A 288,358-nucleotide genomic window follows, 5' to 3' on the forward strand; every position below is an offset into this window, starting at 1 on the left:
AGTTACATGCAAGTTTTCCGGTTTATTATTACCTGCAGAATTTCGTTAAAGAGAGATCCACTTGTTTTGTCTGTATACATTTTTGTTTTTAACGTTTCCCAGTGAGATGTTGATATTGTTAGAAAGCCGGTAAGATCACATAGTCCTCTTACGAGAGCAACATAATCAGCATCACACAAAGGGAACCACGGAACAAGTTCTTATAACAGGCCGACACATTTTTGGGGGGAATGTCTTAAAAACATAGGGACTGTTTCTATTACGGAATGGATCACTTTGCAGCAGAGTGCCTTGTTTTCATGTCCAGTCGTGCAGTTGTCCATGGCCCTAAAGGGAATAGAGAGATAAAACCAGAAACTGCAACTGCTCCCAGGAACGGAGAGGAGATTAAAGAACCTTTGGTAAAAGACAATTCTTCTCTCTTTGTGGTGGCTAGGATTCTGGCGGATATCAACCAGCAAACCCCCAACAATTTTGCCGATCAGGCAAAAATAAAGGAGGAAAGCCTAGCGCCACCGAATATAACGAAAGATGATGGAAACTCTGCCACACCTACCACCATCTCCGACCCTACGCTCAAACAAAGAGGCAAACGATTGAGAGGTCGAATTGAGCACGAATCACCCCAGAAAAAGCACAAATGCCATTATTCAGGGTGTGAAAAAGTTTATGGGAAATCATCCCACCTCAAAGCTCACCTAAGGACACATACAGGTCAGTGTCACTGGAACGAAATGTACATTCATTGCTATAAAGAAAATAAAATGCACTGTGGTTTTGCCAAAATACTTTAAAGAACCGTTTTCTTTTTTTCCCCAATTCTACTGCAGAATTTCCTTTATATTATATATATATATATATATTTTTTTTTAAATCAAGTTAGCTATAGCACATTGATGCCGATGTGTCAGTTTGGGCGATTACATGGATTCTTGTGATAATTTTCAGACTCATAGATTGGACAATTTGACAAATTAAGATGTTTCTTAAAGTTGAACAAAACTTTGTTCTAGCAAAATACTCTTAATGTGATATGGGGGTGGGTGTCACAAATACTACCACGCCCAATCAAAGCACCCAGCCTTTGTCGGAAACTAGTTCTCCCCTTCCCCCTTTGGCTTGATATTCATCTCCACTTTCAGGGTGTATTACCCCAACTGCAGTGCAAAGGCAGAAACAAACTTGTTTTGTTTGCGCACATAAACTAAATGCAAGAAACCTGCAGAGCACTGCCAACCTTTGGTCTGTATGACCATGGACAAACTTAACTGACCCAATGTTATTGGTCACTTTTTGTTGTTCAAAAGTGCATACCGGACATACATCAGCATGCTGTAAGTTGTTAAATCTGACAAGTTGTTGTACCGTCACGATGCATCAACTGAAAGCAGGGATATCCACATACCAACATCAAAACGTTCCCGATACATTGTGGATGTTCAAATTGAAACATTAACACCTAAAAGTACAAGTTTGTTGGTAACAGTTTTCCTGTCTGCTTGAAAGTCTTTGTTGTGAAATTTCACACCCCCATTAGACAGTCTGCCAACTGATCTGGCCAGTAACAGACTCAGCTAGTTCAGCGCAGACGTGAGGGAGAGAAAGATCCAATGCATAGTTCACGTCAGTATATATTGAAGTATAAACTCAACTGCATTTTCTCTAGTTACAGTAATAGCCTACATTCCAGTGCGGTGACATTGGTCAGGTCCACACGTATTCTTATACCCAATCAAATTCTTAGTCTTCAAGCTTGTTAAGGTTATATGTAAATACATTTCAAAACGTGAATATGTTTTGTAACGTTTCATATATTTGCTGTGATACTACACTTTAAAAAGTACATACACTACATAGGATCATTTGAAAAGATGAAAGAAAATAAATATAAACTAAAGGTTCCATGTAAAGCAAATAGTTCCAGATTAAATCATAGTACACATTATGTAAATGTGTGCTATGGCTACTGCAAGGACACAACTACTGAAATTGAGGGAATAATAGACACACACGTAGAAAGGCACTGTGTGATGCTATATCAGAGTTTGGGAGTATAATAAGTCTCTTAGTATTATCTGAAGGACACTTGATCAGTTACATTAACTACATACACGTTTTTATGTTACAGAAAACTGCAATGACAGTCCCTGAGTGTAAGACACTCACAGCCTTTGTGTCTGAGGGTCACAAATGTCTTTATAAATCCCTTTTAAATGACTGCATTCTGAATTATCACGCTCAGATTGAAGACATCTGGCAGGGATCATCACATTTAAAGGTTCCCCATTATTTTATGAATGTATTTTCCTTTTGGAATGTGAAGAATGCCTTGATTTATTGCTTGTCTCTGAGTCTTTCCCATATGTCTTTTTATTGGGGCATTTTACAGTCTCTTGCTCACGATTGGTTTGTCTCATGAGTGTTCCTGCTTGTTTGGGTAATCAGAGAATGTGGGTCAACTGAGTTCAGCTGCCCTTCTTCAGCCAACCTGCAGTGTCCCAGAGTGCCTTTCCCCCGCACTCAGCACGCTTCCTTTCAGCCCCAACTAGCTGAGCAGAGAGTGAACGGATCATTTTAGCCAACACCACCTTTGTACAGAAATTGATGGGGGAACGCAGTCTTTCAGAACAGAGGGCCAGAAAGCAGGAGTCCTTATTTGACTTTTGAAATCCCCTAACTCCACCCTCTTTAAAGATTTATGGTATATAATTTGTGAGGGTACAACAGGAACAGCGAATGAAACAACATTTTTGTCAGTTTGGCAGAACATACATATAGAAACACTGTTTCTGTTTAAGCACTAATTAAATATAAGCTTTGACGTGAAAACAAATGGCATGTAAAAGGCGTTAACTTTTTTGACTCTTATCTAGAACATGTCAAGCAGTGAGTTCAGACTATACATCTTTAGTGGAGTGTTTTTTTCATTGCAGTTAGAGGGAGATGTTAGGCTTCTGTGGACAGTAGTCTTTACCTGATTGTGTCTTTCTATTTGCTTTGCCCTCACTGATGATCACATTTGGTTACCCAAGGTATTCTGCTTTACCTTACCACTAAACTGGTGTATTTAATTCTACTGATAACTCCTCATTGTCAAAGTCAACTAGCATACTCGTTAGGCTGTCTAATTTATCTTATTGGCTGACCCGTGATGTTGCCCTGTGGACTGTATTTCTGCATGTTAGTTTAATAATGCTGTCAGAGGTTCAAGCTGACCAGTCTATGCTCAAAATCTAATCTGTTAGCTGTACAACTTCATAATGGGATCCTTACAGTTACAACAGGAAATGATATGCCTTCCATGTACCTAACCTATAAACTATGTTGGGGGAAAGGGGTCATACAGTTGGCTGTGTAGGATGAAACAGAAGGCATTGGAAAGCATGTCTCCTGTGGTATTATAAAAAAGAGTAAAAGTAGGGTAAATGAGGTGGAGCATATATAAAGGATATGTGAAAACACATGAAGATGTACTGTTGCTGATCTCCTGGAATGGAGAGGTGGGGTTTCCCTACAATGGCATATGCCATGGAAAATGAAACCACAATAATGTACAGGATTCTTAACTTTCTTAACTAGTGGTTAGTAGTGTTACCTGGAACCAAGAAGTGTTCTTAGAAGAAGTAGTGATTCCACAATGTCATACAGAGTCCTTTAAACAACTTATTCTAATAAGGAGATTTTGAGGCATAAAATATTTGCTTGGTATTACTGGATTTGACTTATTAGGATTCCTCCATGAGGAAGAAACCTATTGTAATTGTGAGTTTTATTATTAGGGGCCAAGCAGCGTTAGCAACGACGCATGTATTAATGTGCTGTTGCATAGCGAGTATCGTGCCGTGGTGTACTAGCAGCACATGTACATGTAAGCGAATCAAGACTTGCATGTACAGTAAGTAATGCCACAGTAAATAATGTATTTAAACTAGTGGTGGACATAGATTAATCTAGATTAATCTCACTGTAATCTTGGCGTTAATCTAGATTAAAATGGCTCATTTGAATTCCGCCAAAGGCATTCAGAATATGTGTGCTACCCAAATAATGACTAAAAGTACGTCTTTGAGAACGGGTTTCTCAAGCCAGGTGGCGCATTAGACCAGGGGCTCATCTCCTGTTTCCAAAATGCATCACAAACTGCTTGAGAAATCAATGATGTTGGTGTGTGGAATTCTACTATGATAATTGGTGAAGAAAATTATGTTTAATAAGATGTACTTGTGTTTATTAACTGTTTATTAGATTAGTTCGCTTGGCTGATAGAGCTGTGCTGACGGGCTTGCCTCGGTTGCACTCAAACATAGTAGTTTGACGACGACTCTTCCCCTGCGCTGCATCAGTGCCTGGCCCGGCATCTTTCGCATTAGCTAAGGGATGCTTTGCGTTTAGGTGGTATTTGAGACTGGAAGAACTTCTACAGTAAACTAATTCCGACAGTGCAATTCGGCTAGGTATACATCCGCGCTAAAATATCAAGGTGAAAGTCATCATAGCTTGCGTAGTATAAACCCAGCTCCCAACCCAACTTTGAGAATAGATTAACGGCAATATTTTTTTTTTGCCCAATAAGAGTCTCACGTTAACGCAGCACGTTAACACAGATAATGGCCCGCCACTAATTTAAACTCAAGCTTGTGTGGTGCGTCGCTGTCTTCAATGCCACAGCCTAAACTTTATGTCAAAAGAAACATTCTTATTTCTGGCGCTTTCAAACAATCCCCTCAGTGACGTTTGGCTAGTAACAGCAGCTAGCTTGCTCGTAGCAAACTTCTTTTGAATTAGCCATTTCCCCCTAAATTAATGTCAAACTTGTTTATGTTTTTGGGGGCATATTTTCAGTTAGCAGATGGTACTGTTTGAATCGCGATTCCATCTGAAATACTGCCGGTGACAACGTTGTTACAGTAGCTTGTTTCAAAGGGGGTTTGTTTGTTTCAAAGGGGGTTCTTGAGTAGGCTAAATGCTTGAAAATATCACTAGATGGGAAAAACTTAAGGGGAAGGACCCACTTGCAAGCGAGCACACCCTACAATTTCCCCAGACATTGTACCCTCTCCAGTTTTTATTCTAGTACTATTGGAGTTAATGGCAGCCCCTAAAACCATACGGTAACTTTTTGTGAAGTTTGGCACACTCATTAAGGACAGTCCCTTCTTTTTTCACACCAAGTTTCATGTATCCCATTATGCCACTTTAGCGCCACCAATTTGGACTTGTGTGTAAATAAATTATTTCATGTAAAATATGGATTTTTATTTAAAGATATATAATTTGCATGCATAATAGGTCTACCCAAACCAGCGGACAAAAAATTCAACCCGCGGCAACACTTCAAAAGTAGCGCAATTCCGCGGGACAACCGTGGACCTGGCAACACTGGTGTGTAGTACTGCTACTGTCTTCAATGCCACAGCTATGGCTAAACTTTGTCAAACAGGGTTTGTACAAGGTGCATTAAGTGCTTGAAGTACTTGAATTTGAACTGGAAATTTAAGTCCTGAGAAACCCTTGAAAACAGTCATATTAATGACGAGGTACTTAAGTGCTTGAATTATTTAAAGACAATATATATGAATTTACAAAGTAATTTTGAAGTGATCATTAAAAAATATATATATATTTTCGCTCAAAATTACGCCTCAGGCCATCACCCTCCTGCTAATTTAAATAAAGCACGATCCGTTTTTTCTGGCATTCTTTGGTTTGCGTTATAGCATTTTATGTTATAAATTAATTTGAGTGTTTTTCAACCACGATAAGAGCCAAAGAAAAAAACAATTAGGTTCTGAAGAAGTGCTGTCTGAAGCGGCATTCTTTGTACAAACATCAGACTCAAACACCGAGAGAAAAAACGCTTCTTCTCAGCCAGTGCGTGCCAGTATCGTATTAATTAGGCCTACTTGAGGACTAAACTGAAAATTGTCAAAATTTAACCGCGGGAACATATTTTATTATGGGGTGCTGGGGGGTGGGGGGGGTGGGGGTGGACTGGGAGTAAAAATAGGCCCTGGACTTTGATCCAGACCGGCCTACCAGAACTGGCCGTATACGCCTCCACAGCTGCCCTGCTAATGCATGCATGTTATGTGTTTGATTTGATGCTAGTTTGGGAGTTCGATCCATAATGCGAGACACATTTTTGGGCCTCTATTTTAGCGCAAAATAGTTTATGTAAAATAAACATAGCCATTTTTCAATTGGTAAGACCTTGTCTAGTGAAGGTTGTGTCTTTTTTTCTCTTAATTTTTGTCTTAAGTCATATCTTTTTAAATTCTTGTGCTGTCAAGGGATGCTGCAGCACCCTCAGCACCCCTAGTTCCCGCAGCCATGGTCTTTAATGAGTTTCAAAGTCTTAAATTAAGGTGAAAATTTGGAAGAAAACTGGATTTGTGTCAGATCCGCAACATGTGCGTCTGGTCTTAAAGAGACAGACGTCTAATAAACCCATTGCTGTCCGTCTCATTAATGTTAATCAAAGTAAAAGAGAAAATCACTGCTATTGATTGAATAACGTATGTAACTTTAATTAAGCAATAAGGTACGAGGCAGTACTTTATCGCCAATAAAGTACGTGTTCAAGGGTGTTGTTAGTCCCGACGCTCAGCGGAGGGCCGGCAAACCCTTGAACACGTACTTTATTGGCGATAAAGTACTGCCTCTCGTACCTTATTGCTTTTATAGTACGGTTGCCAGCGAAATTATAAATAGTAAATAAATAGTAAGCTGCCTTTCAGCACAAAATAGTTATAGACAACAAACATTGTGTATCGCATTTCAGTAGCCGAGAGAAAATAGTCCCTGTAAACAGTGGCTGTTGCTATGCAACGGACAAACAGCACTGTGAACTTCACATTTATTAGCCTAGCTAGCACTAGATCTCGCACCATCTCATTCATTCAATGCTCATTTTATAAAAGCTGCCTTTAAAATAACGACGAAAATGGGACACTTTCAATAAAATAATATTTAATTTAAACAGTAGGCCTACTGTAAACATTCTAAATCAATCATAAATGTTTCGTAGGCACTGAGTATATGGTAGTTAGCTAGCCTACATACGCTGTAAACAAGTTACGAGTGACTTGGGACTCGATAGACTAACATTAGGCTGTTGTTAAGGTTAGCTTATGTTGATTTGGATAGATCCATTAATTGTGCATCCGTGGAAAACATCCTTTTAAGAAGCCAGGACCAGGTCATGTACTGTACAGTAATTGCGTGGCTACGAAGCTAAAATTAAATGAGTGGATATCAAGTTAGCAACTAATGGCTAGACTTGAGCTTCCGTCCGTTTCAGTAGTTAGACTAGCTAGTTAGCACTGATAGCACGGGACAATCCAATATTATTGCTCAAAAATTAACCGAATGTTGCTAGTCTAGCTTGCTAACCAATAAACAGCTGCACACCAGTTCTAGTAGACAGTCTTTTTCTTCGGCAACCTTTTAGTTATTTTGAGTGCGCACTAATATGGAACGCTCCCCTTTTAAGGTAAATGTAAAAAGGCGTACAGTACTTTATGCTCAATAAAGCACACCCCGTGACTCACTCTCAACCAATCAGAATGCTTGATTTCAACCACCCGTATTATAATAAGGATTAATTTAAAGTAAATAATGTATATGTTTGATAAATGAGATGTCTGATAGTAGTCCTTGAAAACCCCCAAAATAGCGCTTGAAAAGTCGTTGAAAGTACTGGAATTTCATTATACAGTATCTGTACGAACTCTGGTTAAAAGAAACTAATTTCCAGCGCTTTCAAACAATCAGTGAAGTGTGGCTAGCAACAGCAGCTAGTTCGCCTCTAGCAAACTTATTTTGAATTAGCCATGTCCCCCTAAATTAATGTCAATTTTCATTTACGTTTTGGGGGGCATATTTTCAGTTGCAGACGGTATTGTTTGAATCGCAATTCCATCTGAAATACTGCCAGTGCCAACATTGTTACAGTAGCTTGTTTCAAAGGGGGTTCGCTTGTTTTAAAGGGGGTTTGCTTGTTTTAAAGGGGGTTCGCTTGTTTTAAAGGGGGTTCGCTTGTTTCAAATGGGGTTCTTAATGAATTATGCAATATGATTAGGCTAAATGCTTGAAAATGTCACTAGAAGGGAAAACAGACCCACCTGCAACAGCACAAACAAGCACACCCTACAATTTCCCCATAAATTGTACCCTCTCTAGTTATTATTATTCTAGTTCCATGGGAGTCAACGGCAGCCCCTAGAACCATACTGTAACGTTTTGTGAAATTTGGCACACTCATTAAGGACAGTCCCTTCTATACTTCCACCAAGTTTCATATCTCCCATTAGACCACTCTAGCGCCACGTCAAAGTTGGACTTGTGTTTACACACGCACCATTTGAACTGTATGACTAATTTTCAAACATGAGGTATCATTGGATTCCCTGGATCAAGACGAGTTCAACACATCCTATGACGTCAATTTCCGGTTATATAGATCTTTCTGACATTTTTGGTTTTATCAAAAGCCTTTGAAAGCTTACTCCTCCAATTTTTTTTCCAATCTTCGCCAGAACTGGCACACATCATCGTCAGAGCAATCCTCACTTAGGTATTAATTTTATATTTGATTTTCAAAACCGTTTGTCCGGTACTGCCAATCAAATTTGGCAACAAAGACAGCAAACAGGAAGTTGGGTCATATCTCAGCAAATCAAATACACTACAACATGTTACCATGTACAAAGGCAACTTTATATCTCCTAAAATGATTGATATAAAGCAAATTGCATTTATTGATAACGCTAAAATAACGCTTTACACATCCGCGGTCAAAAACTGATACTCTCATTCAATCACAAGTTTATATGAAGACTTTTGAGAATGTTTAGTACACAAATCTGAGAAAAAGTTAAAATGAAAAGTAGATTTTTGATGAATATTTGAAACATGCATGTTTGGCTAATTGCTAAGGAAATGTCTCTCTCTGCTCCTCAGCGCGCGCTTCCACATTCTCACACACTCGGCCTTTCCCTTGACACATGCGCGAGCTTGGCGAGATGCACACACAACATTTCAGGAGCTTGTGGGCTGACCAAGCCCCCACTCACTCCTTGGTCTTTAATAAAGGCCCATGTGGGTCTTGATGGTTTTGCATTTCCGATTTTGTATATAATGGTAAAAAGTTCTCAAAATCCTGAAACATTGATAGTATAGGCCTAGAGTAACTACCACACCACAAATGGCCTACCATAACCCATAGGTGGCACTACAGGCCACGCCCTGATGCACAAAGATAAAAGGCTTTCTGGAATTGATAAGCTCACCAAGCCCCCTCCCTTCACTCCTTGGCTTGAAATAAAAGCCCTTGTGGATCTTGATGGTATTGCATTTCAGATTTGGTCTCCCATTGGTAATTCCGCAGCATGGATTTTTCTATACAGTTACAATTTGTGAAGAATACATTTTTCAATTGTTCGCAATGTTTGGAGGAATCCGCCATTGCTGCTTGCAGCTATATTTTTTACCTTGATTCTAATCTAACATCCCTACTGGTGATGTGGTGTGGTGATGATGTCCTATTCTAGTGTGAGGTGTCTTACTGCACTTCTCAGTTGATCTTCATTACTCTGCTTGGCTCTCTCTTTTTTAAAGGAACAACATGAACCTTCTGTGCCCCCCATGGCTGGGCCTCACAAAAGGCCTTCATGTCAGTGCACAAGGAACAAAACACCACAAATCACCAGGAGGAATGGGGACAATATTCCTCTCATACAAAAGCCCCAGTGACATATTTTACAGTTGGCTTCATTTTTTGTCTAGGCCCTATCCTTTGTGCTTCACTGGGGTATCTCTGGTATTCTGTTGTGGTCATAGAGGGCCCCTAAATCCTTAAACCGACCACCACCTGGCAACAGGCTGTTCTTTCATAGCTTAATTGGCATTTCAAATGTACTCAATTACACACACATACTTGTAATTTTTTGGAAGAATAATTCTTTATTGAGACATTTTACCACGTTAAATTATCCCAAATGCAGCACGCATACCTTCCAGTGGTTACGTTTTGGGCTTATTACACAGCAATAACAGGATAAGTGGAATGTGCCTGGCCAGGCAGGGATGAGGTGGCGGGAGGTTGAAAGGAGGAGGGTCTGTTGCTGTCCCTCCTCCACCCGGACCATGGCTCTGAGACTGACTGGTTCCCTGTCTATTTCTGTTTGATATGATCATTATTCTGAACTATCTGTTGTCATAATTTCTTCAACATTTTTCAAATAGGTTAAAATAAATATTGAAGTCTCTCATTGTTGTCTTTCAAAATTGTAAATGAAGGCTTTGACTCCGTCACTGTTGTTATGGTTACTTATTTCTGATACTTTGTACAGGCTCCTGTGTAGCCAGTGGAATAAAACGGTGAAAAGACAGTTTTGCTGCAATGACGCAGTAGGTGTCAAGCCTGGCCCTGCCCATCTACGTACTTCCGCTCAATTTGGATTTTGCTTCAGTACTAGGTCTGGTCATTCGGTACGTAAGTCAGATTTTTCAGGCTGATTTTCTACCGGCGAATCAGCGAACAGAGGGAGTGGCTGAGAACGATGACCTTGATGTCATGCTCCAGTTTGTGTTGTAGTTACGTAATGGCGGCGAAGAAAGATGCGAGCGAAGCCATTTGGTCCGTTGTGGCAACACTGCCGAATATCTATAAACTAAAGCCGGAGCAAGAACAAGGCCGAATCCCAATACTCCCCCTTACTCCTTCCCCCTTCCCCTTAGTTTTGAGTGTTCCCGTGAGAGCTAGTGGTGTCTCAATACTCTTTTGGAGCTATGGGTAGGGATAACGGTGCGTTCACACTGCAGTGGGGCGGGGCATTGGCTTTCAATTCATTTTCAATGAAAACCAGGCGTTGATGCTCGCGTAGGGCATTGTGGGAAGGCGAGCGGGGCGTCGACGCTCGCGTAGGGCATTGTGGGAAGGCGAGCGGGCTGTCGAAAGTTGAATTTGTTCAACATTATGTAAATGAGGAGCGTAAAAACGCTAGCCTTGGCCCATCGGGTTGGTTTCTTGTTATGTAGCAACTGTTGGTCATAGTAAACATTTCTAGGTTTGACAATTTCAAGATGGAAGAGCAACTCATCGTATGTGTGTCTACACACTCAGTCTTGTTTTATACGCCTCTGTACTATTAAAGAGACGTTAACAAAAAATGTATACCTGGCGCAGGGTTGCCGAGGTTGTCGGTGTCCCTGGTGTGTTAAATTCAGTCTTGTCACTTTAGCTAGCTACAGTACGTAACCTAGCTCTAACTTTCTTCTGTGCTAGCTGCATACTGTACTAGTCTAGCTACAGTAGTCTAGTTTACCCGGCACACAATTGACATTCAACGTTGAAATGCTGGTTGGCAGTCACTCGCTAGTCATACAGTACATGCGTAGTGGCCATAACCTAGCGAATGTTACTGGAATTTTTTTTGAAGTGCTGTACAGTACTGTAAATACATGAACCCAAGTCTGCACACTTGTCCATGACACCGTCTTACACAAACTACAACAGTGACCATAGAGAACTACAACTTTGTATTAACTTTTCTAACACGCCCCCGAGCGTTGTGCACTGTGGGAAGGCCAGCGGTGCAGAGCGTTAAAAAACGCTGCAGTGTGAACGCACCGTAAGATGAAGGGGTATACACATAGACATTATAAAGAATAGACGCTGCATGGAACGCTACTGCCTACTGGTGCTGACTAGACGTGGGGCTGCCATCTTGGAAAGGTCCGATCGCTTCACTCAGTTTAATCTGTTTGGTTGGGGCAATGAGCTGTCAGCGCATTTAATTAATCATACTGCACTGAATACCCGCACTGAATACTGATTTGTTTTTTTTCTGCAAAGGTCATACATGTAGCTATGATACAGGCCACATGTTTCGGCGTATTTTAATATTCATAGTGGGCCTTTCCTTTCAACCCTTTTCTGCCGGACCATTCAAATATGGGCATTAAAATGCCCATGGTTCCCACCTTAATGTCTTTGCCGTACAACCACCGATTTTATTTCTGAAAACTGCCAGATACTCATGATAACTTAAGCTCAAAGTACATATCATTGGTTAAGGGGTTACTGGGAGGGGCAAATAAATGTATCGTCAGTAAAGGCAGCCATTGTTTTCCGAGGCGGAGCCAGAGCGGAGACATTTACATTTATGCATTTAGCAGACGCTTTTATCCAAAGCGACTTCCATGAGAGAGCTTTACAAAAAAGCAAAGGTCACTGATCATAACAATGAGGTCGTCCCAAATACTGCAAGAAGCCAAAACATGAAGCATACATTGTGAAAAACCAAAGGGAAGACCCATAAGAGCATGCAGTTATACAAGTTACAAATTAAAACAACATGAACAACGAAAAGTGCACGACTGCACCTGTAAAAGAACAATCAACAGTAAAATATTTCACAGCAAGTTCAAGAGTTAACTTCGTTATAACTAACCTACAAGAGCAACAAGTCTCTCAATAACAGTCATTGTGATCCTGGAGGAAACTAACATCAGGTCCTATCAAGCAAGCATTCTTAAGTGCCGTTGTACTCCCAGGACAAGTGCATCTTGAGCCTTTTCTTGAAGGTGGGGAGACAGTCAGTGTCCCTGATGGAGGTGGGGAGCTGGTGTGGTAGAAATTTTGGTCATATGCATAGATGTATAAAATCTATAATGTGTATGAAATCTATAATCTTCTATGTTCATTGGAAAGAAACAGGAAGGGAACATAATTGAGTTGAGTTCAAAGAAATGTAAGGTGCTGATGGCTCTGTGGGCAGCTTGCCCTGGGGATGGGTGAAGCATATATGGCCTTCTGTCCCCTGGTCAATGTAAGGGGTCAATGAGGCAGTTGTTCTGAACTTTGGTTAGAAGGACTGTCCTGTTTCATTGTTTGTGTTAATTAAAAGTATTGTTTGAAGATGACCACACCAAGGACAGTTGACCATTTGGCTGGCCAACCCCTGTGGCTTTATTATCTACTGCTCTATAGAGAGCTGTGACATCAAAAAACTTTGGGACACTTGGTATGGAGATGTATTGTTTCAAGCTGTCACTAAGTTGTTAGCCAATCACAGTGTTTGCTACATTGATTGATTGACCTTATAGAATGCCATTTGATCTAAAGTTGATATAAGGCAGTGCATGTGTGATAGTTCTCTATCACTCTTGCGAACGATTTGTGACTAGCGCACCCTTCGTAATGACTGATCAGCAAAGCTTTGTTTAATCATATGTAATTGTATTGTCTAAATAAATTGTATGGAAACCGCCATCTTCGACTTATTCAAATCTACACAGTCCAGCTAGAATTTTCTACCACACTGGTTCCACCATTGGGGGGCCAGGCAGGAGAAGAGCTTGTGTTGGGACCGAGCGGTCTTGAACGGTGGGACCACCAGGCGGTTGTCGGAAGAAGACAGTAGGTGATGGGTGGGGGTGTAAGGCTGCAGGAGAGACTTGATGTAGTCGGGTGCAGTCCCGTTCACTGCTCGGTACCAGGGTCTTGAATCTGATGCGGGCCGTGATCGGTAGCCAGTGGAGAGAGATGAAGAGCGGGGTAACATGGGAGCGTCTGGGTAGATTGTAGACCAGACGGGCCCCTGCGTTCGGAATCCTCTGAAAAGGGCGGGTTGCACATGCTGGGAGACCAGCGGGCAGCGAGTTGTAGTAGTTTAACTTGGAGAGGACCAGTGCTTGGACTAGCAGCTGGGTGGAGTGCTCAGACAGGTATCTCCTGATCTTCCGGATGTTGTAGAGGGTGAATCTACACGACCAGGAGACTGCAGCAATGTGGGCCGTGAGGGAGAGCACGTCATCCATGGTAACCCCAAGGTTCCTGGCAGAGGATGAAGGGGTCACCGTCGCAGATCCCAGGGTGATTGACATATCGTGGGAGATGGAGGGTTTAGCAGAGAGGATGAGAAGTTCTGTTTTGGCGAGGTTCAGCTGGAGGTGGTGCTCGGTCATCCAGGCGGAGATGTCTGTGAGGCAGGCCTCAATCCTAGCTGAGATCCCCGGATCAGTCGGGGGGGACAACAGGTACAGCTGCTTGTCGTCAGCGTAGCAGTGGTAGGAGAAGCCATGGGAGGTGATGATTGGTCTAAGTGAGGTGGTGTACAGAGATAAGAGGAGGGGTCCAAGAACGGAGCCCTGTGGGACACCGGTGGAGAGCTGGCGAGGGCCTGACAGTTTGCCTCCCCAGGAGACCTGGTAGGATCTTTCCGACAGGTAGGATGAGATCCACTGGAGTGCAGTGCCAGTGATGCCCATCTCAGAAAGTGTGGAGAGCGGGATCTGGTGGTTAACCGCATCAAACGCTGCAGAAAGGTCCAGCAGAATGATGACGGATGACCTGGAAGCCGCTCTGGCAGACTGGAGGGCAGTGGTGACTGAAAGGAGGACAGTCTCTGTGGAGTGGCCAGTCTTGAAGCCCGATTGGTTGGGGTCAAGCAGGTTGTTCTGAGAGAGATAGTTTGACAGTTGGTTAGATACAGCATGTTCAATTGTTTCTGAACAGAAGGTTAACAATGATACCGGTCTGTAGTTCTGGAGGACGGCAGGGTTAAGGGAGGGTTTTTTGAGTAGAAGGGTAACTCTGGCCTGTTTCAAGGCAGAGGGAAAGGTGCCGTAGGTAAGAGAGGAGTTTAGGACATAGAGAAGAAAAGTTATGATGGAGGGGGAGATGGTTTGAAAGAGAGGGGAGGGGATAGGATCAAGGGGACAGGAGGTGATAGTCAGTGATACAGTTACGTGTCAGAATGAGGTCTAGCTGTTTGCCTGCCTTGTGGGTCGCCGGTGTGCTCAGCAGCGCTAGGTCGAAGGAATTCAGGAGAGACAAGAAGTCGACGGCCTGCGTTCCTTGGAGGTGGATGTTGAAGTCCCCAAGGACTATCAGGGGGGTTCCATCATCCGGGAGGACGCTGTGGAGCATGTCCAGCTCCTCCACAAAGTCGGCTAGCAGTCCTGGTGGGCGATAAAAAACAATTAAGCATGCTTTGATAGGATCAGTTAGCATCACATAATGGTGTTCAAATGATTTGGCAGTAACAGAGTGGTGTGGATGTGTATTTAATATGTGGGGAAAGAAGTAAACCTGTCCTACCACCCCGCCCGGTTTAGCGGGGTGAGTGAGTGAAGGAGTGGTTGACGGAGAGAGCAGCTGGAGTTGCAGTGTTCTCTGGGCGGATCCATGTCTCTGTCAGTGCAAGGGCATGAAGAGAAGCATGAGATGCAAACGCCGGGATGAATTCTGCCTTGTTCACAGCAGACTGGCAGTTCCAGAGCCCTAAAGAAAGAGAGAGGGCTGGTGGAGAAGATCTGGATAGGTAGTGAAGGTTAGAAGTAGACCGTATATTTTGCGACATATCTACGTCTACGGGTAGTGTAATGAACAGGAATGCTCAGGAAACACATGCTTGCTATGAAAATGTTCTAGGTAGGATATAAATAGGCTGATACTTATCAGAAGAAGTAATCCCGGCCCCGTCGGCCTTCCTCGGTGGACTCCCGCAGGTATACTCCCAGTCAATCTCTAGCTAGCTACTTAATGGCCTGGATAGCTGCTGTCTCTCAGCTCTACTCAGACACAAGATTTAGCAGAAACACAACAAAAACTACAAGCTTACTTAGTCAGGAGACAGTCACGATGCACATTCAGTAAAACACTATCCGCTCTGAATCTGAATACAGAAGTCAGGGCAATTTAGCTACTTTCTACAATGACCCTAATTATGTAAACAAAGCCAGGGTCTCACGCGGCGGTGATCACCCTAACCATGCGTTCACACTGCAGCAACGCAAATTGCTTGCCATCGCTTCCCACAGTTCACCACGCTGGGGAGCGTTTCAAACAGGTTATGTAGAATGTAGTTCTCTAAAATCACTGTTGTAGTTGTCATGGCCAGGTGTGCAAACTTGGGTTTACGTACTCGCAACATCGATCAAAGTACAATTTATATACAAAATACAAAACTGTTTCATAAACATACACGTTGACATTATATTACCCAAAGTCTCTGCTAGTCTGTCGATACGACCAGGGAGTTCCAGCCGGGCTACTACTGTACAGTAACTAGCTAGAACAAAATTACGTAATGTGACGAGAGACTGAATTTACAGTCAAGTACAGAAAACTCACCAGGAGCACCGACAACCCAGCTAACACATTTACGTTGCCCTTACGTTGCCGCAACGTCACGCGATGACCAAACATACGTTGCGGGACCGTGCATCTGCGGGGCGCCAGTAGGTTGCGCGAATGTAATCTTGTGACGTTGCCAGTCCGTAACCGCGACGTCGTGGCAACGTTATTTTCCGACGTTGCCAGTCCGTAACCGCAACCTCCTAGCAACGTCATTTTCCGACGTTGCCAGTCGGTAACCGCGACCTCCTAGCAACGTCATTTTCCGACGTTGCCAGTCGGTAACCGCGACCTCCAAGCAATGTCATTTTCCGACGTTGCCAGTCTGTAACCGCTACCTCCTAGCAACGTTGTTTTGTGACGTTGCCAGTCCGTAACCGCGACCTCCTAGCAACGTAATTTTGTGACGTTGCCAGTCCGTAACTGCAACGTCAATTAAGAAACCTATATTTCTCAATTCTACTGCTTATATTGGGCTGGTTCATATGCAGACCTCATATGCCCAAAATGCTACTTTTTCTTGTATAATAGGCTACATGGTAGCCAACTTTAGGAGGACTATGTTTGTGTGATGTGTAGCCTAACTCAAGCATAAACAAGGCAGCATTTCCATGTAACATTCAGTCATTTTATTTCAAACAAAGTGCCAAACAGTGAATTAAAATCTTCTGCCAGTCTCCACTACAGGTCCTGTCTGTTGACCCTGACAATGAAGCACAGTGACGCCATAGCGCTAGCTACTTTGGGGGAGGGAAATGCCGGTTTCCCCCATGTTTCCACTAGTAACTAGAATGGTCATAACTTTTAATCAAAATATGATATTTCTAATCTGTCTTCTGTTCTACATTGCCCACAGATTTGTGGATATTCCACCTACTTAAAGGGGTTAAAAATTAAGTTGTCTGATGAGGTATGGTGGATGGAGAAGTTTTTGTAAAAAATATCTGCCTAAAATCACCTTGATTAAATATGATTTGCCTTAAGTAATCATATTTATTCACATCATAAAAATCCCCTGGTTCTCCTCTTCAATATGGTTTATAATACGGGTGGATGAAATCAAGCATTCTGATTGGTTGAGAGGGAATTCCGGGGTGTGCATTATTGAGCGATAAAGTATTGTACGCCTTTTTACATTTACCTTAAAAGGGAAGCGTTCCATATTAGTGCGTACTCAAAATAACTAAAAGGTTGCCGAAGAAAAAGACTGTCTACAAGTACTGGTGTTCAGCAGTTTATTGGTTAGCAAGCTAGACTAGCAACATTCGGTTAATTTTTGAGCAATAATATTGCACTGTCCTGTGATATCAGTGATAACTAGCTGGTTTAGCTACTGAAACGTTGGAAGCTCAGATCTAGCCATTAGTTGCTACTGTAACTACTAGTAGATATCCACTTATTTAATTTTAGCTTTGTAGCCACACAATTACATGACCTGATCGTTTCCCACGGATGCACAATTAATGGAGATATCCAAATCAACATAAGCTAACCTTAACAACAGCCTAATGTTTGTCTATCGAGTCCCAAATCACTCGTAACTAGTTTACAGCATATGTAAGATAACTAGCTAGCATCCAGTGCCTACGAAAAATGTATGATTTATTTAGAATGTTAAGGCCTAATGTTTAAATTAAATATTTAGTTTTCCTCCGTCAGGAGGACCCTATTGTAATTGTTGGTATTCTTATTATTATTATTCTTGTAATTTATCTCATGAACACATTGGTAAAAGGTTTTGAAATTTGGCATATTGATACAACATGCCACAACTACGGCCCAAACACAGACTGGCCCAGACTGGACAATAGGGGGCGCCACAGGCCACGCCCAAATGTCCACTTTTCAGAGTGATTGCATTTCCACCCCATTGCTCCAATTCTTCTGAAACTTGGTATGCATGCCTCATTTTTCATGAGGAACAAAAAAGCCTCAAGGACCCATAAGGTCCACTGTGATGGATTTTCCCTGTACAGTGATCATTTGGGAAAACCTTCAAAATATATCTCCTCCTACAAAAAAGGTCAAATTGACTTGAGATTTTGTACAGATATGTATCATTGACATATTAAAAAATGTTACTTAAGACAGTTGAATCAAATACAGAATGTCTGAAAGGGGTGTATTTATGTAAATGTCCACATTGCCTCAATAAGTTTGTGTCACTAAATCGAATGTAATTTTGAATGATGGTTTTTCAAACCCAATAGGCTTTAAGATGACACCATCCTGAAGTACCCTGCAAAGTTTCACCTTGATATGTAAAAATATGACTGAATTACAGCTGTTTGAGCTTGGACCAAATCTGACAATGCTTGCCATTGGAGAAACATCTTATTTTATTATCCAGTTGATGGCTGAACATGGCAAGAGTCCAGATCTGGTAATGGCTCAATTGGCTAAGATGCTGTGCTGATAAACAAAGGATTGTAGTTTCAAAACCAGTCAGAGGCAAAAAAATGTTGGGGGGACAGAACGGTTTCTAGTGTTCCGGTCAATCCTCCGGTTGTAAAACATAGCAATGAGTGTTTATTTGAGCCCATAACAACACTCCGATCATCTGTTAAGCGAGACTGTGTAAACCACTGCAAAACAAGCCAGGTTTACAACAGTAGCAAGTTACTTGGAGTCTACGTATGGTAGTGTCAGATTTAGAACCGAATTAGCTCGAATGAAGTAAATTGATTATCAGACATCTCTCTGAAGTACCATAAACAATTTCACCTTGGTATGTCAAAATATGATTGAATTAGAGCTGTTTCAACATTGGCTGAATCTAACAACGCTTACCACAGGAGAAACAGCTTACTTTTTTGTACAGTAACTGAACATGACAATATTCAACACTGAGAATAGCTCATCGAGCTGGAATGGTGACCTGCAAAGTATAAGGTCGTAGGTTTGAATCCAGCCACACTGTTTGAGTCTGTCTTAAATTAGAATATATGTTTAGTTAAACAGGAGGACATCGTTCTGAAGTACCATGCACAATTTCACCTTGATATGTCAAAAGATCATTGAATTACAGCTGTTTAAACTTGGGCCGAATCAAACAATCCGTGCTACAGAAGAAACACCTTTCTTTTTGTATACATAAACTGACCACATATACTCATCCTTGCGGGTAGCTCAATTGGTTGAAGCAGTGTCCTATGAAGTGTAAAGTCACGGGTTCGAACCCAGGCACAGTTTTTTGGCCTGTCATAATTTTGATTATCTGTTTCGTTAAACAGGATGACATCATTCTGAAATACCATGCACAATTTCATGCAATTTCACCTTGAAATGTCAACCGTTTCTTAACCTTTGTCCCAAAGCTGACCAAAAACCAATACTCATATCACGCAGTCGGAGCACAGCTAGATAATCAGCGTCAGCACCCTTGGGTACCCAGCATACAGTGCGACATGTCAAAAAACGCAAAGACTTGTGGAAAATAGTTTGGTTACAAAAGCCGTGCCAGGGATTTGAGGAGTCATATTCAACATATTCGCAAGGAGTTGAAAATTAGCTCTTCCCTAGCCCGGTTGCCCTCATGACTATTGTTCGTTGTGCATTGACTGAGAGTCTGGAAAGAGATCAACTCAAGAAGAGTTTTAATATCCTTTGGAAAGTTAGTATTCAGCCCTTACTAATCATGAAAACTCAGCAGTTGGTGTGTAGCAGAGAGGCTAGAGACACTAACTTGTAACCTTACAGTCTTGAGTAAAAATCCCCATTCAGCCTATTGTTGTTGGCCAAACATGTAGGATTGCTCTCTTGTTGTCCAAGTCTCGATCTTCTACTGTGTACATGTTTATAATATTTTGCCATTTTGCGGAGGAACCTGCATTGCTGCTTGCAGCTATATTATTTGTTTTATTTCTACAATAGCATTCTTGTGTCAGTTGTGTCATCTAAGTCAGTGTTATGGAATATGACTTATCAAGTCTCAGTTCATAGCCGGGTGTACACCGGCCGGTGCAGTAAACATAGGGCTAGGCTGGCTAGCTAGCTACAATTTCAGTACAGTAATATCAAAGATTCTTGCTCCTAATTTCTCAACGTTGGTAAGATTCTATTCTCGAAATGCAACAAATAGTACTCTAATGTTAAGTATTACTTGTATAAAGTAATCCCTTGAGCCCTATTTAAGAGTTTAACTTCTTCTTTATTCTGCTGCTACGCAACTGGGAATTGGACCTTTCCAAGATGGCGGCCGCGTTTCTCGCGCCCAGCAGCCAATGCGGCGTCTACTCTATGTCTATGGGTATACACCATAGACATATATAAACACTAGATGTCTCGTCCACGTTGCCGGACAACGGAGTAGAACAGATTTTTAAACAGTTTGGTTTGTTATCAACGTCAGAGATGTCATTCTGCCACTTCATAAGTATGCAGTGGCATAACGACATCTCTGACGTTGTTAACAAACCAAACCGTTTAAAAATCAGTGGAAAATTGAACAAGTTATGGTCATTTAAAAAGTACATGTAGCACCAACCCAATGTTATGGGTGAGTGAGTTGACTACAGCAAGATGGCCGCCATGTGCAGATGTTCTAGACTCTAATCTTTATATATATATATATATATATATATATATATATATGGTATACACCCCTTAAAACCAAGTAAAATCGGGAGCTTACTTGAAACCTAGGGCTATGTGAATACTGCACAACCGGCAACAATGGCGGCCAAATCATAAAGAGAGTTCGATAAATGTAATATTTTCGTCTTAATTAATTGATGAAACAATTATGACAGTCTTGGTTTTTGGTATACACAGGCATGTACATATATATTTGCAACCATTTTCCTAGTTGAAACGTTTCTAAAAATTGCTAGTTTGGTACGCTAATGTTACACTGCTGATTTGCACAACAGTCCCGCATTTCTCTGATTAGCATGTCTACAGTTTAAAGTAAACTCCATTAGCAGCAAATTTCGTTTGATATCAGTGCATAACACTACTTGCTTTGGAGATATCGATACAGGACGTACCCGTAACCAAGTGGCGTCCCATTTCTTAGGGATATGTAGCCCTTACCCCTCAGTTTCGAGGGGCAAGGGCTAGGGGTAAATTAAGGGGAAGGGGTAAGGGGGAGTATTGGGATTCGGCCCAAGTTTTGCTGAGTTTTGATGATGTTGTGGCCCTCCTCCCCACAGGGTTTGGTAACAGTTTAATTTTCCAGCTACGGCAGCTAGCTCTGTTACAGTAGTGGTGAAGGAATTGGCTAAGGCAAACGCTAGCGATTGGTTATGGCAGATCAGAGTGGCTCTGGGCAGATCCAATAGTTTCAAACTTCAACAGGGTACCCGCCTACAAGGAAGTCAACGCTTGTCAATGGAGGGAGGCCAGATTCTGTACAAATGAAATGTACGAGAGTCTGGAACGGACACCTAGCTAGTCCGTTATTACCCGATAATGGACACCCCTGCAGCCAATCAGAATCGAGTATTCACCCAGACCATGGTATAATCAGTAGTAACTCACTTCTTCTGTATGTGGCTGTGATTAAGAAACCAATCATAAATAGGTATTTGTGCAGCCTGCATTGAAAGACCTTTGTAAGGCTGTGGGTTTGCTAAGATGATTTCAATGGACCACAGAGCTCATGTATTCTTTAGTTACCTTTGGAGAAGTCTTATAAAAGCCACTCTTGTAAGTGTTTCCCTCAGCCCCGCCCTCTGTTCTCAAGCCTGCTAAAATGCAGGGAATAACAACCAGGCTGAGGGTTTGCGTGTTCTGAGGTCTATCCCCAGCCACTGTCAGCAGTCCGGTGTCGATTACCCCACGCAGGAAGAGAAGGATCTAGAACTGCTATGGCTTGGCATACTTCACCTCTCCACCACAAAAGCCACCACCCGCATCTCTCACGCAATGCCAGAGATTTGGAGCTCAGGGAAGATGGGGCCAGGAGTGGGAACGTACTGTACAGCAGCATAGTTGGGGTGGGGGCAGATGTAAGGATATTCTTGCTGCTGTCAATGCCCTGCATGGATGTAGGTCATTCATTTAGCTGCATCTGCAGGCCATCTGATAAGTGTGTTCAGAGTGGTGACAGTCCTACAGAAAGAGAGAAAGCGTCAGCCTGAACCCGAACTGCATCCAGCCATGGGTTGAAATAATGAGGACTGGCTAACAGATGTGTGTAACTCTAGGCAGATATGGCCTCCTGTCTCTAGCAGGTCTGTTATTCACTGTGGTGTGTAAGGTGTGTTAATCTCTGCCTTGTGATAAATCAGACTGGGGTAGATCTTGGCAGCATGTGTGCTGTAGGGCGAGAGATGAACAGCAGCAGTCAACGCCCTGGGGGAGGGGACCAAGGCCTTTTCACATCAAGACGAGAAGAGATTCCAGTCTATGAGGATGACCCAAGATGTTTCTAAGATAGCTCGCCGCCTTCAATGGTTGCTATCTTACCCAAATGTAGCTATGGCCTTGTGATTCCGCTGTGTGTCGGGGTGAGGGATTTTGGCTTGATACTGAGCCGAGGGGAGATCTCTTCATGTGAGATGGCAGTGTACAGCCTCTGTGACTTGAGTCATGGATGATAGGGTATCTCTGCCCCCACCTACCAGTGCCAATCTGTCTGTAGACGTAAACATCCTCTAATGGCTGCAGCTGTTTCTTTACCCTTAGTTAACCGAGGTTAAAAAGATTTGTCTGGGCTAACACACGACTGCTGGCCATTTTACCTAACCCCAAAGGTTGAGCCACTATCTAATTGAGGCAATAATGATGAGATGGTCAATGTATTTCAACCCCCCTCCCCCCACCCAGAGACAAGGGGATGTAATAATGTATGTCGGAGTATGTGCGGATCCCATGGTTGCTGTATGTCAATAGCCCTGCACAGCGGGTGGGGGTGAGTTACGGTTAGCTTGCATGGTTCTTATTTGAACGGCATTACAATGTGAAGGTGCTCCTGATGACTAGTGATGCTGCTACCATTGTGCGCAGCCTGACAACTATTGGCCCACAAGGTGTAACATGTCATTCAGGGGCTAGGAAGGTTCTCTATGTAAAGACAGTAAGTGAGAATGCTTTGTACTGCCCCTTGTTTGAAAACTTTCACTCAGCCCCAACCAGTCTTGATGACAAAAGTCTGACTCAGATATGACTCTGAAATTCTGGAACCATTTGTATCTAACACCAAATGATAATAAGTCAGACTCTGAAAGGGGCTGTGTGATGAAAGCCTTTTCAAACAGGGTGGTTTTCTCAGTGTTGCTGCACTTCCTCCATATCTTATGCTAAGATGTGCATCAGCATGCACAGTTATTTTCAACTCCATGATATATTTCAAAGCAAACAAGTAATTTTTCTTAGATCACACACATAATGCAAAGGGTGAGTACGCCAGCGGTGATGACATGGAGGAAACCCTGCTCTAGTGGGCATAGTGAAAAGGGTCTAGACTGCAGTCATTTTATTATAGCCCTGTGTGGAGGCCCGCAGTTGACTGGCTGGCCTCAGGCCACAGTCTGCCGTTAACACACACAGTGAATTACAGCCCTCTGGTGAGTTCTACCATTGCAGTTTGTGGTGCCCCTCTAATGTTTCCCAGGTCTGTCCCTGAGTCAGTCCTGAGCCAGAGGTACTCTAGCTCTGATGAGCTATGATACATGTCTCAGAACATTCAACCTGACCCACCCTCTTTCATCTCATGATGTCTCAAGTTCCTCCTTATAGTGTGAAAAGACATACGGCTTGTAAATGTTTGGAGTTTGCAGTTAGTCTATAACAATGTTACAGTAGTTAGTTGCTTCTGATACTTTCAGAGCACATTTCTGTCAAAGACCTCTAAATAAGGATACAATTCAAGTGACTTGATTGTGAACTTGAGTTTCATCATGACCATCCTTAGCTTGCATTTTCACATGTCAAGAATAAAGAAAGTGAGAGAAAGAACAAATGAGAAGGAGAAAATGAAAATAAAAAAAGAGAGGAGAGAAGAAATAGTTTGTGAAGACTTTTCTCTAATACCCAATTGCTCTGAAAGTGCCAAGTCAATGAAAGACTTGTTAAGATTGGTTCAAGGCAAGTTCAAGACTATATCAATGTACACATATGTAAGGTGTCTGTTACACTCAAGTTGAGTATCACAGAAGACTGGACAATGAATACAGAAAATCAAGAGAGTATATGGCATCACAATATGGGATGATACAAAGTGATTAACATAGCCTTTGCAGGCACTGAAAAAGGACAGTCACTACGTTTCCATTCCACTGTATGCCAGATAGCTTTTGGTTAGGTCTTTAGATAGGGCTCGCAGAAATTACCTTGTCCTTCCTTCTATTTTCCTCATTCAAAGTTAAAATGGCATTATACACTTTGGAAATATTGTGATCTCTGACTTGCCTTAGTGACACATGCCTTTCATAGTCACACCTTACAAAGACCCAACTTATGGCTATGCAGGTATAATAAAACTGAACTAGAGAGGGTACAATTTCTGGGGAAATTGTACCCTCTTGCTTGCAAGAGGGAAATTGCTTGCATGCGTCGGTTGCAGGTGGGTCCGTTTTCCCTTCTAGTGATATGTTCAAGCATTTAGCAGGGCTCTCAAGTGTCACGCATTGAGCGTGACAGTCACTCATTTCGGTCTTTTGTCACGCACTCCTGCCACACATTGTATTTCTCACGCAGAAAAACTATTAAGATATTTAATATGCCGCAGCGCCCAACCAAAATTTCTCTTGCCGCGCCTCTCTCACTATGGAACTGGCAGGAATCAAGCACGTCTGCCTTGTAGTTCTTCGTCGAGCCTGCCACTTATCACCCAATCAAAAAACGTCTACACAATAGCTAATCAGAAAATAGCACTATTGTATCTGGGTAAGATTTAACGCAACAACTAATGGAAAAAAAGCATATCCTGGAATTGTTCACGTGATTCTGCTAAAACAGGTGCGTTCGACTTCATGCAGCGCCGGCGTCGCCTGCAGCCCGGCTGACTTGAAGCAGCCAATGGCATTCTCAGCTTCAAGGGAGCCGACTGCAGCCGGCTGTTGGCGCCGCATGAAGTCGAACGCACCTATTGTCTCCCGAAAGTTTTGTTCACCTACAGAGCAAACCACTGGAGCTCGAGCATCACTTTGAGCACAAAGTCATGATCTCCTGTTTTAATGTTACAACTAATTCACAACTAGTTTGACACAAACAACGACAACTTAGAAAATGTTTCCCAGATAATTAACATCAGTTTTTCATGAGTGTATGTAACTTAACCAACAGTTTTACAGCCTGTTCACTGACACCTGCTCAGAACAAGTAGTCTCTGCAGTGGCAATTTAGACCCTTTTTACGGTGCGTTCACACTGCAGACTTTTTTACCGCTCTGCACCGCTGGCCTTCCCACAATGATCCACGCTCGGGGGCGTGTTAAAAAAGTTAATACAGAGTTGTAGTTCTCTAAGGTCACTGTTGTACTTTGTGTAAAATGGTGTCATGGACAAGTGCGCAGACTTGGGTTCATGTATTTACAATAGCGATCATTATTGATATAAAGGTGCTCCTGTCTTGATCAAAATACAGCTTTTACACCATGGCAAGGAATCAGATACGCTGACTAGATGTTGCATGATCGTGTCAACTAGGCTGGAGTACTGTACAGCACTTCAAACATTTTTCCAGTAACATTCGCTAGGTTATGGCCACTACACATTTACTGTATGGCTAGCGAGTGACTGCCAACCAGCATTTCAATGTTGAATGTCAATCGTGTGCCGGGTAAACTAGACTACTGTAGCTAGATTAGTAGTATGCGGCTAGCACAGAAGAAAGTTAGAGCTAAGTTACGTACTGTAGCTAGCTAAAGTGACGAGACTGATTTTAACACACCAGGGATATCGACAACCTCGGCAACCCTGCGCCAGTTTTGCATTTTTTGTTAACGTCTAATCGTACAGAGGCGTATAAAGCAAGACTGAGTGCGTAGACACACATACGATGAGTTGCTTCTCCATCTTGAACTTGTCAAACCTAGAAATGTTTACCATGACAAACAGTTGCTACGTTACAAGAAACAAGAAACCAACCCAATTGGCCAACGCTAGCGTTTTCACGCTCCTCATTTACATAAAGTTGAGAAAATCCAACTTTCGCCGCCCCGCTCGCCTTCCCATAATACCCTACGCGAGCGGCGACGCCCCGCTCGCCTTCCCACAATGCCATGGGATTTATTTACAGGCATGCAAACTCCTCTCCTTTTGAAACCAAAATGGGTAACCTACGTGATTCATGGCCGTGGCCAACACAGCATTTTACCCGTACTTCCCTTTGCAACTTTACAACTGGCTCTGAAACCAATGCTATAGAAAAAAATGTCTTTGTGGTAAAAGAACATTACATTGTTTACAAGAGCACTGATTCTACATAGATCTAGCCTCTTAATTTTGCTCTCAAAGTGCACCAGATTCATGTATTTAACTTTAAATAAATTTAATAAATTTGCGACCCCGGACCACCCTAGAGGGTCGGGGGATTCGCTGCGTCCTTCTCACCTTTTTCACCCCTGACCTGTTTGCATGCCTGTTATTAGCAAGGGGGTTTTGCACTTTTGCAAAGCACTGTATTCATGTCATATTCTCATTCGGGGCTGAGCATCCCTAAAGGTCTGATCCTAGAATCGCCCCTGAATCTGGGCCTAGTCATATTTTCGTTATCACACAATGACTGACATTGTCACATTATAAACATATTTTTCCAAATAGGCTGAATAATTTTATCAGCACTAAATACATACAAGTGTTTTGCATTGTCAATGGTCATCTATAAAATCATGTCGTACTTTAACATTATATCCTGGCCATGGATGCATTAATCATTGCTGGCTTTCAAAGATGTCAGGTAAAAAGCTATTTATTTATTTATTTATTTAGACTCCCGGGGGGGATGTCACTCTTGCCTGTCTTCAAAACTTGAGAGCCCTGATTTAGCCTACTCATTGCATAATTCATTTAGCCTGGTCCTAACCATACCCTTGTACATTTCATTTTTACAGAGGGTCTGGGATCTCTGGGGGTCTGTGGTGGACGAGGTCCGCCCGGAGTTCCTTAAGGCTCTGGATGTTGTAGGGCTGTCTTGGTTGACACGACTCTGCAACATCGCGTGGACATCCTCTTGGTGGTTCCCCTCTTTAAAAAGGGGGACCGGAGGGTGTGCTCCAACTTTAGGGGGATCACACTCCTCAGCCTCCCTGGGAAAGTCTATTCAGGGGTCCTGGAGAGGAGGGTCCGCCGGATTGTCGAACCTCGGATCCAGGAGGAGCAATGTGGTTTTCGTCCTGGCCGTGGAACAGTGGACCAGCTCTATACCCTCCGCGGAGTCCTGGAGGGTACATGGGAGTTCGCCCAACCAGTCTACACATGTTTTGTGGATTTGGAAAAGGCGTTCAACCGTGTCCCTTGGGGGCTCATGTGGGGGGTGCTCCGAGAGTACGGGGTACCGGATTCCCTGATCTGGGCGGTCCGGTCCCTGTACGACCGGTGCCAGAGTTTGGTCCGCATTGCCGGTACTAAGTCGAACTTGTTTCCGGTGAGGGTTGGACTCCGCCAGGGCTGCCCTATGTCACCGATTCTGTTCATTACCTATATGGACAGGATTTCTAGGCGCAGCCAGGGTGTTGAGGGGGTCCGGTTTGGTGACCTCAGGATCGGGTCGCTGCTTTTTGCAGATGATGTGGTCCTGTTGGCTTCATCGGGCCGTGACCTTCAGCTCTCACTGGAGCGGTTCGCAACCGAATGTGAAGCGGCTGGGATGCGAATCAGCACCTCCAAATCTGAGGCCATGGTTATCGACCGAAAAAGGGTGGAGTGCCATCTCCGGGTCGGGGAGGAGATCCTGAACCAAGTGGAGGAGTTCAAGTATCTCGGGGTCTTGTTCACGAGTGAGGGAAGAATGGAGCGCGAGGTTGACAGGCGGATCGGTGCGGCGTCCGCAGTGATGCGGGCTCTGCATCGGTCCGTCGTGGTGAAGAAGGAGCTGAGTCGAGAGGCGAAGCTCTCTATTTACCAGTCGATCTACGTTCCTACCCTCACCTATGGTCACGAACTATGGGTAGTGACCGAAAGAACGAGATCGCGAATACAAGCGGCCGAAATGAGCTTTCTCCGCAGGGTGTCCGGGCTCTCCCTTAGAGATAGGGTGAGAAGCTCGGTCATCCGGGAGGGGCTCAGAGTAGAACCGCTGCTCCTCCGCGTCGAGAGGAGCCAGCTGAGGTGGCTCGGGCATCTGATTAGGATGCCTCCTGGACGCCTCCCTGGTGAGGTGTTCCGGGCACGTCCCACTGGGAAGAGGCCCCGGGGAAGACCCAGGACACGCTGGAGGGACTATGTCACTCGGCTGGCCTGGGAACGCCTCGGGGTCCCCCAGGAAGAGGTGGTGGAAGTGGCCGGGGAGAGGGAAGCCTGGGCCTCCCTGCTTAGGTCGTTGCCCCCGCGACCCGATCCCCGGACAAGCGGGAGATGACGATGACGACGACGTCTTGGATCTCTCGATTGACAAATGTTAACTTCCTTGAAGGCGGGTCCTCTGTTGAAGTTTAAAACTATTGGATCCGCCCAGAGCCACTCTGATTTGCCATAACCAATCGCAAGCGTTCGCCTTAGACAACTCCTTCACCACTATTGTAACGGAGCTAGCTGCCGTAGCTGGAAAATCTAACTTTTCCCGAACCCCGTGGGGAGGAGGGCCACAACAGCATGGCCACCAACAAAACTCAGCAAGGAATGTTCTTGCTCCGGCTTTAACCTATATTCGGCAGCGTTGCCACAACCGCAGAATAGTTTCGCTCGCATCTTTCTCCGCCGCTATTACTGAACTACTCAAACAAGTGCACGACATTAACGTCATCGTTCTCAGCCACTCCCTCTGTTCCCTGATTGGACCTACAAAAAATGTGTTTCTGGAAACCGACTTCAGAGCCGAGCTCCCAGACCTAGTACAGAAGCAAAATCCAAATTGAGCGGAAGTACGTAGGAGGGTAGAGCCAGGCTATAATTAATTAAGAACACCCTTTAAAAAAAGCCAACCGCCTTTGAAACAAGCAAACTCAAATCAAATCAAATTTATTTGTATAGCCCTTTTTACATGCATGTCAGAGAGGGCTTCACATACGCCCATAGAACCCCCTTTGGAACATGCTACTGTAACAACATGTGCGTTCTACATGACCCGATGCGGGGCTGCAGGCGGCTGAGTTGAAACAGTGAATTCTGGTTAAACTTTTTGTCCGACTTGAGACTGCGCCATCAAAGTACCGTGAGATCGATTCCAGAACTGCCGGATGTGTAGCCGAGCGCATTTTCTCAAGAGCAACTGCACAGGTTCAAGTGACGACACAGCTATTTCATGATTGGCCAGACTCACACACAACAACTTTGATGCGTGTTTTGTAATATTCGGACACTTTCAGTTTCGCCAATGCTCAAATCCGGACCAAACAGTTGAACTGAATTAAAAATGTATGGAAGAAAAGGTTTTACTCTGCCTCTTCACTAACGGAAAGACTATGTTTAATTATAAATAGAGTAAAGTAAGCAAACAGAGCTTAATTGGCCGTGACTGACGTCAACGCAGCAAACCACGAGAAGCTGAAATGTCCGACTTCACAGAGCCGTTTTCAACTCCTCCCAGACTGCAAGCGGCCACTCTCGCCGGTCATTTCATGCAGCCGCAGTCCATGTCGAACGGACCTATTGTTGTCACTGGCAGTATTTCAGATGGAATTGCCATTCAAACAGTACCGTCTGTTAACTGAAAATATGCCCCCCAAAACGTAAATACGTTTGACATTAATTTAGGGGGACGTGTAGCCTGGCTTCCAGCCCAACTTAACCCCGCCCACAACAAAAAGTTGGTCGGGAAGTTGGGTCTGGAGGGGCTCGTATTGGGGACAAACTCTATATAACCAGGAGCTGGGCGGACCAATGAAATTACCAGGGCGGGCTTTTTACGATGATGGACAGATGATCAACAGTCACGTAATGAACAATGTCACGAAAGAGCGCTTGGGTTGAATTTGTTTTCAACAAACCACATATTACGTTGCTATGATTGGTTGTAGGTTATCCAATTGAGCGAAGAGGCATTTGTTTTACGATTTCGGTTGAAACACGCCCCATAGTCACAGCCCAACGGAGAGTTATCAGACTCATATTCTGACTAGAATACTGAGTATGACAACGTCAGGCAAGGGGACATGCCTAATTCAAAAGAAGTTTGCTAGAGGCAAGCTAGCTGCTGTTGCTAGCCACACTTTACTGATTGTTTGAAAGCGCCGGAAATTAGAACGTTTCTTTTGACATTATAAAGTTTAGCCAAAGCTGTGGCATTGAAGACAGTAGCCTACTACTACACACTGCCAGTGGGCAAGCTGAGTCTAGGCTAACGTCAAAACAAGACCCAGTCTCAATCAAATTCCAAGTTTTACACAAATCACAAAAATATGCTGACCTGCTGGCTGTCTTCGCAATCGCCATATCTGTAAAACACTGCTCTCCATTTTGATAGAATTTGGTAGAATTGACCCTGGTACGAAATTAAGAAAATATTAATTAGACGCAGATCAACAACACTGTTGTTGCTGCCGCAATCGTCAATGGAGGCTGACGGGGCTCTCACGTAGCAAACAAATCAAAGTGTTTAGAGCAACCAACATTAAAATCGCACCACCTGCCTGTCTTCACAATAGTCATATCGTCATAACATTTCCCTTTTCCTTTTTCTGTTTTTTTCGTGTAAAATTGAACTATAAAATTACGAAAATACTATGATGCTTTCTAGCATGGCTGCCGTCTAAAAGACTAGGCGGTCTCACGGGGACCCGCACTCGCTCAAATTACATAGACTTTCACGACCTAAATAAAAAATTTGAGATGGCTGTTCCAATCAAAATCGCTTTCTCAACAAAGTCCAATGGTTGGACATTTTTGGGACTGGTATTTTTCACTCATAATCCAAGCTCCAACTTGCATGCTATACCGTCTCTATCACGTTGTATCCATGCATCGTTGCTAACGTGTGTTGACGTGGTGACGTAGCTAGCACAGAGTTACCCCTTCGTCGACTAAAGGCACTTTTCGCCACAAAAACGTAACCTCCTAAACTGCACAACGGAACTTAAATCACAATACCAGCAACTCATCGCCAGCAAGACGAAACTTTTGACACCTACGTTGTCTATGTTGTCCAAATATTGCCGGATCCTTAGGGGGGAAAAATAAACTAGAATATAGCTGCAAGCAGCGATGCGGGTTCCTCCGCAAAATGGCAAAATATTATAAAAATGTACATATTTTGACATGCCAACGTGAAATTGTTGATGGTACAATCAAGAATAATCCTCATTGGCAAAAGGTTTATGGCATAGCCCTTGTTCATCCCCTTGCAAACATTATTGTATACTGGTCGACTCTCATTTTCCATTAAACCACACAACATGCACTCTCAGGGTGACCAACAAGATTATTTTAACTAACAAACAACAATATTACAAACATCTAACTGAACAAACGCAACAACTGAAATCCCTTGCATAACTGTTGTTACCAAACTATTTTCCACAAGTCTTGGTGTTTTTTGACATGCCGCACTGCATGCTGGGTACCCAAGAGCACTGACGATCTAGCTGTGCTCCGACTGCGTGATATGACGAGATGCTAGTGACGCGCTAAGGTTTCTGAGTGTCCTGAAATGGAACGCGTTTTTCTGCCTTGAAGTTGCATGCGCATCATCATCAAGACTTCATGTATATGTCAAGATAACATCCAAGCTAACAATTTCGCCAAATCTGACTGCAGCTTTGTATACCATATGTACTGTGTTATGGTTGTTTGAGTTAAACAATTTGCTTAATGAAATGGCCGTTAAATGTCAAATCCAACTATAAATGTATAAAAGAGAGAGATTTGAAATACAACCTTTGCCGAAACTGACATGCACCAACTCAGAGAACTGAGTTTCAACATCCATGTACACATTTAGTCTCTATTTTTTACTCTACTCTTATGGCATAACTATGTTTAACTTAATGTCTGCACCTCTGTCAACAACTGTCTCTGGAGTGGGGGTTGGGGCTTCACAGGGTGTCTACAGGTGTAAAAAAGTAAAATGTAAGACTTTTTAAGACCTTTTAATACCATTTTCCAATTGAAATTAAAGACCAAATTTACGATGGAAATACAAATCAAAAGTGGAAATATACAGTAATCTTCCCAAACACTGATGTGTGTTCAAAATGAACAGTATGGTAAAATGACAACAATCTGTTTAGTTTAAGAACATCGACTAAATGTGTGTAATGCGAAAGGATAACACAAAAATTTTATTGCTGTCCAAATTCTTTTTATCACACAACGGTGGAGCAGAAACTAGCAATTCCATGAATTCCATGGAAACAAAGGCAAATGTGTGAGATGAACTGATGTGGAGCACAAATCATCTAGTGCTAGTTTTTCCTTTTTCATCAATGTCCTCAAAAAAGTGTGGGGTGACTGTCTGTCTCTGGAGGGCTGGCAGGCAGGGGCAAGCAGGGCCTGCAGGCAGGCAGTCAGGGCAGGCCAGCTGGATGAAGCTGTCCTGGGGTCAGGGCTGAAGAGAAGCTGTCCAGCTAGAGGGGGGTAGTCCAGCAAGGGATCTGTTTTTCTCTCAGCATTCTCTGTTGAACTCTGTTGAGCAGGCCCCTGCATGACCCTCAAGGCCTGTAAAAGTGAAGAAAGAATCCATGTCAGTTGTGAAAAATTAAGAAATTCAAAAAAAAATAAAGCTTTTTACATCTACACTTGACAAAAAATACAGTTTTGACTGTGAAATGCAGTGGCTATACTTGAACTTGAATCCAAATGTGTTGACCTGATGGAGTCCCGACCATGCAAAGTCACTCCAAACATTTGGCTCGATTCCAAGCTCTGGCAAGAGTATTTAGCTCTAAACTGGTCAATATACACATCTGACCAAAAACCAGCTCGACCTTTGCCTGTAAACAGTGATTCTGACTGTCGGAGACCTTTAAATAGGCTGACCGAGTGAAACTAGCCTGGCTAACGTAGGTCGCTTTCTCAGGAAAATGACAAATGAAATAGGCTTGTTTTGAAAGATCCTATATACTGGCTATCTTCAGTAGACTCTTGTCTACAAAAAGCAGCCCTCCCTGACGTTTTAGGACTAGAATTTAGTGAATTACGATATTGTTTACAAACTGCCAGTGAGTGAGCAAGCCGGGCCTGTCACTGAATCAAAGTCAAAACAATGGACCCCCGGGACGCAGTCTCACTCCACTTGCAAGTGTTCCACAAATCACAAAAATAATCGGAGCATCTGGCTACAAGCACAATTCCTACATCTCCTAAAGGCTTCCCTCCTCAAGGTTTGGTAACAAACACATTTTTGACCAAAATATGGCTGCCGCCTAAGCCTATGCGGTCTCCCTGGCGCATAGGCTTACTACAAAGACTTTCACGAGCCAAATCAAAATTCTGAGCCAACAGGTCTGTGGGGAATCGCTTGTTCTCCTAAACGCTGCCCTTCTCTACTTTTCTGATGAATTTGCCGAGATGCTATAATTCACTAATTACACAGAGCGAAAAACTAGTTACTTTTCGAGTTCGGTTTTCCGTCACTTCAAACTCACGATTTAAAGGTCTCAAAGTGCTCAAACCTTCACCATCATTCAAGAGTAGTGTACTTTCACGAACCCAATCATTGATTCTAGCTTAAAATGTGTAAAAATAGGACTTACCGAACGTGGCTGCCTCCAACACGGCTTTCAGGTGATTCCAGTTGAAAACAACAATGGCCGCCCCCCAAAAAATTATATTCGTAACGGCGAGCTGCGATTGGAAGCAAAATGAGGGTGAGGGTGGGGCTTGTTCAGCACACCATTTCCAGAAAGGATGTGTGTGCGTCTCGCCAAGCTCGCGCGTGTCAGTAGGTTGACCACCTGTTCCTCTTTGCGCTGTATAGCACAGCATTTTCAATATGCGACGTGCGGAACAAGGGGTGAAAATGCTGTGCGACACAACGCAAAGCGGGACAGGTGGTCACCCTAGTGACAAGGGGCAGGATGAGTCTGTGAGAATTTGGAGCGCGCGCACTGTGGAGCAATTCAATTGAATTCAATCATATATTGACATACCAAGGTGAAATTGTTTATGGTACTAGAGATTGATGTCGTCTTGAACCCTATTAGGTTTGAAATACAATCAGTCAAAATTCTGTTAGATTTATTGACACAAAGATATTGAGGCAATGTGTACATTTACATAAATACACCCCTTTCAGCCATTTTGTATGGCATTTCTTATTCAATTTGACCCTTTATAAAAACATGTATTCTACACATCTGGAACAAATTTCAAGTTGATTGGATCTATGGTTCATGAGGAGAATGGTTCTGAAGGTTGTACCAAATTTGGACGGTACAAGAAAATTCATATGACTGACAATATGGGTCCTTGAGGCTTTTTTGTTCCCCGTGAGAAATAAGGCATGTATACCAATTTTCAGGCATTTGTGAGTAATGGGGCGCTGGGGAAATCACGTAGACTTTGGGCGTGTTTTATAGCGCCACCTATGGGCGCACATGGGCCACTAGCCGTCTGGGAGTAATGAGTGACCTGTTGTATCATTGGGCCAAATTGGAAAAATTACTCTTGGTCTTTACTATAAATGTTTCAGGATTTGGAGAACTTTTTACTATTGCATACAAAATCAGAAAAGCAATACCATCAAGCCACAAGGGCCTTTATTTCAAGCCAAGAAGTGAAGGGAGCGGGCTTGTTGAGCCTGTCCATTCCAGAAAACCTTGTATCTTTGTGCTTTAGGGCGTGGCCTGTAGCGCCACCTATGGGTAATGGTGGGCCTTTTGTGGTGTGGTAATTATTCTTGGCCTATACCAGGGGTGTCCAAACTTTTTTCAAAGAGGGCCAGATTTAATAATGTGAAGATGCTCGGGGGCCAATTGTTCCTTCGGACATTTTTTAACCATAAAAGTTACGTGCAAATAATACACAATTTTCATTGTCACAATTTTTTTATGGCAATGTAACCAAATATAAGCCACTCAGTCAGGCGTGAACAACTGTAAAAACACAATTCTGCTTTTCATTCATATCTGGAGTCAGATAACATTGAACAAACTCCATGAAATACCTTTACCTTTCATTTTAAACAGGAGTAATAAGTAATGCTGTCTGTTGTCTGTTAAAACATGTAAAAGACAGCAAAATTCAGAAGATTATTCAGAAAGTAATAGATTGTGTCACATTTATAGGTACATAACACCAAAAGTTATAGCCAAATCTTATTCAAGAGTTTAATAAAATAAGTGCCATAAGTCCAAGTGCATATATTAACTGTGCTTTTGGATTTTCACTGTTAATAGTGACAGATGTTACTCTTGAAAAACACATCATTTCAGATTGACCAAGAAACAGATAATTTGCTGACACTAATGAGAAGGGTGATACTGAGATCTGGATTTCAGTAAACAGGCCAGGTCGGGTTTGACGGCACTGGTTGAGATGCGTAAAATGTCACGTAAGTGGGAGTCACTTAGTTTTGACCTAAATCGGCTCTTGTTTAAATTCATGGCAGAGAATGTCTGCTCACACAAATATGTGGAGCCGAATAAGCTCAGCATTTTCTTCGCATGTGTTCGCATTTCTGGAAACCTGCCTTTATCCAGCTGCCGGTAAAAGTCAACAAGAGAAAGCTGCTGGTGTCTGCCGCGCCACTCGTCGTCACACTGCAGCTCAATGAGCTCCAGCTGCAGCTGTGGAGGAGCATCATCAGGGTCCACGGAGAGGGGAGACGTTCATAAATTCTTGCTTCTTCTCGGGGCAAATGTTCTCCACCATTTTCATGACACAGTCTTTGATAAACTTACCCTCTGTAAAAGGTTTGTCATGTTTAGCTATTAACATGGCCACTTCGTAGCTTGCTTTGGTAATGTTTTCATTTGAATCATTGGCCCGCGTGAAGAATCGCTGTTGTGAAGCCAGAGCAGCTTTGAGTTGTTTAACTTTTTCAGCACGGTCACTCGCTGTTAGCTTGTCAAATGCGTTAGCATGTTTTGTCTGGTAGTGTCTCTTTACATTGAATTCCTTTAACAAGGCAACCGTCTCTTGACAAATTAGGCAAACACAATTGCCTCGAGTGTCAGTGAAGAAATATTGTAATTCCCATTTCTCCTGAAAGCGGCGGCCCTCACTGTCAATGTTCCTCTTTTTACTTGCCATGGTAGAAATGATCGGAGAACGGTTCGCGGCAACGTGTGTTTGAAAGTCGGTTGGACAAGTGTGTGTGCAACAGTAAAGCTGTACTAACGATCACACTGTTGCCTTGTTCTCGCGCGACGAACATTTGATCGATGCCAAAGTAAAAGTCCAATACCCTATCCTAGCGGTTGAAGGAGGAATTGCATTTGAAAGTTTTATTATTTATTTAACAGTGCTGGCGGGCCATAGATAACACATTAGAAGACCGAAGCTGCGGGCCACATGAAATCTGATGGACTTTGGACACCCCTGGCCTATACTATCAATGTTTCAGGATTTAAAAAAACTTTTTACCATAGCATGCAATATCAGAAATGCAATACCAACAAGATCCACATGGGCTTTGGTTAAAGTGTGGTTGCTACTCTTGGCCTTTACTATCAATGTTTCAGATTTTGGAGACCTTTTTACCATTGCATACAAAACCGGAAATGCAATGACACCAAGGTCCTCAAAGGCCTATGCAGACATTCAAGGAAAGAGTGGGGGCTTGGTCAGCCCGCGCGTGTGTCAAGGGAAGGCTGAAGGCCTATATATGCTTCTGCGTTTTTCGAAAAATGGACGCATGGGAACGCCCTTTTCTCCGTGGAACACCCCCTACGAGCTCTCCGTCAGCCCTCGGAGAGCCTCGGAGAGCTTGACGTGCACCTCCTGAACGTCATAGCTACAGAGAGCTACGGAAACCCCCTTGGCTGTGATTGGTCAGTAGTAAGAACCGCTTGTGTCAGGGGCGGTGGCGGGGTTGCCATGATAGCAGGATGAACAGAATCCTTTGACTGCCATTGCTTTTTAAGTTTTTACAATTCATATTTCAGCTAAACAGTACATTTAAATCAGCATCTGAATTAAAATGTGACGACAAATGGGCGGTGTAGTTGCTGCAAATGTGCGCTTGATGAATTGGACCGGGGGACTGTCCCCAATGACTGTGCCAAATTTCACAACTTTTGACCAAGGGCTTCTAAGGCCTGCCATAGGACCCCATGGCGGAAGAATAATAATAAATATAGCTGCAAGCAACGATGCGGGTTCCTCCGCAAAATACTATAAACATGTACACTGTAGAAGATCGAGAGTTGGACAAAAAAAGAGCAAAACTATTTCATGTTTGGCCAACAACAGGCTGAATGGGGATTTGAACTCATGAGCATAAGGTTACAAGTCAGTCTCAATCCTCTCTGCTACACACCAACTATTGAGATTGTATGAAAAGAACAGGCAGAGTATTAGCTTTGGTCAGCTTTGGGACAAAGGTTAAGAAATGGTTGACATTTCAAGGTGAAATTGCATGAAATTGTGCATGGTATTTCAAATTGATGTCATCCTGTTTAACTAAACAGATCATCAAAATGATGACAGGCCAAAAGATAAAGGCTGGATTCCAACCTACTACCTTATACCTTACAGGTTACCATCCCAGCCCATTGAGCTATTCTCACCTACAACCCTCTGTTTATCAGCACAACATCTCAGCCAATTGAGCCATTGCCAGATCTAGACCCTTGCCATGTTCAGTCTTCAACTGGATAATAAAATAAGATGCTTCTCCAATGGAAAGCATTGTCAGATTTGGTCCAAGCTCAAACAGCTGTAATTCATATTTTTACATATCAAGGTGAAACTTTGCAGGGTACTTCAGGATGGTGTCATCTTAAAGCCTATTGGGTTTGAAAAACCATCATTCAAAATTACATTCGATTTAGTGACACAAACTTATCAAGGCAATCTGGACATTTACATAAATACACCCTTTTCAGACATTTTGTATTTGATTCAACTGTCTTAAATATGTCAATGATACATATCTGTACAAGATTTCAAGTAAATTTGACCTTTTTTGTAGGAGGAGATCTATTTTGAAGGTTTTCCCAAATTATCGCTGTACAGGAAAATCCATCATAGTGGACCTTATGGGTCCTTGAGGCTTTTTTGTTCTTCATAAAAAATGAGGCATGCATACCAAGTTTCAGAAGAATTGGAGCAATGGGGTGGAAATGCAACCACTCTGAAAAGTGGACTTTTGGGCGTGGCCTGTGACGGCCCCTATGGTCTGATGTGGGCCAGTCTGTGTTTGGGCTGTATTTGTGGCATGTTGTATCAATATGCTAAATTTCAAAACTTTTTACCAATATGTTTATGAGATAAATTACAAGAATAATAAAAATAAATATAACTGCAAGCAGCAATGAGGTGGCCAAGCAGTCAAATGACCCATAAAACACATTAGAAATCCTCAGAACAGGGTTCCGAGTGCATGGAGCAAGTTTGGTGTGAATCCATCAAAGATTTGCTGAGATACGACCCAACTTCCTGTTTGCTGGCTTAATGGCACATTTTGACTGCCTGTACCGGGCAAACGGTTCTGAAAATCAAAAAATCATGTGAAGCCCTTTGTGAGGCTTGGTCTGTAGATACTCTCTCACTCATGAGACAAAGGAATCACTTAATAAAAGCAAACAAATCAACAGTTATTGGCCAAAACACATTTTTGCTTCCTGCGGCCACGCCCAGTGATCACATGACACCAAATTAATTGGACAGCCTCAGAAGAGGGTTCCGAGTCATCATATTAAGTTTGGTGTTGATTTGTCAAAGATTATCTGAGATATTACCCAACTTCCTGTTTGGTTGCTTTGTTGATGTGTGCCAATTCTGGGGAAGATTTGAAAAAAATAGAAGTAGTTGAAGCGAAAAAACAAACCCTTAAAATTCAAAATGGTGGAAAATCTATATAACCGGAAATTGACGCCATGGTGTGCATTGATCTCGGCTTGATCCACGGAATTCAACGGTATCTCATTTTTGAAAATGGGTCATACGGTTCAAAAGTTGCGTGTGTAAACATAATTCCAACTTTGACCCATTGGTGGCGCTAGAGTGCCCAAGTATGGGACATGAAACTTTTTGAATTGGACCAAGGGACTGTCCCCAATGAGTGTGCCAAATATCAAAACTTTCGACCATGCGCTTATGGGGGCTGCCCTAGACACCCAGTCCAAAGAATAATAATAATAATAATACTAACAATAACAATAGGTGCCTCGCAGCTTCGCCCCTAATAATAAGAAAAGGTAGAATCACTTATGTGGCTTCGCCGCTTTGCGGCTTGGCCACCAATAATAATAAGAAAAGGTAGAATCACTTATATGGCTTCGCCGCTTCGCGGCTTGGCCACCAATAATAATAAGAAAAGGTAGAATCACTATGTGGCTTCGCCGCTTCGCGGCTTGGCCACCAATAATGACAATAAAGAGAAACAGAAAAACAATAGTGAGAATGCTTAACAGCATTCTCACAACTAGAAAAGTCTGTTCCTGCGAAACAGCAGTGAGAATGCTGAAAACCTGAATGGGGATGGCTGATCATGCTAAAAAAGCAGAAAATTGTGAAATTCTTTAGAAAGTTATAAGCTGAAGCTTCAAAGCGATCGAAAAGGTATTTTAAATAGGGGCTGGACGAAGGCATAAAACTACAGGAAAGAGAAGAAAAATGCAAAACAAAGTGAAAAAAAACTGAATGAAGAGAAACAATGCATAAAAATGTGAACATTTAGCTAAAAAATATTTTCTGGAGTTTCAAAAGGCCTGAAATGTATGTTAAAAAGGGGGACATTTCAGAAAGATGAGCTGCAGGAAAATGTGAAAACCTAGCAGAAAACCAGTTGCTTAAATCTGGGTTGAACGAATTTGAAGGTAAGAGGACAACACTGGAATGACTTGAACTTGCTGGAAAACGTAGCAACCGTTGGTCATTGGCAACAGACTGGCAACATTTTTTAATAGAATCTAGGTTTCAGGTTCAAGACGGAGGAGAAACTTATAATGGGTGAACATGCGTGCGAATAACAGAAATGTGCCTAGCATCCATACCTCAAACAAGTTAACCTAGACGCAAAACTACGAGTCCAATCCAAAAAATAAGGATATTTTCCGAGACCCAAGACTCAGCCGAAACCATTGATATCCTTTATGTGTCTGTGCGGTCAGAAATACAACTCTTTTGGCAGTTTCCAAAACGTTACTCAATTCTGCTTTCATGGTGCGTGTCTGTTTGGTTGCCACGGCAATGGAGCAGCTGTACTCGCTAACGAGCTGGGCAGAGAATGACACATTTACTTAGCATCCACACTTCAAACAAGTTAACCTAGACGCAAAACTATATGTCCAATCCAAAAAATGAGAATATTTTCCGAGACCCAAGACTCTCCTCAAACCAGACATGTCCTTTATATGTCTGTGCGGTCAGAAATACGACTCTACCGGCAGTTCAAAAACACGTCTACTTTCGAAATTCTCTGACGAATTTTACCCACCTCTCCATTGAAGTTTGTGAGAGAATTTGAAAGGCTGCTCTCGCTTCAATAATCAAAGCTGAAAATCTGTCAATGTGAGCTCTTTAGTAGTTACATCGGCTGAAAGAGGACAAGTTTTCCTACATTTTAAGGTATAACTTGTTTCTGTTAGTTAAACTATATGAACATCAGAGGAATTTGTTTGACAATTTAGTTGAATATCAGAAAAAGAGTGTGCCACTCTGTTGGCTGCTCAATCATAAAAATCAAGGGGCTAAATTTTTAATTTGCACAAAAACCTTGATTCTTTAAAAAGTATAAAAGTGAGAAATACCAGAAGTCATAGCCATCATCTTCTGAAGGAGCTGAACGTTTTGATACCAAAATTGTAGGAATCGGTGAAAGTATGCAGGACTCGTTAAAGGCCAAAAAACGGCGGAAGAGCTGAGAAGTTGAAAAGCAATTAACAGCATTCTCACAATAAATATATATGTGAGATAACAAGCACACCCCAATAATACTACCAATTACGATAGGTGCCTCGCAGCTTCGCTGCTTGACCCCTAATAAGAAAAGGTAGAAACACTTAAGTGTTAACTAACCAATAATACCAACAAATATAGCTGCAAGCAGCGATGTGGGTTCCTCCGCAAAATAATAATAAACATGTACACTGTAGAAGATTGAGAGTTGGACAACAAAAGAGAAAAACTACTTAATGTTTGGCCAACAACAGGCTGAATGGGGATTTGAACTCATGAGCATAAGTTTACAAGTCAGTCTCTCTATCCTCTCTGCTAAACATTTACATTTAAATTTAGTCATTTAGCAGACGCTCTTATCCAGAGCGAATTACAGTAACTACAGGGCCATTCCCCCCGAGGCAAGTAGGGTGAAGTGCCTTGACCAAGGACACAACATCATTTGGCACAGCCGGGAATCAATCTGGCAACCTTCAGATTACTAGCCCGATTCCCTAACCGCTCAGCCACCTGACTCCCACACACCACCTGTTGAGATTTTATGAATAGAAAGGACAGAGTATTAGCTTTGGTCAGCTTTGGGACAAAAGTTAAGAAACGGTTGACATTTCAAGGTGAAATTGCATGAAATTGTGCATGGTATTTCAGAATGATGTCATCCTGTTTAACTAAACAGATAATCAAAATGATGACAGGCCAAAAGATAATGGCTGGATTCCAACCTACTACCTTATACTTTACAGGTCACCATCCAAGCCCATTGAGCTATTCTCAGTGTTGAATAGTGTCATGTTCTGTAACTGTAGTAAAAAGTAAGCTGTTTTTCCTGTGGTAAGCGTTGTTAGATTCAGCCAAAGTTGCTTGTACATTTCCTATGAAAATGGGACAACGGGATGACTGGGTTGCTGCTGTAAAGAATAACTTAGTTATAGTTTAAAAAAAAGGTTGTTTGGAGTGCCCTAACGTGCATGGAAGGGAATTTCAAATCATGCCTAGCATCAGTGGGGATGTGTCCTGGCTTAGGTTACTGAAATGAATTTGTGCAACGGACAACGGATCCACCTGAACAATCAGTTTACTTCATTAGAGATAACCATTACCGTTATCTCTACCATGCGTAGACTATAAGTAGCTAGCTACTGTGGTGAACCTGGCTTGTCTCGCTAAACAGATGATTGGAGTGTTGTGATGGGCTCAAATAAACACGCATTGCTATGTTTTACAACCAGAGGATTTATCGGAAGACTAGAAACCGTTTTGTCAGAATAAAAAATTAAAAACTATGCCTCTGACTGGTTTTGAACCTACAACCCTTTGCATCTCAGCCAATTGAGCCATTCCCAGGCATGGAATACACAAAGTTCCATAACTGGATAATAAAAAAAGCTGTTTCTCCAATGGCGAGCATTGTCAGATTTGGTACAAGTTCAAAGAGCTGTAATTCAGTCATATTTTGACATATCAAGGTAAAACTTTGCATGGTACTTCAGAGGCATGTCACCTTAAAGCCTATTAGGTTTGAATCATCCTTCAAAAATACATTTGATTTAGTGACACAAACATATTGAGGCAATGCGTATATTAACATAAATACACCCCTTTCAACCATTTTGTCATTGATTCAATTGCCTTAAGTAATATTTCTAAATACGTTAATGATACATATGTATACCAAATTTCAAGTCATTTAGACCTTTGGTTCAAGAGAAGAGGAATTTTGAAGGTTTTCCAAAATTATCACTGTACAGGAAAATCCATCATGGCGGACCTTATGGGTCCTTGAGGCTTTTTTGAGGCATGCACACTAAGTTTCAGAAGAATTGGAGCAATGGGGTGGAGGAACCCTAACAATAGGTTCCTTCCTACCAGAGGAACCCTAATTACAATAGGGTCCTACTGACGGAAGAACCCTAATAAGAATACCAACAATAACAATAGGTTCCCTCCTACCGGAGGATCCCTAATAATAAGAATACCAACAATAACAAAAGGTTCCCTCCTACCGGATGAACCCTAATAATAACTAGAGAGGGTACAGTTTCTGTGGAAATTGTAAGGTGTGCTTGCTTGCGTTGGTTGCAGGGGTCCGTATTTGAATTACATTTTACAACTGATATTTCTATATATTTTATATAAAAATGCATAACCTACTTATTTATAAAGATTACATATATTTAAAAGCATATTTTTTCTGCTCATTTACAACTCAAAATACTTAGAGTGAAGAGTAGAATGAAATACTGCCCTACAAAGCCAAAAGACCGTAACTCGCCGAAGTGTAGAACTGAGAAAAACGACTTCAAAGTTTTTGCACTTTCAAAGTAGTTGTCCTGCCAAATGCATTTTAGGTAGGACACTGGAAATCTAGCAGTTTGATGTTTTAGTGATTACACATTATCTAAACTAGACATTTTTGAAATTGTTGATCTTAAACTGCACTTTTGACCCATATTTTGAAGTTACAGTAGTATACCATAGTCTATCGTAAGTGGTCATGCCAAGGCGAAATACAGTAACTTCCATTTCTTCGCTCACTTAGTCGCTTATCACGATATAAACTCTGTATTTTATAAGCCAATGTAACATACACGTGGATACCTGTCACAAGACTCACAAGACAAGAGTGTTTTTGATTTAACTGCCAGGGTAAGATACTTACAAACGACTCATGTTTGGGATGTTTGGTGTTGAATGCCAGCGAGTAGGCTAAGCTAATGCTAGATGTGTTTATTGTTGCTAGGTTATGTATTAGTTCAATTGAAACCGTAACTCCATTTGAACGTTTTGGAGTGCCGCAAAACAAAGGCAAAGAACCGTAACTGATGTTACGGAAAACCTGAATGGGGATAGCTGACCATGATAAAAAAGCTGAAAATTGTGAAAAAAAAAAAAAAGTTATGAGCTGAAGCTTCAAAGCCCTCCAGCCCCTATTTTAAAAAGTATTTTAAATAGGGGCTGGAGCTGGACGAAGGCATAAAACTACAGAAAAGAAAATTGCATAACAAAAAGTGAAAACAATCAGACAGAAGAGAAACAATGCATAATAATGTGTGTATTTAGCAGGAAATGATTTGCAGGAGTTTTAAAAGGCCTGAAATGTATGTTAGAAAGGACCTGCAGCAAGATGAAGGCAGAAAAGTACAGAAAAGAGAAAACATAAAAAAATACTGGCAGTTGGAAAATACTGCTGTGAAAGGTATTTTTGAAAGGACCTGGGGCCTATTCCATAAAGGCCGCTCAAAAAAGCTAGACTTAAAGTCGTAAACCAGACTTGAATAAGTTTAATTAGTCAAGCCGGGCTTAAGCGGTTCCATAAAGGCCAATTTCAGCTCACGCAGTCCTACTAATTAAAGTCAGATTTACGTAGTCAAGCTAATTGCGCGTGCACCCTATTTTTTAACAGCCCGAGAGGTAAAACATGGATCATACAATCCACCACGGCAAAAGCAATGCACACGGCCACATGACTTCTTCCAGAAAGAACGTCCCCTTTAAATCATGTACAATGACTCATCCACCGCTTCAATCAAAGTAAAATGACATGCCATGATTAACGTCGTGAACGTAGACCTTCGTTGATTAAAAAATACCCTCTAAACTAATCTAAATTGACTTTTGTTTATTTTTTGACATTGTTTAAAATAAATATCCTACTATTGATTAAAACATTATGCAGTAGCCTAGTGCTAACTTTTTAACATGGGTTTTGTATCGGGGAAATGGGGGGCGGATTTAGGTTGTAGGCTACTGTTAACAATTATATTGCTATGATAATTATACTCGGATAATTTAGATTGAGATGTAGGCCTATGCCTGATGCCTAAACATTTGAAATCACAAACTAACATCCATACATTTAACGGCTATGGTGCGTAGCCTATCAAAGCATTGTTCATCATTGTTTAATGCATTAGGCTAAATGTTGAAGCCTATGAAGGCTATTTACGTTGATTTTCTATCAATGTTGAACTGATGAGAATAACAAAATGAGAATATACATGGTAAATCATCGTCTTCCCGTTGGGTCAGTGTTACAGGGACGTCTGGTTAAGCACCAAGTTACGCTAAGCCTGACAGTTAGTCTGACCCTGACCAGACTAGTTTCGTAGCCTAAAGCCCAATTTATACTTAGGGCGCAGACACTTTTGAAAAGGTCGCCTACCAGGAGAAATTTCTACTGGCGCTGATGTCGTCACATTGTGTCGCGCAAGTGTGATTGGCTAGATAGACGGCACGCGTCGTTGACTTCATTGTTTTGAATTTTCAGTGAACGCTGTTTATGATGGAAGGAATAGAGAAGAGATTGGCGGAGCAAGTTAGAACATATCCACACCTTTATAATGCCTCTCAAAATTAGCTACAGTCATTTTCTCCGATCGATCACTTAGGGTAAAGCATAAACAATGTAACCATAGCTACGAATGTAACAGTAAAACGATTCCGTTTACGTTACGCCAACCTTGAGCACAGTCGACTGTTTCCCGAAGTATAAATGCAGCAGCCTGAGCGACACTTTTCTTTTTTTTGTCGGCGACCATTTCAAAAGTGTCGGCGACATAAGTATAAACTAGGCTTAAGTTGCCATAGTAAATGAGTTTGAACTACGTTGAGCTAGCTTTATGGAACCGAATGAACAAGAAATGAGTCCGACTAACTGACATAAGTCTGGCTTATTCAATAAACTGGCTTTATGGAACAGGCCTCTGGACCAAGATGAAGGCAGAAAACAGAAGAAAAGAAGAAGAAAAATGCAAAACAAAAAGGGAAACATTTCAGAAAGATAAGCAGCAGGAACATGTGAAAATTTAGCAGAAAACCAGTTGCTGAAGTCTGGGTTGAACGAATTTGAAGGTAAAAGGACAACACTGGAATGACTTGAACTTGCTGGGAAAACATAGCAACCGTTGGTCATTGGCAACAGACTGGCAACATTTCTAACCTAGAATCTAGGTATCAGGTTCAAGACGGAGGAGAAACGAATCATGCGTGCCTGCACACCCAGTCCTGTTCAGACACTTAATTTAAGATGACATCAAAATAATAATTCATAGTGCAGAGTTGCCGATGTTCTTGGTGAGTTTTTATACGTAAATAACAAGATCATGCTACATCTAACCAGCGGATCATTTCTTGCAAGTGTGTCAAAGTATTAACACAGTAGGCTTGAATAATAACCGAAGGCGTGAAGCTGGAAAGAGGATGCAATGGAAGATTTCCTACATAAGTAGATCTGTTACTTCAAATTGAAAACGGAGAAGATATTTAGAGTAAAGACAAGTTACTTTACATCTGTGTTCAGTATTGTCAATTAAAAGTAAAAACCTTCCAGTTACGAAGCGTTTGTTCGTAGGATTAACGCCAGCTGCAGCAAACACTTACCCCAGCCCCGGTTTGGCTGTTTGTGACGGTGTTACGTCCCAACTGGTTCCCAATTTAACTAGTTCCCCAGCTGTGCGTGCACCTATCAGTCTGCCTCTATCACCGGATTTGTCACAAATTCACAAACATATTACTGGCGATTTTCAAGTTGGATCTCATATTTGCTGTGGCAAAAATAAAAGTAGGCCTATGGGCTACGTGCGCACTACATTAGACTACCATTCGCGACAAAATAAATGGAGAAAAAAATAAAACATTTGCAGACTCGCATGAAGTGGGATTCGATCGCACTAGAGCAAAAAGACGTGAACACGAAAGTGCGTTGATTTACACCGCGAGCTATACCAGCTCTGTAAGGTTAGCCAACTGGTTACGTATTTGTTAACTACGTTGGCCTTCAGGTAACATTTTGATTTGGCTTCTTCTAAATCAACTGGTTCCCATAGACACTACCCGAATGTAGGCTACTAATCACGTATTTGGGGTTGTTTGGAGGCTATAGCCATATTTACCACGACTTCAAAGCTCATTTTGACACCACATATAAAAAATTCATACTAAGAACATCGCTGCTAACCCAGACAATACGATCAAAATACACGTAACACAACATGGAAACATTTGTTTCCTATGCGATATGTGTAGCCTATGGCTGAGTGTTTCTTCACTGTATCTTTTGAAATCAATTCATTTCATAATTGTATATTCTGAACAAATGTAGTGAGCACTACATTACAGCCATTCACACCATAATAAATGGAAGCTAAGAAAATTAAAGATTTGAGTGGGATTTGATCCCATGAGCAAAAGCAGATGCGTTGCTATTATCCGTTGCATTACACTGCGAGTCACTGAGGCACATGAAAGTACTTGTCACTAATTTATTAAGTACGTTGGCCTTCAGGCAACATGTTGTTTTGATTCTTCTGAATCAACTAGTTAACGTAGACACTACCCGAATGTAGGCTACTCATCACGTATTTGGAGTTGTGTCTAGGCAATAGCCATATTAACCACGATATCACAGACTCTTATGACACCACATATTGCAAAGTAATACTTAAATCAACGCTGCATGATATAGAAACGTGGGCACAGACATGATCCTACTTCTGATAAACATGGCAAGGTAACCCTAACAGGTAACCAGCTGTTTTGGATGAACACCAAGCCAATAACCCCAAAAGATATGTGGTGTAATTAAGAGTCTGTGATATCGTGGTTAATATGACTATTGCGAAAAAACCCTTACCTGTTATAAAATCAGCGCAAAAAACACGGACTCGCGGGGCTTATTGCTTTTCTAAAACTGTTACTACAAATATTTGATATGGTTTCGTAAATAAAAACAATTAGAAACAAAATAGTTTAATAATAAACCGTTATTCTTCCGCCACTACAAAGTAGGCTATAGTTCCTACATAAATCGTTGCCAAGCAACAGCCAGATGGACACCTTTGCAGTGTTTTTTTTATTTGAAATATTCGATGCGCAGTAATATGGAATGTTAAAGAATGTTATGAGGACAACCTGTAAGGTTGAATGCTTAACAGCATTCTCACAATAAATATATATGTGAGATAACAATGGTTTGTGCTCGCCGAAGGCAAGCACACCCCAATAATATCAACGTATCAATGATACAAGAAACATAATTAATAGATAGACATATTTCTCTCCTGGACCAAAGGTTATGTGTCCCTTTGATTAATATTGCAAGGTGTAGATCAAACATTGTTTATTATATTCAGAACATTTTAAACAGTAGAAATAATAGAGTAATCATTGTCTTTAATTGTTGTTAACTGATCAGTGGTTTAAGGACAGACCTCTTCATTTGCTCGTGGCCTATGGCTAAGAAAACAACAGGAATGTTATCTGTCTTGAGATGCTGGTATCTGTTCATGGAACAGGTCATTGTTGTAGATTCTTGGATCTACTGCTGCTCACGTCAAACACTAATATCATCTCCAAAATTCACCAGATTCTTTCAGATTCCCAACCCCTTTTCATCTCTGGGCAAACTCAAATTCATAGGACAAACATTCACAAGAAGGATCGAGAGAGGGAGAAAGAGGGAAAGAGAACCAAGGATAAGCATTATATTTACCGACCCAGTGGCTCCAAAGAGAACAGTTGTATAACATGAGTACCTGTGACATAATCTCATCTTCCCAAAGGGGAGAAACGAGTGCTAGTGCTTAGGGAAGCAGGCATGATGTAACTCACTCTCCGGCTAACTGGGTCACTGTGTTTGTTAGAGGAAAGTGTCCTAATTATTCCCCCACCCCACTCCATCCCTGCTCTCGCCCGCTCTCAGAAAGACAGGCCACGCGCCACCCTGCAGCTAGATATACCGACCATCCAATCAGAGTGTCCGGCGTTACAGATGCCACGTTGCTGTGGCGGGATGGCTCTGGAACTGAAATCAAAGCGATTCAGGGAGTGGCTGACAAGATTCACTCTTTCATGGAGATGTGGACTGAATGATGCTGAATGCTAGAGTGTGTGATACTATCCCACTGTTGAGGGGCAGCGTCTACCTTTGTCTACCCTTGAGAACAAAGTGTTCTTTTTCCAAGCCTCCCTGTTGCTTCCTCTGATTGGATGGATGGCACTAACCAGAGACCCCTTGCCTGGTGTTATGAATGTGTTGTGTCCTCATGCTCTGCAATTGAATGTTAGGGCTTTCATTAAATTTCTTAAGAAAACAACACACGCTGTTATGTGGTAGGGGTGGGGCAAAATTATTCTCCTACTTCAGATCAGTGCAATTCTAACTGTAGTCAGTCCTCAGTGGACTGCTGTTGGTTTCCTGAAGCTTCTACTATGTCTGCACAGTTCCGGTCCGAGCACATTCGGCGCCCTATGCAAGAAGTATGAACAGCGCCCCCCTCCCCGGGAGTGCCCCCCCCCCCCCCCTCCCCGGGAGCGCCCCCCAACTGCAACACGGACATGTGACTTGGCTCCCTCTGCTGGTGGTGCGGGATGGTTAATTAATGGATGAACTACGGAATTTGCTGCCCCCCTCTTGATGCCGCCCTAGGCGGCTGCCTATGTCACCTATGCCTAGGACTGGCCCTGTGTCTGCATTACTGTTGTGGAGTTGCAGAGACTGAGTTTCTCAGCTCTAGTGCACAGTGAAATATTGATGTTGTTGGATCTTTTACACTGCAGCTTGCAGAGCACAGCTCTACATTTCAGCCCATAACTCACTTTGTAGTGTCCTGTCCAGCCACCCCAAGCTGTTTCTCTTCTTAATAAGACACCAAATCAGACACTGCTAAGAAAAGGCCTACATAGTAGATGGGCACCACAAGTGCCGGTAAAACTGATCTTCCCTCTGTAGCTTTAGGAACTACAAGCTAATCTTAGATTTAGGCCGAATCCCAATACTCTGTCTTACCCCTAGCCCTTATGTCTCGAAACTGAGGGGTAAGGGCTACATAACCCTAGGAGATGAGGCACCACTTGAAAAAACAATATTACATTTATGGGACTCCCTGGATGATCTGTCCACCATTGTTGCAGGTAGTGCAGTATTTACATACCCCTAGGTTTCAAGTAAGCTCCCGAGCTTACTTGGTTTTAGGGGGTGTATACCTGTTCGTGTTAGCCCTACCTCTCAATCAAAAAGAGTATTGGGACACCACTTACTCCCACGGGAACGCGCAAAACTAAGGGCCAGGGGTAAGGGGTAGGGGTAAGACAGAATATTGGGATTCGGCCTATATCAGTCTTTTTGTATATGCTCGGAGGAGGTTCAATCCAGGATGTTTAAAAAAAGGTTAAAAAAGCATGCCCTTTTTTGTTTTTATATGTGCATTGTATCTGTGTGTGTGAAAAACGGCATGAGAATGTCTTTTTCTTTGTGTATTTGTTCTACTGTGAGAAGGGAACAGGGCATGGGAGGGTGTGCGTTTCATGTGAAACTGCTATATAGGGTGAGAGTTTTTTTAAAATGAGTTTGCAGGCATGTGTGAGATATGCGTACGTGTGTCAATGCCCATGTGTGCACGTAGCGTGTATGCACCCCGTCCTGGAAGGAAGGGAGGAGAGGTGGGCTGGGTGCTGTTGGGCTCAGATGAGTCTGTCTGGGGATGAGGTGAGATGCCTGAGCCCAAGATGCAGACTGGAGCTGTCTAGACTTGCCATGTCTGGAGTCTGTCTGCTTTGGTAACCAGGAGGAAAGGGAACCCCCCCTACTGATCGCAGAGTTGCTGTTTTGTTTATATAGTACTGGCATCAGGTACTAAGAATCTTTGAAGTTACCCACAGGTAAACCACAAAGAAAAGGCAGCAGTTTGGCAGACTTTGCCCACATGTGCAACAGTACTCCGTCATCCCATTTACTGTATAAGCTTCTAGCTCTCCTTTCCGTTTATTGTATTTTTCCGACATTCTCTGTTAGGCAGATATGATCCTATCCCAAAAGGAACATTATAAAAGCCATACTTCCTGCAGCATCAGTAAACAGCACTGCTGTAGAGTCACAACGTTGGTAAAATTAGAATGCTGGGTTAACTATTGTCAGGCAGAAAATTACTTAGACAGAACTAAAGGGACTACTGTATTAGCTGTATTGGCCATTGAATGCAGTATACTGGATTTAGACTCGATCCATATGAAAATCTTAGGAAACCACACCAAGATATATAGGACCATCTGGCTTTTGATACATTTGTGTCAAAGCCTACTTTAACTTCCCATGGAGGAGGAAGGGTATAATTTCCTAAGCGTAGAGTCACAAATAGTTACATGTTGGAACATGGGCAGGGGAACTATTCTGAAAACTATTAGCATCTGGAGTGTAGCTAATTAAACTGTGTCTGGTTCCTAACTTCAAAATCAGTGTTCTGGACAAAACCCCCAAAAAGATTCAGTTGAGGCCCTTTGTGTCACTTTCCCAACACATAATTTGTGTTTGTGTGGTGTTGATGTGTGTGACAGATTCCTCAGACAAAATGTCTTCCATTTAATTACATCTGAAAAAAGGCACATTGTACAAGCCATCATTTTGATCGTACGGTAGCTTAGTTTGATGATGGTGAGCAAAGATAAGGAAGACGGATGGTTTTGAGCTAGTGACATGGCTAATTTCTCCCACAATGTGAATTGAAGCGTTCATTTTACAGATTAAGTTATTGGACTTTATGTATACATTTCCTGCATTCTGGTGCATTTACCACAACTATTTACCATAGTTGTTATACATACTGAGGGGCTGGACATTAAAATATTTTGAAAACTAAACTTCCCAATAAGCAATGGGACATCTTCAACTACCTGTCACCTTTCAGCACTCACCTCAGCAACAGAGCTGTCTCCACTGCCCCTGCATGCTGCCCCTGCCTCTGACTCACTCTCAACCACCTATATTAGGAGACATGGAGATGCATTGAGCATTCATTCATATTGATAATTGAAATAAGCTAATGTAGATCATTCATATGAAGATTTCTGAGATGTAAATCATGTTATCAGCATATCAAATTCACAATAGGTTTAGCCAATAAATAAAAACTTGCGGACTATCTAACTAAATAGTATGCTATATCCCCGGAACAACAGGCCTCCAGACCTGGCGCCATACAATTGTTAGCGACACACGATTTTTTTACGGATAGCCTAATGTAGGCAATTCAGCTCATTATAATTTACGCTAAGAAAAAAATACAAGTTTTGAGACTGCTTAACGATCCGATTGTTAATCAAGCACGGAGGCAGACGTTGTAAATATTCTAGCCCAGTGGTTCTCAAACTATGGTATTGTGTACCACTGATGGTACGTGTGCCCCCTTCTAGTGGTACGCGGAGGTATCTTAGAAATATTTAAATACCTTAACCATGATATAGATGAAATGTAATTTTAAGTTAAGTTTTGCTTTCCTTATAATATTTTAGTTTCGAAACAAAAATAAATGTTGGCCCGTGCAACTACCTGACGGTTCTCGGGTAGTGGCTCATGCAAACATCCACGATAATTACTGCGCGAACTGTGTAGCTCAATAGGGCAGGGCTTCAGACTGTGACCAAATGGTTGCATTTTGCGACCAGTTTTAAGACAGTGCAAGCATTGTTTACAAGCACTTAAGCAGGTGCGACCTATATGGAGCTAAATCAGGGCCAAATGTTTTGTTAATTCAAAAAAAAAAAGAGTTTTGGTCGAAAACTTGAAAAATAAAACCATGTAAAAATTTCGATTGAATTCTGGAATTATTGTTAAGAAGTAATTAATTCATTTTTCACTTTCATATTTTCACATAGTTTCACATTTCATGTTTTCATTTTAAGGTTTAAGGTTTTTTTTTTCAGTTTCAGTTTTGGCCCCGATTTTGCGTAGGGGACGTGGCTTCAACTCAGAGGCGGGAATTATGAGTGACAGCCTAACAAAGAGGCAGAAGACTCGGCAGTCGGCATGGCGTCCGCTCTCTTCCATAGCTGGCAAGAACCTGGCCTGTATAGACTACATCTTATTATATTATTTCCTGTGTGTGTGTGCCTATATTTTGTTCTTATTTATATTTATAAGAATGCTGTTTGGTGTTGGTGGCAAATAATAATTATTGGCTGTTATTTAAAGGTGGTTGAGGTGAAAATTTCCCCTCAAATACATTTGAAGCTTCGTTATCGTGAATCTCCGTAAAATCAGAGTCTGAATGATGACATATAATGGATAGAGTTAAAAGGTGTGTTCGACTTCATGCAGCGCCAGCGGTGCCACCTTTAATCTGAGAATGCCATTGGCTGCGTAAAGTCAGCCGGGCTGCAGGCGGCTGCAGACGACGCTGGCGCTGCATGAAGTCTAACGCACCTAATGAAGTTCTGCGTGTGATAGAGCATTTTCTGTTGATAGAAATGAATGGGAGGAATTTGAGTATAAACAGCACACAAAACAGAGATTTGGCGTTTAAGGCACGCAAAATAGATGTGTAAACCCGTGTCATAGATATGCAGAAGTATGAGACAGGGTTGGTGGAGCGGACGCCATGCCGACTGTTGATTCTTCTGCCTCTTTGTTAGGCTGTCACTCATGCAGTGAACGGGACTGCACCCGACTACATCAAGTCTCTCCTGCAGCCTTACACCCCCACTGCCACCTACGGTCTTCTTCAGACAACCGCTTGGTGGTCCCACCGCTCAAGACCGCCCAGTCCCAACACAAGCTCTTCTCCTGCCTGGCCCCCCAGTGGTGGAATCAACTCCCCACCTCCATCAGAGTCACAGACTGTCTCTCCACCATCAAGAGAAGGCTCAAGACACACTTGTTTCGGGAGCACAACGGTACTTAGGAATGGTTTGCTCAACCCAATGCTAGTTTCCTTAAGGATCTGAATGACTTGCTTAGACTGTTGCTCTTATTGGTTAGTGGTAGCTGATTTAAACTGTTGTATTCTATTTTAGTTAATCCTATTTTTATTGCTTTCCTACAGGTACACTTGCACTTAGAGATTCATGTTGTTTAATTGTAACTTGCTTAACTACATGCTCTTATGGTTTCTTCCCTTTAGCACTTAATTTTTGGTTGTTCACAGTATGTACTTCTTGTTTTTCGCTACCCGCAATGCTATGGGGCTATCTTGTTGTTATTATCAGTGACCTATGCACTTTGTAAAGCTCTCTCTTGGAAGTCGCTTTGGATAAAAGCGTCTGCTAAATGAATAAATGTAAATGTAAATAATTCCCGCCTCTGAGTTGAAGCCATGCCCCCTACGCAAAATCGGGGCCAAAAGTCTGAAACTGAAAAATAAAAAACCTGAAACTGAAAAAAACAACCTGAAACTGAAAACAAATTTTTGAATCTGAAAACGTGAAACTATCTGAAAATATGAAAGTGAAAAATGAAAATTAATAACTTATTCAAAATAATTGTAGAATTTAATCTAAATTTTATTCAACCTGAAAAAAAAATTGGTACACTTATTTTTTTCTTTGAATACAGTGTTTTATTTTTCAAGTTTTCGAAACATACATTTTCAATGTCAAGCTTTAGTTTTTCGACGAAAGATTTTTTTCTTCGAATAAACAAAACATTGGCCCTGATTCAGCTCCATAGACCTACAAATTTGTAATTTATTGAGCGTGCACAACGTCAGCACCCGTTAGCAACGACGCAGAGATAAGACGTCCTAGTACAGCGATATCAGTGAGCCCTCAGCATTAGTACCGTAACTAAAAGTCTTGGAAAGTTGAGGCTATTTTTCTCTAGGGTACCTATAAACCTAGCTAAAAGTCTTGGAAAGTTTAGGCTGTTTTTCGCTAGGTTCCTATGAACATGTCTTAATCTGCCTAAATACTTATTTAGCATTAGCATTGTTAGCTACTGCATCCCTGCCTGTATTTGCGTTGTTGTGCTGTTATAATCAGCAAGTATCGTGTCGTGGTATAGGAGGACTGTTCAAAAAGCGCTGCATCATACATTTAAGTCATTTAGCTTAGACTTGCATGTACAGTACGTAATGTCACACTAAATAAGGTATTTAAACTCAAGTTTGTGTGGTGCGTCGCTGTCAGTTGTAAAAATGTCTGTAAAAAACTGACCCATCTGCAACCGACGCAAGCACACATTAATTTCCTCAGAAATTGTACCCTCTGTACATTAATAATTATTTTGCAGGTCTATATAAGGTGTACCCCAAATTTTCTGCTTGCGCTCAGAAAACATTCAGTCAGGGGCTACTGTGCTCTAGTAAAAAAAGTTTGTCTGGAGCCCAATAGGGTATACGCTACTGCATATTAAAGTTGGTCATAATGGTGGTACTTGGAAAGTTCAATATTTTCTGAGGTGGTACGGGGTGTGAAAAGTTTGAGAACCACTGTTCTAGCCCAAACCTAGGACATATGGGTTTGATGTGAGGCAGATAGGGATTTCCACACAAAATGTTTGGCCATTATTTGAGCGCAAAATAGTTTTGGGAGATTTATGTAAAATAAACAGCGGTTTTTCAATCGGTAAACCTTGTCTAGTGATGCCATCACTCCGGCCCTGCTCCTATCCATCCTCCCTGACGCGCATCGTTACGGTTGGGCCGCCCGGCCCAGCATTCGGTAGCCTATCTGAGAAAACTTTTTAGAAAAGACGAGCTAAGGACCCTACCAACTCTATTTGGGAGAGGATAACTCCCTCACATGGTACAACCAGAGAGGCTCTGGTACGACCCATGCAGAAGCTGCAATGTCATGTCAGAAGGTCAGTGGTCCACGGACCACACTTTGAGAACGACTGGTTTAGTAGCCTAATAATTATGTGGGCTACATTACAAATTAGCATCTCCCAAAAGCATGACTGGACAGTTCAGAAATGGTCAAATGTGTGTTCAAACCTGTAGTCTTTTCCACAGGTCACATGTAAGCTTTCAGAAAATACATGGTTTCGGTGGTTGAAACAGTTTCCCTAAATGGCACAGCCCAAAAATGTATCAGCCATATACTCCATTTACCAATATCGAATTTATTATGCATGGGCAGCATACTTGGAGAGAAGGACGTGTCTCTTGTCTCATTAGATAACATCCTGAGGGTATAAGCCAGGGGCGTAGCCGCGGGTAGGCCTGGGTAGGCACAGGCCAACCCAATTTGTTCTAAGGCCTACCCAAAAACGAAAATATCTCCGAAAAATTATGCACTGGGTGCACATTGCAAAGTAAATAATAAAACAACTGAAAGGATGCCTGCCTTGTTTTGAAGGGAGATAGGCTAGCTAGCTTTAGAGTGCGCTTTGGATAGGCTCTTAAATGTGTTGCTTGGCAACGAAAGATGCTTTTGCATTTTCACAAGGACGCGCATCTTAACCAGGCGTAGCTACGACCGTGGTCTGTCCAGCTTGGTGCACTTGGAGTAAATTCAAATCACAAAGTCGGACGTAGCTAAGACCAACGTAGGAGATAAGACCAACTTTTTTACGCCCAGCTGGTGGACTTGATAACTTGGCTATCTGTTTGCAAGAGATAGAGAAGGTCAAAAAACTGCAGTCTTGTTCAGCTGGCTTGGTCTAGTCTCTGATAATTACTGTTAGTAATGACTGGCAGTGTTCATGACTTGTCTCTTGTCACCTTAACACCCTCCATGGAAAACTTATTTCTGCTGTAAGCAGTCATTAAAGCTAGACTGTGTCGCATTTTGTCTACCGTTTTCATGATCCATTGAAAGAAAAACATATCTAACTGTTCTTGTTTGGCATGTAGCAGAGAAGTGTGGTTTCTTTCAGCTCCTTTTTGGTCAATCAGTCTTTCACAGTTATAAGTAAATGGTCGACCCTCTAATCTGTTCATGTTTAAACCATATTGATATATTACTTTATTAGTGACGAGTAAATACTGACAGCTAATTCTCCTTTCCTCCTGTATTGTAGGTGAGCGTCCTTTCCCCTGCACCTGGCCAGACTGCAGCAAGAAGTTTGCCCGTTCGGATGAACTGGCACGCCACTACCGCACGCATACGGGGGAAAAAAAATTTGGCTGCCCACTTTGCGACAAGCGCTTCATGCGCAGTGACCATCTGATGAAACATGCTCGCCGTCATTCAAATTTCCAGCCTGGCATGCTGAAAAGGTCTCATGGAGGGGCTGGTAGCAGCGCCACGCATCCTGGATCACTTAGCGACTACAGCCGCTCTGATGCCTCCAGCCCCACCCTCAGTCTCAGCCCAGCCAACTCGCCTTAAACCCAGATGCACTTTCCGCCTCCTGCTCCTGAGGCCTGTCTTCTCCTCATAGCACCGGTGTTGCACAGTCGTTAACAACGCTCCTTTGCTAATCCCGCTCTGGCTGTGGTGTACCATAATGTACATAACTGCTCGTTGTAGTGCAATTCCTTGTTTTAGCCTAAGGTAATGCCTTTCCCAGATGGCAATATTCACATCCTGTACAATATGTATTTTTCTAGCTACTGTCCATGGCAAGTTGTCCCTTGTGTTGTATTTCTCTTTTTCATCTAAGGTTTAGAAGAACAAAAATGAAAAAAAAAAAACTGACTGACAAGTTGATTGAATCATTTTAGAAGAAACGGGTGATGGGAAGAGGTATACAAATACACCTCAGGACTCAAGATAGTTGCTTCTTCTAAGTACTCACCTTGACTGCACAATACAAGCATCAATTTAGTCTGAAATTCAACAGAGGTTGAATTTTGTGCCCTGCTCAGGGATGGCCTTGTTAGGTTGCAAGAATGAACACGATGAAGAGAAACATACATTAAGCAGCCTTCCACTCAACCAGATTTGCACTCTTTCCTTTAGTTATTCACCTTTAGGAGAACTAGGTTCAGTCTCAAAGTGAATAGCTGCTTGTGGGATGCAGACGTTTCCTTTGTGGAGGGCCACGCCAGGCAGCGGTAAGGAGGGAAGTGGGCAGGGTGTCTGGTTCTACCTGAGATTGTCTGTAGAAAGATATAGTTAAAATGGTGAGGATGGAACTCAGATGAAATGGCATTGTGTTGTGAGAATGGAAAAGACGTGTGCTTAATATCTCCTGCAAACAAGAATATCTCCTGGTTCTTTAGCTCTGTGTTCTGCCATTTGAACTGATTTGATTTCTAAAGGTTCAAATCAAATCGACAAATGATGTCATGCATAATTGATGTCAACCAGCAATGAGAAGATAGTGAGTGCTGGAACACTCACATTCAAAAATACATCTACGCCTCCCCCCTACACACACACACACAAATGGAGAAAATCCAGTTTCAATGCAACTGTTTTTTTAAAAGCACCATGCAGTGATCAACACTAATATTTCACGCAATAATACAGAGAAAGGGACTCATACTGCATATGAAAGGAATTGCAGCCCTTACACAAGCGCATGGAGAAATCACCAGAGACAGGAGTGAAAGAGGGTTATATTCTCAGCCAGTCTTTACTAGGCCTAAGCCTGGCTGTTGGCAATCTCTCAGGTAGAACCAGACACCCTGCCCACTTCCCTCCTTACCGCTGCCTGGTGTGGCCCTCCACAAAGGAAACGTCTGCATCCCACAAGCAGCTATTCATAGCCCACAGGAGGAGTGGCAAAATGCCATTCCTTTGGAGTCCTCCTTGCCTGGCTGGCTCTACCTGCCTATCAGTTGATACAGAGAAAGTGAGAACAGCGCAGAGCCCACAGCACTCAAACCACTAGGAGGCCCTAACCTGACCACCAGCGGATAAATGTAGGCCAGGATGTTACAGAGCATGCCGGACCAGGTCAAAGCAGGGATGGGTTTTGGCCAGTGGGGAACACCAGATAAGTATAAACAAAACGGCTGTCTGTAAGAGGCAAAAGACTGGACAGGTTCAGAGGTCCCTTGATAAAGAGACAAGGTTTGTCACAGGCTTATCAGTCCAACAGATGAGACAGTCAGAATCCCCATCTCCACTCTTCCTCCCCTCCCAACAAACATGGATGGGTATCTGTAGAAGGAGAAAAAGAGCTGAGAAAATAATATTACCTAAACATTATCCAGCTTTATCCTGAGCATAGAGTACTTCCCAAAATACTGTGAGGAGACATTTGAAGTGCACACAGACCAGAATACAACGCTTCTGTAACTGTAGAGCTTTGAAACAGTTGCTTTCAAACTCTGAACCAGTGCAACCGAAATGACAGCATATTGGACAAGATTAAGTGTTCTGATGTTCCTTGAGAAAGCTGACTTCTGTTCACTGACACAGACATGCATCCCTAATTCAGGATAAAGGCACTGTTGATCTTCCTGAAAAAGATCACCAAAGTCCAAACTCTGTCAGTCCATGTTATACACGTGTACTTTCAATGCTGAATCACCAGGGTAGAGAATTATCTCATCCTACTCCCTTTAAACGTGCCTAGAATTCTACCCATCTCTCATGTGACCATTCAAAATGCAGTACCCTTGTCCTATAGCCCCCATCCCTTTGTCATATATGCTCCCTAAGCCCTTTTTTTCTTCTGTAAATTAGACCTAGCAGACTGGTAGCCAGACTGGTATATGGGTATAGAGTTTTTCAGCCAAAGAAGCAGGTTTAGGACTCAGAATAGCAGCCCTTGTCCCTGGGTGTCCCTACTGGGCCGGTCTCTCCACTCACTGAAGAAAGGCACACATAATATCCCACTCTATCACATCCTTCAGAAAGAAAACATCCCTTATTTAGATCAAATTAATGGGTATGTTCAATGGGCCACTCACTTGAAGATTAATCTAAATAGTTTCCAAGCTGCAAGATGACACGTTGAATGCCATTGTTCAACTGCAAGCTCCCAGTGAAAGACTATGTGAGCAGGCATGTCTCATTCTAGTTAGCTGTCTCAGTTCCAAATCCATTGTGCAAGTTTCTGCATATTTTTCCCATCACACCATATATTTTTTTTACCTGCTATTTAGTTAACTTGGTTTGCAGCACAATTATTTCAACATATTGAATTCCTATGATGCATTTTAAAGTTAACATTTTACTGTTGTCTAGAAGGTCTTAAATTCTATTGTACAGCACATACACAGAAATAAACAAATCCTATTGTTGTGAGACTGTCACTTCCTTGTCAAACAGGGTACATGAATAATTTCTTAATCTTAATCTGCACATTTACCTCAGGATCAAAGTCAGCAGGGCAAATTTGGACTGTTTGCCTATTTTAATCAGTTAATAATCAATGCACGGATACAGCATCTACCAGCCTTTCTGGTGCTCTTGAGTGCTTAATCATTACTGCTGGTCAGTGGTTAACAAACACTGGTGACACAAAGACCTCAGAGCAGACCAAGCCCTTTCCTGTTTGCTTGTACCTTCAGTACCTACAACCCAGTCTGTCTAGAAGACACTGGTGCAATGGAGATGTTCCCTGTGGAACGCCCCTTTGAAATACCTTCCGTCCTGTAGTGTCAATGGATATATACAGAGCTCTTACTATTATACTGAGATCAAATACAAGATGGTGGTAAATCCAGTTTATCCATCTTTGCGCATTATCATTGACATGCACAGGCAACTGTAAATCTCTGGACGTTGTGTTTTAGACAAGTTTCTTTTGTGTTCACTGTACCAAAACTACTTGAAATGAAATATGAGAGGCCATCGAACACATACATGTCCAGTTTTACTGTACTTGCTTTGTCAACAAAACAACATTCATATTAATTCTACAGAATGAGGTTTATAGACCAGGGGCATAGCCAGAAAAATATTTTTGGGTAGGCCTAGAAAATGTACTTTGCGATGTACACCTGGTGCATCATTTTTTGGAGATATTTTCATTTTTGGGTAGCCCTTAGAACAAATTGGATAGACCTGTGCCTACCCAGGCCTACCCGTGGCTACGCCCCTGTTATAGACTCCAAGTTTCGATCATTTAATGTACATATTATTCCTGTATTTTGTTGTATTTTCCTTTTTCTTTGTTCAAGTTTCATTTAAATATTATTTTAACCATTGATTTGAGAGTGTCACGGCATTATGTTATTGTTGCTTTTTTGCTATGCTGTCAGTTTTTTTTCCTCACTTTTCATACAAGGCACCCTTTTTTCAAATACACTGAATGCTCCATGATGGTATCTGGACGAAGTGTTGTACTTGTGCTAGGATAGATAGAACAGAGGAGTAAGGGGAGGGGTTGGCAAAGCAGGGCCTGAAGATAAAAAAGTAAAATCTTCCGACCTTTAAATCATGTTAGAGAAGTGTGGAAGTAATGTTCTTATATTTACTGTAGTTAAAAGTGTTTCATAACCATCGAGACCACAACATTGTGAGTTAGTCATGTAGATGTTTGTCATTTTAATTTCAATATCTGTGATGCTTGATGTTTTATGTAGTTTATCCAAAATTCATATCTGTCTTTAAAAGATGAGTTACTTAAGCCCAAGAAGTTATTTGACTTCATATCTTTTTCATTCATCTAATGAATTGGCTAATGTTAACTCCATTAACTTAATTTTTGGTTTATTTGTCTTTGTAAACTAACGCTTCATTTTAACTTATCCACAACAGAGGATGTATGTATTTTGTGGGGTAGCCTATGTACAGAATAAATATTTGTTTTAAATCATACATCAGACATGAACTCAATCACCTGTTGGATGGTGTCATGACTCGTGATTGGTGCTTGATCACAAATTAAAGCATGATAGATGTTACTGTATGCCAAATGCATAGTGGTAATTCCATGCAAGTGCTATACAACTTCAAGGATGCAAAATACAAACTAAAATGACTTACTGTACAGTTTTGTCTGCTCATTGTCAACATTATTTGGATTGTATCTACACATGCATTCATTTGTTATTTAATTAGTTTTACTATATTATACAGGAACAATGTAAAATAGTTTGTTACTGGTATTTCTAACATAACCAATCTTTATTACAAATGAATGCCCGACCATTCCAAAGGATTGCAAATGGATTTGTTATAAATGTGCTGCTTGCGTCAAACCAATGCACCAATGCTTCATGTTTTTGTATGTTTTTGTCATTATACTGTTAGTTTGTTTTACTTTGTGTACTACACACGGTACATTTCGCAACCTTTCCCTATTCTTTCTTTTACATTTTATATTGGGGACCGCGACTGTCAAAGCAGAAAGCTATTCCAGTTTAGGCATTCTCTCTGAGAAGTTTGGCCCCCTTTTTTAGATCCTTAAACTAGTTAGCTTGTCTTCTCACCAAGTGTTAAAAAAATTGTTGATTGAAGGGTTCAAATGCTTTTTTAAATGGGTTTTCAGGGTTGAGATGGAGTATGACAGCCATGATTAAAAAAACCTGGTTGAACAGTGAGGGAGACCAGCCTCTTGGACTTCTCAGACAGACAGACAGACAGACCTAACCTAATGTTGCTCTTCCTCAGTTTAAAGTCATTACCAAAGGCTTAAAGAAACGTATGAATGTTATTCCATTGGTTGGTTAGTCCAACCAGTTTTGGACTCTAATGATTGACTGCATATTTGTTGACACACCATAGGTGTTTATTAACACGTGTCATTGACAACAAGTAACTTTCTTCTCTTGCGTCGTCTTTTTCTGATGCGAACAAACTATGGATGTGTCAGTGAAAGGACTTAAACAAAATAAAATATGGAAATGGATAAATGTATAGCTATATATCGGATTGTTGCTGACTTGAGGCATGGCTGTTGATCATCCCTATTGTCACCTTTCAGTGATTAAGTGTTGTGGCCCCACTGCCTGAACATGCACTGTGCAGCATACAAACCGGACTACACCAGAGACAACCGGAGAGACAGACTATCCATGAGGTAGATGCCTTATGAGGAACAAAACAATACTTTGGTGATTTATCCCATAGATTCACAGTGGAAGACTATAGGATATTGTGGCATTATGTAATTAGCCAGTCAATGTTTGTTCAGCGCCTTTCATTGTTATTAATACCCCTGCTACTCTTAGTGTAATAGTGGTGTATATGAAAAAGAGCCTGAAAAGGCCTTAGGGCCCTGTATGTTTCTCTTCTGCTCATCACCATGAAATGCCTGTTGTAGTAACTTCATGGTGCTGATCTTCTCCCTCAGCACCAGGTTTTCTCTGTAAAATATATCTTCTACTCAACTATGGCCAGTTCATACATCATGACCTCATCTACTTGACTGCTGGGTATCAACCAAATCACTACGCTGAAGTATTACAGTTGTACAGTTCCATGGATTCCACCGACATTGTCGTGCTGGTCAATAGTTGCTCTGCTGTATCTTTTTAAGACCTTATTTTGTACATGTTAGACAATATATTGTGACAATGTCCTATGCAAATATGAAAATTAACATAATTTGTTGAACAATGTATGCTGTCATAACTTGTGTGCATGAAATAGTGAAGTTTACATTTGGAAATAAATTCATAAATAAGCGCCAATCGACTGTTTGTGCTCCTTATATGTGTAGCATAAATTCCTCCACAAGTAGACATGTCTAGCGTGTTACACTGTATTTCCTAAATTTTGAATAATTTTGAAGAGGGATGTGTCAGTTTCCTTTGCAGGAGATGCTCCTCCCATAGATCTTGTTGTTGTAGAATTAATATGTCAGTCAACAGGAGACACAGCACTGTGCACCGCCCTCATGTCAAGATGGTGAAAAACAGTAGGAACTCGTCAGACAACATACCCAGCAAAATATATCAACTATGCACAACGTGGCATACAAAACTGATATCTGTGTAGTTCTCTGTGTCATTTCTTGATAACAGGGCTATACAAATAAAATTGTATTTGATTATGATTTGATAATATTAATAATACATATAATAATGAAATTAGCTTTCTCAGCCTAGAAGCATTGACAAAAACTGTTGGGACTGACCTGACTTGTGACCCAGTGCAACACAAGCAACAGGAAGTACACCTTGTTCCCTCATCGCACCCATGCAAATATTTATGGAAACTGGTGAGGCAATAATAATGGGCAGGGCAAAATTCAATGGATTTCTTCCTTATTGCATGGAACACAATGTAGCCATAGTTCACATGACTGTGAGAATCAGAATTTGGTTTATTACTCAGACACGGAATTTACTGTGGCAGGAAGGTGCATACAATAAACATATACGGATCTTAAATTAAAAAAGCAGGAGAAGTACAATAGTCTAACTAATTCTAAGAACTAAACAATGTAAAATAGAAAATAGAAATATATATAAAAATACAAATAAGAATGGAGCAACAGCAGCAGATAGACAGAAACTGTTCTTATGGCATGAGGTTTTTGTCCTGATGGACCTCAGCCTTCTGTCAGAGGGGAGTAGCTGGAACAGAGTGTGTCAGGGTGGGAGGAGTTGGCCACAATCTTCCTTGTTCGGCTCAGAGTCCTAGAGGTGTGCAGGTCCTCGAGGGTTGGTAGATTGCAGCCAATCACCTTCTCAGCAGCTTGTATGATACGCTGCAGTCTGCTCTTGTCCTTGGGAGTGGCAGCAGCATACCAGATGGTGATGGAGGAGGTGAGGATGGACTCAATGATGGCTGTGTAGAAGGGCACCATCATTGTCTTTGGCAGGTTGAATTTCTTCAGCTGCCGTAGGAAGTATATCCTCTGTTGTGCTTTCTTGGTGAGGGAGCTGATGTTCAGTTCCCACTTGAGGTCCTGGGAGAGGATAGTGCCCAGGAAGCGGAAGGACTCCACAGTGTGGACTGGGGTGCAGCTGTTGGTGTACAGGGAGAAAAGCAGAGGGGAAAGGACGCAGCCCTGAGGAGATCTGGTGCTGATGGACCGGGAGTCAGAGACGTGTGTACCCAGCTTAAAGCACTGCGTCCTGTCAGACAGGAAGTCTGTGATTCACCTGCAGGTGGAGTCGGGCACGTTCAGCTGGGAGAGCTTGTCCTGAAGCAAAGCGGGGATGATGATGTTGAAGGCAGAGCTGTCCACAAACTGGTGTAGGATGCCGGGGAGTCTAGGTGCTGGAGGGTGAAGTGAAGGGCCATGTTAATTGCATCGTCTACAGACCTGTTGGCTCTGTAGGCAAACTGCAGGGGGTCCAGGAGAGGGTCCGTGATGGCTTTGAGATGGGCCAGCAATAGTCACTCAAAATACTTTATCCATTACCACAGAGGCATCAGGTCTTTAGTCGTTAAGTCCTGTTGGCCTTGGCTTTTTGGGCACAGGGATGATGGTGGAGGGCTGGTACATGGCATGTCTCCAGGGAGGTGTTAAAGATGTTGGTGAACACTGGAGACAGCTGGTCAGCACAGTGCTTGAGGGTGGCAGGAGAGACAGTCTGGCCCAGCTGCTTTGCACGAGAAGACCTGGGGTCTCATTTATAAAACTGTGCGTAGGATTCTTACTAAAAGTGTACGTACGCCCAAAGCCTAAAATGGCGTACGCACACAAAAATGCAGATTTATAAAACCGTGCGTACACACATCTGTACGCAATGTTCCCTTTATAAATCGCATATTACCCACAAGTGTGCGTATGTGAATCAGCAGTGTACCCCACCCTGAACACGCCCATTTTTAACCATAAATAGTCAATGTAAAGCACCTCATGAATGCTAATCTAGTATCTCATCAAGACCCTGGCATGCGATTGTTCTTTACGATGAATCATGGCGCATGACAACTTCTCAGACACAGTTGCCTATTGGTGGAGCCTGTGCGAGTGGCGTAAACTGCCAGTGATACCGCAAGTCGAGAAACAGGATAACTAGGACATGGAGTGTAATGATTGCGCGGGAGCTTAACGACTGTATTCAGGGGCGGTTTTAGTCATTTTTTCATGTCACGTGGGGGGCGCACGAGCATCTAAAAAAAAAAAAAACTGTGCAGTTTTCTCTTATCTATTGTTTCACTTTGTGGGGAATTGGCATATTGGCGCCCCCTTCAGGCAGCTGCAGGCATCCCTGCTTGCTGAGACGGTGCCATACAGCATTTCCCTTTGTTGCCTCTGCCAGGTAGTAGCAGTCCTCGTTCCGTTGAGGGGCGGCCGACGGGGTAGGGGGCGGCACAAGATTTATTTGTGCATCATATTTGTGGACAATATGATGGTGAGACAGCGCTGAATTTTGATTAAAAATATGAGTTGATTGTACAAGTTGTTTATGGAACAATTATCACTCAGTACAAGCTCAAATAATACTGCCGGATTAAATCTTCATGATAATGATGAAATCGAGTGAAAAAAAACGTGTGTGAGGAAAACGAAATATATAAATATTACGAGTAATTGTTCTTCCCACATTTACTTTTTGCAGTCTGACTACATTACGGTCATCTTCGTCGCCAATTCCAACTGTTTCCTAAATGTGCGTAGGCCTACGGGATGGTCAGAGTTTACGTGGAGGACCGCACATTCTCCCGTCAACTTTGTTTTTTATAAATCACAATCTTTGCGTGGAAAGTGGCGTACACACATTTTCAGCCTTGTTTTGTGCGTATGCAAGCTTTATAAATTTGACCCCTGAACAGTGTCCCAGTATCCACCAGTACACCACACCAAGCCAGCACCACATACAACCTAGCAGCCTTAGCAATGCCTATACGGAGGGCTGAGTGTTGTGATGGTGTTATCTCAGCATATTAGCCTACTTTGAAAACCTTTTGTGCATTTTATATATAGGTAAACATTAAATAGCTGTTAAACTGATTATACATGTTATACAACATTTTGTAAGCAAAGACTGCACACCCGTAGGCATCAGAGGGTCCTTGATTGTTGCCACGGTACTGTTGTCAGGGAAAGTACAAAATTGCTATTGGACAATCAGAAAAGCAAATCTGTCTATTGTGTTCCACCTTCTGTAAACTGAGTCATAGGTCAAGCTGCAACATTCTTCAAGTTTTCAATTTCAAGTTGAAATGTTTTGCCGATTGTAACAAGAACAGGTACAGGCCCCATGGCAGACTGTACTTTTTCACACCAGCATGGTTCTCAGGTTTTCACAGGGTACATGTGCATGGTTAGATGCCAGGGGCAAAGTTAAGACAGTTATATGGGATTAATAGAAGCTGTTCTGACTTGGGCTTGGTGGGTGGAGTTATCTCACCAAAAAGCTTTGTAAATCTATAAGGTACTGTTATCAGTGAGTGGTGGAATGGAATTGTTAAAGACAGAAACATTGATGGATGGAAGCAGATTGAGGGGGGAGGAGGGGGGAGAGTGGGTTGTGGAATTACCCAGTGTTTCAGCCCAGACACTCAGACTGGACGTGGGAGCCGGTGTGCTGTGCTGATGCTGCTGCCTGACCTGCTGTGCGAGGATACCCCTCCATCCTCCTGTGTGGGCATGGCTGACTGGGAACTGACTCACAGAACAGAGAGGGAGAGAAGGATAAACAGAGAAATAGATAGAACAAGAGACATATGCAAGGCAAGGCAAGTTTATTTGTATAGCACATTTCAACAAGGCAATTCAAAGCGCTTCACATAAAACCATCAAAATATAATGCCAAAGAAAACAAGGTTAAAAACCATTAAGAACATTCAATAGAACATTAAATACATTTAAAAAGCAAGAAACAGACAGGCATGCCAAACTCCTCACCTTTAGGTGAGACTCACATTTTTGAAACAGAAATGGGTAACCTGGTAACAAAATATAAAAAATGATGTCTATTGGATGTGAGTTAGCTTTACAGTAAGTGATGCTTTTCACTTATAGAAAAGAAAGTAGTTCAACACAGGTTATCCCATTTGTTTATTTGTTTTTTTATGATGTATGCTATACAAAAAATGTCTTTATGGTTAAAAGAACATTACATTGTTTACAAGAGCACAGATTCTACATAGATCTAGCCTCTTAATTTTGCTCTCAAAGTGCACCAGATTGATGCGTTTAACTGTAAAATGCAATACATTTTCCTTCTGGGGGAGCATGCCCCCCAGAGGGACCCTGTGGAGCAAAAAAATTGAACGCTGCTTCTCCATGTTTAGTTCTGACTCTTGGAACACAAAGTAGACCAGTCCCGGATGACCTGAAGGGTCGGGATGGTTCATAAGGTAGCAGCAGATCACAAATGTATTTAGGCCCTAAACCATTCAGTGCTATATAAACCAGCAGCAGGATTTTAAAGTCAATTCTTTGTTGGACAGAAAGCCAATGCAAATACTTCAGAACTGGAGTGATGTGATCCACTTTCTTGGTGGTAGTGAGGACTTGAGCTGCTGCGTTCTGAATCGGCTGCAGCTTTCTGATTGACTTTTTACAGAGATAGGGAGAAAGACAGTGGTTCTGAATGGGGTTGGGGGACAGTCTTTTCTCCACACTGGGAACAGTGTCTGTGACTCCCCCTCCTTTCAGGCCATGTGATGCCACCTACTCTGGCATGGCCCCTGGGGGATGAGGGGGGTGGAATGAGCTCAGAGTGGAGGCTGGCACTGGGTGTTGAGAACAAGGCCCCAAGGAGGAAAGCTCAGCTCAGAGCAGTGCTACTGACTACAGTTGTGCTGGAACATCTCAAATCCAGACACTCGCCCAATAAAAGTCTAGCGCCACAAACATTCTGGTTATGGTTAATAAAACCATAGTATCTCAAAGTGGCCTATCGCGCGATCGTTCTGTGGTTAATATGTCCAACTTCTTAGAAAGGCATCTAAGGTAACCTTTCCATACAGTGCACATGTAAATGTGCTGAATCACTCTTTGGTTTAATTTGAATATCTTAAAGCGTAGTCCATGTGCTCATCAGGAACATCAATATTTATAGAAATACATCTCCATTTTGTTTAATTTGCCAGTACAGGTTGATTACGTGAGAGAGGCCACAGATGCAGCTGAAAATGACATAAAAGCAGGATTATTCAAATTATAATTTTTCATCAATATCTTAATGAGGGAGATGACTTCCATCCATGCAAGTGGCAGCATGGATCCAGGGCTGTCTCTTCCCAGAGAGGGTGAGAGGCTTGCCAAAGACTGCTTCATGTGTCTGACAGAGCTCTTTGTTGCTCCAAACAGCAGGGAGGACCCTCATGCAAATTCAAAAGCCAACCAAAGATACGGAAACACAATCCCCTCTGTCTCTCTCAGCATGTGTTTTCAAAAGAGAGGAAACAAGAGATCACAATAAAGAAGTGGACAACTAACGCTGCGGCCAATATACATACATTTCGTTTGAGGCTTTAGGTTGTTAATTAATATCACGCCCCCTTTCAAACCATGCAAACACCTGCATGCAACAGCAACATGTGCATAATGACAAGTATGTGGTTCTAAGTTCTGTGTGAGAACAGTGATATAACAGTGAGTCAGCCACGAACTGGAGCATAGGGAAGTGATTCAAGACTGATAAGTGAGTCTTAGACACACACATACTGCTTTGGCTATCAGTACTATCACGAGACATGGAAACATTCACTCCTACTGCAGCTGGGTGGATAAGCCTTCTCAAACAATAGGATGGACAGATGAGAAAGAGAAGAGAAACAAACACCAAACACATGCACTCACGCGCACACACACACGCACACACACACGCGCACACACACACACTCAGTAAACTAGGTCATGTTAGAATCCTGACGGGCAGTGCAGGGATTGATTTGTTGGCCTGTTCCTGGCTCTCTCACTTAGATGTGAGTAAGAAAGTTCAGAGCTGTTCCCCCTTTCCTTGAAATGGCGGATGGCTCTCCTTCACAGAAGTTAGATGTGATACCCTTTCATCCGAAACAGTTCTTCTCTCAGATCAAGATTTAAAGACTTCAAAATATGAGGAGCTATATATTGTTAATGCACCAAGGACATTTAGTACTGCCTTTTTTCTTTCAGTTTAGCAAAGTGAACTTTGCCACTGGAGGAACGAGTCAGTTTCAGATTTGGAATGTTACCTTACTTGACAGGACTCAAACAAATGTTACGAACTCCATAGGCCCAGACCAGACAAGTTCAATAGGATTTTATCCACCTCTACTCCTTGTTCATAACATTACACAAATGAATGACTGACTGAGAAAATAGAACTGAGATAAATGATATTTTCCATGAATTTTGACTGTTGATGCAACCAGTTGTTTACTGTAAAAATATGCAGGTATACAAAGATGTCTAGGGGCAGCTGTCTGGGGGGGAGCTGTCAGATCTCTCCCTCTTGAAGACACTCCTGTTCGGGCTTTCTCAGTGATACCCTGTTGGAAGGGGGCTTCTTCTCCCCCTCCTTCCTCCTGCTCCTGGCTGAAGCGCTCCTGGGCACTGCTCAGGTAGAAGCTGATCATCTCCTCGCGGAACTGGTGCCGGTGACTGGTCAACAGCAGGCCCCCGAAGATGAACTTGCGTTCGCCCTGCATGGCAGCTCACAGGATGTTTAGGCTGAGCTTGACGTCAGTGCTGTACTTCCAGTTGTCCAGGCTCTTTTCTCCTGAGCTTTTCCCTGTGCCCTCCTGCCTCTCGACAGGGGACAAGCCAGAAGGCCTGTCTCTGTCTGTGGGGGGAAAGGGCTAGTGGCCTTTTCAGACTATGTGGAGCTGGCAGACTGGCCTGCCTCCTCCTTACTCCCCTTGTTGGTCTTAGAGTTTCTTTTTCACCTTTTCTCCATTCTCTGCGCTGCGTCCCGAGACAGTGTTGGACTTGGTCATCTTGCCGTTTACCAAATCTCCTAGACCACCCATGTTCTTCTTCAGTTTGATCCCAAGGGTTTTGCTGAAGCTGCCCAGCTTTTTGGCCACTGAGTCATCCCTGTTCTTGTCCTAGTGTTGCTTGTCCTTGTCCGTGCCTGGGTTATCACTGTTGACGTTGGAGTTGCTGCCCACAGACTCATGGTCTGAGTCTATGGACTCAGCTAGAGACTGGACGTCTTCACCTGCAGAGGCTGTAGGGGACTCCGGTTGAGCCAGGGGAGCCTGCAGGAAACACACACAGGTTTACATATACACACACAAACACACACACACACTCTCAATACATGACTCTTCACTTTTGAATCAATATCTAGGCTTCCAATTTTGGATGTCTTTTTGTCTGTTTTCTCATGGAAACATTCTACAACAAATCAACATCATCTCATTCATCTGCTTTCTGCATAGAAAGACCCCAGCCCTTGTAAGGAGAGACTGGGAGGAAGCCATGTTTAGTCTTTACATTACACATTGACAGATATATTCAGGATCTGTGTTTGATGAAAAGTCCATCTGTTACGGTGGCCCTGAAGTGCAAAAGACGCCCCCTAATATGAGTACATCCCCCAAATGAAAACACTCCCCCCGAAAATGAGTCAACTCCCCCCAAATCGGATGACTTGTTCACCTCCCCCAATACAAAAACACACTCCCCCAAATGGAACATTTGGAACACATTACATTAACTCTGAACGGAAAGGGTAGGTACTACGCTTGTGCGCTGATTGGATGCAGTAGGCTAACTAACAAGATGAGAAATTGATCGACAGAAGTACCAAATGCAATAGTCTGACAGAGTTACGTGCACCGGGACATTTGTTTGGCTATCGAAGAATGTAGCAAATAGTATGATACTTATGCAAAAGTATTGCGTGTTAAATGTAAAAATCCATAGCCAAACCACTATATCCTGGTCCACGTTACTCTGTCATTGTGGCATTTTGTTCTAGTAGTTGACTATTAGTTCTTTCTTCTGACAAGTCCTGCTTCATTCAGCTGCATTTTTTGTGTGCGCATTGTACTTATTTTAATATTGTGAAACATTAACAGGATATCTAAGATTGGTTCATAGGAATGACCCTGATTATAATCAAGAGTCGAGTATATATAAGAGTAGTGTCATGACTCTGAATTGTTAACACAAATGTGTCCTCTTTCCTTCCAACCAAAACGATCAAGTTCATGACAATGACAGAGTTACGTGGACTAGTTGTTGGCTATCGATGTTTACGTTTAACACGCAATTTATGCTGTTGCATTAGTAGCCTATGCTACATGCTTCGATACCCAAATAAATGGCCTGGTGCACGTATCTCTGTCAGGCTATGGCATTTTGTACTTCTGTCGATCAATTTCTTATCTTGTTAGTTAGCCTACTAGGCTAAATTATCACACATTCGACCTATGCTCTTGCATTAGCAGGCTAAACTAGTTCACATGCCTACTACAGTCTAGGTGTTACTAGTAACAGTTACTAGCAATGCTAACGTATCCTGTATCTAACGCCACCAGCCTTAATTTCTCCAGTTCTTTCAAATAGATTATCTAGACAGGCGTTAGCAATAAGCCAGACTGCTGTTCGTTTTCTGGCTATTTTTTCGGAAGCTTCCCTTCTAATACCAACTACAGCTAGTCTAGCAAGTCATTTGATGTGTGTAGAAACGTTTTTAGCATTCTACCTATGCTTTATACAGGACACGTTAGCATTGCTAATAACTGTTATCACAACATACTGTCCTTACAGCTTGCGGTTGCAATGAGCATACGGTCGGAACAGCACCTCTTTCCAGGTTCAACTTCCTAGCAAATCCTGCTTGAAATTGTCCAAGGTTGTCAAAACTGTCTTTGGTGAAATGTTCAGAGCAAATGAATGATTGAGTGTCGAACTTCGCCAGGATCTTCTCATAGACAACAGCAGCCATGCCTGTCGAATGTTTGGCTCATTGGGAAGACTGAGTGGTTAGCTTTCCCTGTACAGCCTGGAACACAGCATTTATTACCTTGGTCCATTTTCAATATCCTTGCTATAATTAGGGTTCCTCCGTCAGGAGGACCCGATTGTAATTGTTGGTATTATTATTATTATTATTATTGTAATTTATTTCATGAACACATTGGTAAAAAGTTTTGAAATTTGGCATATTGATACAACATGCCACAACTACGGCCCAAACACTGGCCCACATCAGACCATAGGGGGCGTCACAGGCGACGCCCAAATGTCCACTTTTCAGAGTGGTTGCATTTCCACCCCATTGCTCCAATTCTTCTGAAACTTGGTGTGCATGCCTCAATTTTCATGAGGAACAAAAAAGCCTCAAGGGCCCATAAGGTCCGCCATGATGGATTTTCCTGTACAGTGATAATTTGGGAAAACATTCAAAATTCATCTTCTCTTGAACCAAAGGTCTAATTGATTTGGAATTTGGTACATATATGTGTCATTGATGTTTTGAAAAATGATACTTAAGGCAATTGAATCAAGTATGAAAATGGCTGAAAGGGGTGTATTTATGTGAATTTCCACATTAACTCAATATGTTTGTGTCACTAAATCAAATGTCATTTTCAATGATGGTTTTTCAAACCGAATAGGCTTTAAGGTGACATCACTCTGACGTACCGTACACAATTTCACCTTGGTATGTTAAAATATGATTGAATTAGAGCTGCTTCAACTTTCGCTTACCAAAGGAGAAACTGTTTACTTTTTTAAACAGTAACTGAACGCAAGTCCTCAATATTGAGATTAGCTCACTGGTGTAGGATGGCGACCTGCAAAGCATAAGGTCGCAGTATCGAATCCAGCCACTGTCGATTAGCCCGTTTTAAATTTGAATATCTGTTTAGTTAAACAGGATGACATCGTTCTGAAGTATAATGCTCTCTGGTCCGATTAAACTACACAAGACCTTGAGAAGCGCCTTAAGATGCTGGAGTTCCGAAAGAGTGGTAGGTGTTTTGAGATGCCGTGAACTATGGCTTATACGCAGCGTTCAATGTTCAAATTGGTGCTAACAATAAGTTCATGACTTCTAATTGCAGATGCTGTGATGAAGTGGAAGACGGGACTAGGAGAGAAGGCTGTGGAGCTCCTCACAGCGTAGACACTCAGGTCCCGTTTACACGGAAGTAAAACGCATGTATTTTCATGCGGTTTGGCCTTTCATTTACACGAAAACTGAGGTTTTATCACGGAAAACGATCATTTCTAAAAACTCAGGCAAAAGTGGAGATTTCTGGAAACTCAGTTTTTGTGTTTGCGTGTGCACTAGCTTAAACAGAGTTTCAGGTTCTCAAACGTCACAGTATGGGACTAAAAAAACTTATGGTAATAGGTGCTTTCGACATCATGCAGCGCCGGCGTCGCCTGCAGCCCGGCTGACTTAAAGCAGTCAATGGCTTTCTCAGCTTCAACGCAGCCGGCTGTCGGCCCTGCCGGTGCTGCATGAAGTCGAACACAACTAGTGTAATGGGGTCATTTAATTGTGAATTGAGTTACATTTCTGAATCACGAAATACATTTGAGCATCGCATTTGTGAATCATTCAAGCAAATGAACATCGCGCCTGAAAGGTAAAGGAAGTCGATCGTGTTATCCTTAGTTGTTGTTGATTTTGAAAATTCTGATTGGTTTGCATGGCTTTATCCTTCACATTACACTGCCGCCAACAGGTTTGGCATAGTTATAATGGCGCTCGGGGGCGTATATGCGGGTTCATGTAAACAGAAACATTTTTGAAAACGTACTTGTGTGTACGACGTTATTTTTGAAAACGGAGGGACAGAAATATTCGTTTCTGTAAACACCCGGCTATGTGTAAACGTGGCCTCAAACACGCCCCGGCAGCCCATTCAAAACAAGCCATGTGAATGAATCATGATTGCAACTTCCCAATCCAACCTTTCACATGGCTATGTGACCAAAAACTAGAATCCCATAATATTTTTTTTATGATGTATATTATTCGAGATGTGATTTTTTTAATGACTTGTATAGCCCCTTTCATACGTGCAATTATGTTGATAGGACACTAACTTATTTTGTGCTTCATTGTCAGGGCCAACTGTCAGAAATATTAATCTATCAAGCATTGCACAGTCAGTCGATGAACAAGTTTAAGAAAGCTTTATTGCTTGTGGCCGGCCCACAAGGAGACAAAAACATCACACGCCATTGTGCTACAAAGTTTGTCTGCTAGCATGTTGCGCCAGCTAGCTATTTAAGCAGAACCGCTCTTTACAGTCATTGGTTAAGACAAAGGCATGCAAATGTTCCATGGCTCTTCTTCATTGGCTCCTTGCATAGACCTGGCGCGCGTGTGTGCGTGCTTACGACATCAACCCTGATTGAAACACAACAGGATCTCTTGATGTCGTAAAAGCTCCTTCACATAAAACTCAACAAATGGTCTCCAGACCTTGCACCCTATCTTAGTCCTTGTCAAACAGCATCTCCTTAAAACAAACAAACCCCCAACATCTTCTAGTCTGAACAAATGCTCACCCTTCCCCCAGGGTGATAAGACAGCCTAGAGTGTAGTTTGGGGGGCTCTGTTATCTGCTGACAAACTACTAAGCATCTGTATTATTCAGTATAAAACATCACATTCTTAATTTCTCCGACATTTCCCTCCTGATTATACTGAAACATACAGATGATAAAATGTGTTATTCCAAAAACCACACCTACGCACAAATCAATAAAATCAAAAATACATAAAATAAAAATAATTCATAAAAATAAAAATGTGTAATATTCAATAAGACTATACAGCATTATAGTCTAGTAGTGTGAATGCTTGGACATGACGGAAGCCCATGGTATTGGGTAAAACCCGTCATCACGCAGCAGAATGGTCATTCGACGTCTGTTGCATTCACCGGCAGACCTGGACTTCATCTCAGATCTCATTCACCACCAAAATCAAATAGAAACAAAGAAATCAATACAGAAAATATCAGGATATAAGAGCATGCCTACTTGTTGTCAACATGGTCATCTCTAAAACCATCAAACATTCAGTACACTGTCAGTCAAGTTTTTCTAAGACAGGCCCTGATTGTGCTCTTCCTCTCCAGGTCAGGGAGTCATAAACCTCAGTTACCCAAACAAAAACCTGTTTAACCCTTAAGTCACCCCAGATTTTGTCTCCAAATGTACTCCCCCAGTCAACCTTATCTCCATTTTATAGGTGGCAAAAGCTTCTCCCCCTCCCCCGAAGGTGATCTCCTACAGAGCAGTCAGGACTTACGATCAACAGACATTTCTTTCCAGCCTGCTGCTAACTCTTTTACAACCTTTGCATGATAAGACATCACTTGGGCACAAATTCTGAAATCTCATTATATGTTATCAATTTCTGTTTCTTCTCAAATTAATATCAATTTTCTGTAGTATAACCAAGTTTCTCAAAAACTAAACATGAAGCTTTAATGCAATTCCCAAGTAATACTTCATCAAGTCACATAAATGAAACAGCATTGTTATCACCTCTTCCGACGGTCCATAACTGTTCTCAAAACATTCAAACTTCTGCCCTGGAACATAACAAATCAACTGGAACATATTTACGTAACTGGTAAAACGTATCATGATAGGAGTGTTTGTACCTAAATTTTATTCCACAGAAAAGTTTCTCACTTATCTCAAGATTAAAACTTCACTTCTAAATTTATTTAACATTTGCATTGTTATCAATGAAACAGTTAAATCTTTACTTTTCCTTGTTTCTCAAAGTCCAATTTGTTTAAACGGATGCCATGATTGTGTGCATGGTGATTGTGTAATCTTCTCGTAGAAGATGTAGTCTAGTTACAACGGCAACCTCAACGCACTGTACTACAGGCACAGCGCGGAGTTTTCCTTAAATTTGACTTCAAACAAAATGCACGCTTGACTCACATGTACCATGCCATCCTCTCTGAAACTAGCCAGGAATGACCTTGTTCACCTTGGGTCATTTTCCAGGACTTAACGTGTCAAATCCGTCACCACAATCCAGTCTCCTTAGGTCAGGGACCTCTCACTGGATTGAGACAGTATCTCTCTCCTGTCTGCAAAGTTCAGAACACAGTAGACTACACAGTAATTAAAATTACATTCTCACAGAGGTCAGTTGAAAGCAACTGACTCGTCATCAGCCCATTCTTGAATCTTTACAACATTTCTTTAACTCAATAAAGTTCATGCATATCTTGTTCTCACTCAAATCGGGTATGCTAAAAAGATTTTTTCTTAAAGTTTTCTTGGATAGTTTGGAACTCACTCCCTCCTGTTGAGACATGATTAATCTCATGGCTCAATATTATAGCATAACAAAATAGATTATTTAGTATCACAAGTTCCTCCTGTGAATTTACATAACCCCTCATTTTGGTGACACTTCTTGCATATCTCTCAAGACAGTCTCAACCACATTTCCTATTGTTAAGACATTTTGTATGGCTGCTTCTTTTGCTGCCACATCTGCTTTAGCATTCCCAGAAAAATAAAATCAATGTTATCAGTATGAACTTCTAGTTGAGAAAACAAATTCTTCATAATCAATATCTTTAGTCACTGAGGTTAAAACATTGCATCTTTTAACCATAGCGAACAGTATAATGAGATGCTCTTAACATAAAACTTATTGTTATAATGTTGAAGCACACATTATACCCTGTGTAATCTATTTAATCAGCCGGAATAGCACTGTGCCTATTTGAGGTCTAGCTTGGCGCATGCAAGACAGTTGGACTTCCCTTTTTCTGCGAGTTTAAACATTATCCATTCCAACCACTAATTTTCTGTCAGTAAATCCAGTTCTTAATACTAGTGTGTTCTGCTCGTCTCAGCGGTGTTGTCTTTATCTGTCCTATTGTTTCCACTAGGGGCATCATACAGCAGCAATCACCTTTTCAAACCATAGTATAGGGAAGACTATTATGAATATCAGCAACAGTAAGCTACACATGGTACCACAGATGTCACAATACTACGGACGAGGAAATAGGTCACCCATCTTTTCTACCTTTCCCTGCTTACTGTCTCCTATCTTTTAAGCCTATTTAGTCTACACCCTATGTCTCTGTTGGCCGTTGGTTTCTTCACTGAGTTTGAGACGCGACTTTCTTTAAGAGAATGACTCCCCTTTGTAGTCAGACTTGTGCCTCAAGACTGTGGTGCGTAACTAATCTGTCCCTGTATCAATGTCCCTTCTTTCTTACAATGTAACAAATGCATAGACGTCCTCTCTGCTATTTTGACTGCAGTGGGTGTGGTGAGTAGTACCTGATACAGTCCCTCCCACCTGGGCTGGACCAGTTCTTTCTTAACTTTAATCAATACCCAATCTCCTGGTTTGACTCATCCACTCTTTGGTTTACTGCTTCACCTGGAACAGAATTTAGCAGAAGATATCTCTTTTCTAGTTAGTATTTTATATAAAATCGGTTAACTTTTTGATCCAACTCTTCAGGAATTTGGACTACTTCTAGTAGAACCAACACAAGTTCTTCAGAATTCTTATCTTTCCAGGTGATCATTGCCCTATTTATCCATTGTTGAGCAAACATATATAATAAGACAATACCTCATCATTTGATACTCAACTCCTATTACTTTTGTCTAGAAATCTGTTTCTTTGTTCTCTTTTAAACGAAATCAACTGTTAATCTAATTTCTTTCACTTCCAAAAACCTTTTCTTCTTTAAAAACAGTTACGTTTAAGACCTATATCATTTTAGACTCTCTGTTTAACCAAATCACACCTCTTTTTGTCAAAGATATGATAAAAACCATTGTCATTGTCCCAAACCAGAATTCAATCTGTATGCTTCTCAAATGAAAATATAGACTAAATAATGTTCTTAATGTAGCAAGTAACCAAACATTTTTTCCCAACTATATTTTCTATAAAGGTCAGATAGGTAGAACTTCATAACCTGCTTTGGCTGCAGTCCAAAACAAGCTAATTAGCACAACCCATCATAACCACAATTTATCAGACTTAATGAGTCTTCCCAAATTATTTCAGAACAAAGGCTATAATAACCCTCCTTATGCACTAATACCATTCATTAATACAATCTCATCACAGACCAACTGTTTATCCCAAACATTGTGTCAGGCTCTTCATAAAACATCCAGTAAAACTTAAAATCAAATTACAATCAATCTCCAAATAAAAGTATATTTTTGTTATTCTCTCTTTCTCATTTGTAACCAAATTGCATCCAATACCTTTATCAAAACTCTTAAAAATCCTACATTTTACTTTTTTGATTTTAAATGTTTTCCCATATACCTAAAGTAATAGTTCCCTTTTTAGAACATCAAAGTGTTTAAACCAATCATCTCTTCACAACCACAAAACGTTCTCTTGTTTCATTTTATAACCTTTCATGATCCTCTTAAACCAATCTTATGTAACTTTCTAATCATTTCCTCATAATGTTTTACATACATTTCTTCAAACCAAAATAAAACATTTGTGAAAACACACAGCTTCAAAATAACCCAACTAGAAAAGTGCAATCAATTGTTTTCATGTCAATGGATATTTGATGTGCACGTGGTTATCAGATGTAGATAATAAAGTTACAATTCCAAATGAACTGAAATCCTTAAACAAAACACATTCCTTCGCCAAATAAAAAACAACCTTCCTGTGTAAACACAAACTTCCCATAAGTTCCCATAACACACAAGGTTGCCATTATTGACTAAATCTCACTTTTGATTTCAAAATTAGCCTTCTACTAATTCTCTGACCCACATTTTAATTTGCTTTAAACTATCGTTATCATAATTTTGTTTCATTAAATCCATGTTCGGACAGTTAAAACTGCTCCCAGACCTAAGTCACTCATGCCAGTATTACGCTCCGTAATCACGTCAACCAAACAATGCCCTTTAGACAAAAGAAAATATAAATTCTCTCTTTTTCTTTTTAAACCTTTAAATTCACAATTTAACAAGAGTAACATAAGCCCGTAAAACAAAACCCTATTCTATAACTTCTCAAAAGTCTTATCAAAGCATGTAATACAGAATACTCCTTTGAATATTCCTATATTTACCAGCAATTACGCCCTCAGCATGCGTAATGCACGGACAATTCTTCAAATCTCAATTTTGCAGACCAAAAACCCTAAATGAAAATATTTAATTGTAATATTTTGTAGTTTGTTTTATGATTTAATGTAACACTCTTGTTACTTTCTCAATTACTCTTAGTTTACTTGAATAACTCAACTCAACAGCGCGCGTTCAAACTGAAATCAAACAGCAGCGCGCCGGGACCAACTTTTAAATTCAAACTTTTTGTTTTTTCTTCTCTTTAAACAACACAGATGGTTGGCGTTTACCTTCAATTCACTTAATTTTGCCCTATACCTCTTCTGATTGTAGGTATTAGAACCAATTTATAAACCAGGGGTTTAATTTCTGCATTCTTATTGAATACCTTCAAACAGATGCCGCTTATAAATACAAGTTCTGGTCGGAAAGGCTTCAAAAACCTCCCTGTTTAGCTAGGAATTACAACAAATGTTGATCACGTATTTGTTAACCACCAAACTTCGAATTCATCCAACGAACACATCTCTCAGCATTAATACTCACATAGCCTAATTATGCAGAATTACCCTCTGGGATCTTCCTCGGAATTTCTGAAACTCATGTAAAATGTACTCAAACAACCAAAAACCTTGTTAGCAAATATTTCAAAATACTCATCACGTAACATTTTTTTTAAAGAAACCAAATTAATATCAAATTTGCCTATTTCTCTAAATTTGCGTCTTTTCAATCTCTCAATTTCTCTGCGCATGCGTCATGCGGTTACTCATCCTTCATCTCGTATGTCAAGCTGCAATTCCTTTACTAGCCTGTACCCGCCGCCATCGCTGTTGATTCTGTCTGTAAACTATGACAAATACCTTTGCCATTTTCCTGTCTCTCTGGACACTCACGAAACCACAGCCTTGATCTTTCCGATCCAAGCGCTGTCTTTCTGGCAAATTTTCTGACATTATTCAACAGACAGCGGACTGGCAATTTCCTAGAATCATGTCAGCCTTCTTTGAGACTCATTTGAGACAAATTACCACATTCTCCTCACTCTTTAACCCCAAAAACGGAATTCAAACTTCAATTTCACCATTGAACCCGAATTTTGGTTTCCATATTTCTAAGCATTTCACACTTCCACTGTACAACTTTTAAAACAATTAACCATGGTTATATTTACATAGAACCTCGATATTTACAATTCTATCAACTCTTAGTAGGCCTACTTCAATTTCAACATAAAACTTGGTCCAAAGTCTGCATATGCACCTAAGATTACTCGTCAGAGATGTTTACACATATCAGAGTTCTGGTTGGGCAAGTCCTCAACTAGTCCATTTGATTAGGTAAATATTAATACCACCAAACTCATACATTTCAGCAAAACAACCTCAGCAGCAAACACATTTATGCAGCACCTTTGCCCTTAACAACATAAAATTAGGCCTTAACAACAATCTCAGTCTCTCTGACTGGTTCACCTTGTATACACTTCATCTTTTACGTGCGCACGGAGGTTTATTACGGTAGTCTTCCTCAAATCGACTCTGAACTGTGCTATGTACATCACTAGGTCTTTAAGCTCCTCATCAGTTTTTAACACACTTGGCTTCACCTATATTTCACAGGTCTTAGTTGAAGAATGCACACACTCTTCACTTCACTACATATAGAATTTTAGCAAAGGTATTTAGTTCACTGATACGTCACAAATCACCAGGTCTCTGTACATACGACACGGCCTATTCACTTCACCGGGTATTTCTGAATCGATCACTGGGTCTTAGTAAAATAGGATACCATATACTCGCCTCACTGGGTCTTTCACCGGGTCTTAGCTAATATAGGACCTCAGTGCGTCTTTAACGACTCCACTGTGGAATTTTTCTTAATCTAAATCAACTTGGAACACAACATTTGACTATATACATATACAATTTCTTACCTTGTCCATCGAAAGCTGTGCCTCTTAGCTAGTCCAGAATTCCGTCACCTTTCCACCATCTCCCCCCCCCCCCCAAAAAAAAACGTGGCCTCTTTTTAAACAGCCATAGTTGCTGCGAGGTTCTCCACCGTCATGCACGTCTGCACAATTTTCATTTTTGGTTCTTGGGTTCTGGATGGTGGAATGGATGTTGGAATCCGGCTCGAAGGACCATTGTGTCAGAAATATTAATCTATCAAGCATTGCACAGTCAGTCGATGAACAAGTTTAAGAAAGTTTATTGCTTGTGGCCGGCCCACAAGGAGACAAAAACATCACACGCCATTGTGCTACAAAGTTTGTCTGCTAGCATGTTGCGCCAGCTAGCTATTTAAGCAGAACCGCTCTTTACAGTCATTGGTTAAGACAAAGGCATGCAAATGTTCCATGGCTCTTCTTCATTGGCTCCTTGCATAGACCTGGCGCGCGTGTGTGCGTGCTTACGACATCAACCCTGATTGAAACACAACAGGATCTCTTGATGTCGTAAAAGCTCCTTCACATAAAACTCAACAAATGGTCTCCAGACCTTGCACCCTATCTTAGTCCTTGTCAAACAGCATCTCCTTAAAACAAACAAACCCCCAACATCTTCTAGTCTGAACAAATGCTCACCCTTCCCCCAGGGTGATAAGACAGCCTAGAGTGTAGTTTGGGGGGCTCTGTTATCTGCTGACAAACTACTAAGCATCTGTATTATTCAGTATAAAACATCACATTCTTAATTTCTCCGACACAACAGACAGGATATTACATGGAAATGCTGCCTTGTTTATGATTAGGTTGAGTTAGGCTACACACCACACAAACATAGTCCTCCTGAAGTTGGCTATGTAGCCTATTATGCAAGAACAAGTAGCATTTGGGGCAAATGAGGTCTGCATTTGAACCCCCCAAATATAAGCAATAGAATTGAGAAATATAGGTTAGTAATTAACGTTGCAGTTACGGACTGGCAACATCGGAAAATTACGTTGCTAGGAGGTCGCGGTTACGGACTGGCAACGTCACAAAACAACGTTGCTAGGAGGTCGCGGTTACCGACTGGCAACGTCGGAAAATAACGTTGCGACGACGTCGCGGTTACGGACTGGCAAAGTCAGAAAATTACGTTGCTAGGAGGTTGCGGTTACAGACCGGCAACGTCGGAAAATAACGTTGCCACGACGTCGCTGTTATGGACTGGCAACGTCACAAGATTACGTTGCGGCAACCTACTGGCGCCCCACAGATGCACGGTCCCGCAACGTCGCCAAAGACGTATGTTTGGTCATCGCGTGACGTTGCGACAATGTAAGGGCAACGTAAATGTGTTAGCTGGGCTGCATCCAATCAGCGCTGAAGTGTAGTACCTACCCTTTCCATTCAGAGTTAAAGTAATGTCGTTTTCCATTTGGGGGAAAATGTTTTTGTATTGGGGGGAGGTGAACAAGTCATCCGATTTGGGGGGAGTTGACTCGTTTTCGGGGAGAGTTTTTTCATTTGGGGGATGTACTCATATTAGGGGGAGTCTTTTGCACTTCAGGGCCACCGTAATCTGTGCCTTAATTAGATGAAACAAACAGATTGAATCCAAAAACAAATGAAGTCCTTACCCTTGTTTCTGACGGAATTCTTATCCATGTTACATTCATGTAATTGTGCAGCAGATTCAGTTTGGCCTCCAGGGAAAGTATGAGACTGTGAGGAAGGAGACTGACACCATGATTAGAACCTAATACCTATTTACATCCCAGTCAGGCCCTGGGCATTTCCAATAAGTACATATTGATGTATATTTTACCATTTACTGTTTATGCTCCGGAGGTGAGGGATGCCGTCAAGCTGAAGAAGGAGGCCTATCGGGCTTTATTGGCTGGTAGGACTCCTGAGGCAGCTGATGTGTACCGGCAGGCCAAGCGGAACGCGGCTTTGGCGGTCGCGGAGGCAAAAACCCGGGCATGGGAGGAGTTCGGCGAGGCCATGGAGAATGACTTCCGAGCGGCTTCAAAAAGGTTCTGGACCACCATCCGGCGACTCAGGAGGGGGAAGCAGTGCTCTGTCAACACTGTATACGGTGGGGATGGTGCGCTGCTGACTTCGACGGGGGACGTCCTGGATCGGTGGAAGGAATACTTCGAAGACCTCCTTAATTCCACCAACACGCTTTCCGACGTGGAGGCAGAGTCTGGGGACATCGGGGGGGGGCCCTTCTATCTCTGGGGCCGAGGTCGCCGAGGTGGTTGAAAAGCTTCGCGGTGGCAGGGCCCCTGGGGTGGACGAGGTCCGCCCGAAGTTCCTTAAGGCTCTGGATGTTGTAGGGCTGTCTTGGTTGACACGACTCTGCAACATCGCGTGGACATCGGGGACAGTGCCTCTGGACTGGCAGACCGGGGTGGTGGTTCCCCTCTTTAAAAAGGGGGACCGGAGAGTGTGCTCCAACTTTAGGGTGATCACACTCCTCAGCCTCCCTGGGAAAGTCTATTCAGGGGTCCTGGAGAGGAGGGTCCGTCGGATTGTCGAACTCGGATTCAGGAGGAGCAATGTGGTTTTCGTCCTGGCCGTGGAACAGTGGACCAGCTCTATACCCTCCGCGGAGTCCTGGAGGGTACATGGGAGTTCGCCCAACCAGTCTACACGTTTTGTGGATTTGGAAAAGGCGTTCGACCGTGTCCCTCGGGGGCTCATGTGGGGGGTGCTCCGAGAGTACGGGGTACCGGATTCCCTGATTGGGGCTGTCCGGTCCCTGTACGACCGGTGCCAGAGTTTGGTCCGCATTGCCGGTAGTAAGCCGAACTTGTTTCCGGTGAGGGTTGGACTCCGCCAGGGCTGCCCTATGTCACCGATTCTGTTCATTACCTATATGGACAGGATTTCTAGGCGCAGCCAGGGTGTTGAGGGGGTCCGATTTGGTGACCTCAGGATCGGGTCGCTGCTTTTTGCAGATGATATGGTCCTGTTGGCTTCATCGGGCCGTGATCTTCAGCTCTCACTGGAGCGGTTCGCAACCGAATGTGAAGCGGCTGGGATGTGAATCAGCACCTCCAAATCTGAGGCCATGGTTATCGACCGGAAAAGGGTGGAGTGCCATATCCAGGTCGGGGAGAAGATCCTGAACCAAGTGGAGGAGTTCAAGTATCTCGGGGTCTTGTTCACGAGTGAGGGAAGAATGGAGCGCGAGGTCGACAGGCGGACCGGTGCGGCGTCCGCAGTGATGCGGGCTCTGCATCGGTCCGTCGTGGTGAAGAAGGAGCTGAGTCGAAAGGCGAAGCTCTCTATTTACCAGTCGATCTACGTTCCTACCCTCACCTATGGTCACAAACTATGGGTAGTGACCGAAAGAACGAGATCGCGAATACAAGCGGCCGAAATGAGCTTTCTCCGCAGGGTGTCCGGGCTCTCCCTTAGAGATAGGGTGAGAAGCTCGGTCATCCGGGAGAGGCTCAGAGTAGAACCGCTGCTCCTCCGCGTCGAGAGGAGCCAGCTGAGGTGGCTCGGGCATCTGATTAGGATGCCTCCTGGACGCCTCCCTGGTGAGGTGTTCCGGGCACGTCCCACTGGGAAGAGGCCCCGGGGAAGACCCAGGACACGCTGGAGGGACTATGTCTCTCGGCTGGCCTGGGAACGCCTCGGGGTCCCCCAGGAAGAGGTGGTGGAAGTGGCCGGGGAGAGGGAAGCCTGGGCCTCCCTGCTTAGGTCGCTGCCCCCGCGACCCGATCCCCGGACAAGCGGCAGATGACGGACGGACGGATTTTACTGTTTATGTTCTTACACTAAGCACAGTAAGGGCAATTGTTTCACATTCATACCAGGATGTTCTGAATGAATTTGTTACTGAGCACCTTACTGGCAGGAAAGTGAAACAGATACTCTTACATTAACTCCATTGTGAACCCAGAGGCCAGTCGGTTGAGCTGATCCTATGAGCTGCTTTAACCAGCCCTACTACTGGTTCCATTCACTACACTAAAATACACAGCTCACATATTTTCTCTAAACACAAGTGACATGAAAACCTGCAGCCTTGTAGGAGAGCTAAATCCTTCACACAAGAGCCTTGGACATGCCCCCCTTTCTCCCTCTCTTCCCATCATTTCCCTTTCCCTCCCTCTCTCCAATTCTACTGGTCCCTCCCTCTGTGTCTTCTCTATCTTCATTCTCCTCCCTCTCTCTCCCTCATCCCCCTCTCCTCCTGTCCCTACTTATATCTTCTTCCTCCCCCCCATTACATTCTACCTTTACCTGCTCCCTTCTTTCTCTTTCTTCCTCCTCCCCTCCATCCTCTCCCTTGCTCCCTCTCCCCTTCTCTGTCCACCACTGGCTTTGGCTGGGGCTTCCATGACAAGGACACCTAGTGTTGGGGTGTGGCTTACTTACTTGGCTAGCTCGGTGTTATCGTTCTCATCCCTCCCCCAGTGCCAGTCCCTCCCCGGGTCCACAGCAAAGTGAAGCGCCAAGAGTCTGTGCTCTGAGTCAGTCAGTGGGATGACAGCTGGAACAGGGAAGAGAGGGGATCAGGACTGAGATGCCACTATGGGATATACTGTACATCTGGACACCAAGGTCATATGTGAGATTCACACTCCTGGAAGGATTCAATCAAACTATCCACCTGGGGCTGGATAAAACAGAGACGTCAATGGTTTGATGTAGACAACTATGTGTGTGGCATTTTTTTTTAAAGGTATTCTCACTGGATTATTCTGACTTTTTGATGCACAGTAGCCTTGATATTGCCTTGGGGAATCAAGACCAGGGAGAGGATATGCTTGAAACCTATTTGACAGCGTGATAAAAATGCATTGAAAGGCCTGCGACCAGGGCCCATTAAATAACTGCAATGTCCGAGTGTGTGTCTAAGCCTGAGCCCAGATTAATGACTGCCTCTCAACCCTTCATTGCTCTTCAGACCCTTCAACTGGGCTCAGCCTTGAGAACATAACTTCCAATCTGTCTTCTTGACTGTAAGCAATGACAAGAGCACATTTGTGAGTTAGAGCCCAGCCAATACACAAGTCAGTAGGACAATGAAAGTGCTACAATACTGGATCTTTTCTTTCTTATCTGATACTCCATCAAACAAACATTTCAGAAAATGTCAACACTAATCGCTGGACTGAGAACACAAAACAGACACAGGCACACATCCTTCCTTGAGAGCAAACTTTTTTTCTGTGGTGTCTGCGTGTCAGCATTTGAGGGCGGGGGTTCTGTTTTTTCCTAATCCGAGTGAGATGGGGACCTCTAAGGCCCTCTCTACTGCCCACCTGACTGCTCATTAGAGGCAGCACAGTGAGGGGGCTGCTGTCCTTGTGACAACAGGAAGATAAAGGCTGTTCAGCAGAAGACATTCCAGCCCTCTCTCTGTCAACCCCAGATGGAACACACCCTCCTCACACCAATGCGCTCCAATGCGCTCCTCAATGCCAGCAGGCTGCTCTGCTCCCAACAGGACTCCCACTGCTCAATGGACACGGACAGTAGTCACACCTTCAGCACTGGGCCCACATATGGTAGTGTCTGGGTCAATATGTTTTTGTATGTATGTGTGAGGGAGGGAGTGAAAGTGATCAAAAATAGAGCGATTTAGAGGCAGAGAAACCCTTAGAAAGATAGAGAACGTAAATAGCAGACAAAGAAAGAGATACAGAAAGAGGGAAGAGAGAGAGAGTCAATAGAGAGGACATATAACCCTAACCCTAAACCCAGACATCCCTAAAACCATTCAGTTCCATCTGTTCATGGGATCAAATGGCAAAGGCTACAGTAAACCACTTGGCTTGTTACATACCACTGTCACTTTCACAGAGCAAACAAATCACACCACATCAGCAAGGCAAGTGGTTTTGTTAGAAAGACCAGACACCGCAACAGGTTGCGCATGCGCAGAGATCGGGAGTAGGAGTTTGCAGCAAAAACACCAGAGGAGTGCAAGGTGCTAGTCCGGTGGTTATTCCTAGTGATGGGGGAAACGAAGCTTTTCGAAGCAACGAGCTATTTGACACAATTGTCTCAAAAAGTATCGCTTTTTCGAAGCGTTCTATACATCTTCTCCATAGGGACATCTGCTGGTCAGTTTATGGTATACTGTATCGAACGATGGAAGGACTCAAGTGACATCAGTCCTAGAGACGTCAGTCTCATAATCGTCATTGACAACTTGATAAATTAAGGTTATGTGACAAATGTTTCGATTTGCAAGTGTCAAAAATATTTATCATATATCTTGTTGTATTCTAAACAACGTAACGTCTTTGCTACTTTACGGTTATGATATTTATTTTTAGGTTCTTATAACATTAATTACACATATTTTTCAACTGAGTATGGCCTTGTGGTAAGAGCGCAACCCCTGACTCAAATGTAGTGAGATCGCATCCCCTCACCGTTTTAGTAGAAGTATATGCTAAAAGAATATATTACTAGATGATAATGTAAGCTAGCGGTTAAGGTTTTGGAACATGCTTTTGCAACCGGGAAAGGGATGGCCACATTTGAAGGCTGGTAAAACTAGAGAAAGATGTAGGCTATGTGCTTGTGTACACCTACTATCTCATATTTGTATCTATCTCTGTCTATCTAGCTCTGGCAATCTATCTGTATCTTTGGTTCTGTCATTGAATGTAGTGTCCTTAAATAGGCCTATGTCTCCTCTTTATAATCTACGAATATTAGTGATGTCTGATGTCTTGTAAGCGTTTGAAAAAAACGCAGTTTGTCTCAGCTGCTCGTGTGACGTCCGATGCTTCGGACGTCACTTCGACACTTCGACTCTGATCACGTGGTTTTTGGCCATTTGAAGCTACGCTCGACACGTTTGTATCGGTACAAATTGTTTCTAAAGGTCAATACCGCTTCGTGAGCACGGTATCGAGCATAACATCACAAGTTATTCCTATATACAGAAGTTTAATTTGTGGAATTAGTCTTGTTACCTGTTCTCAGACATGTTTGTGCGTCACTGACGAAACGTAAGTCATTTTTATTGTTATGTCAATGTACGCGAGAATTCAGGACTGAAATGACGTTGGTTTGGTTAGCAGCTACTGTAGACTCACGGTGTTCCGTGCACAACTTTTACTCACGGTGTTCCGTACACATCACCTAAAACACGCCAGACAATAAATATTACTGCCGGGCTAATTGTGTAATCGATACTGTTCCAATGTTAATTTTCTCCCGCTTCCAGCTAAATCAAATTTACATCAGTTGGACATCTGCTGTCAACAAGAGCACAGTAAATCGCAAAGCTCCCCCTACCGTCGAATCAAAATGGTGCCGGGAGAGGAATTTGCATAGCAGTTAGCTAGCCGGAGCCATATTTTCGTATGGGAAACTGCTATCTAAACCTTGTTTTATCAACTTACAAATGTCTACATTAAACAACAACATATTTAAGTATGTTTTTACGTATCATTTCATACAATTCTGTTGTTTTAAAATGACTTATTACAGTCTTGATTCCGCGATGGTGTAATGATAGAATCACCGCCAGAAAATTGACCGTCATGGCGCGTCTTTTTGAGTGAAACCAATATAAATGTATTATTATGTATTGAATTACGTCAAACTGATGTTATTTTTATTTGATGCCGATGTATTCCTTTACAATCATTATCAAAACTATCCAATAAGACATTTTTTTATTTATTATTACCTCAGGAAACGTTAACATAATGGGTGACTGGAAAGTACACCCATGGGCCCCACACCAACCTGACCATCAGATTGATGGTCAGGTTGGTGTGGGGAGTATGAGGAGAAGGAGCTCATCAAGTGTGCCCTGTGGATGGCAGACCATGGGTGGCCATCGAGCCGGGCCACCATAAAGGTTTACGTACTGGAGATGGTCAGAGCCTCAGGGAGGGACGTTAAGCATATTAGCCATTCACTGCACGTGATCGCTAGTAAACATTACACTTGCTCTGCCCGTCTATGTTAGCTAGCTTTTAGTGCATTTAAAATGCCTAAGCGAAGCAGTCGAGAGTGTGGCTGTATTTCACAGCCTCGCAAAATGCAAAACATTTTTCAAAACGATTACCTGCAAGCACGTCGAATGTATTGATACATGCTGCGACACACCGAATACTTCTTCAAGTAGAGAGATGCACCGTGTTCGACAGCTTGCGGACATTAGTCCCTGATCCCGGGACAGCCTCCCTAATTTGTTTGCCCTTTCAAATTCATACCTGTGTGTACAGGCCTCTTTGACACTGTCTGAGCGAGTTTTCTCCTGTGCAGGACATGCCATAAGTCAGGAGACGTATCTTGCCAGAGAAGGCAAATATGGTCATTTTTCTGCAAAATAAATACTGAAGTTTGAAGCTGGTTTAGTTAGCATACAAACTCAACATATTTTGTTGTTATATGTTAATAGTGTAACTTATTTATTGTTAAATTATTGTAGTTGTGTGTTAGGTGACTTAGGTTTACTTATTATAGGCTACTTCAAAACGTTAATATATTGTTACATTTAAAAAAATTCCATTAAATACAAAACTATAAAAGAGCCTTTCTTTGATTACTTTGATTGTTTTTCAACAATCGGTTTAGGGATTGTTTAGGAATCGAAATCGTTTTAAAAGTACCGGTTCGGCATCGGAATCGTATAAATCCGAACCCTACCAAACCCTATCTATTGCAAGTCAGAAAAGAGCTATATGGACAGTGGCCTGTGGCTGAAGTGGCTAGGCCACTTTATCAAACCCCCCAGATGCCCCCCCAGAGAGGCCTCTGCTCCTTGTGGTAGACCGGGCAGAACCCCACAACAACAGGGAAGCCATCCAGTTCTGCAGGGAGAACATGGAGGTGGTTGTGTGCCTCCCTGCGCACACTACTCACATGATGAAGCCACTGGATGTGGGGGTGTTTTGTCCTCTAAAGAGGATTTTTGACCGGGATGCTGTCCGCCTTGGCCTGGTGAGAGGGGAAACTTTTCCCCTCTCATTAAAAAGGCTTGGCCTAAGGCAGCCTTCAGGAGGACAGGCCTCTTCCCCTGCAACTGGGAAGTCTATGATAAGACCCAGCTGACCAAAGTCAGACCTGCAACCAACACCGGCCCAGCCCCCGGCCCAGCCCCCACCACGGCGACCACCACCGGCCTTGCCCCCCCTGCCATCGACCTGCTCAATCCAATCCTTTGGTGCGAGCAGGTCTGGTCTCAGCCAAGTGGGGAGACATTTTAATGCCCCCTGTGATGGCCAACCGCCAAGACCAGCGGCTACCAGTGGTGAAGAGGAGGCCACCACTTGGTGCTCGGGTCGTCACCAGCGACCAGTACAACGAGCTGCTGGTCTGACAGGAGGAAGAGGAGGAGGAAGGTCAGCTTCAGAGGCTGGCAGAAGTGCAGAGGAAGAGGGAGAAGGCGCAGAGGAAGAGGCCCAGAGGAAGAGGGAGGAAAAGGAGAGGAAGAGAGCAGAGAAGGAGAGGCAGATGGCAGTAGTGGAGGAGCTTGGCGTACACTGCGCTGTCTGCCGTAGCCTATCCCGTCCCTCAAGTGAGGAGGCAGGTGAGGAGGATGCCATCCACAAGTGGGTCCAGTGCAAACGTCGTGAGCTCTGGTTCCACCTCACTTGTTTGGGGATTGTAAGTGTGCCAGCAGGGGACTGGTACTCACCCAAGTGCTTCCTCAGTGAGATACAGCACTTTGTATATATGTTTGCTATCTTTGTATATACGTTTGCTATGTTTGTATATATGTTTGGCTATTTTAACCCAGTTCTGTTTGATGTTTTTAAAATGTTCAGCGTTTCAACAGTTTAATATTTAATCAGTTTAATCTTTTAAAATCAAGGCATATGGATCAGCGTTCTCGTCGTGCCTCCTGTCAGTACCTGTTCTAATGCAGGGAAGCTAATGGTCCTAATATATTTCTAAACAGTCTATCTCACAGTTCTCTGTTGAAGGCAGGGCTCCAATTAATTTACAATTCTATGTGTATGTGTAGGATATGTAGTTATGCTAGTTTGAGACCACAATAGCTTTGTCCACATATAATTTGTCCATTTCACAACACCTTGTATTTGTAACGCTGAGAAGTAGCCTAGCCTAAGGAATAACTTGTCCCACTACAATAGTTGATGGATAGCCAATGATAATCTCACGCCAAACTTTTGAGAAATATTGAGAACCCTGTGACAGACGCCAACTTTCCACCAGCTTTCATTTTGACACTCATATTCAAGGGTAACCTCTAGAATCACAGGAGCTTCCACTGTGTGACCATAAAGTATCTCTGAAAACGTGTGCTAGCGAATAACTGATACAACCACACAAATACAAGCTCCTATTCCAACTTTCTTGCGATGAAAGAAAGTGTAATGTGTTGCCTTTCAAAAGCAAAAGGAAATCTAAGTGACTTATTTGGTTATTAGAATATGGGCAATTAGAATGGTCCGTAATATACATAGCCTACTTACTTAATGTTAATAATGTATATTAAGTTATTATACATATTATTATTATCCATATAATATTATACATATGCTTATTGTGTATATTATATTATGAGTATAAACACTTAAAAATGGTTTGCTGGACCCAATGTTAGTTTCCTTAAGGATCAAAGACTCTTAGACACTTGTTGGTTAGTGGTAACTGATTTAAATTGTTGTACTTTTCTACAGGAACACTTGCACTTATATCGATTCATGCTGTTTAATTGTAACTTGCTTAACTACATGCTCTTATGCTTCTTTCCATTGGCACTTATTTTTGGTTGTTCACAATATGTGCTTCATGTTTTAGCTATGCCCGCAGTGTTTTGGGGGCTATCTTGTTGTTATCAGTGACCTATGCACTTTGTAAAGCTCTCTCTTAGAAGTCGCTTTGGATAAAAGCTTCTACTAAATGAATAAATGTAAATGTAAACACATATAAATGTGTCTAACAAGTGTCTTTAAGTGTTTTATCGTTGTGGTTGTCAGTTAAACATGTTTCCATCTGTTGGACCCCTGGTGGAAAGAAGCAAACGTTACACCATGCGTTAAATAATACAGTGCACGGAACACCGTGAGCTACTCATGGTGTGCCGAACAACGCCGGATGTCGCCGTTTTTTTATATTTTGACCTATATTATTGGTTCAACATCATGTCAATCATAGCTCAGAAAGTTGCCAAGCGTTTTCCGGCAACAACGATGCTATCAGATTAGCTGTAGCCTTATTTTTGACCGTTGCGGCCTCATTTAAAGTCGCTCTACGTCCGAGTTTGCACAGAACACCGTGAGTCTACAGTAGCATGTTAGAGTTCGTTAGTATGTGAAGACGTTAGCTGTATGTCTGGCTACTCTAAACGCAGTTTAGGTTAACTGTTATTGATGTGTGTGAGTATGTTAGACTTGTATAATATGTGTAAGCTCTCAGTTATTATTATTTGTAATGTGAATGAGTATTATATTTCACCCGCAAAGATGCACGTTACCGACATAGTTATAATTATAGGTTACTGAAACTGACGTAAATGACCACTAGATGGCAGCAACATCACACAGTAATCACCATTATTATGCTGTTATTAGCAATTGGTTGTGTGTCTGCGATATGTTTATATTAAACCTGTATACGAATGTTATGTATGCATACTAATGTATAATCTGTATTTGATTCTCCTTTGATAGACCACAAACAAGAAGATAAACTAGTTACACTAATATGCCTGTAGCTCCTTTCGTGACAAACGTACACAGGTCGGTTCTTTTGAACGGGCGTTTATTGTTTTTCTTCTGCTCTTAAGGCATCCACGTCACGCCGTGAGAACTATGTGAACAAACGTAGTAAGCACGTCAAATACATTAGCTATACATTACTGAAGAAACAAATACAAATTGCGCTTTGCACACAAATATAAAGCTTCAAAGCAAAATAATATACCTCATTGGCTGCTTGTCCCGAAAAGAGGTTCTTGAATCTGTTTCAGTCTTAGTTTTCTTGGCCTTAACAAGTGTAGCTAACTCTGAGCTTAATTGGCAGAGCGCTGAAACATGCTTGACTTCTCTGGTCCATTAACCAATTACACAGTAGTGGAAACCACAACATAGAACTTTAGTTCCGAGGAACAAAAAACACAATAAAGAAATGAACATAAATTTCGCATTAATTATGCATCATAACACGGCACATATTTAAACAGCATTTACAATGCCTGAATCCTGTGTATTGCTGTGCTGCCTACAATAGCCACATAACTTCAGAAGAACGCATTCCGACTCCAGAGGTGTTTTAACAGACACACCAGGGCGACACCACCATATCTGAACCTGAACCGATACAGTCCTTTAACCCGAATCGTTTATCAGTTTTACATTGGTCCTTCGAGCCGGATTTAGTGGTGCTTCTCTGGATTCCTAAGCCTTCGGCATGCAGTATCCTTTACCTCCTGGGGAGCCTCCAGTGGCTTCTACACTCCCTAGGCAATGGTATCATCCGCCTTCTTACTTAACCCTTGTGTTATCTTCGGGTCATTCTGACCCATAGGCCTTGTGACCCACTGTGGTTTGCGAAAACTTTACCGCAGACAAAAACTAAGTGAAGCATTTTCTTTTAACCGTTGGGCTGTTTCAGACCCCCCACATTGCGAAGGTTAAAAGAAAATGATTTTTATTTGCTTTTGTATTGGGTAAAATTGGGTAAACACAACGATGGTTCGTCATGAACCTTTGGGTCCTGTGACCCAAAGGCAGCACAAGGGTTAAGAGAGGATGATGTCAAAGGCATGGGCCGACAGCAGACAGTGCAGTACCAGGAACCCAATGCAGCACAGTATGCACAGGGGCTAGAAGACAGGTATTACAGCATGACTCTGGAAGGAACAACGAGGATGACACCGCGTTCATCTCGCTCCGCCAGCCCTCTTAGCCAGCATGCAGAGTACATAACACAGGAGTGGAATATCCATGAAGCACCTGCAGATCACAGTCATCAGCAGCGTCTGGTCCGTGCTGAGTCAAAGATGACAGCACCACCAGGGATGGTATGACAGTTTCCTTCATCCTTACATAGGCTTTGGAAGGGGCCCTGAACCTCCAAGGCCACAATCAGCTCATCACAGCAGACCTACAGGGTTTTCGCCTTATGATCAGTCTGTGCACAGGCCTTACTCTGAACCTCAGCCTTACATGCCACATGGGTATGATCAACGCAGAGATGTGATTCCAGAGGTAGCACACAGAGCCTACGATCATCCTGCTGCTGCACAGCCCGCAGACATGAAAGAGCAGTTCCTGATGGACTCCCTGAACAGGATGATGAGTGAGCTAAAAGTCATTAAAGACCAAGCAAGATCAGCTATGCCTCGGAACCCCTACCCGCCTACTCCACATCCAGGTGAGCAGCTTTACTACAGTCAGCCGCCCACACACCAGTTTCATGGAAGAGACTATCACAATACACCTGCCTCTCACAGTCAGCCTTACTGCAGTGTGTACTCTCAGCAGCCTGGTTTCAGCCGGAACCCACAAGCCACCACTTCAGTGCCTCTGCGGTCAGCCAATCACACACAGGCATATATGCCATTACATCCTCATCCTCAGTATGATACACGTACACCGGCATATGGTGCACCTACCCAGCAGGCACCAGCCCTTCTCAGAGAGAGAACCTATCGAGGTCCAATTCCAACCATACCAAACTTCTCTAAGAGAGATCCGAGTGAGTTCACCCGTCTCAAGATGGCACAAGAAAACCTCCTACCTCCTGATGCTACAGAACTGTTCCGCTACCAGGTTCTTCTGGACCATCTTAAGCTGGACGAGGCTCGTCTTGTGGCTGATGCCTATTTGAATTCACCTACACCCTATTCAGATACCATGGCTGCCTTTACAGATAAGTTTGGTCAACCTCAGAAGCTAGCCATGAAGAAAATAGCCACTGTCATGAATGCTCCAGACATACGGCAGGGAGACTCACAAGCCTTCCAGAGTTTTGCCCTGCAAGTGTGTGCCCTACAGGGGATGCTGCAGACCCTTGGGCATGAAGGTCAAGTGGAGCTCCAGTGTGGGTCGCACGTTGAACGGCTCTTAAGCAAACTCCCCTCGGACCTGCGATCAGAATTCCGTAGATGCATGTTTCGGCAACGTGGAACAGGGTACAACCTGGTAGACTTCTCAGAATGGTTGCAATACGAAGTACCAGGACAGTGAAGGCCAAACTAATATCAGAGACTTCAAGCCAGACAGTAAGTGGAAGAAGGAGCAGAAGCATGATTCTAGATCTTCTCGTCCAGCTACGGTGCTTCACGGTGCTGATGACACCTCGGCCAAGCATTCAGAGGAGCCAGCAGCAAAGAAGTCAGCTAGCACAGACAAGAAGAAAACATGGCTAGCTCACTGCCCATACTGTGAAAGTGAGGAGCACTTCTTGAGCCAGTGTGATCGCTTTAAGTCCTTTGATAAAGACCAAATCATACAGTGGATAAAGACCAACCGACGCTGCTGCCGCTGTGGGAGATCACATCAGGCAGCTGAGTGTAATCTGAAGAAGCCCTGCAGTAAGTGTCAAGGTAGACATCTCCTGATCTTGCATGAAGTCAATGTCAAGCCTACCAGGGAAGGGTCCTGCCTAGTAAGCTCGGCTACAGAGACCCTGTACCTAGACAGACCATCAGAGTGTAGTCGAGTCCTCCTGAAAGTCGTTAGAGTCCTCATTCAGCATGGGAGCAAGACACTCGACACCTATGCAGTCCTAGATGATGGATCCGAACGCATAATGCTTCTGCCTACAGCTGCGCAGAAACTAGGACTTCGAGGGCCCTCAGAAAGATTAGCTTTGTTGACCATTCGCAAAAATGTGACATTGAGTGGCTTGTCCATCACCTTTAAAGTCTCCCCCATCACCGAACCTGGAAAAGCCTTCGTGATTGGTGATGCTTTCACTGCCAAACGCCTCAGTCTTGCTGATCAGACGTATCCTGTGGCTACCCTCAAGTCAAAGTTTAGGCACCTCCAGGACATTCCCCTGCAGCCCTTTGACAGAGTTAGCCCTATGCTGCTAATTGGGGCAGATCACCCTCACCTGATAACCCCCGTAGAACGAGTTTGTCTAGGGGCCCCAGGTGGCCTTGCAGCCATTAAGACCAGGCTTGGTTGGACGCTCCAGGGTCCAGCTAGGCTAACAGAGTTGCATGTATCGCCCCAGCAGTGTTTGTTCACTTCACTCGGTCCCTTGGAAGTGGAGCTGCAGAGGAATGTGGAGAAGCTATGGCAACTAGATGTATTGCCATTTAGAGGTGAGAAGCAGGTGACCCGCTCAAGAGAAGACCAACAAGCCATTGACCTGCTTGCCTCGAAGACTACCAGAGTTGAGATCAATGGCGTCCTCAGATACGCCACCCCATTGCTCCGTAGGAAGAACTTCCCTGTCTTCCATGCTCCCATGGAGGCTGCGATGCCACGGCTCAGAGGCTAGGAAAAATGCCTACTTAAGCACCCAGAGAGTTCAGCTGCTTATGAAGCAGAAATAGAGAAGTTAGAAGTGGCTGGTACCGTAAGAAGAGTACCGCTAGAAACACTAGCAGGTGATGAGAGCTGGTACATCCCCCACCACATGGTACAACATAACGGGAAAAGATGGATTGTGTTCGACTGCTCCTTTCGGTACAAAGGCCTTAGTCTAAACGATTCTCTCCTGGGAGTCCTCCTGCGCTTCAGAGAGCACAGTGTCGGCATTAGTGGTGACATCAAAGGCATGTTTCACCAGGTGCTGTTACTGCCTGAAGACAAGCCACTTCTTCGCTTCCTTTGGCGCAGCATGCGGAGGGAAGTAACACCTCAGGTCTACGAATGGCAGACACTCCCGTTTGGGACCACTTGCAGCCCATGCTGTGCTACCTACACACTGCAGCAACGTGTTCAACCACAGCGGGACCAATAGTGAAAAGCGGCTTTCCATAGAGAGGTGTTTCTATGTAGACAACTGTTTACAGAGTTTGCCGTCTACCAGGGAAGCAAGGCAGTTGATCGACAGCCTAAGAGGCCTCTTGTCCTCCGGAGGCTTTGAAATCCGACAGTGGGCCAGCAACTGGCCTGAAGTCATCCGTCACTTGCCAGCAGATGCCAGATCGGATAAGGTGGAGCTGTGGCTGGCCCATGACAAGACAGAAGCACACGAGTCAACGCTAGGGTTTAGCTGGCAATGTGATGCTGACACCTTCAGTTACAAGCACAGACCAGTCATCTATCAAGATATCACAATGCGCAACATCTACCGTGTGTTAGCTACTCAGTACGACCCTCTTGGGTTCATCCTTCCTTACACCACACGGGCAAAGGTACTGGTCCAGCGGCTGTGGGAGAAGCAGAGGGACTGGGATGACCCCAATCTCCCTGAAGAGCTTCTGACAGCTTAACGTACCTGGGAAACTGAGCTTGCGTACCTGCCTCAGATACAGTTGCCTAGATGTTACACTCCAGCTGACCATCCAGACACCAAGAGAAACATACACATCTTTTGTGATGCTTCTGAAAGGGCTTACGGATCAGTCGCCTACTTGCAGTCCGAAGATGCCAACAGAACGATTCATGTGGCCTTCCTCCTTGCACGCTCCAAGGTTGCACCTCGGAAACCACTTTCCATACCCCGGCTGGAGCTCTGTGCGGGCAGTAACTGGAGCTCAGTTAGCAAAGCTGCTGAAGAATGAGCTCACCTTTGAGATGTGCCAACTGGTGCTTTGGAGTGACTCAACCACAGTCCTTACCTGGCTACATTCTGAGTCATGTCGCTTTAAAGTATTCGTAGGCACCAGGGTGGCGGAAATACATGAGCTCACTGACCTCCGGGCCTGGAGATATGTTGATTCTTCTAGGAATCCGGCAGATGACCTCACAAGAGGTAAAACCCTACAAGAGCTTGTGAAGCCTAACAGATGGTGTCAAGGACCCAACTTCTAAAGTCATCTCCTGAAGAGTGGCCAGTCCTTCATCCACCGAACCACTCTGTGTCAGAAGACACCACTGAACTCAAGCGTTCCGCCTTTTGTGGGCTAAGTACAACCTCCAATCTACAGGGAACAGACAGGACTAGCTTTCAGACCTGGAAGGAGCTGGTGGATTCCCTTGCTCAGGAGCTTCATGGGGCGGCTGGCCTGCCTGGACAACCGCCAGCTAGTACGTATCAGGCTGCAGAGATACTGGCATTCAGGAATGTTCAGCAAGAGAGCTTTGCAGAGGATTACGAACACATCAAGGCAGGTAAACCTGTGGCATCCAGTAGCCATCTCCTTTGCCTTTCACCGGAGTTTGACACAACACATCAAGTCATCAGAGTGGGAGGACGGCTTCGGAGAGTGGAGGGACTTGATCCTGCAGCTGTCCACCCTATCGTACTTGACCCTAGTCACCCTTCCACAAGGTTGCTCATCCAGGAGTACGATGCCAAGTTGTGCCACCCTGGACCCGAATGAGTATCTTCAAGTGTCTCACCACAAGAGCTGTACACTTGGAGGTGCTGTCGTCCCTTGACCTTGACTCCTTCTTAATGGCCCTTCGGAGGTTTATAGCTCGTCGAGGCAAACCAGCAGAGTTATATTCAGATCAGGGAACCAATTTCCGTGGGGGTGAGAAGGAGTTGAAGGAGGCCTTTACCAACGTAGGACCTGACCTCCAGCGGCAGCTGGCTCCTCAACAGATATCATTCCACTTCAATCCTCCTCCTGCTCCTCACTTTGGTGGTGCATGGGAGCGAGAAATCCGCTCAGTAAAGGCTGCCTTATACCCCACCATTGGCTCCCAGACTGTGAGTGAAGAGGTCCTCAGGACTGTCCTCATTGAAATTGAGTCTATACTCAATTCGAAACCCCTCGGCTACGTTTCAGCCAATGTTGCCGATTTAGATCCAGTTACACCTAATTACTTGTTGATGGGACGGCCTGACAGCTCCCTGCCTCAAGTGGTTTACCCACAGTCAGAGCTCCTTGGACGTCGGAGGTGGAGACATTCTCAGGTGCTTGCAGACAGGTTCTGGACTGCCTTTGTGAAGCATTGCTTACCTGGCCAGCAGATGAGAGGTAAATGGAAGACTCCTGCACCACCATATCTGAACCTGAACCTATACAGTCCTTTAACCCGAATCGTTTATCAGTTTTACAGGTTTGTTCAATGCATTGATAAATTAAGCTTGTCTGGGAATTTGACATACTCACTCTGAGGTGCCTTAAGGCCGTCTATGATTTAAAACATACTTTGCACCTCAGTTCAGTAGGGGAATCCAGTCTGATTGTGCAGTCTGGCAAGGCTGCCAAGGCATGAGAGGGGGTGAAGGCACAGTTTGTTCAGTTCTAGGAAAATAGGATACTGGGCTGAGTGGGAGGACCACTTATGCAACTGTCTTATTTAGCTTTGACACACACACACAAACACACCCATTGACACATGCACACACTAAGTCAGTTTCCAGCCGGGTCAGGCAGAGGGAAGAAGGGGTCTGTGGGGCCGGATCCTGGCTCCCAAGATGCAGCGGTCTGCTCTCCTCGCCAGTCCAAAGTGCTGTGTGTGCTGTAGTTCCCATCTGGGTCAGATCCAGTTCCAGATTAGCGCTGCGGATTCAGATCCAAGGGACTGAAGTGTATTGTCTTTACTATCCTCGCTGGCAGACTCAGACTTCTGTCCTTATATGACTTATTCACAGAGCTTATGTGATGGATGGATGATGTCATGGCTCTCTGAGAGGCGCGAGCTGTGCACAACTGCGTGCAGTCTCAGAAGGGACTGAGACAAAAGAAGAAGAAAGAGGATTCCAGGGGCTAACTTGTTCTGGGATGCTGAGACTGAGGAAATGAGGCTTTACACAAGACTTGTTTAAACTGAGGTTATAAAAACAAATTGGACTTTTGGCTTTAACCAATCTTCCAGCTGTTTAGTGGAATTAAGTTCCCTTTCAGGGTTCAACAGATATTTCTCTAATTTCACACATTGGTAATCACTCAATGACCCTGACAAAACAAAATAACAGGTTGTCATTAAATGGATGTTTTACAATAATTAAAAAGTGTATGCAACAGTCAAAAACTACTTTTGTATGAGCCGTAAAAGGTGTGTTGATTTTCTATGGTGACTCCCTCTAGTGGATGAAACCACCTACTTTTTCCACACAACCAATACCCAGGGTCAATGCATTTTGAAATGATACTCTGGAGGAACTGCTGGATTATGAACAAATTTGAATTCCAGATATTGGCCACTCTGCATAATTGTGAATTTAAAGGGCCTACTCCACCAAAATAAACTACCATCATCCACACAATTAAACCTGTTTTGAAAGAAGAAACATGGTCACAATCAACTGGATGAGTACCAGTTTTTAAATTTACATTTAGTCCTTTAGCAGACGCTCTTATCCAGAGCGACTTACAAATGCCTTGCCCATGGACACAACGTCATTTGGCATGGCAGGGAATTAATCCGGCAACCTCCTGATTACTAGCCCGACTCCCTCACCGCCCAGCCATCTGACTCCTTTGCCACATAAAACCAAAAAACTAGTTCTCACGTCCGGTCTGATTACCACCTTGATGGCATTATGATGATTACAATTTGAATAACTTGATGTATTTGGCAGTAAAACTTTCTGAAAGCTAGTCGGTATTGTGTTGTGTTGGTGTTCTTTGCATGAAAAAGGTCATTTATTTCCATTAAGGCAGAGTTGAAGCTCTGAGGAAGTGATGCCAGGTCTCTGATACTGGAAACATGGCTGGAAATAGTTATGGAGCTTTCAGATGGGACACTCAAACCACAGGGGCAAAAACGCACACATCTAAATGTCAATGTCTTCAGAGAGGCCCAACATTAGTCTAGTAGCTGTAAAGGACTATCGTTTTCTTTCTTAGTTACTTTCTTAGTTCAGCTTGAGTAATCATAATACAAATTACTGCTTGTTGAGGGATGGAGGGAGGGTGGGTTACAAAAGTCCAAAGGAGATCAGTCTAAATAAACATTACGTGTGCATACTTTTCAACCTGGTTCTGCTAGGTGTGGTGGTGGCAGTCTCAGTAGAGCCAACATCAAACCAGCCACAGCCAAGTAAACAAACTGTATAATAGGGCAAGTGGTGTAGGGTGTCAGTGTGATTTAGGTTCAGCTTATTGGGAGGGACCATGTCAGCTCTCTCACAGAGCCATATGAAGAAAGACCTAGTATTCCAGCAGCCTGGGTTGTACAGACACCTGAACACACATCCCACGTGGCTAGCAGGACACACGTCAACAGGGTGAACAGAGAGAGAACTACCCTCTGGCTCAGGAGTGTGAGAGAGGCCAGTCTCAGAAGCAGTTAGAGGTGTTTTGTTGGGACCCAGCCTGTGGCTTCCCATATGTGGTGATGTGGTGGTAAGCTTAGGGCTGGCTGGGGAGGCTCTGCCTTATTTGGCAGTGGTAAAGTGGGTCTGTCTGGCTGCCTGGCAGGCACCTGTTCAGATAGCAATGTTGGGGTGGTCTGGGAGCCAGGGTAGGGGCACAGTATGGGCAGGGCAGGACAGTTCTGCATTTGGCCTGGGGTTTGCTGAGCATAACTGAAGATAATATAGATTATATAGAAGCTTTACACTAATAGAAAAGCAACACATGTAAGTAATTACCCAGCTGTGTCTGTGATGCCATTAATACCTCAAATAATTTACACTACATCCCACAACACAACATATTTGAGCAACAGTATGATATTTAATAGCACAGAAAAATCAGTCTAGACAGTGGAAGCAAAATTAAGTATCCAGTATACAGTACATTCTGTCCCTGTCTGTTGCCACATGCACATCTCTGGGAAATGCATACTGAGAAGCTCTTTGCACATGTGTACCACCTGCTGGACAAATCTATTACTCTCTGTCTGCCCTGGAGTAAAACAATTCCATAAAAAAAGCATCTGAACAATTATGGGGCCCGGATTTCTCAGTATTTGATGTGCTGTTGGTTTTATAGAAAATGACTTCAGGAACTAAATAACAGGTTAGTAATGTCATCTGTCAGCAAGTCTGATATGCCTGGTCTGAAGCTCTGTACCGACACTAACGACTGGGTTGGTGTCTACAAGCTCAGAATAGAGAAAGTAGAGGGAGAGAGAGAGAGAGGCAAGAGAAAGAAAAAGAGAAATGGACAGAGAAAGAGAGAAGGACCGAGTGAGACAGTGAGAGAGTGATCGAGGGAGTGAGAGTGAGACGGAAAAAGAGAGGCCGTCTGCCCATGCCAATGACAAGTCTGTTCTACCCACTGATGCAGGTACAGAGGAGTGCTGTGACTACCAAGGGACGGTTGTCAAGGAGATCAGTCTATTTGTCAGTCTGAGGAAATCCTTGTGACCCAGAGCACCAGCCAACTCCAATGTGAGGGTCACAGAGAAACAGGATGTTCAAATAAGTGCAAGGAGATGATTGTAGCCAACTACACGTCACTCATGTGTATGTGCTACTCACATTACCACATGTTCAACAGTTACTGAAAGCACCAACCAGTCTAAAGAAAAAGTTAGTTTTTTGTATTACCCATATTCAAGTCCGTATGCTCAGAGGTAAGAGACAGACAGTCTTGGGAGAGATAGAGGTCCACCCTTTACTACATCCCCAGCACTTGCTCGTCTACTCTCTGGCATCTGGTGTTTAATAGGATGCTTTAATAATGAATCACAAGGTGATTCAGACTACTCTCATTCAAAAGCAAAGACCACAGTGGTCTAGAGTTTCAATACCATTGCAGTGGGCATTTTGGACTTTGAGAACCTGAAAAAGGTTCAGGAACGTTGGTACCCTTGGATGAGAATGCCTTGAACGGCAGTTTTACTGCAGAGCACAGCTTTCTGAACATTCTGTATTTACTCTGTGGATAACCCCTGACCCCTGTGCTGTCAGAGCTAGATTATGATGATGATGAGGTGGTGGTGTGCCAGCTGGGATAGTGGGCAGCAGGGTTCTACCTTGCTCCCGCTGCTGATCCCTCTGCTCCATTGAGACCTGGGCAGAGAAGTGTGCCTGATCATAGGCCAGCACTAGGGGAGAGCAGTGACAGCGGTTGGGGGGCACCTTCAGGGGCAGGTACAGCCCTCCAAAAGGAATGGGGGCAAATACTGGAATGAGACATTACAAGGTCAGCGTTTCAGCCCTACAGTCCACAACACCAGAAAGGCAACATGTGTATTGCCTGCTGTTTGCATGCTGCTGCTGTTTTTGCATCTTTTAATTCTAATCTTAATCCTCATCGCATTGAAGGCCTTTTGCTTCCTGTAAAGCCGTTGAATCAGAACATTTTCTTAACTAACCTACGCAGTAAAATAAAGCATAAAATATAGCTGCAAGCAGCAATGTGGTGGCCAAGCAGGTCAGATGACCCAGAAGAAACTTTCGACATCTAGTGACTGCGGTGTACCTGGCTTCCTTTGCAGTGTCTTACAGTCTTGTTAAACAGAGAATCAGAGACATGACAAGCTTGTCAGCTTTGGCTGGATTTGAACCTCTGACATTGACGTTTCCAGGACACCAATTTATCCTAGTGAGCTATTCTCAGTGCAGGAAATCACAGATTTCAGTTACTGGGTAAAAATATTAGCAGTTTTTCCTGTGGCAAGCGTCGTCAGATTTGGCCCAACTTTAAACATCTGTAATTCAGTTATATTTTGACGTGTCACAGTGATTGTGGTCTGAAGATAATCTGTGCCAAATTAGGTGAATTTTTGATATTCACAAAAAACGTTTTATTCATTCATTCAGAATGGCGGCCACATCAATTCAGCTGGTATCACTATTTAACATGTAAGACACAGGATTGCCCCCTAGCCGTTAGATGACACAACCTTTTGTGGACCTTTTTGGATCAGGGTCCCGAACACCTGTACCAAGTTTGATGTTGATTCAGCAAACATTTCCTGAGATATGATCTCACTTCTTGTTTTGACGGCTTCATCGCCGACTTTGATCAGCTTTACCGGAAAAACAGTTTTGAAAATCAAAAACCATGTGAAAACGTTTGTGAGGCTTGATCTGAAGATAATTGGTGACAAAGTTTTGCTTTTTGCAGCGCCACCTAGAGGTGAAATGGCATGACCTATTTTGGACTTCTTTAGAACAGGGTCCCTAGTCCCTTTACCAAATTTATTGTCAATGCAGTAAAGAGGTGCTGAGATATGACCTCACTTTTATGGTGGCTTGGTTGACGACTTTGATTGGCTGATGACTATGATTGACTGTTCCAGTCGAAAAGTGTAGAAAAAAAACAAAAACGTAATGTCTTTTGTGAGGCTTGATCTGAAGATGAATGGTGCCAAATTTGCTGATTGCAGCGCCACCTAGAGGTGAAATGGCATGACCTATTTTGGACCTCTTTAGAACAGTGTCCCTAGTCCCTATACCAAATTTGGTGTCAATACAGTAAAGAGGTGCTGAGATATGACCTCACTTCTTTTATGGTGGCTTGGTTGACGACTTTGTTTGGCTGTTCCAGTCAAAAGGTTTAGATAATCAAAAAAACATGTGATGTCTTTTGTGTGGCTTGGTCTGAAGATGATCTGTGCCAAATTTGGTGAAGATTGGACAAACCTTATAGGAGAGGTAGCGAAAAAACGTTATATTCAAAATGGCGGCCACATCAATTCAGCCACAGAGATTTGAAGTGGCTGTAAATAACAAACGGTTGCGAAAATCAAAGCTCCAGGGAATAATTTTTGTCTGAAGATCATCTGTGGCAATTTTGAAGAAGATTCGACAAGATTTGTAGGAGGAGTAGTGAAAAAACGCTTTTTCTTTACATTCAAAATGGCGGAGAATCTATAGAACTGGGTATGATGTCATAGAGTGCGTTGAACTCGTCTTGATCCAGGGAATCCAACTCATTTTGGACAATGGGGCATATGGTTCAAAAGTAACATGTGTAAACATACCTTCAACTTTGACCAATTGGTGGCGCTAGATGGTTGGAATGGGAGACATGAAACTTGGTGAAATTGATGAGGGGACTGGTCCAAAATAGTGTGCCAAATTTCACAACTTCTGACCATTTGGTTCTAGGGGCTGCCATAGACTCCCATGGCAGAAGAAGATGTTTAAATATAATAAATATAGCTGCAAGCAGCAATGGAGGGGCCAAGCAGTCCAGAGCGGTGCTCCATAGATCTTGCGCAACAATTAAGTCGCAACAACCTGTTGCACTCATGCAACACACCAAGTTTGGTTGAAATATCTGTTTGCGTTCCAAAGTACTGAGTGTTCAAAGTGTTTTTTTCTGGTATAACACCACAGGCCTCCTCTGCTCCTCTTGGGAACAATGGAACCCAAGTTCGGTGACAATCGCTAAAATGGTTGCTGAGTTACGCTCTAACGTGTCTTTTGTGGCTTCGCCGCCGCCTTTGATCGGCTCTACCGAACAAACGGTTTCGAAAATTTGAAAATCCATCAGACACCTTTGTGAAGCTTGGTCTGAAGATCATCTGTGCCAAATTTAGTAAACATTGGACACAATTTGGGGCGTGTAAAAGGTTTTTACACTTTTCCATGAAATCCAAAATGGCGGCCGCGTCAATTCGGTTGTTATGAAATATTATCGATGGTCAAGCTTGATATCTCACAAGACATCAACAGACAAAGAAATTACTTTATTAAGGTAAACACTTCAACAGTTATTAGCAAAAACACGTTTATGCTTCCGGCCACGCCCCCTTTTAGTCACATGACACCATTTTTGGAGGACATCCTTAGAATAAAGTTCTGAGTAGGCCTACCAACTTTGGTGTCACTGCGTCAAAGAACTGCTGAGATATGGCTTCACTTCCTGTTTGGCGGCTTTTCTGCAGAATTTGATTGGCTGTACCGGACAAACGGTTTTGAAAATTAAATATCCTTCGATAACTTTTGTGAAGCTTGGTCTGAAGATCATGTCTGGGAATTTTGAACAAGATTTGACAAAATTTGTAGGAAGAGTAGGCTTTTAAAGGTTTTTGATAAAACCGGAAATAGCGGAAAATCTATAAAACCGGAAATTGACGCCATGGTGTGCATTGCACTCGGCTTGATCCAGGGAATCCAATGGTACCTCATTTTTGAAAATGGGACATACGGTTCAAAAGTTGCGTGTGTAAACTCAACTCCAACTTTGACCCGTTGGTGGCGCTAGAGTGCCGAAGCATGGGACATGAAACTTTGTGAATTGGACCAGGGGACTGTCCTCAATGAGTGTGCCAAATTTCAAAACTTTCGACCAAGCGCTTATGGGGGCTGCCATAGACACCCATGGCGGAATAATAATAATACTACCAAATATAACTGCAAGCAGTAATGGCGGATTCCTCCAAACACTGCGAACCATTGAAAAATGTTTATTTTTGACAAATTGTAACTGTATAGAAAAATGTATGCTGCAGAATTACCAATGGCATACCAAATCTGAAATGCAATACCATCAAGATCCACAAGGGCCTTTATTTCAAGCCAGTAAGTGAAGGAAGGGGGCTTGGTGAGCTTATCCATTCCAGAAAGCCTTGTATCTTTATGCATTAAGGCGTGGCCTGTAGCGCCACCTATGGGTAATGGTGGACCATTTGTGGTGTGGTAGTTACTCTTGGCCTATACTATTAATGTTTCAGGATTTTAAAAACTTTTTACCATTGCATATAAAATCGGAAATGCAATACCAACAGGATCCACATGGGCTTTGGGTAAAGTGTGGTAGTTACTCTTGGCCTGTACTGTCAATGTGTCAGGATTTGGAGACCTTTTTACTATTGCATACAAAGTAGGAAATGCAATGACACCAAGGTCCTCAAGGGCCTATGCTGATATTCAAGGAATGAGTTGGGGCTTGGTCAGCCCACACAGTCCTGATATGTTGCGTGTGTGTCTTGCCAAGCCCGCGCGTGTCAAGGGAAGAATGAGTGTCTGAGAATTTGGAGCATGCGCGGGGAGGAGCAGGGGACACATTTCATTGTAAATTTCCCTAGAAATTAGCCAAGCATGCATGTTTCAAAGATTCACCAAAAATCGACCTTTCATCTTAGAGTCAACTTTTTCTCAGATTTGTGTACTAAACATTCTCAAGAGTCTTCATATGAACTTGTTTGACTGGCTTACGTGTAAAGCATTGCGAACCATTGAAAAATGTATATTCTTGACAAATTGTAACTGTATAGAAAAATCAATGCTGCAGAATTTCCAATGGGATACCAAATCTGAAATGCAATAACATCAACATCCACAAGGGCCTTTATTTCAAGCCAAGAAGTGAAGCGCTTTAATCTTCACAAGAAGTGAAGTGCTTTGTGCTTTAGGGCGTGGCCTGTAGCGACACCTATTGGTAATGGTGGGCCATTTGTGGTGTGGTAGTTACTCTTGGCCTATACTATCAATGTTTCAGGATGTTTTTAACTTTTTACCATTGCATACAAAATCGGAAATGCAATACCAACAAGATCCACATGGGCTTTTGTTAAAGTGTTGTTGTTACTCTTGGCCTTTACTATCAATGTTTCAGGATTTGGATAACTTTTTACCATGGCAAACAAAATCTGAAATGCAATACCATCAAGATCCACATGGCCTTTGCAAAAGACCAAGGAACACTCTCCTGAAATGTTGCGTGTGCGTCTTGCCAAGTCCGCGCGTGTGTCAAGGGAAGACCTATGGGTAATAGTGGGCCATTTGTGGTGTGGTAGTTACTCTTGGTCTATACTATCAATGTTTCAGGATTTTTATAACTTTTTACCATTGTATACAAAATCGGAAAAGCAATACCAACAAGATCCACATGGGCTTTTTGTTAAAGTGTTTCTTTGCCTATACTATCTATGTTTCAGGATTTTGAGACCTTTTTACCATTGCATACAAAATCGGAAATGCAATACCATCAAGAGCCACATGGGCCTTTTTTTCAAGCCAATAAGTGAAGGGAGGGGGCTTGGTGAGCCTATCCATTCCAGAAAGCCTTGTATATTTGTGCTTTTTGGCGTGGCCTGTAGCGCCACCTATGGGTAATGGTGGGCCATTTGTGGTGTGGTAGTTACTCTTGGTCTATACTATCAATGTTTCAGGATTTTTATAACTTTTTACCATTGCATACAAAATCGGAAATGCAATACCAACAAGATCCACATGGGCTTTTGTTAAAGTGTTTCTCGGCCTACACTATCAATGTTTCAGGATTTGAGACCTTTTTACCATTGCATACAAAATCGGAAATGCAATACCATCAAGAGCCACATGGGCCTTTGCTAAAGACCAAGGAATGAGTGGGGGCTTGGTCAGCCCACACTCTCCTGAAATGTTGCGTGTGCGTCTTGGCCGCGCGTGTGTCAAGGGAAGGCTGAGTGTGTGTGAGATTTTGGAGCACGCGCGGGGAGGAGCAAGGAAGACATTCATTGGAAATTTGCCTAGAAATTAGCCAAGCAAGCATGTTTCAAATATTCACCAAAAATCGACCTTTCATCTTACAGTCAACTTTTTCACAGATTTGTGTTATGAACATTCTCAAGAGTTTTCATATGAACTTGTGATTGAATCAGAGTATCAGTTTTTGAATGGCTGATGTGTAAAGCATAATTTTAGCGTTAGCGATAAGTTCAATTTGCTTTATATCAATCATTTTTTGAGATATGAATTTGCCTTTGCACATGGTAACATGTTGTAGTGTCTTCCTCCGATCTACCAAGTTTAGTGTTGATATCTCAAAGATTTGCTGAGACATGACTTCACATCCTGTTTTGCGGCTTTTCTGATGAATTTGATTGGCTGTACCGGACAGACGGTTATGAGGATCAAAATTCCTTTGATAACTTTTGTGAGGCTTGGTCTGAAGATCATCTCTGGTGATTTTGAAGAAGATATGACAAAAATTGTAGGAGGAGTAGGCTTTCAAAGGTTTTTGATAAAACCGGAAATGGCGGGAAATCTATATAACCGGAAATTAACGCCATGGTGTGCGTTGAACTCGGCTTGATCCAGGGAATCCAATGGTACCTCATTTTTGAAAATGAGTCATACGGTTCAAAAGTTGCGTGTGTAAACACAAGTCCAACTTTGACCCATTGGTGGCGCTAGAGTGGTCTAATGGGAGACATGAAACTTGGTGTAGGTATAGAAGAAACTGTCCTTAATGAGTGTGCCAAATTTCACAAAAAGTTGTCGATGGGGTCTAGGGGCTGCCTTTGACTCCCATGGTACAAGAATTACAAATAATAAAACCACCAATAACAATAGGTTTCCTCCTTACGGAGGAATCCTAATTACAATAGGTGCCTCGCAGCTTCGCTGCTTGGCCCCTAAACTAACAATAACAATAGGTTTCCTCCTTACGGAGGAATCCTAAATATAACTGCAAGCAGTAATGGCGGATTCCTCCAAACATTGCGAACCATTGAAAAATGTATATTCTTGACAAATTGTAACTGTATAGAAAAATCTATGCTGCAGAATTACCAATGGGATACCAAATCTGAAATGCAATACCATCAAGATCCACAAGGGCCTTTATTTCAAGCCAAGAAGTGAAGGGAGGGGGCTTGGTGAGCCTATCCATTCCAGAAAGCCTTGTATCTTTGTGCTTTAGGGCGTGGCCTGTAGCGCCACCTATGGGTAATGGTGGGCCATTTGTGGTGTGGTAGTTACTCTTGGCCTATACTATCAATTTTTCAGGAATTTTATAACTTTTTACCATTGCATACTAAATCGGAAATGCAATACCAACAAGATCCACATGGGCTTTTGTTAAAGTGTGGTTGTTACTCTTGGCCTTTACAATGTTTCAGGATATGGAGAAAGAAACAAGACAGCTTACACTCTCCAACTTGAACACATTATACCATCAGATGTTTAAAAACTACCTTTAACTCAAATGTTATGTTACTTTTGACAGGGTTTGACAATATTTAATTAAAGCTCAGCAACCAACTTACTATTATTTCAAAGCCGGAAACTTGTAGGCTAGCTCCTTGACATATTGTCACTTAGGTTGTTTTTCCTATCAGCTGATCTGGTTACAAACAATTTGATTAGCTAACAAGATGATACACAAGTTCTGGTTGTTTGGAGAGTTTAGGTAGTTGAGAAGATTGACAAATAAAGTTGCTAACTTTGAACTAAGCTACAGAAGGTTTTTACAAACAGAAGTTTTGTATGAAATTCAATATTTGTTATGGCAAAATGTACAGTGGGGTCAGTGTATACAAATAACTTACTACAGAATCAGTTTTGCTGTTACAATCTATGTGCACCATACATTTGATTAGAAAATCAGTTGACATACATTGCATGCTTAATAAGGGCACAGACAGGACGGACAGGGCAGTGGACAGTTAGGACAAAGAAGGCCTGTAGCAGGAAAGACAAAGTATTCTTGATTGTACACACATTATCCTGCCCCCCTCTATTCGACCACACAACTCATGTTACGTTCATTGGAAGTGCATTTATGTGAATATTTTTTTATAATAAGTAAATATATAGTTCAATAAATGAGATCTAAAATAACTACTCTCTTTCCTTCCTTTTTGTCTAGTAATACAAAGAGGTACAAGCCGTAAAGCAACCTTTACCTGAGGAATCAGCAACTACAATTCGAGCCCTATGCTCAAGCCTTACCAGAGTTGGTATATCACAGTGAGCTAGCCATCCCATTAAACTGCATTATATGCAAAGGGGAAACATACACCAAACGGACATTTAGCAGAAAGAGACTAAGTAAAAATGTATAGCGTGTAATACACACATATATGGCAAGTTGCTAGTTGCTGCTGAGAGGCAAATGGATGAGAACCTCTGACTGTATATCCGTGGTAGGGATCGGGTTGCTTCAGAGGCAAAGTACCACTTCAGTAGCTTCAGGGACTAGTCAGCTAAATCTCCCATCCCATATCAGTCTACCATCTCCAGCCAGATCAGTCTACTATCTCCAGCCAGCTCAGTCTCTCATCTCCAGCCAGCTCGATCTACAGTACACTCAACAAGCGGAAGAAACAAGACAGCTTACACTCTCCAACTTGAACACATTATACCATCAGATGTTTAAAAACTACCTCTAACTCAAATGTTATGTGTTACTTTTGACAGGGTTTGACAATATTTAATTAAAGCTCAGCAACCAACTTACTGTTATTTCAAAGCCGGAAACTTCAAGTTTCAAGTCTTTTATTGTCAGGTACACAGAACAACACAAGGTCAGACTGGGCACTGAAATTCTTAAGACAAGACAACGCAAGCACCTGGCATAACATAACATATAAGTACACAGAACATAATCTACATCTATGCTGAGCTTAAATAAGTGAAACTGCCTAAATATACAGATAGCAATAAATAATCGACTATACTAACCCTAATACTAAAACTTCCTAAATTACAGATAACAATACATAATACACTATACTAGCCCTAAATGCCACATAAAACCTATTTCAACCCTATAACCTATTCTAACCTAGGTGGAGTACAATACAATAGTGCAAAATGCTAATCAGTGACTATGTCAATGACCATACAGGAGCCTGGTGGCGGTACAGTGAGGTACAGTAGTGCAATGTTACTGATAGTGCAACCAGTAGCTTAAAGTGACAGTGTATAAGTGACTAGTGTGCAGTAAATCAGTGTCCAAATCAAAGTCCATTCAGAAGCCTGATGGCCCTTGGGTAGAAACTGTTGTCCAGTCTGCGTGTGTGCGACCGGATGCTGCGGTAACGCCTGCCAGAAGGCAACGGGGTAAAGAGACTGAAGGATGGGTGGGAACAGTCTCTTAGAATCCTGCCGGCTTTCCTTAGGCAACGTGTGTGGTAGATGTCCTGTAGGGCTGGGAGCTTCCTGCCGATGATGAACTCAGCAGAACGGACCACACTTCGTAGGGCCTTGCGGTCCCTGTCTGTGCAGCTCCCATACCACACTGTGATACAACCAGTCAGAATGTAGGCTAGCTCCTTGACACATTGTCACTTAGGTTGTTTTTCCTATCAGCTGATCCTGTTACGAACAATTTGATTAGCTAACAAGATGATACACGAGTTCTGGTTGGTTGGAGAGTTTAGGTAGTTGAGAAGATTGACAAATAAAGTTGCTAACTTTGAACTAAGCTACATAAAAAATAAGCCACTGAATGGCTACTAGTCCATAATGGCTACTAGGCCAAGGAATGAAGGCAGGTGCTTGGTCAGCCCACCCTTTACAGAAACCCGTAAACCCACAAGCTTGTCCATGTGTCAAGGGCCAGTATGTGTGTGAGAATTTGGAGCGTGCGCTGAGGGTGAGTGGGGGCTTGGTTAGCCCACACTCTCCTGAAATGTTGCGTGTGCGTCTTGCCAAGGCCGCGCGTGTGTCAAGGGAAGGCTGAGTGTGTGAGAATTTGGAGCGCGCGCGGGGAGGAGCAGGGGACACATTTCATTGGAAATTTCCCTAGAAATTAGCCAAGCATGCATGTTTCAAATATTCATCAAAAATCGACCTTTCATCTTACAGTCAACTTTTTCACAGATTTGTGTACTAAACATTCTCAGGTTTCTTCATATGAACTTGTGATTGAATCAGAGTATCAGTTTTTGACTGGCTGATGTGTAAAGCATTATTTTAGCGTTAGCGATAAGTTCAATTTGCTTTATATCAATCATTTGTGGAGATATGAAGTTGCCTTTGCACATGGTAACATGTTGTAGTGTCTTCCACCGATATACCAAGTTTAGTGTTGATAACTCAAATATTTGCTGAGATTTTATCCAAATTCCAGTTTGGTTGCTTTGTTGCTGATTTTGATTGGCTGTACCGGACAAACGGTTTTGAATATCAAATATAAAAGTAATGCCTGAGTGAGAATTGCTCAGCCGATGATGTACGCCAATTCTGGGGAAGATTGGAAAAAAATTGTAGGAGGAGTACAGAAAAAACGTTTTACAATGAATTCAAAATGGCGGCCGCATAAATTCGGCTATTATCACAAATTATTATGAGTCACACACGGGATGTCCCAAGATATCATGAGACAAAGGAATCACTCAATAAAGGCAAACAAATCAATAGTTATTGGCCAAAACACACTTTTGCTTCCTGCGGCCACGCCCAGTGATCACATGACACCAAATTGTGTAGATATCCTCAGAAGAGGGTTCCGAGTCATCATACCAAGTTTGGTGTTGATATCTTGAAGATTTGCTGAGATATGACTTCACTTCCTGTTTGGCTGCTTTTCTGATGAATTTGATTGGCTGTACCGGACAGAGGGTTATGAGGATCAAAATTCCTTTTGATAACTTTTGTGAGGCTTGGTCTGAAGATCATATCTGGTGATTTTGAAGAAGATTTGACAAAAATTGTAGGAGGAGTAGGCTTTCAAATGTTTTTGATAAAACCGAAAATAGCAGAAAATCTATATAACTGGAAATTGACGCCATGGGGTGCGTTGAACTCAGCTTGATCCAGGGAATCCAATGGTACCTCATTTTTGACAATCGGTCATACGGTTCAAAAGTTGCGTGTGTAAACACAAGTCCAACTTTAACCCGTTGGTGGCGCTGGAGTGGTCTAATGGGAGACATGAAACTTGGTGTAGGTATAGAATCAACTGTCCTTAATGAGTGTGCCAAATTTCACAAAAAGTTGTCGAAATGGTTCTAGGGGCTGCCATTGACTTCCATGGAACAAGAATAATAAATATAACTGCAAGCAGTAATGGCGGATTCCTCCAAACACTGCGAACCATTGAAAAATGTTTATTTTTGACAAATTGTAACTGTATAGAAAAATGTATGCTGCAGAATTACCAATGGCATACCAAATCTGAAATGCAATACCATCAAGATCCACAAGGGCCTTTATTTCAAGCCAGTAAGTGAAGGAAGGGGGCTTGGTGAGCTTATCCATTCCAGAAAGCCTTGTATCTTTATGCATTAAGGCGTGGCCTGTAGCGCCACCTATGGGTAATGGTGGACCATTTGTGGTGTGGTAGTTACTCTTGGCCTATACTATTAATGTTTCAGGATTTTAAAAACTTTTTACCATTGCATATAAAATCGGAAATGCAATACCAACAGGATCCACATGGGCTTTGGGTAAAGTGTGGTAGTTACTCTTGGCCTGTACTGTCAATGTGTCAGGATTTGGAGACCTTTTTACTATTGCATACAAAGTAGGAAATGCAATGACACCAAGGTCCTCAAGGGCCTATGCTGATATTCAAGGAATGAGTGGGGGCTTGGTCAGCCCACACAGTCCTGATATGTTGCGTGTGTGTCTTGCCAAGCCCGCGCGTGTCAAGGGAAGAATGAGTGTCTGAGAATTTGGAGCATGCGCGGGGAGGAGCAGGGGACACATTTCATTGTAAATTTCCCTAGAAATTAGCCAAGCATGCATGTTTCAAAGATTCACCAAAAATCGACCTTTCATCTTAGAGTCAACTTTTTCTCAGATTTGTGTACTAAACATTCTCAAGAGTCTTCATATGAACTTGTTTGACTGGCTTACGTGTAAAGCATTGCGAACCATTGAAAAATGTATATTCTTGACAAATTGTAACTGTATAGAAAAATCAATGCTGCAGAATTTCCAATGGGATACCAAATCTGAAATGCAATAACATCAACATCCACAAGGGCCTTTATTTCAAGCCAAGAAGTGAAGCGCTTTAATCTTCACAAGAAGTGAAGTGCTTTGTGCTTTAGGGCGTGGCCTGTAGCGACACCTATTGGTAATGGTGGGCCATTTGTGGTGTGGTAGTTACTCTTGGCCTATACTATCAATGTTTCAGGATGTTTTTAACTTTTTACCATTGCATACAAAATCGGAAATGCAATACCAACAAGATCCACATGGGCTTTTGTTAAAGTGTTGTTGTTATTCTTGGCCTTTACTATCAATGTTTCAGGATTTGGATAACTTTTTACCATGGCAAACAAAATCTGAAATGCAATACCATCAAGATCCACATGGCCTTTGCAAAAGACCAAGGAACACTCTCCTGAAATGTTGCGTGTGCGTCTTGCCAAGCCCGCGCGTGTGTCAAGGGAAGACCTATGGGTAATAGTGGGCCATTTGTGGTGTGGTAGTTACTCTTGGTCTATACTATCAATGTTTCAGGATTTTTATAACTTTTTACCATTGTATACAAAATCGGAAAAGCAATACCAACAAGATCCACATGGGCTTTTTGTTAAAGTGTTTCTTTGCCTATACTATCTATGTTTCAGGATTTTGAGACCTTTTTACCATTGCATACAAAATCGGAAATGCAATACCATCAAGAGCCACATGGGCCTTTTTTTCAAGCCAATAAGTGAAGGGAGGGGGCTTGGTGAGCCTATCCATTCCAGAAAGCCTTGTATATTTGTGCTTTTTGGCGTGGCCTGTAGCGCCACCTATGGGTAATGGTGGGCCATTTGTGGTGTGGTAGTTACTCTTGGTCTATACTATCACTGTTTCAGGATTTTTATAACTTTTTACCATTGCATACAAAATCGGAAATGCAATACCAACAAGATCCACATGGGCTTTTGTTAAAGTGTTTCTCGGCCTACACTATCAATGTTTCAGGATTTGAGACCTTTTTACCATTGCATACAAAATCGGAAATGCAATACCATCAAGAGCCACATGGGCCTTTGCTAAAGACCAAGGAATGAGTGGGGGCTTGGTCAGCCCACACTCTCCTGAAATGTTGCGTGTGCGTCTTGGCCGCGCGTGTGTCAAGGGAAGGCTGAGTGTGTGTGAGATTTTGGAGCACGCGCGGGGAGGAGCAAGGGAGACATTCATTGGAAATTTGCCTAGAAATTAGCCAAGCAAGCATGTTTCAAATATTCACCAAAAATCGACCTTTCATCTTACAGTCAACTTTTTCACAGATTTGTGTTATGAACATTCTCAAGAGTTTTCATATGAACTTGTGATTGAATCAGAGTATCAGTTTTTGAATGGCTGATGTGTAAAGCATAATTTTAGCGTTAGCGATAAGTTCAATTTGCTTTATATCAATCATTTTTTGAGATATGAATTTGCCTTTGCACATGGTAACATGTTGTAGTGTCTTCCTCCGATCTACCAAGTTTAGTGTTGATATCTCAAAGATTTGCTGAGACATGACTTCACATCCTGTTTTGCGGCTTTTCTGATGAATTTGATTGGCTGTACCGGACAGACGGTTATGAGGATCAAAATTCCTTTGATAACTTTTGTGAGGCTTGGTCTGAAGATCATCTCTGGTGATTTTGAAGAAGATATGACAAAAATTGTAGGAGGAGTAGGCTTTCAAAGGTTTTTGATAAAACCGGAAATGGCGGGAAATCTATATAACCGGAAATTAACGCCATGGTGTGCGTTGAACTCGGCTTGATCCAGGGAATCCAATGGTACCTCATTTTTGAAAATGAGTCATACGGTTCAAAAGTTGCGTGTGTAAACACAAGTCCAACTTTGACCCATTGGTGGCGCTAGAGTGGTCTAATGGGAGACATGAAACTTGGTGTAGGTATAGAAGAAACTGTCCTTAATGAGTGTGCCAAATTTCACAAAAAGTTGTCGATGGGGTCTAGGGGCTGCCATTGACTCCCATGGTACAAGAATTACAAATAATAAAACCACCAATAACAATAGGTTTCCTCCTTACGGAGGAATCCTAATAACTAGAGAGCATACAATTTCTGGGGAAATTGTGAGGGTGTGCTTGTGGCTGCCCCAGCTTTCCATACACTCCTGGTGTTTACATATTTCAAAAAGCATTTAAGTGTATGACTACAGTTCTGACCATTGTGTTCCCTTGATAATAAGTTTGTAAAAATGACATGCATCACTCAGATGGAGGAGAGGTGATACTGGTTGGTTGGAAGAGAAGGAGGCCAAATGTAGCTCATGAAGATGCAGCGCTAGATAACTTATTAAATTGTAATCAGATATAAACAACTTGTTGGTTGCCCTAATATGTCCTATTATCCTCCTATCATCGCCCTATTATGTAATTTGAACGCCCTGAACGGCATCATTTGAGTAATGAGGGCAAGCGTAGGCTTATTGATTACTTAAAAAACGTTAAGTTTCATTATGCATCATAGAGGAGCCTAGTTAGAGAAGGATTTAGCAGTTTAATATTAGAAGCCTATTTTATTAATAATTTTCAGAGTAACCTCAAACCTTTCTTTTGTTTCTTTGACCTTACATTTTCTTTGAGGGCTTAGTGGTCTCGGTTTAACATCATTATTTATAGCGACATAATTACCGGACACTGTTAGCTCGCAATGTAGACAAAGAATGCCCCTGCAACAAAGTTGTAACTTGGTAACAAGTAGCCAGCTAGAAACCGAGCAGAAGTTTGTAGCCATATAAAGGCCTATAAATATAGGCTACTTGATTTGGCTGCAAGATTCGCTGATTTTGAGTGTCCAAGATATGATGGATTCTGATCTGGATCAACAGTCTAGCCATGTAGCTAAGGCTTGTCCGGGAAGAGTACATTTTTTTTTTACGGCAAGTCTGGAAGATCAATTTAGGCTAGTGCTACTTGCCCCGATGCACTGGACAAGTTATTAAAACTCAAACAAAATCAAATGCAATGTTAGGCCTACTTCACGTTATGTGCCACTCGTTTATTTGAGCGAATTCTGCATCAGTAAAACCACCAACCCAAGATCTCTACAGACCAGCTAATTTCCTGCTCAACACTTCAACGGGGGCTTATTACTTGAAAGATGAATTAGGCTATTTACGGTCGTCTCAGTTACACCATGAGGGGTGGGAAATACTGTGATTTGCTTAAGAAGGCAAATGGCTAGTAAAACATAACATTTCATAATAATTTCAATAAATCAAGCAGCGCAGCAAGACCCAGTAAAATGTATATCCTACAGCTAAGCAAGGCTGAAGCAGGCTGACATTAATTATTTTCATGAACAGACAAAGTTTTGACATTGACAAAGTTTAGGCTGTGGCAATGAAGTTCAGGTTAGTAGTCAGATACTTTCACCTATTGAAAAACTTTTGAGTAAGGGGAAAGCCAAACATGTTCCGTCGCCGTTTGACTTTCTAAACATCTCTAAAGAGATGTTTTTGTTAGCTACTCATTAGTGTCTCGGGTAGGCTACAGCGTTGCAGTGAGCCGCCACACTGATTTGAAACCACAGGTAATGGTCATTTCACCAACAAATCGTTTATTAATGTCAAAATAAATCCTACAACAAAAACGTATTTGTGAGGAATGTTTATTTTAACGATTGAAAACAGATGCATCATGACCACTGTAGTATGTGTTGCCCAAGCAACAGAGGCTAATGTCATGATGCTAATGCTTCAGTGAAATAGTAGACTACCGTTTCCGAAAGTAGATGTGGGCCTACTTACTTAATAATATCAGCTAATATTGTACATTACATTTCACAATTATGTTTCACACCACAAAGTAAAATGATTAAATATCACCCTGGCCTCTTTGCTTGTGGCGTTTCTGCAGCTGCCTTGCAGATTAGTATCCCCCAAGTTAACAGATGGGAAACTAATGTTCTGCTAGAGATAGTCACGCGAGTTTTCGTGACGTTGGTGACGTTAGTGGCGTCAGTGACTGTGGCTAGCAAGTTAGCCACCGTTAGCTTCACTTTTTGCCACAAAAACGTAATTTCTACTTAAACCGTGCAATGGAACATAAATCCCAATACAACCAACGCAATCGCTACCGAGACGAACCTTTTGACATCGCCGTTGTCTATGTAGTCCAAATATTGAGGCATCCTTAGGGGGGCGAAAAGAAACAATAAATAATAAATAATATATATGTGAGATAACAATGGTTTGTGCACGCCGAAGGCAAGCACACCCCAATAAAACTAACAATAACAATAGGTTTCCTCCTGACGGAGGAATCCTAATAAATATAGCTGCAAGCAGCAATGGAGGGGCCAAGCAGTCCAGAGCAGGACAAGGCCTCCATAGCACATGCGCAACAATGAAGTCACAGCAACCTGTTGCACTCATGCAACACACCAAGTTTGGTTGAAATATCTGTTTGCGTTCAGGAGTAAGGTTTTTGATAAAACCGGAAATAGCGGAAAATCTGTATACCGAAAATTGACGCCATGGTGTGCATTGAATTCGGCGTTATCCAGGGAATCCAGTGGTACCTCATTTTTGAAAATGGGTCATACGGTTCAAGAGTTGCGTGTGTAAACACAACTCAAACTTTGACCCGTTGGTGGCGCTAGAGTGCCAAAGCATGGGACATGAAACTTTGTGAATTGGACCAGGGGACTGTCCCCAATGAGTGTGCCAAATTTCAAAACTTTCGACCAAGCGCTTATGGGGGCTGCCATAGACACCCATGGCGGAAGAATAATAATAATAATAATAATAATAAAACTAACAATAACAATAGGTGCCTCGCAGCTTCGCTGCTTGGCCCCTAATAATAATAATAAAACTAACAATAACAATAGGTGCCTCGCAGCTTTGCTGCTTGGCCCCTAAATATAACTGCAAGCAGTAATGGCGGATTCCTCCAAACACTGCGAACCATTGAAAAATGTTTATTCTTGACAAATTGTAACTGTATAGAAAAATGTATGCTGCAGAATTACCAATGGCATACCAAATCTGAAATGCAATACCATCAAGATCCACAAGGGCCTTTATTTCAAGCCAGTAAGTGTAGGAAGGGGGCTTGGTGAGCTTATCCATTCCAGAAAGCCTTGTATCTTTATGCATTAAGGCGTGGCCTGTAGCGCCACCTATGGGTAATGGTGGGCCATTTGTGGTGTGGTAGTTACTCTTGGCCTATACTATTAATGTTTCAGGATTTTAAAAACTTTTTACCATTGCATATAAAATCGGAAATGCAATACCAACAGGATCCACATGGGCTTTGGGTAAAGTGTGGTAGTTACTCTTGGCCTGTACTGTCAATGTGTCAGGATTTGGAGACCTTTTTACTATTGCATACAAAGTAGGAAATGCAATGACACCAAGGTCCTCAAGGGCCTATGCTGATATTCAAGGAATGAGTGGGGGCTTGGTCAGCCCACACAGTCCTGATATGTTGCGTGTGTGTCTTGCCAAGCCCGCGCGTGTCAAGGGAAGAATGAGTGTCTGAGAATTTGGAGCATGCGCGGGGAGGAGCAGGGGACACATTTCATTGTAAATTTCCCTAGAAATTAGCCAAGCATGCATGTTTCAAAGATTCACCAAAAATTGACCTTTCATCTTAGAGTCAACTTTTTCTCAGATTTGTGTACTAAACATTCTCAAGAGTCTTCATATGAACTTGTTTGACTGGCTTACGTGTAAAGCATTGCGAACCATTGAAAAATGTATATTCTTGACAAATTGTAACTGTATAGAAAAATCAATGCTGCAGAATTTCCAATGGGATACCAAATCTGAAATGCAATAACATCAAGATCCACAAGGGCCTTTATTTCAAGCCAAGAAGTGAAGTGCTTTAATCTTCACAAGAAGTGAAGTGCTTTGTGCTTTAGGGCGTGGCCTGTAGCGACACCTATTGGTAATGGTGGGCCATTTGTGGTGTGGTAGTTACTCTTGGCCTATACTATCAATGTTTCAGGATGTTTTTAACTTTTTACCATTGCATACAAAATCGGAAACGCAATACCAACAAGATCCACATGGGCTTTTGTTAAAGTGTTGTTGTTACTCTTGGCCTTTACTATCAATGTTTCAGGATTTGGAGAACTTTTTACCATGGCAAACAAAATCTGAAATGCAATACCATCAAGATCCACAAGGCCTTTGCAAAAGACCAAGGAATGAGTGGGGGCTTGGTAAGCCCACACTCTCCTGAAATGTTGCGTGTTCGTCTTGCCAAGTCCGCGCGTGTGTCAAGGGAAGACCTATGGGTAATAGTGGGCCATTTGTGGTGTGGTAGTTACTCTTGGTCTTTACTATCAATGTTTCAGGATTTTTATTACTTTTTACCATTGTATACAAAATCGGAAAAGCAATACCAACAAGATCCACATGGGCTTTTTGTTAAAGTGTTTCTTTGCCTGTACTATCTATGTTTCAGGATTTTGAGACCTTTTTACCATTGCATACAAAATCGGAAATGCAATACCATCAAGATCCACATGGGCCTTTTTTTCAAGCCAATAAGTGAAGGGAGGGGGCTTGGTGAGCCTATCCATTCCAGAAAGCCTTGTATCTTTGTGTGCTTTTAGGCGTGGCCTCTAGCGCCACCTATGGGTAATGGTGGGCCATTTGTGGTGTGGTAGTTACTCTTGGTCTATACTATCAATGTTTCAGGATTTTTATAACTTTTTACCATTGCATACAAAATCGGAAATGCAATACCAACAAGATCCACATGGGCTTTGTTAAATTGTTTCTCGGCCTACACTATCAATGTTTCAGGATTTGAGACCTCTTTACCATTGCATACAAAATCGGAAATGCAATACCATCAAGAGCAGCCCGCACTCTCCTGAAATGTTGCGTGTGCGTCTTGGCCGCGCGTGTGTCAAGGGAAGGCTGAGTGTGTGTGAGATTTTGGAGCACGCGCGGGGAGGAGCAGGGGAGACATTCATTGGAAATTTGCCTACAAATTAGCCAAGCAAGCATGTTTCAAATATTCAAAAAAAATCGACCTTTCATCTTACAGTCAACTTTTTCACAGATTTGTGTTATGAACATTCTCAAGAGTCTTCATATGAACTTGTGATTGAATCAGAGTATCAGTTTTTGACTGGCTGATGTGTAAAGCATTATTTTAGCGGTAGCCATAAGTTCAATTTGCTTTATATCAATCATTTTTAGAGATATGAATTTGCCTTTGCACATGGTAACATGTTGTAGTGTCTTCCACCGATCTACCAAGTTTAGTGTTGATATCTCAAAGATTTGCTGAGACATGACTTCACATCCTGTTTCGTGGCTTTTCTGATGAATTTGATTCATACATTCCCAACAGTTGGTGTGTAGCAGAAAGGATAGAAAGTCTGCCTTGTAACCTTATGCTCATGAGTTCAAATCCCCATTCAGACTATTGTAGTTGGCCCAACATGAAGTAGTTTTGCCCTCTTGTTGACAAACTCTTGACCTTCTACAATGTAAATTTTTATAATATTTTGCCATTTTGCGCAGGAATCCGCATCGCTGCTTGCAGCTATATTTAGGGTTCCTCCGGTAGGAGGAAACCTATTGTTTTTGTGGGTATTCTTATTATTATATTTCTCCGCTAAATGGCCCAATAGCTTAAAAAGTCCCGGACCCGATTTTTTCCAATTTGGCCCAATGATTCAACAGGTCACTCATTACTCTCAGACGGCTAGTGGCCCATGTACGCCCATAGGTGGCGCTATAAAACACGCCCAAAGTCTACGTGATATCCCCAGCGCCCCATTACTCCAAAATGCCTGAAAATTGGTTTACATGCCTTATTTCTCATGGGGAACAAAAAAGCCTCAAGGATCCTTAAGGTCCGCCATGATAGATTTTGCTGTACAGTCCAAATTTGGTACAACCTTCAAAACCCTTCTCCTCATAAACCATAGACCCAATCGACTTGAAATTTGTTATAGATGTGTAGAATACATGTCTTTACATAGGGTGACATGGAATAAGAAATGCAATACAAAATGGCTGAAAGAAGTGTATTTATGTAAATGTCCACATTGCCTCAATATCTTTGTGTTAATAAATCAAATATAATTTTGACTGATTTGTTTTTCAAACCTAATAAGGTTCAAGACGACATCACTCTGAAGTACCATAAACAATTTCACCTTGGTATGTCAATATATGATTGAATTCATTTGAATTGCTCCACAGTGCGCGCGCTCCAAATTCTCACAGACTCATCCTGCCCTTTGACACTAGGGTGACCACCACAACCGCTTTGCTTTGTGTCGCACAGCATTTTCACCCCTTGTTCTGCACGTTGCATATTGAAAATGCTGTGCTTTACAGCGCAAAGAGGAACAGGTGGTCAACCTACTAACATGCACGAGCTTGGCGAGACGCACACACATCCTTTCTGGAAATGGTGTGCTGACCAAGCCCCGCCCTCACCCTCATTTCGCTTCCAATCGCAGCTTGCCGTTACGAATATAAATTATTTTTTGGCGGCCATTGTTGTTTTCAACTGGAATCACCTGAAAGCCGTGATGGAGGCAGCCACGTTCGGTAAGTCCTATTTTTACACATTTTAAGCTAGAATCAATGATTGGGTTCGTGAAAGTACACTACTCTTGAATGATGGTGAAGGTTTCAGCACTTTCAGACCTTTAAATCGTGCGTTTGAAGTGACGGAAAACCGAACTCAAAGTAGCTAGTTTTTCCCTCTGTGTAATTACTGAATCATGTAGGTTACTGTAGCATCTCGGCGAATTCATCAAAAAGCTAAAGGAGGGCAGCTTGTAGGAGAACAAGCAATTCCCCACAGACCTGTCGGCTCAGAATTTTGATTTGGGTCGAAAGTCTTTGTAATAAGCCTATGCGCCAGGGACACGCATAGGCTTAGGCGGTAGCCATGTTTTGGTCGCGTCAAGTTCACTATTTCACAGTTCGGTCAACACCCAAAATTTCGAGGAGGGCAGCCTTTAGGAGATGTGGGAATTGGGCTTTTAGCCAGATGCTCCGATTATTTTTGTGATTTGTGGAAAACTTGCAAGTGGAGTGAGAGTGCGTCCCGAGGGTACATTGTTTTGACTTAGCCTCAGTGACAGACTCGGCTCGCTCACTCACTGGCAGTGTGTAAACGATATTGTAGTTCACTCAATTTTACTCCTAAAACGTCAGGGAGGGCTGCTTTTTGTAGACAAGAGTCTGCTGAAGATAGCCAGTTATAGGATCGTTCAAAACAAGCCTATTTCATTTGTCATTTTCCCTGAGAAAGCGACCTACGTTAGCCAGCCTAGTTTCACTCGGTCAGCATATTTAAAGGTCTCTGTCAGTCAGAATCACTGTTTACAGGCAAAGGGCGAGTTGGTCTTTGGTCAGATGTGTATATTGACCAGTTTAGAGCTAAATACTCTTGCCAGAGCCTGGAATCGAGCCAAATGTTTGGAGTGACTTTGCATGGCCCGGTCTCCATCAGTTCAACACATTTGGATTTAAGTTCAAGTAATGCCATTGCATTTCACAGTCAAAACCGTAGTTTGTCAACTGTAGATGTAAAAAGCTTCATTTTTCACAACTGACATTGATCTTTTCTTCACTTTTACAGGTCTGGAGGGTAAAGAATTTATAATACATCACAGTACAATTCTATAACTATAATCATTAGCTGTATCACAGGCATGGCACTATCTATAATTCCAGTTATTAATATTTGTGGCAACTTAATCACCAAATGCATCACAGGCACTGTGCACTGGTGAATATAGCAACGGGAACAATGCTTTTATGACTTTATAAAGGATGCATGTATTAAAGTTATGTATTGTGATTATTAGATGTATGTCTTATGAACTTAGAAGTGTGCTCAGGCTTAAAACATTGTGTCTCACACAGGGTGTGGGAAACAGGCTGTATTTTGTGTTGTTATCTCTCCATTTCAGAAGCAACCTTGAAACCGGGCTGAGACAGCATCCAAGCAGGTGGGATGCGTGGGGAAGAACAAACTCCCTGATACACGAGAGAACAAGCTCAACCCTCTTTTCATATTTCTGTTTTAATTGCACTGTATAATATATGCTGGGGCAGGGACAGATAGCCAGTTGGACTTCGTGAACCAGCCCAAACTCTGTTGCGGGTAGGGAAACGTAGACAGCCCCAGAGCTCTGTACTTGTTGATTTCCAACTGCTGCATTAAAGCTGATATTATCGGACCTCTGCGACTCCAGACCACTCTTTCTAGAACACGTATTTGTGTCATTGAATACCATCATTACATATTGGAATAGACACAAACATTTTAAGTCCTTCAAGGGTCATGCAGAGGCCTGCTCAACAAAAAATACGGAGTGTAACAGAGGATGCCCCGCAGCCTTCACCCCCACCAGTTTGCCTACAGAGCGAACAGATCCACCGAAGACGCAGTGGCGGCAGCACTCCATGCCGCTCTGTCACACCTGGAGCAGCAGGGGAGCTATGTGCGAATGCTCTTTGTGGATTACAGCTCTGCATTCAACACCATCCTCCCAAACAAGCTAGTGATTAAGCTGGGGGACCTCGGGCTCCCTTATACCACATGCAGGTGGATCAGCGGCTTCCTCTCTGGCCGCAAACAGTCAGAGTGGGCCATCACACATCCACAGCCCTTAGCCTCAGCACTGGCTCCCCCCGGGGCTGTGTGCTCAGTCCCCTGCTCTACTTCCTCTACACACACGACTGCACCCCTGTCCATCACAGTAACACCATTGTAAAGTTTGCAGATGAAACCACAGTGGCAGGGTTTATCTCTGGGGGAGGGGTGAGCCCACCTACAAGAAGAAGTGGAGCGGCTGTCGAATTGGAGCATGGCCAACAACCTTCTCCTTAACACTGCAAAGACAAAATAACTCATAATAGACTACAGGAGAAAGAAGACTGAGATCACACCATTGACCATCAGCCGGATCAGTGTGGAGAGGGTGGCAGACTTTCGCTTCCTGGGGGTCCACATACAGGACAGCCTATCCTGGAGTGTGGACACCAATGAGCTGCTGAAAAAGGCCCAGCAGAGACTGTCCTTCCTGAGAATACTCAGGAATTGAAGAGTAACATCACACAAAGACTGCTGGTGTTCTTTTACCGAGCCTCCATTGAAAGTATACTCACATACTGCATAGGCATTTGGTATACCAGCTGTACAGTGGCTCAGAGGAAAATGCTCCAGAGGGTCATCAACACCGCTCAAAAGATTGTTGGCTGCCCTCTCCCCGCACTGGGAGACCTACACAGATCCCGTTGTCTCAAAAGAGCCCAGAAGATCATAAAAGACACTTCACATCCTGGGCACTCCCCGTTTGAAATGTGGCCGTCAGGCAGACGGTACAGATCAATCAAGGTAAGGACAAACGGACTCAAACACAGTTTTTATCCAACTGCAATAACCACAGTCAATGCTGCCAAAAAATAATGTGCACAATGTCATGTTATGTTTTATGTGATGACTGTGGATGTATGACATGGGTGTGTTGTTTATGGTACTATCTCAGGTATATTTATTCTGATTTATTGATGCCAATGAATGTTACACTAACTGGAAGCACTTTAATTTTGTTGTACCTGTGACAATGACAAATAAAGATCTATCTATCAGGATGCAACAGAGGATGCTGTGAGCAACATAGACCCCTTGCTGGACTACCCCTCTCTAGCTGGACAGCTTCTCTTCAGCCCTGACCCCAGGATGGCTTCATCCAGCTGGCCTGCTCTGCCTGCCTGCAGGCTCTGCTTGCCACTGCCTGCCAGCCCTACAGAGACAGACAGTACAATACAAAATGGCTGAAAGGGGTGTATTTATGTAAATGTCCACATTGCCTCAAATCTTTGTGATACTGATTATTTATTTAGTTAAACAGGTGTCCCGGTACACCACAGTATGACTAGCTGTATAGTCAAAATAGTAACGGTAATGTTTCATTCTGAGGGGTTTCCTACACAATAGCAAAATCTGGCTTTTTTTTTCATTTAACTGGAAAGTTTTCCTTTTACATGGTAGTTGCTATGGCTCAGGGGTATTGACAATTGCGGTGGACATTTGAGAATGAATACACCCAAAGCTGCTAGAATGTAGTAAGTATTTATTGAATATAGCTTTTTGCAGAAAGGACCTGCACACACAGCGTACATTGGGTACTCTGTTGGCATCTGATGAAACCAGAGATTCTCCAGAGACCCGCTTTTTATACATGGAGATACAGCTGTAGCCACCTGCACACATCAGTGTCTTGTTCATATTATTAGCACAAAGTATCAAAACACAAGGCTACAGTTTTCTCACAAACTTTCTAGAAAAAGTCACTAAATTATATATAATCACTACAACAGCTTGATTGATGGAAAGATGAACATTTCTTGTTTAGAACAGACAATAAGTCAGTCTTTTCAAAGGTATGCAATTTACTTAAATGTTATATAAACTATAAAAGTCATGATTTGCTTGCCCTATAAAAAGTCAACACAATTGATCGTTGGTTTCACTTGTCGCTTGTCTACCCTTCTGATTTGCCATTTACTGTGTAGTCTACTGTTGGTATTATAGGCTTGTGTGCTGTCAGTTATGTGTTTACTGCCTTTTTCTTACTGTGCTGCCACATGCCAAAGAAAAATGTAATGTATGCATTTGATGAATAATAACGTTTTGTTGTTTTACTATGTCTGGCCATAGACATAATAAAGAATGTATATGATTAAATCATTAAGTGACCTAAAAACAGGTGTGAAGCCTGGTCATTTCCGGTTATTTTCTGCCACGAGGTACGAAGGCAAACAAGCATCTGAGAAGCAACTACTAAATGAAAGTAAGTCATCACAAATTATGCATACAACTTAAATATATTATATATATAGTCAACAGTGAATGAGTTTGTTAGGCTACTAGCGTAAAGTTAAGTTTGGTATTAATTTCAGTAGACCCTAACCGTTGTTCGGCGAGAACGAGAACTGAACGTTATGAGCTAGGCTAGCCTAGCCTAGCTGTTGTTAGGTTCAGTTTTTCATGTTTTTCCGCAAGATGATACAATCTCAACGTTTCAAATGTTAAATATATAATTGAAAGAGGCACATAGTAGTACTATACAAATTTATTCGAAGGGTAGTGAGTTAGGTAGTCTGCGTTAGTCATTAAACTGAGTAGGATACCTGTTTAGTAGGCTTTGCATACACATGTGCCATCAAAACCCAGAAACCACAGAGCCCCCCGATATATCAAACCCCAATTTACCCCCTGATTGTAACTTATGTCATAGAGTTATATCCGTGATTCAGACTGTAGCCTGTTGCAACATTTATTAAACGGTCTTAACAACAGAGGTATTGTAGTCGAAAGGGAATGGGTCTCAATTGTTTTGTTACCTGGGCTTGCATGATTAAGTTAATGACTCATGTATAGCGTTAGCTAACTTGTAGCCGTGGAGTGCATTTCATTAACACAGTGAATGAACTAGTTAGTACTCTTTAACCAACACGGAGGATAGAGAGACTGACCTTACGCTCATGAGTTCAAATCCCCATTCAGCCTATTGTTGTTGGCCAAACATGAAATCGTTTTGCTTCTACATTGTACATTTTTATAATATTTTGCCATTTTGAGGAGGAACCCGCATCGCTGTTTGCAGCTTTATATATATATATTTTTTTCTTCTTCTCCGCTAATGGCCCAATAGCTCAAAGTCCTGGACCCAATTTTTTCCAATTTGGCCCAATGATACAACAGGTCCCTCACTACTCCCACACGGCTAGTGGCCCATGTGCGCCCATAGGTGGCGCTACTTTTTTTACTTTGATCAAAGTCTAAATGTTTGATCCTTTCCATGTCCCAGCATGCCAAGCTGCTGACAATTAGTGTCTTAAGTAATGAAACCAGTTAAAGTTATAGACTTTTGACCTGAATCCAATGATTAGTCATCTGAATGAAAACCACTCAAGAAAAGTACTTCTTCTTGGATGATTTGTGCTCCACATCAGTACATCTCACACATTTGCCTTTGTTTCCATGGGATTCATGGAATTGCTAGCTTCTGCTCCACCATTGTGTAAAAAAAATATATAATTTAGGACAGCAATTCAATTTTTGTGTTATCCTTTCGCATTACACACATTTAGTCAATGTTCTTAAACTCAACCGATTGTTGTCATTTTACCATACTGTTCATATTGAACAGACATCAGTGTTCGGGGAAGATTACTGTATATTTCCACTTTTGATCTGTATTTCCATCGTAAATTTGGTCTTTAATTTCAATTGGAAGGGGTCTTAAAAAGTCTTAAATTTAACCATGTGAAGCCCCCACCCCCCACTCCAGAGACAGTTGGTGACAGAGAGGCGCAGACATTAAGTTAAACATAATTATGCCTTAAGAGTAGAGTAAAAAAGAGACTAAATGTGTAAATGGATGTTGAAACTTAGTTCTCTGAGTTGGTGCATGTCAGTTTAGGCAAAGGTTGTCTTTTAAACCTCGAGGTTTAAAAAGAATTCAGATTTGATTGGAACTCTCTTTTATAAATGTATAGTTGGATTTGACATTTAACAGCCATTGAATTCATTAAGCAAGTTGTTTAACTCAAACAACCATAACACAGTAGGCTACATGTGGTATACAAAGCTGCAGTCAGATTTGGCAAAATTGTTAGCTTGGATGTTATCTTGACATATACATGGGGTCTTGATGATGATGATCCAGCTTCAAGGCAGAAAGATACGTTACATTTCAGGATACGCCGAGACCTTAGCGTGTCAGTAGCATCTCGTCATATCACGCAGTCGGAGCACAGCTAGATCATCAGCGTCAGCGCTCTTAGGTGCCCAGCATGCAGTGCGGGATGTCAAATAGGCAAAGACTTGTGAAAAATAGTGCGGTTACAACAGCTATGCGAGGGATTTCACTTTTGTGTTTGTTCAGTTAGATGTTTGTAATATTATTGTTTATCAGTTAATATAATCTTGTTGGTCACCCTGAGAGTGCATGTTGTGTGGTTTAATCGGTAGTGCGAGTCAGCAATTGTAAATTAATTCTTGAAAGGAGTTGATCATGATTGGTGTCATAGAGCTATTGCCTATGAGACTATTCTTGACCGTAAGTTGACTGTGGTTCTGGAAAGCGGTCTTTGAGCCATCTTTGAGAAATTCTGGAAACTGTGTTGAGAGCAAAGTGTTTTGACTGTGAGAGGCAATTTTTGGTTGTCATCTAAACCTCATGCGTCCGCTACAGCATTTCTGCTTTGGCGTGACTTGCGCTGGGAGGGAGGTAAACTGCATGTGTGGCCGACGAGTAATGAGGTGCCGACTACGCCACCTAGTTGTAAGTCTAGGAACTCAATTGGTTCGTTCTGAGAGGGAGGAACCCGTGTGCTTGGCCAAAGGAAACAGTCAACAACCATGCCATATAAAACTATTGTACTTTAATAAGTAAAAGGTATTTTCAAGCTTTCAGAATGTCTAAAAGAGGGAATGTCTCAGTCCAACAGCGTCACCCGTGTGTGCTGACTGGTAGCCTCGTCCGTGGGGCCTCGTCCGTAGGTCTCCCTCCGTAATCCGGATCACTGTCTTTCGGTCCACTAATTACCTCAGTTCCCGTCTCGTTCCCACAGTGTCACCCGTGTGTGCTGACTGATAGCCTCGTCCTTAGATCTCCCTCCGTCCTTGATTTGTCCCTCGTCCTTAGATCTCCCTCAGTCCTTGATTTGTCCCGATCGGGTTCTCCGTGACTTCGGTCGTCTCTCTCCCCATTTCCCCGTGACTTCCTTGATTTATAGGCCAGGTAGCCCACCCCAACTGCGCTCCAATTGGTCCCTTCCCTTATTGGCAATCAGGCTTGGTGATTCCGGAGGTACAGCTCCGCTGTCAAAAGAAAAGCAAAACAACCACACAGCAACCAAACAAAGCACACCACTGCAACCCAAATAATAACCCAGTTAACTAAATATACAAATACACCCTGTACCCCACTTTCAAGCCTGTGACACATGGATTGGGATAGTGTGTGGGCAGGTGTATTTTTATATAGGGTGAAATGGAACTTTATCCTTGCCAGGCCCGGGCAAGCCAATCCTTTAGTGTCCATAACGTCCTGGTGGTAACCCCAGGTTGGCCCGGGCGGAGCGCCTAAGGCCTTCCCCTCTATCTGGGTCCCTTATCGGTAGGTGGTGTTCTGGTCCAACAACTTCAAGCCTTGGCACAAGACCATAAAATGAGGGCTGTGTCCCAGCCACATCATAGGGGAAGGGTGCAGCGCCAAACAGTGGAGGGTTTATTTCTGCCGCGGGATAGGGTCCTCTCCATTCCAGCATGCGCGGCAGCCGTATGGTATTTTTCCCAGACCTCTCTGCACTTGGAAACAGGGCACACAATCTGGAAGTGTTGCTCACCAGTGTTAAAATCGATTACCTTGCGGTACAAAACATGGTGCTGCAAGGTTAATTTATTTCTCTGTCGAAGTAGACACTTAACTTTCTGACTCATAGCTTTCCTTTCCAGACCCCTTGGCATGGTCCCCATCTCGACATACCTCTTCAGGGCTTGGATATCCAAGTCACCCTGTTGTGCAGCTCTCCAGTCTTCTCTGAGACAACGGCTCAGATCATCCTCCAGACCTGGGGTGACTGTGGCCGTAGCGGCATCCACCCTAATGATGGTCCCTCTTGTTCCGTCACCTGTAGGCATAGCGGCTGCGGGGAACCTAGAAAGTGCATCTGCATTGACATTGTCCCGACCAGCTCTATACTTAACCTCAGTCGAATGAGGCCAGCTGGGCCACCCACCTCTGTTCTATTGCACCAAGCTTTGCAGTCTTCAAATGGGCCACTGGGTTATTGTCTGTAAAAGCCGTAAACTTAATTCCTGTGAGGTAGTCGTGAAACTTTTCCGTGATAGCCCATTTTAATGCTAGGAGTTCCAATTTAAGAGCTGTAATTGGCATTGTTCCGTAGGGTGTAGGCTGCGACTGGCATAGGCTATCACACGTTCACGGCCGTCTTGGACTTGTGCCAGCACTGCACCCAACCGTTGGTTACTGGCATTGGTGTACAGGAGAAAGGGGACAGAGAAATCTGAATATGCTAGGACCGGGGCCTGAGTCAGGGCCCCCTTCAACTTATCAAATGCTATCTGACAGGGCTCTGTCCAATCTACCTTTTTGGCTCCTGATTTCTTGTCAGCGGAGATGCCAGTTAACAGCGCAGTCATGGGGAATGCCAGTTTAGCAAACCCTGCAATGAAATGTCTATAGTACCCTGCCAACCCTAGGAAGGCTCCAACCTCTTTTATAGTAGATGGTGGTGGCCAATCTACTACAGCGGAAATCTTATCGGGGTCAGGCATAATGCCACTCTTGTCAACTACATGGCCGAGGAACTTAACCTGCGACTGGAGTAGTTTGCACTTGTCAGGCCTCAGCTTTAGTCCGTGTCTCCACAGCCTTTCAAAGACTCTCTCCAAATGGGCTGCAAAGTCAGGGGAATACACAATAATATCGTCCAGATAGACCAGTACTGATTCAGAAATTTGTCCACTTACACGCTGCTGCATTAAACGTTGAAAGGTGGCTGGGGCGTTACAGAGGCCAAATGGCATGCGTTGAAATTCATAAAGGCCCAAGGGTGTGGAAAAAGCAGTCTTTTCCTCATCCTGGGGGTGCATCTCAACCTGCCAATATCCACTGGCCAAGTCCAATGTTGTGAACCACTCTGCTCTAGTGAGGGAAGTAAGTGTCTCTTCTATCCTGGGGAGGGGGAATGCATCCTTATGAGTCACAGAATTTAACTTCCTGAAATCCACACAAAAACGCCAGCTACCATCCTTCTTCTTCTTAACCATGACAACCGGTGCAGCCCATGGACTTGAACTCTCACAGATGATACCACCCTCAAGCATTGAGGCAAGCAGGGTTCTCATTTCCTGATACATCATAGGCGGGAGGGGTCTGAATCGCTCTCTTATGGGATCACTGTCGCCTGTAGGTATCCTATGTTGGACAATATCAGTTCTCCCAAAATCCTCTTCATTTCTGGCAAAAACCGTCTCCCATTTCTGTAATAATGCTGTCAGGGCGTCCTGTTGTTGCTCGGTCAAGTCGGGTCTGTCACACAGCGAACTCACCTCGAACAGGGAATTCTCTGTCCCCCGGTCAGGGCAGGCCTATGGACAGACTAAAAGGGTTGAGGTTACGAATACGGACAGGGACTCTGCCGTTTCTTACCACTGTTAGTGTCCTTGCCATTCCGACAGCACCTGGTTCCGGTAGAGCTTCCAACAGGCCATAGTAGGTCCGGCCAGGGGGGCCTGATGGGACCCGGCCCCATACAACAACTTCACTTCTGGCCAGGACACGGATCCCTTGTCGATGGGCTGGGCGAACATACCCGAGAAATCCATCCCCTTGACGGGCAACAATCCTTCGACAGGAGGCGAAAACACTTCTCCAAATCGGTTGGGAGCTGTGATTCTGGCAGGTTAAGGACATTGGCCTCTCCGGGTTATGGAACAGTAACTCCCCACATGTTTTAATGACATTCATGCCAATAATGAGGGGGTTAGAGGAACATTCATCTTTCACAATGACCCGGCCACGAGCTGGAATTTTTAAGCCATCAAGGCATATCCTATGTATGGGATCTCTAGACCATTAGCAGCTTTGAGGGTAAGGACTGAGGGACTTGTCCCCACCCCCACCTGATGTTCAGCGAAATATTGCTTCACTAGACTTTGTGTCATCAGAGTCACTTGGGAGCCTGTATCCAACAGTCCAGTCAGTTTAACCCCCGAAATACAAATCAACAGTCGGGCAGTCCCCAATAAAAGCAGAAGCGGCCCTAGGTTGTCTAGCATTACCCTCCAACCCCACCGCTTGGACCCCAGCAGCAGGGTGGCTTAGTTTAAATCTGGCGTAGACCCAAATACACCCCTGCAAAACCTAGCGATATGTCCAGCCTGGTTACAGTGCCCACATATGGGCTTACCCCTCTCATCCCAGGTGTTAAAGGAGGAAGAAGCAGCCCATCACCTCCCCACAGGATGTGGGTTGGTGGTAGTGGGGTAACGCTCTTGTGCCCCCACCGGAGATGGTAATTGTGTTGCAGGCTTCAATTCTTTCAATAGTTCTGTCGTCATGCCTTTAATCTGCTCCTTCACCTCTTCCAAAATCTCCCTCTTCAGTGCTTGTTTCCAGTCAGTTTCCTGTGAATGAGATCTAGGCAGGTTAGGCCCTTCCACCGCAGCACAAGTTACCTCAGACCGTTTCCTTCCATATCGATCTTCCTCTAATAGCGCAGCCTCCATCTGGATCTCGTCAAAGGATGAACCTGGTTTCTGCCGAACATTGATTTTTAAAGTCTGAAGGAGGGGGCCATCCTCGAGGCCCAACAGGAATTGGTCTCTTAGCTGGATATCAGTAGGGGCTCCATCTGGGTCTAATTGCAGTAACCTACAATGCAGTTCTTGTAAGCGCAGAGTGTAGTTTTCTACTAATTCATCTGGCTTTTGCATACAACTATAAAACTGGGACCGCAACACAGGGATAGGAACCTTCTCTGTATAGCGACCGTCTATTATAGCAGGGTTTTTCCTGGGTCAAAATAGGTCTTCGGTGCTCCAAAAAAAAACATATGTATGTATGTATGTATGTATGTATGTATGTATACATATACATATACATATACATATACATATACATATACATATATACATACACATACACATACACATACACATACACATATACATATATACATATACATATATATTCTTTTTTTTCTTATTTTTTCTAATTAATGTATTTATTTCCAGGTGTTTTGCAACCGTTTTGATCTCGTTTTGTTTTGATCTTGATAGGCTAAGCATTCTGTAGCAAATAATAAAAATAAACCCACTTTTTATTAATAAAAACTACTTCGGCATAATAATGCACCTAAAATACAAACCTGAGAAAGGGCAGCAATCGCTATCGAATCAACAGACATGTGCAATTCGACTAGCAGGGGAAGAATACAAACAACGAAAATCACCCGTTAACTTGATTTAAATTTGCAAGAACTATAGACTTATACAATAACAGGCTTAAATGAACTGACAACATAAGTTATACGACTTACAGTTCTCAAGGACGCACACGCTATCTCAACTGCGGTGTTAAGCACGTGTCCGTGCAATTCTCCGACATGCACTCTAACAATCATTGCTGATAGACAGCCTAACATTTTGTACAACCTGATTTCTGATACCGTGGCGGCATAAATTTAGCCACGGAGGAAACACTGCACTATATATATTATCATTCCAGGTTAAGAATACCAATGGAGGCTGCGTTGGAAATCGTAAATCAAACTTTTTTCAGCATTTTGAGTGAAAATTTCATTTGCATTTGTACAGGTGTATTCGTGCGCGTCAGGCTGGCCCTCGCAGCGGTAGTGGCCAGTCTGTCCATTTGCGTACCTCACAGTTGCGTATTGATCAGACAAGAAGACATGCTTTTCAAATCCATTATTATTGATCAAAACAGAACGAGGGTTCGGCTGTAGCCTACTTGAAACATACTATCGAGAACATATTCGCTGACATGCATTGCACACGTAATGAACACGGCTTTCTTCATCGCAGACGTTTTTTGCCTTTGGCGCTCGGGATTTCTCATTGGCGCTTGAGAAAACGGCTTTGGCGCGCGCCAAAATGTTCTCTATGCAGGAAAAACCCTGAGTATAGTAAGGATTTTTGCAACTGTATCTCGTCGCCCTGGGGCAACCACACTAACCTGACGTTTAGCCATCCCCGTCAATGCTCCCATTAAAATGTTCACCTTCAAAGGTTCAGTCATGTCTTGTACTCCCAACAGGCCTTGCATCTGTTCCTTCCATTCTCTGTATCTAATGTTGCAACCTTGGCCTTGGAATTTTGGCACCCAGGGTGCTCCCGGATAAATTGGCATCATCATGACTGCGCCCCTTTGGTGTCACACACTGCTCCCAAGTCTCAGATCCTGCTGACTACGCCAAATGTGGCCGACGAGTAATGAGGTGCCGACTACGCCACCTAGTTGTAAGTCTAGGAACTCAATTGGTTCGTTCTGAGAGGGAGGAACCCGTGTGCTTGGCCAAAGGAAACAGTCAACAACCATGCCATATAAAACTATTGTACTTTAATAAGTAAAAGGTATTTTCAAGCTTTCAGAATGTCTAAAAGTCTAAAAGAGGGAATGTCTCAGTCCAACAGCGTCACCCGTGTGTGCTGACTGGTAGCCTCGTCCGTGGGGCCTCGTCCGTAGGTCTCCCTCCGTAATCCGGATCACTGTCTTTCGGTCCACTAATTACCTCAGTTCCCGTCTCGTTCCCACAGTGTCACCTGTGTGTGCTGACTGATAGCCTCGTCCTTAGATCTCCCTCCGTCCTTGATTTGTCCCTCGTCCTTAGATCTCCCTCCGTCCTTGATTTGTCCCGATCGGGTTCTCCGTGACTTCGTCGGTCGTCTCTCTCCCCATTTCCCCGTGACTTCCTTGATTTATAGGCCAGGTAGCCCACCCCCAACTGCGCTCCAATTGGTCCCTTCCTTTATTGTCAATTAGGCCCAATTGCACTCCAATTGATCCCTTCCCTTATTGGCAATCAGGCTTGGTGATTCCGGAGGTACAGCTCCGCTGTCAAAAGAAAAGCAAAAGCACAGACCACACAGCAACCAAACAAAGCACACCACTGCAACCCAAATAATAACCCAGTTAACTAAATATACAAATACACCCTGTACCCCACTTTCAAGCCTGTGACACATGGATTGGGATAGTGTGTGGGCAGGTGTATTTTTATATAGGGTGAAATGGAATGAGAAATGTAATACAAAATGTCTGAAAGGGGTGTATTTATGTAGATTGCCACATTGCCTCAATATCTTTGTGTCAATAAATCAAATATCATTTTGACTGATGGTTTTCAAACCTTATTGGGTTCAAGATGACATCACTCTGAAGTACCATCAACAATTTCACGTTGGCATGTCAAAATATGATTGAATTTGAGTAGTTTAAACTTTGGCTGAATCTAACAACTCTTACCACACTAGAAAACTGCTTCCTTTTTTATACAGCAACTGAACATGACAATATTCAACACTGAGAATAGCTCAATGGACTGAGACAGTGGCCTGCAAAGTATAAGGTTGCAGGTTTGAATCCAGCTGCAGTCTTTTAGCCTGTCTTAAATTTGAATATCTGTTTAGTTAAACAGGATGACATCATTATGAAATACCATGCGCAATTTCATGCAATTCCACTTCGAAATGTGAACCGCTTCTTAACCTTTGTCCCAAAGCTGATCAAAGCTAATTCTCTGCCCTTTCTACTCATTCATTTGCAACAGTTGGTGTGTAGCAGAGAGGATAGAGAGTCTGCCTTGTAACTTTATGCTCTTGAGTTTAAATCCCCATTCAAACAATTGTAGTTGGCCCAACGTGAAGTAGTTTTGCTCTCTTGTTGTCCAACTCTTGACCTTCTACAATGTACATTTTTAAAATATTTTGCCATTTTGCGGAGGAACCCGCATCGCTGCCTGCAGCTATATTCCTATAATTATTTTTTTTCTTCTCCGTTAAATGGCTCAATAGCTCAAAAAGTCCTGGACCGGATTTTTCCCAATTTGGCCCAATGATTCAATAGGTCACTCATTACTCCCAGACGGCAAGTGGGCCATGTTCGCCCATAGGTGGCGCTATAAAACACGCCCAAATCTACATGATTTCCCCAGCTCCCCATTACTCCAAAATGCCTGGAAATTGGTATATATGCCTTATTCCTCATGGGGAACAAAAAAGCCTCAAGAACCCATAAGGTCCGTCACGATAGATTTCGCTGTACTGTCCAAATTTGGTACAACCTTCAAAACCCTTCTCCTCATGAACCATAGATCCAATCGACTTGAAATTTGTTACAGATGTGTAGAATACATGTTTTTATAAATGGTCAAATTAAATAAGAAATGCAATACTAAATGGCTGGGGGCGTATTTATGTAAATATTCACATTGCCTCAATATTTTTGTGTCAATAAATCAAATAAAATTTTGACCGATGGGTTTTCAAACCTATTAGGGTTCAAGAGACATCACTCTGAAGTACCATAAACAATTTCACTTTGGTGTATCAATATATGATTGATTTCAATTGAATTGCTCCACAGCAGGCTCCAAATTCTCAGACTCATCCTGCCCCTTGACACTAGGGTGACCACCTGTCGCACTTTGCGTTGTGTCTCACAGCATTATCACCCCTTTTCCCGAATGTTGCATATTGAAAATGCTTTGCCATACAGAGCAAAGCGGGACAGGTGGTCACCCTACTTGAAAGCCCCCACCCTCGGTTTTTATCTCCTGTTTCATTTTGCTGCCAATCGGCAGCTCGCCGTTACAACGGCGGCCATCGTTGTTTTCAACTGGAATCGCCTGATAGCCGTGTTGGAGGCAGCCACGTTCGGTAAGTCCTATTTTTACACATTTTAAGCTAGAATCAATGGTTGGGTTTGTGAAAGTACACTACTCTTGAATTATGGCGAAGGTTAGAGCACTTTGAGACCTGTAGATCGTGAGTTTGAAGTGACGGAAAGCCGAACTCAAAAAGTAGCTAGCTTTTTCCTTCTGTGTAATTAGTGAATCATGTAGCATCTCGGCGAATTCATCAAAAAGGTAGAGGGCAGCTTTTAGAAGAACAAGCAATTCCCCACAGACCTGTCAGCTCAGAATTTTGATTTGGGTCGTGAAAGTCTTTGTAATAAGCCTATGCGCCAGGGAGACCGCATACGCTTAGGCGGCAGCCATGTTTTGGTTGCGTCATGTTCACAATTTTACAGTTTGGTCGACACCAAAAATGTCGAGGAGGGCAGCCTTTAGGAGATGTGGGAATTGTGCTTTTAGCCATTATTTTTGTGATTTGTGGAAAGTGAGACTGCGTCCCGGGGGTACATTGTTTTGACTTGGCCTCAGAGACAGACTCGGCTCGCTCACTGGCAGTGTGTAAACAATATTGTCTTTCACTCAATTCTACTCCTAAATGTCAGGGAGGGCTGCTTTTTGTAGACAAGAGCCTGCTGAATATAGCCAGTATAAAGGATCTTCCAAAACAAGCCTATTCCATTCGTCATTTGCCTGAGAAAGCGACCTCCGTTAGCCAGGCTCGTTTCACTCGGTCAGCCTATTTAAAGGTCTGTTGACAGTCAGAATCACTGTTTACAGGCAAAGGTCGAGCTGGTCTTTGGTCAGATGTGTATATATTGACCAGTTTAGAGCTAAATACTCCTGCCAGAATTGAACCAAATATTTTGAGTGACTTTGCATGGCCGGGTCTCCATCAGTTCAACACATTTGGATTCAAGCTGCCACTGCATGCCACTGCATTTCACAGTCAAAACTGTAGTATATGTCAAGTGTAGATGTAAAAAGTTTCATTTTTCACCACTGACATGGATCCTTTCTTCACTTTTACAGGTCTGAAGGGTCATGCAGAGGCCTGCTCAACAGAGTTCAACAGAGGATGCTGAGAGAAAAACAGATCCCTTGTAGCCTCTAGCTGGACAGCTTCTCTTCAGCCCTGACCCCAGGACAGCTTCAACCAGCTGGCCTGGCCTGACTGCCTGCCTGCAGACCCTGCTTGCCCCTGCCTGCCAGCCCTCCAGAGACAGAGAGTCACCCCACAGACACAGTAGATCTGCAGACTGCTTTTTTTAAGACATTGATGAAAAAGGACAAACCAGCATTTTGTACTTTGATGAAAGTCTAAATGTTTAATCCTTTCCATGTCCCAGCATGCCAAGCTGCTGACTTTTAGTGTCTTAAGTAATGAAACCAGTTAAAGTTATAGACTTTTGACCTGAATCCAATGATTACGCATCTGAATAAAAACCACTCAAGAAAAGTAAAAATGCTATAGCATTTTTGCTTTGGCGTAACTTGCACTGGGAGGGAGGTAAACGGCATGGATTGAGATAGTGTGCGGGCAGGTGTGTTTTTATATAGAGTGAAATGGAATGAGAATGTAATACAAAATGTCTGAAAGGGGTGTATTTATGTAAATGTCCACATTGCCTCAATATCTTTGTGTCAATAAATAAAATATCATTTTGACTGATGTTTTTTTTTTACTTTGTTGGGTTCAAGATGACATCATTCTGAAGTACCATCAACAATTTCACCTTGGTTTTTCAAAATATGATTGAATTGAGTAGTTTGAACTTTGTCTGAATCTAACAACTCTTACCACAGAAGAAACAGCTTACTTTTTTATACAGTAACTGAACATTTCAATATTCAACACTGAGAATAGCTCAATGGACTGGGACAGTGACCTGCAAAGTATAAGGTTGTACGTTTGAATCCAGCCGCAGTCTTTTAGCCTGTCTTAACCCTTGTGTTATCTTCGGGTCATTCTGATCCATCAGTCATTGTGACCCACCGTCGTTTGCGACAACTTTACCCCATACAAAAACAAAGTGAAGCATTTTCTTTTAACCGTTGGGCTGTCTCAGACCCCCCACATTGCGAAGGTTAAAAGAAAATTATATTGATTTGCTTTTGTATTGGGTAAAATTGGGTAAACACAACGATAGTTCGTTATGAACCTTTGGGTCATGTGACCCGAAGGCAGCACAAATTTGAAAATCTGTTTAGTTAAACAGGATGACATCATTATGAAATACCATGTGCAATTCCACTTTGAAAAGTCAAGCGTTTCTTAACCTTTGTCCCAAAGTTGACCAAAGCTAATAGTCTGCCCTTTCTACTCATACATCCTCATCAGTTGGTCTGTAGCAGAGAAGATAGAGACGCTGCCTTGTAACCTTATACTCATGAGTTCAAATCCCAATTCAGCCTATTGTAGATGACCCAACATGAAGTACTGAACTGTTTATTAATATTAACCAAATATGCTGGAATTGCAGTTATTTGGACATAAAACAAGCATGTGTAAACAATGTGATGATGTGGGTGTGCGATGTTTTCAACAACATTTCAACAACATTGTGATCTTGTAGCCTTATCTAGGATCCCCAATACTGACAACCTTCATCCTCTTATGGAAGCATAGTTTACTCATTAAGCCTAATGTGTTTCTCTTTTGGACTGTGCTGCAGTAATCAGGTTAGAGATGTGATGGACCTAATGTGGCCCAAGCCCATAAACAGGATGATAGTTGGATCCGAATTAAAGGGGCAATTGACTGTTTTTTGGGGGTATTTCACACTGTTCCTTAAGGTCTCCAAATAGGGTATGTAACATTGGTTGGGTTGAAAATTGCCCGGGTGCTGTTCTATGCCCACTGACAGATCCTCTGAAATGTTCCCGGGAAAAAAACACTAGCTTTTCTCCTTTTATGGTATGCTCATTAATATTTAGATGAGCTGCGCGCTGATTGGTTGGTTTTCAACGAGTGAAGCTGGGGAGCAAAAACGCAACACGGCCAACAGCAGCACTGGCTGAAACACCGAAGTTGGAGACTTGTAATAAAAACGTGCAAATAAATCTATTGTGTCTACACAATACTGTTTTCAACAGATTGACTATATATCATTTGAAATGATAACATTACTTGTTTCCACTTCTGTTGTTGAAGCAAACTGGATTGACTTGGGTGGGTAGAACGTTAGCAACCAAACCATATCCTGATTCTACTCGACTTCAGTTAGCTAGCTAGCTCTAAATAACTTGCTGAAAAATAACATGACCAAGATCTGGACAAACATGCATCTTGAATTGTAGATTTACATTACACAGGTTATTTATTTGAATGAAACACAGTCAGGAACATTAATCAACGTTAGCCCCATTGCCAATAAACTAGGCTAAATTATCACACATTCTACCTATGCTCTTGCGTTAGCAAGCTAAACTTGTTTACATGCCTACAGTCTAGGTGTTACTAGTAACAGTTACTAGCAATGCTACCGTATCCTGTATCAAGCACCTGCCTTTCTCCGGTTCTTTCAAATAGATTATCTAGACAGGCGTTAGCAATAAGCCAGACTGCTGTTCGTTTTCTGGCTATTTTTCGGAAGCTTCCCTTCTAATGCCGAGCAGCATTAGACTAGCTAGAGTCATTTGATGTGTGTAGAACTTATTTAGCATTCTACCTGGTATGCTATATTATAGGAAACGTTAGCATTGCTAATAACTGTTAGCACAACATCATACTGATCTTATAGGCGGTTGCAATGAGCATACGGTCGGAACAGCACCTCTTTCCAGGTTCAGCTTCCTAGCAAATCCTGCTTGCAATTGTCCAAGGTTGTCAAAACTGTCTTGGGTGAAATGTTCAGAGCAAATGAATGATTGAGTGTCAAACTTCACCGGGATCTTCTCATAAGACAACAGCAGCCATGCCTGTTGAATGTTTGGCTCCTTGGGAAAACTGTGAGTGTTAGCCTTCCCTGTAGGCTACAGCCTGGAACACAACATTTACGACCGTGGTCCATTTTCAATATCCTTGTTATAATTCAAAACGTTCTTCTTTGTAATTCCTTATAAGTAGCTTACACAGAGCAGCGCGCAGCTAAACTAGTATCGGAGATACACGCTACCTCGGGCTGGTCTGGATGTAAATTCTGGGGCGTGACAAAGATACAGACCAGAGCCAATAAGAGGGCGATCACCAGTCCTACGTAGGACCGGTAGCTTTGTTGAAAAGCTAGCGTTTTATAGCCACATTTTTTCTTTTTGAGATTTGAATAGGAAAGAGGTGTCAATGGACTTTGAAATTCACGGTATGTTCATTTTACCCACGAACTGTCGTTATTCAACTATGACAAGGTAAAATCGGTTTTGCAGTCAATTGCCCCTTTAAGAGGCTCTTAATTAGAGTTTGGCAACACCGCTGTTTGTGTCTATATGAGGACTAATTGTGGCTAAAATGGTAGTGAGCCTGGGAGCTCTGTCATTCACTAATACACACAAACATACAAATAAACACACACAGACTCAAACACAGTCAGACACTCAAACAAATGCACAAACACACCTTGAACAGTTGAAAATGTGTGTCACATCACCATACCACTGCAAGTCTACAAGGCTGTTTCAGTCCTGAGCAAAGCTTTTCTCCTCTTTTTGCAGGGTGGACAACTCCGAGGAGCCAGTGTATGAGAGCTTGGAGGAGTTCCATGTGTTTGTGCTGGCCCACGTGCTGTGCAGGCCAATTGTGGTCGTAGCTGACACTATGCTCCAAGACTCAGGAGGAGAAGGTAGGACCTCTCTCTCTCTCCTCTGTACACCAGTGCTTCTGATTTAGTCTCTTATTGGTGGCCAAGCCGCGAAGCGGCGAAGCCACCTTAAGTGTTTCTACGTATTCTTATTAGGGGCCAAGCAGCGAAGCTGGGAGGCTGCCATAGACACCCAGTCCTAAGAATAATAATAATAATAATACTAACAATAACAATAGCTTCGCTGCTTGGCCCCTAATAATACTAACAATAATACTAACAATAACAATAGATGCCTCGCAGCTTCGCTGCTTGGCCCCTAATAAATATTGCTGCAAGCTGCAATGGAGGGGCCAAGTCTTAAGAATAATAATAATAATACTACCAAGTACAATAGGTGCCTCGCAGCTTCACTGCTTGGCCCCTAATAATAATAATAATATAAGGTAGAAACACTTATGTGGCTTCGCGGCTTGGCCATCAATAATAAGGTAGAATCACTTATGTGGCTTCGCCGCTTCGCCACCAATAATAATACTACCAATTAAAATAGGTGCCTTGCAGCTTCGCTGCTTGGCCCCTAATAATACTACAAATTACAATAGGTGCCTGCGCATGGGCGAAAGTTTTGAAATTTGGCACACTTATTGGGGACAGTCCCATGGTCCAATTCACAAAGTTTCATGTCCCATACTTGGGCCCTCTAGCGCCACCAACGGGTCAAAGTTGGACTTATGTTTACACACGCAACTTTTGAACTGTATGACCCATTTTCAAAAATGAGATACCGTTGGATTCCGTGGATCAAGCCGAGTTCAATGCACACCATGGCGTCAATTTCCGGTTATATAGAGTTTCCGCTATTTCCGGTTTTATCAAAAACCTTTGAAAGCCTACTCCTCCTACAATTTTTGTCAAATCTTCTTAAAAATTACCAGAGATGATCTTCAGACTAAGCCGCACAAAAGTTATGGTAGAGCATTTTGATCCCCACAACCGTTTGTCCGTGACAGCCAATCAAAGTCATCAGGAAAGCCACCAAACAGGAAATGAAGTAATATCTCAGCAGCTCTTTGAGACAGTGACACCAAATTTGGTATGCCTACTCGGAACCTTATTCTGAGGATGTCCTCCAAATATTGTGTCATGTGACTAAAAGGGGGCGTGGCCGGAAGCATAAACGTGTTTTGGCTAATAAATGTTGAAGTGTTTACCTTAATAAAGTAATTTCTTTGTCTGTTGATGTCTTATGAGTTATCAAGCTTGACCATCGATAATATTTCATAACAACCGAATTGACGCGGCCGCCATTTTGGATTTAATGGAAAAGTGTAAAACCTTTTACACGCCCCAAATTTTGTCCGATGTTTACAAAATTTGGCACAGATGATCTTCAGACCAAGCTTCAAAAAGGTGTAAGATGGATTTTCCATTTTCAAAACCGTTTGTTCGGTAGAGCCGATCAAAGGCGGCAGCGAAGCCGCAAAAGACACGTGAGACCGTAACTCAGCAACCATTTGTGCGATTGTCACCAAACTTGGGTTCCATCGTTCCCACGAGGGGCAGAGGAGGCCTGTGGTGTTATACCAGTAAAAAAACAATTTGAACACTCAGTACTTTGGAACGCAAACAGATATTTAAACCAAACTTGGTGTGTTGCATGAGTGCAACAGGTTATTGTGACTTAATTGTTGCGCAAGTGCTATGGAGGCCATTGCTGCTTGCAGCTATATTTAGGGGCCAAGCAGTGAAGCTGCGAGGCCCCTATTGTTATTGTTAGTATTATTATTATTATTATTAGGATTCCTCCGTCAGGAGGAAACCTATTGTTATTGTTAGTATTATTATTATTATTCTAGTACCATGGGAGTCAATGGCAGCCCCTAGAACCCTTCGATAACTTTTTGAGAAATTTGGCACACTCATTAAGGACAGTTCCTTCTACACCTACACCAAGTTTAATGTCTCCCATTAGACCACTTTAGCGCCACCAATGGGTCAAAGTTGGACTTTGACACATTGACCCCCACTCATTCCTTAGTTTCTAGCAAAGGCCTTGTGGATCTTGATGGTATTGCATTTCCGATTTTGTATGCAAAGGTAAAAAGTTCTCAAAATCCTGAAACATTGATGGTATAGGCCATGAGTAACTACCACACCACAATGACCCACCGTTATCCATAGGTGGCGCTACGGCCACCCCCCCGATTGTCAATTTTCAAAGTGATGCCATTTGCATCCCATTTGTCCCAAAATTTCTCATGAGGAGCAAAAAAGCCAAGAACCTATAACGGCACCCCCACAAATCTGAAAAATAGTTTAATGTAAGATGAAAAGTAGATTAATTGTGAATATTTAAAATATGTAAGCTTGGCTAATTTCTAGAGCTTTTACCCCAAATCCTGTCTGTAGTTTGTTTAAACAAATGTAGCCTTTTAAACCTCTAGGTTTAATTCTCTCTTTTATACATTTAAAGTTGGATTTGAAATTTAATCATTTAGCAAGTTATTTGACTCAAAAACCATAACAGGCCCCAACAGTACCAAGCTCCCACCTTCACTCCTTAGTCTAGTAGACATTTTAGACTAGTAGGCATTCTGTGATTAGTTTGGCCACAGCTAATTCTACTGTTAAAAGAAACAGAAGGTCTTCTTCTTCAGAACTATACAGTTGAATCAACCAAACACAGCTTGGTCATGTTATCATCTTCTTTGGCACATCTAAATTAAGGACTAGACTTTTAAGAAAGCATGACCAAAGCAATTTGTTGAGGGATGGTTCCTCCATAAACAGTTGCCGACAAAGAATGTCAGACAATAACTTTAACATAGTCTTGCATTAAGAGTAGAGTCAACAAATTGAATAACTGTGCTGATGGTTGTTGAAACTCATTGCTCTGAGTTGGTGCATGTCAATTTAGGCAGAAGTCCATGTCTGGTGATATTTGACAACCTCAAACAGCATGAGTGTGCTCGACATACGTTCTTTTACTTATATTCATTTTACTTATTCATTTGCCTTTAACTTGTAAATTTTGTTCATTGCTAATAAAGTATTTGTTTATTCTAAAACTGCTATCTATCTTAAGACCTCACGGAATATTTACCTTGCTTACATCTCAAACAGATCATACAATAAGAAATAGTCAACCACCCAGCATTCGCATACATTTCCAACACAACAATGACATGGACATATTACCACATGTAACTACACTGACTACAATTGATTTAAAATTCAGTGTGTATGTTTATGTAAGACACATATGTAGTTATTCTACTTTGACATCACAAAAACTATGAAATAAGAGTGAATGCAATTAGGAAGCAACTTTGTCCATGTACAATATGGTTGATGTTTGTTTATAACTGGAATATAAATGTGTGCACAACAATTAGTTCCATTCAAGTAAGTCTATTTTATTGGACAAGAAGCATTCCATGAGTGGGGACATTTGACAACCTCAGACAGTCTGCCACTGGGCCAAATGAAAAGCTCTATTCTTGATTTGCAATGCAGCTAGGGGAAGTCCTAGACCATAAGGGGCAAAGCTGCGGCCACTTGTGATGTTAAAAAGGCCAGTTACATAAAACAAATATTGCTGTCATATACCATATTTCTTTGATTAAACGCTGAAGACAAACAACTAGACAAGGAGGTCAAACAAACGCTGAGTGTAAAATTGAAGCTGCGCGTGTCTCTCCTTTTTGCAGAAATCTGAAGTAGCATGCCAAAACATTCTTATATTTTAGCTTTCAAACAGAAAGCTGTGCAGAAAGCACTCACAAGCAGCAACAGACCTGTAGCACGCAAACTTGGGGTTGATGAAAGGCACATTGACCCAAGCCGAGGACTTCAAGTATCTCTGGGTCTTGTTCACGAGTGAGGGAAGAATGCAGCGCAAGATCGACAGGCGGATCGGTGCGGCATTCGCAGTGATGCGGGCTCTGCATCGGTCCGTCGTGGTGAAGAAGGGGCTGAGTCGAAAGGCAAAGCTCTCTATTTACCAGTCGATCTACGTTCCTACCCTCACCAATGGTCACAAACTATGGGCGGTGACCGAATACAAGCGGCCGAAATGAGCTTTCTCCGCAGGGTGTCCGGGCTTTCCCTTAGAGATAGGGTAAGAAGCTCGGTCATCCGGGAGGGGCTCAGAGGAGAACCGCTGCTCCTCTGCGTCGAGAGGAGCCAGCTGAGGTGGCTCGGGCATCTGATCAGGATGCCTCCTGGACGCCTCCCTGGTGAGGTGTTTTGGGCACGTCCCACTGGGAAGGGGCCCCGGGGAAGACCCAGGACACGCTGGAGGGACTGTCTCTTGGCTGGCCTGGGAACGCCTCGGGGTCCCCCAGGGGGAGCTGGTGGAAGTGGCCGGGGAGAGGGAAGTCGGGGCCTGCTTAGGTTGCTGCCCCCGCGACCCGACCCCCGGACAAGCGGTAGATGACAACAACGACAACAGCATTTTAACCCCGTTTGTCCAAAATTTCTAAAAGTTGGTACGCATGCCTCATATTGCTCATGGGGAACAAAAGAGTATCAAGAACCCACAATGTCGGCAGCATGGACATTTCTCTACAGTGACAATTTGTGAAGAATTATTGAAAATGACTTAAAATCAGCCATTGATCCAATTGTCTTGAAATGTTGTGTACATGTGTGAAATACATGTCTGTGTCATGTCAATTTGGTAATGGTTTGCAATGTTAAGGAGGAACCCGCCATTGCTGCCTGCAGCTATATTTGGTAGAATTATTATTAGGGGCCAAGCAGCGAAGCTGCGAGGCACCTATTGTAATTGGTAGTATTATTATTATTAGGGGCCATGCAGCGAAGCTGCGAGGCACCTATTGTAATTGGTAGTATTATTAGGGGCCAAGCAGCAGCGAAGCTGGTGTGGCACCTATTGTAACTGTTAGTTTTATTATTATTAGGGGCCAAGCAGCAGCGAAGCTGCTGTGGCACCTATTGTAACTGTTAGTTTTATTATTATTATTATTATTATTATTATACTTAGGACTAAGAGTCTATGGCAGCCCATAGAACCGATTGGTGCGAAGTTTTGAAATTTGGCACACTGATTTGGAACGGTCTCCTGATTATCGTCACCAAGTTTCATGTCGATCCCTGAAGCACTATAGCGCCACCAAGGCGTGAAAGTTGGAGGTGCGTTTACGCCCACAACTTTTGAACCGTGAGACCATTTTTATCATTGGATTCCTTGGATGCAGACGATTCGATTGAACCCTGTGACGTCATTGTCGTCATGATGGTTTTTACGTCATTTGTATTTTAAGAAATGCCAACTTTCTGAACTCCTCCTAGGCCGTTAATCCGATTTTCATGAAAATCGCAACAGATCATCTTCAGACCATGCCGACAAAAAGTTATCAAAATTGTATTGATGAGTCAAACCGTTCACGAGTAACGCGCAAACGATTTAGACAAAGAGCACGCCAAAGCGGACGTGAGGCCTTGTCTCTGTGACGGTTTACCGTATGGAGTCGAAACTTTGGAAATGTCATCACGAGCATGTCATGTAATCATCTTCCTACTACAATCACCTTGATATGTCAAAATATGACTGAATTACAGCTGTTTATTCTTGGGTCAAATCTGACAAAGCTCACCGCGGGAGTAACGGCTTCCTGTTTTTTATAATGTTACCGAACACAGCATTTTCAAGCAGCGAGAATAGCTCACAGGGATACGACGTGCTGCTTTGGAACGCAAGGTCGTAGGATCGAATCCAGCCACAGTCGTCAAGCATGTCGTGACACGGGATTATCTGTTTAACGAAACCAGGTATGCCACTGTAGCTGTCTATTAGTAACAGTAACATTTCATTGTCATGGGATTTATAGTCGAGAAGAAGTGGATTTATTGTGCTTTGTAGATACAACGCGGCTACATCTAGCCAGTGCATTTAGTCTCAAAATGACATGACTGTTTTATGATTTGTTTCTTTAGCTACTGAATTTCCATATTGAATGCTGCTTGGACCCTTCATTGCTGCTTGCAGCTATATTTATTATTATTATTATTATTATACTTAGGACTAGGAGTCTATGGCAGCCCATAGAACCGATGGGTGCGAAGTTTTGAAATTTGGCACACTGATTTGGAACGGTCTCCTGATTATCGTCACCAAGTTTCATGTCGATCTCTGAAGCACTATAGCGCCACCAAGGCGTGAAAGTTGGAGGTGCGTTTACGCCCACAACTTTTGAACCGTGAGACCATTTTTCTTAATTGAGGTATCATTGGATTCCTTGGATGCAGACGATTCGATTGAACCCTGTGACGTCATTGTCGTCATGATGGTTTTTACGTCATTTGTATTTTAAGAAATGCCAACTTTTTGAACTCCTCCTAGGCCGTTAATCCGATTTTCATGAAAATCGCAACAGATCATCTTCAGACCATGCCGACAAAAAGTTATCAAAATTGTATTGATGAGTCAAACCGTTCACGAGTAACGCGCAAACGATTTAGACAAAGAGCACGCCAAAGCGGACGTGAGGCCTTGTCTCTGTGACGGTTTACCGTATGGAGTCGAAACTTTGGAAATGTCATCACGAGCATGTCATGTAATCATCTTCCTACTACAATCACCTTGATATGTCAAAATATGACTGAATTACAGCTGTTTATTCTTGGGTCAAATCTGACAAAGCTCGCCGCGGGAGTAACGGCTTCCTGTTTTTTATAATGTTACCGAACACAGCATTTTCCAGCAGCGAGAATAGCTCACAGGGATACGACGTGCTGCTTTGGAACGCAAGGTCGTAGGATCGAATCCAGCCACAGTCGTCAAGCATGTCGTGACACTGGATTATCTGTTTAACGAAACCAGGTATGCCACTGTAGCTGTCTATTAGTAACAGTAACATTTCATTGTCATGGGATTTATAGTCGAGAAGAAGTGGATTTATTGTGCTTTGTAGATACAACGCTGCTACATCTAGCCAGTGCATTTTGTCTCAAAATGACATGACTGTTTTATGATTTGTTTCTTTAGCTACTGAATTTCCATATTGAATGCTGCTTGGACCCTTCATTGCTGCTTGCAGCTATATTTATTATTATTATTATTATTATACTTAGGACTAGGAGTCTATGGCAGCCCATAGAACCGATTGGTGCGAAGTTTTGAAATTTGGCAAACTGATTTGGAACGGTCTCCTGATTATTGTCACCAAGTTTCATGTCGATCCCTGAAGCACTATAGCGCCACCAAGGCGTGAAAGTTGGAGGTGCGTTTACGCCCACAACTTTTGAACCGTGAAACCGTTTTTCTTAATTGAGGTATCATTGGATTCCTTGGATGCAGACGATTCGATTGAACCCTGTGACGTCATTGTCGTCATGATGGTTTTTACGTCATTTGTATTTTAAGAAATTGCTACTTTTTCGAACTCGTCCTAGGCCGTTGCATTTCGGCCGTTGTCTCAAAATGACATGACTGTTTTATGATTTGTTTCTTTAGCTACTGAATTTCCATATTGAATGCTGCTTGGACCCTTCATTGCTGCTTGCAGCTATATTTATTATTATTCTTAAGACTGGGTGTCTATGGCAGGCCCTAGAAGCGCTTGGTCGAAAGTTGTGAAATTTGGCACACTCATTAGGGACAGTCCCTTGGTCCAAGTCACAAAGTTTCATGTCCCATACTTTGGCACTCTAGCGCCACCAACGGGTCAAAGTTGGAGTTGTGTTTACACACGCAACTTTTGAACCGTATGTCCCATTTTCAAAAATGAGGTACCATTGGATTCCCTGGATCAAGCCGAGTGCAATGCACACCATGGCGTCAATTTCAGGTTATATAGATTTTCCGCTATTTCCGGTTTTATCAAAAACCTTTAAAAGCCTACTCCTCCTACCAATTTTGTCAAATCTTCTTCAAAATTACCAGATATGATCTTCAGACCAAGCTTCACAAAAGTTATTGAAGGATATTTGATTTTAAAAACCGTTTGTCCGGTACAGCCAATCAAATTCTGCAGAAAAGCCGCCAAACAGGAAGTGAAGCCATATCTCAGCAGTTCTTTGAAGCAGTGACACCAAAGTTGGTAAGCCTACTCTGAACTTTATTCTAAGGATGTTCTCCAAAAATGGTGTCATGTGACTAAAAGGGGGCGTGGCCGGAAGCATAAACGTGTTTTGGCTAATAACTGTTGAAGTGTTTACCTTAATAAAGTAATTTATTTATCTCTTGATGTCTTGTGAGATATCAAGCCTGGCCATTGATAACTTTTCATAATAACCGAATTGACGCGGCCGCCATTTTGGATTTCATGGAAAAGTGTAAAAACATTTTACACACCCCAAATTTTGTCCAATGTTTACTAAATTTGGCACAGATGATCTTCAGACCAAGCTTCACAAAGGTGTCTGATGGATTTTCCATTTTCGAAACCGTTTGTTCGGTAGAGCCGATCAAAGGCGGCGGCGAAGCCACAAAAGACACGTTAGAGCGTAACTCAGCAACCATTTTAGCGATTGTCACCGAACTTGGGTTCCATCGTTCCCAAGAGGAGCAGAGGAGGCCTGTGGTGTTATACCAGAAAAAAACACTTTAAACACTCAGTACTTTGGAACGCAAACAGATATTTCAACCAAACTTGGTGTGTTGCATGAGTGCAACAGGTTGTTGTGACTTAATTGTTGCGCAAGTGCTATGGAGGCCATGTCCTGCTCTGGACTGCTTGGCCCCTCCATTGCTGCTCGCAGCTATATTTATTAGGATTCCTCCGTAAGGAGGAAACCTATTGTTATTGGTGGTTTTATTATTTGTAATTCTTGTACCATGGGAGTCAATGGCAGCCCCTAGACCCCATCGACAACTTTTTGTGAAATTTGGCACACTCATTAAGGACAGTTTCTTCTATACCTACACCAAGTTTCATGTCTCCCATTAGACCACTCTAGCGCCACCAATGGGTCAAAGTTGGACTTGTGTTTACACACGCAACTTTTGAACCGTATGACTCATTTTCAAAAATGAGGTACCATTGGATTCCCTGGATCAAGCCGAGTTCAACGCACACCATGGCGTTAATTTCCGGTTATATAGATTTCCCGCCATTTCCGGTTTTATCAAAAACCTTTGAAAGCCTACTCCTCCTACAATTTTTGTCATATCTTCTTCAAAATCACCAGAGATGATCTTCAGACCAAGCCTCACAAAAGTTATCAAAGGAATTTTGATCCTCATAACCGTCTGTCCGGTACAGCCAATCAAATTCATCAGAAAAGCCGCCAAACAGGATGTGAAGTCATGTCTCAGCAAATCTTTGAGATATCAACACTAAACTTGGTAGATCGGAGGAAGACACTACAACATGTTACCATGTGCAAAGGCAAATTCATATCTCTAAAAATGATTGATATAAAGCAAATTGAACTTATCGCTAACGCTAAAATAATGCTTTACACATCAGCCTGTCAAAAACTGATACTCTGATTCAATCACAAGTTCATATGAAGACTCTTGAGAATGTTCATAACACAAATCTGTGAAAAAGTTGACTGTAAGATGAAAGGTCGATTTTTGGTGAATATTTGAAACATGCTTGCTTGGCTAATTTCTAGGCAAATTTCCAATGAATGTCTCCCCTGCTCCTCCCCGCGCGTGCTCCAAAATCTCACACACACTCAGCCTTCCCTTGACACACGCGCGGCCAAGACGCACACGCAACATTTCAGGAGAGTGTGGGCTGACCAAGCCCCCACTCATTCCTTGGTCTTTAGCAAAGGCCCATGTGGCTCTTGATGGTATTGCATTTCCGATTTTGTATGCAATGGTAAAAAGGTCTCAAATCCTGAAACATTGATAGTATAGACCAAGAGTAAATACCACACCTCAAATGGCCCACCATTACCCATAGGTGGCGCTATAGGCCACGCCCAAAAGCACAAAGATACAAGGCTTTCTGGAATGGATAGGTTCACCAAGCCCCCTCCCTTCACGTATTGGCTTGAAAAAAGGCCCATGTGGATCTTGATGGTATTGCATTTCCGATTTTGTATGCAATGGTAAAAAGGTCTCAAAATCCTGAAACATAGATAGTATAGGCAAAGAAACAGTTTAACAAAAAGCCCATGTGGATCTTGTTGGTATTGCTTTTCCGATTTTGTATACAATGGTAAAAAGTTATAAAAATCCTGAAACATTGATAGTATAGACCAAGAGTAACTACCACACCACAAATGGCCCACTATTACCCATAGGTCTTCCCTTGACACACGCGCGGGCTTGGCAAGACGCACACGCAACATTTCAGGAGAGTGTGGGCTTACCAAGCCCCCACTCATTCCTTGGTCTTTTGCAAAGGCCTTGTGGATATTGATGGTATTGCATTTCAGATTTTGTTTGCCATGGTAAAAAGTTCTCCAAATCCTGAAACATTGATAGTAAAGGCCAACAGTAACAACAACACTTTAACAAAAGCCCATGTGGATATTGTTGGTATATTTTTCCGATTTTGTATGCAATGGTAAAAAGTTAAAAACATCCTGAAACATTGATAGTATAGGCCAAGAGTAACTACCACACCACAAATGGCCCACCATTACCAATAGGTGTCGCTACAGGCCACGCCTTAAAGCACAAAGCACTTCACTTCTTGTGAAGATTAAAGCACTTCACTTCTTGGCTTGAAATAAAGGCCCTTGTGGATCTTGATGTTATTGCATTTCAGATTTGGTATCCCATTGGAAATTCTGCAGCATTGATTTTTCTATACAGTTACAATTTGTCAAGAATATACATTTTTCAATGGTTCGCAATGCTTTACATGTAAGCCAGTCAAACAAGTTCATATGAAGACTCTTGAGAATGTTTAGTACACAAATCTGAGAAAAAGTTGACTCTAAGATGAAAGGTCGATTTTTGGTGAATCTTTGAAACATGCATGCTTGGCTAATTTCTAGTGGAATTTACAATGAAATGTGTCCCCTGCTCCTCCCCGCGCATGCTCCAAATTCTCACACACTCATTCTTCCCTTGACACGCGCGGGCTTGGCAAGACATACACGCAACATATCAGGACTGTGTGGGCTGACCAAGCCCCAACTCATTCCTTGAATATCAGCATAGGCCCTTGAGGACCTTGGTGTCATTGCATTTCCTACTTTGTATGCAATAGTAAAAAGGTCTCCAAATCCTGACACATTGACAGTACAGGCCAAGAGTAACTACCACACTTTACCCAAAGCCATGTGGATCCTGTTGGTATTGCATTTTCGATTTTATATGCAGTGGTAAAAAGTTTTTAAAATCCTGAAACATTAATAGTATAGGCCAAGAGTAACTACCACACCACAAATGGCCCACCATTACCCATAGGTGGCGCTACAGGCCACGCCTTAATGCATAAAGATACAAGGCTTTCTGGAATGGATAAGCTCACCAAGCCCCCTTCCTTCACTTACTGGCTTGAAATAAAGGCCCTTGTGGATCTTGATGGTATTGCATTTCAGATTTGGTATGCCATTGGTAATTCTGCAGCATACATTCTTCTATACAGTTACAATTTGTCAAGAATAAACATTGTTCAATGGTTTGCAGTGTTTGGAGGAATCCGCCATTGCTGCTTGCAGCTATATTTATTATTATTATTCTTAGGACTGGGTGTCCATGGCAGCCCCCATAAACGCTTGGTCGAAAGTTTTGAAATTTGGCACACTCATTGGGGACAGTTCCCTGGTCCAATTCACAAAGTTTCATGTCCCATACTCCGGGCACTCTAGCGCCACCAACGGGTCAAAGTTGGACTTGTGTTTACACACGCAACTTTTGAACCGTATGACCCATTTTCAAAAATGAAATACCGTTGGATTCCCTGGATCAAGCCGAGTGCAATGCACACCATGGCGTCAATTTCAGGTTATATAGATTTTCCGCTATTTCCGGTTTTATCAAACACCTTTAAAAGCCTACTCCTCCTACCAATTTTGTCAAATCTTCTTCAAAATTACCAGATATGATCTTCAGACCAAGCTTCACAAAAGTTATTGAAGGATATTTGATTTTAAAAACCGTTTGTCCGGTACAGCCAATCAAATTCTGCAGAAAAGCCGCCAAACAGGAAGTGAAGCCATATCTCAGCAGTTCTTTGAAGCAGTGACACCAAAGTTGGTACGCCTACTCTGAACTTTATTCTAAGGATGTTCTCCAAAAATGGTGTCATGTGACTAAAAGGGGGCGTGGCCGGAAGCATAAACGTGTTTTGGCTAATAACTGTTGAAGTGTTTACCTTAATAAAGTAATTTATTTATCTCTTGATGTCTTGTGAGATATCAAGCCTGGCCATTGATAACTTTTCATAATAACCGAATTGACGCGGCCGCCATTTTGGATTTCATGGAAAAGTGTAAAAACATTTTACACACCCCAAATTTTGTCCAATGTTTACTAAATTTGGCACAGATGATCTTCAGACCAAGCTTCACAAAGGTGTCTGATGGATTTTCCATTTTCGAAACCGTTTGTTCGGTAGAGCCGATCAAAGGCGGCGGCGAAGCCACAAAAGACACGTTAGAGCGTAACTCAGCAACCATTTTAGCGATTGTCACCAAACTTGGGTTCCATCGTTCCCACGAGGGGCAGGGGAGGCCTGTGGTGTTATACCAGAAAAAAACACTTTGAACACCCAGTACTTTGTAATGCAAACAGATATTTCAACCAAACTTGGTGTGTTGCATGAGTCCAACAGATTGTTGTGACTTAATTCTTGCGCAAGTGCTATGGAGGCCATGTCCTGCTCTGGACTGCTTGGCCCCTCCATTGCTGCTTGCAGCTATATTTATTATTATTATTACACATCTTCTTCTGCCGTGGGAGTCTATGGCAGCCCCTAGAACCGTATTGTCAGAAGTTATGAAATTTGGCACACTATTTGGGACCAGTCCCCTCATCAATTTCACCAAGTTTCATGTCTCCCATTCCAACCATCTAGCGCCACCAATGGGTCAAAGTTGAAGGTGTGTTTACATATGTTACTTTTGAACCATATGCCCCACTGTCCAAAATGAGGTATCGTTGGATTCCCTGGATCAAGACGAGTTCAACGCACTCTATGACATCATACCCAGTTCCATAGATTCTCTGCATTTTGAATGTAAAGAAAAAGTTTTTTTCGCTACTCCTCCTACAATTCTTGTCGAATCTTCTTCAAAATTGCCACAGATGATCTTCAGACCAAGCCTCACAAAAATTATCCCCTGGAGCTTTAATTTTCGCAACCGTTTGTTAGTTACAGCCACATCAAATTTATGTGGCTGAATTGATGTGGCCGCCATTTTGAATATAATGTTTTTTCGCTACCTCTCCTATAAGGTTTGTCCAATCTTCACCAAATTTGGCACAGATCATCTTCAGACCAAGCCACACAAAAGACATAACATGTTTTTTTGATTATCTAGACCTTTTGACTGGAACAGCCAAACAAAGTCGTCAACTAAGCCACCATAAAATAAGTGAAGTCATATCTCAGCATCTCCTTACTGCATTGACACCAAATTTGGTAAAAAGACTAGGGACCCTGTTCTAAAGAGGTCCAATAGGTCATGCCATTTCACCTCTAGGTGGCGCTGCAATAAGCAAAAAAGTATCTTCAGATCAAGCCTCACAAACGTTTTCAGATGGTTTTTGATTTTCAAAACTGTTTTTCCGGTAAAGCTGATCAAAGTCGGCGATGAAACCGCCAAAACAGGAACTGAGATCATATCTCAGGAAATATTTGCTGAGTCGACATCAAACTTGGTACAGGTGCTCGGGACCCTGTTCCAAAGAGGTCCACAAAAGGTTGTGTCATCTAACCGCTAGGGGGCGATCATGTGTCTGACACATGTTAAATTGTGATACCAGCTGAATTGATGTGGCCGCCATTTTGAATTAATGATTGAAACGTTTTTGGTGAATATCAAAAATTCACCTAATTTGGCACAGATTATCTTCAAACCACAACCACCTTGACATGTCAAAATAAAACTGAATTACAGCTGTTTAAACTTGGGCCAAATCTGACCACGCTTGCCACAGGAAAAACTGCTAATATTTTTACCCAGTAACTGAAATCTGTGATTTCCAGCACTGAGAATAGCTCACTAGGATAAATTGGTGTCCTGGAAACTTCAACGTTAGAGGTTCGAATCCAGCCAAAGCTGACAAGCTTGTCATGCCTCTGATTCTCTGTTTAACGAGACTGTAAGCCACTGCAAAGGAAGCCAGGTACACTGCAGTCACTAGATGTCGAAAGTTTCTTCTGGGTCATCTGACCTGCTTGGCCACCACATTGCTGCTTGCAGCTATATTTTGTAGTTGTTTCCCAATACGAGACCCTCCAGACCCAACTTCCCGACCACATTTTTTTGTGGGCGGGGAGAAGTTGGGCTGGCAGCCAGGCTAATATTAGTATAAAGGATATGGAATAATCAAAACAAAGATTAATGGCTCGTTATACCATTTGTGTTATATGGTTATTTCATTATTCCAAAAAAACGAAACAACCAAAAACAAGCCGTAATATTTAAATGTGTGTTTGAGTTACTAAAATGACAAAACAATATTACGGCCCTATTTAGCGTTTGTCAACACCGGTTGCAAAATAGAAAAACCACTGGCCACAGGGTACACACGGACCCCACAGGTACACGGACCCACAAGGTACACGGACCCAGGGGGTGCCCCAAATCAATTCTGCTTAACCCTTGTGCTGCCTTCGGGTCACATGACCAAAAGGTTTGTACGCACACTTGTGGGTAATCTGTGATTTAAGGGAACATTGCATTTTTGTGTGCGTACGCCAGGCTTTTGGGCGTACGTACACTTTTAGTAAGAATCCTACGCACAGTTTTATAAATGGGACCCCTCGGTCCATGTGCTTTAGGATGACAATAAGTATGTGATTTGCAAGGCAAATGAAGACTCATTGCCTAGACTTGTCTATGATCAGGAAGATTGTGGACCCTCATGTGTACAGTATGTACACTGATTTGGTGTACACACACTTTTAATTACCTACATTGTATCATTATTCAGACTCAAAGGCCCTGGGGTCTCATTTATAAAACCGTGCGTAGGATTCTTACTAAAAGTGTACGTACGCCCAAAAGCCTAAAATGGCACACAAAAATTCAGATTTATAAAACTGTGCGTACGCACACCTGTACGCAATGTTCCCTTTATAAATCACAGATTACCCACAAGTGTGCGTACGTGAATCAGCATTGTACCCCGCCCTGAACACGCCCATTCTTAACCATAAATAGTCAATGCAAAGCACCTCATGAATGCTAATCTAGTATCTCATCATGACCCTGGCATACGATTGTTCTTTACGGTGAATCATAGCGCTTGACAACTTCTCAGGCACTGTAAGCCTATTGGTGGAGCCCGAAAATTCCGAAAATGTGGTGGCCGGTAAATCACCAATTTAAAAAAACTGTGCGAGTGGCGTCAACTGTGGCAGTGATACTGTGAGTCGAGATACAATTTGAAAACAAAAGCGTTTTGTTATGAACAGTAATCTATTAAAGTCTGGACTGATAACGAGGACGTAGAGTGTAGCGATTGCACGGGAGCTTGACGACTGTATTTCCAGTTTTTGACGTATGAGGATATTTGCACAGTATTACATAAATATATTTAGTTATACACTGTGTTCTGCAGTTATCTAAAGGTAAGATATGTGATCAGTGCCGCCGCTAGCCATTTTGGTGCCCTACGCATAATTCCTTTATGATGCCCCCCCCCCCCCCCACCACCACCACCACCACTACAGCTGCCCTGTCAATGAATCTACATTCTGTGTTTGATTTGATGCTAGTTACGGAGTTAATGCGAAAATGAAATTTTGGGGCCTTTATTTGAGTGCATAATAGTTTTTGGAGCATAAACAAAATATGTAAAATAAACAGCCGTTTTTCAATTGGTAAAACCTTGTCTAGTGAAGGTGATGTATTTTTGTCTCAATTTTTCAGCCCCACCCTTACGTTTCTTAGCATGGTTTTCCAAATTAATTATAAACATTTAAAACTGAAAGCATGCAGCCAAGGAGCTCTCCAACTTTATTACTCATTTAAAAACTATTTGATTAATCGAATACAAAAGCATCATAGAATGTATAGTAAAGTTACATCTAGCTGGCGGCAGTTATTTCAAATGCATAGATAACATATTTGAGTGTGCTAAAATTAGCAATAACGTCAGCTAGTTTGAGGTGTATGCATAGGCTAATTATAAGTTAGCAGCACATTTCCCGTATTTACCTGAAAGTGATGCACGAGCATCATCTCACAGTTTATTTCTTTTTCTCCCCCTGACTCCTGTCGAAAAGTTTACCTAGCCTACTGTCAAAATTCGTCAGGCCACTGAGGTAGGAAAGGGCACCCACGACGAGGTCGTTGAGTGTGTATTAGTTTTTTTGTGGGGTGGGGGGGAGGGGGCACCGTTGTAAAAAATTTTGAGCAATTAAATATATCTCTCGTTTTGCCTGTTTTGTGATTTACATGCCTAAAAGGTGCGTAATATTTATATAGGCCTATTGAAATAATATCGGCATTATAATAACTATGATGATTTTTCAGTTGGCAATATTTTGGTGCCCCCTCAGTATTTGGTGCCCTACGCACAGCGCGTAGTGCGCGTTATGGGAGCGGCGGCACTGTATGTGATGTTATCCTGTATTCCATGCAGTCACGGAATCTCCCCCTCCTGAACTCCCGTAGTGGACAATCTGATGGTGAGGGAGCGCTGAATTAATATTTCAAATTTGAGTTGGATTGTACAAGGTGTTTATGGAACAAGAATCACTCAGTACAAGCGCAAATAACACATGCTGGATGTAATCTTCATGATAATCATGAAATTGAATGAAAAAAACGTGTGTGAGGAAAACAAATTATATAAATATTACGAGTAATGTTCCTACCACATTCAATTTCTGCAGTCTGACTACAGTACGGTCATCTGCGTCGCCAATTCCAACTGTTTTCAAAATTTGCGTAGGCCTACGGGAGGGTCAGAGTTTGCGTGGAGGACCGCACATTCTCCCGTCAAGTTTGTTTTTTATTAATCACAACCTTTGCGTGGAAAGTGGCGTACGTACATTTTCAGCCCCGTTTTGTGCGTACGCAAGCTTTATAAATGAGACCCCTGGGGCCTCATGTATAAAGGATTGTGCAGCTTTCATACCAGAAGATGGCGTACGGCCAAAACCCGAAAAGTACCTATGCACAGAAATATTCACATGTATAAAACCGGTCGTACGCCAGATCCTGCGCACCTTTCCTTTATAAATCACAATCAACGTGAGATTGACTGCACGTGAACGAGCCACTGAACCCGCCTTGCCTCCTCCCATAAATTAATATGCAGATGAACTATAAATGCGCTCCTGAGGTCATTACTTTGTCTGAATTACCGTATTTCTTCGAAAAAACGCCTTCCTCGAAGAAACGCCGGACCAAAAATGAACGTTACACGCTGCAGCGTTTATTCGAAGAAATACGGGGACTGTGAGATCGAGATTCTGACAACGGAGGTGGAGGCGAGAAAATGTGTCCTGTTTGGCGGCCTGTCATCAGGTATTACTGACAAAAGAAAGTCGGCAGAGGGGAAAACTGTCACTATTTGGCCCTTTCTTGTTTTTAACCTGCAGCACTTTGAGATTTAGCTAAATGTAAAGTGCATTACAAATAAAATTATCATTATTTTTATAGGGCCAACAATGCTCTGGGTTCAGAGAACCGGACCATGGCAGAAATTAAGAAGAATTGGTCCGATATAAAACTTCAAATGAAGTAACGAGTGGTAGCGCATTGTAACAGCATGGCAGCTATAGGGTTGCGTGACATGCATTTCCTGAGTGATTTTGTTGTTCGTTTGAAAGCCTCAAGTTTAACAGAAGTTATTAAGTGGTGGCGGTATTATAAACAGAAGGCTATATAGCATTTCCCGTTTTGGGTTTTGGCATTTTGTTGTGATTATCCACATTAATGATCAAACTTTTATTTTAATGTTTTTTGAATAGTCAACTTCATAAACGTAGGAAACTTTATTTTGTAATGTTTGGTGAGTCTCGGCACTTTTCAGTTAGAATTCGCCATGTTACAGAGCCAGACAAGACTTTGCGTACGGTCCGCACGTTCTCACGTCTGCTCAAAAAGTTTCCGTGAAGGCCCGCACATTCTCACGTCAAGTAAATCTTTATACATCACAAAGTGTGCGTGAAAACCAGCGTACGCAAGCTTTTTGTGCGTACTCAACGTTTATACATGAGGCCCCTGGTCCTGACTACTGAAAGGTATTCAAAGTAACATGCAATTGCTGAAGATAACATTTGATGGCTGACTTTGAAATGATGGAATTGTTGAAATTCTGCCATTTCGGCACAGCTTTTATTATTTGGAGTCCAGCGGATGGTCTGAAAGGCTGCTGTTGCTGAGGGGACAGCTAACTTTTCTTTAATGTAACTCACAACTCATAATACATAATGTCCAATGACAGATTAGGTACCATTTCTTGTAATATACTTAATTAATAATATATACTTGTAAATCATTTTGCCTGCACAAGGACAACCACAATATATATTTACTAGGCTCATTGACCAGTCCTACCTCATAGAACTCGTCCAGCAAGTTTTGTCTCGCATGCCTTCTGGTGGCATGAGTTAGAAAAACCGTGTTTTTGGAGGACGCAGACAGTACATCTGTAAACTTCCCTCTACGAATTAAAAAGTCGCCATGAAGACTTCAACGTTGTTAATATTTTTTTACTGCGTTGGATACATTTGTAGCAAACCTACATTGCTTGATTGTACAAGTGGACAGTTCGCCTTCAATAACCAGTGCGTTCTCTGTCACCCCACCTGCACAGAGTGTGACGGGCATGAGCTCTTCGATTGCACATCTTGTGGTGTTGGTAAGGATTCATCTTTTTATAGCGTCTTCACACTTAATATAGCATCTATAAATAGGGAGAGTTGAAGCGTGAATGTACAGACTTTAGGCAATTGTATGGGCCCTTTAATACATTTCGTTTATATTGTGAACAAGTAAAAATCATAGCTTGGAAGAAGGGGCCAGACTTCTTCATAACAATACATTGTTTTTTGAGGTAATTCATTGTAAGTCTGGTTTCATAGTTATTACATTTGTCATATGATGTTTTTCATTTAGAGGTATCTGGAAAATACAATCCAGTGCACTTGAATGCCAGCTTCTTGATTTCCCTCTGTATAGGACACTCTCGTAGCCTGATTTGTGACTGCACAGCTGCCACAGTCAAACAAGACGCTCATTAATCCAAATGACAAAGGGTCTTGCCACAAAGCAAGGTTGTTTAATGGTTTCCAACAGTGAGCAAAACCCTCTGATTTATCTTTCCACACTTGTTAAGATGAAAATAACCAGTGGTTGCTGACTGTTGTGTTTATGTTATAGTATAACACAAAAATATAATTTCTCATGTTCCATCTGTAAACATAAGGTTGAAATCATGGTGTGATTACTCCCTGAGCCTCTTCTGTGAAACCTGACCATGTCAGAAGGGAGTCAAGTCACGGTTTAGTGATACTACTGTCACAGCTCACAGGAGTTATGAAAGTCCTCCCACAATATCCTTCAATGTGTGTGTTTGTGTGTGTGTGAGACAGATAAGCAGAGACAGAGAGAGAAAGAGAGGGACAAAGAAAGGGAGAGAGAGAGGTGGCGGTCTAGGGAGGAAAGTGGCTGGAGGGCCTCTCCTCCTGTCTCCCATGTTCTCACTGCTGCAAGGAGTAGATGTGACAAGGCTGTAACTCAGCAGCAGTTCTGAGACCAGCCCCAGGTGGATGAGCTGGGCGCGGGGCAGGTGCCAATGCATACATCAGTGGGCTAAGATACACAACAGTGTTTGCCCACAGCTCTGATTCGCTGTTGATTGCCCTTGATTATCTGTTAGCCACAGCAACATCAGTCAATCTTCCAGAAGAGATATTTCCTGTCAGTACAGCTTTGTGGTGAATGCATTCCTGGTCAGTAGAGTAGAGTAGAGGAAGAGGAGGGATCTTTACGTAAACCGGTCTTGTGTACCTGTACTCCTTACAGATGAAGACGGACATGAGCGCTTCCTCCATCAAGGTCACTGTCAGACATACTGCCCCCGGGGACTCTACCCTGACAGGGCTCACTATGTCTGCCTGCCCTGCATCACCAACTGTGAGCTCTGCACTGATGGCAGCATTTGTGCCAAATGCAGGGAACACTACAGGCTTCAGAATAGAGTCTGCCAGACAGCCTTTTGTGATATGGGTAAGTTAATAAGAGGGAGGTGTGAGAGGAAGAGGAAGAACAAATGCAGAGGATTAGCCTAGTGCTATTAGGAACCCTATGCTGTGTGTATGTGAGTGCTAACAGGTGCTCTGTGTCTCCATATTCCAGGCCAGGTTCAGGATCCTGAAACAGGAGAATGTCTCGACTGTGAGTTGGGCTGCAAAACGTGTTCCACAGGTAATTCACAGGTCTCCTGGCTATCGTCCCTCAATGGAAGTGGGTATCGCCTAGATCTATACCACCCCATCTCCCTGGCTTGATTTTACCTCTTCACTCTGTCTTTCTTCACACAGAAGACCCTGAGATCTGCAACAGCTGCATAGGAGGTTTCTTTCTGTAAGTGTCCTTGTCTCAGTCATCTGTAGTCTAGTAGCCTGCTCTGTCATCTCCCCACTGCCTCTGTAGTAAGATAACCTCCAGTGTCAGCAGGTATATCAAACGATGGAACGGATGGTGAAACACGTTGAACATGATCAGGAGACATCCTTAATCTCTGTGTATATTTCTAGAATTGGGTCCAATAATAAAAGTACTTTACTTCCAGACCATCAAGGCTTTTAAAATTGAAAATGATAAATGGTAAGTATCCATGAATTTTTATGCTCTGATTGAGTTTTCCTAGGCTGCCTTGAATCTCTCCTCTTTGAAGATCATTTACTCAGTCTGATATTTTCCAACACAAATTAGAACCTAACCAAACTTACACCTTCATATGTATACCATGATCAGATACATTAATATAGCAAAACAGGGACATTTATGTGTCAGCTTGTTGTCTTACCTGCTCCATCCTATTCACGTAGATCCAGATTTACAAAGGCTGCAGTGGAAGAACAAATCTTCAATTGTGCTTCTCTCCCCCATGTTTAGGCCCCCTGTTGCCGAATCAAGTTACCTAGTGAACAGAGTCATGCACTGTTACCTGAGCCGTAGGTTTAGCAAAGAAGAGCAACCTGCTTCAGACCTCTCTCTCACACACACACACACACTTCTACTCACACACCACCCGCCCCCCCCACACACACTTTCTCTCACACGCGTTTATTTGTTCCAGCCCATGTGTCTAGAGAGTTATGGTGTTGTTGTAGAGGTTCAATGCATGGCCAAAGCCGACTATTTTCCGATAGACAAAAACTATATGACAAACGCTATAGTATGGCATCAAAATTTACAACTAGGAGGCTAACAAGTAACACTAGCAGGTAGTAGCATTGCTACGAGTATTATGCTAAGTTGCTAGGTAACGGAAGCTAACTAAAGCTAGCTAGCTTTCGTTTTGAAAAAATAACTCACTCTGGTGGCAGCGTCGGTAATATTTAGAACTCACTCCTCTAAAGGTTAAGCTTCAGTGGTCAGCCTTTCATTCATGAGGGAGTTTGTGAGGAAGAGTGCTTCACAATGCTACTGTACTGTAGCATTGTAATGAAATCCTCAAAGTTAATCGTTTTTTTTTTCTGTTGACAGGATTCTGTTTTGTTCAGTATGCATCCAAGGCTAGACACGTGCAAGTTTTGTGACACTTATTACCAGACTATGCCTTTAAGCTGGAAGATTGAGCCAATAGTCATCTTTCTTTTAATAATGGAGCGAATAGAATTATGAGAGCCTTGAACAAAGGCATCGTTTATCATGTGTTCATCTAGGTTTTCCAACTGGTTTGATGTTTAGTAGTCAGGGCTCTGGGGAATGCTTTGAGGGAAACAATGCAGGTGTGCAGTGCATGATGGGAAGAGACTTAACATGCAGGGGGCTGTTACCTCTCTGTTTACGATCCATCAAGTCTTAGAGTTATCCAGCTGTAAACTGATGGCCTGTGGGAACAACTACAGGCTTTCAAATTGATGTATGCCATTAGATCACAGCAGATCACATGGCATGTGTTTGAACTCTGGAATGCTTTGTCAAGCCATGCTTTTGTCCTTTGTCCTACATAAAGCGAGGCAGTGCCTGATCAAAGTAAGGATCCTTGATTTGAAATTGCGATTTTTAAGGAGTTTTGTTTTTCAGACATGTACCGCTTTTTCAGGTTTAGGCACCAGTGTCGCCGTCATTGCCCCCAGACGACCTACGAAGAGCAGGGCAGAGGGGTGTGTTTGCCCTGCCCAGATCCATGCATTGACTGCAGGAGGGACTCCCTTTGTCTTGCCTGCCAGGCTGGATACTACCTCAACGGTACTGCACCTTTCTTCTGCTTTGTTCTATCTACTGTTTCTTCCTTTCAGTGAGTTGAGGAGAATTGATAACAATATTCTTGCTGTAGCTCTAGTTCTGGTTTCAAGGTGGAACTATAAAGGCCAGGGGTCTCATTTATAAAGCTTGCGTACGCACAAAACGGGGCTGAAAATGTACGTACGCCACTTTCCACGCAAAGGTTGTGATTTATAAAAAACAAACTTGACGGGAGAATGTGCGGTCCTCCACGCAAACTCTGACCCTCCCGTAGGCCTACGCACATTTTGACAACAGTTGGAATTGGCGACGCAGATGACCGTACTGTAGTCAGACTGCAGAAATTGAATGTGGGAAGAACATTACTCGTAATATTTATATATTTATATGAATATATATTAATGAATCACATATTTATATTTAAATATTTATATTTGTTTTCCTCACACACGTTTTTTTTCATTCAATTTCATGATTATCATGAAGATTACATCCAGCAGTGTTATTTGTGCTTGTACTGAGTGATTCTTGTTCCATAAACACCTTGTTCAATCCAACTCAAATTTTAAATAAAAATTCAGCGCTTCCTCACCATTAGATTGTCCACTACGGGAGTTCAGGAGGAGGAGATTCCCCAACTACATGGAATACAGTATAACATCACATATCCTACCTTTAGATAACTGCAGAACACAATGTATAACTAAATATATTTATTTAATACTGTGCAAATATCCTCATAAGTCAAAAACTGAAAATACAGTCGTTAAGCTCCCGTGCAATCGCTACACTCTACGTCCTCGTTATCAGTCCAGACTTCAATAGATTACTGTTCATAACAAAACGCTTTTGTTAACAAATTGTATCTCGACTCGCAGTACATCACTGGCACAGTTGATGCCACTCGCACAGTTTTTTTAAATTGGTGATCTACCGGCCACCACATTTTCAGAATTTTCGGGCTCCACCAATAGGCTAACAGTGTCTGAGAAGTTGTCATGCGCTATGTAACCGTAAAGAACAATCGTATGCCAGGGTCATGATGAGATACTAGATTAGCATTCATGAGGTGCTTTGCATTGACTATATATGGTTAAAAATGGGCGTGTTCAGGGCGGGCTACAATGCTGATTGACGTACGCACACTTGTGGGTAATCTGTGATTTATAAAGGGAACATTGCGTACAGGTGTGCGTACGCACGGTTTTATAAATCTGAATTTTTGTGTGCGTACGCCATTTTAGGCTTTTGGGCGTACGTACACTTTTAGTAAGAATCCTATGCACAGTTTTATAAATGAGACCCCAGGGCCTTTGAGTCTGAATAATGACACAATGTAGGTAATTAAAAGTGTGTATACACCAAATCAGTGTACATACTGTACACATGAGGGTCAACAATCTTCCCGATCATAGACAAGCCTAGGCAATGAGTCTTCATTTGCCTTGCAAATCACATACTTATTGTCATCCTAAAGCACATGGTATATAGGCTAAACACAGGAAGCATTCAAAAAGGACCGGTCAGAATGGGGGGGGGGGGGGGGTGTACTGCAGCAGCAGGAGTTGTGTGAGATGCCAGCCAGAGTGAACTGCAGGTGGAATGTGAATGCTAACCTTTTATAGAAGCTTGCTGATTGTTGGCATTGATAGTAATTAGGTGTGCTTGCCTTTGGCAACACAACCTATTGTAATCTAACATACCGTGTTTCTTCGATTAAACGCTGCAACGTTTATTACACAATGATAATTTTGGGTGCAGCGTAAATTAGTGGGCGCCTTTTCATTAGTAAGAGAGATTTAGTGAATTGTAGCTGCAGTGCGGCCATAGACAAACAAAGAATAGACAAGGAGGTCAAACACAAAGCCTAGTGTAACGTTCTTACACTTTAGCTTTCAAGCAGAAAGCAGTGCAGAAAGCACACACCAACAGCAACAGATCTGTAGCACACAAACTTGGGGTTGATGAAAGAAAGAAAACTTTGGTGTCAAAATGTTCGTCCTAATCACAATTGCGTTGCTTGTATTGGATTTTTTGTTCCGTTGAACGGCTCAGACTTAGCTTCACTTTTCGCCACTAAAATAAATTAACAGTGGCTAACTAGCTAGCCACAGTCACATAACATATGCGTGACTACCTAAGGTGGTGGGCCGAAGCTCAAAATCGTGCATTTGAACGATCCCTGGCGATGGAGGAGCTGGATTTTTCTGTTTCGCTTTAAAACTTTTCTACAACCCTTAAAAAATGTGTTGGTATGTCCAGTTCTTGCACATTTTTCAAGGAACAAACATTTTGTTTCTTTATCGACACAGGCATGTTTTCCGTACAACTATGGTCCGTATCCAATAAGAGCTCGTATACATGACACATTCATAAAATCCACCAATCGTATACCCCGATATTCAAGGCGGGTAAAGTAGGAAGTAAACATTCACATGTGCATTTTGGTGAGCCGGTATATTGTCAGTGGTCGACTGGGATTCAAATGTATTCTTCAAATGTATTCAAAGGTATTCTCTAAAGAAACATTGCAACATTCCACTTAAGCAAGCATATTTGTTATATTATTGTGCTGCTAAAAGTCATCAAAGCAAGTTAACAGTTAAGTGATAATGAAATGTGCAGAACATTGTTCAAATAAATGTACAGTATTGTTTTATGTGTGTGTTGCCTAACATAATAATGACATGAATCAATGACATACTTAATTATAATTAGCCAAGGGTAGGTATACCACATCAATACATATTGACATCTCTGCACACTTGGAAAACAAACCTCATTAGCATAATACACGCATGTGCCCAATTAATTGTATTGCTATTAGTGTATTCAAGGCCACAAGTATTTGCAATTATGCCGTATGCATGTAGGTAGCAAACCAAAAGATCTACCCATTTACTGAAGCTAGTTGTTCCAAGTTTGTTCAGAGTCCATTGCAATTGCATCATTTTGACAGCAAGGAAAGCATTCTTGCAGAAAAAGCAGTGGAAAGATTCAACTTAAATTCAGCACCTCAGAACCATATGCTAGGTCAGTGGTTCCCAACCCTGGTTCTCAGGTGTCAGGAATATTAATCTATCAAGCATTGCACAGTCAGTCGGTGAACAAGTTAAAGAAAGCTTTATTGCTTGCGGCCGCAAGGAGACAAAAACATCACACGCCATTGTGCTAAAAAGTTTTGTCTGGTTCAGGTCTTCAGGTAAGACCATTTATTGGTGAGAAGTCTGCTCCCCGAGTTCAGATTTGGGGGTAGGCCTTTCTGCACACAAGGAATACTGAACACAGAGGCTGTGTCTATTACCGAACACTTTACGAAGTACACTGCAATACAGTGCACTGCAAAACAGTGCACTTACATATGTAGTGCACTCCGTCGCTGATAAGTGCTGTCTGAAATGTAACGCTTACGTTAACCACTTGGCGGAAGTGACGGACGGAAATCTGCTCGAGACAGCCGCAAAACCTGTCAAAATGAACGCGCTTCTCCACCCCAAGTGGAAAAAGCTGCCGAAAAGGCTCCTCCTCTTCCACTATGTAGCCAAGATGGCGTCCGTTTAGGGCGAGGAGTGTCCACTGTTGTACACTGTTTTTTGGACCGTTTACAGTGCGCCTTCCAGGTACTTTCAGTGCACTGAATTCTGCTGGTTTTCTGAGTGTAAGCGCCCTAAGCACTGAAAGTCAGTGCTAGAAGTGCAGAAGTGCACCGTAGTAGACACAAGTACTATCCTTCTTATACAGGATAACAGTTACATCTTCAATTTTCCAACATCAGGGCATGCCTGTCCTGCATGTTTTAGATGTTTCCCTGCTCCAACACACCTGATTCAAATGAATGGGTTGTTATCCAGCCCTGCAGAAGCCTGCTTATGACCATTCATTTGAATCAGGTGTGTTGGAGCAGGGAAACATCTAAAACATGCAGGACAGGCGTGCCCTGAGGATCAGGGTTGGGAACCACTGTGCTAGGTAATGCTGGATTTCACAGGGGTGTTACAGTAACTTGTTACAGTAACACAACAAATATAGCTAAAGCATGTAAGAGTGAAAATGCAGCTCTGGAGAAAGTTTTCTGTATGGTAAGATGTACAGTGGGGTCAGTGTATACAAATAACCTACTGCAAAATCTATTTTGCTGTTACTATCTTAAGTGCACCACATTTGAAAATTAGTTGACAGACATTGCATGCTTATTAAAAGCACAGACAGGACAGGCAGGGCAGAGGTTGGGCAGGACAAAGAAGACCTATAATCTGATGTGGAATACCATGCCCCTCTAGTCGTCCAAGTGTCTGCTCCCATGTTTTTTGTACAATAAAGGCTATAGAGTAAAGAGATTAAAAAACGTAATCACTAGATGTTTAAGGACACAGCAAGAAAGACAATGACAAAGGTTAAGCTTCTCCTACCACTACTACGGTGATGACACACAGCTGTACCTGCCGTTACCCCCGACCGACCCGGGGATCTCAGCTAGGATTGAGGCCTGCCTCACAGACATCTCTGCCTGGATGACCAAGCACCACCTCCAGCTGAACCTCGCCAAAACAGAACTTCTCATCATCCCGGCCAAACCCTCCATCTCCCACGATCTCTCAATCACCCTGGGATCTGCGACGGTGACCCTAACCCTCTGCCAGGACCTTGGGGTTACCATGGATGACGAGCTCTCCCTCATGGCCCACATTGCTGCAGTGTCCCGGTCGTGTAGATTCACCCTCTACAACAGGGATGTCAAACTCCGGTCCTCGAGGGCCGCTGTCCTGCATGTTTTAGATGTTTCCCTGATCCAGCTCACCTGATTCTAATGAATGGTCGTTATAACAACCCATTTAATTGAATCAGGTGTGTTCGAGCAGGGAAACATCTAAAACATGCAGGACAGCGGCCCTCGAGGACCGGAGTTTGACACATGTGCTCTACAACATCCGGAAGATCAGGAGATACCTGTCTGAGCACTCCACCCAGCTGCTAGTCCAAGCACTTGTCCTCTCCAAGTTGGACTACTGCAACTCACTGCTCGCCGGTCTCCCAACATGTGCAACCCGCCCAGAACGCAGCGGCCCGTCTGGTCTACAATCTACCCAGACGCTCCCATGTTACCCCGCCGCTCCTCATCTCCCTCCACTGGCTACCCATTACGGCCTGCAACAGATTCAAGACCCTGGTACTGACCTTCCGAGCAGTGAACGGGACTGCACCCGACTACATCAAGTCTCTCCTGCAGCCTTACACCCCCACCTGCCACCTACGGTCTTCTTCAGACAACTGCCTGGTGGTCCCACCGCTCAAGACTGCCCGGTCCCAACACAAGCTATTCTCATGTCTGGCCCCCCCAGTGGTGGAATCAACTCCCCACTTCCATCAGAGACACTGACTGTCTCTCCACCTTCAAGAAAAGGCTCAAGACGCACTTGTTCCGGGAGTACAACAGAACTTAGGAATGGTTTGCTGGATCCAATGTTAGTTTCCTCAAGGATCACAATCACTCTTGCTTAGAGACTTGTTGCTCTTGTTGGTTAGTGGTAACTGATTTAAATAGTTGTACTCGCTGTGAAATATGTTTTACTGTTGCTTGCATTTCTACAGGTACACTTGCACTTATAGCGATTCATGTTGTTTAATTGTAACTTGCTTAACTACATGCTCTTATGGTTCTTCCCTTTGGCACTTATTTTTGGTTGTTCACAATATGTGCATCATGTTTTGGTTACCCGCAATGTTTTGGGGCTATCTTGTTATTATCAGTGACCTATGCAGTTTGTAAAGCTCTCTCTTGGAAGTTGCTTTGGATAAAAGCGTCTGCTAAATGAATAAATGTAAATGTAATGTTAAAGGTCGGGAAATAACTGAGCAAACCGAGACCTATCGCTCTTTTGATTATGTTGACACAGCTCAATCTCCCATCTTCAGCCAGCTCAGGCTACCATCTCCAGTCAGCTCGGGGTCCCTTCACCAGCCAGCTCAGTCTACAGTACACTCAGTGTTGGGGGTAACGAGTTACAAAGTAACGGATTACAGTAACAATATTACTATTATAGGTAATGAAGTAAAGTAACGCATTACACTCAAAATATTGGTAACTACACTACTTTACTAGACCTCAGGAACGCACTTTCCTGCGTTACCCAAGCCATTTTTGCCGGTCTGAAAAGTTCTCTTTTAGTGGGGCTTGCATGCTTGCCTGTGTGCTTGCTTGTCTGGGCACCGTTGCCACAGAGACCGATTTGAGTGACGTAGCTGCTGGTGCGTAGACATTAGGTGCGTTCGACATTGGGCTGACTTCATGGAGCGCCTTGAATCTGAGAATGCCATTGGCTGCTTCAGTCAGCCGGGCTGCACGCGCAGCAGACGACGCCGGCGCTGCATGAAGTCGAACGCACCTATTGACAACCCAGTATCACATGATGCTAGGTTGGTGTAGAAAGAGGGAAGCGGGAAAATGGATGAGACAGTGGCTCTGTTCGAAAACTCTTAAAATGCGTCCTTCCTTCCTTCCTTCCTTCCTTTTAAGACAGCGAGGTCTGTTCGAAATGTCTTAAATCTTCTCTTCCTGTCTAATAAGATACCTTGAAATACGCCACATAATGGTCATTTTTTAAGAGAGCATATGAGCTGCCTTGCTGTCTTACTGGCGGCACGTATTACCCATAACTCTGTGCGTGGGGTTACTGTGAGCAACATTTTTTTAATTTTTTTAATTTTTTTATTTGCAAACATAAATCATTACACAAGGTACAGATACAGTACGTGAGTAAACATAAATGCATTAACAAACCAGAAAACCATAATATACAAACAATAAAACATTTCACCAATGCTAACTTCTCTCAGGGGTCCAGTCAAGTTTCAAATCCGACAAGTGTTTGTGTAGATGTAGGGCATTTGAAGATTTAAGAAACTTAAGCGAATCTAAATAAAGTGACAATCTTCTAGAATCTTCTAAACATGGGAGGGGGCTTTCAACCAAATGGCCAGTATTATCAAATTATTAAATATAAATTCACAATTTTTGTCATCCATTATAAAGTTACAGTTACAGTTATCTGACATAACTGTAATTTAGTGGTGGCATAATTAAATTATTATCTAATATCCAATTTTGAAAATCCTTCCAGAATAAGGCAGATCTATTACAGGAAAATAACAAATGTTCAGTAGTTTCGATCACTATCTTGCAGAAATTACATTCATTTGAGCCTACCTTAAATCTAAGGCGTAGAAATTCATTAGAGGGATAAATGTCATTGATTATCTTAAAGTGTACTTCCTTTGTCTAAGGGGATATAGGGAAAAGTAGATATTTACTCCTGATTCTTTTCTTCTCACTGCTAGTGTAATCTTTTAACATATATCTTCTTTTTAAGGCTGAGGGAAAACATTCTACAGTAAAACAGGATCTTATGAATTGGTTGTTGCATTTCCTGTACATAAAAGAACACCCCTCAATTTTCAGTGAGTTTAATCTAGGTACTAGCTCTGAATATGTTAAGGACCCCCTGATAATACAAATAAGAGCTGGTGGAATTGCCTTAATCACTGTATAATATTCCCTATCAGTACACAGTACATTATATTTAAGTTTAAAGTCATTATAATCCAACATGTTACCACAAGCATCCATAAGATGTTGAACAGACCATATCCCTTGTTCCTTCCATTCTTTGAAATAAAATGATTTATTTTTAATTAGTACACACCTGTTATTCCAAATTGGTGTGTTATGAGGAAAGAAGTTATGCATGTAGATTAGTTTCCAATAACGGAGGACTTGTTGGTGAAAATCTGACAACTTGACTGGCAGTTTAAGTATATCAAAGTCACATTTGAGCAAAAATTCTATACCTCCGAAATCCATAAAGATTTTTGAAGGTAGGTTGAACCAGACACTCTCATATTGATTTACAAAGCTCTGTAACCATTTCAATTTTAATGTGCCATTCATTGGGTCAAAGTCAATGACATTCAGTCCCCCCTCCTCCACCGATTTAATAATATCATTCTTTCTAATGTAATGATGTTTATTCTTCCAAATAAAATCTAAAATAATTTGGTTAATTGTTTTGGGACAGCCAAAGAGTACGCTGGATAAATGAGTCTCGAAAGGCCTTCCATCTTAGATAATAGTATCCTACCGAATAAAGATAAGTCCCTTTGTAACCATGTATTCAGAATTGTCCTATTCATCTTCAAAATACCTTCAATATTGGATGTTGTCCTATGATCTAAATCCTTAGAAATATTAATTCCCAAATATTTTACTTCATTCTTAATAGGTATGTTATGTATAGCTGTAAATGGTGTGTCATGTATTGCCATTAGTTTGCATTTCTTCAAATTTAGGCATAGCCCTGAAGCCTTTGAGAAGACCAAAATGGCTTCCAAAGATGTTGGTATCTGTGCAGCATTCTTAAGAAAAAGGGTTGTGTCATCTGCCAACTGACTAATAACCAATGAACTTCCCAGTACATTCAATTGTTGAATATTGTCATTTTGCCTTATCCAAATTGCCAATAGTTCTGTAGCCATAATGAAGAGAAGAGGTGAGGCTGGGCACCCCTGCCTAATTCCCCTCCTCACCTCAAATCTTTTGCATGCACCCAGTGTTAATAGCACTGAACTATTTATATCATCATACAACATTCCTATCACCTTCTGAAAATGTTCACCAAAACCAAAATGTTCCAATGTTTCAAAATAAGACGATGTTCCACCCTGTCAAATGCTTTACAAAAGTCTAAAAACAGAATAAACCCCTCATCTTCAATTTTGTCCCTATAGTCTAACAAATCTAAAACTAATCTTATGTTGTTATGGATAGATCGCCCTTGAAGGAATCCCGATTGCGATTCACTAATAATTTGTGACATACCCTCTTTCAACCTATTGGCAATGACACGGGTAAATATCTTATAATCAACATTAAGTAAGGTTATAGGTCTAAGGTTATCTATGCATCTTTTATCCTTACCAGGTTTAGGAAGTAATGTTATTAATCCTTGTCTCATTGTAGGCATCAGTGTCTTATATTCAATACATTCTTTCAGAGCATAAAACAATAAATCCTTTATATCCTCCCAAAAGAACTTATAAAAATTTAAGGTTAACCCATCTTGACCTGGAGACTTTCCTAATGAAATACTTGTAACTGCATTACTTAGTTCCTGTAGGTGAATCTCAGAATCACATAGTGCCTTAAACTCTGTATTAATTTTAGGAATATACGTTTCTATTTTCTCAAAGAAAGCATTTGAATCCACCCTGGAATAAGAGGAAGAGTATAAGTCTGCATAAAATCTAAACACCTCCTCAGATATCAATTTAAGATCTGTACATTCCACATCATTTATAATGAGTGCATTTACAGCATTCCTTTCTTGTCTTCTTTTTTCTAATCTACAGAAATATGAAGTGTTTTTTTCCCCTTCTTCTAACCATCTTGCTCTTGACCTTACAAAGGCTCCATGCGCTCTATTCAGATATAGCTCATCCAATTTAGACTGCAGATTTATACATTTACTTCGCTCTACTTCCGACATTGACATCTCCTTACAGCATTCATCAATGTCTTGGATCAGTTTGAGTTCACACTCCTTCCTTTCTTTATTTCTCTTTTTCCCAAATTGGATTGAAAATTGTCTCACCCTATACTTAAAGAATTCCCACCTATTGCTATAGCTTCCAATTGATGAATCAAATCGAATATCTTATATCAAATTCTTGATTGTGTCACAATATTCTATACTTTTTAAAAGGTCAGCATTAAACTTCCTATAGACATTCCGCTTATCCAAACCAGTTTGTGGTTCCAGATCAAGTAGTACTAAACAGTGATCCGTTAAAGGTGCACTTGATATTGACACCTGTGATACATATTGTTCAATTTCAGGTGTCGATAACCATAACCATATCAATTCTAGACTTGCAACTCCCATTAGGTTTTATCCATGAGAACTGTCTATGACCCTGGTTTTTACTTCTCCAAATATCAATAAGTGAATGGGTATTAACAAACCTTTGAAATGTTAGATTATAATGATTATTCGTAAATTTAGAAGGCCATCTGTCAAGCCAGTCATCTGGCGCCATATTCAAATCTCCACCCATCAAAACTAAATTTGTGTGATACAGATCCTTATAGAGTAACAACATCAGTAATCTCTGTCAATAACATTATATTTTCTGTATTATTGTTATAACCATAAATGTTTAACAAAATGAGGAAAAAGCCTTCTATACTGATGATAACTACCAACCAATGACCAATGATGTTCCAGGGTTCCTATTAAAACAAATCGCAACTCCAGCAGATTTATTTGTACCATGGCTGAACAAAATCTTGTCCCCCCACTGACTTGACCAGAATGTGGCGTCAGAGGCGCCTGAGTGAGTTTCTTGTAGGAAAGTAAACTGTGTTCTCTGTCCTTTGCAAAACAAAAAAATAGCTTTTCGCTTTACGTTGTCCTTTAGACCCCTTGTATTCAACGAGATGAGAGAAAAGTTGGTTTTCAAAAAATACATTTGCTGATTGAACGAGCAGCAATAAAAAATAAAAAAAAAACACAAGTAAACGGAAAAGATTAACCAAGAAACTTGCTTTCTTCGAGTGTAAGAACGATTAGGGTTTTCCCTCTTCAAATGTCAACCCCCTTTATAAATGTTCGACTTCCATCAAGTCTCGTTCCAAATGTTAAACTCACACATAGATGCGTTTACCGTTGATGAATCCAAACGGCCCGCAGAAATATGCTTTCTCTCCGATCTTCTTTGCCTGGCTAATGCGTGGCCACAAGGCTTCTCTGGACAATCTGTCCTCCCTTGTCAGATCCTCAACAAATTTGATGCCAGCCTCTTTACATACCGTTGAATCCTTCATCAGCTTCCAAAAACCATTTCTGTGTCGTCGTCTTGTAAACTGTACAATAATGTAGCGCGTCTTGTTGGCAAGCTTCTGACCCTCACGGTGAACTGTGTCAACGATATCATCCATTTGAAGCGCCCAGTGAGGCGCGATCTTCCCAAGCAACTGGATAACGTCTCCTCGGGTATCTTCATTTTTTCCATCATGCCCTTGATTCTCAAATTCCATCTTCGTTTATATCTCTCTTGTTCTTGCGCCTTTTCTTTAAATTCAACATTTTCTGATCTCAAACATTCTATTTATTTCTCCATCTTTGATATTTTGTGCTTAGATTGGTTGATTTCAGCTGCATTGAATTCTAATGCTTTAGCTAGGCTAGCAGTTAGCGTGCAATTTTGTTTCAGTTGCATGCTGAGATCCTCCAGTTTTTTTTTTGAGTGTCGAATCTAGCAGCCAATGTGTTTATTGCTGTAAGTATAGCAGAATTTGTTACCTCATCTTGATTTGATTACCTTCCGAGTATGTGCCCCTTTTGATGGAGTTGATAGCATAAAGCCACACGTGTCTTCTCGACTTCGCTTATCTCCATGGCTATCAGTATCCATCAAGTCCACCTTAGCATAGCCATGATCGACTGATGCTGGCTGACAACTACTTTCTTTAATCTCAGAATGAGACATTATACCTTTTTTTCCTGCTGAAAAATTGACCTTAATTCAAATCAAAAACTTTCGTGGGTTATTTCAAGTATATATTTTACTTTAAGGACTTTAGACATGAGCACTTCACCAATACGACCGCTCAGTGCGCCATCTTCTCTAATCTCGTGAGCAACAAGTTAAACAGAATCCTTTGACCGCCATTGCTCTAAGGTTTTACATTTCATATTTCAGCTAAACGGTACTTGTAAATCAGCATCTGAATAAAAATGTATCGAGAAGTGGGCAGTGTAGTTGCTGAAAATGTACTTATTTTATTGATGACACTCCTAATTTGTAAATTTGCTCCGACTTTTCGATAACGTACAGTAGCTAGCATCGCAGTGCAGTGCAGACACTAGCTAGTTGCTGCGTTTTATCATAATCCTATCAAATGAGTGAAATACAAACACAAATGTTATGAGCTACTGAGCCTATATCTAACACAAGTTTAAATACAGCTTAACTTGACTTAGTGTGACAATAAACTCAATGCAATTGACTGCTGTCTGACAAAGCGCGCTAGTGCGAGCACATAAGTACACGCAGCGCGATGACGTACATCCTGCCTTAATAGGCTGTTCGAAAACAACGGTTTTTAAGATACCTTACCCCGAAGAGAGCTGTCTCGTAAGACACCTGTCTAGTAAGACATCAAGGATTAAGACAGCTGTCTAAATTTTCGAACAGAGACAGGAGTGTTCAGTCAGTGGCGATATTCCCATTATTTTAACTTTGTTGCTCGAAAGGACAAAAATATTACAGTAAAATTCACTATGTCCAGGCGAGAGGTGTCTTTCAACTGCTGATAAAATTACTTAAATGCTTCAATGAAAAGGTAGGTTTTAAGCTGTCTTTTAAAAATGTCTAGCGTGTTTGCTTTCCTATTATTTATGGGTAATTTGTTCCATAGTTTTGGGGCGTAATTAGCAAAGGCCGAATGACTAATCTTCTTATGACTGCTTCTGGTGACCTCTAATAGGCCTGTATTTGATTATCGCAGTGTTCTGGCTGGTGTGTAGTTTATAAGGGAGTTAGCAATGTAGCTAGGTTCTTGTCCGTAGAGCTTTGTATGTGAGGAAGAGGACCTTCAAGTCAATTCTGAAAGTGACAGGGAGCCAGTGTAAAGTACCTAGGACAGGATTAATGTGTTCACTCCTTTGATTTTTGGTTAATAATCTAGCTGCAGAATTTTGAATGAGCTGTAGTCTTTCAGTGGTTTTCTTGGGAAGACCAGTGAAAAGTGCGTTATAGTAGTCCAGCCGGCTGGATATAAAGCATGAATTAACTTCTCTGCATCATTTTGGTTTATGAATGGTCGTACCTTTGCTATATTCCTCAGGTGAAAGAAAGCTGTTTTGGTCACTTTATTTATGTGAGAGTTGAAATTCAAATCTGAGTCCAGGATTACACAGAGACTTGTCACCTCTGGTTTAAGAAAGGGGGTTAAGCCTCCTGGATTCTAAGTAAGCATCTCTCTTTTGGATTTGGGGCCACATAATAGGACTTTGGTTTTGTCTTCATTTAATTTAAGAAAGTTATTTTTCAGTCATTTGTTTATTGCCAACAGGCAGTTGTTAATGGAATTGATGGCCGTTGCATTGTGTTCAGTGGATATATAGTTGTGTGTCATCCGCATAGCTATGGAAATCTATGTTATGTTCTCTTATTATGTCACCGAGTGGTAACATATAAAGAGAAAAAGGTAATGGACCCAAGCAGCTTCCTTGAGCAACCCCATGGCAGTTCTCATGTTTTTTGGACCTATGGTCTCCTAAACTAACATAAAACTTCCTTCCTGTGATATTTTATCCAGTTCAATACACTATCCGTGAACCCAATAAGCTTTTCCAGTCTATTGATTAGGATTTTGTGATCAATGGTATCAAATGCTGCACTGAGATCTTGCAGGATAAGGATAGAGACTTTATTTGCATCAGAGTTTAGTCTGAGGTCGCTAATTATTTTGGCGAGAGCAGTTTCAGTACTGTGATATTTCCTGACACCTGACTGCAAAACTTCCAGGATGTTATTTTCTTCAAGAAAATAATTTAATTGAACTAAAACTATCTTTTTCAGTACTTTACTAATAATGGAAGGTTTGATGTATTGGTCTGTAATTTGCAAGTAGACTGTTATCTAATTTAGGTTCTTTAATAAGGGCTTTACAACAGCTGTTTTTAAGGCATCTGGGAAGACGCCAGTTCTAAGGGATGTGTTTATAATCTCTAGCACCTGACCTGAGACACTATCAAACACTCGCTTAAAGAATGTTGTGGGTATAGGATCAATATCTGAAGTTGTGGAGTTAGATTCGCTGACAATTTTGGAAAGTTCACTAAGTGTGATACAGGTAAATGTTGTCATGGTTATGTTGCAGAATCTACTGATGTCAGTGTTGACCCCACTATTAATAATACTAGCTCTGATCAAAGTTATTTTGTTCTTGAAAAACAAAGCAAGCTCTTCACATTTAACTGCTGAGGATGGCGGGGAGGGGGGCTAGGGACAGTGTTTAGCAGCTGGTCAATGGTGGAGAAAATAACTCTGGAGGTTCTGGCATTTTCTGTAATAATGTTGGAAAAATATTCTCTCCTCGCTAGACGGATGGTTTTGTTGTAGGTGGTTAGTGTATCTTTATAGATATTGTAGTGGATAGTGATCTTTGTTTTCCTCCATTTTCTCTCTGCTGCACGGCATTTTCTTTTCGTTTCACTAACATTTTTATTTCTCAGCCATGGGGAGGTTCTGCTTGTGGACTTCTTTCTGGTTTTCAGTGGTGCAACAGAGTCTAACACAGATAATAGTGCATCATTGAGGTTCTCTACCATTTTATTCAGAGAGCAATCATGATTAGTTGGTTCATATAGAGCAAATTGTTCAGAAAATTTCATCATAGCTGTATCGTCTAAATTTCTTCTTTGGACTAAGAATTATTTTGTGGTTTTTGTTGGGATAATTTCCACATTAAAAAGTATACAATGATGGTCTGTGAGGGGTAGATCAGTTATTGAGATATAATTGATATTTAGTCCAGTTGTTATCACTAGATCTAGTGTGTTTCCGTGCCGGTGTGTTGGGTCTGTTATGTGTTGAGTTAGATTGAGACTGTCTAGGAGATTTAAGAGCTCAATAGTTCTTGGGTCAGCTTTTTTATTTACTTGGATATTTAAGTCTCCGTTTAAAACTACTTTGTCATATCTAGTGACACATAGTGATAATAGTTCAGAGAATTCTTGTATGAATATTGGCGAGTGCTTGGGTGGCCGATATATAATGACAAAAAGTATTGATTCGGTTTTGAGCTCTATAGCAAGATATTCATATGAGGTGAATTCACCTAGCTCAGTGATTTTGAACAATAGTTCAGAGGAGAAGATAGCTGCGACTCCTCCACCTTTTTTGGATTTCCTAGAAACTTGGTGGAAGCTGTAATCTGGCGGACACGCTTCTATCAAAGTCGCCGTGTCGTTGTTTAGCCAGGTTTCTGTTAAACAGATGCAGTCTAATTTGTTTTCTTTGACCAGATCATTAACTATAAATGTTTTCTGGCAAATCTGACAAAGCTTGTCACGGAAGAAACGGCTTCCTTTTTTTTATAAAGTAACCGAACCAGGCATTTCCCAGCAGCGAGAATAGCTCACTAAGACGGGCTGCTTTGCTGTGGCACCTATTGTAACTGTTAGTTTTATTATTATTATTATACTTACGACTAGGAGTCTATGGCAGCCCATAGAACCGATTGGTGCGAAGTTTTGAAATTTGGCACACTGATTTGGAACGGTCTCCTGATTATCGTCACCAAGTTTCATGTCGAACCCTGAAGCACTATAGCGCCAGCAAGGCGTGAAAGTTGGAGGTGCGTTTACGCCCACAACTTTTGAACTGTCAGACCGTTTTTCTTAATTGAGGTATCATTGGATTCCTTAGATGCAGACGATTCGATTGAACCCTGTGACGTCATTGTCGTCATGATGGTTTTTACGTCATTTGTATTTTAAGAAATTGCTACATTTTCGAACTCGTCCTAGGCCGTTGCTCCGATTTTCATGAAAATTGCAACAGATCATCTTCAGACCATGCCGACAAAAAGTTATCAAAAGTTTATCGAAAAGTCAAACCGTTCACGAGTAACGCGCCAACGATTTTGACAAGGAGCACGCCAAAGCAGACGTGAGGCCTTGTCTCTGCGACGGTTTACCGTATGGAGACGAAACTTTGATAATGTCATCACGAGCATGTCATCTAATCATCTTCCTACTACAATCACCTTGATATGTCAAAATATGACTGAATTACAGCTGTTTATTCTTGGGTCAAATCTGACAAAGCTCGCCACGGGAGAAACGGCTCCCTTTTTTTTATAAAGTAACCAAACACTGCATTTCCCAGCAGCCAGAATAGCTCATTGGGATAAGACGTGCTTCTTTGAATGTCAAGGTCGTAAAATCGAATCCAGCCACAGTCGTCGAGCATGTCGTGACACTGGATAATCTGTTTAGCGACGCCACAGTAGCTGTCTAGCAGTATAATAGTAACAATAACGTTTCATTGTCATGGGATTTATAGTCAAGAAGAATTGGATTTATTGTGCTTTGTAGATACAACACTGCTACATCTAGCCAGTGCATTTTGTCTCAAAATGACATGACTGTGTTTTATGATTTGTTTCTTTAGCTACTGAATTTCCATATCGAATGCTGCTTGGCCCCTTCATTGCTGCTTGCAGCTATATTTAGGGGCCAAGCAGCGAAGCTGCGAGGCACCTATTGTAATTGGTAGTATTATTAGGGGCCAAGCAGCGAAGCTGCGAGGCACCTATTGTAATTGGTAGTATTATTAGGATTCCTCCGTAAGGAGGAAACCTATTGTTATTGGTGGTTTTATTATTAGGATTCCTCCGTAAGGAGGAAACCTATTGTTATTGGTGGTTTTATTATTTGTAATTCTTGTACCATGGGAGTCAATGGCAGCCCCTAGACCCCATCGACAACTTTTTGTGAAATTTGGCACACTCATTAAGGACAGTTTCTTCTATACCTACACCAAGTTTCATGTCTCCCATTAGACCACTCTAGCGCCACCAATGGGTCAAAGTTGGACTTGTGTTTACACACGCAACTTTTGAACCGTATGACTCATTTTCAAAAATGAGGTACCATTGGATTCCCTGGATCAAGCCGAGTTCAACGCACACCATGGCGTTAATTTCCGGTTATATAGACTTCCCGCCATTTCCGTTTTTATCAAAAACCTTTGAAAGCCTACTCCTCCTACAATTTTTGTCATATCTTTTTCAAAATCACCAGAGATGATCTTCAGACCAAGCCTCACAAAAGTTATCAAAGGAATTTTGATCCTCATAACCGTCTGTCCGGTACAGCCAATCAAATTAATCAGAAAAGCCGCCAAACAGGATGTGAAGTCATGTCTCAGCAAATCTTTGAGATATCAACACTAAACTTGGTAGATCGGAGGAAGACACTACAACATGTTACCATGTGCAAAGGCAAATTCATATCTCTAAAAATGATTGATATAAAGCAAATTGAACTTATCGCTACCGCTAAAATAATGCTATACACATCAGCCTGTCAAAAACTGATACTCTGATTCAATCACAAGTTCATATGAAGACTCTTGAGAATGTTCATAACACAAATCTGCGAAAAAGTTGACTGTAAGATGAAAGGTCGATTTTTGGTGAATATTTGAAGCATGCTTGCTTGGCTAATTTCTAGGCAAATTTCCAATGAATGTCTCCCCTGCTCCTCCCCGCGCGTGCTCCAAAATCTCACACACACTCAGCCTTCCCTTGACACACGCGCGGCCAAGACGCACACGCAACATTTCAGGAGAGTGTGGGCTGACCAAGCCCCCACTCATTCCTTGGTCTTTAGCAAAGGCCCATGTGGCTCTTGATGGTATTGCATTTCCGATTTTGTATGCAATGGTAAAAAGGTCTCAAATCCTGAAACATTGATAGTGTAGGCCGAGAAACACTTTAACAAAAGCCCATGTGGATCTTGTTGGTATTGCATTTCCGATTTTATATGCAATGGTAAAAAGTTATAAAAATCCTGAAACATTGATAGTATACACCAAGAGTAACTACCACACCACAAATGGCCCACCAATACCCATACGTGGCGCTACAGGCCACGCCCAAAAGCACAAAGATACAAGGCTTTCTGGAATGGATAGGCTCACCAAGCCCCCTCCCTTCACTTATTGGCTTGAAAAAAAGGCCCATGTGGATCTTGATGGTATTGCATTTCCGATTTTGTATGCAATGGTAAAAAGGTCTCAAAATCCTGAAACATAGATAGTATAGGCAAAGAAACACTTTAACAAAAAGCCCATGTGGATCTTGTTGGTATTGCTTTTCCGATTTTGTATACAATGGTAAAAAGTTATAAAAATCCTGAAACATTGATAGTATAGACCAAGAGTAACTACCACACCACAAATGGCCCACTATTACCCATAGGTCTTCCCTTGACACACGCGCGGACTTGGCAAGACGCACACGCAACATTTCAGGAGAGTGTGGGCTTACCAAGCCCCCACTCATTCCTTGGTCTTTTGCAAAGGCCTTGTGGATCTTGATGGTATTGCATTTCAGATTTTGTTTGCCATGGTAAAAAGTTCTCCAAATCCTGAAACATTGATAGTAAAGGCCAACAGTAACAACAACACTTTAACAAAAGCCCATGTGGATCTTGTTGGTATTGCATTTCCGATTTTGTATGCAATGGTAAAAAGTTAAAAACATCCTGAAACATTGATAGTATAGGCCAAGAGTAACTACCACACCACAAATGGCCCACCATTACCCATAGGTGGCGCTACAGGCCACGCCCTAAAGCACAAAGCACTTCACTTCTTGTGAAGATTAAAGCACTTAACTTCTTGGCTTGAAATAAAGGCCCTTGTGGATCTTGATGTTATTGCATTTCAGATTTGGTATCCCATTGGAAATTCTGCAGCATTTATTTTTTTATACAGTTACAATTTGTCAAGAATATACATTTTTGAATGGTTCGCAATGCTTTACACGTAAGCCAGTCAAACAAGTTCATATGAAGACTCTTGAGAATGTTTAGTACACAAATCTGAGTAAAAGTTGACTCTAAGATAAAAGGTAGATTTTTGGTGAATCTTTGAAACATGCATGCTTGGCTAATTTCTAAGGAAATTTACAATGAAATGTGTCCCCTGCTCCTCCCCGCGCATGCTCCAAATTCTCACACACTCATTCTTCCCTTGACACGCGCGGGCTTGGCAAGACACACACGTAACATATCAGGACAAGCCCACACTCATTCCTTGAATATCAGCATAGGCCCTTGAGGACCTTGGTGTCATTGCATTTCCTACTTTGTATGCAATAGTAAAAAGGTCTCTAAATCCTGACACATTGACAGTACAGGCCAAGAGTAACTACCACACTTTACCCAAAGCCCATGTGGATCCTGTTGGTATTGCATTTCCGATTTTATATGCAATGGTAAAAAGTTTTTAAAATCCTGAAATATTAATAGTATAGGCCAAGAGTAACTACCACACCACAAATGGCCCACCATTACCCATAGGTGGCGCTACAGGCCACGCCTTAATGCATAAAGATATAAGGCTTTCTGGAATGGATAAGCTCACCAAGCCCCCTTCCTACACTTACTGGCTTGAAATAAAGGCCCTTGTGGATCTTGATGGTATTGCATTTCAGATTTGGTATGCAATTCTGCAGCATACATTTTTCTATACAGTTAAAATTAGTCAAGAATAAACATTTTTCAATGGTTCGCAGTGTTTGGAGGAATCCGCCATTACTGCTTGCAGTTACATTTATTAGGATTCCTCCGTAAGGAGGAAACCTATTGTTATTGGTGGTTTTATTATTTGTAATTCTTGTACCATGGGAGTCAATGGCAGCCCCTAGACCCCATCGACAACTTTTTGTGAAATTTGGCACACTCATTAAGGACAGTTTCTTCTATACCTACACCAAGTTTCATGTCTCCCATTAGACCACTCTAGCGCCACCAATGGGTCAAAGTTGGACTTGTGTTTACACACGCAACTTTTGAACCGTATGACTCATTTTCAAAAATGAGGTACCATTGGATTCCCTGGATCAAGCCGAGTTCAACGCACACCATGGCGTTAATTTCCGGTTATATAGATTTCCCGCCATTTCCGGTTTTATCAAAAACCTTTGAAAGCCTACTCCTCCTACAATTTTTGTCATATATTCTTCAAAATCACCAGAGATGATCTTCAAACCAAGCCTCACAAAAGTTATCAAAGGAATTTTGATCCTCATAACCGTCTGTCCGGTACAGCCAATCAAATTCATCAGAAAAGCCGCAAACAGGATGTGAAGTCATGTCTCAGCAAATCTTTGAGATATCAACACTAAACTTGGTAGATCGGAGGAAGACACTACAACATATTACCATGTGCAAAGGCAAATTCATATCTCTAAAAATGATTGATATAAATCAAATTGAACTTATCGCTAACGCTAAAATAATGCTTTGCACATCAGCCAGTCAAAAACTGATACTCTGATTCAATCACAAGTTCATATGAAGACTCTTGAGAATGTTCATAACACAAATCTGTGAAAAAGTTGACTGTAAGATGAAAGGTCGATTTTTGGTGAATATTTGAAACATGCTTGCTTGGCTAATTTCTAGGCAAATTTCCAATGAATGTCTCCCCTGCTCCTCCCCGCGCGTGCTCCAAAATCTCACACACACTCAGCCTTCCCTTGACACACGCGCGGCCAAGACGCACACGCAACATTTCAGGAGAGTGTGGGCTGACCAAGCCCCCACTCATTCCTTGGTCTTTAGCAAAGGCCCATGTGGCTCTTGATGGTATTGCATTTCCGATTTTGTATGCAATGGTAAAAAGGTCTCAAATCCTGAAACATTGATAGTATAGACCAAGAGTAAATACCACACCTCAAATGGCCCACCATTACCCATAGGTGGCGCTATAGGCCACGCCCAAAAGCACAAAGATACAAGGCTTTCTGGAATGGATAGGTTCACCAAGCCCCCTCCCTTCACGTATTGGCTTGAAAAAAGGCCCATGTGGATCTTGATGGTATTGCATTTCCGATTTTGTATGCAATGGTAAAAAGGTCTCAAAATCCTGAAACATAGATAGTATAGGCAAAGAAACAGTTTAACAAAAAGCCCATGTGGATCTTGTTGGTATTGCTTTTCCGATTTTGTATACAATGGTAAAAAGTTATAAAAATCCTGAAACATTGATAGTATAGACCAAGAGTAACTACCACACCACAAATGGCCCACTATTACCCATAGGTCTTCCCTTGACACACGCGCGGGCTTGGCAAGACGCACACGCAACATTCAGGAGAGTGTGGGCTTACCAAGCCCCCACTCATTCCTTGGTCTTTTGCAAAGGCCTTGTGGATCTTGATGGTATTGCATTTCAGATTTTGTTTGCCATGGTAAAAAGTTCTCCAAATCCTGAAACATTGATAGTAAAGGCCAACAGTAACAACAACACTTTAACAAAAGCCCATGTGGATATTGTTGGTATATTTTTCCGATTTTGTATGCAATGGTAAAAAGTTAAAAACATCCTGAAACATTGATAGTATAGGCCAAGAGTAACTACCACACCACAAATGGCCCACCATTACCAATAGGTGTCGCTACAGGCCACGCCTTAAAGCACAAAGCACTTCACTTCTTGTGAAGATTAAAGCACTTCACTTCTTGGCTTGAAATAAAGGCCCTTGTGGATCTTGATGTTATTGCATTTCAGATTTGGTATCCCATTGGAAATTCTGCAGCATTGATTTTTCTATACAGTTACAATTTGTCAAGAATATACATTTTTCAATGGTTCGCAATGCTTTACATGTAAGCCAGTCAAACAAGTTCATATGAAGACTCTTGAGAATGTTTAGTACACAAATCTGAGAAAAAGTTGACTCTAAGATGAAAGGTCGATTTTTGGTGAATCTTTGAAACATGCATGCTTGGCTAATTTCTAGGGAAATTTACAATGAAATGTGTCCCCTGCTCCTCCCCGCGCATGCTCCAAATTCTCACACACTCATTCTTCCCTTGACACGCGCGGGCTTGGCAAGACATACACGCAACATATCAGGACTGTGTGGGCTGACCAAGCCCCAACTCATTCCTTGAATATCAGCATAGGCCCTTGAGGACCTTGGTGTCATTGCATTTCCTACTTTGTATGCAATAGTAAAAAGGTCTCCAAATCCTGACACATTGACAGTACAGGCCAAGAGTAACTACCACACTTTACCCAAAGCCCATGTGGATCCTGTTGGTATTGCATTTTCGATTTTATATGCAGTGGTAAAAAGTTTTTAAAATCCTGAAACATTAATAGTATAGGCCAAGAGTAACTACCACACCACAAATGGCCCACCATTACCCATAGGTGGCGCTACAGGCCACGCCTTAATGCATAAAGATACAAGGCTTTCTGGAATGGATAAGCTCACCAAGCCCCCTTCCTTCACTTACTGGCTTGAAATAAAGGCCCTTGTGGATCTTGATGGTATTGCATTTCAGATTTGGTATGCCATTGGTAATTCTGCAGCATACATTCTTCTATACAGTTACAATTTTTCAAGAATAAACATTGTTCAATGGTTTGCAGTGTTTGGAGGAATCCGCCATTACTGCTTGCAGTTATATTTATTATTATTACACTTCTTCTGTCATTGGAGTCTATGGCAGCCCCTAGAACCGTATGGTAAAAAGTTGTGAAATTTGGCACACTCATTAAGCACAGTCCCCTCTTTATATTCACCAAGTTTCATGTCTTTCATTGGAGCACTCTACTGCCACCAACTGGTCAAAATTGGACTTGTGTTTACACATGTAACTTTTGAACCGTATGACCGATTTTCAAAAATGAGGTACCGTTGGATTCCCTGGATCAAGACGAGTTCAACACACCCTATGACGTCAATTTCCGGTTATATAGATTTTCCACCATTTTGAATTTTAAGGAAACAAGTTTTTTCGCTTCAACTACTTTTATTTTTTTCAAATCTTCCCCAGAATTGGCACACATTATCATCAGACCAACCCTCACAGAAGTTATCAAAGGATATTCGATTTTCAAAACCGTTTGTCCGGTACAGCCAATCAAAATCGGCAACAAAGCAACCAAACAGGAAGTTGGGTCATATCTCAGCTAATCTTTGAGAAATCAACACCAAACTTAATATGATGACTCGGAACCCTATTTTGAGGCTGTCCAATTAATTTGGTGTCATGTGATCACTGGGCGTGGCTGCAGGAAGCAAAAATGTGTTTCGCCCAATAACTGTCGATTTGTTTGCTTTTATCAAGTGATTCCTTTGTCTCATGATATCTTGGGACATGCTGTGTGTGACTCATAATAATTTGTGATAATAGCCGAATTGATGCTGCCGCCATTTTGAATTAATTGAAAAAGTTTTTTCTCTACTCCTCCTACAAATGTTGTCCAATCTTCACCAAATTTGGCAGATATTATCTTCAGACCAAGCCTCACAAAAGCTTTCACATGTTTTTATTTTATTTTCGAAACTGTTTGCCCACTACAGGCAATCAAAATGTGCCATTAAGCCAGCAAACAGGAAGTTGGGTCGTATTTCAGCAAATCTTTGATGGATTCACACCAAACTTGCTGCGTGTACTCGATACCCTCTGGTTCGCGATGTTTGGAGGAATCCGCCATTACTGCTTGCAGTTATATTTTGTAATTCTTGTACCATGGGAGTCAATGGCAGCCCCTAGACCCCATCGACAACTTTTTGTGAAATTTGGCACACTCATTAAGGACAGTTTCTTCTATACCTACACCAAGTTTCATGTCTCCCATTAGACCACTCTAGCGCCACCAATGGGTCAAAGTTGGACTTGTGTTTACACACGCAACTTTTGAACCGTATGACTCATTTTCAAAAATGAGGTACCATTGGATTCCCTGGATCAAGCCGAGTTCAACGCACACCATGGCGTTAATTTCCGGTTATATAGATTTCCCGCCATTTCCGGTTTTATCAAAAACCTTTGAAAGCCTACTCCTCCTACAATTTTTGTCATATCTTCTTCAAAATCACCAGAGATGATCTTCAGACCAAGCCTCACAAAAGTTATCAAAGGAATTTTGATCCTCATAACCGTCTGTCCGGTACAGCCAATCAAATTCATCAGAAAAGCCGCAAAACAGGATGTGAAGTCATGTCTCAGCAAATCTTTGAGATATCAACACTAAACTTGGTAGATCGGAGGAAGACACTACAACATGTTACCATGTGCAAAGGCAAATTCATATCTCAAAAAATGATTGATATAAAGCAAATTGAACTTATCGCTAACGCTAAAATTATGCTTTACACATCAGCCATTCAAAAACTGATACTCTGATTCAATCACAAGTTCATATGAAAACTCTTGAGAATGTTCATAACACAAATCTGTGAAAAAGTTGACTGTAAGATGAAAGGTCGATTTTTGGTGAATATTTGAAACATGCTTGCTTGGCTAATTTCTAGGCAAATTTCCAATGAATGTCTCCCTTGCTCCTCCCCGCGCGTGCTCCAAAATCTCACACACACTCAGCCTTCCCTTGACACACGCGCGGCCAAGACGCACACGCAACATTTCAGGAGAGTGTGGGCTGACCAAGCCCCCACTCATTCCTTGGTCTTTAGCAAAGGCCCATGTGGCTCTTGATGGTATTGCATTTCCGATTTTGTATGCAATGGTAAAAAGGTCTCAAATCCTAAAACATTGATAGTGTAGGCCGAGAAACACTTTAACAAAAGCCCATGTGGATCTTGTTGGTATTGCATTTCCGATTTTGTATGCAATGGTAAAAAGTTATAAAAATCCTGAAACATTGATAGTATAGACCAAGAGTAACTACCACACCACAAATGGCCCACCATTACCCATAGGTGGCGCTACAGGCCACGCCAAAAAGCACAAATATACAAGGCTTTCTGGAATGGATAGGCTCACCAAGCCCCCTCCCTTCACTTATTGGCTTGAAAAAAAGGCCCATGTGGCTCTTGATGGTATTGCATTTCCGATTTTGTATGCAATGGTAAAAAGGTCTCAAAATCCTGAAACATAGATAGTATAGGCAAAGAAACACTTTAACAAAAAGCCCATGTGGATCTTGTTGGTATTGCTTTTCCGATTTTGTATACAATGGTAAAAAGTTATAAAAATCCTGAAACATTGATAGTATAGACCAAGAGTAACTACCACACCACAAATGGCCCACTATTACCCATAGGTCTTCCCTTGACACACGCGCGGGCTTGGCAAGACGCACACGCAACATTTCAGGAGAGTGTTCCTTGGTCTTTTGCAAAGGCCATGTGGATCTTGATGGTATTGCATTTCAGATTTTGTTTGCCATGGTAAAAAGTTATCCAAATCCTGAAACATTGATAGTAAAGGCCAAGAGTAACAACAACACTTTAACAAAAGCCCATGTGGATCTTGTTGGTATTGCATTTCCGATTTTGTATGCAATGGTAAAAAGTTAAAAACATCCTGAAACATTGATAGTATAGGCCAAGAGTAACTACCACACCACAAATGGCCCACCATTACCAATAGGTGTCGCTACAGGCCACGCCCTAAAGCACAAAGCACTTCACTTCTTGTGAAGATTAAAGCGCTTCACTTCTTGGCTTGAAATAAAGGCCCTTGTGGATGTTGATGTTATTGCATTTCAGATTTGGTATCCCATTGGAAATTCTGCAGCATTGATTTTTCTATACAGTTACAATTTGTCAAGAATATACATTTTTCAATGGTTCGCAATGCTTTACACGTAAGCCAGTCAAACAAGTTCATATGAAGACTCTTAAGAATGTTTAGTACACAAATCTGAGAAAAAGTTGACTCTAAGATGAAAGGTCGATTTTTGGTGAATCTTTGAAACATGCATGCTTGGCTAATTTCTAGGGAAATTTACAATGAAATGTGTCCCCTGCTCCTCCCCGCGCATGCTCCAAATTCTCAGACACTCATTCTTCCCTTGACACGCGCGGGCTTGGCAAGACACACACGCAACATATCAGGACTGTGTGGGCTGACCAAGCCCCGACTCATTCCTTGAATATCAGCATAGGCCCTTGAGGACCTTGGTGTCATTGCATTTCCTACTTTGTATGCAATAGTAAAAAGGTTTCCAAATCCTGACACATTGACAGTACAGGCCAAGAGTAACTACCACACTTTACCCAAAGCCCATGTGGATCCTGTTGGTATTGCATTTCCGATTTTATATGCAATGGTAAAAAGTTTTTAAAATCCTGAAACATTAATAGTATAGGCCAAGAGTAACTACCACACCACAAATGGTCCACCATTACCCATAGGTGGCGCTACAGGCCACGCCTTAATGCATAAAGATACAAGGCTTTCTGGAATGGATAAGCTCACCAAGCCCCCTTCCTTCACTTACTGGCTTGAAATAAAGGCCCTTGTGGATCTTGATGGTATTGCATTTCAGATTTGGTATGCCATTGGTAATTCTGCAGCATACATTTTTCTATACAGTTACAATTTGTCAAAAATAAACATTTTTCAATGGTTCGCAGTGTTTGGAGGAATCCGCCATTACTGCTTGCAGTTATATTTAGGATTCCTCCGTAAGGAGGAAACCTATTGTTATTGGTGGTTTTATTATTTGTAATTCTTGTACCATGGGAGTCAATGGCAGCCCCTAGACCCCATCGACAACTTTTTGTGAAATTTGGCACACTCATTAAGGACAGTTTCTTCTATACCTACACCAAGTTTCATGTCTCCCATTAGACCACTCTAGCGCCACCAATGGGTCAAAGTTGGACTTGTGTTTACACACGCAACTTTTGAACCGTATGACTCATTTTCAAAAATGAGGTACCATTGGATTCCCTGGATCAAGCCGAGTTCAACGCACACCATGGCGTTAATTTCCGGTTATATAGATTTCCCGCCATTTCCGGTTTTATCAAAAACCTTTGAAAGCCTACTCCTCCTACAATTTTTGTCATATCTTCTTCAAAATCACCAGAGATGATCTTCAGACCAAGCCTCACAAAAGTTATCAAAGGAATTTTGATCCTCATAACCGTCTGTCCGGTACAGCCAATCAAATTCATCAGAAAAGCCGCAAAACAGGATGTGAAGTCATGTCTCAGCAAATCTTTGAGATATCAACACTAAACTTGGTAGATCGGAGGAAGACACTACAACATGTTACCATGTGCAAAGGCAAATTCATATCTCAAAAAATGATTGATATAAAGCAAATTGAACTTATCGCTAACGCTAAAATTATGCTTTACACATCAGCCATTCAAAAACTGATACTCTGATTCAATCACAAGTTCATATGAAAACTCTTGAGAATGTTCATAACACAAATCTGCGAAAAAGTTGACTGTAAGATGAAAGGTCGATTTTTGGTGAATATTTGAAGCATGCTTGCTTGGCTAATTTCTAGGCAAATTTCCAATGAATGTCTCCCCTGCTCCTCCCCGCGCGTGCTCCAAAATCTCACACACACTCAGCCTTCCCTTGACACACGCGCGGCCAAGACGCACACGCAACATTTCAGGAGAGTGTGGGCTGACCAAGCCCCCACTCATTCCTTGGTCTTTAGCAAAGGCCCATGTGGCTCTTGATGGTATTGCATTTCCGATTTTGTATGCAATGGTAAAAAGGTCTCAAATCCTGAAACAATGATAGTGTAGGCCGAGAAACACTTTAACAAAAGCCCATGTGGATCTTGTTGGTATTGCATTTCCGATTTTGTATGCAATGGTAAAAAGTTATAAAAATCCTGAAACATTGATAGTATAGACCAAGAGTAACTACCACACCACAAATGGCCCACTATTACCCATAGGTCTTCCCTTCACACACGCGCGGACTTGGCAAGACGCACACGCAACATTTCAGGAGAGTGTGGGCTTACCAAGCCCCCACTCATTCCTTGGTCTTTTGCAAAGGCCTTGTGGATCTTGATGGTATTGCATTTCAGATTTTGTTTGCCATGGTAAAAAGTTCTTCAAATCCTGAAACATTGATAGTAAAGGCCAACAGTAACAACAACACTTTAACAAAAGCCCATGTGGATCTTGTTGGTATTGCATTTCCGATTTTGTATGCAATGGTAAAAAGTTAAAAACATCCTGAAACATTGATAGTATAGGCCAAGAGTAACTACCACACCACAAATGGCCCACCATTACCCATAGGTGGCGCTACAGGCCACGCCCTAAAGCACAAAGCACTTCACTTCTTGTGAAGATTAAAGCACTTAACTTCTTGGCTTGAAATAAAGGCCCTTGTGGATCTTGATGTTATTGCATTTCAGATTTGGTATCCCATTGGAAATTCTGCAGCATTTATTTTTTTATACAGTTACAATTTGTCAAGAATATACATTTTTGAATGGTTCGCAATGCTTTACACGTAAGCCAGTCAAACAAGTTCATATGAAGACTCTTGAGAATGTTTAGTACACAAATCTGAGAAAAAGTTGACTCTAAGATAAAAGGTAGATTTTTGGTGAATCTTTGAAACATGCATGCTTGGCTAATTTCTAAGGAAATTTATAATGAAATGTGTCCCCTGCTCCTCCCCGCGCATGCTCCAAATTCTCACACACTCATTCTTCCCTTGACACGCGCGGGCTTGGCAAGACACACACGTAACATATCAGGACTGTGTGGGCTTACCAAGCCCACACTCATTCCTTGAATATCAGCATAGGCCCTTGAGGACCTTGGTGTCATTGCATTTCCTACTTTGTATGCAATAGTAAAAAGGTCTCTAAATCCTGACACATTGACAGTACAGGCCAAGAGTAACTACCACACTTTACCCAAAGCCCATGTGGATCCTGTTGGTATTGCATTTCCGATTTTATATGCAATGGTAAAAAGTTTTTAAAATCCTGAAATATTAATAGTATAGGCCAAGAGTAACTACCACACCACAAATGGCCCACCATTACCCATAGGTGGCGCTACAGGCCACGCCTTAATGCATAAAGATATAAGGCTTTCTGGAATGGATAAGCTCACCAAGCCCCCTTCCTACACTTACTGGCTTGAAATAAAGGCCCTTGTGGATCTTGATGGTATTGCATTTCAGATTTGGTATGCAATTCTGCAGCATACATTTTTCTATACAGTTAAAGATAGTCAAGAATAAACATTTTTCAATGGTTCGCAGTGTTTGGAGGAATCCGCCATTACTGCTTGCAGTTATATTTAGGATTCCTCCGTAAGGAGGAAACCTATTGTTATTGGTGGTTTTATTATTTGTAATTCTTGTACCATGGGAGTCAATGGCAGCCCCTAGACCCCATCGACAACTTTTTGTGAAATTTGGCACACTCATTAAGGACAGTTTCTTCTATACCTACACCAAGTTTCATGTCTCCCATTAGACCACTCTAGCGCCACCAATGGGTCAAAGTTGGACTTGTGTTTACACACGCAACTTTTGAACCGTATGACTCATTTTCAAAAATGAGGTACCATTGGATTCCCTGGATCAAGCCGAGTTCAACGCACACCATGGCGTTAATTTCCGGTTATATAGATTTCCCGCCATTTCCGGTTTTATCAAAAACCTTTGAAAGCCTACTCCTCCTACAATTTTTGTCATATCTTCTTCAAAATCACCAGAGATGATCTTCAGACCAAGCCTCACAAAAGTTATCAAAGGAATTTTGATCCTCATAACCGTCTGTCCGGTACAGCCAATCAAATTCATCAGAAAAGCCGCAAAACAGGATGTGAAGTCATGTCTCAGCAAATCTTTGAGATATCAACACTAAACTTGGTAGATCGGAGGAAGACACTACAACATGTTACCATGTGCAAAGGCAAATTCATATCTCAAAAAATGATTGATATAAAGCAAATTGAACTTATCGCTAACGCTAAAATTATGCTTTACACATCAGCCATTCAAAAACTGATACTCTGATTCAATCACAAGTTCATATGAAAACTCTTGAGAATGTTCATAACACAAATCTGTGAAAAAGTTGACTGTAAGATGAAAGGTCGATTTTTGGTGAATATTTGAAACATGCTTGCTTGGCTAATTTCTAGGCAAATTTCCAATGAATGTCTCCCTTGCTCCTCCCCGCGCGTGCTCCAAAATCTCACACACACTCAGCCTTCCCTTGACACACGCGCGGCCAAGACGCACACGCAACATTTCAGGAGAGTGTGGGCTGACCAAGCCCCCACTCATTCCTTGGTCTTTAGCAAAGGCCCATGTGGCTCTTGAGGGTATTGCATTTCCGATTTTGTATGCAATGGTAAAAAGGTCTCAAATCCTGAAACATTGATAGTGTAGGCCGAGAAACACTTTAACAAAAGCCCATGTGGATCTTGTTGGTATTGCATTTCCGATTTTGTATGCAATGGTAAAAAGTTATAAAAATCCTGAAACATTGATAGTATAGACCAAGAGTAACTACCACACCACAAATGGCCCACCATTACCCATAGGTGGCGCTACAGGCCACGCCAAAAAGCACAAATATACAAGGCTTTCTGGAATGGATAGGCTCACCAAGCCCCCTCCCTTCACTTATTGGCTTGAAAAAAAGGCCCATGTGGCTCTTGATGGTATTGCATTTCCGATTTTGTATGCAATGGTAAAAAGGTCTCAAAATCCTGAAACATAGATAGTATAGGCAAAGAAACACTTTAACAAAAAGCCCATGTGGATCTTGTTGGTATTGCTTTTCCGATTTTGTATACAATGGTAAAAAGTTATAAAAATCCTGAAACATTGATAGTATAGACCAAGAGTAACTACCACACCACAAATGGCCCACTATTACCCATAGGTCTTCCCTTGACACACGCGCGGGCTTGGCAAGACGCACACGCAACATTTCAGGAGAGTGTTCCTTGGTCTTTTGCAAAGGCCATGTGGATCTTGATGGTATTGCATTTCAGATTTTGTTTGCCATGGTAAAAAGTTATCCAAATCCTGAAACATTGATAGTAAAGGCCAAGAGTAACAACAACACTTTAACAAAAGCCCATGTGGATCTTGTTGGTATTGCATTTCCGATTTTGTATGCAATGGTAAAAAGTTAAAAACATCCTGAAACATTGATAGTATAGGCCAAGAGTAACTACCACACCACAAATGGCCCACCATTACCAATAGGTGTCGCTACAGGCCACGCCCTAAAGCACAAAGCACTTCACTTCTTGTGAAGATTAAAGCGCTTCACTTCTTGGCTTGAAATAAAGGCCCTTGTGGATGTTGATGTTATTGCATTTCAGATTTGGTATCCCATTGGAAATTCTGCAGCATTGATTTTTCTATACAGTTACAATTTGTCAAGAATATACATTTTTCAATGGTTCGCAATGCTTTACACGTAAGCCAGTCAAACAAGTTCATATGAAGACTCTTGAGAATGTTTAGTACACAAATCTGAGAAAAAGTTGACTCTAAGATGAAAGGTCGATTTTTGGTGAATCTTTGAAACATGCATGCTTGGCTAATTTCTAGGGAAATTTACAATGAAATGTGTCCCCTGCTCCTCCCCGCGCATGCTCCAAATTCTCAGACACTCATTCTTCCCTTGACACGCGCGGGCTTGGCAAGACACACACGCAACATATCAGGACTGTGTGGGCTGACCAAGCCCCCACTCATTCCTTGAATATCAGCATAGGCCCTTGAGGACCTTGGTGTCATTGCATTTCCTACTTTGTATGCAATAGTAAAAAGGTCTCCAAATCCTGACACATTGACAGTACAGGCCAAGAGTAACTACCACACTTTACCCAAAGCCCATGTGGATCCTGTTGGTATTGCATTTCCGATTTTATATGCAATGGTAAAAAGTTTTTAAAATCCTGAAACATTAATAGTATAGGCCAAGAGTAACTACCACACCACAAATGGCCCACCATTACCCATAGGTGGCGCTACAGGCCACGCCTTAATGCATAAAGATACAAGGCTTTCTGGAATGGATAAGCTCACCAAGCCCCCTTCCTTCACTTACTGGCTTGAAATAAAGGCCCTTGTGGATCTTGATGGTATTGCATTTCAGATTTGGTATGCCATTGGTAATTCTGCAGCATACATTTTTCTATACAGTTACAATTTGTCAAAAATAAACATTTTTCAATGGTTCGCAGTGTTTGGAGGAATCCGCCATTACTGCTTGCAGTTATATTTAGGATTCCTCCGTAAGGAGGAAACCTATTGTTATTGGTGGTTTTATTATTTGTAATTCTTGTACCATGGGAGTCAATGGCAGCCCCTAGACCCCATCGACAACTTTTTGTGAAATTTGGCACACTCATTAAGGACAGTTTCTTCTATACCTACACCAAGTTTCATGTCTCCCATTAGACCACTCTAGCGCCACCAATGGGTCAAAGTTGGACTTGTGTTTACACACGCAACTTTTGAACCGTATGACTCATTTTCAAAAATGAGGTACCATTGGATTCCCTGGATCAAGCCGAGTTCAACGCACACCATGGCGTTAATTTCCGGTTATATAGATTTCCCGCCATTTCCGGTTTTATCAAAAACCTTTGAAAGCCTACTCCTCCTACAATTTTTGTCATATCTTCTTCAAAATCACCAGAGATGATCTTCAGACCAAGCCTCACAAAAGTTATCAAAGGAATTTTGATCCTCATAACCGTCTGTCCGGTACAGCCAATCAAATTCATCAGAAAAGCCGCCAAACAGGATGTGAAGTCATGTCTCAGCAAATCTTTGAGATATCAACACTAAACTTGGTAGATCGGAGGAAGACACTACAACATGTTACCATGTGTAAAGGCAAATTCATATCTCAAAAAATGATTGATATAAAGCAAATTGAACTTATCGCTAACGCTAAAATTATGCTTTACACATCAGCCATTCAAAAACTGATACTCTGATTCAATCACAAGTTCATATGAAAACTCTTGAGAATGTTCATAACACAAATCTGTGAAAAAGTTGACTGTAAGATGAAAGGTCGATTTTTGGTGAATATTTGAAACATGCTTGCTTGGCTAATTTCTAGGCAAATTTCCAATGAATGTCTCCCTTGCTCCTCCCCGCGCGTGCTCCAAAATCTCACACACACTCAGCCTTCCCTTGACACACGCGCGGCCAAGACGCACACGCAACATTTCAGGAGAGTGTGGGCTGACCAAGCCCCCACTCATTCCTTGGTCTTTAGCAAAGGCCCATGTGGCTCTTGATGGTATTGCATTTCCGATTTTGTATGCAATGGTAAAAAGGTCTCAAATCCTGAAACATTGATAGTATAGACCAAGAGTAAATACCACACCTCAAATGGCCCACCATTACCCATAGGTGGCGCTATAGGCCACGCCCAAAAGCACAAAGATACAAGGCTTTCTGGAATGGATAGGTTCACCAAGCCCCCTCCCTTCACGTATTGGCTTGAAAAAAGGCCCATGTGGATCTTGATGGTATTGCATTTCCGATTTTGTATGCAATGGTAAAAAGGTCTCAAAATCCTGAAACATAGATAGTATAGGCAAAGAAACAGTTTAACAAAAAGCCCATGTGGATCTTGTTGGTATTGCTTTTCCGATTTTGTATACAATGGTAAAAAGTTATAAAAATCCTGAAACATTGATAGTATAGACCAAGAGTAACTACCACACCACAAATGGCCCACTATTACCCATAGGTCTTCCCTTGACACACGCGCGGGCTTGGCAAGACGCACACGCAACATTTCAGGAGAGTGTTCCTTGGTCTTTTGCAAAGGCCATGTGGATCTTGATGGTATTGCATTTCAGATTTTGTTTGCCATGGTAAAAAGTTATCCAAATCCTGAAACATTGATAGTAAAGGCCAAGAGTAACAACAACACTTTAACAAAAGCCCATGTGGATCTTGTTGGTATTGCATTTCCGATTTTGTATGCAATGGTAAAAAGTTAAAAACATCCTGAAACATTGATAGTATAGGCCAAGAGTAACTACCACACCACAAATGGCCCACCATTACCAATAGGTGTCGCTACAGGCCACGCCCTAAAGCACAAAGCACTTCACTTCTTGTGAAGATTAAAGCGCTTCACTTCTTGGCTTGAAATAAAGGCCCTTGTGGATGTTGATGTTATTGCATTTCAGATTTGGTATCCCATTGGAAATTCTGCAGCATTGATTTTTCTATACAGTTACAATTTGTCAAGAATATACATTTTTCAATGGTTCGCAATGCTTTACACGTAAGCCAGTCAAACAAGTTCATATGAAGACTCTTGAGAATGTTTAGTACACAAATCTGAGAAAAAGTTGACTCTAAGATGAAAGGTCGATTTTTGGTGAATCTTTGAAACATGCATGCTTGGCTAATTTCTAGGGAAATTTACAATGAAATGTGTCCCCTGCTCCTCCCCGCGCATGCTCCAAATTCCCACACACTCATTCTTCCCTTGACACGCGCGGGCATGGCAAGACATACACGCAACATATCAGGACTGTGTGGGCTGACCAAGCCCCAACTCATTCCTTGAATATCAGCATAGGCCCTTGAGGACCTTGGTGTCATTGCATTTCCTACTTTGTATGCAATAGTAAAAAGGTCTCCAAATCCTGACACATTGACAGTACAGGCCAAGAGTAACTACCACACTTTACCCAAAGCCCATGTGGATCCTGTTGGTATTGCATTTTCGATTTTATATGCAGTGGTAAAAAGTTTTTAAAATCCTGAAACATTAATAGTATAGGCCAAGAGTAACTACCACACCACAAATGGCCCACCATTACCCATAGGTGGCGCTACAGGCCACGCCTTAATGCATAAAGATACAAGGCTTTCTGGAATGGATAAGCTCACCAAGCCCCCTTCCTTCACTTACTGGCTTGAAATAAAGGCCCTTGTGGATCTTGATGGTATTGCATTTCAGATTTGGTATGCCATTGGTAATTCTGCAGCATACATTCTTCTATACAGTTACAATTTGTCAAGAATAAACATTGTTCAATGGTTTGCAGTGTTTGGAGGAATCCGCCATTACTGCTTGCAGTTATATTTATTATTATTATTATTATTAGGGTTCCTCCGGTAGGAGGGACCCCTATTGTTATTGGTGGTATTATTAGGATTCCTCCGTAAGGAGGAAACCTATTGTTATTGGTGGTTTTATTATTTGTAATTCTTGTACCATGGGAGTCAATGGCAGCCCCTAGACCCCATCGACAACTTTTTGTGAAATTTGGCACACTCATTAAGGACAGTTTCTTCTATACCTACACCAAGTTTCATGTCTCCCATTAGACCACTCTAGCGCCACCAATGGGTCAAAGTTGGACTTGTGTTTACACACGCAACTTTTGAACCGTATGACTCATTTTCAAAAATGAGGTACCATTGGATTCCCTGGATCAAGCCGAGTTCAACGCACACCATGGCGTTAATTTCCGGTTATATAGATTTCCCGCCATTTCCGGTTTTATCAAAAACCTTTGAAAGCCTACTCCTCCTACAATTTTTGTCATATCTTCTTCAAAATCACCAGAGATGATCTTCAGACCAAGCCTCACAAAAGTTATCAAAGGAATTTTGATCCTCATAACCGTCTGTCCGGTACAGCCAATCAAATTCATCAGAAAAGCCGCAAAACAGGATGTGAAGTCATGTCTCAGCAAATCTTTGAGATATCAACACTAAACTTGGTAGATCGGAGGAAGACACTACAACATGTTACCATGTGCAAAGGCAAATTCATATCTCAAAAAATGATTGATATAAAGCAAATTGAACTTATCGCTAACGCTAAAATTATGCTTTACACATCAGCCATTCAAAAACTGATACTCTGATTCAATCACAAGTTCATATGAAAACTCTTGAGAATGTTCATAACACAAATCTGTGAAAAAGTTGACTGTAAGATGAAAGGTCGATTTTTGGTGAATATTTGAAACATGCTTGCTTGGCTAATTTCTAGGCAAATTTCCAATGAATGTCTCCCTTGCTCCTCCCCGCGCGTGCTCCAAAATCTCACACACACTCAGCCTTCCCTTGACACACGCGCGGCCAAGACGCACACGCAACATTTCAGGAGAGTGTGGGCTGACCAAGCCCCCACTCATTCCTTGGTCTTTAGCAAAGGCCCATGTGGCTCTTGAGGGTATTGCATTTCCGATTTTGTATGCAATGGTAAAAAGGTCTCAAATCCTGAAACATTGATAGTGTAGGCCGAGAAACACTTTAACAAAAGCCCATGTGGATCTTGTTGGTATTGCATTTCCGATTTTGTATGCAATGGTAAAAAGTTATAAAAATCCTGAAACATTGATAGTATAGACCAAGAGTAACTACCACACCACAAATGGCCCACCATTACCCATAGGTGGCGCTACAGGCCACGCCAAAAAGCACAAATATACAAGGCTTTCTGGAATGGATAGGCTCACCAAGCCCCCTCCCTTCACTTATTGGCTTGAAAAAAAGGCCCATGTGGCTCTTGATGGTATTGCATTTCCGATTTTGTATGCAATGGTAAAAAGGTCTCAAAATCCTGAAACATAGATAGTATAGGCAAAGAAACACTTTAACAAAAAGCCCATGTGGATCTTGTTGGTATTGCTTTTCCGATTTTGTATACAATGGTAAAAAGTTATAAAAATCCTGAAACATTGATAGTATAGACCAAGAGTAACTACCACACCACAAATGGCCCACTATTACCCATAGGTCTTCCCTTGACACACGCGCGGGCTTGGCAAGACGCACACGCAACATTTCAGGAGAGTGTTCCTTGGTCTTTTGCAAAGGCCATGTGGATCTTGATGGTATTGCATTTCAGATTTTGTTTGCCATGGTAAAAAGTTATCCAAATCCTGAAACATTGATAGTAAAGGCCAAGAGTAACAACAACACTTTAACAAAAGCCCATGTGGATCTTGTTGGTATTGCATTTCCGATTTTGTATGCAATGGTAAAAAGTTAAAAACATCCTGAAACATTGATAGTATAGGCCAAGAGTAACTACCACACCACAAATGGCCCACCATTACCAATAGGTGTCGCTACAGGCCACGCCCTAAAGCACAAAGCACTTCACTTCTTGTGAAGATTAAAGCGCTTCACTTCTTGGCTTGAAATAAAGGCCCTTGTGGATGTTGATGTTATTGCATTTCAGATTTGGTATCCCATTGGAAATTCTGCAGCATTGATTTTTCTATACAGTTACAATTTGTCAAGAATATACATTTTTCAATGGTTCGCAATGCTTTACACGTAAGCCAGTCAAACAAGTTCATATGAAGACTCTTGAGAATGTTTAGTACACAAATCTGAGAAAAAGTTGACTCTAAGATGAAAGGTCGATTTTTGGTGAATCTTTGAAACATGCATGCTTGGCTAATTTCTAGGGAAATTTACAATGAAATGTGTCCCCTGCTCCTCCCCGCGCATGCTCCAAATTCTCAGACACTCATTCTTCCCTTGACACGCGCGGGCTTGGCAAGACACACACGCAACATATCAGGACTGTGTGGGCTGACCAAGCCCCCACTCATTCCTTGAATATCAGCATAGGCCCTTGAGGACCTTGGTGTCATTGCATTTCCTACTTTGTATGCAATAGTAAAAAGGTCTCCAAATCCTGACACATTGACAGTACAGGCCAAGAGTAACTACCACACTTTACCCAAAGCCCATGTGGATCCTGTTGGTATTGCATTTCCGATTTTATATGCAATGGTAAAAAGTTTTTAAAATCCTGAAACATTAATAGTATAGGCCAAGAGTAACTACCACACCACAAATGGCCCACCATTACCCATAGGTGGCGCTACAGGCCACGCCTTAATGCATAAAGATACAAGGCTTTCTGGAATGGATAAGCTCACCAAGCCCCCTTCCTTCACTTACTGGCTTGAAATAAAGGCCCTTGTGGATCTTGATGGTATTGCATTTCAGATTTGGTATGCCATTGGTAATTCTGCAGCATACATTTTTCTATACAGTTACAATTTGTCAAAAATAAACATTTTTCAATGGTTCGCAGTGTTTGGAGGAATCCGCCATTACTGCTTGCAGTTATATTTAGGATTCCTCCGTAAGGAGGAAACCTATTGTTATTGGTGGTTTTATTATTTGTAATTCTTGTACCATGGGAGTCAATGGCAGCCCCTAGACCCCATCGACAACTTTTTGTGAAATTTGGCACACTCATTAAGGACAGTTTCTTCTATACCTACACCAAGTTTCATGTCTCCCATTAGACCACTCTAGCGCCACCAATGGGTCAAAGTTGGACTTGTGTTTACACACGCAACTTTTGAACCGTATGACTCATTTTCAAAAATGAGGTACCATTGGATTCCCTGGATCAAGCCGAGTTCAACGCACACCATGGCGTTAATTTCCGGTTATATAGATTTCCCGCCATTTCCGGTTTTATCAAAAACCTTTGAAAGCCTACTCCTCCTACAATTTTTGTCATATCTTCTTCAAAATCACCAGAGATGATCTTCAGACCAAGCCTCACAAAAGTTATCAAAGGAATTTTGATCCTCATAACCGTCTGTCCGGTACAGCCAATCAAATTCATCAGAAAAGCCGCCAAACAGGATGTGAAGTCATGTCTCAGCAAATCTTTGAGATATCAACACTAAACTTGGTAGATCGGAGGAAGACACTACAACATGTTACCATGTGTAAAGGCAAATTCATATCTCAAAAAATGATTGATATAAAGCAAATTGAACTTATCGCTAACGCTAAAATTATGCTTTACACATCAGCCATTCAAAAACTGATACTCTGATTCAATCACAAGTTCATATGAAAACTCTTGAGAATGTTCATAACACAAATCTGTGAAAAAGTTGACTGTAAGATGAAAGGTCGATTTTTGGTGAATATTTGAAACATGCTTGCTTGGCTAATTTCTAGGCAAATTTCCAATGAATGTCTCCCTTGCTCCTCCCCGCGCGTGCTCCAAAATCTCACACACACTCAGCCTTCCCTTGACACACGCGCGGCCAAGACGCACACGCAACATTTCAGGAGAGTGTGGGCTGACCAAGCCCCCACTCATTCCTTGGTCTTTAGCAAAGGCCCATGTGGCTCTTGATGGTATTGCATTTCCGATTTTGTATGCAATGGTAAAAAGGTCTCAAATCCTGAAACATTGATAGTATAGACCAAGAGTAAATACCACACCTCAAATGGCCCACCATTACCCATAGGTGGCGCTATAGGCCACGCCCAAAAGCACAAAGATACAAGGCTTTCTGGAATGGATAGGTTCACCAAGCCCCCTCCCTTCACGTATTGGCTTGAAAAAAGGCCCATGTGGATCTTGATGGTATTGCATTTCCGATTTTGTATGCAATGGTAAAAAGGTCTCAAAATCCTGAAACATAGATAGTATAGGCAAAGAAACAGTTTAACAAAAAGCCCATGTGGATCTTGTTGGTATTGCTTTTCCGATTTTGTATACAATGGTAAAAAGTTATAAAAATCCTGAAACATTGATAGTATAGACCAAGAGTAACTACCACACCACAAATGGCCCACTATTACCCATAGGTCTTCCCTTGACACACGCGCGGGCTTGGCAAGACGCACACGCAACATTTCAGGAGAGTGTTCCTTGGTCTTTTGCAAAGGCCATGTGGATCTTGATGGTATTGCATTTCAGATTTTGTTTGCCATGGTAAAAAGTTATCCAAATCCTGAAACATTGATAGTAAAGGCCAAGAGTAACAACAACACTTTAACAAAAGCCCATGTGGATCTTGTTGGTATTGCATTTCCGATTTTGTATGCAATGGTAAAAAGTTAAAAACATCCTGAAACATTGATAGTATAGGCCAAGAGTAACTACCACACCACAAATGGCCCACCATTACCAATAGGTGTCGCTACAGGCCACGCCCTAAAGCACAAAGCACTTCACTTCTTGTGAAGATTAAAGCGCTTCACTTCTTGGCTTGAAATAAAGGCCCTTGTGGATGTTGATGTTATTGCATTTCAGATTTGGTATCCCATTGGAAATTCTGCAGCATTGATTTTTCTATACAGTTACAATTTGTCAAGAATATACATTTTTCAATGGTTCGCAATGCTTTACACGTAAGCCAGTCAAACAAGTTCATATGAAGACTCTTGAGAATGTTTAGTACACAAATCTGAGAAAAAGTTGACTCTAAGATGAAAGGTCGATTTTTGGTGAATCTTTGAAACATGCATGCTTGGCTAATTTCTAGGGAAATTTACAATGAAATGTGTCCCCTGCTCCTCCCCGCGCATGCTCCAAATTCCCACACACTCATTCTTCCCTTGACACGCGCGGGCATGGCAAGACATACACGCAACATATCAGGACTGTGTGGGCTGACCAAGCCCCAACTCATTCCTTGAATATCAGCATAGGCCCTTGAGGACCTTGGTGTCATTGCATTTCCTACTTTGTATGCAATAGTAAAAAGGTCTCCAAATCCTGACACATTGACAGTACAGGCCAAGAGTAACTACCACACTTTACCCAAAGCCCATGTGGATCCTGTTGGTATTGCATTTTCGATTTTATATGCAGTGGTAAAAAGTTTTTAAAATCCTGAAACATTAATAGTATAGGCCAAGAGTAACTACCACACCACAAATGGCCCACCATTACCCATAGGTGGCGCTACAGGCCACGCCTTAATGCATAAAGATACAAGGCTTTCTGGAATGGATAAGCTCACCAAGCCCCCTTCCTTCACTTACTGGCTTGAAATAAAGGCCCTTGTGGATCTTGATGGTATTGCATTTCAGATTTGGTATGCCATTGGTAATTCTGCAGCATACATTCTTCTATACAGTTACAATTTGTCAAGAATAAACATTGTTCAATGGTTTGCAGTGTTTGGAGGAATCCGCCATTACTGCTTGCAGTTATATTTATTATTATTATTATTATTAGGGTTCCTCCGGTAGGAGGGACCCCTATTGTTATTGGTGGTATTATTAGGATTCCTCCGTAAGGAGGAAACCTATTGTTATTGGTGGTTTTATTATTTGTAATTCTTGTACCATGGGAGTCAATGGCAGCCCCTAGACCCCATCGACAACTTTTTGTGAAATTTGGCACACTCATTAAGGACAGTTTCTTCTATACCTACACCAAGTTTCATGTCTCCCATTAGACCACTCTAGCGCCACCAATGGGTCAAAGTTGGACTTGTGTTTACACACGCAACTTTTGAACTGTATGACTCATTTTCAAAAATGAGGTACCATTGGATTCCCTGGATCAAGCCGAGTTCAACGCACACCATGGCGTTAATTTCCGGTTATATAGATTTCCCGCCATTTCCGGTTTTATCAAAAACCTTTGAAAGCCTACTCCTCCTACAATTTTTGTCATATATTCTTCAAAATCACCAGAGATGATCTTCAAACCAAGCCTCACAAAAGTTATCAAAGGAATTTTGATCCTCATAACCGTCTGTCCGGTACAGCCAATCAAATTCATCAGAAAAGCCGCCAAACAGGATGTGAAGTCATGTCTCAGCAAATCTTTGAGATATCAACACTAAACTTGGTAGATCGGAGGAAGACACTACAACATATTACCATGTGCAAAGGCAAATTCATATCTCTAAAAATGATTGATATAAATCAAATTGAACTTATCGCTAACGCTAAAATAATGCTTTGCACATCAGCCAGTCAAAAACTGATACTCTGATTCAATCACAAGTTCATATGAAGACTCTTGAGAATGTTCATAACACAAATCTGTGAAAAAGTTGACTGTAAGATGAAAGGTCGATTTTTGGTGAATATTTGAAACATGCTTGCTTGGCTAATTTCTAGGCAAATTTCCAATGAATGTCTCCCCTGCTCCTCCCCGCGCGTGCTCCAAAATCTCACACACACTCAGCCTTCCCTTGACACACGCGCGGCCAAGACGCACACGCAACATTTCAGGAGAGTGTGGGCTGACCAAGCCCCCACTCATTCCTTGGTCTTTAGCAAAGGCCCATGTGGCTCTTGATGGTATTGCATTTCCGATTTTGTATGCAATGGTAAAAAGGTCTCAAATCCTGAAACATTGATAGTATAGACCAAGAGTAAATACCACACCTCAAATGGCCCACCATTACCCATAGGTGGCGCTATAGGCCACGCCCTAAAGCACAAAGATACAAGGCTTTCTGGAATGGATAGGTTCACCAAGCCCCCTCCCTTCACGTATTGGCTTGAAAAAAGGCCCATGTGGATCTTGATGGTATTGCATTTCCGATTTTGTATGCAATGGTAAAAAGGTCTCAAAATCCTGAAACATAGATAGTATAGGCAAAGAAACAGTTTAACAAAAAGCCCATGTGGATCTTGTTGGTATTGCTTTTCCGATTTTGTATACAATGGTAAAAAGTTATAAAAATCCTGAAACATTGATAGTATAGACCAAGAGTAACTACCACACCACAAATGGCCCACTATTACCCATAGGTCTTCCCTTGACACACGCGCGGGCTTGGCAAGACGCACACGCAACATTTCAGGAGAGTGTGGGCTTACCAAGCCCCCACTCATTCCTTGGTCTTTTGCAAAGGCCTTGTGGATCTTGATGGTATTGCATTTCAGATTTTGTTTGCCATGGTAAAAAGTTCTCCAAATCCTGAAACATTGATAGTAAAGGCCAACAGTAACAACAACACTTTAACAAAAGCCCATGTGGATCTTGTTGGTATATTTTTCCGATTTTGTATGCAATGGTAAAAAGTTAAAAACATCCTGAAACATTGATAGTATAGGCCAAGAGTAACTACCACACCACAAATGGCCCACCATTACCAATAGGTGTCGCTACAGGCCACGCCTTAAAGCACAAAGCACTTCACTTCTTGTGAAGATTAAAGCACTTCACTTCTTGGCTTGAAATAAAGGCCCTTGTGGATCTTGATGTTATTGCATTTCAGATTTGGTATCCCATTGGAAATTCTGCAGCATTGATTTTTCTATACAGTTACAATTTGTCAAGAATATACATTTTTCAATGGTTCGCAATGCTTTACATGTAAGCCAGTCAAACAAGTTCATATGAAGACTCTTGAGAATGTTTAGTACACAAATCTGAGAAAAAGTTGACTCTAAGATGAAAGGTCGATTTTTGGTGAATCTTTGAAACATGCATGCTTGGCTAATTTCTAGGGAAATTTACAATGAAATGTGTCCCCTGCTCCTCCCCGCGCATGCTCCAAATTCCCACACACTCATTCTTCCCTTGACACGCGCGGGCATGGCAAGACATACACGCAACATATCAGGACTGTGTGGGCTGACCAAGCCCCAACTCATTCCTTGAATATCAGCATAGGCCCTTGAGGACCTTGGTGTCATTGCATTTCCTACTTTGTATGCAATAGTAAAAAGGTCTCCAAATCCTGACACATTGACAGTACAGGCCAAGAGTAACTACCACACTTTACCCAAAGCCCATGTGGATCCTGTTGGTATTGCATTTTCGATTTTATATGCAGTGGTAAAAAGTTTTTAAAATCCTGAAACATTAATAGTATAGGCCAAGAGTAACTACCACACCACAAATGGCCCACCATTACCCATAGGTGGCGCTACAGGCCACGCCTTAATGCATAAAGATACAAGGCTTTCTGGAATGGATAAGCTCACCAAGCCCCCTTCCTTCACTTACTGGCTTGAAATAAAGGCCCTTGTGGATCTTGATGGTATTGCATTTCAGATTTGGTATGCCATTGGTAATTCTGCAGCATACATTCTTCTATACAGTTACAATTTGTCAAGAATAAACATTGTTCAATGGTTTGCAGTGTTTGGAGGAATCCGCCATTACTGCTTGCAGTTATATTTAGGATTCCTCCGTAAGGAGGAAACCTATTGTTATTGGTGGTTTTATTATTTGTAATTCTTGTACCATGGGAGTCAATGGCAGCCCCTAGACCCCATCGACAACTTTTTGTGAAATTTGGCACACTCATTAAGGACAGTTTCTTCTATACCTACACCAAGTTTCATGTCTCCCATTAGACCACTCTAGCGCCACCAATGGGTCAAAGTTGGACTTGTGTTTACACACGCAACTTTTGAACCGTATGACTCATTTTCAAAAATGAGGTACCATTGGATTCCCTGGATCAAGCCGAGTTCAACGCACACCATGGCGTTAATTTCCGGTTATATAGATTTCCCGCCATTTCCGGTTTTATCAAAAACCTTTGAAAGCCTACTCCTCCTACAATTTTTGTCATATCTTCTTCAAAATCACCAGAGATGATCTTCAGACCAAGCCTCACAAAAGTTATCAAAGGAATTTTGATCCTCATAACCGTCTGTCCGGTACAGCCAATCAAATTCATCAGAAAAGCCGCCAAACAGGATGTGAAGTCATGTCTCAGCAAATCTTTGAGATATCAACACTAAACTTGGTAGATCGGAGGAAGACACTACAACATGTTACCATGTGCAAAGGCAAATTCATATCTCAAAAAATGATTGATATAAAGCAAATTGAACTTATCGCTAACGCTAAAATTATGCTTTACACATCAGCCATTCAAAAACTGATACTCTGATTCAATCACAAGTTCATATGAAAACTCTTGAGAATGTTCATAACACAAATCTGTGAAAAAGTTGACTGTAAGATGAAAGGTCGATTTTTGGTGAATATTTGAAACATGCTTGCTTGGCTAATTTCTAGGCAAATTTCCAATGAATGTCTCCCTTGCTCCTCCCCGCGCGTGCTCCAAAATCTCACACACACTCAGCCTTCCCTTGACACACGCGCGGCCAAGACGCACACGCAACATTTCAGGAGAGTGGGGGCTTGGTCAGCCCCCACTCATTCCTTGGTCTTTAGCAAAGGCCCATGTGGCTCTTGATGGTATTGCATTTCCGATTTTGTATGCAATGGTAAAAAGGTCTCAAATCCTGAAACATTGATAGTGTAGGCCGAGAAACACTTTAACAAAAGCCCATGTGGATCTTGTTGGTATTGCATTTCCGATTTTGTATGCAATGGTAAAAAGTTATAAAAATCCTGAAACATTGATAGTATAGACCAAGAGTAACTACCACACCACAAATGGCCCACCATTACCCATAGGTGGCGCTACAGGCCACGCCAAAAAGCACAAATATACAAGGCTTTCTGGAATGGATAGGCTCACCAAGCCCCCTCCCTTCACTTATTGGCTTGAAAAAAAGGCCCATGTGGCTCTTGATGGTATTGCATTTCCGATTTTGTATGCAATGGTAAAAAGGTCTCAAAATCCTGAAACATAGATAGTATAGGCAAAGAAACACTTTAACAAAAAGCCCATGTGGATCTTGTTGGTATTGCTTTTCCGATTTTGTATACAATGGTAAAAAGTTATAAAAATCCTGAAACATTGATAGTATAGACCAAGAGTAACTACCACACCACAAATGGCCCACTATTACCCATAGGTCTTCCCTTGACACACGCGCGGGCTTGGCAAGACGCACACGCAACATTTCAGGAGAGTGTTCCTTGGTCTTTTGCAAAGGCCATGTGGATCTTGATGGTATTGCATTTCAGATTTTGTTTGCCATGGTAAAAAGTTCTCCAAATCCTGAAACATTGATAGTAAAGGCCAAGAGTAACAACAACACTTTAACAAAAGCCCATGTGGATCTTGTTGGTATTGCATTTCCAATTTTGTATGCAATGGTAAAAAGTTAAAAACATCCTGAAACATTGATAGTATAGGCCAAGAGTAACTACCACACCACAAATGGCCCACCATTACCAATAGGTGTCGCTACAGGCCACGCCCTAAAGCACAAAGCACTTCACTTCTTGTGAAGATTAAAGCGCTTCACTTCTTGGCTTGAAATAAAGGCCCTTGTGGATCTTGATGTTATTGCATTTCAGATTTGGTATCCCATTGGAAATTCTGCAGCATTGATTTTTCTATACAGTTACAATTTGTCAAGAATATACATTTTTCAATGGTTCGCAATGCTTTACACGTAAGCCAGTCAAACAAGTTCATATGAAGACTCTTGAGAATGTTTAGTACACAAATCTGAGAAAAAGTTGACTCTAAGATGAAAGGTCGATTTTTGGTGAATCTTTGAAACATGCATGCTTGGCTAATTTCTAGGGAAATTTACAATGAAATGTGTCCCCTGCTCCTCCCCGCGCATGCTCCAAATTCTCAGACACTCATTCTTCCCTTGACACGCGCGGGCTTGGCAAGACACACACGCAACATATCAGGACTGTGTGGGCTGACCAAGCCCCCACTCATTCCTTGAATATCAGCATAGGCCCTTGAGGACCTTGGTGTCATTGCATTTCCTACTTTGTATGCAATAGTAAAAAGGTCTCCAAATCCTGACACATTGACAGTACAGGCCAAGAGTAACTACCACACTTTACCCAAAGCCCATGTGGATCCTGTTGGTATTGCATTTCCGATTTTATATGCAATGGTAAAAAGTTTTTAAAATCCTGAAACATTAATAGTATAGGCCAAGAGTAACTACCACACCACAAATGGCCCACCACTACCCATAGGTGGCGCTACAGGCCACGCCTTAATGCATAAAGATACAAGGCTTTCTGGAATGGATAAGCTCACCAAGCCCCCTTCCTTCACTTACTGGCTTGAAATAAAGGCCCTTGTGGATCTTGATGGTATTGCATTTCAGATTTGGTATGCCATTGGTAATTCTGCAGCATACATTTTTCTATACAGTTACAATTTGTCAAAAATAAACATTTTTCAATGGTTCGCAGTGTTTGGAGGAATCCGCCATTACTGCTTGCAGTTATATTTATTATTATGTTTTACCCATGGGAGTCAATGGCAGCCCCTAGAGCACAATAGTAAAAAGTTGAGAAATTTGGCATGTTGAAACTGCAGACCATTAGTAACTACCATACCACACATGGGCCATGTGAGACAATAGGTGGCGCTACAGGCCACGCCCCAAAATGTCAATTTTTAAAGTGATGCCATTAGCAGGCCATAAGTCCCAAAATGCTGAAATTTATTACAGATGCCTTATTTCTTATGAGGAACAAAAAAGCCTCTAGAACCTATAACGGCCGCCATATTGGATTTTTCTGTACAATAAAGATTGAGGAAACACGTTTTTTCGCTACTCCTCCTACATTTTTGGTCGAATTTTCTTCAACGTTGCCAGACATGATCTCCAGACTGAGCCTCACAAAAGTTATCAATAGGATTTTTGATTTTCAAAACCGTTTGTCCGGTACAGCCAATCCAAATCATCAACAAAGGAACCAAACAGGAAGTTGGGTCAAATCTCAGCAAATCTTTAAGATATCAACCCCAAACTTTGTATATCGGTGGAAGACACTACAACATGTTCCCATGTGAAAAATTGACTTAATATCTTAAAAAATGACTGATGTAAAGCAAATCGAATTTATCGCTAACGCTAAAATAATGCTTTACACATCCACCTGTCTAAAACGGATACTCTGATACTATCACTAGTTCTTGTGAAGACTCTTGAGAATGTTTAGTCTTCAAATCTGAAAAAAAGTTGGTTGTAAGATGAAAAGTAGATTTTTAGTGAATATTTTAAATATACATGCTTGGCTAATTTCAGTGATTTTTGGCTAAATCCTCTCTCCCCTCTTCCTGCCCGCGCGTGCTCCAAATCCTCACACACACTCAGCCTTCCCTTGACACACGCGCGGGCTTGACAAGACGCACACGCAACATCTCCAGAGTGTGGGCTGACCAAGCCCCCACTCATTCCTTAGTTTCTAGCAAAGGCCTTGTGGATCTTGATGGTATTGCATTTCCGATTTTGTATGCAAAGGTAAAAAGTTCTCAAAATCCTGAAACATTGATGGTATAGGCCATGAGTAACTACCACACCACAATGACCCACCATTATCCATAGGTGGCCCTACGGCCACCCCCCCAATTGTCAATTTTCAAAGTGATGCCATTTGCATCCCATTTGTCCCAAAATTCTGAAATTCATTACATATGCCTTATTTCTCATGAGGAGCAAAAAAGCCTCTCGAACCTATAACGGCACCCCCACAAATCTGAAAAATAGTTTAATGTAAGATGAAAAGTAGATTAATTGTGAATATTTAAAATATGTATGCTTGGCTAATTTCTAGAGCTTTTACCCCAAATCCTGTCTGTAGTTTGTTTAAACAAATGTAGCCTTTTAAACCTCTAGGTTTAATTCTCTCTTTTATACATTTAAAGTTGGATTTGACATTTAATCATTTAGCAAGTTGTTTGACTCAAAAACCATAACAGTACATGGCCCCAACAGTACCAAGCTCCCACCTTCACTCCTTAGTCTAGTAGACATTTTAGACTAGTAGGCATTCTGTGATTAGTTTGGCCACAGCTAATTCTACTGTTAAAAGAAACAGAAGGTCTTCTTCTTCTTCAGAACTATACAGTTGAATCAACCAAACACAGCTTGGTCATGTTATCATCTTCTTTGGCACATCTAAATTAAGGACTAGACTTTTAAGAAAGCATGACCAAAGCAATTTGTTGAGGGATGGTTCCTCCATAAACAGTTGCCGACAAAGAATGTCAGACAATAACTTTAACATAGTCTTGCATTAAGAGTAGAGTCAACAAATTGAATAACTGTGCTGATGGTTGTTGAAACTCATTGCTCTGAGTTGGTGCATGTCAATTTAGGCAGAAGTCCATGTCTGGTGATATTTGACAACCTCAAACAGCATGAGTGTGCTCGACATACGTTCTTTTACTTATATTCATGTTACTTATTCATTTGCCTTTAACTTGTAAATTTTGTTCATTGCTAATAAAGTATTTGTTTATTCTAAAACTGCTATCTATCTTAAGACCTCACGGAATATTTACCTTGCTTACATCTCAAACAGATCATACAATAAGAAATAGTCAACCACCCAGCATTCACATACATTTCCAACACAACAATGATATGGACATATTACCACATTTAACTACACTGACTACAATTGATTTAAAATTCAGTGTGTATGTTTATGTAAGACACATATGTAGTTATTCTACTTTGACATCACAAAAACTATGAAATAAGAGTGAATGCGTTTAGGAAGCAACTTTGTCCATGTACAATATGGTTGATGTTTGTTTATAACTGGAATATAAATGTGTGCACAACAATTAGTTCCATTCAAGTAAGTCTATTTTATTGGACAAGAAGCATTCCATGAGTGGTGACATTTGACAACCTCAGACAGTCTGCCACTGGGCCAAATGAAAAGCTCTATTCTTGATTTGCAATGCAGCTAGGGGAAGTCCTAGACCATAAGGGGCAAAGCTGCGGCCACTTGTGATGTTAAAAAGGCCAGTTACATACAAAATATTGCTGTCATATACCATATTTCTTTGATTAAACGCTGCAGACAAACAACTAGACAAGGAGGTCAAACAAACGCTGAGTGTAAAATTGAAGCTGCGCGTGTCTCTCCTTTTTGTAGAAATCTGAATTAGCATGCCAAAACATTCTTATATTTTAGCTTTCAAACAGAAAGCTGTGCAGAAAGCACTCACAAGCAGCAACAGACCTGTAGCACGCAAACTTGGGGTTGATGAAAGGCACATTGACCCAAGCCGAGGACTTCAAGTATCTCTGGGTCTTGTTCACGAGGGAAGAATGCAGCGCAAGATCGACAGGCGGATCGGTGCGGCGTTCGCAGTGATGCGGGCTCTGCATCGGTCCGTCGTGGTGAAGAAGGAGCTGAGTCGAAAGGCAAAGCTCGCTATTTACCAGTCGATCTACGTTCCTACCCTCACCAATGGTCACGAACTATGGGCGGTGACCGAATACAAGCGGCCGAAATGAGCTTTCTCCGCAGGGTGTCCGGGCTTTCCCTTAGAGAAAGGGTAAGAAGCTCGGTCATCCGGGAGGGGCTCAGAGGAGAACCGCTGCTCCTCTGCGTCGAGAGGAGCCAGCTGAGGTGGCTCGGGCATCTGATCAGGATGCCTCCTGGACGCCTCCCTGGTGAGGTGTTTTGGGCACGTCCCACTGGGAAGAGGCCCCGGGGAAGACCCAGGACACGCTGGAGGGACTGTCTCTTGGCTGGCCTGGGAACGCCTCGGGGTCCCCCAGGGGGAGCTGGTGGAAGTGGCCGGGGAGAGGGAAGTCGGGGCCTGCTTAGGTTGCTGCCCCAGCAACCCGACCCCCGGACAAGCGGTAGATGACAACGACGACAACAGCATTTTAACCCCGTTTGTCCAAAATTTCTAAAAGTTGGTACGCATGCCTCATATTGCTCATGGGGAACAAAAGAGTATCAAGAACCCACAATGTCGGCAGCATGGACATTTCTCTACAGTGACAATTTGTGAAGAATTTTTGAAAATGACTTAAAATCAACCACTGATCCAATTGTCTTGGAATATTGTGTACATGTGTGAAATACATGTCTGTGTCATGTCAATTTGGTAATGGTTTGCAATGTTAAGGAGGAACCCGCCATTGCTGCCTGCAGCTATATTTGGTGGCCAAGCCGCGAAGCGGCGAAGCCACATAAGTGATTCTACCTTTTCTTAAGGACAGTTTCTTCTATACATACACCAAGTTTCATGTCTCCCATTAGACCACTCTAGCGCCACCAATGGGTCAAAGTTGGACTTGTGTTTACACACGCAACTTTTGAACTGTATGACTCATTTTCAAAAATGAGGTACCATTGGATTCCCTGGATCAAGCCGAGTTCAACGCACACCATGGCGTTAATTTCCGGTTATATAGATTTTCCACCATTTTGAATTTTAAGGAAACACGTTTTTTTCGCTTCAACTACTTCTATTTTTTTCAAATCTTCCCCAGAATTGGCACACATTATCATCAGACCAACCCTCACAGAATTTATCAAAGGATATTCGATTTTCAAAACCGTTTGTCCGGTACAGCCAATCAAAATCGGCAACAAAGCAACCAAACAGGAAGTTGGGTCATATCTCAGCTAATCTTTGAGAAATCAACACCAAACTTAATATGATGACTCTGAACCTTCTTTTGAGGCTGTCCAATTAATTTGGTGTCATGTAATCACTGGGCGTGGCCGCAGGAAGCAAAAATGTGTTTTGGCCAATAACTGTTGATTTGTTTGCTTTTATTAAGTGATTCCTTTGTCTCATGATATGTTGGGACATCCCGTATGTGATACATGATAACTTGTGATAATAGCCGAATTGATCCGTCCGCCATTTTGATTTCATTGTTGTCCAATCTTCACCAAATTTGGCAGAGAGTATCTTCAGACCAAGCCTCACATAGGGCTTCACACGATTTTTCTGTTTTGAGGATTTCTAAAGTGTTTTATGGGTCATTTGACTGCTTGGCCACCACATTGCTGCTTGCAGCTATATTTATTATTATTCTTTTAATTTATCTCATGAACACATGAGATAAAAAGTTTTGAAATTTGTTATATTGATACAACATGCCACAACTACGGCCCAAACATAGACTTGCCCACATTAGACCATAGGGGGCGCCACAGGCCACGCCCAAATGTCCACTTTTCATAGTGATTGCATTTCCACCCCATTGCTCAAATTCTTCTGAAACTTGGTTTGCATGCCTCATTTTTCATGAGGAACCAAATCAAATTTATTTTTGAATGATGGTTTTACAAACCCAATAGGCTTTAAGATGACACCACCCTGAAGTAAGTTTCACCTTGATATGTAAAAATATGACTGAATTACAGCTGTTTGAGCCTGGACCAAATCTGACAATGATTGCCATTGGAGAAACTTCTTATTGTATTATCCAGTTGATGACTGAACATGGCAGATTCCAGGTCTGGCAATGGCTCAATTGGTTGAGATGTTGTGCTGATAAACAAAGGGTTGTAGGTTCAAAACTAGTCAGAGGCAATTTTTTGAACACATTTTTTTTGGGACAGACCGGTTTCTAGTGTTCCGGTCAATCCTCCGGTTGTAAAACATAGCAATGAGTGTTTATGTGAGCCCATAACAACACTCCGATCATCTGTTAAGCGAGAGTGTGTAAACCACTGCAAAACAAGCCAGGTTTACAACAGTAGCTAGCTACTTGGAGTCTACATGTGGTAGTGTCAGATTTACAACCAAATTAGCTCGAATGAAGTATATTTATCATCAGACATCTCTCTGAAGTACCATAAACAATTTTACCTTGGTATGTGTAAATATGATTGCATTAGAGCTGTTTCAACCTTGGCTGAATCTAACAACGCTTACCACGGAAGAAACAGCTTACTTTTTTGTACAGTAACTGAACATGACAATATTCAACACTGAGAATAGCTCAACGAGTTGGAACGGTGACCTGCAAAGTATAAGGGGGCGTAGGTTCGAATCCAGCCACACTGTTTGAGTCTATCTTAAATTTGAATATATATTTAGTTAAACAGGATGACAGAGTTCTGAAGTACCATGCACAATTTCACCTTGATATGTCAAAAGATCATTGAATTACAGCTTTTTAAACTTTGGCCCAATTGACCAATCCACGCTACAGGAGAAACGGCTTTCTTTTTTTACACAGAAACTGACCAGAATTTCTCAGCTTTGCGTGTAGCTCAATAGGTTGAATCGTGGTGCTGCAAAGCGCAAGGTCACAGGACCGATTCCAGACCATGGCTTTTGGCCTGTCATAATTTTGATTACTTGTTTAGGTAAACAGGCAGACATCATTCTGAAATACCATGCGCAATTTCATGCAATTTCACTTTGAAATGTCAACCGTTTCTTAACCTTTGTCCCAAAACTGACCAAAAACTAATACTCATCACGCAGTCGGAGCACAGCTAGATAATTAGCGTCAGCCACTTGGGTACCCAGCATGCAGTGCGGCATGTCCAAAAATGCAAAGACTCGTGGAAAATAGTTTCGTTACAAAAGCCGTGCGAGGGATTTTAGTTGTTGTGTTCGTTCAGATAGATGTTTGTAATGTTATTGTTGGTTAGTTAATATAATCTTGTTGGTCTCCCTGATTGTGTATGTTGTGTAGTTTAATCGGACCAGAGAGTCGGCTGCATTACTGTCACAGGCTATTCTTGCAAGGCGCTGAAAATGAGCTCTGCTTTAGCCCAGTTGTCCACATGACCGCTTCTCGGCCTTTTGGCTCAGATCAAGTGACCCATTGACCCTCCTCCGTCGATACCAGATCGCCGGTACTGGGATCCGGTGACGGAGGAGGGTCGGAGCGGTCGCCTGCCTGGGGGCTCCGGCCCCGACGCCAGGCGGGGACTTGTCCCAAAATTCAGAGTGTTGGGCGTTTCGGCGCTGGCGTTCGGTGCTGGTAACCCAGAGGTGGGCCAGGCCACCTGAGGGCGAATGACCGACGGACGGACTGATGGCCGGACCCGAGGAACGGAAACCTCGCCGAAGGGCAGCCTGGGAGCAGTGGCATAGGGATGGGCCTTCCCAGGGGCCGTCGCGACAGAAGGCAGCGGGCTAGTCGCTTGACTCCACTGGCGAGGAAGATCGGGAGGAGAGGGAGACGGAGTCACCAAGGGCGGGCTTGAGTGGACTTTTTGTCGAGCCTCGGACTCCCACTTGTAACCCCCTAGTGGGGCAATTGTATTGTACGCCCTTTAGGTAACCTGTATGTGTTGACTGTCGTGTATTGATGTGTCTTTTAGAAACGTTTTTAGAATTTGATAAATACTTCTTTTTCTTTTTTTTTTTAAGAAAAAAAAAAGTTGTCCACATGACTTGTTAGTTGTGCATTGACTGAGAGTCTGGAAAGAGATCAACTCAAGAAGAGATTCAATATCCTATGAGAAGTTAATACTCAGGCCTTACTAATTATAATATCTCAGCCGTTGATGTCCAGAAGAGAAGCTAGAGAGTCTGACTTGCTCATGAGTTCAAATCCCCGTTCAGCCTATTGTTGTTGGCAAACATTAAGTCGTTTTGCTCTCTTGTTGTCCAAGTCTCGATCTTCTACAGTGTACATGTTTACAATATTTTGCCATTTTGCGGTGAAACCCGCATTGCTGCTTGCAGCTATATTTCATCTTTGTCTTTGCCTCAGAATAACATGTCAACAATATATAATGACGTCGTAACATGCCATGATATTATAACTAATTATATTAGGCTATAATTACGTTTGTCATGCCATGAGCATAATAGCGTTCATTACAAAATTGTTAAATCTGCTTTAAAATGATTGAAATTAACTCAACAACCCTTTGTGCAACCCCTTGTAAAACGTGCTACAATAAAGGCAGGCAGCTGTAGATTATCAAATCCTTTCTCCTTGTTCTCATTCAGCTCAGGTAAATCAGCGATTTGCTGATGCTCCCTTTTGTGCTCGTTCATTGTTCGTATCTGCGAGCACGTTTCCAGGCAACTTTTCTTGACGTAAGCAAATAAATGGGCTTCTAGTTTACCCATTTCGGATTGGTTTCAATTTTAGCAAAAATCAGGAAAAAATCTTCTATGAAAAAGCTAGTAGTATGAGCCAGGTTCGAGAATCAAACAAAAATTATTGGGGGAGATTTTAGATATGTTGACTGGAGTTAATAGAATAAAAACTACCGGACGAGTCAGGTAGAAAATCGGAAATGCAATACCACCTACATCCACCGGGGCTGTTGCCTCAAGCCGAGAGTCGAGGGGTGGGGGCTTGGCTCTGTAGCTAGAGGAAACGAACGATTCGTTCATTTCCCGACTTGGTCTTTCTACGAGTCTTTGGATCATTTTTCACATGACATGCATAGGCTCTGTAGTTAGAGGAAACGAACAATTCGTTCATTTCCCAACTCGGTCTTTCTACGAGTCTTTGGATCATTTTTCACGTGACTTGCATAGGCTCTGTAGCTAGAGGAAACGAACGATTCGTTCATTTCCCGACTCGGTCTTTCATGAGTGTTTGGATCCTTTTTTCACGTGACCCGCATTGTATTTTTTAGTAGAGGAAACAGTTTCCTTATTCCCTTTCGCTTGGCCGCTGTTTTAGTAATACGTGAATGATATTCGCTAACTGAGTCATCATACTGACTAGTTTTGTTATTTTCACTTTACATTTACACTTACAGTTTAGTGCAGTGTAATTGTTTGACGTGATAATTAAATGCTAGTGTGATAATACATGACCAAATCATACAAACTCATGATACATGATTTTAATGCAGGAATTTATTTTGAAATAGTATCTGCTGGTGCACATGTCATGCATTAACCTACATGAGAATATGATACAGTGGACGTATACACGTATTGCAGTGGACGTCCCCCCCCCCCCCCCCGGTTGAAATGAACGAATGACTCGAAAAAAGATTCATCAATTTTACTGAACGAGATTTAAAGAACCGAATCAGTAAAATTAACCGAACTTCCCATCACTACTGTTGGCCAAGTTGCGTTTTTGCTCCCCAGCTTCACTCGTTGAAAACCAACCAATCAGCGCACAGCTCATGTAAATATTAATGAGCCATAAAACCACACCATAAAAGGAGAAAAGCTAGTGTTTTTTCAGATGGAATGTTGAGAGAAAGTGAGGGGTGGGAGATATGGCGAGACCGGGGGAGAGCGATAAAGAGAAGAGAAGATAAAAAGAGAAAAAGGGTGAAAAAAGACGTGTTTCTGTTTGACAGATGAGGACTTCAGTTCCAGGATAGTTCTTTTTTACTTTAACATTTCATCTTAGTGTGTGCATATTTCACTACAAACAAATACTAATGAGGACCTTTGCACTTTTGTGTGGATCTGTGTTCGGACAGAAAGAGAAGGGTCAGAAGAGAATTCTCACATTTTCTCCTTTGTCCTGCTCTCTCAGAGGGGGAATGTGTAAAGCAGTGTCCTCAGCACACCTTCAGTGCCCCCAGTGGGTGGCGTTGCCAGGTGTGCCACAGCTCTTGTCAGACATGCCACGGTCCTCAGGGGGCTGACTGTGACCTGTGCCCCAGTGGAAATGCCCCTCTACATGGGCAGTGCCCCCTGGTCAACTGCCAGCAGGATCAGTTTTTTGATGGTGAGTGAACCAGTTGTCATTGGTCCATCTGGATGTGGATCACTTCTACTTCGTATCCTTTGATTTGACGAATTAAAACACTTTTGCTTGGCTCAGTTTTCTTTGTTGAAAGGTATCTATTGTAGACCATACAGTCAAAAACAGCTTTGCGCTACTTGATACCCAGTTTTACAATTGACTATGTATCTTATTATGATCACAAGCAGCCCGTTTTACTTACAGCTTGCACAATATTGCCCTCTAGTGAAAAGATTCAGATAGTACTCAATTTTTGGCAACCTGCTTATCTGTTCAGTTGGTTCAAATGTATGGTTTGATAGGGGTGTGATATCATAAAAACAGATATTATCTGGTTTTAAAACCAGTATTTTCCTGTGTTCTAAGAATCTGAACTTGAGTGTCACTCCTGTGATGCATCCTGCAAGACTTGCTTTGGACCTCAAGCCCTGGACTGTTCTTCGTGTTTTGAAGGTAGCCTGGCCTTCCCTTCCTCTCTTTCTTTCTCCCTTTCTCTTCGATCCACATAATGTACTGTTTATCTCACTTTAAGCCTAATAAGTCCCTCCATCTCTCATTCTGTCTCTTCCTGTCTTTCTGTCTCTGTTTGTTTCTTTCTCTTACTCCATGTGGTGCAGGGTATGTTCTGGACCAGGAGGGTTTGTGTGTGGATCACTGCCCCTCAGGGTCCTATGCTAATCCCTCCTCCCAGCTGTGTGAGGAGTGCTCCCCCAACTGTGAAACTTGTGAGCGGACTAGTGATAACTGTGTCAGCTGTCCCACTGGCAGCTACCCTCTGTTCCTCTACATGGGGAGGTGCTGGTCCAACTGCCCAGAGTGAGTCATCTTTCTCGGCCAAAGATATGTTTGCACAGGGTGATTTTGTGGTGATATCTTCCTCCCCTGGTTTGAGTTTTTTCAAATAGTGTTTATAAGGATACATTTCTGTCTCTCTTCAGACATGTGCCCATAGTGGACAGAAATAAATTGTCCGAGACTTGTTTTATCCTAACCCTGTATATTTAAATAATGAGTGCTATGTGGTGTTTTCAGAGGTTTCTTTGAGAAAGAGAAGAGCTTGTGTGAGGTCTGTGACATCTCCTGTCTGACCTGTGAAGGCACCAAGTCTCAGTGCCTATCATGTGCAGACAACCACTTCCTGGAGAATGGTCAGTGCAGACCCAACTGTTCCCTAAGGACCTACCCTCTGGATGATGGTACCTGTAGACGCTGTCCTGCCCATTGTGACATCTGCTCAGATGACAGGACCTGTTTCAGTGAGTGATAGCCAGATATTGATTCTTATCTAACAATGTATACCTGTCATACAATTTTGATAGCACACCTTTGCCTTTCTTTTTTACTGTTGAATAGAGTGCAGTTTCCTGTACCTGATTTTAAATGGGGTGTGCAAAGCCAGTTGTCCTATGGGATACTATGAGGACATGGAGGAGGGCCGCTGTGGTCAGTGCCACAACACATGTGCCAGCTGCTTTGGGCCGCTGGCTGACGACTGTGAAACATGCTCCACTCTCACTCCCAAGCTGTACCAGGGCATTTGCTCCAAAGAATGCCCCACAGGGACGTATTATGAAAGCTTTGCTATGGAATGCCAGGGTGAGAGCAAAATAACATAGAACCCACTGGAAGACTGTCTTCAAGCACAAGCTGTTACCTGATTGTATACATTTGTTAATTGGTGATATATTAGGGCTGGTCATTTTATATTAGCAAATATTGGAGGAGATTGATGGTCAATATTTATCTACCGTACAGTAATACTGTTCACAAAACAATTAGGAAATGTTGGTGTTTTAATTGATTATGTAGAGTGTCACCAGACGTGTGCCAAGTGCTCTGGGTCTGAGGCCAACCAGTGTACCCAGTGCGAGAAGGGTCTGGTGCTGGACCCAAACACACTGTTGTGTGGGGTAACGGGAGACACTGACTGTCCACCCAGAACATTCCTACATGATGACCAGTTCACCTGCAAAGCTTGTCACCGCTATTGCCAGTCCTGTGGAGGACCAGGGCATAATGAGTGCCAGACCTGCGCTGTGCCCAAATACCTTAAAAGTAAATACCTTCCACCAGGGTTACCTCCATTTGAACACCAGAACCAGCGAGTGTAACGTTCTTGTGACATTGCAGTGTGTGCGTGTGTGTGCGAGAGTGTTTGTGGTTTTTTTTTGTGTATTTGTGTGTCTGTCCTCAGACAGCACCTGTTTGAGTGAGTGTCCTGCAGGTACCTACAGCTCCAGACAGCAGGCCGATGGGGCCGAGCTGGGCTTTTGTTCTCCATGTGACCATGTGTGCGCCAGCTGCTTTGGAGCCTCCCCTAAAGACTGCCTGACCTGCGCCTCAGGATACTTCAACCTCCTCCACATGTGTGTGTCCCACTGCCCCACTGGGTGAGGGATGATAAAGCCATATCACATTCATGAGGTGTTCCTGCAACAAGTTCAAACATTTACTATAAATTAGGCACAGTCGTAACGTTTGGAGTTTTTGGTTTTGAAACCTTTATGCCACCACCCTACTGTTCTCTGATGCAATGCTTCATCCTGGTTGTCAGTCATTAACTGATGTATGTTTAGGAGTGACAAACAAGGAACAAATACTGTTTGCCTTGTTTCCCAATATTTAATTTAACATTTTGTGTTGGCCATCTGTTTGGAATCTTCCTTACACTCCCTTTCAACAAACAATGCATTCTTTCCTTGTATCTTATTACTCCAGTAGCATACTGGCAAACTGAAGGCATTCATACTGTTTAATCAGGAAACTGCTTCTGTCCTCAGCTACTATAGTAAGAGCTCCAACTGTGAGAAGTGTGATCCCTCATGTGAACTGTGCTCCGGGTCGGGGCCTGAGTCCTGTCGTGTCTGTCTGCCTCCCCTCTTGGAGCTCCAGGGGACCAGGCTGTGTGTTGAACGCTGCCCACACCGCTTCTACCCACTCCTTCATGTCTGCAGACAGTGTCACACCAGCTGCCGAACCTGCACAGGTAACCCAAACACTATCCACATACTGTATCTGTACTCAGAGGGATCATTAGTAAATCATAAAGAACTCGCTGCCCACTTCAGTTCTTTAATCACACCATAGAAGTGCCTTTGGAACAGTGCCATGTGTGCGCCTACGTCAGAGACCTCTAAATTACCGTCATTTTTCTGTAAGTGCTCACAGTGTGTGTGTGTTTGTTTGCAGATTCCACACCCCAGGGCTGTTTGACGTGTGACAGGGGTAGCACTCTCCAATACAATGTCTGCTACCCACACTGTGAAAAAGGACGCTACTTTTCAGAGAATGTGAGTTATTTGTTACAGCACTATTCAATTTTGCCATGGAGTGCGAAGCAGGGAAAGTAAATCTATTCAAATGGGAGGATATCTTATTATCAAAGTTAAGACTGAACAGAGGTGCCACATTATCCCTACAACAGTTTTTGGCTATCAGTGCTTTTGTTAAGTGATACAATATTTACATTCAAAGTGAAGCATCATAATGCTGTGGACAACGATCACCTCTTATTAGGCCCTGAGAAATTTTGGTTACTATACTTTTCTATGTCACCAACATTGTCATCCATGTCTTTAAGGAGACCTGTGAACCATGTGACAGCTCATGTAGACACTGTACTGGTCCCAGACCCAACCAGTGTTTAAGCTGCCATGCGGACTCTGCTCTCCATGCTGTGGAGAACCGCTGTGCACCCTGCTGCCAGTCTGCTGGGGAGAATGGCACAGACTGCTGTGTCTGTGACCTCCACTCTGGTAGAGTATCACAAAGAGTTTATATCAAACTGGCTTACTGTGTTTACGCAGTCTTGACTTCCAGACAGGGGTGTCGCTAGACCCCTTTTACTGGGGCACGTGCCTCAGTATAAATCTGCTGTGCCGCTGTAAAAAAATTAATTGTTAAAGTTTTTAGTTTTAACAATTTGCTTTAATAGTCAGTGCATTCATTTAAATTGATAATCTCGGAATCCCAATCTACACTTGTAAAATCAACGCAGTTTTACTGAAAACTAGTGCTGTCAGTTTAACGCGTTATTAACGGCGTTAATGCAAATCCAAATTAACGCCGTCAATTCTTTTATCACGCGATTAACGCTCTTTTTGGCCTAGCAAACTTTGTAGTTTTTTTCACATTCTGTTGCAACAACTACCGACGTTAGAAAAACTACAACACCGCACCGGATCTAGCTAGACCGGAAACAAAACAACACGCACGCCACACACACTTGTTTGGCTTGCGAGCCGGTGTTGGACCGAATTCTCACTCCCCCGCAGAATCCCACTCCCCTACGCGTGAACGCGCACTGCCTTCCTTGCGTATTAATAGTTGCAGTTTGACGAACCAAGGCGCTTTTTACAAGCCTAAATTCCCTCGTCTTAGGCTTTGAGGAAACCGTCAGTAGGATATTTAATTCATGTTTCATCAAAATATACGTTTTTGTTGTGCTGCACTTGAGAGCTGATACGATTTGTATGTCATTCTACTCGTAAAATCCGAATGATTCACTCACGAAAATAGACGTAGTTTGGAGCTGCACTTGAAAACCATGTTGAAGTCGATGTTGTGCTAACTGTCCTATTATCGGAATGAGGGTAATATGTGAATTATGTGCGACTGCTGTTATGTCACTGTCTGGTTAAAGCGAGCATTCTTCTTTATATTCCTTTGTACAAATCACTTTTAGTAGAACTATTCACTTCTGATTCTTGATTACGTTGTACTTGCTGTTATAGGCTACTTACTAAATGCACTATATGCCAATTGTAATATAATCGTCTGTTACATGAGTATAGCTACATTATTTTACAAAAGTACATAAAAGGCCCCTGCTCACGGGTCCCTCATACCAGAATTCAACTCCTATTACCCTCTCAGTAAACTACTTGCCACACAACTGTTTTGTGTTTACAATCATATCCATTTTATAGATCCTGCTTCCCACAGCCTTGTAAGTATCTTCTAACTTCTAAAGTGCTTAGTTCTAGTACCTGATAAGCCAAGCCTGGACCTTCCCTTTGTGAATGGCTAGTGGAAAACATCTAATAAATGATGAAATTTGTATTGGTGATTTGATTTCCAAACAAAAAACTATAATGATATATTTAACAAAAAGTAGAAAAAAAAGAGTTTTCACAAGTTTGAGGTTTGACCATGACAACAGGTCAGGGATATAAGCCAGGCAGCACAGACATTCCTCTCAGTTGGATTTTAGCACAACAGAGATGGAACCTTCTGAGGCAGCTGTCACAGCCAACCTGAGATTTTATTTGGGGAGGGAGGATTTTGGCATGTATGAAAAACAGTGTTGCCAAAATACTACTCCCCTTCTAACTTTTACATTTTTGCAACTAGTATCAAAAGCTTTTTATGTCACACTCTACAGGACATGAGGAGCCACCAAAATAATCTTGGGGTGTGTCAAATCTTACCGTCCCAAGATATGAGGGGGGGGGGGAGGATTTCGGCAGGTATGAAAAACAGTGTTGCCAAAACCCTGCTCCCCTTCTAACTTTTACATTTTTGCAACTAATATCAAAAGCTTTTTATGGCACACTGTACAGGACATGAGGAGCCACCAAAATAATTTGGGGGTGTGTCAGATCTTATAGCCCCAATATATGGGGGGGAGTAGGATTTTGGCAGGTATGATGAACAGTGTTGCCAAAATCCCACTCCCCAGTAAGTTGAATTGCTGCATCATTAAATAGTTGATACAAGTAGCAGTTGGTTTTTAGGATTGTTAAATTGGTGAGGTAGCGTGTGAGATAAAGAGAACTCATACACAGTAGCCTAATGCAATACATACAAGGGGGAAATAATGGGGCATTAAGTTGTATTAACATCTTGAAAAACATCTGATCGCTGTTCTGCTGTTCAAGTGCAGCTCCAAACTACGTCTATTTTCGTGAGTGAATCATTCGGATTTTACGAGTAGAATGACATACAAATCGTATCGGCTCTCAAGTGCAGCACAACAAAAACTTATTTTTCGATGAAACATGAATTAAATATCCTACTGACAGTTTCCTCAAAGCCTAAGACGAGGGAATTGAGGCTTGTAAAAATCGCCTTGGTTCGTCAAACTGCAACTAGCAATACGCAAGGAAGGCAGTGCGCGTTCACGGGTAGGGGAGTGGGATTCTGCGGGGGAGTGAGAATTCGGTCCAACACCGGCTAAAGAGTAGTAGCAGAGCCCGTTTGTGGATATTAGACATTCTCTGGTAGTAGGCTAACGTTACGTTTTGAGTGGATGGCGAGCGCGAGACGCCGAAATGGATGCCATTAAGATTCTGAATGGAAAGTTTACTTAAAAAAAGTTGCCAAATGGTTCCATTGACAAGACCAAGGTGAACTGTGTGTTTTGTGGTTGTAAACTGAGCTATCATCGCAGCGCGTTCAAAAAGAACTAAAAGAAAAAAAGAAATCAAGGGACAAAAAGAAATCAAGGGACATTTAGAATAGATAAAAATGTGTGATTAATTGTAATTAATCGCGAGTTAACTATGACATTAATGCGATTAATTGTGATTAAATATTTTAATTGTTTGACAGCACTACTAACAACATGAACTGATGCCTGCCTGTAGAATTTTGTGCTCTTCTGTGCTTGCTATAATGGCGCACACATAAGTCCAGGTGTCGGCACACAAGTCAGAATTAAGGTAGGCTAAGAAAACATTACTAAACTAAAGACAGTTTCTAAACAATAGGCCAACCAATCATCTTATTTGGACGCAAACACAGTAACAACATGAGTCCAACATCGTCCTATCATATTACATGAAGCTCAAAAACTATTTGCTCTTAAATTGTGGCGCACCCACATGTTAACTATTGATGTCCTTGCCAAAGCTGATATCAAACTTAAGTCCCTGAACTGTACGTAGAATGAGGAGGGGCCTGTCCCCCAAGTAGAGCTTTATGTCTAACAACGTGCCTGCTTCCACATATTCTCTTCCTCTTCTCTGTTTCGAAGTTATTTGCACAAGCAACACATGCGGTAATTTAAGGTGGGGCAGAATACTTGATTGTCTTTCAACTTATTATCTTTGGAACAGTTTCCTCTTTACTTCGAATAGTAGATGTGTACATGTAGTTAACTGACTAATCACATCCCCTTAAGAGTTATTGACATTATGAACACATAGAATGTATAACTTGCGCAACCTTAATTTCTCACTTGCATAGCAACCAACATGATATGTTTGACAAGCAGTGAGTGACTAACTTCTGTTTCCATGTGCTAGCACTGTGTGTGGAGGCCTCTGAGCCCAGGCCGGGGAGCGGCCATACAGCCGACCTGCACTTGCCCACTATAACTCTCCAGCACACCTCGGCCGCCCTGCCCATGTCCCTGCTGCTGGCACTAGGCCTGGCGCTGGCTGTGGTTGGCCTGGTCCAGGCCCGTGCCAGGAAGAAGCTGTGCTGGAGCCAGAGCTACGAGAGACTGAGTGGCAGTGGCAGCACTAGTATGTTCCATGGTGTGCCTGAGCCAGACAATGGGGATGAGGCAGACATGGTGTACAGCAGTAAGGATGGTTCTGTGTACCGGCGCAACAGGGTCATCCATGACCAGGACAAGGAACAGGACCAGGACCAAGATGGGGATGAGAGCACGTATCTGAATAGATCCTAAATGCAGTGTAGCCCAGCCCGTAGTGTATTTACTCTACTCCCCAATGTTAAGATCTGAAAGTTTGAGGTTTCAAATAGATATCCATGTCTATATATTAGAAAAGTTCAATGGGAGTCAGATTATTTTCATCTTTGGATGTTAATAAAAGTTTTTTAGTATAAATTGTTGTTATATGAAATTGTTAATGTGCTTACCAATGCAATAAATTCATTTTTTAAAACTTTTTTTAGATCACAACTGGTCTCTGATTGTTATTAAGGAACATCCAGTTTGACATTGTCAAAAAAAGTTGAAATTCATGGATGTTACCTGCCCTAAATAAGTGACAGCATCACCCAACAAAAAGAAATTCAAGGCAATGTGGTTATTTGATTACACTTATGACTTTTTTGAATGTTCCATAGATGTCTGGTTGATCGACAGACGTAGGATGGATCAGTTAATTAGTCAAAAGTAGTTAATGATGTAGGGAAAGATTGTTGAGTATGGATTGTACAGTCCTTGATTACAGATCAGTAATCAAGGAACATACCTTTTATACTGACAGATCCTCTTCCATAACATGCCAGACAAACAGGTTCCATTTCACTCAAAGAATGTTGACCAGGATACAAAATATCACATTTCAGTGGCAAAAGAGGTAAGAAAAGTGTAACTGTTCCATTATGTACCCTCCCCACTCTTCAATTGCATACCTTTAGTCAATGGTATGACACACCTCTTATGTAAATGCTGACTATCCCAGATAAAAGGGCACTGGGAGTCTCCATGTGTAGTTTCACTGAAGAGCTGGCATGGTGATTGCTGGGATCTGGCATTGATAAAAAAAAAAAAAAACTTTTTTAAGCTCAGCACCAAAATCTTTTTCCATGGTAGGATCAAGGTTTCGGAGATTCATCCTGAATCTCTCTCTCATACTGATGACCACATCTATTTACTTTCTTCTCTGGCAAACTCCCAGACCGACATGCTCACAGAAGAGATCCCTGACAGTGGCAGATGTTGCACCCCAGGAGTATGTTGATGACCTACCCACCTGCTCTGCCATCATCAGTGGGGACATCGAAGGCCAGGGGAAAGGTAACCTTAGTCGGCTTCTGACCTCCAGGAGGAAGAGCAGGCTTCACTCTGAAGAATTCTACATCAATGTTACTCAGGACTGTAAGGCGTATGTCAAAGACCGAGGGTTCCTCACAACAACATTGAGTGACGAAGAGAGAGACTTCCCTATTGCCTATTCTATGGTGATCCATGAGAAGATTGAGATGTTTGAGCGACTCTTGCGTGCTGTATATACTCCTCAGAATGTATACTGTGTACATGTAGACCAGAAGTCTTCTAAGCAATTCATGAATGCAGTGAAAGCCATCATATCCTGCTTTCCCAATGTGTTTGTGGCCAGTAAACTGGAGAGTGTGATCTATGCATCTTGGTCTCGGGTGCAAGCCGATTTAAATTGCATGATGGATTTGCTGAACTCAACCGTTAAGTGGAGATACCTACTCAACACATGTGGAACAGACTTTCCCATTAAAACCAACGCAGAGATGGTTCAGACTCTTAAGTTACTCAACGGTAAGAACAGCATGGAGTCTGAAGCTACAAATGATTATAAGAAAGGCAGATGGCAGTTCCATCACAATGTTACAAACACTGTGATTTGGACCAGTGTGAAGAAGACTCCCCCTCCCATCAGCACACCCATGTTCTCAGGTAATGCCTACTTTGTGGTCACAAGGGATTTTGTGCAGCATGTGATGGAGAGTAAAGAAGTCCACAACCTTTTAGAATGGGAGAAGGATACATACAGCCCAGATGAACACCTGTGGGCTACTCTTCAGCGTATGCCTTCAGTTCCAGGCTCAAAGCCTGCTAATGAAAAGTATCATGAATCCGACATGATCTCCATTGCTCGTCTGGTAAAGTGGTCTTACATAGCAGGAGATGTGAAAAGTGGTGCCCCCTACCCACCATGTACTGGCACCTACAGAAGAGCAGTGTGTGTCTATGGGGTCGGAGACCTACAGTGGCTGCTACAACAACACCACCTCATAGCTAACAAGTTTGATCCAGAGGTTGATGATGTTACCATCAGATGTCTGGAGTCAGTCCTCCGACACAAAGCAATACATAATCATCTCAAGAACTGATGATTTTCTAAAATGTTTGTGTAATTTTCTTTGTAAATATGACAAAATATATTTGTGTATAAATGATCTGTTTACATTTGTTCCATGTAGTTTGTATGTTAAATGTGAAGAGTGCCAGAAACATTTACCATGCAATTTGCCAGCCATGGACTTTTTCTTCCCTGTTCAAGATTATTTTAGTTCAGCATTGACTGTCTGCTGATACCAAACATCCAAACCATGATATGCACAGCCACCATTGATGCAAGAAACAATTACCATGCAATTTGACAGCCATAGACTTTTTCTTCCCTGTTCAAGATTATTTTATTTCAGCATTGACTGTCTGCTGATACCAAACATCCAAAACATTATAAGCACAGCCACCATCGAAAAATAACTGCTGTGTAGTTACATTCATATGAGTCTTACATAAATCCAGTTTTATGTAAGCAATTCCTTGTACAGTACAGACCTTTTATTCATTGTTACATGAATAGCAGCTACTGTGTAATGCATGCATCCTACTGTAAAACACATTCTATTAAAATTATTTTTGATAAGCACTTTCATTTCTAATAAATAAAAGCATACAATTGGGTTCAGAAATGTACAGTATCCACTCCAAAATAATCAACATACTACAGAAATTAAAGAGACGTATCCTTATTTGTGTCACTACTTTATGATTGGTTCAGGTTTCACATACACTCTCACTATTAAATGGCACCCACCCACGACACTCAGATAACACTATTTCACTTGGGATTCTTGTTCTATGAAAGTGTTCAATGACACCTCCTCTAAACAATGCCACGCAACAGTTGTCTAATAACGTAAAATATGGTTCAAATTCAAATCAAAGCAACCATAAAAAATATATTAATCTCTGTCCTTTATCACCTTCTGAATATAAATATATATTTAAATTTAATGAAGAACATGCATCAACCATTTGAAACAGAGTGCCTTAAGTACATGGCAACAGCAACTGTTACAACATCAAAAGATATCTATGTTTGGCTTGATATATAAGAGGTTATAAAAAAATCTGAAAGAGAGCAGTGAGAGAACAACCAGATATCAGGCAAATGGCACACTAACACAGCTGACAGATAAGTTCCATAATGTAACAGGCAGCATAGTCGCAAAAAGGCACTCTGACACAAAGAGCTAGACTCCAGTCGCAGCACACAGGACACAAGTCACTGTGTTTCTATCCATGTTTTTCTCTGTGTTCCTCTGTCCTGGCCTGGCAGTGCTACGGCTCTCACTCAGGAAGTGCGGCGGCAGCCATCTCCACTCTGGCATGCATGTCCTGATCAGTCCTGAGGGAGGACAGCAGGCGGACATCACACCTTTGTATTACTGAAACCAACTTAGCAATGCAATAGAAGCCTTAAACCCTTATGTCTCTCCTTATAATGAGTTGATGTGCCAATTACAGTTTCATATCAGAGACACTTGGTGAGGAAAACAATCAAATAAAAACACTTGTTTGATTTAGTCAACAGAATCCATTTGCATTAGTGGTGGGTTGTTAAAAGAGTACAAAGAGTGAAAATATTTGGTTTGCATAGGCAAGGCTAGCATCACAGAAGGGTGTAGGGTACACTGAGGTAGAACTGCAGGAATTCAGAGTCATGCGGCCAGCAGTGTGAAGGGACAAGCTAAGTGTGGGGTGAATACTGGTTAGGAGGGCCACTTGCAGCCATGGCAACAGTGCAATCAAAAACATGGTGACTCGATGCCTGTCCAAACCCTTCAGTCTCAACACTGAATTCTACAACCCAAACACCAGAAGTCGTGCTCTCTTACCAACCTACCACTTCAATTCAAAACCTGTGAGTTTTAAAGAAATGATACTTCATTACTCTCTTAACAAACGTACACAGAATTTGAGAAATATTTCATACCAAGAACACAACAGTCGTTATTGTGCACTTTAAGATTGTCACTTGGGATTAAATTCTTAATGTAATTATTTCTAAACTGTCCTCGAGGCCTATGAAATCAATGCATTGGTTAGCTATAGGACAGACAACAGACATCATGGTTACCACCACCACATATAAATTAAAAACCCCTTGTCCTTGATTTATGAGGAGTTAAGTATCTTAATATTCCATAGGACGGTACCACTCAGGTTATCTAGTTCAGAAGGTGACAATGTCCTTTACAGTAGGGATATAGCCTGAGGGGTTTAGTTGCATTCCTCAAAGCCAACCAACAGATTTGTTGTTAGTGTCAAGCAATGCAAAAGATGCCGAGACACCTGGCCTCATCTCTGGGGTGAAAGTGTAGATACCTTTTATGGCTTTTCCTATTTTTTTCGTCGTCAAACCTTAGGAGGGGGGTAGGGAAAAGGGGTTAGGGTATAGAGAAATATAACAGCCAACAGCAACCAAATATCTAAAGAAGCACCATGAACAGATACCAAGAGAGAAGTAGCCAACTGCTGAAGCACAATAAGCTACCATGCTAATGAATTTCTAGAAAACAGGTTATTGGAAAAGCTATTTACCCACCCTATTTGAGAAAATCCATGTTTGTCTTACTTAACGTCTTCTCAATTCAGCTATTTACCTTTTACAAATCTTAAGTTCTCAGCTTGGCATAAGAGGCTTCAGAACAATTGCTTTGACAGGACAGAGGAAGTCAGCAGAGGAAAATGTTCAGTCCTTCATACAGCTCCCCAAAATTTACCCTCTGTGTTATTCCTCTGATACAGTACGATCGACTGATGCCCTTGACAATAAGTTGACGGTGTCTGGGCAGAGCTTACTTACTGTTTTATGCACTCTGGTATAGAGACATACTCCATGGGGACCAGCACAGCCAGGTCAGTAAGGCTGAAAACATATTTGATCTTCTGGGTAAACTTGGAGCTGAGAAAACACAGCAGGGATGTTAAGTCTGTGAGTGACAACAGTGCGGTAGACCTTGTTGTTATCAAGCACTTGAACGCCTACCTTATAAAAGGCTTAGTAATGGCCAGGAGGGTTCGTATGAACCAGGATGGGTGGACAATGATCAAAGACTTGAGATTCTTTCTTAACCTGGCAAAATAAATAAGTCTTGTTACCCTGACGGAACATCATCCATCTGGGACCTGGTTCTACAGACACTCCTGTACATGACAGATGGTGGCAGTGACTCACCTCCTGTCAACCTGTTGATAGCACTTTCTGAGCCAGCCGACACTGGGCATCTTCCTCCGAGACGTGGCCCCGTTCAAATACACGATCATGTAGTTCTCAGCCACCAGCAGCTCCAGCGTTCCAATAACATACCTGCACAAGGAAACTGCATCAGCTAGGGCACTAGGTGGGGATCTTAAGTCAAGGAAAACAAGATACAAATATATAACTAAAAAGGCCTTACTTGAAGAGATTGTCCATGATGTATCTGTAGTTTGGTTGATTGCTTTCAGGCATAAAGCACACAGCAAACACAATGATGGCATTCAACCCATCTCCATAGTAACCTGTACACACAAATAAAACAACAATGTAACTGGACTGCTCTTTCCAGAGCCATAATTCAGGTTCTCTTGTCCATGACAGACCATGCCATGCCCCTGACCTCCGTGGCTGATGACTCTCTTGTAGGGCTCAATGGCCTTCATGTCCACGCGGTGCTCCTGCTCCCCGATGCGGAAAACCCTCCAGCGCCGGCCCTCATCCCTCTCCTCTGAGGCAGAGTACTCCTGGACCGACTCCACACCTTTATGCAGCAGCTCTGTGGCCTTGGGCTTGGGCAAGTCATCTGAAACAGAAATAACTTCTTCAGCCAGTAGGTCATCTGGCACATCCTGGAGCTACTGATACCCCAGTTTATCATTTCTCATTCAAGGTACTCTGACACTGTATGTGGAGCACAATATAAAAAGCATGATATCTTATAGACTAGAGCTGAATTGTATCCATGGTGGATGGACGTCTTTGAAACTTACCTGAACACCTTGAGTACTAATAACAAATATCCAGAAAATATTACAATATATACATATCTAGCATTTGATCCATTGCCTGATCAACAATGTCCCCAAATCAAACAAGAGAACCAGTAATCACGTATTGTACGGTGTATGGAATGTTGAACATGCAATGAGTAGGAGGGACAAAATGTTTAAAATTGCATAAAGCTAAAACAATCTCCAAAAAAGCTAATCTTCCCTGTACTCCTCAGCTATCTGTCTGAGAAGTGGGATATAAACCATAGACGATTTGAAAGGGATAAGGAGTGAAGGCATGCTTACAAAACAAGAAAAATGACTTCAATGCAACAGACAACACATGGTCACACCATTAATTTGTTCAAATAATGGAATTGGAGGCAGAAGAACAGAATCTGGAACGTTTTGGTTGATTGAGCCAAAGCAGTGAGGAAACCAGGGGCTGTCCAGGAGACCTTACCACATGGAAGAGAGAAACATGCTGGTGGCCTGGGGCCTGTTTCCAGGCAAAGAACGGAATCAATCCTTCCGAGCGACAGAGGAAAGCAGCAGTGTGGAAACACAAAAACATAACAGCACATTTCAACCACACTCAGAAAACTTGGTCACACCACTGAAAGGTTAGGTAAGGAAAATTGGTTTCTCCACTGAGGGGGTTCACCACTGGGAGAAACAGACCTGAAAAAGAATAGTATTGTCCCACTTTAAGGCTGACCAGGAAACAAGGTGGGTATGCTTGGCTGTCTGTCAAGCCATTAATCTCTTCAAAAAGCCTGTCACTCTTATTGTCCCAAACATTGCGCCAGCAACGGATTTCACTCCATTCCGAGTGCGTCTTAAGCGATTTTAAAGACAACATGCCAACTCAACACAAAAGGTGGACTATGTTGCAGGATATTATATTGCCATCGGGCATTAAATTACAATTTATACCTTCCCATTCAAACTCATTGCTGTTATCTGAGGGTGTGTCTATGTCATCCAGGTCCAGCTCAGTGCTCTCGTCCAGTTCGTCTGAAAGAAGAGAGCCCTCACTGCGGTCTAGTGTTAGGCTGATGTCTGGAGCAGCCAGTTTCTTCTTGATCTTCTTACAACTGTTCGCAGCATAGCCTGCACCTTCAGGGGGGCAAATAAAACACAATAAACAATAACACTTAATCATTCAATCACTTCATATGTAATCACTGGAAACAGTGGAGTGAGAAGTCTGAAGGGTGATGTTTGAGAAGATCCTGTACCAGGCTGTTCTTCTCCAGATGTGCTAGTGAAGAGATCATCATCAAGATTAATGTCCTCTTCCTCCTCCTCTTCTTCGGGTAATGGCCTAGAAATGCAGACTCACAGTCAGGTCTTTCATCTCCCAATGTGCTACTCAGGCATTCATGAGAACTTGTTACAAAGATTGTGTGGTTGGCATGGGGGGGGGGGTATTATGGAGCCACACCTGGGGAAATCCTCATCCTGCCATTCCTCTTTCAGCTCCACCCCTTCCATTCTCAAACGAGCCTCTGTCGTTGCCACAGATTCCTGACGCTCCAGACTGCCAAACAGAAGTCAAATTCAAAAGTAATTTGAATTTCCTCTGATCTCACTATGAGATCCTCAGTGTTCCCCAAAACATTCATAATTTAAAGAGCACAGACACAGAAAATCAGCCAGTCTAATAATTCATCTGTAAACTGTGGCTTATGACTCGTACACTCCTTAACAGCTGCCTTTCAAGCCAAGTTCAGAGTTCAGCATATAACAGATGGTGTGTGTGGACAATCAATACCTAATTCAGCCAGCTAATTAAAAATCACTCTGAACTCAGCTTGTAAGTGGAATCCCAAGCAGGCCACTGGCTTCTTAAAAGGCTTCAAAGTTAAGAAGCAGTGTGTTATACAGTCAGGGTTTAGATTATAAACCATTAGGCCACTTTCTAATGCCTATCCATCTGTTTCCTTGCGGTATACAGAGCTCTTTTGGTGCGTTAATCAGTAACACTAATGTACTTGCACAACCAGACACAAAAACATTCACTGCATTTTTCCATTCAAGAAATTCCACAACATCAGTGTAGCAGTTATGCAGTGTTAATCTCCATGTTACAATGCAATCCAGCTAAGAGAGGGAGCAATGTAAAATGAATTTCCATGAGATTGAGGAACCTAAGGACCATGCACCAAAACACAGCATCACTTTGGTGCCCAATTGGCCACATCCTTTAAGAAAGGAGCATAGTCTTGTTTTCAAATGTGGGTGGGACAGCTTCTTTTTTTATTTATTTTTACTGAGGATGCAGCCATTACATTTCATTTTCTTAATATATGAACTGTGTGTGTGTGAGGGGGGGGGGGGGCTGCAGAGGTTTCAAACATGCTTTGACGTGTTGATACAGCAATTCCCTAAGTAAAAGTTGATATGCACTATGAATATTTGAAACACATCCTCCTTATCTAATTACAGCTGTGTTCCAACACCCCTAATCAAACCAGGGAAACTCTTCAGGATGCAAATTACAACAATGGAATGGGTATGAGGTGACTCAACCATATGTCCATATGAAGTGTAATGTCAGTGTCCTCATAATTAGAAAAACACACAAAAATAGAAAGGACATCAGACCTTCCGTTGTGTGCAGGCGCTGGGCTTTGCTGGGGAACAGTGACAGGAGTAGAGCTTCGCTGCGCTTCTTGTTTTTGTCCATTGTCTCGAGTTGCAGTTTCCTGAAGTGGACCTCCTGTTTGGGTTGTACTCCACGGCGCTGCCTCTTCGCCATTTTCCAAAGTAGAAGTAGACTTGCTGTCTTGCAGGTCGTCTAGTGCTTCGTCCTCATACTCTTCTCCAGATACTTCAAAAGATGAAGGACTCTGAATCTCCCTAAGGTTACTTTCCAGTGTCTCATAAGTCTTACAATCCGTGTCTAGTACTTCACTGCTATTGTTGTTCAGACTCCTTTCGCCCGCACTCTTCAGCACCACTTCACTCTCAATCACATCTGTAGCCATAGGAGATTCTTGCCTGCTGTTCTCCACATAGAAATCTGAGTTTAAAAAAAAGAGATGGCAATAAAATGACTCAATCCCACTATCTATAACCTACCCAAAAGCGAGGCTAGCAAGCTGGCTAGCAAGCACAAAAGTGCAACTCAGAAAGACCCTTAACTCTAGGCTAGACTTGTTGCTAATGCACGGTGACTGCTAGCACTAGTGGTGTGACTAGTTGGTGCTAGCAAATAAAGGCTAAAAAACTGTACCCGAGTCTCTGGTAGAGGAATAATTATCGCGCAAGGATAACTAGCTACCACATTTATTTTTTACTGTTGAACACAATAATTGTCAGAAGATAAAAAGATAGCTCAGGAAATCGATTTGCATTCGCACAGTACGTAGCCTCAGCTAGAGCTGGCTGGCTAACTAGTCTGCTACTCCCTAAATTCTTCCTCCTTCCCTTGACACTCCTGTTCTGCAAACCCCGTTAGTTAGCCAGCCACTGACCAGGTCTGTTCGTTTTGTTCGATGTGCAGTAGTGTGAGTAACGGGACAGCTCCGCATACACAGAATAAACAAAACAATCACACACTTTAAAATCAGGATCTAAGACAAATTACATTGCTAGCTATAGTTAATACATAACTGTGCAACTTGCATAACTTACGTCAGCGTGTGAACGGTGAAAAATTTAAGACTTAGGGAGTCTCCGTCGCGGGCCTGAAAAAGAATGAAATATGCTCCAACAACTACGCCGCGAGGAGGCAAAAGCTTATAAAACGGTACACAATAGGCACAGCGACTTCTGGTCCACAAACAGAGCTTTTATGAACAACATTAGGAGCCAATTAGCTACACTTGTGAGCCTGACTGTCCATAATATTAGGGTTGACTCATGTTAAATGGAGTAAACTCCCATTTAAACGGTCAAAATCAACTTCAACTGGGGGTCCGGGCTCAACTCCACACTATTTTCCAGAGTTGCTAGCCACACGTCGTCATCAACACCCCTCCAAACAAATTCTACGACATTGCCCTCTGTTGGTTTAGTAAATAGGGAACGCTAACGTTTCTTCCAGTAGCCTACTGGTTTCTTCGTAAGTAAAACGCACATACATATTCAAATCAAATCAAATCAAATTTATTTGTATAGCCCTTTTTACACGCAAGCATGTCACAGAGGGCTTCACATACGCCCATAGAACTGCCCCTCAACCAACCTAAACCCTCAAGGAAGACAAGGAAAAACTCCCAGAAAAACTCCCAACGGGAGAAAAAATGGAAGAAACCTTGGGAGGAGCAATTCAGAGAGGGATCCCCTCCTCCAGAGACGGTTGGCAAGAGAGAGGAGCAGAACACAAGCTAAACATAGTCATACAGTGTCAATGGGTTTTAAAACACCAAAAATCCATTGTTCGGCTTTATAGACGTTGGATGGGACCTGGAAACTCGCTGTTGACCGTCACGTTAATATTAAAGTATACTAGCAGTGTACTTATTTATATACTTTTTTTGTACTAAGTAAACTGAATTGGCCCACTTTTTAGGTCATTTAGTACACTTTAAAGTACACTTTTAGTGTATTTCAAGGTTTACTTTTGAATACTGCAAAGTAGCCTGTGTAGTGCACTTTCAGTTCATCAAGTATACTTCCTCAAGTACTTCAAAGTATACTGTGGAATACTCTAAAGTAGCCTGTGTAGTGCACTTTCAGTTCTTCAAGTATACTTCCTAAAGTACTTCAAAGTATACTTTGGAATACTCTTAAGTAACCTGTGCAGTGCACTTTGAGTTCATGAAGTATACTTCTTAAAGAACCTTAAAGTATACTTTGCAATACTTTCAAGTGCACTTTCATTTAATGTATTTATATACGTCAACAAGTACACTTCCTAATCTAACTTTGTTACTATTTACTAATGTATTAAATTGTAAGTGGGCATCTCAAACGCCTCAGATCTTGAACACATGGCGAGAACAGGACCCTCATAACAGTTTACTGCAGAATTGTAGCTCTTCACTGCATTTTCACTCTCTTTTCCAGAATCCAGCTGTTGTTATCAAATGTAACAGTCATTTAATTTATGGTTACAATGGTAAACCAGCACAACAATGACAATTACTACGCAACAAAACTCTACATTCTAAGCAGACACATTTAAAAAACGAAATTCATGAAGTTAAATTTGTGTTTCGAACAAACGGCAAACTTATCAGCAAATTTTAACACTATTTACCACCTTGCATCATGGGAATTGACTAGCCAATGAGCCACACTATCTCCATTATTTCACGTCGTTATTTCATTCTTCAGTCAGTTTCACAGTATAACCTTCAAATTCTCAAGTAGCTTTTTCGTTTTTTTTTCATGAATACTCCAATTGATAATTATTTGTATAAGAGTATGGGGTTTCAGAATGTTTTAGCTGTAATTGAGGTTACAGCTTCAGTAACAAAAAAAGATTCAATGTGCAATGCATTAGATTTTCATAGACATGAATAATTAGAATGAGATGGATCTAAAAAATGTAACCTGTAATGTACTTTAAAATTATTTTGACAGTTTTTGCTGTATAATAATAGAAAACATACATCCTACTCCAGAAAAAGATGTATACCATTTTCTGTTTCTAAGCATACTTCTTAAAAGTACGTTATTGAGTAAATAGTGAAGAGCTACGAATCTGCAGTAAACTATTATGAGGGCCCCGTTCTCGCCAAGTGACTCAAGATCTGAGGCGTTTGAGGGGCCCATAAACATTTTAATACATTAGTAAATAATAGTAAAATTACATTTAGAAGTTTACTTGTTGACGTACTTACATTAAATGAAAGTGCACTTGAAAGTATTGCAAAGTATACTTTGAGGTGCACTTGAAAGTATTGCAAAGTATACTTTGAGGTTCTTTAGGAAGTATACTTCATGAACTGAAAGTGCACTACACAGGCTACTTTAGAGTATTCCAAAGTATACTTTGAGGTTCTTTAGGAAGTATACTTCATGAACTGAAAGTGCACTACACAGGCTACTTTAGAGTATTCCAAAGTATACTTTGAAGTACTTGAGGAAGTATACTCGATGAACTGAAAGTGCACTACACAGGGTACTGGGTATTCCAAAGTATACTTTGAAGTACTTGAGGAAGTATACTTGATGAACTGAAAGTGCACTTCACAGGCTACTTTGCAGTATACAAAAGTGAACTATTTTCAAAGCATACTTAAACGTATATTAAAAGTAAACTATGTTCTAAGTATACTTCTTAAAAGTATATTAAAAGTGAACAATTTTCTAAGCATACTTCTTAAAAGTATATCAAAAGTAAACTAAAAGTGTACTATCCATATTTTAGTATACTTATAGTATACTTTAATATGCTTCTTTTTTGTAAGGGTACTCTACAACAACAAAAAAAGAGACGTCCCCTTTTCAGGACACTGTATTTGAAAGATAATTTTGTATCGGCCTATAAGTCGAAATAACTTCTTTATTATTATTCTTTATTTAAAATCGTTATTGTAAAGGGTTTGAACAAGGTTTCCCATGTTTGTTCAATGAACCATGTAACGGTGCGTTCACACTGCAGACTTTTTTACCGCTCTTCACCGCCGGCCTTCCCACAGTGCACCACGCTTGGGGGCGTGTCAGACAGATTAATTCAGAGCTGTAGTTCTCTTAAATCACTGTTGTAGTTCGTATAATGTCATGGCAAATGTGCAGACAAAATACAACTTTTACACACATTAAGCAAAAATCCGATACGCATTCTGGATCTGACATGATCTTATCTACAGCACACAATAGGTTATCTTTTTCCACACTTTTTTTAGGCCAAGTGAAAGATTAAATGCCACCCGCACTCTATGTACAGTAACGGGTCTTGTTCCGGCTGGAAAAAAAGATGCATCAGACATAAACGTTGACATGTGTAACCTTTCATTATATTACTCGAAATCTCTGCAAATCAATCGCTAGATTATGACTTTCCACTACACATTCACTGTATGGATACAGTAGCGAGTGGCTGCCAGCCAGCATTTCAGCGTTGAATGTCAATCGTGTGCCGGGTGAGCTAGCTAGACTATGCAGCTAGCACAGAAGAAAGTTACGTAATGTGAAAAACTGAATTAAAGTTCAAAATACAACACACCAGGGACGCCGACAACCTCAGCAACCCTGCGCCAGGCATAATTCTTTTTGTTTACATCTCTGTAATTGAACATAGACGTATCATACAATACTGGGTATGAAGACACACATACGATGAGTTGATCTTCCATCTTGAAATTGTCAAACCTAGAAATGTTTACCATGACCAACAGTTGCTACGTTACAAGAAACAAGAAACCAACCCGATTGGCCATCGCTGGCGTTTTCACGCTCCTCATTTACATAAAGTTGAGAAAATCCAACTTTCACCGCCCCGCTCGCCTTCCCACAATGCCCTACACGGGCGTCAACGCCTGGTTTCATTGAAAATGAATGGGAAGCCGACGCCCCGCTCTGCCCGCCCCGCTGCAGTGTGAACGCACCGTAAGGGATAATGCCCGACAAGGTGTCCAATATTATCTGATAATGGACGATGTTATGGAAGGCTTACTGGGCGAGTATTAAGACGCCCTCGTGTGTCAACCACGCGTAATTTACGCCGACTTGGCATGCAAAGTCGTCTCAACCACTCGTAAAAAACGCAGACTTCCATACAAAGTCGGAGTCTTTTACGCCTCGAATTGAAGCGTGTCACGTGACACGTTTCCATTTACATATGGAAGGCCTAGTGGGCAAGTATTAAGACGCCCCCGTGTCTTTTTCGCCTCAAATTGACGCGTGTCAAGTGACACGTTGCCATTTACACACGTAAATTACGTTTCAAACTTTGAGACGTGTCAAAAGCACGCGTCTAAAAAAACGCGTGCTTTGAACGTGTCACGTGACACGTTGCCATTTACACACGTAAATTGCGTCTCAAATTTTGAGACGTGTCGAGCAAACCACACGAAATTAACGCCTGGTTTGGCACAATCAGCGTCTGGTTTTCCAAAATTAAAGTCTGCTTGCTTGAATCTCCGATGGGAAATTATGACAACAATTGTAACATCTAATACGTAAGTCAAGTAGGTGATGCTCGTGCGAGCTACTATGAAATGCAATGTTGGTTAGCTAGTTAGCTATTAGTATGAAGTTGGTGGTCACACTTGCAATACTTGAAAGGGGTGCAGACTAGAGACAAATAAATGCAGTAATATCAGGCTGGCTGGTTGTCTGGCTTGGAGCTTTGTGAACTTTCCTTGCACTGCGATTGCGTTGCCTCAGTATTGTGCGCGATTTGGTTTCACTGCCAACATTCCTTAATGTAAGAGGCAATGTGCAAACTCAGTTGGTGGCAAAATACAACTGTTGTTACTATTCATGTCAAGTGTATTTTATTGTCATTTTTAATTTCTTATGGTTGTACAAACAAAACAGAGTTTCCCCAGGACCATGATGCCATATTAAAAAACATGACAGTAAGGTACCAGGGTCAACGTATATGTAGCCAACAGTGACAGGGCAGTATGTACACTGACAGGGCAGTATGCAGTGACAGGACAGTATGTACACTGACAGGACAGTATGTACAGTGACAGGACAGTATGTACAGTGATTGGAGGTAGCAGTTATGAAGTGATTGGTTCTCGTGCCAATATATTGTGATGCCAATTTGTTGAGCGGTCATCTTTCTTGTATAGACTTAGAAAAGTGAAATACACACGGTGAGATAAATAAAGGTTCATCGGCTGTCCTTCACATTCACACACTGTTGTCTTTATACTTAACAGATCATCTATGATGTCCCAAAGGCCCAACTCATTTCAGGTCAACTTATGGCAGCAACCTTGCACGTGGGGTTCACTGTGCAACCAGTCCAAACCAAGCTGCTGCTGGGCCAAGGGATGATTGTAATGGCACACTGGGACTTGTAGATGACCTGAAATAAATATTTGTCTTTCAGCTGTTTAAGATGTAGGCCTACTGCTTTTAACTTGAGTTGAACGCTGTTAAACACTGCCACGGTCGACAAACACTAGCCATGGCTCTACTTCAGAAAGGATACTGTTCACAGCTGTATGAGTCAATAGGACATTACCATTACCTGAATGACTTGTAGTGACCGGGAGGATATGCCTGTTGTGATGATAGTATAAACCATGTTAGATTGTTGGCTCTGTGTATTGTTTGGGTCTCCTCTCCCTGTCTTCTGTTGCTGTGTCTTTGGTTCTGTTGCAGGATGGCAGGCAGGTAGAGGAGCTGTGATTGCTGCAGGGGCACACCAGTGACCTGTGCCTTGGTCCTTAATAAGCTGCGCCCTAACAAGCTGGGTCTCTCCATTACTAGCAGGAACATCATCACTGTTTGCTTTTTAGTTTGTAATGATTCTCTATACTTGCACTGATCCCACATCCATTCCCTACACTACTAATTTACATGACCGTCACATACAACCGTTTTTTTGCAAGCACTTTCTATTGAATAAATACACTGTTATCCATGTTCATGTGGCTTGCCACTTCCTTCATTTACTTCTGGAGCAATAAAGTATCAATCTAATCTTTCTATGAACCTGGTTAACACAAAATATCGTACACTGCTAATCGTCAGCTAACTAAATGGTAGGCGAATAGACAATCAAGCTTGATATGGTATAGTCATGAACTAGCACTGTTCAAAGATCTCCAACCCAAGTTCTCAATGTCTGCAGAAAAACACAAAAGAGCAGAAACCTGCTCTCGCAATGCAGTGTTAGGCTACTAATAAAATAATTGTGATAACTTTCATTTATCTTCACAGTTCCCGCTCACTAGGGATAATTTTCCATAACAAATAACGCAATGCGTCCTCTACTTTTATGAGGTGACCTGACGCTCAGGTAATTGACCCTTTAGTGACACCATCTATATGGGTAACACCATTTTCATTATCTGGGAAATCATACCCTAATCTTTTGTTACATTTCCTTCTCATGTAATACACTTTCCCCTACATTCAGCCTAATAACATACTCCAAACTAACACAATGTACCATCATTAGGCTACAGTGTCTTGGTAAAGGGTGAAAAATACTAGATTTTAACTAAGCTTCCATTCAGGATTACCACTGCAGATGCATTGATTAAAGAGAAGTTTAAAGAATTATAATAGACATTTTTGTAAGTCCAACGGTAATATCTGTAGGTTGCCACCTACACTCAGAAGCCAATTGCTACTAAGAAACCCTTTTAAAATCAAGCACTCTAAAAGTAAGGTTATACAATTTAATTTGATGTCTTTAATTAATTCAATTATGCCTTATGTGTCATGGTGTGTGGTGGGGTAGGACCCAAACGCAGGAGAGTAGCCATACATTGCCTCAAACAAAGGGTTTATTCTTTTAAACGGGAAACAGCCAGGGTCAGTAGCGGTGTTAGCACATTCGGCGCCCTAGGCAAGATTTTTCACCAGCACCCACTCTTATGCCGCCCTAGGCGGCTGCCTATGTCGCCTATAGGAAAGACCGGCACTGGACAGGGTACTCACATTAACAAGGGTAAGGACAAGACAAAGACTGGACACAAAACAGGAACCTAAAATACACAGAACCAAACAAGACACAGGTGGACAAGATAATACAAACAAGAACTGAAACCACTCAACGAGACACAGGTGAAGACAATGGCAGACACAAGGACACGGTAGGGCAGGGCAAAACCAAAAACGGGGGCACGGCTGTGGCCGTGACATTATGCCTGTCCAAAGGTGGGTGACTGTATTATACCAGACTTCATGTACTGTTTGTACAGTTGTACATGGGTTGTGTGTATGGGCAGTCTCAGGGTTATGTCACAGGTGTTGGCCTCTGGGAACATCCTTGGTGCTGGGGGAGGACCAGGGGGACAGAAAGATAGTCAAAATATAGTATTTTCCTTAGAGTAGAGGTGCTAGACATGTCGTAAATGGATACAGGTCACTATACAGACGTTGAATGTATTCATTTACACAAGATGGTAGCCTACACTAAACCTTTCAAAGTGCCAATACACACATCTGTATAAGCCCGGCATGAGGTGTGTAGCCAACCAGTGCTTGTTTAATGCTGTCATAACTGGATTCATAAGAAGATTAGATAAGAACTTCAGGAAGTGACAAGCCACGGTAATAAGAATAAACATGTATTTATTTAATAAAATGTGCTCACAAAGAAACGGTTGGTAAATTAGTAGTTTAGGGAATGGATGTGGGATCAGTGCAAGTGTTGAGTGTAAAGAATCATTACAAACTAAAAAGCAAACAGTAATGATGTTCCTGCTTGTAATGGAGACCCAGCTTGTTAGGGCACAGATTATTAAGGACCAAGGCACAGGTCACTGGTGTGCCCCTGCAGCAATCACAGCTCCTCTACCTGCCTGCCAACCTGCAACAGAACCAAAGACACAGCAACAGAAGACAGAGAAAGGAGACCCAAACAGTGCACATAAAGGCAACAATCTGGTTTATATACTATCATCACAACAGGCATAGCCTCCCGGTCACTACAAGTCATTCAGGTAATGGTAATGTCCTATTGACTCATACAGCTGTGAACAGTATCCTTTCTGAAGTAGAGCCATGGCTAGTGTTTGATGACCATGGCAGTGTTTAACAGCATTCAACTCAAGTTAAAAGCACTAGGCCTACATCTTACACAGCAGAAAGACAAATATTTATTTCAGGTCATCTACAAGTCTCAGTGTGCCATTACAATCATCCCTTGGCCCAGCAGCAGCTTGGTTTGGACTGGTTGCACAGTGAAACCCACCTGCAAGGTTGCTGCCAGAAGTTGACCTGAAAATGAGTTGGGCCTTTGGGACATCATAGATGATCTGTTAAGTATAAAGAATGATCTGTTAAGTATATGTGAATGTGAAGGACAGCCGATGCACCTTTATCTCACTGTGGCTGTGTATTTCACTTTTCTAAGTCTATACAAGTTTACAATCTGCGAACTGAGAACTGTCTAATTGTGGCCTAGGCGATGGTGACAACCCAGGCCTACTCATACATTAACTTTCACCTGTGGATTGTGTCTCTGTCTTGGGTCATGACCAAGGATGTCTCCATGGCAATACTATCTGTGAACTGAGAATCTGACTGATTGTGGCTTAGGCGAAGGCGCCAACCCAGGCACACCCCTGTGCTGAGGTGTTTTTTGCCTGTTCCCACACTGTACTCCCCTAGGAGCATAGTCTGGGGGTTGCCTTTTTTTCTCCTCTCTCCTCATGTTATGCTGAATATTTCTTCCCGTCCTGTCTACCCCCTTGTCATGTTTGTGTATTAGAAACTGCAAGTGGCAGCTCGGATCTAAGACGGATTCGAGAGACCGCAGATAGAGTGCGGCTAGTTAGATCAACACTTTTATTATTGTTGTTGATTTTATGTAAAGCACTTTGAGCTGCAATTCTTGTATGAAAAGTGCTATATAAATAAAGTCTTACTTACTATACAAGGAAGATGACCGCTCAACAAATTGGCATCACAATATATTGGCACGAGAACCTATCACTTCATAACTGCTACCTCCAATCACTGTACATACTGTCCTGTCACTGTACATACTGTCCTGTCACTGAACATACTATCCTGTCACTGAACATACTGTCCTTTCACTGTACATACTGTCCTGTCACTGAATATACTGTCCTGTCACTGAACATACTGTCCTTTCACTGTACATACTGTCCTGTCACTGAACATATTGTCCTGCTACTTTACATACTGTCCTGTCACTGCATACTGCCCTGTCACTGTACATACTGCCCTGTCACTGTTGGCTACATATACGTTGACCCTGGTACCTTACTGTCATGTTTTTTAATATGGCATCATGGTCCTGGGGAAACTCTGTTTTGTTTGTACAACCATAAGTAATAAAAAATGACAATAAAATACACTTGACATGAATAGTAACAACAGTTGTATTTTGCCACCAACTGAGTTTGCACATTGCCTCTTACATTAAGGAATGTTGGCAGTGAAACCAAATCGCGCACAATACTGAGGCAACGCAATCGCAGTGCAAGGAAAGTTCACAAAGCTCCAAGCCAGACAACCAGCCAGCCTGATATTACTGCATTTATTTGTCTCTAGTCTGCACCCCTTTCAAGTATTGCAAGTGTGACCACCAACTTCATACTAATAGCTAACTAGCTAACCCACATTGCATTTCATAGTAGCTCGCACGAGCATCCCTAGACCTACTTGACTTACGTATTAGATGTTACAATTGTTGTCATAATTTCCCATCTGAGATTCAAGCAAGCAGACTTTAATTTTGGAAAACCAGACGCTGATTGTGCCAAACCAGGCGTTAATTTCGTGTGGTTTGCTCGACACGTCTCAAAATTTGAGACGCAATTTACGTGTGTAAATGGCAACGTGTCACTTGACACGCGTCAATTCGAGGCGAAAAAGACGCCGACTTTGTATGGAAGTCGGCGTTTTTTACGCGTGGTTGAGACGGCTTTGCATGCCAAGTCGGCGTTAATTACGCGTGGTTAACACACGGGGAGTCTTAATACTTGCCCACTAGGCCTTCCATACACTAGGCCTTCCATACAAGTCGGCGTTAATTACGCGTGGTTGACACACGGGGGCGTCTTAATACTTGCCCACTAGGCCTTCCATACAAGTCTGCGTTAATTACGCGTGGTTAACACACGGGGGCGTCTTAATACTTGCCCACTAGGCCTTCCATACAAGTCGGCGTTAATTACGCGTGGTTAACACACGAGGGCGTCTTAATACTTGCCCACTAGGCCTTCCATAGTCGTTTGACATCTACTTCTGGATAAGTTGCAACATCGTCAGACCTATAGGTCTATTTATGGATTACGTACTTGTGGATAACGTCGTCGCCATACTTTTACCTACATTTTTGAGTACATTTATAGTTATAAAGTTTTTGCCAGTTCATCATTTTGGAGCTTTTAACATGAAGCAAAGGCATTGTCAGAAGATGACTTTTAGTCGTAGCCCAACATTATAAACATTTTATAGTCGGTTGCCTGATCGCGTTGTTGTACCCAGTCAAAGGAATAAACACACAGGAACATCATGAACATTCAATTGTCTAGCCCAGTTATCCTGGCAAAACATGTAACATAATGTTCTATATTTATTGCCAGGACACGGTCCAAGTAGCCTAGGCATACGTAAAATTGAAGCTAATTCGTTTGGAATGTCTAGGCTATAGCCTACTTTGATGTTACATGTTGATGTTTAGCCTATTCAATTTAACAACTTCAGAAGGACAAGACAGGCAGTGGATAACATACTGGTCGAGAATGTCTATTGTGGGGCTATTACTAGAAACATTGGGACTCCAGTTCCAAGAGTGGATGGTGGGAGAAGCCCATATAAAAGTAGCAGTCTATTCTATCTATTACTAGATAGGCCTACTAACTAGCCTGCCAGATCATTTAGAGTTGGCCTTAAGTTTTCTTCACTTTACATCTATGGACTAAGTAGAATAACTGATTTATAGCCTAGGCCTTATAATAAGATAGACCTGTATTAAACGATTAGGCTAATATTTTGTTAAACATGTAAATCTAACTGGGAAGAGAGATCATATTTCTTCCATTAATAGCTTTTCTCAACTGCCTCCCTATAAATACTGAATCTAATTAAAAATCCTTCATCTCACCTACAAAGCACATTGATGGTTGGACACCAGCATAATTTATAGAGCTTGTAAGGCTGGGTGTCACCCTGTCCCCACCTCTCATTCTAAAATCTTGAGACAGAGTCTCTGCTTGATGGGACTCACACCTCACTGTGTTACGTTGTTACTTACTGTCACATTAGTAGTCGTGTTGATAAGTAATGGTCAAGATATGGTGTGATTGGTTATTCTTGTGTATAAAGGGAATTGTGGAGCAATGTTCTGTGGATTCTTCATCTCCTGAGGCCTTCTCCTCAGCTCTGGCTTGTCCTTCTCGTTCCTCACCTCCAACTCTCTGGGTTTCCAATCATGGTAGCGTAAGTAAGATTGAAACTCGTTGCTTTGTATCATGTTTACCTTGTAATTGATTTAATTAATTTGCAATGTTATTAAATGTATATTTAATTTCACCTTACTTTGACCATTCTTGCTCAGATATAACCCATAGTCAAATAACTACAATTTATTGTATTGTAGGTATTTACATAATTTGGTTAATGTTAATACACCATTCAGTTTCCCCTCTTCCATTAAACCATGGGGGAATCGTTTTTGCAGTTTGGCAAATATTAAACACCCTACAAACTCATAGTACTTTATTACCCGACTAGAACCCTGCACTCCCAGAATACATCCCAGAAGTATGGTGGACACAGAATATTGTTTAAAGGATTGCTGTGTGAAATCTCATTAATAGAGGATGATTATCCTTAAATAACCATATGGAAAAAACGCCTCTTCTTCCTGAGGAGACTTAAGAAGTTTGGCATGGACTCAAGTCATCCTCACTAACTTTTACATATGCACTATAGGGAACTGACTGGTTGCATCAGTGTGGTATGGGAGCTGCACAGACAGGGGCCGCAAGGCCCTACGTAGTGTGGTGCGGCCTGCTAAGTTCATAATTGTCAGGAGGCTCCCTGCCCTACAGGACACCTACCACACACGATGCCTCAGGAAAGCTGGCAGGATCTTAAGAGACTGTTACCACCCATCCTTCAGTCTTTTCCCCCCGTTGCCTTCTGAATGCACATTGATATGTATATTGATACATTGATACACTGTATTGTGGTCACCTAGACTATTCTAGGTTGTGGTTCAGTGAAAGCACAGCTTCTTTAGTTGGCTATAATTGTTAAATACTACTTGAGAAAGCATATATGTTCACAGATGTCAATAGGACATTACAATCACCTGAATGACTTGTAGTGATCGGGAGGTTATGCCTGTTCTGATGATGGCATAAACCATGTTAGATTGTTGGCTTTGTGCATTGTTTGGTTCTCTTTTCCCTGCCTGTTTCTGTGTCTTTGTTTTTGTTGCAAGATGGCAGGTAGGTAGAGGAGCTGTGATTGCTGCAAGGGTACACCTGTGATCTGTGCCTCGGTTCTTAATAAGCTGTGCCCTAATATGCTGGGTCTCTCTATTACTAGCAGGAACATCATCACTGCTTTTTAGTTTGTAATGATTCTCTACACTCTACACTTGCACTGATCCCACATCCACTCCCTACACTACTAATTTACATGACCCTCACATCCAACAGTTTCTTTGTAAGCCCTTTTTATTGAATAAATACATTGTTATCCTTATTTTCTGTGCCTTGTCACTGCCTGACGTGCCTACGTATCTATCTATTCTTCCTTCATATATGAACCCGGTTATGACAGCTTTAAACAAGCACTGGTTGGCTACACACCTCATGCCGGGCTTATACAGATGTGTGTATTGGCACTTTGAAAGGTTTGAATGATTATATCCACATATCAATGTATAATTATTAAATGTCAAAATGTGAATAGCCTACAAACAATTAGCATACTACAGGCTAGAGGCGATTCTAGGTTTTAAAACATGCTCAAAATGAATACTGGATCTTAAAATGGATAACTAATCATTAGAGTACAACAAGCCATGATAGAACATAAAACTCTGACAGCACTTAAACATGTTCTGCAAAAGCACCCCCTGCACCTGTTGTAAAATCCTCTATGCTACAGGCTGTGCACAGTTGGCTACTAATAGTTCTCAGTAAAGACATTTTAACATATGAAACATGTAGCCTAATGCACGACTTGATTTCACTCAATAAGGTTTGAAAAAACAAGTCAATTAAGTTCTCAATAAAGACATTTTAACATATGAACCATGTAGCCTTATGCACGACTTGATTTCACTCAATAAGGTTTGACAAAACAAGTCAGTGACGGCGGCGACGTAGCTACTTAGTAAGTGTGTTGTTTGGAGATGAAGTTAACACGTAGGCCTACATTCATTGATGTCTGCATTTCAAAAAGTCTGCTTCCGAACAAAGTGCTTTGCGCGCAGGAATTTACGCCTTTTGACATTGTGTTTCTGCCTCTTTGACATTATTTGCAACACATTTTAGTTTAACTCGACACTTAGCCTGACAGAGCAGGCTAGTTCCGAAGTAAAAGTTACCTTGGTTACGAATCTAGAACTAGAACCAATAACTTATTGTGCTTTTATACTCTTTGACTAGAATAAGCCACCTTAATGGAACTGAATTATCGCTGAAGTAAGCGAGACTTGGCGAAATAAGTCTCGCTTTTCCCTAATCGACGTTGATGGAACACCCCCACACGTGAAGATAAATACGCGTTTATTGCAATCATTGTATTTGAAACAGGTTTGTGTAGCAGTTGAAGTAGATGTAAAAGTAAATTATGAATCTTAATATAACCTGTTAACGTGTTATCACCACTAGGTGGTACCATATAATCACATTTTACACAGAAGTGCTTTCACCTGGGGATAGCAAATTCACCCATCGAACCTTTACTGAGACGAAAAGATACAACTGTCCTACTTCAAGTATTTCAGCATCCAAAAGCTTAGATACAATTGAGGGCTTTTGGATTTTGACAACCTAAACATATTGAGCACGAGTCTGTCATTCTTAAATAGACTAACGCTTTTGAAAGCTCTTCAGCATTATAAATACAATATCGTTTTTCTTTTATCCGAGGACATTCATTTGAATTCACATAATTTGTTATTAGCCCCTTGGTCAAACAAGACTGAATAATACATGTTAAGTTTCTGATGTTAGTATAGTTAGATAGTTAGATACTTAATACCGTGTCTGTGATCACCAAATCAGCCTGTGTAATTACTAATTAACACATTGCTATTTACTCTATTGGATCATTAAGCCTCATTATGAATAGGGTAATCCAGTCAAATTGAAAGTTGATGCTTCCTTTTTATATTTTATTTCGGTTGTATTTGCTATGTATTCTGTTATCATTCCCCAATTAAATCAATGTTGCCTCTGATGTTTCATAATTAAATATGGTGGCATAAATACCATTCTGATGGATGTATTATTTGAGACAGACATTTGGAATATAGGTCGCACTTGATATGGAAACAATGATACCAAGCAATTGACGAGTATAGGCGATCTTACAGCATGCCGTTGTGTAACACACTTCGAAAAAGAAAGTAAGTCCGTAATGTATTTACCTTTAGACGCTTGAGTTCTAAATATTTCTGACGGTCCCCACAGCGTAAGTTATTTTTCTGAAACGGTGGCTAGCTAGCTAGCTAACTTCCGGGCTAAGTTAGCTAGCATAATACTCGTAGCAATGCTACTACCATGCTAGCCTTCTCATTAGTACATTTTGAAGCCACACTAAAGCGTTTGTGGCATAGTTCTTGTCCATCAAAAAATATTAAGTTGGAATGTTCGAAATTGCATAGGCTATGCGACGTTATGCTGTGAGACCACATTCGAACATCACATATGTGCAACGCTACTCCTTTACTACGGTGGCCCACGGGTGCACACCACAACAACATTAGCGAAGGAAACAAAAGTTGAAAAATAAACAAAATTCAATTAAATTAAACTTTATTTTGCCATGTATACAATACTAGGAATTTCATTTGGTATTCTCCATGCAGGCTATAACATATAGAACAACAATACAGAACAGAAAAACAATACAAGGACAGTTAGTACCAGTATGAGCAAAAATGTACCAGTATGAGCATAAATTAAACATTTATGAAAATGCTGCATTTCAAAAAACAATCAACTACTTACAACACCACAGAAGTGACAACACAACAGCATTGGTTCACGCCACCAACATAATGGGAGTCAGATGGCTGGACGGTTAGGGAATCGGGCTAGTAATCAGAAGGTCGTCGGTTCGATTCCCAGCAGTGCCAAATGACATTGTGTCCTTGGGCAAGACACTTCACCCTACTTGCCTCGGGGGGGAATGTGACTGTACTTACTTTAATTCGCTCTGGATAAGAGCGTCTGCTAAATGACTAAATGTAAATGTAAACATCAGCCGAGAACACAACAGCATTAGCTGAGAACACTGCAGCATTAGCCCAAAACACAACAACATTTGCAGAAATGCAGCATTATTCCAACCAAGAAAACAACTTAAATTCACCAATGTAAGTTGGTTTTATTATATTTTAATTATAATATTATGTTTAACAAAATTCACTAAATGCCCTCTCTTAGCAATTTTGTACTGCGTTATGTTCGATAGCAATTAAACCTCCAAGACAGGTACAGTAGAGTACAGATGCCCCTAGTGGTCTGGAGAACTTCTTGTTGTGAGCAGCTTGAAATGCAGCGTTTCTGCAAATGTTGTTGTGTTTTGGGCTAATGCTGCGGTGTTCTCAGCTAATGCTGTTGTGTTCTCGGCTAATGCTGCAGTGTTCTCGGCTAATGCTGCTGTGTCCTTGGCTGATGTTGGTGGTGTAAACCAATGCTGTTGTGTTGTCACTTAATGTTGTAGTGTTGTAAGTATTTGAATGTTTTTTGAAATGCAGCGTTTTTATAAACGTTTTGTTTTTGTTAATGTCGTTGTGTTTTCAACTTTTGTTTGCTTTTTTTTGCTTTTACGCGTTAAATAGCATTCACGAAAAAAAGTGTTTCTAGTGTGGATTTGTTATAAAAACGTGCTATGAGCCGCCACAAGAAAAATGTTAAATTGGGGTATAAACCGAGGCTTTATTTCCGAAAAATACGTCAGTAGCTGTAATTGTATTGCAGATAGACTGAAAGAAATACTGTGGGCCGTCATAGCACTGTAGCCTATTCAGTGCAGCTGACAGTTGATGCATGTGTTCTGTACAATTGTTGTTCTGTTCAAGTTATGTGGAACTTATACTGACAGGTCTAACAATGTCATACTGTCGTTCCCCCTGACTGATCCGGGGATCTCAGCTAGGAACAAGGCCTGCCTCACAGACATCTTTGCCAGGATGACCAAGCACCACCTTCAGCTGAACCTCGCCAAAACAGAACTCCTCATCATCCCGGCCAAACCCTCCATCTCCCACGATCTCTACATCACCCTGGGATCCGCGACGGTGACCCCTTCATCCTCTGCCAGGAACCTCGGAGTGACCATGGATGACGAGCTCTCCCTCAAAGCCCACATTGCTGCGGTCTCCCGGTCGTGTAGATTCACCCTCTATAACATCCGGAAGATCAGGAGATATCTCTCTGAGCATTCCACCCAGCTGCTAGTCCAAGCATTTGTCCTCTTAAAGTTGGACTACTGCAACTCGCTGCTCGCCCGTCTCCCAGCATGCGCAACCCGCCCTCTCCAGAGGATTCAGAACACGGCAGCCCGTGTCTACCCAGACACTCCAATGTTACCCCACTCCTCATCTCCCTCCACTGGCTTCCCATCACTGCCCGTATCAGATTCAAGACCCTGGTACTGACCTTCCGAGCATTGAATGGGACTGCACCCGACTACATCAAGTCCATGCTCCAGTCTTACACCCCCACCCGCCACCTACGGTCTTTTTCTGACAACCGTCTGGTGGTCCCACTGCTCAAGAGTGCCTGGTCCGAACACAAGCTCTTCTCCTGTCTGGCCCCCCAATGGTGGAATCAACTCCCCCCCTCCATCAGAGACACTGACTGTCTCCCCACCTTCAAGAAAAGGCTCAAGACGCACTTGTTCCAGGAGTACAACGGTATTTAGGAATGGTTGGCTGGACCTGGTGTTTCCTCCAGGATCACAATGACTATTATTGAGAGACTTGTTGCTCTTGTTGGTTAGTTGTAACTGCCTTAAACCTATTGTACTCCCTGCAAAATATATTTTTGTTGCTTCCTTTTTTCCACAGGTACACCCTTGCACTTTGAGGTTCATGTTGTTTAATTGTAACTTGTTTAACTACATGCTCATATGGTTCTTCCCTTTGGGACTAGTTTTCACAATGTATGTTTCATGTTTTGGCTACCCGCAATGTTTGGGGCTGTCTCGTTGTTATGATCAGTGACCTTTGCACTTTTGTAAAGCTCTCTTTTGGAAGTCGCTTTGGATAAAAGCAATAAATGCATAAATGTAAATGTTATTGGATGTGGTAAATACAGTATGTTGTTGACATCTACTTGGTAGCTCCTTGAGTCTAACTATACTAACACAACTATTTTATGGCACCCATTTTCTTTCTTGCTGACTTTCTATCAACTGTTTTGATGAAGCTAAAAGCTTTTGATGAAGCTTTTTAGAAATTATGAGAAACTATGAGAAAAGAAATTCAGAACTTAAGTTAGGTGGAGAAACAGACTGCTCTTCTTAACTTGAAAGCAGGACTGAATATTATGATCAGGGAAGGAAACTTTAACCTATTTGAGACGCATCATCATGAAGGTTCTAGAGCCAATTTCCACAAGTGGGATAGTGGGAAGTATTTAGGCTACTTGAAGTATATTTCTAATGAGAAGAGACAAAAAGGATTCATGTGCATGTTTTATGCAATCTGTTTCTGGGCGAACATGAATAATTATTCATGATCGCAATGCCTAAAAAGAAGGCAAGAGAAAGGCACAGAAACGAGGTTAGTAAAAAATTTTAAGGGGAAGTTAAATGAATATTTAAGGGAAGATGAAATATTTAATGGAAACAAATGAGCAAAACATTTAAAACAGCATGATAAATAATAGTGAGCATCATAAGAAAGTGTCTCTCTCGCTTTGAGGAATTATGACTATTTACAGCAGTAGCCACAAGTCCTTTGGAATCCACGCTACGCTTACTGTGGTGTCTGTAAAAGGCCTTACCTAATTGTTGGGCATATGCTGGCCACTACACATGCACTTTAGGAGCTAACCATCCCAGAAGTAAATTTTATGTATTAGTCTTTCCTTTACAGAAATCCCATACCAGGATATAAACCATTATTACTATGATAACACAACTCTTTCACCGTGAGTGCTTAGTCTAAATCACAAAGCAGGTGTGAAATCTATTAAAAATGTTTTGTTAATTGGATGTATCAGCTCTTAAAATGCATTCATTTGTTTTCCAAATCTGAAAATAATTAAATCGGCAAACAAATAATTAATTGAGTCAATGAGAACAATTAGTTCAAAGAACCCTTTGAGACTTGGATGAGTATACTGAACTGGTTAATTATACTAAATGTACTTGAGTACAGCTAGCTCCCTTAACTACTTCCTCTCGATGATGCACTGTCTCATGATACACTATTAATCATGACTCATCTGTAGATGTAACCTGGGACAATGACAACAATCCCCCAGAGACTATAACAATTCTATAGATCAAACAAGATTACCTTAGATTAGTGACACATCACAAGATACAATATTGTCCAATGATTCCTGCTGTGTTAGGTTATTCACCTAATGTGTGTTCTATGCAGTTGAAAGGCAGTCTTCTCATGTCTGTGTACAGTCTCTATGATACTAACCTCAAGGTTGTGAAAGGAGTGCAGGGACCTATGTGCTCCATACAGTCTGTCCAAGCTGTTCGCTTCAATGAGGTTGTGTTGTGCCAGAGACAGACTCATTGTTACTGACTTACAAGCCTGCCTGCGTCAGAGATCATTACCCCTTTGAGCGATGGGGGGGCAGAACCAGCCCAACAGCTTTATTTCCCAGCTCAGCTCAGCGGATGCAAGCTATCACATTCTGTTAGAGGCTCCATGCCTCTATCGTAAAGATGGTTCTCATAGCTCCCTTTGTCTTGATCAGAACTGAAGGGCCATCGGTCATCCATGGCTGCAGCCACTTTTCTGATCTTCAGTGATTGATGCCATTTTGATGATCCTGTTAGAGTTATATTATTTTGTCCATCAGCATGGATTAAAAAAAATCTTCTTTGCTCATCACAGAGGTAGAGTTAATGTCAAAAATACTACTACCATGCATGTTATTTATCTCACACAATAAACAAATACATACAAAATCTAAAGTAGAACACTATGTTTAATCTAGTAAATCTTGTTGTTGTTAATCGTGTTCAAATCCTATATCTTGATAAATGTACTTGTGGGGTCAGGTTGATATTTTATGTGTAAGGGCATTCAATTAAAGGCCTTTTTATTCTATTAGCCTAATCTTGCTTTATTGGATCCTGCCTAAGACAAGTCCCATAAGGTTTTAGCCTTTGATAAATATTCTTTCAGGTTTCTACCTAATTAATCCACACCCACAATGGTTTCCCCTGCTCTTCACCCACTGTACAATCTCATTGTTAAATAAAATACTTTTCATACTCACATGAAAAGTCCTTGGAGACGGGCCAGCTAATGATACTGTTGTGTGTACTTGACTGTGACATCCTTGGGGTGTCTCTTGGCAAAATGTTTTGAGAAAAATAAATTGTGTGACCTGGCTTGCATGGAATGTTGATACATTTCCAAAATACATGTTTCATCAATCTGTGTTCACCTCATAACTTCTTCTTGTGAATGTAGGTACCCTGTTATTAGAGTGTGCATTGTTTGTAGCCAGCAAACAAGCTCTTTATCAAACGTTATGATCTCAGCTGCTGTGCTCTGATAACTAGAAATCACTTTTGCTTAACAGCCGGAAGCTGTCACAAAGTCAACAGTATATGCCAAGTGAATGACTCCTGTTCGCTCGTTCAGTCAAGCGTAATAGAGAAGCAGCAGGAATTTGGTAACATCTTCATTAAAAAAATACATAACCTAAACAAGCAAGCAGATCTAGTCTAGGGTGTGGTGTGGTAATTCAGAGCCAATAATGTTGATGCTGTTTACATTTATGTACATCTACTACATACAACTGTAAAAGACAGCTGTCAGCCCAAAGGCTCTAATGGATGGCTGGACTCAATGATAAGAATCCAGCATGCAAGAGGGGACCCTGGAGGATCTGCTTCCACTAACTAAATCTACCATCCCCAAATTAATTAGTGCAATTCAGCATTTTTAAATGGACCACTTAATTTAATAATTTTACTGCCATAATTATACATTCCGGCTCTGTGACCTTGGGACCATCCCAGCTATAATGAATGGGATAAGGAGGTGATCAGCATGTACTCCTGGCTGCTCTCTTTAGGTAGAACTATGCAACAGGGGCCAAGTCAGCAACAGAAGCTGAGCAACTTGAACTATCATACTGAGTAGGTTGTTGTGTAAAAATATAAAACCCAGGATATTGTTTGTTGGCAAACTGTACGTTGAGGAACATCAATTTAATAAATGTTAGATTGAGTTAGAGGTACATGTTTAATATCAAGATTATATTATAAGTGTTATTTAGTCAATTACTTGGGAAAATTAGCTACATTAGTATCTGAGATTTGTTTTGTGACTCATACATCACAAGCATGTTTTCAGAAGTTGTGAGAGAACCTGTTGCTCAGGAGTCTTATACCCTTGGTTAGTGGCTAGTAAGGACTACTGGTTCAGCCAAAGCCTGAAATGAAAACCTTTATTGCCCTGAGGGGAATTGTTCTGCACCAAGAGCTTGAAAACAAATACATTCAACACTGCAGACAGGACAGTGGACATAACATAATTATTAAAAAGCACAGCGAGAAAAAAATGCAAGAACAAAATAATTCAAAATGGACTACATTATCAGGCTTTGTATACAATGCGACGCTCAACTTGATATGAAATCAGTGAAGTTTGTTTTTTGCCATCCATGGAATCCTCCTTTGAAAAAAGGGACCACTCAGGCTGTTTTTCAGTTGCTGCTGTCAAGAAGTCTGTCAGCAGCTGACATTTATATATTCCCCTTTTTACTTCAGATTCCATGAATAAATCCCTAAGATATCTGTTTGAGCTGCAGTCTATGAAAAGTCTGTTGGTAACTGTCAGTGCATTGATCTTAGAGGCATGGTGATAAGAGAACAGTGAGTGATGGAGAAGCAAACTAATAATCACTCATGTTAAACTATGTTTTACTATACTACACATAAAATACAAGCTCTGACAAATAAAATGAGTCCACCCCATCCCAATACGTTTGTTTCTGCTCCTATAAAGACTTAATCAAATCTCAACCAGACAATTAAAAAGTGCAGAAAACCATCTCCCCATCTTTTAAAAACTTGTGAAATATTTTCTTTTTGGTTTATCTGACTACACTCTGTGTTTCAGGAGACACTGACCTAAAAAAGGTTCATCAAAGACTGTTGGAACTTTACAGCCTCCAGCAAGAAATAAATTGGTTCATTCAATGTTTTGCACTGACAAATTATTCTCCAGAGCCCTAACATTCTTGGTAGCAACTCAATTAACAAGAGACAGATGTAGCAAGAATTACACATGTATTTTTCATAGGAATTTCAATATTGTATTGTTTTGGTGCATGTTAACATGGAATTATAGATTGTTAAATTCAGTATTTAAGTATTTGTTATTCATCTTCATATGAAGTAGTTGTAACTTTGCAAATCTTTGAGAATTTGTGCTCTCTAAATCCCTGTAGTTTATACTAGGGGGTAAAGAGTCCTGAAGCACCTTTGCATTTACGCTATGTGGTTTTGGTAAACGCCAATATTTCCTGTTCTTGCTGAGGGAAGACTTTCACCTGATACTGGTCTATGCACTGTCACTTTAAAAGAAAAGAAAAACTAGGTGAGCTAGGACTCAGACCCAACATACTGGGACAAATCACATATTAACATTATTATGTAACAGTGATGTACAGCCTCTTTACACTGCAATGAGATTTCTTACTTGAATATAAAGCTCAATGTAAGCCTTGACAACATTATCTGATTAAAATAGCGCAACATTTTTTTTGTCCGTTTTAGACTGTTCTTCATTCATTTTCCATTTTACTTGATTTGTACTCATGCATTCATTTTTTACTTCGGACTAAGCAGAATGTTTACTATACCTTGGGGCATCCTACCTAACATATGATTAAGATGATATTCGTACATCTGAACCCCTGACCTCTTCAAAAGGGCATGTAATATTAACCCTTGGAAATGCAGTGAAGCTATTGCAAGGACCCAGATGGCTACCGGTAAAAGACTGTTGTGCTTTCAAGCACCATTTACCTCACAGGGAAATGACAGTACAGGGCTTTTCAGCCCAAACCCTTAATCTAGTTTCCTTCTATCAGTTTACAATATATTCCCATTCATATAGTTACTTTATTTAATATCTCAGGCAGTCATTGTTTATATATGAAAGACATTGAATTATGAGGTTTGGCTTGAAAAATATTTTCAAATGGATTTTGGATAATGCGTTACTACATGTCCAGTACATTGTAAACTATGGTTTAATGTATTACATCTTGATATGAGTACACCTTAGTGTTTTAATTCTTATCTATTATGTAACGTTTTTGATGACAGTCTATAATTAATTTTATCTTGCTCCCAAATCCTTTTTTACTTTACAGTTTGTAATGTAATTTATGGTATACAGTTATGATTCACATAAAAAGTGTTAAATGGACTTAGACATTCTAGATCAACAAGGACTTCTTACACAATCACTTCTAGTGCCCTAAAAACATGAGTACTCTAACTGGACTAGTCTAACTTAAATTTGTATATCTATACATGTGCAAAAGAGGACAATAAACAGTGTATTCTTTCTTAAGTACATCTGTGAATTGAAATGACTGCACAATAACAGCTTTATAGTCTCACATTTGCTCAGTGGGTCTGAGAATACCACAGTGTATAATAAACTGCCAGTGAATGTATCCATCAAGTCAGTCTGTCTGCTTTTTTAACAAAGTAATGCCGTTAGGTTTTAATTGGCTATTCCATTGTTAATCAACTAGATCAATTGGATATAGTACAGGGTTTTTGAATAGGGACCATTGATTGTTGTCCTTTCCTGTCCAGTTTAGATTTGTTGGACAAATGGTAGGAATCTAATTACAAGAGGCATGGTGTTTTGTTGTATCTCTTTGAACCTCTTACAGTATTCTTTTCTTCCATAAATACATGGCATTGCCTAATTTGTTTTCTTGTTGTTTAAAACACAATTCACTCATTGTCAACACGCTTTAAACAATTGGGGGAAATAACCTAAGAACACTGAAACTGGCAATATTTGAAAGCTAGGAATACTAGAGCCTTCTCTCTTGCTACAGTGTGAGCTTATATATTCTGCCGTGATTGTCTCATGATTCTCTGAACAGCAGGGAAGCAGCACAAGCTTGACCTGGATACCACGTCCGACCACAGCCCTTTCCCAGATTGCTTCATTAGCACTGTGCCAAAGATGGATGGTAACTTTCTGCTCGACTTGCTGGCCACCAGTGAGAGAGCAGGGGGTAGTCTCTCCTCTGTTCCCCTGGCCTGCCTATTGACCTGCTCCTGGGTCTTAGTTAACATTCAGAGGGCCCTGACCCGAAAATGGGCTTGGCAGCGGAAACCAGGTCCCATTCTCCCTTAAGAAATTAGAGGTGGTAATCTTTCAGGAACCACTCGGTAACCTTCTTGTACCATGTAAATGAAATGGGTTGCAGCTCAGTGTCCTGTTTCTGTGTCTCAGCCTTTGTGTGTCATCGTCACATTGACCATGGCTGTTCCTAGCCAGTTGTCGTGCCCAGCCGTTGTCTTTGACAGCACATAGGAGACAAATGATAGCTGGTGCTACAAGAAGGTTACGTTTAAACACAGAGCAAGTCAATTAGGTAGAATGCTGACTGCTAAATCATTGTCAAAGAGACTAATGGTGAGGTATTAAAAGACAAAGACAAGTGTTGCCTGCTTCTGTCCGCATTCATCTTTATTTTGAACAGACATTTACATATCCAAAGTGAAAACACCAGAAAGGATCAGAATGGGAAATGGAAAAGGATAAAAGATCATGAGGATAGAAACATGTACAGTGTTCTTTCAGTTCCTAGTGGCAAATTGCATAGATTCGTATTGCAAGCTTTTTCTTAGAAGTGATTCCATATTACTTGGCAAATCATGACTGTTATTGCTTTTGTTTGTAAAATCCTACAAAACGTACTTCCTTTTTTGATTGCACTCAAATAATGTGCACTGCTGTGTCTCAGATCCGTTCCACCTGCTGTAGTAATTTCAAAAACACACAGCAAGTTGGAATAACAAACAGAGAAAGAGCCTTGGAACCCAAGGAGTGGTTGTGGCATCTTGACAAGTTTTTAAGTAATTCCTACAAGAACAAACACCCCCGGGCTCGCTTGCTTCATTGCTTAAGTTGTTGAGATGCTAACATCTAAGCAGAGGATGAATGTTGGCCATTCAAGACCACCAAAATATTACTCACCTACCTTGCTAGTGTCTAATCCATGTTTAACTAAAGTAATTGTGCCGTAAACGTTAAACTATAACTGTTCATTTTAGTACATTTTAGACCATTCTCTGGTTAATTTCTCATCCATAAAACATAAATATGAAATGAACAACATTTCCAGAATAAATCGTCTATAATATACTGTATTTATATATAAATATATCATGGTATACTACCATCACTGTAGAAGTAGATCTTATTTAAATACCAATATCTACCTACTGTAATAGCTGTATCTATTAGCACAGTACTAATCCCAACCTACTGTATGTTCACAGTATACAGGTTGTAGCTGGAGGTTATGTGGACATGGAGTATCCAGGAAACTCAAGGACGGCTCAATTTTCTAGATTAAACAACGTTCACTCTCTGTCAAATGCCCAGCTCCCAAAACTGCCAACCCAGAGGAAAATGAGCCCCCACATGGCCCTGGCTGTGCATGACAGGAGGAAACACAAGACAGTTGTGCCTGAAGGAGACTCAGGATAACGAAATAATCTTTAATCTCTGTCCCTTCAAGGCACTTTCAACACCTGTTATCCTTGATGGCATTGTGAGAGAGGGCAGCACACAGATTCATTTGAAGTCTGGTAATTATTGCGCTAATTATTCACTTTGGTACAGGGTGATTACTGTCCCTCTTGCAGGTGAATACCCGGACGCTTGCACGCCAGCTGAGGCCAAAGCAGCTCACTGGAACAGTTGTTTCACTCTGTTTTCCCTTGAAGATATTTGACCTCCTGTGTTGTTTGCAATCTGTACTTGGGGGAGGAAAAATAACATCCAGAAACTTTTAATTGCCTAGCAGCAACAGCACTCAGACACAGGTTTAGCCATCTGTTTTCTTCAGACCCCCCCCCCCCCCCTTACTGACAGAGAAGCTTTTTTGCGATGAGGTGTTTTCACCTCTATTCTCTATTCTGTTTCCCGGATCATTTGGCTAAGATTCTTTTTTAGCACATGGCTGTTGCTATGCATTTAAATACAATTATGGAGCCATGCTATATAATCAATTATGTTAAAGACACACATTAAACCTATTTTTCCATCTGGTTAATCACTATGAATAAAGATAAATAAAGATTTTCTCTATGAAGGTATGTTTTTAATTATAACCTAGAGGTCTGAAAGCCTTTGAGACAAACAGATTTATTCTTTGGCTTGATTCAATTAAATTCGGTCCAACTTCAAATAGTACACCAAAATGAATTGATTTTCATATCTGGTTAAATGAGCACCATGAATATTTAATCTTGGCCAACAGTTGCAGGCTATAATAGTGGTGATTATGCCAATTACATTTTTGCATTTTTGTATGGCCTTAACTATCATCATGCTGATGACATCACAGTTTAGTTAATCTCGCTAAATGCAAAGTAGATGCAATGTTATTTATTTATTCATTTACCATATAATAAGATACATAGACCTGAGTGCATGATGTCACATAGTTCTCGTGTTACAAGATGGCAGAACTCTCATTACCAGTCAATAAATAAACTGTCAAGTTCCACAGTACACAAGCAGTCGGTGTATCAGAGGTGACTGAATGCAGCGCATTTACACTTTTAAGACAGTTTCATAAAAAAGTGCTTGTTAGGCCTGCCTGTCCCTTACAACACTGATTACCACACGTATACATGTGAGCAGCTCTTTAGCAGAGCTCCCTCAAATCCCATGTGATCATCCCTGATGAAGCATTCCCATTCCTATAAAGGAAGTGACAGTGACACCACAAAGCCCAATAATGCAGGTAGACAATAAATAATTGGAATGGAACATGACTTTATATGCATTTGAGAGGTGAAAACTGAAATGATTTGATAACCTTTTATTTATAGAGACAAATACACACCTCTTGTGATTTGGTTGCCTCTGTGGTGGCAAAAATATGTAATTGCTTTGAATTCTGCATTTGGCTTTCAGAAAACTGAAACCATAAATTAACTTTTGTGGGAAATTACTGACTTTAACAGAGGGTTCTGATTCCATATCAGGTTTTCCAAAGGTCAAGATTTGTTGTTTTAGAAGCAATGCTCTGTAACCACAGCTCTGGTGATTGCTTTGCTCTCTAGGCAATGTCAATTTTATGGAAGGAGCAGAAAATTAAGTCACCAGCAAGTCAAGGGCCTTATTAATGCTGTTGTCTTGTCTTAAAGATGGGTCCTAAAGCCCCTCTCTATTACTGCAGACACCGGAAGGACAGATGTTTTAAGCTTAGGGGGGCGATAGAGAATAATAGCACATTAGATTCCTAATGTCTCTGAGATGCCAGACTCAGGGGAGAGAGAACTCTTGGGTAATTCAAATGTACCTCTCCCTGTCCCTCTCTCTCTTCCTCCTCTCTTTCTTCTCTTTCTTACCACTCCATCAAGTGTCAGGTCCCCTCTGCCTCCTGAGGCATGAAATCCTACCCTGGAGCTAGGAGCATCACAGTCCATTCATCACAAAGCTGACCCGCTCTGACGAAGGAGACCATGGGCTAATGAACTCATTAGAATATGGGAGTGTGTATTGTTCATTGCTATACTGGATGTGCAGTGGAGCGTGGGGGATTTGGGAGTTTAAATAATCACACAATAATAAAAATAAACTTGTGCTCTCTTAAGAATCTGTGTTCGACAGTGACTAGTCAGGTTTAAATGTAATAGGTGAGCTTTATTTATTTCACTGCCTTTACCCTTAGTATGTCCAGTAATGTCCAGTAAACCTACTAGAGAAAGACTGTTTTAACCTTACACATGTATCTCTAACCCTAATACTGGCGCTGAATTGCATTTAACATCTTTGTACCAGTGGTCTTTAAAATAACGTTGATGACTATAGGATGCTCATGTTAGACTTTATACTATATAGCATATTCAATATTACAATTCAAAGTCATTGTTCATAGAATGTTGTCATGTATCTCATTATTAAATAGAACAATGAGACAAACACATGGGAACCTTCTTATTTGTCCAAGAATATCCATACATCATGTTAAATATGTGGTAGTACAGTCTTATGCAGTGCCACACACACCCCATCTAATACCACAGAGCCCCCGCCCCTGACATCAGACCAGAGGTACACCTTGATGAGGAGATAGGGAGGGTAATTCAGACTTCAGGCTTAATTAATTTTATGTCTCTTTTGATGAATGACTCCCAAAGTGTGCTGTAATGGTGTGGTATTTTTTCTCAGGTGGAGGGGGCCGTGGGTAGATAATGCTGTTGACAGAGGCACAGGAAAAGTCGAAGTGAGGACTTCCAAGAGGGTTTGTACATGCAGGGCTTTGTTTGCAAAGTTCCTCAGCTCTACGTATGCACTCTGTCTCTGCTGTCCTTAGACGTCAGGCAGCCAGGTACACGGTGTGATCGGTGGGCCGCTGCAGGGAACATGTGTTTATGGCTCTTTACTGACTGAGGAAATTAGGAATCCCCTGCCATTATCTCATGCTGGGTTTGTCAGTTTTGACAAAAATGATGTGTTGTCTGTAATCATGCTGTGCTTTGCGATATTCTTTATGCTTTACACTAATATGTGCCGCGGGGGAAGGGAACACATTACACTGACAAATCCCTGTTTGACTTTCAAATGAGTGGTGCTTAAACAATTCAAAACAAACTCATTTTGTTGTACTTCAGGGAGGGGAAGGAGGTAGTGTTTAGCTAAGTGAGCAAGGTTGAAATTGATGATCACTGATTAATCATTGGACTGGTAAAACAATACATCAGTGACCAGGGAAATCTAATAGACAACATCTGCTCGCTATATACTGTGTATGCCACTTAGCAGGAACAAGGTGACTTATTGTGTTGAATGTGTACATTATTAAATTATTACAATAACTACATATGATCGGCAACGATTGGCCATGTTCTCAACATGCCACTTGAACCCCTTATATGACTTTACACTAACTATTAGTGACCCATGGAACCACAACAGCTCACTGGGTCCTGAAGGCTCTGGAGCTGCTGCGCACACTTCTGTGCTTCACAATTTGTATAATTGAGAAATATACTGCCCCATGATGATAGCTATTAAAAGTCCTGAAGGCTGCCGATTATACTGGTAGGATGTTGGTCCTCTTTCCACAAAGCATTCTGGTTAAGTTATGCACTGTCCTAACAGAGCTAGTACTTAAAGATAACGATGTCATCAATTTGTCTGACTAATCTGGCAGGTGAAAAAGGGGACTTTGGGATGGAGGGCTGGGTGATTTGAGAGGCAGCTTAATGAGATTCAGTGGCCCAGCCCAGGCAATGAACTTGATTAAACTAATCTCATCTCTATCAAAGCATCACTGGTATCCCCCTTGCCCCATTATTCATGGAAATGGGATAATTAGAGTATGATGCTAAGGCCAGACAGACATCAGATTGACATGGTCTCTCACACCCTGGGTCAATGCTGTCCTACAATGGAGCCTGCATATATTCAATCACATATTGATTAAGGTCAATGGGATGGTGCATGTATGTCAGTCTTGGCCAGAAAGATTAGGGTGATTCTCCATCAGATAATAAAGAATAGATGCTATATCATCTTTTCATTTGTGACACTTGACGCACAATAGAAAGGAAGATGCATGAGCTGTTGTAATGTGATTTGTCTGGTTTTCTGTGAGAGCAGAATTGGATAATGTTCCGAAAACATTTTTATGGTTCACTGCAGTCAGAGTATGTTAATAGTTTAACGATACAGTGAGTGAACAAAAAAATCTTCAGGCACTTTGATTTGCTCCCCCTCATTTATCATATAAAAACATCAATGTTTTTATGATCATTCTAATCAAAGAAAAGCAAGTTATTTCTTGAGTTCAAAACAAACGCAATGGTGGGTATGTGGATAGATGAACACTTCACATCACTACCTCTCTTGAATTGAACTTCCATGTAGTGCATGGACATGTGGCAGGTCCTATTTTAATTCCTTCGTGTAGAGATCCTTGTGCTGGTGTGCTGGGCTGTGGGCCAGGCCGGTGTCCCTGCAGCACCCCCTGGGGGAGAGGAGGCTGTGGTGAGCATGCCAGGCCCCACCCGCAGACTCCAGTCCCAGACACTGTAATTATCTCCTGGGGTAGCGAGCCCTCCTCTGACATGACCACTGCTGAATGGCACCGGCAGACAGTGTGTGCGTCTCCAGGATCTGTTTTCCCCCTCAGATGTGTGAGCTCCTCTGGCCAGGGAACCCTGAGGATGTTTTTCCCCTGTGCAGTCTTTGAACTCTCCCAGGGGACTGACATACAGTCGTTAACAACTGACCACAGTATGCAGATCTGACAAGACAACATGGGCATAGAACAAAATTCCTTTCACAACAGCCCATTGGGATATGTACTTCCTTTATTAGTATTACATTTATATATTTTATAGGGAAATGACCCACCATATACTTTATGTGTGACTATAAAACATTCAAAGAGAATGTTAAACCTCGAAGCAAGGAATCTTTACAACAATGAACTGAATGGACAATATTGCGACCTGATGTACTCTTCAGTAGTGTCTTGAATGTTGTCCTTGGATGTTGATTGATGCTGTGAGAATTCAAAGAAATGTACTGTAGAATTGATGGCAGTCTTCGAAATTGTCAGGAAGCTATGTATGGATGTCAGACCTTTAGCGGTTCATGGATGCTGGTTGAAGTTTTGGTTTGATGTCATTTCAATCAGCAAGTGTTTTAAATATGATAATTATATTTCTGATTGTACATACATGGATTCATTTGTTTGGGCTTGAACCAGGTTCAGACAAACGTTTTTGTGTAATACATAATACAGTATAGAAAAAGCTGATGTCCTTTCTGGCCAATATGGGCCCATTAGAAATACTTGGTTAACTGTCCAGTTATGACCTTACAGTACTCCTTGGTGACTGAGTGCAATTTAAGATATTCAGTTTGGATCATAAGTAAAATCTTAAGTAAATCAATATGTCTTTCAAGCAGAGCCATTAATGGTAGTGTTCTTTAATTTCCTTCTTCTTCGTCAAACCACACTAATTCTGATTTACACCGTTTAAAACCTTGGCCATATCCCCTACCTTCCAAGGAGATAGAGTAATTAAATTGGTACTTTTTACAAGTCGTGCTCAATAAATCTGAATAAATTAACAAGGCATTACTAAGACTGCTACATTAAATTTGCATAGTGTGTTTAATGAATATGCAACTGCAAGTGAAAAGGTCTGCTACTGTGAACTCTTCAAATTAGCATAACTACTTCCAGCATGTTTCTTAAATAATGCTCTCATTTGCACATCACTGAGTTGGCTAATTCTAACTTCAGTCAGAGTAGCCTCGTAATTAAGACTCTTGCTTTAATTTTTAATGAAGTTTATGTTGCATCAATTCTGACAGTAATGAGGGGGACATGGACACAAAAAGGCTGTTAATAATTAAATTCACAAACCAGTTTGAGGAATAATAATTCCTTAGGAGAAATTACATGACCAATTATGAATTTGATGTTCATCCTTTTGCATGGGCTGGCTCACTTAACTGCTTGTCCTGATGCCAGCTCTTCTGAAATGCCTTCCCCGCTGCCCCTTAGACTAAAAGGTCTGACATGTTTTAGTGCACAATTAATCATGCTAACCTCCAAGATTAAATGCTTTTTATTGGTCTCATTTTATTGGTCTGTGTTACCTGAGTTGGTTTAGCGAAGTTCATTGATGGGATGTATGAACATAAACACTGTAATGATTGAATGGCAGAGAGGTAATTCACCAGGCAAACGGGTCATGGTAGAAGAGAGGCTGGTTGTGACATCTCCTGTGGAAACATGGGGCATCTCCAACTACATCTGTGTTTTCAACAGTTTTCATTTCAAGCATTTTGAGTTTGCAAGATGATGATCTGTTCACTCAGTGTTGGTTTGAATTCTGTTCTGGTTTTTTTTCCCAAACAAAATTAATTTGTCCTATAGAAATAAATGCAGACAACAAATATTTGAATTATTTTAATGTGGGTTCTGTTTATTTTGTATTCCTTAGGGGAATCGTGTATTTGTCTTCTATGTCACTTTGTCATTTGAATCATGTATATCTTGATAACATGTATAACTATTTTATGCATATTTAATCAGTGGTGCTCTATAACACTGTCTTGTGAATATTCAATTTAAGCAAACATTTAGAGCACTAAGATAAAAAGCAATCACCAGAGAAATTAGCTAATTTCCACCATTGTTAATCAGCCTTTATTTGGTTTAATCAACAGTTCCACTTAATCTGTTATATATAAACATTCTTTAAGTGCCGACCAGGAATGCTGGTAACTCTTGTCTATTTTTTCCCAGTTTCTTGTGCCAAAAAAGAGTAGGGTTTAGTCCATAATGATGCGGAAAGCACCTCAAGAATGTTAGACTCATAAAAAGACAGGAACATTTTTTAAAATATTTTTGTGCGTCCTACAAATCATATTATATACTCACAATTACAGTCTGCCATGTACAAATTCTTGAACAATAATACCAGTTATAGTACCATAATTGTCTACTGCACCAGTAACACAAGATGAATAAAATATATCTGTCCTCAATACTACTTTTACTGGAAAGGTTAGTCTCACTTTGTGCCTTACTCTGTTGCCAGGACAACAGATTTTTGAAGTCAATTATTTGGGATTGTAATGGTTTTGGTTCAGACAAGGGAATTGGACATTTCCCTAACTATAGCAATAAGGCTCTTAATTATGTGTCTGGTCCTAGGTGTGACAGACGGAGCTATTTTCTGATATCCAGCAGCACTTGACATTTCACAAGAATCTTGCATGTGTTTTTCCTCTCATTACTTGAACAGAATACACTTTAGATCTGGTACTTAAGCCTGCATACACTGTCAGGAATAAAACATACACAAAATTAAGGTTTTTAAACATGCATATTTGGGTTGTTTGACATTTTGTATATATGTATTTCCTGTTTACATAATTCAACTGATTGTGTTGGTATGTTTAAAAACATTGTTTGAGTTTAATTGTTGAATGTCACTCTTTAAAGTGCAGGCTCTTGTTGTGGTGGTCAACATTTTGAAGTTGACATTATGTTATCTGGTAAAAATACAGAATGTTCCTTCACATTTCCCACTGATATATTTTTGAAATTGTGCTCTTCTGGTCCTTGATTATCTGCTGCACTTACTAACACACTATAGTACATTTGTAAAACCATTGGCTAAGTGAATACATGTAAATATATTACAATTCATCGGTTCCGCCGTCCCATTCATTCTCAAAAAGTAAATCCTCTTGATTAATCTGTTTCAGCCAAGTGAGTTGAAGAACACTTAATCGGTAGGATCTAAAAAATATAATTTCCTCTAGATATTAGCCATGCATCCCAAGGTCCTTCGTTGTCTGTCAAGAGTCCAACCCTCACACTGAGAAGAGTAGCAGCACCCTTGAGTAATAATGATTCAGAGTAGAGGCTGTGTATAATGATGCCCCAACACAAGCTTGCTTTGATGGACCCAAATATTCTAGTCTTGTTTTAATTGATATGACAGAAATCTGCTAGAAGGCTGCTTCCTGTGCCCTTTGATTAGCCATGGATTAGCAGACCTTTATGTTTTCCTCCGAGAGCCCCTGTTGCTAGCACAGGTTAGCACTCCTATTATTAAACAAATGAATTAGTGCCTGAAATTGTGTCATGCATATTACATTTGAGCAGGAGTTACAGCTAGCTGGTCAACCACAATGCAGCAGTGTGGAGGCTGAGTTGACTGTTTGCATAAGTCTTGTAAAGGCTCCATGATTTACTGTGGAGCCACTTTCTGCTCAACAGTGTCTGAATGTTGTTTATTTTAAGAGGATATAAATCTTACTCCAATTAAAGCACCTGAATCTACATGGAAAATTCATCTTATTGCTGATTGCTCACATTTACCCTCCTAGAGCTTAGTCAGTATTTATCATTATTTTGTGGCATGTATTGAGAAGCAAGCCAGAACAAGAATATAACACATTGTAGCATCACTTGTTATTGTTATCATAGACCTAGTATCTCTCAGAAGCAAACACACCCTAAAGACAAATGTGAAAGGAAGTCTCAATACATGCAATAACTTTTCATGACTAATTTCAGAGATGGTTGAGTCATACATGAAATATGCACACCATTCCTCATTATATTATTATGTGCCATCCTGTTGTGCAACCCCCTTGTTGTTGTTTAGGGGTGAGGTAAAAACGGAATTCTTGTTGTGAGGTACAATGTGTATGTAACTCTTCCTGAGAGACCAGCTATTCCCTAGATGTATTACATGAAAGACAGAATAAAATGCCTCTTATTTGGTCCCAGTTGGTTAAGTGCCTTCTGATCATTACCAAGGTCTTGATGAGCATGTCGTTCTCAGGACTGTGCCCTCCAACCACTTAGACTCATAATAAAAGGATTAGCATCAGATAGATGTCTTACTTAAATGATCCAAAAGGATATGGTATCAATGCACAGGACATTGTCACCTAGAATATACAGGAAACAATGGCCATACAAAATATATTTGTGCCTTTCCTCTATGTATTTCCCTCAATCATCCAAAATGTTATATGAAAAGCTAGATTTTGGACACAAGCATTTAGAATTCCTACATTCCTAACCAGCCTTTCATTGAATTAAACTGTACAATGCAGCTATTTTCAATCAACATTTTAATGCAAATGTTTGCATCTGACCTTTTATGGAATTTGCACTAATCCTAACCTATAGCATAGAAAGCATTTGCCATTTTAATGGCTAGAGCAATTGAGGTTCCGTAAAGCATTCTGTAATTTCATGCCATAATCGTATATAAACTGACGTTCCAGAAACTAATTATAATTGATAAGACTTAGCCAAACGACATATCTTTGATACAGAATTAATAATTATAGTTAACTATATTAATGAATAATTAAATTAACTATAACCTATTTACCAAAACTTTAACATGCATTTACTGACACATGACACACAGCAATTAACTAGAATGTCTACATCTTGGTGATTCAGATCACCACACAACATAATGCCTCAACACCTCCTTTGAGACACAAATGAAAAGCAAAAAGAGTCAACACTGGGGAAAAGGTCAAAGGTTAAACCCACATGTTTGACCCCGGGGTCATCAGGCTGTTACAGTTCACTTAATGTGACCAGACATGTTGATCCAGAGAGCTGCAGATACTGAGATGTCTAACTCACACATCAGTGCACATTATGAGGAAATAATGAATCTCACAGTGCTCATTGTGTCCTGGCAACGCATACCTCAAGAAGGAAAGTTTCATCATTGAAAGACACCTGTCTGGCTTTATTTTATTATCGGTTCCTCTTTCTTTTTCCCTCCTTCTACACGTCTCCATGAGCATCCATTTCAAAGGCTGCCATCTCATTGTCTTTCTCTGTCAAAGTACTGCACCTCCCATGTCTGATTGAACCATGTTAATTCATAAATCTTTCAGATAATGGACTTTTGATATTTTTTGCTATAGTTTCTGCTCTTCGGGAGTCTCGTTAATATATAATGTCCTGTACTGTAAAATTCGTATAGTTGGATAGTTGTTTTTAAGTTGTATTATTCTCTCAGTTTGTAGGACATAAGTAGAATAAGTAGGACACATAACTAAACAAGTCTATAATTAGTGTTAATGTTCTTGAGTGAAATATTATTCTCTAGAGACATAATATTTTACATATTTTGCAATTGCAATTTATTGATCAAATCTTCACACTCACTTGTCTCATGTGTTCTCTTGCAGTTTTTTTTTTAGGTAACATTCCCAGAGAGTGCTGTCTTAACATCTTTGGCTCTTTCTTCAATGACATCTCTCTTACATACGTCCAGTGGCAGAGGAGCCACTGCTGTTTTATAGGTCAATTTGTATGAACTAGTGTCATCTGTCACAAAAGCTAAGGAGTAGGAGCAGTGGCTGTCTTGTCTGTAATGAATTATGCAGGGGAATCAGGGGCCCTTGTTTTGGTCGCAGTTGGCAGCACAAACATGGACCTTAGGTTGCACACTCATCAGTCCTGCTGTTTCTCTCCATATGGAGTCAATGAACTGGGGAGAGTCGGGTATCCTCAACACCCACACACATCTGAATTCTGATAACTTTCAAAACCTTGCCTCCCCACCCCCCTGCACACACACATGCATACACACACACACACCCTTTGGTGTTTGCACATACCTATTTGAGATGCCATTGTTCTTCAGATAGCACTATTCTGTATATTAGTACACTGTGCAACTAAAATTCCTATCAATGATTGAGAGGGAGAGAACTATGATACCCACACAAGCCTATTTATCGCCAATAGTGCAAGTAGGTAGTGGAACTGTCCATGGTGCTGAAATACACATGGTTATGAAGCAGTGGGTTTGAATATTGTAAAAGCAATAAACTACTCAGATGGACACAACAAGACCTGTATTTGCTTGTAAGGACATGCGCATTACCAACGTCAGTAAAAAAAGGAATAATCACATTTAGTACATTTTAGAGGACCATCAAAGAGAGACAGTTTTTGTAATGCTCTTTATTAACATTGTTGTGGAGATGTTGACAAATTACATCAGGTTAATGTGACTGGATAAACTCGATTGATTTCCACAGTTCATCTTCAAACATTTTAATTGAGGAAGACAAAGATGTTATGCATCATAATTCTTCTATCAAACTTCAGCTAAAGTTATTGGTACATTTAAACAGTTATATTTACAGTAACAGGCTGATAGGCTATAATGTGTTTTTACTATTATTTATTATTATTATTATGATTATCAAATTTAAATGACACGGCAGATCTGTTTCCGTAAAGAGCCTATCACCACCTGATGGCCATGGAAAGTCATTGCCTCTAATTTTGGTGACTGAACCTGCATTCACTTTAAGGATAAACGTCAACGGTGTCATCCGTTTGCATGTCTGGGCTACAGCTCATTGTTTCTACGTCCACTGAATTGTACCCGTGGCATTTCCTACACGTCTGTTTTAGTGGTCTGAGAAACTGGTACAGATTTCAAAATAGAGCAGCTTTTTAGCTTTTTAACAGCGTCCATCAAAAACCTCTGTTCAGTTAAGACATTCTTTACACCTGATGTGCTGTATAATGAATACATAATTCATGTAATTAGTCAATTAACCATAATCCTAAAATATGTTCAGAATGCCCTGAAGGTATTCTCCCAGGTAGGCCTACTCTGTGTCACTGTACACAGACGTAAAATAAAAAAAAATGCTAATGTAAATTGAAAATGTATTGCAGTTGGTGGTCTACTACACTGCTCTTTGAAAAAAAAGTAGCTTTGTGCTGTGGTAAAGAACTAGCATTACACGGTACTTGTGGAATGAAGAGTGTTGGTACATTTAGCTGCAAATGTAACAACCAAGATTAAAATTGTTTTGGTGAAGTGAGTTTTTACTGGGGTCATAATTGAAGTTGATAATCTCAAGTGATGGTCTTTAGATGGTGATAGTGAATACCCTATCCCTTAAATTTGCGCTACATGAGATGGTACTTTTACTATAATGAGGGCCCTCTGTCTGCTAATTAATTGTCATTCTCTTGAATATTCATATACCTTAAGACCAGTGCGTCCTTAATTGCGCCGTAAAACATCTCGAGGGAGATTAAATCGCCACGGACTTAATTAGAATCATACTGGCTGAAGTATTATAGAAATTACGGCCTACGTAAGCAAGTGAAGAAGTATATGGACTCGCTCTATAGACACACTCACACGAATGCGGTTACTTAACCATTCTCCGCAAAAGAAGGCGTGGTTCAGTGAATGACAGCATCATAAAGCCTGACTGCTGCCTTTCACAGTTGCACTGCGCCTTGTGATAAAAGTCACAGAAAAATAAAGGTAGCCAATACATAATCCATTGTTGAGTGATCATCTTAATTTACGTTTGTGTATAAATGTTTAAATTAAGAACCCAATTTCCACCGCCAGCTATTGCAATTTGTGTATTCATTAGATCTTTGGTAAATCTACATTGCCTCAAGTAAGAGGGAGTTGATCATATTACGAAATACAGAAGTAAGCAAAGTACACAGCGGGACTCCCAATAAGATCAATAGCCTTTATTGCAAGACCCTCAAGGTGATGCACAAGACAGTTACCAAAGTGTGTAACATGCCAAAGCACAGCTGCTTGACATGTAAAATGAATTGCTTAACATGAATATGACCGTGTGTATTAATATTAGTGTTGTTTTTGTTGTTGTGGTTGTTGTTGTAGCCTGTATAGGGTTAGTGTAAAAAAAATAGGACAATATTATTGATAATAATTATAGGATGTGGTCATACAGGAGCAATACTCGTAGGCCTAAAATTGATCTTTTTCTCGACCATTATTCCATATTAATAATTACTACATTGCTGTTCTTATTGTGGTCTATAAATATATCCTATTGATTGATAACTGCCCAAAACCTTCAACGACATTTTATTTCAATTTTGTTTTTCTCGTAGGCTATATAATATTCAAGGGTCGAGCAGCATTTCCCGATTTGATTCAGTTTGACAATATTGTTTGGGTATCATTCGCTGCTTTAGATTAAATAGAATTGATTCTCTTTTTACAACATTTGTATCCTATTGTGTTGAGGTCCAGCAATCGAGGGCAGACGTGTGAAAGTGGCTGTTTGATTCTTCTTTTCATCTCCATGACCTCAGCTTTTGTATCTCATCACCCTGGGAATGTCACGCCTCACTACTCTACTTTGAGATGTTTAAGAAAGTGCCTTTGTTTTCCGTCCTTTTTTAGTCTCGCTCAAAATTGTTCTCAGTCCCCTGCTATAAAGGATACTTCAGACTAGGGCTCAGTTCACAAGTGCAACGCAATTTGGCTTATCCTAACCTTTGTCCAGCTTCTACAAATGACCAAACATCGCACACATTATACAGTTGATCTACTGCTTGAACTCAGAAGTTTGGAAGCGGCAATACATCGCATTCAGATTTAGAGTCATGGTGGCATTTTCAGTGTGCCATTCGACAGGGACAATAGGCCTACCCATAACGCATAACTCTGCAGCGCAAAAAAAGCATGCATCCTCGTTGAGATAAAACACGCCTGGCTGCCCCGAAGCTCAATTGGTTAACCGTTAACTTCAGGACAAAGCTTATTTGCATGACAGATGGAAGGGCACTTTATCGGCGCATGTGAAATTGTAGAATTTGGGTGGTCCTTGGTCTATAGGCTTCTGTGCAATTGTGAACATAATTAACTGTGAAAACATCCAGAGTCGATTTACCATTTGTGCGGTGTGTAGTTTTATGTAAGAATGCTTAAATGTAGCCTGTTTTTTTTTAATTTATTTTGTATTTACATGATTTATGAAAATCACCGTGGCGTAGACTCAATTAAATGATTTGCATCTGTATTACTTCACGGCACAATGTATGCTTACAATAATGTTAAATGTGTGTCTGCCTTCAACTGATTGACCACTGTTTGGTCAATCTGACAGCCAGGTGCATTTATTTGAGGTCAAGGGTGCATGGCTGATTGGCTCACTCACCTGAATTCTTCGGAAGCTTTGGGTTTTCCGAATCTTTTCTAAGATGAATGACAAGTTTAACACGCAGAATATGTTCTGACAAAAACATAAACAAAATAAAATGGCAAAAAGCTGCACGCTCAGCATGGAACTGATTTTAAGACAGTTTTGTGCAGCAACCAAGGAAACCGTAAATGTTCGGTTGGCAGCCTACATTAGTTTGTAAACATAATCTTGGAGAGATTCCTTTAAACTGGTCGTCCAATCTCTTATAGAAAAAGCTTCCTGAACACTTGATCTTTGCTTCAAAATAGCTGTGGGCAGTCAACAATGCGTGGTGTTCCTTGCATAGACGATTCTATTCGTAATCCGTCAGACTGGTGATGGGGTGTATTGTGGATTTATGGAGGGAAATTAGCATAAATTATGAGCAAATCTGCGTGCGCGTGTGTGGTCCCTGGTATTGCAAACCTCCCAAGCGGAAACGTGGCCCATGGTGAGGCTGGGCAAAAAGCTTGAATGGCCATAGCTCATAATAGGCTTCCATTTGGTTTTCACAGTCATATAATTGACTTATGGATATTTTATACAGTTTTCACCAGGCCGCCATAAAGGCTATATTTGCATATCTGAAGTACTTTTCAAATTACCTTACATTAATACAAAATGACAAATGACTATAACATGTCCTTTAAAAGTTTGAGTTAAATAAACGTTTGTTTGCCTTATGTTTGTTCTTTCATTTACTTACTTTACTTATGTAAACATTAGGTTTTCATAAAATAAAAATATATAATAAAAAACAAGGTGGAATGCACAACTAATTGGTCCTGTTTATTTTATAACAACAAATATTTATGTTGCCAAAATAATCAAAAGGTAAACACATTCTTGTCAAGATGTCATAACAACATATAGGACTGTTTTTCTTAGGAGACAAAAAAACAAGACAAACAAATCCGTTGTACAGGACTAATGCCAGCACAGTACAAGTACAATAACGTTACAGTCTCTTTTTATCTCTCTATTTGACATTGTTTTTACATAATATATAATGTTTGGACACTACGCACCCGTGAATCCCACAGAAAGGTTAGCGCATACCTTCACATAGTGTTCGAGAGTGCCATCGCTGTTCAATTCTGTGCCGAGCCTTTTCACCCTTTTTCGCGGTCTTCAAATGGAAATGATTTCTATTGGCCCAAGGTGTCCATGTAAATAGGTGTAAATGAAACCAGATTATGCCTTTCTCCCGGCCCCCTCCTCCCAGTGCGATTGTCATGTGATAGCAAAGAGGTGGCACATTAATGGGGCGCCTCTACAGGGGTCTTTTCTGCTCATGTCACCACATCAAACTATCAGATGGTTAGAGGAAGGACAGGGAGGCAACAACTTAGCTCACCTTAACAAGGACGAGTGATGAGATCGATTCTACCAATCCAACACAGGAAACAAGATTACTGCCGATTGCTTAAGTAAAGATCACATCTCATCTAAGACAAGCAGACTTACTTTCCAACGAAGTCGGATTCTCCGCATCCACTGCGTTAGCCAACTTTCTATTGCGATAAACGTGTTACAGCTGCATTGCAGTTTACTATACACGCATGTACAGCATTTGTTTTCAAGAGGAGGGGTGAAGTTAGCATCAAGGACCAACAGGAGACGCATCTTTATTCAACTTTTGTGAGAGCAAAATTCTGTCGGGATGCCACGTCCAGGGAGAAACACCTACAGTGACCAGAAGCCACCTTACTCATACATCTCTCTCACTGCCATGGCTATCCAGAGCTGCCCGGAGAAGATGCTTCCTCTCAGCGAAATTTACAAGTTCATCATGGACAGATTTCCCTATTACAGAGAAAACACACAACGATGGCAAAATTCATTGCGACACAATCTTTCTTTCAACGATTGTTTCATTAAAATCCCACGTCGACCAGACCAACCGGGTAAGGGAAGTTTTTGGGCTCTCCATCCCAGCTGCGGCGACATGTTTGAGAATGGAAGTTTCTTGAGACGCCGCAAACGTTTCAAGGTAATGATGATGGCATCAGATCATTTGGCAGCTAGTAAGCAATCAGATGCTGCCCATTATCTTCAACAGCAAGCTAAACTGAGACTCAGTGCGTTAGCTGCCACGGGGACACATCTTCCACAAATGTCCAGCTATAACATAGGAGTGTCACAACCATCAACTTTTAAGCACCCGTTTGCTATTGAGAACATCATTGCCAGAGAGTACAAGGTGCCAGGAAGTCTTGCATTTTCTACCATGCAGACCATGTCAGCTGGGTATCCTCTCCACAATCAGTTGACTACAGCGTGGCCCCATATGTACAATCCCGGCGTGATAGACACAGCATCTCCTATTTCCATGGCGAGTGATTACAGTGCTTATGGCGTCCCAATAAAGTCCCTCTGTCACGGAGGACAGACTTTACCAGCGATTCCTGTGCCAATAAAACCTACACCGACCTCAGTGTCTGGTTTCTCCGCGCTTCCTGCGCACATCCCCGCATTCTTATCAAACTCTCCGCAGTCTCTAAGCCCGACCTCACCTCAGACAGCGACGAGCCAAAGCAGCCCATCTACGCCCAGCGACACCCTGACAAACCCCTCCAGTCTACAGTCAGTGGCTGTGCACTGACAACCTTCACGGTTTTTCCGATGTTTTAAACTAATTAACTCGATTACAGGTTCTTGCCAAATCCAAAGTTTATTTTCTTGCCACATACATTCTAGCCAGAAAAACATAGTCCATAGCTACAATCACGGCAAGCAATGTCAATGTTGTAAATTCAATTTTGTGTAAAGTTTTGCGTTTAAGGATAAATGTCTTATAACATGGGTCCAGATCAGATATTGTGAAATCTTGCTCTTCAATTTATAAATTATGGTTGTTTTCAATGTTCAGTTCAATGTCAAAATATGTGCTTTGCAATGGAATCGAGTCGAGTTGCATAAAATATAATGTGTAGAAGTCCCCGTACCAAAAGAAACAAACATATGCAAAACAACAATAATGCTTTGCCTACTTGGGCGTAACAGGGAAAAGGCATTTTCATTATTTTGTAAGTGTGATATACAATGATATGATTGTACTGCCCGTAAAAGGCAGAAACAAGTCAACGCGTACACAAACTTAAAATGGTTTCATACAACTAGTTTTCTTTTTACAAATGGAATTCCAATTGTTCATTAAGGTTGTGGAAGTTGGTATACCAAATAGGCCTATACGTATAGGAATTCAGGATAGAATTATGAAACATTGTCCACGGTAAAAAAAAATGAAATAAATTGTAAGGCGTCTTTGAATTTCAAAATTAATATGTGAATACTGAAAATAAGTTCAATTCAAATATTGTAAAATGCACTTTTTAGTTTGATGTTTTAGTTGTTTATTTTGCGTGAAATGTTTTGTGAGACATTTAATTTAAAATCTGTGGTGACCCTGTATCAAATGCTGTTTATTTGTACTTTTCTGTTTAGGGAAAGCATGCTTATCCTTGAACTGTTTTACTCTGGCAGCATGCGTGCTTTTGAAAAGTGTGCAAATAGAATGCATCGAATTAAAACTGGGTCATCGAGATATTTTCACATTAAAAAGGGTGTAAACACAGTCATGCTGTTTGGTGTATTTTGAATGAACGTTTCAGACGTGTCATTAAGGTGATGATTTTATCTGCATTTTATTATAAGTTGTCAAGTAGGCCTATTATTTGTTGTTGTCAGATGCCTAGTATTACAATTCTAATCCAAGCACAGTTATCACACCATAGTTGCTTCAACCCAAGAATGCCTCATTAAAAGGATTTTGAGGATTCAAGGGATTGGAGCTCTCGTGTAGTGCATATGTCCTAGCTCCCGTGCAGAAGCGTTCAAAAAGGGTCCAGAAATGGATGAATCACGCGCTCGATTAGAATGCATGGAGTTGCTACGCCATGGTCACAGCGCAGACAACTGGACTCATTCATCAAGCTATACACACAATTAAGCCCAACAATACACATTTAGAAAAGCTAACACTCACAATTTACACATCTAGTTGGTATAAATGACACTGAAATATAGTAATATTTAGGCCATAAGAAACAAAGTGGTTGCTGAATATAGCCTAACACTCAACCTTACAATAAAGCATGCAGCATAGGCCTACACAAAATCACTTAAAACGGTAGAGAACAAATGAACATGAAAAGTTCTGAAAGTTCTCATTAATCTGCCACAATTGTAAGTGTAATAGTGTACTTTTTGGTCATTAAGAGTAAATAGCTTGTCCATCTTTTTTTCGTAACATTTACTTAAGTTCTAGCTTTTGGAAAAAATTAGCACGTTATTTAACATTTGTTGGATAGAGCATTGTCTACCTCCTCAAAGCAACAGCCCATCTCGGGGTATTAAACAAATAGACTACATTATAATTTACGTTTACATGTTTTCATTTAGCAGACGCTTTTATCCAAATAAGCGACTTCCAAGAGAGAGCTTTACTAAGTGCATAGGTCACTGTTAATAACAACAAGATAGCCCCAAAAACATTGCGGGTAGCCAAAACATGAAGCGCACATTGTGAACAACCGTCACTTTATGCAATTTCGTCACTTTAATGTGAATTCTGTCACTTTATGCAATTGGGTGTCTCAGGCCACTTCATTCTCTCTCATTCAGCTCAATAGAAAGTGCAAAGAATTACAAACTTAGACTTTGCCACCATTGTAGATTTAGCCTTTTTTTCTTCAAACGAGACAAAAAGACTTTTCACAAACACATTGCTGACTGGGGAACTAGGAAACGAGCTCCGAGACTCCTTTGGAATTTAAATCCACCCCTCCCCCAGACTGTTTGCACAACAGTGCTATTTTTTCAGTGTTTCTATAGTTTGAACCTACATTAATGTTTACTCTAGGTAATGAAATGATAGTGTTTAAATCAACACCGCAAAATAAGAAATTAGCACATTCTTTCAATCATAATCAAATGAGCCTATTCTGAAATGTCCCTACCTGTTTAGGTTTGGAAATGGTCGACGTGAAGGTCTGTGCAGCGTTGTATTAACCTATATAGTGTACTAAGTTGGCTACTCATTAGTTTCAATTTGATCATGTTTTAATAGCCTATTATGCAGCATGAACACACATCGGTAAAACCTTGTGTTTTCTAGTAATCTGGTTTTATAGTCATGTTTTTTGACAACGATAGGATCAACTCTGTCTTTAGTTAGTCAACGGTTAACTTATAAATGTCGTATTAGGAAAGGGACTGCGACAATAACACTTTTTTATATTGAATTATTACTTTACTAATATATAGGCCGGACATTACAGTTGCAGGCATTTACGTGAGATAGATAGGTTTCCATTATTTAACATTATTTATTTATTTATTTACTCATGTTAGCCTACTTAGTATGTGTAGACCTGTCTGCGACCCCAATCATAAAGTGCTTTACAGGTTGCACAAACTTGTTTCAACATTTTCGATGGTGTAGTATCGATTCACACGTGTACACTTCAACATAAACTGCGTCAAGGTATGTAGCCTATTTAAGCTGCTGCTGTCAATATACAGTAGTGTTATGGCCCGATCGGCAGTTGGGTGAACATTTCATTCTGTAAGGGGTCTACATCCATCTTGTAAAGGAGAGAAGCTTTGAGAATGCAACGAATTTAATGCTGCCATATATGTTCTTTTTCGTCCTTCGGCTACCAATATGACTTCCATTCTTTACTGAAAGAGTGATTGTGTTGTTCTTGTTCTTTCCATTATGTTCTCCTTAGACAAGAGAAGAAAGTAATGGTAGGCAGGGATGAAATATAGACCACATGCAAAATTTCAGTGTTGTAGTTTAATTAAAATAATTAATTAAAGTGGCCCAAGGTAATTAGCATGCATAATTTATGATTTCCTTAATACATGCAGGCACCGGTCTCAGTAATAAACTCAACTTAATCTTAAGTAGGAAACTGAAATGCACATGTGTCATTATTTATAAGGGTTTATTGTTTGATTATTTATCAAAGTAAAGGGAAGTGTTTAATAAAACAAAATAGCCTATCTGATGCTATCTTGCTTTTCCCAAACAATTGTGACTGGATATGTTTGTCTATGATCTTGTGGATTTATACTCGATGAATGTTGTCACATTTTTGACATGGAAAGGCTTCCACATAAATGTGTGTGTATGTGTTTGTAAGTTCTTTAGAAAATTATTTTTTTACAAATAGAACAGATGGTCTCAACGTTTTCTGGACACCAACCTTTGACAGAATTAGGCCATTACCAGACATTTTCCCAGCTTAGATATAACGGTCTGTCAAAACTATGGCCGGTAAATCGTCCGTTGCTATCGCCAAGCAAAAGTTGCGTGAAGTTTTTTCTGCAAATATGACTCATTATAGACTAGGTTGACATGCCTTTGAAGTGTTTACAATATTGCTCGTGGCTATGTTTTTTATCAGAATTGCAAACTACCTATAGTTTTGATAAAACAACAAGCAAAAATACATATTTTCTGATGATAGTGCTCTATCATATGCAGACTACCTTGTCTGATCCAATGATTTTGACTTCTGACTGGTATTTTAAAGGCTTCTCAGTTGATTTCAATTGATGGATAAGGAAGTTATATTATATGGAAAAACAGCAATCCCAGTTTTTTTTGTAAGGAACTTTTCACTTATGCTAAGGTCTGTGTGCATCTAGTCTTACGTACACAGTGGTGTCAGTGTGATGTCATGGTGTTGTGGTAGCATGTTTGTTCCAGGTCTTGGCAGCAGGTCAGTCCCTACATGTCTGAGGCTTAGGGCAGGAGGCAGGTAGTGGGCAGCTGATTTTGAGTAGGAATGTGGAGGCATATGAGAACAACTTCGCCAAACACCCATGTGTGCATGAAATTAGAGTGTCAACATCTGATTCATGCTGCCGGGCGGTGACTGTGAAACAAATTATGTCAGTGGGTGGCAGGAGCAAAGTTTCACTGAGGAGCATTAAACAGCAGCTATGTTTTTTTCAGGACACAGCCTCTCTTGGGGGGGGGGGGGGGGGGGGGGGGGGGGGGGACATCGTGAATTGACAAATCTTCAAGATTGCTGACTCTTCATTTACAAATACCACATTCATCTATAGAATTATCAACTATTAGTGATTTACAAACATTAGTTGATCTGAAAATACTTTAGCTGAAAGCCTTAATATGTTCATACGTATTTGGTAAAATATAATTCATATTTTTTTGTTAATAGTGATGTCCCCTTCGTTACCCCAATGGGGAATATCTGATGGTCTCTAACTGTTATTCAAGATAAGGATGTGTATTGCCACTGGAAAGTGATGACAGAAGACATTAGTCATACACAATATGGCTTCCTCTTTCATTTTAGTCAATGTTAGGTCAAAAAACGTGGTGAAACTTAATATGTGAAACTGAATGTTGGTTTTAAATTTCTGGAGTCCCTGTCTTGGCTCCAATTGAGTGTGAATGCTATGTAGAGCAGGTTGAGACAATGCTCAGTCAAAGTTAAGTGGAGCTTCTGCCATCCATCAAACTGCTGCTGTCCTAATCCATCTCCACCCAATACCACAATCCACCACTCACAACCAGCTTTCACTCTTTTTATCTATTCCATTTTAGAAAAGTATTATTTATCCAGTTTGGACCACATTTTATGATCATTATGTGTGCATATATTAATAATCATACAATTGTTTAACATAAATCTATTCTAAAAATGTGAATTTTTATACATAATTTAATGTTTTAATGTGTAACATCTAATCTTGTATGCCTTTGGCAAGTGGTCTATATTCATAGCGGATAATGTTGTTGATCATCTTTGTTTTTTTGTTTTTTACATTGAACGACGACCGTAAGGATTAGGCAATACATTCAGAGGCATCACTGATACAGGACCAAATAACTGACCAAGTTAAAATTAACAACTCTCGTTAATGAAGGCACTTACTAGATTTGACACTGGGATGTTTTTCTGTCAAGAGTTTTAGCTGTTAGGTGTTAAATATGTTAGAATTGTAACAGACTCTGTTTTGATTTTAGCACCCTGCTATTTCCCCCCTTAAATGTGGGACAGCAAGCTCATTTATCACCTCTTGGAGGGAATTGACTCTCCACAATCATAAACTAACACTTGCACAGCACTTCAAAGGTGAGCTTAGTAGCAGAGGTGAGAGAAGGCCCTGTGTCTGCTGAGGGCCACATCCACACAGAGATGAGATGGAGCTGATTAGCAGGTTTAGCTGGAGTGTGCAGTGGGCCCCTTGGGGCAGCAGCTGGAAAACCAATCCCCAGGGACCAGGGAGAGGTGTGAGCTCTGACAGCTCCTGTCTCTCCCCTCTGGGTAGAGCAGGGTCAGGGCACCCTCAGTCAGCTTGGCCTACATGCTGGTTAGGAAGTCAGCAGTAATTGTCATTCAGCTAGAGGAATGGAAGCAGAATCCACAATGACCAGCAAAGAGCAGACAGCCTGTTTCCTCTTTGTCTCTATCTCTTTGAGGAAGGATGCTACCTCCTCTCCAGTGAACAAAGCTGCAGTAAAGATCTCCCAATAAAATTACTGTGTAGTTGGAGTTTAGTACTTTTGAGTGGCTAGTCCATACTACTGACTGAAATAATAATAATAAAATAATTAATTAGATATATTTACTGTATTATGTAGATAACCTGAACTGCTCAAGAGGAGTGGATAGTTTTCTGGACTGAGATTCTGGGAGGTACAGATGGCAGCTAGTCATTGCATAACAAGGCCTCATTGTTTCGATAATGTAACCTCATCTGTCTTTGATCTAATCTCATGTTGTCGCGGTCAATGTGAAAATCCTCATTAAGAGCATGATCCAGTACTTCGTTCATTGTGATAATCTCTTGAATTGAGATTCCACTTTGTTCTTTTGTCTCTTTGTTATTGAACACAATGTGGGGTTAATTAGCAGCTACTGGTACCCTCTGTGTTCCTGGATGGTTAATCACAGCTGAAGTGTACGCTTCCCTTGAGAAACAGGCTACTGGCACTCATCAGACTTATTCTAAACACAAAGGCTCAGTCACTTAAAAACAAACAGAATACAAACAAGGACAGTTTTAACCCTCCTTCAGAGCCATCACCAGCTCTCAACAAATGTTTTAATTTTTGTGGCCCATCTTGGTCTGGCAGCAACAAATCAGGTGACACACTGAATTATATATTAATCAACCAAATAATGTATTGTCAAAATGGTTTCAATGTAGTCCTTCCTAAATGTAAGGTTTTCCACATTTTTGAGTGTAGAAAGTTTCCGCAAGGTGCGTTTATCTGCAGTGTTGCCCTCTTCGTCAGATCAGCTCATTCCCTGGTGGTCTAATTTATGTTAAGTCACAAACCTCCCCCATGGCTGTTTTGAATGGTTGAGAATGGAAACTGTGTGTGCCAGGTTTGTGCCAGCACCAAAGTCCCCTGTGTAATTGTTCTCTATGGGAAGCACATCTCAGTGAAACCATATGCAAGTCCATGGGGCAGTTTCCCAAGAATGAGGAAACTTCTTAGGGGGTTCCACTGCAATCCAGTTTCTCTCTTGAAGCAAGTAATTAATTCAAATCTCAAGAAGTCAATAGCACCCCGGATCAGAAGCATGCAGCACACAGCTGCCGAACCCTCAGACCATGATGTTGGTCCTCCCAGGAAGTCACCTCATCGAGTGCTTCAGTAGGTCAGTGGGTTTTTACAACCTTGCAGATGACAACATTCTCCAAGACGTACGTCAGCTTTTGAAGTCTTCCTGTGACGGTTTTTCATTATTTCCCATCATAAACAAGCAACTCTGACTTTGTTTGCATAGAGCCGGGTTATTGTCAGATGCTAACGCTCTTGGGACATCACCCTCTCAGTTTAATGATGAAATAAACCTTTAACATATCAAGACTCAAGGTTCAGTGGCACCTTGAGCTACAATTAGTTCATCTTCCACTGATTAGTTGTTCTTGAAATCAAAAGATTATAACAATGTTCAGCACTAACATCATAATGCTGCTGCTGAAGGACTGTTATTCTACAACATCAAATTGTATTGGACTACAGGAAGCGTTTCTCACTTTAGAGATTGAGTGCTCGTGGCAAGTTGTGTCCAGGCATCCACTCTGGTGAGGTGTTTACCCTTCTCCAAGGTGGTGCTATTGTGGTTCTGTCTGATACAAGACCAAAAGGGATACAAAAATCTCTTCGATGAGCAAAGTAATGTGCAGCACAGTTTTATTTTTTTAGCGACAATTCTCTCTCGTGAAAATATTTGAGGTAATTACATTAATTTACAAAGGCAAATGATGCAACTCCAGGAAAGAGATGGCAAAGGGTGTAAAGAACTGGCAATTAAGCACTCACTTTGAAATATTTAGCTGTGTTCGCTTTCTGTGCAGCTTTTTTGATTAAGCTTAAAATATAACCAGCCCTCATACCTGAATAGCACATGCTTTACTATCAAATTTAATATCACTGTACATGTAGTGTTGCATAACTATGTAATGCAGTTTACTTGCAAGCAGAGACATTAAGATAATTGCTATTGTCACATTTCTAAACCATATAGTGGCTTGTTTCA

The 288,358-nt window shown here is 41.6% G+C and overlaps 7 protein-coding genes across 12 annotated transcripts; 5 read left to right on the forward strand and 2 right to left on the reverse strand.

The window, feature by feature from the left end:
- The first annotated feature begins 266 nt into the window (after window positions 1–266).
- Window positions 267–57,231, forward strand: klf13 (Kruppel like factor 13). Its single transcript, XM_084672490.1, has 2 exons — window positions 267–714; window positions 56,921–57,231. Exons 1-2 carry the CDS (start codon window positions 267–269, stop codon window positions 57,229–57,231), a joined length of 759 nt encoding a protein of 252 aa, XP_084528616.1.
- Window positions 57,232–69,997: 12,766 nt separating this feature from the next.
- otud7a (OTU deubiquitinase 7A) lies at window positions 69,998–131,736 on the reverse strand. Its single transcript, XM_084671802.1, is given in 9 exon segments — window positions 69,998–70,049; window positions 70,051–70,113; window positions 70,115–70,380; window positions 70,383–70,461; window positions 70,463–70,788; window positions 83,198–83,282; window positions 85,959–86,073; window positions 103,475–103,624; window positions 131,532–131,736. Coding segments are annotated over 9 exon segments (1,341 nt in total).
- On the forward strand, window positions 96,644–100,394 carry LOC146258534 (uncharacterized). Its single transcript, XM_084671250.1, has 2 exons — window positions 96,644–99,579; window positions 100,200–100,394. Exons 1-2 carry the CDS (start codon window positions 98,973–98,975, stop codon window positions 100,208–100,210), a joined length of 618 nt encoding a protein of 205 aa, XP_084527376.1. The 5' UTR covers window positions 96,644–98,972; the 3' UTR covers window positions 100,211–100,394.
- A 2,256-nt stretch (window positions 131,737–133,992) lies between the features above and the next one.
- Window positions 133,993–229,194, forward strand: LOC146258535 (proprotein convertase subtilisin/kexin type 5). The gene is made up of 18 exons (XM_084671803.1): window positions 133,993–134,087; window positions 143,145–143,272; window positions 162,034–162,158; window positions 163,270–163,528; window positions 163,658–163,726; window positions 163,843–163,885; window positions 165,576–165,721; window positions 221,122–221,316; window positions 221,701–221,787; window positions 221,952–222,150; window positions 222,367–222,590; window positions 222,688–222,930; window positions 223,144–223,389; window positions 223,529–223,724; window positions 224,115–224,320; window positions 224,524–224,624; window positions 224,915–225,089; window positions 228,582–229,194. The coding sequence occupies exons 1-18, from the start codon at window positions 133,993–133,995 to the stop codon at window positions 228,968–228,970; spliced, it is 3,126 nt and encodes a 1,041-aa protein (XP_084527929.1). The 3' UTR covers window positions 228,971–229,194.
- Window positions 229,195–229,890: 696 nt separating this feature from the next.
- gcnt3 (glucosaminyl (N-acetyl) transferase 3, mucin type) lies at window positions 229,891–231,658 on the forward strand. Its single transcript, XM_084671804.1, has one exon. It carries the CDS (start codon window positions 229,891–229,893, stop codon window positions 231,118–231,120), a length of 1,230 nt encoding a protein of 409 aa, XP_084527930.1. The 3' UTR covers window positions 231,121–231,658.
- Window positions 231,659–231,765: 107 nt separating this feature from the next.
- On the reverse strand, window positions 231,766–239,086 carry bnip2 (BCL2 interacting protein 2). Of its 6 annotated transcripts, none has more exons than XM_084672196.1 (13): window positions 238,697–239,085; window positions 237,665–238,082; window positions 236,502–236,597; window positions 236,296–236,381; window positions 235,991–236,173; window positions 234,685–234,867; window positions 234,484–234,586; window positions 234,261–234,392; window positions 234,072–234,158; window positions 233,889–233,987; window positions 233,408–233,443; window positions 232,926–232,941; window positions 231,766–232,427 (listed from the first exon to the last, which is right to left on the reverse strand). In XM_084672196.1, exons 2-12 carry the CDS (start codon window positions 238,045–238,047, stop codon window positions 232,935–232,937), a joined length of 1,395 nt encoding a protein of 464 aa, XP_084528322.1. In that variant the 5' UTR covers window positions 238,048–238,082; window positions 238,697–239,085; the 3' UTR covers window positions 231,766–232,427; window positions 232,926–232,934. The 6 variants fall into 6 exon arrangements, with proteins under 6 accessions (XP_084528322.1, XP_084528323.1, XP_084528319.1 ...); XM_084672197.1 differs by having other exon boundaries at window positions 232,918–232,941; XM_084672193.1 differs by lacking the exon at window positions 232,926–232,941 and having other exon boundaries at window positions 238,697–239,082.
- Window positions 239,087–279,480: 40,394 nt separating this feature from the next.
- Window positions 279,481–280,422, forward strand: foxb1a (forkhead box B1a). The gene has a single exon (XM_084672510.1). It carries the CDS (start codon window positions 279,481–279,483, stop codon window positions 280,420–280,422), a length of 942 nt encoding a protein of 313 aa, XP_084528636.1.
- The last annotated feature ends 7,936 nt before the right edge of the window (window positions 280,423–288,358 follow it).

This window comes from Hypomesus nipponensis, chromosome 14 (assembly GCF_054491055.1).
Source record: "Hypomesus nipponensis isolate SF chromosome 14, ASM5449105v1, whole genome shotgun sequence".
Lineage (NCBI taxonomy): Eukaryota > Metazoa > Chordata > Actinopteri > Osmeriformes > Osmeridae > Hypomesus > Hypomesus nipponensis.

Excerpts from the sequence above, each read along its gene's own strand:
- klf13 (XM_084672490.1), top strand. The coding sequence starts at position 267 with ATGGATCACTTTGCAGCAGAGTGCCTTGTTTTCATGTCCAGTCGTGCA. Across the intron at positions 715-56,920 it reads TCACCTAAGGACACATACAG|GTGAGCGTCCTTTCCCCTGC; the intron begins GTCAGTGTCACT and ends CCTGTATTGTAG.
- LOC146258534 (XM_084671250.1), top strand. The coding sequence starts at position 98,973 with ATGAGTATCTTCAAGTGTCTCACCACAAGAGCTGTACACTTGGAGGTG.
- LOC146258535 (XM_084671803.1), top strand. The coding sequence starts at position 133,993 with ATGTCCAGCCTGGTTACAGTGCCCACATATGGGCTTACCCCTCTCATC. Across the intron at positions 162,159-163,269 it reads TTGCACATCTTGTGGTGTTG|AGGAAGAGGAGGGATCTTTA; the intron begins GTAAGGATTCAT and ends AGAGTAGAGTAG. Across the intron at positions 222,931-223,143 it reads CTTTGCTATGGAATGCCAGG|AGTGTCACCAGACGTGTGCC; the intron begins GTGAGAGCAAAA and ends TTGATTATGTAG.
- gcnt3 (XM_084671804.1), top strand. The coding sequence starts at position 229,891 with ATGACCACATCTATTTACTTTCTTCTCTGGCAAACTCCCAGACCGACA.
- bnip2 (XM_084672193.1), bottom strand. The coding sequence starts at position 238,047 with ATGGCTACAGATGTGATTGAGAGTGAAGTGGTGCTGAAGAGTGCGGGC. Across the intron at positions 233,444-233,888 it reads ATACCAGAGTGCATAAAACA|GTTTGACGACGAAAAAAATA; the intron begins GTAAGTAAGCTC and ends CCCCCTCCTAAG. Across the intron at positions 232,428-233,407 it reads AATAGGAAAAGCCATAAAAG|GACTGATCAGGACATGCATG; the intron begins GTATCTACACTT and ends GTCCTCCCTCAG.
- foxb1a (XM_084672510.1), top strand. The coding sequence starts at position 279,481 with ATGCCACGTCCAGGGAGAAACACCTACAGTGACCAGAAGCCACCTTAC.